This window comes from Pocillopora verrucosa, chromosome 14 (genome assembly GCF_036669915.1).
Source record: "Pocillopora verrucosa isolate sample1 chromosome 14, ASM3666991v2, whole genome shotgun sequence".
In the NCBI taxonomy this organism is placed as follows: Eukaryota; Metazoa; Cnidaria; class Anthozoa; order Scleractinia; family Pocilloporidae; genus Pocillopora; species Pocillopora verrucosa.
Genome location: NC_089325.1, coordinates 11,946,302 through 12,231,469, shown reverse-complemented (window position 1 = coordinate 12,231,469; position 285,168 = coordinate 11,946,302). Strand labels below are relative to the sequence as shown.

General features: G+C 38.2%; 21 protein-coding genes, 1 long non-coding RNA gene, 2 other non-coding genes and 4 pseudogenes across 29 annotated transcripts in view; 13 read left to right on the top strand and 15 right to left on the bottom strand.

Moving 5' to 3' along the window:
* The window catches only part of LOC131800045 (uncharacterized), a 14,182-nt gene extending 2,947 nt beyond the window's left edge, over positions 1-11,235 (bottom strand). Inside the window, exons 1-3 of the mRNA XM_066161488.1 lie at positions 11,144-11,235; positions 4,309-4,381; positions 1-660 (exon numbers count right to left, since the gene is read on the bottom strand). The exon at positions 1-660 is cut by the window's left edge and continues 2,947 nt beyond it. Coding sequence (XP_066017585.1) covers positions 1-624 — 624 coding nt within the window. The 5' untranslated portion in view covers positions 625-660; positions 4,309-4,381; positions 11,144-11,235. The remainder of the gene's footprint in view (positions 661-4,308; positions 4,382-11,143) is intronic.
* Positions 11,236-17,956: 6,721 nt separating this feature from the next.
* Positions 17,957-20,605, top strand: LOC131800040 (beta-alanine-activating enzyme-like). The gene is made up of 3 exons (XM_066161732.1): positions 17,957-17,961; positions 18,544-19,127; positions 19,608-20,605. The coding sequence occupies exons 1-3, from the start codon at positions 17,957-17,959 to the stop codon at positions 20,474-20,476; spliced, it is 1,458 nt and encodes a 485-aa protein (XP_066017829.1). The 3' UTR covers positions 20,477-20,605.
* Positions 20,606-23,494: 2,889 nt separating this feature from the next.
* Positions 23,495-30,220, top strand: LOC136278138 (beta-alanine-activating enzyme-like; annotated as a pseudogene).
* A 1,605-nt stretch (positions 30,221-31,825) lies between these two features.
* Positions 31,826-37,321, top strand: LOC136278139 (beta-alanine-activating enzyme-like). The gene is given in 5 exon segments (XM_066161490.1): positions 31,826-32,583; positions 33,100-33,292; positions 33,617-34,026; positions 34,336-35,708; positions 36,196-37,321. Coding segments are annotated over 5 exon segments (3,438 nt in total). The 5' UTR covers positions 31,826-31,990; the 3' UTR covers positions 37,065-37,321.
* Positions 37,322-37,586: 265 nt separating this feature from the next.
* LOC131800049 (uncharacterized) lies at positions 37,587-49,243 on the bottom strand. Its single transcript, XM_066161487.1, has 2 exons — positions 49,152-49,243; positions 37,587-42,035 (listed from the first exon to the last, which is right to left on the bottom strand). Exon 2 carries the CDS (start codon positions 41,997-41,999, stop codon positions 38,061-38,063), a length of 3,939 nt encoding a protein of 1,312 aa, XP_066017584.1. The 5' UTR covers positions 42,000-42,035; positions 49,152-49,243; the 3' UTR covers positions 37,587-38,060.
* Positions 49,244-58,408: 9,165 nt separating this feature from the next.
* LOC131797905 (uncharacterized) lies at positions 58,409-62,853 on the top strand. The gene is made up of 3 exons (XM_066161731.1): positions 58,409-59,572; positions 60,713-61,639; positions 62,225-62,853. The coding sequence occupies exons 1-3, from the start codon at positions 58,409-58,411 to the stop codon at positions 62,423-62,425; spliced, it is 2,292 nt and encodes a 763-aa protein (XP_066017828.1). The 3' UTR covers positions 62,426-62,853.
* Positions 62,854-69,741: 6,888 nt separating this feature from the next.
* Positions 69,742-75,431, top strand: LOC131782437 (beta-alanine-activating enzyme). The gene is given in 7 exon segments (XM_066161002.1): positions 69,742-70,478; positions 70,996-71,188; positions 71,516-71,921; positions 72,234-73,760; positions 74,243-74,333; positions 74,335-74,749; positions 74,752-75,431. Coding segments are annotated over 7 exon segments (3,579 nt in total). The 5' UTR covers positions 69,742-69,885; the 3' UTR covers positions 75,106-75,431.
* Positions 75,432-75,446: 15 nt separating this feature from the next.
* On the bottom strand, positions 75,447-90,222 carry LOC131782424 (uncharacterized). The gene is made up of 2 exons (XM_066161000.1): positions 90,141-90,222; positions 75,447-80,082 (listed from the first exon to the last, which is right to left on the bottom strand). Exon 2 carries the CDS (start codon positions 80,044-80,046, stop codon positions 76,108-76,110), a length of 3,939 nt encoding a protein of 1,312 aa, XP_066017097.1. The 5' UTR covers positions 80,047-80,082; positions 90,141-90,222; the 3' UTR covers positions 75,447-76,107.
* Positions 90,223-99,147: 8,925 nt separating this feature from the next.
* On the bottom strand, positions 99,148-107,248 carry LOC131782436 (uncharacterized; annotated as a pseudogene).
* An 8,488-nt stretch (positions 107,249-115,736) lies between these two features.
* LOC131795596 (uncharacterized) lies at positions 115,737-131,189 on the bottom strand. Of its 2 annotated transcripts, none has more exons than XM_066161003.1 (2): positions 131,088-131,189; positions 115,737-120,088 (listed from the first exon to the last, which is right to left on the bottom strand). In XM_066161003.1, exon 2 carries the CDS (start codon positions 120,050-120,052, stop codon positions 116,471-116,473), a length of 3,582 nt encoding a protein of 1,193 aa, XP_066017100.1. In that variant the 5' UTR covers positions 120,053-120,088; positions 131,088-131,189; the 3' UTR covers positions 115,737-116,470. The 2 variants fall into 2 exon arrangements, with proteins under 2 accessions (XP_066017100.1, XP_066017101.1); XM_066161004.1 differs by lacking the exon at positions 131,088-131,189 and adding an exon at positions 125,093-125,226.
* Positions 131,190-135,752: 4,563 nt separating this feature from the next.
* LOC131791481 (uncharacterized) lies at positions 135,753-145,107 on the bottom strand. Its single transcript, XM_066161001.1, has 2 exons — positions 144,980-145,107; positions 135,753-140,201 (listed from the first exon to the last, which is right to left on the bottom strand). The coding sequence occupies exon 2, from the start codon at positions 140,163-140,165 to the stop codon at positions 136,437-136,439; it is 3,729 nt and encodes a 1,242-aa protein (XP_066017098.1). The 5' UTR covers positions 140,166-140,201; positions 144,980-145,107; the 3' UTR covers positions 135,753-136,436.
* On the top strand, positions 144,523-146,667 carry LOC136277982 (uncharacterized). Its single transcript, XR_010716135.1, has 4 exons — positions 144,523-144,581; positions 144,997-145,141; positions 145,228-145,315; positions 146,438-146,667. It is a non-coding gene; the product is annotated as an uncharacterized lncRNA (long non-coding RNA).
* Positions 145,509-148,848, bottom strand: LOC131795598 (cilia- and flagella-associated protein 97). The gene is made up of 2 exons (XM_059113180.2): positions 148,259-148,848; positions 145,509-146,821 (listed from the first exon to the last, which is right to left on the bottom strand). Exons 1-2 carry the CDS (start codon positions 148,814-148,816, stop codon positions 146,531-146,533), a joined length of 849 nt encoding a protein of 282 aa, XP_058969163.2. The 5' UTR covers positions 148,817-148,848; the 3' UTR covers positions 145,509-146,530.
* A 128-nt stretch (positions 148,849-148,976) lies between these two features.
* Positions 148,977-164,267, top strand: LOC131795594 (tudor domain-containing protein 3). The gene is made up of 14 exons (XM_059113177.2): positions 148,977-149,030; positions 149,282-149,372; positions 150,382-150,447; positions 150,931-151,091; positions 152,333-152,474; positions 153,391-153,511; positions 153,879-154,288; positions 154,626-154,683; positions 155,446-155,559; positions 156,952-158,015; positions 158,476-158,526; positions 159,004-159,132; positions 160,334-160,697; positions 160,955-164,267. The coding sequence occupies exons 1-14, from the start codon at positions 149,002-149,004 to the stop codon at positions 161,095-161,097; spliced, it is 2,943 nt and encodes a 980-aa protein (XP_058969160.2). The 5' UTR covers positions 148,977-149,001; the 3' UTR covers positions 161,098-164,267.
* Positions 164,193-168,482, bottom strand: LOC131795599 (protection of telomeres protein 1-like). Its single transcript, XM_059113181.2, is given in 4 exon segments — positions 164,193-166,100; positions 166,582-167,077; positions 167,434-168,142; positions 168,269-168,482. Coding segments are annotated over 4 exon segments (2,316 nt in total). The 3' UTR covers positions 164,193-165,203.
* A 27-nt stretch (positions 168,483-168,509) lies between these two features.
* On the top strand, positions 168,510-181,845 carry LOC131795587 (CWF19-like protein 2). Its single transcript, XM_059113169.2, has 19 exons — positions 168,510-168,610; positions 168,779-168,904; positions 170,066-170,131; positions 171,068-171,118; positions 171,649-171,720; positions 172,035-172,175; positions 172,727-172,826; positions 173,658-173,773; positions 174,018-174,061; positions 174,488-174,781; positions 175,651-176,035; positions 176,522-176,716; positions 177,315-177,449; positions 178,107-178,221; positions 178,765-178,859; positions 179,460-179,576; positions 179,690-179,728; positions 180,289-180,405; positions 180,925-181,845. The coding sequence occupies exons 1-19, from the start codon at positions 168,521-168,523 to the stop codon at positions 181,252-181,254; spliced, it is 2,628 nt and encodes an 875-aa protein (XP_058969152.2). The 5' UTR covers positions 168,510-168,520; the 3' UTR covers positions 181,255-181,845.
* A 1-nt stretch (position 181,846) lies between these two features.
* LOC131795588 (electron transfer flavoprotein-ubiquinone oxidoreductase, mitochondrial-like) lies at positions 181,847-189,964 on the bottom strand. Its single transcript, XM_059113170.2, has 14 exons — positions 189,826-189,964; positions 189,641-189,745; positions 189,356-189,508; positions 188,864-188,940; positions 187,197-187,278; positions 186,587-186,705; positions 186,259-186,336; positions 185,817-185,963; positions 184,935-185,000; positions 184,733-184,807; positions 184,544-184,594; positions 183,882-183,974; positions 183,611-183,779; positions 181,847-182,885 (listed from the first exon to the last, which is right to left on the bottom strand). Exons 1-14 carry the CDS (start codon positions 189,869-189,871, stop codon positions 182,317-182,319), a joined length of 1,830 nt encoding a protein of 609 aa, XP_058969153.2. The 5' UTR covers positions 189,872-189,964; the 3' UTR covers positions 181,847-182,316.
* A 102-nt stretch (positions 189,965-190,066) lies between these two features.
* Positions 190,067-195,123, top strand: LOC131795593 (transmembrane protein 184C). Of its 2 annotated transcripts, XM_059113174.2 has the most exons (9): positions 190,067-190,527; positions 190,887-190,923; positions 191,126-191,328; positions 191,782-191,856; positions 191,956-192,049; positions 192,161-192,273; positions 192,595-192,625; positions 193,120-193,188; positions 194,292-195,123. In XM_059113174.2, exons 1-9 carry the CDS (start codon positions 190,280-190,282, stop codon positions 194,616-194,618), a joined length of 1,197 nt encoding a protein of 398 aa, XP_058969157.1. In that variant the 5' UTR covers positions 190,067-190,279; the 3' UTR covers positions 194,619-195,123. The 2 variants fall into 2 exon arrangements, with proteins under 2 accessions (XP_058969157.1, XP_058969159.1); XM_059113176.2 differs by lacking the exon at positions 191,782-191,856.
* Positions 195,124-195,372: 249 nt separating this feature from the next.
* LOC136278202 (uncharacterized) lies at positions 195,373-200,219 on the bottom strand. 2 transcript variants are annotated; one of them, XM_066161658.1, is made up of 3 exons: positions 199,798-200,219; positions 197,877-198,022; positions 195,373-196,180 (listed from the first exon to the last, which is right to left on the bottom strand). In XM_066161658.1, exons 2-3 carry the CDS (start codon positions 197,899-197,901, stop codon positions 195,474-195,476), a joined length of 732 nt encoding a protein of 243 aa, XP_066017755.1. In that variant the 5' UTR covers positions 197,902-198,022; positions 199,798-200,219; the 3' UTR covers positions 195,373-195,473. The 2 variants fall into 2 exon arrangements, with proteins under 2 accessions (XP_066017755.1, XP_066017756.1); XM_066161659.1 differs by having other exon boundaries at positions 199,988-200,219.
* A 626-nt stretch (positions 200,220-200,845) lies between these two features.
* On the top strand, positions 200,846-203,348 carry LOC131795597 (protein giant). Its single transcript, XM_059113179.2, has 2 exons — positions 200,846-201,005; positions 202,097-203,348. The coding sequence occupies exons 1-2, from the start codon at positions 200,960-200,962 to the stop codon at positions 203,062-203,064; spliced, it is 1,014 nt and encodes a 337-aa protein (XP_058969162.2). The 5' UTR covers positions 200,846-200,959; the 3' UTR covers positions 203,065-203,348.
* A 3,861-nt stretch (positions 203,349-207,209) lies between these two features.
* Positions 207,210-215,007, top strand: LOC131795589 (grainyhead-like protein 1 homolog). Of its 2 annotated transcripts, none has more exons than XM_059113171.2 (2): positions 207,210-207,908; positions 212,681-215,007. In XM_059113171.2, exons 1-2 carry the CDS (start codon positions 207,553-207,555, stop codon positions 212,802-212,804), a joined length of 480 nt encoding a protein of 159 aa, XP_058969154.1. In that variant the 5' UTR covers positions 207,210-207,552; the 3' UTR covers positions 212,805-215,007. The 2 variants fall into 2 exon arrangements, 1 of the variants encoding a protein (XP_058969154.1); XR_009341052.2 differs by lacking the exon at positions 207,210-207,908 and adding an exon at positions 207,915-211,338.
* A 1,551-nt stretch (positions 215,008-216,558) lies between these two features.
* Positions 216,559-218,497, bottom strand: LOC131795592 (thyrotroph embryonic factor-like). The gene is made up of 2 exons (XM_059113173.2): positions 218,337-218,497; positions 216,559-218,080 (listed from the first exon to the last, which is right to left on the bottom strand). Exons 1-2 carry the CDS (start codon positions 218,374-218,376, stop codon positions 217,317-217,319), a joined length of 804 nt encoding a protein of 267 aa, XP_058969156.1. The 5' UTR covers positions 218,377-218,497; the 3' UTR covers positions 216,559-217,316.
* Positions 218,498-220,142: 1,645 nt separating this feature from the next.
* Positions 220,143-240,016, bottom strand: LOC131795602 (hyaluronan-mediated motility receptor). 2 transcript variants are annotated; one of them, XM_059113183.2, is made up of 33 exons: positions 239,882-240,016; positions 239,260-239,361; positions 238,529-238,570; positions 237,938-237,984; positions 237,724-237,831; positions 237,363-237,452; positions 236,368-236,472; positions 236,202-236,285; positions 235,642-235,753; positions 235,205-235,270; positions 235,043-235,116; positions 234,782-234,868; positions 234,186-234,373; positions 233,797-233,916; positions 233,281-233,351; positions 233,043-233,124; positions 232,708-232,816; positions 231,812-231,874; positions 231,109-231,198; positions 230,906-230,976; positions 230,204-230,257; positions 230,060-230,113; positions 229,433-229,495; positions 229,145-229,198; positions 228,983-229,036; positions 228,697-228,750; positions 228,321-228,374; positions 227,789-227,839; positions 227,461-227,509; positions 227,088-227,156; positions 226,333-226,440; positions 221,224-221,383; positions 220,143-220,852 (listed from the first exon to the last, which is right to left on the bottom strand). In XM_059113183.2, the coding sequence occupies exons 1-33, from the start codon at positions 239,913-239,915 to the stop codon at positions 220,836-220,838; spliced, it is 2,586 nt and encodes an 861-aa protein (XP_058969166.2). In that variant the 5' UTR covers positions 239,916-240,016; the 3' UTR covers positions 220,143-220,835. The 2 variants fall into 2 exon arrangements, with proteins under 2 accessions (XP_058969166.2, XP_058969167.2); XM_059113184.2 differs by having other exon boundaries at positions 227,789-227,836.
* A 583-nt stretch (positions 240,017-240,599) lies between these two features.
* Positions 240,600-258,238, top strand: LOC131795591 (sodium channel and clathrin linker 1). Its single transcript, XM_066161532.1, has 25 exons — positions 240,600-240,845; positions 242,155-242,225; positions 242,572-242,609; positions 243,230-243,302; positions 243,792-243,847; positions 243,966-244,089; positions 244,532-244,603; positions 244,706-244,756; positions 245,251-245,316; positions 246,357-246,427; positions 246,941-247,031; positions 247,424-247,524; positions 248,445-248,531; positions 248,684-248,774; positions 249,047-249,145; positions 249,773-249,844; positions 251,995-252,069; positions 252,927-253,075; positions 253,505-253,617; positions 253,889-253,968; positions 254,591-254,727; positions 255,063-255,122; positions 255,655-255,733; positions 256,129-256,224; positions 256,808-258,238. Exons 1-25 carry the CDS (start codon positions 240,794-240,796, stop codon positions 257,099-257,101), a joined length of 2,298 nt encoding a protein of 765 aa, XP_066017629.1. The 5' UTR covers positions 240,600-240,793; the 3' UTR covers positions 257,102-258,238.
* On the bottom strand, positions 254,814-254,895 carry Trnas-gcu (transfer RNA serine (anticodon GCU)). Its single transcript has one exon. It is a non-coding gene; the product is annotated as a tRNA-Ser (tRNA).
* Positions 258,239-258,685: 447 nt separating the features above from the next.
* LOC131789672 (uncharacterized) lies at positions 258,686-259,363 on the bottom strand (annotated as a pseudogene).
* Positions 259,364-262,388: 3,025 nt separating this feature from the next.
* LOC131795585 (uncharacterized) lies at positions 262,389-266,149 on the top strand (annotated as a pseudogene).
* On the bottom strand, positions 262,943-263,024 carry Trnas-gcu (transfer RNA serine (anticodon GCU)). Its single transcript has one exon. It is a non-coding gene; the product is annotated as a tRNA-Ser (tRNA).
* Positions 266,150-285,168: the final 19,019 nt, after the last annotated feature.

The following is a 285,168-nucleotide window of genomic DNA, read 5'->3' as shown; positions in this document are numbered from 1 at the left end:
TTCGTGTGATGGTTTGGGCGGAAGAATGCAGAATGAAGAAACATCACTATGTAACTGTTCCTCAAGGATATGGTGCTGTTCTTCAAGGACTTGATTCTTTTCTAAAACACTTTGAAGTTCCTCTGTCGGAAAACTTTTCTGCTTGCAGACATTTTGAATATCATTGGTTATGAGACCAAGACACTGAAATGCGATCTTCACTTTATGAACAGCAAGTTTGAACTGTAGATCTGACAGCTGACCCTGTGGCATGTGAGCGAACTCTTCATTGCGAAATTCTCTGAGATCATCGACATTCGAGCGAACTGCTGTACCGAGTCCGTGGCCGATAGAATCGGAGTATAGTATTGCAAAAAAGAGTGAAGTACAATCCCACTGTGCCCTATTTCCGTTTCTTATCGTTTCCAGCAGACGAACATTCCGCGTTCGGCTCCGGGGAGACTCCCTGTTGTAGAAGTCCATTCCATTTTGAGGTGTATCTTTCCATTCTCCCAACGTTGCCTGGTAACGACTGTCCCACTCTTGTTTAAAAATGGATCGCAGCCCATGTGGCAGGATATTAGCGACAAAATGACAAATTCTGAAGTAGTTTAGTTGCTCTTTGGTGTAAACTGAGGAAGCCATGTCTTCCTTGACGTGTCATTCTTTTAATTTTCAACCCTGTTTGGAAACCATATTACATATTCAATATTGACTGAAAAGAATCCCAATTTCAATTGCCAGTTACTTGCATTAAGCGTGCGAGAATAAGAAATTTCATGATAAGTTCACTTTGGTATTTTTTGCAAGGCCTTCATGGTTGTACTTACTCATTGAATGCAAACATACGAGAAATTAAAGAAATCGGATGACTGCGAAGTGGAAGTTCGATTTGTCAATCGCGAGTATGATTACAGATCAAAATTGTCGACGCGAAAACCTCTTACCAAGTAATTATAACCATTTCAATTTCCGAGAAAAACAAAATGTATTCATCAGAAAAAGGGCTTATAATTACAATCTTTAAACGCTGAAGCATTACAATCTTTGAGAAATACAAACTGACAAGCTCCAGAAACAGTTTCCTACAATTATTGTTGGAAATCACTAGCTTTGGATAGTAGGATGGTAAGATTACTGTTTTCAATTCTGCAAACCAAATGTCCAATGACACCTTTTCAGATATATTAGTAAAAACTAGTGTAGTTCATCTACCAACTACATTTGTTGAAATTGTGATCGTTATAGTAAAACGAGAAAAAAAATACTCTAAAACTATCAGAACTGCGGAGTTAATTATTTTTCACTGTTAACGTTGATCTTGTAAAAGGAAACAGAGAATACCTTCGCGCTAAAAATTGAATACCATGTAATTCGTCTTGGCCGGCGTCCTTCTCTGATCGCAGCATTTGTCATCGAAGGAAAGCTTAGAAGCTTTTTTTTTTCAATTTATATAACGCACGGATCTGTATACTAGAGGTAATAGCTACGCCAGCAAGTATACTGCAAACAAGGGAGCCTCTCTGAGCTTTCCGCGGAATTGACATTGTGTGGTTACCAATGGACAAAGTGCAGAGCCTCTTTTTTTTCGCTGTTCTTCACTGATTCATGATATTTTATCCTTCTTTACAGATAATTGCTATATCGTTGTTATTTCGGCCTTTTCAGAAATACATCAATTAAGAGACCTGTTTTGGTCAAGTGTCTTCTTCATCGTTTATCACCATAAAGCGCGTTTGATTGTCGCGTGACTCGCTCAGTGAAAGAAATACAACGGCTTGATTTTATTTTTGATGAGCGATATATAAATATTCATACGCACTCAGTGAATTCTCAAGCCAACCTCTTTCCCAAGGTCCTCTCTCTTCCTCCTTCGCGAAAGTTTTGCACTCATTAATTAGTAGCCGTTCAAGATCCCCCCAACTCCCCTCCCCGGGCAGCCTTAGCCTGGCTAAGGTGGAGAATACAAGAGTTCTATCTATAAATATGGAGGTGTAAAAATTAACTTTCGCGAAGGATCGGCTCAAAAAAAGGGTCTAAAAGATCCAGGTTTTAAAGATTGGTCAGTGTGTAAATGTTCCAGTCGCTGATTTTGCCTTTTGAAAAAAATTGGGTGGGCATTTAAACACAATGTTTTCTCGGAGGTCAAATCAATCTTCAAAAGTTCAGATGCCCGAGGGTTTCAAGGGGGATATTGAAGCTTAGAAATGATCGACACATCACTTCTCGAGGGAGAAAGAGAGAGGCCCTGGGAACGAGGATGTCTTTTCGCGACCGGCTCTCGCACGCGCGTGTCTAACGCTTTTACGTCATAACCTCGAAGTTAGCTACACGTAAACAAGAAGAGTTCTAAGCTTCTCTGGAGCGTTTTGTTATTGTAAGGAGAATTTTGTTACCGATCCCTACCTAGAGTCAAATTCAAAGCATTGTTCTGCCATCTGCTCGATGTTAGCCAGTTTGTGAAACGTGAAACGTCGTCACGCATAGTATTCATTGCAGCCCAGCCGTTAGCTGTTGGTTTTCTTGTCATGCAACGCATCTCTGTCCACCACCAAGAGAAAGCGTGGCGTGACAAGACCAAACAACAGCTAATGAGCTTCTTTCTCCAGGAGTAAAAAGTTTTGTATAAGCTTTAGAAATACTTTTGTTTTCACGCGTCTTATTTTTCGCATTTTATGTTCTCTTCACTGGGTCACGACCTATCGGTGACGTCTGCCGGCGGTACTTAAAAATGATCTTCCTAATTTCGAAACCTATTGAGTGGTATCTGATTACCATGAGGGGGATTTATTTTTTTCATATATGTTATAAAATATGATTATTTTCCGTCGTCACCCAAGAAGTTCCACCAAAAAATCGTGACCGTCCATACATCCTCAAAGTGAAATTTCGAAATCTTAGACATCAGGTCACAAAGTATCAAAAACAACTAAACTATTCGTTACATTAGTGTTATTGCGCAATGTGGTGTCACGTCAGGGGTTTCCTGCATACCACGGAATTTTACTTGTCAGATATAGTGAAGGAGGCCTAATGTCAGCTCGGATCAGAAAGCTTTTCGAAAATTTATAGGGAACTTTGATCAATGATCCCGATGAAAAAGAGAAAAATTATTCAGTATTCAAACCAAAAATTTTATAAGAACGTTGACTGAAGTTGATGACGGATCAAACGAGATTCTTGATAAGCACATCGTTGTCAAATTGCGTCATATTCCCTCTTAACGTTAATTTTATTCTTTAGAAGATTGAGAACAAAGAAATACATCTCCTTTGATTCTCGGTAGCCTTCTCGAACGTTAAATATATCATAAATAACACAAATTTTCTCCGAAAACGATGCGACGTGCAGTTTTTCAGTTGCACATAAAGACCAGACGAACTAGTCGGGATAATCGAGAATGTGAATATTAATGAGTAACAAAAACTGATTAAATTAAGAAAGCGACATTTTATCGTCAATCAAAACCTTTACAAATCGTTTTGAAAACATATGGTCTACATCTTTACTATCCGCTGTTCATCATGTGCAGGGTGCAGCGATTTACGCTTCAGTCCTTCGCTGGTTTCTAAGTTGTCAACAAACTTCATGTGTTTTCCTTGTTCTTGCGGATGTCAGATATCTGCTGCGTACTAACGCCGCCAGCCGACAAATCGGTCCCTTTTTCTCCCTTCTCTAATCGCAAAACTATGGCTGTTTATCTTTTATCGAAAGAATGGATCGCTTACGCTCAAGGACATGATGATCTCAAAATAAAAATTCGCGATGCTGTGCAGCTTGTTTATCTTGGATACCACGCCGAAAGAGCCATTAAAGCGTGAAATCTCACGTAGCAACAAAGCAATGAGACCTCATTCCAATGTTCGTCATTAGTTACGACGCGTGTGAGCGCTTCCTTTGCTTTTTAAAAGCGAAACAAACCTGCCTTTACTTCACTTTTAAACGCTGTAGGTTTAAAAAGAATACGGCTACGGATCTCGATCATGACTGACCAGAGAGAAAGACCGGATAATCGAGGTTCGACTGTGCGGACATTTCCGGGTTACGGTAAATTCAGAGCTTGTTCTTGTTCAGAATTGAATTAGATAAAGTGTTCTGCGCACTTTTTCTGAAGGATATGTACTCACCATTCTATGCACAACAGTTAAGCCGTGATAGCACCATAGGTTGTAAGTTAAAGACTCACTGAGAAAGGTCCATAGAGAGTTGCCTTCGTTACTAATGTCTGCAAGTCGTGTGGCTAGTCTTACAAATCCCATCGTACTTTGTGGGTAAATAAAAGCGTATTAGATATGCAGTACGTACAGATTTAATTAGTCATCCACCTACCTTTTAAACTGGCATCCGATTTCAAAGACTCTTTTCTTCTTTTAAGGTTGAACCACTGTTTTCAATCATATTGCTAGTAATCAAAGTAATTGCAAAGGACGAAGTTTAGCTAAAAATTTTTACTGTTCTCTGCGCAGTCTGTTTAAGGCTCTCTTATCCTCATGTGTTCATGTGCATCAGACTGAGTGATGGCAAATTCCTGAGGAAGAGTAGGCTAGGGACAGAATAGAATCTTCTGCAGCACGCTCACTTTGTATTAGATATGTAATAATGGGTAAGGTAAATTTTTTTAGATGAAATGGTAGGAGCTATCCATGAGTAGATAAGGCAAATACGGGAAAGCTTATGATTATGTTACAGGATCTTAATACATACTTTGAGTGTTTGTGTATAGAACTTTTTTTCACTTTCTTTGGAGTAATTTTTTCCATTACTGATACTGATATCAAGATTCTCAATGTATGAGTACGTATTTTACTAGAAATTGTCGACTGTCACGGATATTGTGACATCGTGTCACGCTTTTAGAGCGCAAGATGGCGGCAATGTTAATGTTTCCTCGTGATTAAAGTTGTTTGTTATCCATCGAGTTTGAGCCAATTCTTGAGTCAAACCGCGGAAACAGGAGCCTAACTTCTGAGCTTACTCCAACTTGCAATAATATTGGATATTCAACTTACTGTTAATTTGGTCATTAAAAAATGTTTTCTCCACTCAAACTCTCCCCTACCCTTCCCTCCCTTCCTTTCTTTCAGCTTGAACTGAGAAAAATTAAAGACCATGTCTCCTAAACAATATTATTAATGATTCACAGTTTCTAGCGAACGTAGAAAGCTGATATGGCCTCTGTAATGATTGTGATGGTATTTCCAATGGCCTGATTTACTATTTATCTTATCAAATGGAACCTAATATTTGATTTTTTTAGGCTGTTATGATGTCCAAGTGTATGTACACAACCGCTTCACTGGTGAAACAAGTTGGACATTCCAAACGGGAGCAGCAGTGAAAAGTTCTCTCTGCATTGACCCGCTGACGGGAGTGGCCTGGTTTAGGTCACATGATCACTATTTGTATGCCCTTGATGTCACATATAAGCGGTGCATTTCTACAACACACTGCAGTGCACCCCTAGATGTTTGACTTTCTTATTCGGCTCGGTGTTTCACTTCAGTGTTAACCCGAGGTAAATTTTAACTTAACCTATGTTGGGCTGCTTCTTGGCTGACAAGAGATGCTTAGGAAATTCAGTTTTCCCGTGACCTGTTTTTATTCACTGGAAAAATAGTGGAGTCTTCTTGAAATTGAAACAAATTCAGCCTTGCTCCACAGCAGGGATCCCATGTATACTTCACGGAGATGATCGAGTGTATTTGATATAAACGACCATAAGTTCCGACTTTCAACTTTTGTCAATAGAAACGCAATCCATCGCTGCAACAGAAAATTGATTCATCTGAAGGGAAGCGAAACTAGCGAGGCGAACAACTCACGCGTAACGAGAGCGAGGTTGCTTAGGTTGCAAATTTGAAAAGGTGAATGTAAAATAGGGAACTGGAAACACACAAAGTCAAGTACAGCGGAATATAACTTTTTCAACACGACTTTTTCTATGCGCTTTGGAGAACGCTTATAGAAAATGTCGAATTACGATGGTCGTTGAGTTATTTAGAGAAGTCGTGATTACGAACGCTTGCATTGCGTGATCACAAATAGATGATGAATTAATCAGCCTATTATTCTCAAAGAGTAGACCGAACATAAAATTAACAGGATCTGTTCTTTTATCTTTGTCCTTCTTTTTCTTTTTAATTCTTTATTTCCTTCTATCTGTAAGTGTTTATCGTAAATCTAACGAGTGATACTGTGACGAACGTTCAGCAAGCGAACTGAACTGAAATGAACTGAACTGTTTTGTTTTGTGTGATTATTTACTATCGTTTAAATTCTATTATCGTTTCATTTTTCATTCTTTTAATCATTTATCAGAGCGTATTTGATCGTGTTATTAGCCGCCTATCATGTTTAAAGCCTGTTGCTTACATAATCTCTGTAGTATCACATATCGGAGTGTCGGAGTAAGTTGTCGGAGTATATCCATCTAGAGTTTTCTATCGGAGTTATTGGAGTTTTCGGAGTAACTGGAGTCACTTTCCCACGGAGTTTCTTTTACCCTTTTTACGCAGGATCAAACGTGAGTTTCCTTTGTAAATTTAATCGCCTTTTTTATCGTTACATTCATTTGTAATTTCCATAGAATCATTTCTGATTACGCAATCATAAATTTCCTTTTAGTTTTCACCGCATTGTAACACGTTGTACTAAATAAAAACTGGAATGAGACGGATGTGTATATGTGGTTGACACTCAACGTAATCCCAACACTTGGGTACGCGACAGATACCAAACTCGTGGATGTGCAAAATGGAACGGAAAATAAATGATGATCTTACTGTGAATGAGGTAGTTTCAGGTTGCACTCATGTATTAGAGCTCTGGAAACCCATTTCTCTTTACTCATTTCTCTCCTCATTCTATTCCATTTTTGTTTTTTAATTCAATCCAGTCATTACCGTTTTTACCCTCCGTTCCCGCTGCCCGTCATAATTTTCCTATCAGTTATTCCACGTTTTCTTCGAACTTTGTATTCTCTGTTTATTTGATCTTAAAATGTATGTAAATTTTAGTAAAGTTTACCATCCGATTGACAAAACGTGTTCTTACGGCTCTAACTTAATGATACAATATAATGTTATGAAAAGCTTATTCCTTGTAATTCCTCTTTAGCCACCCTAACAAATCTGAAGGATCCCTTGTATCAGCGGTAGCAAAAGTATCAAAGTATTCTTAACTTGTCGCTTTGTTTCCATTTAATGAAATCAAAACTGGATTTATTATTATCAATGTCTGATATACATATGTAAGTTTTTTTCAACTATTTCAGTTTGGAAACTTGTGACAAGAACAGTTACATGTAATCTTCGCCATCGAAGCGGCCGACAGATAAATTAGCTTATATTTCAGGAAAAACGCATGTTTTTTTTCTAAAATAGTTGAAATAGTTGTTCTGCTTTGAAAACTGCACTGAGTAGTTCCCTTAAGATGTTTACTACCGCTGATCGCAAATATTGTAAGAAATGTGATAGGAAACAAACCCAATTGAATATCGAGTAATACGAACGATAAAGTGACGACTACGATACCAGTCCTTTAGGAAAAATCTATTTCGTTCCCACGATGGGAATTCAGACATGTCCAGACATGAATAATCCGTGCTGCTTGGATGAGAGATCAAAATTTACGAAGTAAATGAGCCGTCAAATAACGAACGCTGTGTTATTATTACGTTATCAAATTGAACCAAACACTGTATCCTATTAGTGTCTTCAAAGTTCACTAAAAATTTGGCAAATTCTCTATTGTAAGGTGATGAATCAAGAATCACCACTTTCCCTTGTCTCTCCCTCACAAACCAAGATCACGCTGCCGAAGGCAAAAATCTCGGTTGAGTTTCTCAAAATATCACGTATGTAAATATTTGTATGGCTCAAAACTCCAGGCTAGTGTGATTTTGCATCTAACTTTTTGTTAAAGGAAAACAGTTATCGGGTATTCCAAATGGTCTATTTTAAGGTCATCTGTGTACATCTCATACATACTTCCTACAAGGGAATTTTCAATTCTAAAGTACTCGTGACTCGCCACTGTTATGACAGCTAATTGCATTATCATACCTGAGTTAATGTATTTCAAATATTCAGTTTCTGCTTAAAAAGACTCGTAGTAACGAAACAATACATGATGAATCGCCATTCAAGAGAAAGTCATAGTTGTGACTTCGTTTTGAATTGTTCGGCTTTAATAACTCAAGTAGTTTATTTGGATGAACATACAGCTTGATTAAGAGAGCGGAATCATCGACTTCACCGCTAATTTTAGGACAAATGCAATGATGAACGAGCCAAAGTAAGATTCGATTGTAACAGAGATAAAATAACGATTGAAAAGTCAGTCCTGATTAAGTAAATGTACATTTCCCACGAAGGATTTCGGTCAGAAATAATTTGCGCCACTACTTGAGATGAGAGGTTGGCTGTTTTTAATTAAGTAAACGGTAAACGAGTCGTCATCCAACAAAATTCCCGTCAACTGATTAAGTAAATAAACTTTACGCGAATACTGCGTTTTGTTTGTGACATCAAAATTCAATTTTTTTTTTTTTTGTGGCAACGTATCACCGCCTTTCAAAGTACATTGTAAATAGAATTACCTCTTCCGGTTTCGGAAGAATGTTGACTGAAAACATCAGTTTATCATTAGCTCTTGATTAAAGAACTTTTATCAACCATTTTTAAAGAGTTTTTTCGTCTTGTCACGAGCGTGGGACAAAGGAAAAATTCTGAGTCCTCATGAGGAATCGAACCTCAGGCCTTCGCATTTGCGCTCAAAACTTACCATCTCTACTATTTCTATCTAAAAACATGACGCTATCGAGGTTGTTGAGGCTGCAAATTTGAAAAGGTGAATATAAAATAGAGAACTGGAAACACACAAAGTCAAGTACAGCTGAATATAACTTTTTCAACACGACTTTCTCTATGCACTTTGGAGAACACTTCTAGGAAAATGTCGAATTACGATGGTGGTTGAATTATTTAGAGAAGTCGTGATTACGAACGCTTGCATTGCGTGATCACAGATAGATGATGAATTAATCAGCCTATTATTCTCAAAGAGTAGACCGAACATAAAATTAACAGGATCTGTTCTTTTATCTTTGTCCTTCTTTTTTTTTCAATCCTTTATTTCCTTCTATCTGTAAGTGTTTATTGTAAATCTAACGACTGATACCAAACTCGTCGATAAGGAACACGGAACGGAAAATAAATAGTGATCTTGCTGTGAATGAGGTAGTTTCAAGTTGCACTCATGTATTAAAGCTCTGGAAACCCATTTCTCTTTTCTCATTTTCCTCCTTATTCTATTTCATTTTTGTTTTTGAATCCAACCCAGTCATTCTTGTGTTTACTCTCCGTTTCCCGCTACCCGTCATAATTTTCCTATCAGTTATTCCACGTTTTCTTCGACCTTTGTATTCTCTGTTTATTTGATCTTAAAATGTATGTAAATTTTAGTGAAGTTTACCATCCGATTGACAAAACGTGTTCTTTCGGCTCTAACTTGATAATACAATACAATATTATAAAAAGCTTATTCCTTGTAATTCCTCTTTAGTCATCCTAACAAACCTGAAGGATCCCTTGTATCAACGGTAGCAATTGAATATCGAAGTATTCTTAACTTATCGCTTTGTTTCCATTTCATAAAATCGAAACTGGGTTTATTATTGTCTAATATACATAAATGAGTGTTTTTTTCAGACATTTCGGTTTGGAAACTTGTCGTGACAAGAACAGTTACATGTAATATTCACCATCGAAGCGGCCGACAGATGTATTAGCTTATATTTCAGGAAAAACGCATGTTTTTTTCCTAAAATAGTTCAAATAGTTGTTCTGCTTTGATAACTGTACTGAATAGTTCCCTTAGGATGTTTACTGCTACTGATTGCAAATATTGTAAGAAATGTGATAGGAAACAAACCCAATTGAATATCGAGTAATACGAACGATAAAGTGACGACTACAATACCAGTCCTTTAGGAAAAAATATATTTCGTTCCCACGGTGGGAATTCAGACATAACCAGACATGAATAATCCGTGCTGCTTGGATGAGAGATTAAAATTTAAAAAGTAAATGAAACATCAAATAACGAACGCTGTGTTATTATTACGTTATCAAATTGAACCAAACACTGTATTTTATTAGTGTCTTCAAAGTTCACTAAAATTCTGGCAAATTCTCTATTGTAAGGTGATGAATTTAGGATCACCACTTTCCCTTGCCTCTCCTTCACAAACCAAGATTACGCTGCCTGAAGCAAAAGTCTCTGTTGGGTTTCTCAAAATATCACGTATGCAAATATTTGTATGGCTCACTATTCCATGCAGTCTAGTATGATTTTGCATAAGACGTTTTGATGAAAGAAAACTGTTATCGAGTTCTAAATAGTTTATTTTACGTTCTTCTGTATACATCTCATACACACTCTCTTCAAGGGAATTTTCAATTCTAAAGTACCCTTTACCCGCCACGGTTATGAACGCTTCGATTCCTCTTGAAAATTAAAGCTAATTGTATTCTCCTACCTAAATTTATGTGTTTCAAATATTTCTACTTGAAAAACCTGTAGTAACAAAACAAACCAGGATGAATCGCTATTCAAGAGAAAGCACTAGTTCTGATCTGACTTCGTTTAGAATTGTTCGACTTTGATAACCGAAGTAGTTTATTTGAATGTACATAAAACTTGATTAAGAGAATGGAATCATCGATTTCATCGCAAATTTTAGAACAAACGCAATCATAAACGAGCCAAAGTACAATTTGCTAGTAACAGAGATAAAGTGACGATTGAAAATTCAGTCCTGATTAAGTAAATGTACATTTCCCACGAAGGAATTTCAGTCATATATAATTTGCGCTACCCCTTAGGATGAGAGATTGCTTGTTTTGAATTAAGTAAACGGGTCATCAACTAACAAATTCCCGCGAACTGATTGAGTGAATTAACTTTACGCGAATACTGTGTTTTGTTTGTGACATCAAAATTCCAAATTTTTTTTTGTAGCAACGTATCGCTGCCTTTTTAAGTACATTGTAAATGGCATTACCTCTTCCGGTTTCGGAAGAATGTTGACTGAAAACATCTGTTTATCATTAGCTCTTGATTAAAGAACTTTTATCAACCATTTATAAGAGTCTGTACTAACCATTTCAAATTTTACATGTTAGCCATGTTATCATCCGCATCCAAAAGAAAAGGAATTTGAGACAAACCACATCAAAGTCGACCTCAAAAAACTCGTTTGCTGTATCCCATCAATCCCTCGGGCTTTGTAACAATTTGACACAGGCAAGCAATACGTGCAAAATGGACTTTGGCTTTTAGTTTGACCTGCGAAACGAAAACCTTTTTGGGCAATTTTCGCATCTTTCTATTACTTGTGCGAGACAAAACAATTGCAGTATATCAAGAAATGAAAAGAAATAAAAAGATGCCGCGCTATTTGAATCAAACTTTTATTTTTGCACCATACAAGAATACAGCACGATGTACTGTGTTTCCCATAGATTTTGAAAGGCTTTCATTTTGCAGAATGATGATCAGTTATTATATTTTGATAAGATCTCTGATGACTGAAATCTCAGCTGAGAACAAATTTTTGCTCCTTTTAAGGATTGAAACATTTTTCGGGAAGGAAATAAATTTTTCAAAATTTACTATCTATTAAGTTATATGGCTTTGATCAAGAACATTTCCCTGCATTCTATCATATCTTACTGGAAATAAAATACAATAAAAAGCCTACCCCCTAACCTTTATATATATAACCTTTACGTATTCAAAGGGTACGGTTTGAACAAAAAAACACTTTGTTTCTTTCCTTTAAGCGGACGCTTATTTTTGCTGATCGAGTACAAATTGTGCAAAGATAAAGATCGCAAATTTTCATGTTACCTCAACAACATTTATTTGAAGGTTTTGTTAATCATGTGAGATCATGTCAATACATTTCAGCTCTTCATACTTGGGGAAAAAAGCAGAATTGGTTCTAAAACAACCCGCTTCCCCGAAAAAACTTCAAGAGTGAGCTGGATCGAGGCCGTGTAAGTCATGAGAGGCTGGCAATAATCTTCATGGCAATTGATTTTTCGAACTTCACTCACTCAGATGGTTTTGGCGTTGACATATTGTTTTAAGGTGAGAACGAGAAAGGTAAGTGTTTAAATATGCAGTTCACAGCCATTTAAATACATTTCCCTCGTTAAGGAATTAACAGTTCTGCTAAGCAACATTGGGTAGCTTTAACATACATGTAGCTCATGCATACTCTGTTCGGCCCTGATAGAAGTAGCGATAGACTTTCATCACACATCGGAAATTTCGATCACTAGGACAATAAAAAGCTGTTTCTCGTACCTTTGTTTTGTGCTGCGAAGTTAAGTGTGCAAAGTTTTTAATTTAATTCAAATTTGTAGGTGCAAGATAAGGGTTTAACTAAAAACCTCCAAACAATATCCCCAGATATGTTTGCCTTTCTTATTCGGCTCGGTGTTTCACTTCAGTATATAGTACTTTCACTCGAGCTAAATTTCTACTTAACCTATGTTGGGCTGCTTCTTGGCTGACAAGAAATGCTTAAGAAATTCAGTTTTGTTGTGACCTGTTTTTATTCTCTGGAAAAATAGTTGAGTCTTCTTGAAATTGAAACAAATTCAGCCTTGCTCCACAGCAGGGATCCCATGTATACTTTACGGAGATGATCAAGTGTATTTGACATAAACGATCATAAGTTTCGACTTTCAACTTTTGTCAATAGAAACGTAATCCATCGCTGCAATAGAAAATTGAGTCATCTGAAGGGAAGCGAAACTAGCGAGGCGAACAAATCACGCGTAACGAGAGCGAGGTGCTTTGGTTGCAAATTTGAGAAGGTGAATATAAAATAGGGAACTGGAAACACACAAAGTCAAGTACAGCGGAATATAACTTTTTCAATAGGACTCTCACTATGTGCTTTGGAAAACGCTTATAGAAAATGTCGAATTACGATGGTGGTTGAGTTATTTAGAGAAGTCGTGATTACGAACGCTTGCATTGCGTGATCACAAATAGATGATGAATTAATCAACCTATTATTCTCAGAGAGTAGACCAAACATAAAATTAACAGGATCTGTTCTTTTATCTTTGTCCTTCTTTTTCTTTTTAATTCTTTATTTCCTTCTATCTGTAAGTGTTTATCGTAAATCTAACGAGTGATACCAAACTCGTGGATGTGCAAAATGGAACGGAAAATAAATGATGATCTTACTGTGAATGAGGTAGTTTCAAGTTGCACTCATGTATTAAAGCTCTGGAAACCCATTTCTCTTTTTTTATTTCTCTCCTTATTCTATTCCATTTTTGTTTTTTAATCCAACCCAGTCATTCCCGTGTTTACTCTCCGTTTCCCGCTGCATGTCATAACTTTCCTATCAGTTATTCCACGTTTTCTTCGACCTTTGTATTCTCTGTTTATTTGATCTTAAAATGTACGTAAATTTTTAGTGAAGTTTACCATCCGATTGACAAAACTTGTTCTTTCGGCTCTAACTTAATAATACAATATAATGTTATAAAAAGCTTATTCCTTGTAATTCCTCTTTGGTCACCCTAACAAATCTGAAGGATCCCTTTTATCAGCGGTAGCAACAATATGAAAGTATTCTTAACTTGTCGCTTTGTTTCCATTTAATGAAATCAAAACTGGATTTATTATTATCAATGTCTGATATACATATGTAAGTATTTTTCAGATTTTTCAGTTCGGAAACTTGTAACAAGAACAGTTACATGTAATCTTCGTCATCGAAGCGGCCGACAGATGTATTAGTTTATATTTCAGGAAAAACGTATGTTTTTTTTCTAAAATAGTTCAAATAGTTGTTATGCTTTGATAACTGTACTGAATAGTTCCCTTAGGATGTTTACCACCGCTGATCGCAAATATTGTAAGAAATGTGATAGGAAACAAACCCAATTGAATATCGAGTAATACGAACGATAAAGTGACGATTACAATACCAGTCCTTTAGGAAAAATCTATTTCGTTCCCACGATGGGAATTCAGACATGACCAGACATGAATAATCCGTGCTGCTTGAATGAGAGATTAAAATTTACGAGGTCAATGAGCCGTCAAATAACGAACGCTGTGTTATGATAACGTTATCAAATTAAACCAAACACTGTATTTTATTAGTGTCTTCAAAGTTCACTAAAATTTTGGCAAATTCTCTATTGTAGGGTGATGAATCAAGAATCACCACTTTCCCTTGCCTCTCCCTCACAAATCAAGATTACGCTGCCGAAGGCAAAAATCTCGGTTGAGTTTCTCAAAATATCACGTATGCTAAAGGAAAACAGTTATCGGGTATTCCAAATGGTCTATTTTAAGGTCATCTGTGTACATCTCATACACACTTTCTTCAAGGGAATTTTCAATTCTAAAGTACTCTTGACTCGCTACTGTTATGACAGCTAATTGCATTCTCATACCTGAGTTAATGTATTTCAAATATTCAGTTTCTGCTTAAAAAGACTCGTAGTAACGAAACAATACATGATGAATGTCCATTCAAGAGAAAGTTATAGTTTTGACTTCGCTTTGAATTTTTCGGCTTTAATAACTCAAGTAGTTTATTTGGATGAACATACAACTTGATTAGGAGAGTGGAATCATCGATTTTATCGGAAATTTGAGGACAAATGCAATGATGAACGAGCCAAAGTAGGATTCGATTGTAACAGAGATAAAATGACGATTGAAAATAAGTCCTGACTGAGTAAATGTACATTTCCCACGAAGGACTTCGGTCAGAAATAATTTGCGCCACCCCTTAAGATGAGAGGTTGGCTGTTTTTAATTAAGTAAACGAGTCGTCATCCAACAAATTCCCGTCAACTGATTAAGTGAATAAACCTTACGCGAATGCTGCGTTTTGTTTGTGACATCAAAATTCAAAATTTTTTTTTTGTGGCAACGTATCACCGTCTTTCAAAGTACTTTGTAAATAGAATTAACTCTTCCGGTTTCGGAAGAATGTTGATCGAAAACATCAGTTTATAATTAGCTCTTGATGAAAGAACTTTTATCAACCATTTTTAAGAGTCTGTACTTACCATTTCAAATTTTGCATCACGGTTAGCCATATTACATCCGCATCCAAAAGAAAAGGAATTTGGCACAAACCAAGTCAAAGTCAACAAACTTGTCTATTGTATCCCATCAATCCCTGAGGCTTTGCAACAGTTTGACTCAGCGGGCAAGCAATGCGTGCAAAATGGACTTTGGCTTTTAGTTTGACCCGCGAAATGAACACCTTTTTGAGCAGTTTTCGCATCTTTTATTATGTGTGCGAGACAAAAAGAATTACAGTATATCAAGAAATGAAAAAAAGTAAGATGTTGCGCTATTTGAATTAAACTTTTATTTTTGCACCCTACAAGGATACAGCACGATGTACTGTGTTTCTCATAAATTTTGAAAGGCTTTCATTTTATAGAATAATGATTAATTATTATAATTTGCAGACACTAACATCTCAGATGACTTAAATCTCAGAAGAGGACTAATTTTGCTCCTTTTAAGGATTGGAACATTCTTCGGGAAGGAAATAATAATTTCAAAATTTACTATTTATTGAGTTATATGGCTTTGATCAAGAACATTTCCCTGCATTCCGTCATATCTTACAGGCAATAAAATACAATAAACGGCTTATCCCCTTAGGCCTCGCAGTAATACCCGCATAAATACACTTGAGAAATGAGAGTATAACATCCTCTTCCTCATCGCTTCAAGGATCTAAGTCAATATATTGCAATTGGAAAAGGCCAAATATTTTCACCTCTCTCTGAACAACCAGTGAAAAGCCATCCTTTAAAGCAAGTTGGCATCATTTATGGGTAACGAATCACCCTAATAGGGGGTTCATCAATCGAAAACTGCTCAAAAAGCAGCCCAGTTCCTATCAATTGGGAGTTCATTTTTAGTCCGTATTTCACATTACCCATAATGAGTAAGTGTGCCTTGTTGATTTCCCTGAGAGCAATAAAGGACTGCGATAGGTTTGGGCCAGACTGTAAATATGAAAGGGAGATTGTGCCCCCTTAGGTTTTCTGATAGTTATTATTATCCTCTTCTCTTCCAGTCTAAGATTTTCACTCTTGAAATAGAGATACTCAACTTTTTCGAGTAAAAAATGTTTGAAGGAGAGTTAGGTCAAGGACAAAGGAGAAAAAAGAAACAAGTTCGGTAACAAGAATTAACTGTGAAACATATGATTAGTTGGAGCACTTATGGCCAGAAAGGACTCAAGCCATTCCATCCGATAGTGTTATAATATCGGCTCACTTGTATTTTTTTTTTAACAAATAACTACAAATCTGTCAACTCACAGGCTTTACAATAATCAACTTCAAAACTTTTTTTTCCAAACCGGCTTTCGCCTTGCTTGAAAGGGTAAGAAACCCACAAAGAATATAACAGGGTAATTTAGTATTACCAACTGAGTTGATGACGTAAATTGGCCACCGTAAAGAGTTTAAAAGCTGACTTTTCGAGCGTTAGCCCTTCTTCAATTGCTCTGACTAAGTGCTAACGCTCGAAACGTCAGCTTTTAAACTCTTTACGGTGGCCAATTTACGTTATCAACTCAATGGATAATACTAAATTACCCTGTTAAACTCTCCCACTGACGCAGCACCACAATTTCTTAAGAAAGTTACCCCAATTTTTTCACAAAAAATATGTCAAACAAAGCATGGTGAATTTTCGTGATATTTATAATTTAGATTCCAAGTACAAATTACTCCTTTATATGATAACACATGCATGTCAATTTAATTAAAGCAGTTTGAAGTTTTTAACCATTCCCTAATTGTGTGTAATGATATAGTTAAAAAAAACTGCTCGCTTAGTAATGGCTAGTCGTTGAATTTATGGTTCAATAACAAATTCTGGTTCTTTAGGGAAAAGAAATTATCCTTTAACTGCTCTCAGCAAGGCTTTTCTCGACAAAATTGAATAATAATAATCTCTCATTAGTTCCTGAAATGTATAAACATGTAGCTCATATTTCTGTCGTGATTTTGTGAAATGTCGTTACGAAGCAAGAGAACGTGTTATTAAGATTGACATTTTTAAAGGCGTGTCACCTAAATGCGATTTTCATTAAGCACTATGGCAAAAATGGGTTTATATTACACGAAAAGAAATCAATCGAGAGAAAAGATAAAAGCGAACTGGTCTTCATTCAGAATAATTGTGTAAGCGAGAGAGGTTTTTGTTGTTCTAATGAAATCAGTTTACGACACAAAGTGACACCTTCGACGGGACAGGTTTTAACCAGCGAGAGCGCTTGAGCAAGGGCAAAGAACCCAAGCAGTTGTATTATGAAAAAGAAGATGACAGAATTGGACAACAAAATAAAGCTACTCGAGTTGAAGATCACTACCTGGTACGCAAAATTTTTCCTTGTGTACTGGCTCATTGCTCACATTACCATCTCCTCGGGCGGCATAAAATGACACCAACACTCTAACATCTTTTACCGTTTCAGCTGTTTGGTTCGACATTCTTTCAGATCTTTCATTCCATGTATTTTGATCCTTTCTGGTCTTTATGGATACGATCTGACGCACTACCACTACCAGGCGGTCGACAAAAATAACACTGAAGGTCATAGTCCTTGAGCATATGTCAACTATATTAACTAATACCCATGGTGTTACGATTGTTTGGACCACGAAGATCTCGAGAGATCAATGACATCAAAGTAAGTCTTGTAAATTACGCGTCATGCGCTTATAAAATAGCACATCACGCATTACGTTGTGATGTCCGGTCCCGCATCACGCGGATAATTTGGGTTCAATCACGCATCACCCCACAAATTTTGGGGCCATCACGTGTCACTCAAAAATCCATAGCCACCCTCTAAAATCGGCAAAAGCGAGAGCGAAGAAGAAATCGCGCTATGAGGTAAAGTAATTAAAGAGAATCTTGAGAGAGCCGATAACACAACAAGAAGAATTCAAGACGCGATAAAAACCATAGACCTCGGAGAGAAAGTGTGCGAGGCGATAGAGGAACACGAGAAGAACATCGGAAGTTTTAGCGGCAACTACTAAAGCAAAGAGTAGAATTCGAGAAAGCACGCGAACACGAGAAGGAGACAGAAGTTGATCTTTCAGAGTTATTGGACATAATTGTAACGAAACACTTTGGTGCTCTTCATTGAAAAAAAGGATCTGGACTCCAAGGAGACACATCATCTACATCAAGACGCAAATGAACTATCTCCTACTCTTGTAAACGGTGTTCCTTCTGAGCAAATGCCTGTTCTTCCAGTGAAAAGAAAACTCTAAACTCTAACTGACAGTGACCGTGCAGCAAGTTTTTGAGCAAGTGGGGGGGGGATATTTTTGGCTCCGTTATTTCTGTTAAATCATTTTTTGCTTAATTTGTTTTTATTTTTGCAAAAGAGTGGGGGGGGGGGCTTAAGCCCCCCCCAGCCCCTCCCTCTGTGCGGTCCCTGACAGATAGTGCCTCCTTTCACAATAGTGAGGCAGCAAAAAAGATCCAGGGAGTAGACGAAAGTGAAGACTCTAGCACAAATGCTCCATCCAGTGTAGCTGATGTGAAAACCTGTTTTTGTACAGTACAAAGACAAAACCAGTTTACCATTTGTAACATCTGTAAACATTCAACACCAAGCATAGATAGGCTTGTGGCAGGCAAGGCACAAACATTTTCTGCCAGTCAAACCAGTGTTCAGGCTGGTGCGATATCATGTGAGGCTGCACCATCACCAATAATGACCAAGGTCTCTAAGGAGTTCTTCTCTTCTTTTCAAGATCATAAAGTTTCCAGGAGTGTCAACCAAGATACAGAAAATTTTAACAATGCCCAAGGAAAAGTTTCTGTTTCTTGTAAGTGGGGAACTTGTCTGTACAAATGTATTGATGCATCACCTCTTGTGGTTTGTGCACCAGGGAGGTGTGAAGGAGAAGCTTTCATAGGTTCCCATAGTTACACGTTCATGTGCATCAGACTGAGTGATGGCAAAGTCCTGTGGGAGAGTAGGCTGGGGGACAGAATAGAATCTTCTGCAGCTCTCTCAGTCTGTGGTAGATATGTAATAGTGGGTAAGGTATTGTATATTGTTTTTAAATTAAATAGCAGGAGTTACTCGTGAGTAAATAAGGCAAAGGAGGGAGATGCTGTGATTATGTTACAGGATCTGAATACATACTTTGCGTGTTTGTATATAGAACTTGTTTCACTTTCTCTGGAGCAGTTTTTTCCATTACTGATATCAAGATTCTCAATGCATGAGTATGCATTTTAAAAGAAAATGTCAATAAGAGGCTAAAATACTGCTGATTTGCTTATTCAAAATCTTTTCTTCACTCAAACTCTTCCCTACCCTTCCCTCCCCTCCTTTCTTTCAACTTGAACTGAGACAAATTAAAGACCATGTCTTGCAAACAATATTAGTAATAATTCACAGTTTCTGGTGAATTTAGAAAGCTGACGTGGCCTCTGTAATGATTGTGATGGTATTTCCAATGGCCTGATTTGCTATTTATCTTATCAAATGGAACCTAATATTTGTTGTTTTTTAGGTTGTTATGATGGCCAAGTGTATGTACTCAACCGCTTCACCGGTGAAACAAGTTGGACATTCCAAACAGGAGCAGCAGTGAAAAGTTCTCCTTGCATTGACCCCCAGACTGGGGTGGCCTGGGTTGGGTCACATGATCACTATTTGTATGCCCTTGATGTCACAAATAGGCAGTGCATATCTGCAACACACTGCGGTATAGGATCTTGTTTCAGTTCTCCATGCATAAGTAAGAAACCTCATTTAGTATTCATTGCTACACTAAGCGGCCATCTTCTTGCAATTGGTGCTACTGAACATACAATACTTTGGAGTAAGCAGTGTCCTAAGCCAGTGTTTGCATCACCGTTGTTGACACCCATTGGTATAGTTTGCGCATGCGTGAATGGGTTTGTTTATTGTTTTGACTTTCAGGGTAATAAGCTATGGGAGTTTGAGACACAAGCTCCAGTGTTCTGTTCACCGACTTTGTACCATGATGTAAGATATGGTTCCAGGATCTCACACTGTATTTTTTTTGGCTCACATGACAAATCTGTGTATTGCTTGTCACTAAATGGTGAGCACTTGTGGAGATTTTCAACTGATGGGCCTGTGTATTCAAGTCCTTTTGTAGCCATGATTGAGGGAAATATGTCTTGTCACACAATGTGTAACGCAAAGCCTTGCGATGAGCATGACACTCAATTAGCAGTGTTTGCTTTGTTAAGTGTTGGAAGCCTGTATATTCTGGATTTTTATTCAGGAGTTCTTTTAGCTTTTTATTCATTGCCTGGTGAAGTATTTTCTTCACCTGTTGTGTTTGACAATCAAATTCTCATTGGTTGTAGGGACAACTATCTCTACTCACTTGGAGTATTAACCCTTTAACTCCCCAAGATCTCATCAGTAATTCTCCTTACTGTCTGCCATACAGTTCTTATGATGTTAATTTGGAGAATTTGGTATTGGATCAACTAATAATCCCTAATTAATATTTTTTTATTTTTATCACTTTTATGCTTGATATTGTATTGATATTGTAAGGAGAAATTCTGTCTTGGTCACTCAAGAGAGTTAAAGAGTTAAATGAAACCAAAAAGTAAGTAGTAACATTGTTGACTTGAAAAAGTGTTTTTATTTCTCTTTCACTCATCTGAAAAATCCAGCTAGATTTTCATTACAATTAATTCCTAGACTGATTTTTTTTCTGCAGACTTAAGACTGAATATATTTTATCTTGCAAAGTTGAATTATGATCAGAATTATCAATATTGCCATTGTATGTCTGGTAAATCTATCTTGGCACTAAATATTTTAGTGCTAAGATGAAACATATAAAAAAAATATATCATAGTGATTGCATTTCCAGTGGCACATAAGAATATACTTTTATCAAATTCTTTACCTCAAGCAGCTATTCATCTTAAACTTAAGTGCAAGTCATTATTGATCCCTTGGGGGCACGGCTGTTTCAAAACGCCCGCCAGTGGAAATTTAGTTCACGCATGTCAGATTGACATTTTCAATTTGAAACCGCTGAAAATGTACGTTTAACGGCTCAACAAGAAAGAGCCCACTGATAACTAGGTCGCAAAAAGTATATGCGCAAAGCCCAAGGAAATAGCTAACTTATGCGCAGACATTGTATTTTGCTTCCCTGGTTAATGTTCTCCTAGGTAAGATTGCGTGTGCGGGATAGTTAACTATGCGACGGCTTAATGGCATCTTGTTTTGACGCGAGATGACTTATCGCCTTTCTGAGGTCTTCTTATTTTCAGGCAAGATTCTGATTGATTCGAATTTTTCTTTCAATAAAGGAACAACTCAGGCTTTACGTCTCTCCTTTGCCATCAGTTTCTTTACCATGACGTTTTAATCCGAATTGTTTTGAGCGGTGTAATCTGCGATTACACATCACCACCGAAATAGTAAATATGGCGTCCATCTACCCTTTGACCTCGAACTAATGCCCCTTAACTACGCGAATTTATCCTCTGAATGATCTCATGCTTACCCATGGGCTAAACAAAGAATACACGATTTATGAAAAACTGATAAAATGTCCACAGCCTTCTGTTACGTGCAAGAAAGTCGAACTACGTGCGTGTGATTTCCTCCTCGAAAAGTGTGTCATCGATCTGTCACGGGGAGCTACGTGAAATAGTGAAAGCACAGACAAGACGTTTCTTTCGGTCAACATTTCAATCATGATCACGGATAATAATCCTTACAATTATATGTTACCATTTGTGCTTTGATCTGATAGTTAAATCGTTTTTCTTGGCTGTGATTAACATGGTTTTTGGCGAATATTCCCTCTCCCTTCAAATGGAATGAACTACACGTAATAACACAAGAATGCAAATATTCCCGCACCCTTGATGCCTTTAGATGGATAATAATCAAGTAAAGAATGCTGCACTTCCCAAACATATGGCTGCTAAAAATACATTCAAATAGATTAATAAGGAAGAAAAAAAGGAAGTATGGGTTAAATTTAAGTCAGTAGACACCCCATGGAAGCTGAAAAACTGATCAAAACTAGTGACAGCCACTTGAAGGAATATTTGATCAAATCACTCATAAGATTTAACCCTTAATTTTCTAGCATCAGTCGATGTTTTCTCCTTATATATTGAACATTCTCTCTATATTTCCTATAGTAATGACAATAAGAATTTATCTATTAAACAATTAAGGGCTTCTTAAGGTGATGATCACTGCCTATATTCTCACTTCTAAGTGTTTGAGCAATGATACCGTGAGTTCCAAACAAATAAGATGCTCATCTCTCATACATTTCTTTCAGTTTTAGCTGTAAAACAAGTTGGTGTTCAATAAAATAATGTCCTCTAGTTGCAATTGTTCTTCTTGTTCCCTTTTTGTTTGAAAATTTACAGATATTGTAGAAGTAAATTCCCTTAACCCTTTCACTCCCACAAATGACCAAAACAGAATTTCTCCTTCCAACATCGACACAATATCAAGCAGGTAGATGATGAAAATAAAGAAAAATATCAATTATGGGATTATTAGTTGAGCCAATACCAAATTCTCTAAACTAACATCATAAAAATTGTATGGTAGACAGTAAGGAGAATTACCAATGAGATCTTGGGAGTGAAAGGGTTAAAATCATCAATAGGAATAAAAACATTAAATTAAGGGTCTATAGGTGAGATTGGAACCAAAAATTTTACCATGGGGCCTCAAATCTGTCTGCTAGCCTTATATCTGTGTCTGCTTGCAAAGCAACAAACAGCTCTTAACCATATAACCATGGTAACCCAACATGTAAGTAAAATTATAGGTCCATTTAATCTTGTGGGGAATGATGGGGGAATGATCGAAGGGGGGGAGGGGGAGGCGGGGGAGAAATAGCACAACAGCACAATGCAACCACACAACATGTACAGAAAATTAAAAGGCAAAAAGGATATCTGCTTCAAGGTCAAACGTTATAAATCCCAAGTCATTCTTTTCCTTAGAAACACTGAAGTCTTGAACATTTTTACCATTCAAAAGATCAAGAGGAAGACACGTGTTAGAACAAGAAACCCGAATATTCTGCCATTGTCAACGATCGACGATCAGGTCGTAAAGACATTGATACTCACACCAAAACTTTCTTCGTCTGTAACTGAAGAGGGGCTTGATGAGCTTTAAAAAGCGTCGATAGGAAACATAGGAATGTCAGGGCGGCGAGTACTTTTAAAGTAAACGCAAATATAGTGTTTAAACGAGAAAGAAATGTGTTCATTTTGTTTCTGAGCCGAATTTTTTGTTAAATTCGGAGTTGTAAACTTTTCATTGGACAGTGGCGTTCGAGTCAATGAAATGCCCACGAGTCTACAGTTTTTTGATGACAGCTGGTCAGTCAGTGCGGGCTTTAACATGGCGGATGAACTTACTGGATTTCTTCGCATTTATAGCACCGAGAAAATTGTTTAAAATATTGAAATTACGCAAGAAAAGTTTCTAATCAATTTTTATTTGTATTTGGCAAGTATTTCAAGGACTTCTGCTTGAGATGATGTAATTTAGTCAGCTTAATGGCGACTCTCGACGCTCTGTTCGATGCGACTTCCCGTTCTTTTGGGAGTTATGTCGCCGTCACCTATAACTCTGGATCAATGCGAGAACACATCACGTACAACGAACTGGTTGTTCAAGCGTCCAAAGTTGAAGACATTTTGGAGACATTGTGCAAAAGACAGGAAACCATAGCGATATATTCCAAACAGTCAATTAGTTTAGTGTCTTGCATTCTTGGAGTGTTGAAGTCTAGAAATTGCTTTGCACCAATTGATTTGAACTGGCCTTCAGACATGATCCGCAAGTTTCCATTGAAACTGAGCATCCATCTTGTTTTATTAGAAGAAGAGCTACTCGAATCATATGAAAAATGTTTACTGCAATGGAAACCATTTCTACCCAATGGCAGCAAAGTAGAATTTGTCTGTGATCAAGTCCTTGTTAACAGTGGTTTTATACTCTTAAGATGGCAAGATGAATTAAGGGAGGGGAAAGAGAATAGTGAGGATCAGGGCATCGCATATGTCATGCAGACATCTGGTACAACAGGTGAAGGAAAAGCCATCAGAGTACCACACATGTGCATAGTGCCAAACATCACTGACTTGAGGTACGTTTACTATAATGTTTAGTCACTGTAGCAGATTTAGAAGTAGTGAGGATGAGGGGTGATTCCCCTCCCCCCCTCTCTTATTACACTCTTCTCTGATGTTAGAGAAAGGAACTTGAAACTTACAATCGCCTTCTAAGAGGTGGATATTGTGCAATCAACTAATAAGGGCAACACAGCATTGTACAAACTCACTTTCAAGGAGCTTCTCCTCAAATGTAAGGGGGAGGGGCAGGAAAAGTAAAGTATTTTGCCTGGCAACATGGTCTGCATTACAGTAAAGAGCTGCTTCATGAATGTTATTGCAAAATATGTATTCATACAAATAAACTGTGACAAGTGCTGAGGAGTGGGTTATAGCTACACACTTTTGTACAAAGTTTCACATTTTTAAGGCTTCAAATTTTCCTCATGTTACCCCTTAGCTCCTGAATCACCTTCTGGAATCCATACACCACAATATTTACATATGTTTAATCTAGCACTAACAACAATACTTATTCTTCATATTCCACAGGAACATCTTCAAAGTGACATCTGATGATGTGATGTTCCTTACCTCTCCCTACACCTTTGATCCTTTCATTGTTCAGATGTTCACAGCATTTGCAGCTGGAGCCAGACTTGTAATTGTGCCTGACAATGTTAAAATGGTGCCGTCTAAGCTTTGCAGCATTCTTTTTGATGAAGAAAGAGTCACTATTTTACAGGTTAGAGATATTCTATGAGATACAAGACCCTGAGAACCATACCCTGGTTGGCCCCACCCACTCACCCAAAGGATTTACTTCCCCCTTCACTTGAGCTAGATACTTGACTCTGACAAGTTTGCCTAGTGAGAAAATTATCTGTTGATTTCCTCAGCAAAAATTAATTTTGGAAAATTTTGCATACAAACTACAATTTGTTCCTTCAAAGTTTTCAGAATAGCATTGTAAGGATTCTCAAAATGACCACAGTGATCACCTGTATGACAAAGGGATACTGCATAAGTCCTTTTCCGTCTAGACTAAGTTTTATTTCTATATCTCAAACAGCCCACTCCATCACTGTTGTACCACATTGGTCAAGAACTGATTCAGTCAAAGATTCTCGATAAAGATTTATCTCTTAGAGTGCTTGCATTTGGTGGCGAAAATGGAGGTCTCCTGAGAGTAACAGCTCAATCTATAATCTTTATGGCATCACAGAAGTTTCCTGTTGGGCATCTTGTCATAAAATTACTGATCGTGAGTTGGAGGATACAAGTGCTGATTTTCATGGTATTTCAACATCTGGACATGTAAGCCTGGAGAGCCACAAAGCCAGTTGGGTTAGTGAAGTACCTCTTGGTACTTCTCTGACAGACACAACCATTGAGGTGCGAGATGCAAATGGGAAAATTGTTTTGGAAGGAGTGGGACAAATATACATTGGTAAGTTATTTTAATTATGGTACAAGCTGAGAGATTTCTTGAAAATAATGTGATTGGCCAGTACCAGTAGTATTTCAGCCAAATTTGAAATACTTACAAGTAAAAATTACATTTTCTTTGATTTGTAGAATGAACTAAAATAGTATGGTTTCTGTGGGATATTAGGGATAAACAACAGCTTGTGCCCTAAATATCACTCACTGCTTCAAATTTGTTATACTGATTTATAATTTTTCCGCACAGTCATTCTATGCTAATTCACTGAGGGGAGAAAAACAAGTGAATCTAATTTTTTTCTTTCTCTCTTTTCAGGTGGTGTAAATAGAGTGTGTCTCCTAGACAATGAAACCCAACTCCACCTGGGAACAATGCGTGCCACAGGGGACTGGGCTTATGTAAAAGACAAGACCATTTGGTACCAAGGACGCAAAGACAGGCAGATCAAGCGAATGGGAAAGAGAATAAATCTGGATTGGATTGAACGGCAGATTTCTGAGCAGTTCCCAGAAATGACATGTTCCTTGGTTTTAGAGAAAACTGCCGACAGAAAACCTGATAAACTTCGCCTATTTGTAGTAAACAAATCTCTGTCGCATGTTCACAATGAACTGTCATCTTTTAAAAGAAGCATACTGAACATCTTACCGGTTGATGCTTGTCCTGATTCAGTACATACGATTTCTCACCTTCCAATGACAGCTCATGGAAAGGTTGACAGAGGCTCCCTGTTAGTTGAGGCTCAGAAAAGAACAAAGCTAGTGGACATGTCTATGAGAGAGTTTTTAAGATATGCCTTGAATGAAGTCTTGGGAGTCACTGAAACCAATGGTGAATAGAAGATTTTTACTGACAGTGAGGAAAGACAGGCTGATGGTTTGTTTCATGTCAAACAAAGAGATTTTAAGGAAGATGACATGTTTATTGCTTGTGGTGGGTCATCTCTTAATGCGGTAAGGCTTGTGGATCTAATTGAGACATTTGTAACTGAAGAGAAGGAGACAGAAGTTGATCTTTCAGAGTTATTGGACATAATTTTAACAAAACCCTTTGGTGCCCTTTGTGGCTACCTTGAGAGAAAACTCAATATCTTTGATAAAGGAAAGGATCTGGACTCCAAGGAGACACATCATCTACATCAAGATGCAAATGCTCTTACAAATACTCTTGTAATTAGTGTTCCTTCTGAGCAAGTGCCTGTTCTTCCAGTGAAGAGAAAGTTCTCAACTCTAGCTGATGGTGCCTCCCTTTATAATAATGAGGCAGCAAAAAAGATCCAGGGAGTAGAAGAAAGTGAAGACTCTAGCACAAATGCTCCATCCAGTGTAGCTGATGTGAAAACCTGTTTTTGTACTGTACAAAGACAAAACCAGTTTACCATTTGTAACATCTGTAAACATTCAACACCAAGCATAGATAGGCTTGTGGCAGGCAAGGCACAAATATTTCCTGCCGGTCAAATCAGTGTTCAGGCTGGTATGATATCCTGTGAGGCTGGACCATCACCAGTAATGACCAAGGTCTCTAAGGAGTTCTCCTCTTCTGTCCAAGATCATAAAGTTCCCAGGAATGTCAACCTAGATACAGGAAATTTTAACAATGCCAAAGGAAAAGTTTCTGTTTCTTGTCAGTGGCGAACTTGTCTGTACAAGTGTATTGATGCATCACCTCTTGTGGTTCATGCACCAGGGAGGTCTGAAGGAGAAGTTTTCATTGGTTCTCACAGTCACATGTTCATGTGCATCAGACTGAGTGATGGCAAAGTCCTGTGGGAGAGTAGGCTGGGGGACAGAATAGAATCTTCTGCAGCTCTTTCACTCTGTGGTAGATATGTAATAGTGGGTAAGGTATTGTATATTGTTTTTTAATTAAATGGCAGGAGTTACTCTTAAATAAGTAAATAAGGCAAATGAGAGAGACGCTGTGATTATATTACAGGATCTGAATACATACTTTGAGTGTTTGTGTATAGAACTTATTTTTACTTTCTCTGGAGTGGTTTTTTTCCATTACTGGTATCAAGATTCTCAATGCATGAGTATGCATTTTAAAAGAAAATGTCAATAAGAGGCTAAAATACTGCTGATTTGCTTATTCAAAATCTTTTCTTCACTCAAACTCTTCCCTACCCTTCCCTCCCCTCCTTTCTTTCAGCTTGAACTGAGACAAATTAAAGACCATGTCTTTCAAACAATATTAGTAATAATTCACAGTTTCTGGTGAATGTAGAAAGCTGACATGGCCTCTGTAATGATTGTGATGGTATTTCCAATGGCCTGATTTGCTATTTATCTTATCAAATGGAACCTAATATTTGTTGTTTTCTAGGTTGTTATGATGGCCAAGTGTATGTACTCAACCGCTTCACCGGTGAAACAAGTTGGACATTCCAAACAGGAGCAGCAGTGAAAAGTTCTCCTTGCATTGACCCCCAGACTGGGGTGGCCTGGGTTGGGTCACATGATCACTATTTGTATGCCCTTGATGTCACAAATAGGCAGTGCATTTCTGCAACACACTGCGGTGCAGGATCTTGTTTCAGTTCTCCATGTATAAGTAAGAAACCTCATTTAGTATTCATTGCTACACTAAGCGGCCGTCTTCTTGCAATTGGTGCTACTGAACATACAATACTTTGGAGTCAGCAGTGTCCTAAGCCAGTGTTTGCATCACCATTATTGACACCCATTGGTGTAGTTTGCGCATGCGTAAATGGGTTTGTTTATTGTTTTGACTTCCATGGTAATAAGCTTTGGGAGTTTGAGACACAAGCTTCAGTGTTCTGTTCACCAACTTTGTACCATGATGTAAGATATGGTTCCAGGATCTCACACTGTATTTTTTTTGGCTCACATGACAAATCTGTGTATTGCTTGTCACTAACTGGTGAGCTCTTGTGGAGATTTACAACCGATGGACCTGTGTATTCAAGTCCTTTTGTAGCCATGATTGAGGGAAATATGTCTTGTCACACAATGTGTAACGCAAGGCCTTGTGATGAGCATGACACTCAATTAGCAGTGTTTGCTTTGTCAAGTGTTGGAAGCCTGTATATTCTGGATTTTTATTCAGGAGTTCTTTTAGCTTTTTATTCATTGCCTGGTGAAGTATTTTCTTCACCTGTTGTGTTTGACAATCAAATTCACATTGGTTGTAGGGACAACTATCTCTACTCACTTGGAATATTAACCCTTTAACTCCCCAAGATCTCATCAGTAATTCTCCTTACTGTCTGCCATACAGTTCTTATGATGTTAATTTGGAGAATTTGGTATTGGATCAACTAATAATCCCTAATTAATATTTTTTTATTTTTATCACTTTTATGCTTGATATCGTATTGATATTGTAAGGAGAAATTCTGTCTTGGTCACTCAAGAGAGTAAAAGAGTTAAATGAAACCAAAAAGTAAGTAGTAACATTGTTGACTTGAAAAAGTGTTTTTATTTCTCTTTCACTCATCTGAAAAATCCAGCTAGATTTTCATTATAATTAATTCCTAGACTGATTTTTTTTCTGCAGACTTAAGACTGAATATATTTTATCTTGCAAAGTTGAATTATGATCATAATTATCAATATTGCCATTGTATGTCTGGTAAATCTATCTTGGCACTAAATATTTTAGTGCTAAGATGAAACATATAAAAAAAATATATCATAGTGATTGCATTTCCAGTGGCACATAAGAATATACTTTTATCAAATTCTTTACCTCAAGCAGCTATTCATCTTAAACTTAAGTGCAAGTAATTATTGATCCCTTGGGGGCACGGCTGTTTCAAAACGCCCGCCAGTGGAAATTTAGTTCGCGCATGTCAGATTGACATTTTCAATTTGAAACCGCTGAAAATGTACGTTTAACGGCTCAACAAGAAAGAGCCCACTGATAACTAGGTCGCAAAAAGTATATGCGCAAAGCCCAAGGAAATAGCTAACTTATGCGCAGACATTGTATTTTGCTTCCCTGGTTAATGTTCTCCTAGGTAAGATTGCGTGTGTGGGATAGTTAACTATGCGACGGCTTAATGGCATCTTGTTTTGACGCGAGATGACTTATCGCCTTTCTGAGGTCTTCTTATTTTCAGGCAAGATTCTGATTGATTCGAATTTTTCTTTCAATAAAGGAACAACTCAGGCTTTACGTCTCTCCTTTGCCATCAGTTTCTTTACCATGACGTTTTAATCCGAATTGTTTTGAGCGGTGTAATCTGCGATTACACATCACCACCGAAATAGTAAATATGGCGTCCATCTACCCTTTGACCTCGAACTAATGCCCCTTAACTACGCGAATTTATCCTCTGAATGATCTCATGCTTACCCATGGGCTAAACAAAGAATACACGATTTATGAAAAACTGATAAAATGTCCACAGCCTTCTGTTACGTGCAAGAAAGTCGAACTACGTGCGTGTGATTTCCTCCTCGAAAAGTGTGTCATCGATCTGTCACGGGGAGCTACGTGAAATAGTGAAAGCACGGACAAGACGTTTCTTTCGGTCAACATTTCAATCATGATCACGGATAATAATCCTTACAATTATATGTTACCATTTGTGCTTTGATCTGATAGTTAAATCGTTTTTCTTGGCTGTGATTAACATGGTTTTTGGCGAATATTCCCTCTCCCTTCAAATGGAATGAACTACACGTAATAACACAAGAATGCAAATATTCCCGCACCCTTGATGCCTTTAGATGGATAATAATCAAGTAAAGAATGCTGCACTTCCCAAACATATGGCTGCTAAAAATACATTCAAATAGATTAATAAGGAAGAAAAAAAGGAAGTATGGGTTAAATTTAAGTCAGTAGACACCCCATGGAAGCTGAAAAACTGATCAAAACTAGTGACAGCCACTTGAAGGAATATTTGATCAAATCACTCATAAGATTTAACCCTTAATTTTCTAGCATCAGTCTTTGTTTTCTCCTTATATGATGAACATTCTCTCCATATTTCCTATCGTACTGACAATGAGAATTTATCTATCAAACAATTAAGGTCTTCTTAAGGTGATGATCATTTCCTTTATTCTCACTTCTAAGTGTTTGAGCAATGATACTGTGAGTTCCAAAGAAATAAGATGCTCATCTCTCATACATTTCTTTCAGTTTTAGCTGAAATACAAGTTGGTGTCCAATAAAATGATATCCTCTAGTTATAATTGTTTTTCTTGTTCCCTTTTTGCTTGAAAATTTACAGATATTGTAGAAGTAAATTCCCTTAACCCTTTCACTCCCGCCAATGACCAAGACAGAATTTCTCCTTTCAATATCAACACAGTGTCAAGCAGGTAGATGATGAGAATAAACATAGATATCAATTATGGGATTATTAGTTGATCCAATACCAAATTCTCTGAACTAACATCATAAAAATTGTATGGTAGACAGTAAGGAGAATTACCAATGAGATCTTGGGAGTGAAAGGGTTAAAATCACCAATAGGAATAAACATTAAATTAAGGGTTTATAGGTGAGATTGGAACTATAAATTTTACCACGAGGCCTCAAATCTGTCTGCTAGCCTTAGATCTGTGTCCGCTAGCAAAGCAACAAACAGCTCTTAACCATATAACCATGGTAACCCAACATTTAAGTAAAGTTATAGGTCCAGTTCATCTCGTGAGGATGGCGGGGGAATGATCGGGGGGGGGGGGAGAAATAGCACAACAGCACAATGCAACCACACAACATGTACAGAAAATTAAAAGGCAAAAAGGATATCTGCTTCAAGGTCAAACGTTATAAATCCCAAGTCATTCTTTTCCTTAGAAACACTGAAGTCTTGAACATTTTTACTATTCAAAAGATCAAGAGGAAGACACGTGTTAGAACAAGAAACCCGAATATTCTGCCATTGTCAACGATCGACGATCAGGTCGTAAAGACATTGATACTCACACCAAAACTTTCTTCGTCTGTAACTGAAGAGGGGCTTGATGAGCTTCAAAAAGCGTCGATAGGAAACATAGGAATGTCAGGGCGGCGAGTACTGTTAAAGTAAACGCAAATATAGTGTTTAAACGAGAAAGAAATGTGTTCATTTTGTTTCTGAGCCGAATTTTTTGTTAAATTCGGAGTTGTAAACTTTTCATTGGACAGTGGCGTTCGAGTCAATGAAATGCCCACGAGTCTACAGTTTTATGATGACAGCTGGTCAGTCAGTGCGGGCTTTAACATGGCGGATGAACTTACTGGATTTCTTCGCATTTATAGCACCGAGAAAATTGTTTAAAATATTGAAATTACGCAAGAAAAGTTTCTAATCAATTTTTATTTGTATTTGGCAAGTATTTCAAGGACTTCTGCTTGAGATGATGTAATTTAGTCAGCTTAATGGCGACTCTCGACGCTCTGTTCGATGCGACTTCCCGTTCTTTTGGGAGTTATGTCGCCGTCACCTATAACTCTGGATCAATGCGAGAACACATCACGTACAACGAACTGGTTGTTCAAGCGTCCAAAGTTGAAGACATTTTGGAGACATTGTGCAAAAGACAGGGAACCATAGCGATATATTCCAAACAGTCAATTAGTTTAGTGTCTTGCATTCTTGGAGTGTTGAAGTCTAGAAATTGCTTTGCACCAATTGATTTGAACTGGCCTCCAGACATGATCCGCAAGTTTCTATTGAAACTGAGCATCCATCTTGTTTTATTAGAAGAAGAGCTACTCGAATCATTTGAAAAATGTTTACTGCAATGGAAACCATTTCTACCTAATGGCAGCAAAGTAGAATTTGTCTGTGATCAAGTCCTTGTTAACAGTGGTTTTATACTCTTAAGATGGCAAGATGAATTAAGGGAGGGGAAAGAGCATAGTGAGGATCAGGGCATCGCATATGTCATGCAGACATCTGGTACAACGGGTGAATCAAAAGGCATTAGAGTACCACACATGTGCATAGTGACAAACATCACTGACTTGAGGTACGTTTACTATAATGTTTAGTCACTGTAGCAGATTTAGAAGTAGTGAGGATGAGGGGTGATTCCCCTCCCCCCTCTCTTATTACACTCTTCTCTGATGTTAAAGAAAGGAACTTGAAACTTATGATTGCCTTTTAAGAGGTGGATATTGTGCAATCAACTAATAAGGGCAACACAGCATTGTACAAACTCACTTTCAAGGAGCTTCTCCTCAAATGTAAGGGGAAGGGGCAGGAAAAGTAAAGTATTTTGCCTGGCAACATGGTCTGCATTACAGTAAAGAGCTGCTTCATGAATGTTATTGCAAAATATGTATTTATACAAATAAACTGTGACAAGTGCTGAGGAGTGGGTTATAGTTGCACACTTTTGGACAAAGTTTCACATTTTTAAGGCTTCAAATTTTCCTCATGTTACCCCTGAGCTCCTGAATCACCTTCTGGAATCCATACACCACAATATTTACACATGTTTAATCTAGCACTAGCAACAATACTTATTCTTCATATTCCACAGGAACATCTTCCAAGTGACATCTGATGATGTAATGTTCCTTACCTCTCCTTACACCTTCGATCCTTTCATTGTTCAGATGTTCACAGCATTTGCAGCAGGAGCCAGACTTGTAATTGTGCCTGACAATGTTAAAATGGTGCCGTCTAAGCTTTGCAGCATTCTTTTTGATGAAGAAAGAGTGACTATTTTACAGGTTAGAGTTCTATGAGATACAAGACCCTGAGAACCATACCCTGGTTGGCCCCACCCACTCACCCAAAGGATTTACTTCCCCCTTCACTTAAGCTAGATACTTAACTCTGACAAGTTTGCCTAGTGAGAAAATTATCTGTTGATTTCCTCAGCAAAAATTAATTTTGGAAAATTTTGCATACAAACTACAATTTGCTCCTTCAAAGTTTTCAGAATAGCATTGCAAGGATTCTCAAAATGACTACAGTGATCACCTGTAAGACAAAGTGATACTGCATAAGTCCTTTTCCGTCTAGACTAAGTTTTATTTCTATATCTCAAACAGCCCACTCCATCACTGTTGTACCACATTGGTCAAGAACTGATTCAGTCAAAGATTCTCGATAAAGATTCATCTCTCAGAGTGCTTGCATTTGGTGGCGAAGCCTGCCCTACCCTCTCCACTCTTAGAAAATGGAGGTCTCCTGAGAGTAACAGCTCAATCTATAATCTTTATGGCATCACAGAAGTTTCCTGTTGGGCATCTTGTCATAAAATTACTGATCGTGAGTTGGAGGATACAAGTGCTGATTTTCATGGTATTTCAACATCTGGACATGTAAGCCTGGAGAGCCACAAAGCCAGTTGGGTTAGTGAAGTACCTCTTGGTACTCCTCTGACAGACACAACCATTGAGGTGCGAGATGCAAATGGGAAAATTGTTTTGGAAGGAGTGGGACAAATATACATTGGTAAGTTATTTTATTTATGGTAGAAGCTGAGAGATTTCTTGAAAATAATGTGATTGGCCAGTACCAGTAGTATTTCAGCCAAATTTGAAATACTTATAAGTAAAAATTACATTTTCTTTGATTTGTAGAATGAACTAAAATAGTATGGCTTCTGTGGGATATTAGGGATAAACAACAGCTTGTACCCTAAATATCACTCACTGCTTCAAATTTGTTATACTGATTTATAATTTTTCCGCACAGTCATTCTATGCTAATTCACTGAGGGGAGAAAAACAAGTGAATCTAATTTTTTTCTTTCTCTCTTTTCAAGTGGTGTAAATAGAGTGTGTCTCCTAGACAATGAAACCCAACTCCACCTGGGAACAATGCGTGCCACAGGGGACTGGGCTTATGTAAAAGACAAGACCATTTGGTACCGAGGACGCAAAGACAGGCAGATCAAGCGAATGGGAAAAAGAATAAATCTGGATTGGATTGAACGGCAGATTTCTGAGCAGTTCCCAGAAATGACATGTTCCTTGGTTTTAGAGAAAACTGCCGACAGAAAACCTGATAAACTTCGCTTATTTGTTGTAAACAAATCTCTGTCACATGTTCACAATGAACTGTCATCTTCTAAAAGAAGCATACTGAACATCTTACCGGTTGATGCTTGCCCTGATTCAGTACATATGATTTCTCACCTTCCAATGACAGCTCATGGAAAGGTCGACAGAGGCTCCTTGTTAGTTGAGGCTCAGAAAAGAACAAAGCTAGTGGACATGTCTATGAGAGAGTTTTTAAGATATGCCTTGAATGAAGTCTTGGAAGTCACTGAAACCAATGGTGAACAGAAGATTTTTACTGACGGTGAGAAAAGACAGGCTGATGACTTTTTTCATGTCAAACAAAGAGATTTTAAGGAAGATGACATGTTTATTGCTTGTGGTGGATCATCTCTTAATACAGTTAGGCTGGTGGATCTAATTGAGACGTTTGTAACTGAAGAGAAGGAGACAGAAGTTGATCTTTCTTAGTTATTGGACATAATTTTAACAAAACCCTTTGGTGCCCTTTGTGGTTACCTTGAGAGAAAACTCAATATTCTTGATAAAAGAAAGGATCTGGACTCCAAGGAGACACATCATCTACATCAAGATGCAAATGAAGTATCTCCTACTCTTGTAATTAGTGTTCCTTCTGAACAAGAGCCTGTTCTTCCAGTGAAGAGAAAATTCTCCACTCTAGCTGATGGTGCCTCCCTTTATAATAACGAGGCAGCAAAAAAGATCCAGGGAGTAGAAGAAAGTGAAGACTCTAGCACAAATGCCCTAGCCGGTATGATGTCCTGTGAGGCTGCACCATCACCAATAATGACCAAGGTCTCTAAGGAGTTCTACTCTTTTGTCCAAGATCGTAAAGTTCCCAGGAATGTCAACCTAGATATAGGAAATTTTAACAATGCCATAGGAAAAGTTTCTGTTTCTTGTCAGTGGCGAACTTGTCTGTACAAATGTATTGATGCATTTCCTCTTGTGGTTCGTGCACCAGGGAGGTCTGAAGGAGAAGTTTTCATTGGTTCCCATAGTCACATGTTCATGTGCATCAGACTGAGTGATGGCAAAGTCCTGTGGGAGAGTAGGCTGGGGGACAGAATAGAATCTTCTGCAGCTCTCTCACTCTGTGGTAGATATGTAATAGTGGGTAAGGTATTGTATATTATTTTTTAATTAAATGGCAGGAGTTACTCGTGAGTAAATAAGGCATATGAGAGAGACGCTGTGATTATGTTACAGGATCTGAATACATACTTTGAGTGTTTGTATATAGAATTTGTTTTTACTTTCTCTGGAGTGGTTTTCTCCATTACTGGTATCAAGATTCTCAATGCATGAGTATGCATTTTAAAAGAAAATGTCAATAAGAGGCTAAAATACTGCTGATTTGGTTATTCAAAATCTTTTCTTCACTCAAACTCTTCCTTACCCTTCCCTCCCCTCCTTTCTTTCAGCTTGAACTGAGACAAATTAAAGACCATGTCTTGCAAACAATATTAGTAATAATTCACAGTTTCTGGTGAATGTAGAAAGCTGACGTGGCCTCTGTAATGATTGTGATGGTATTTCCAATGGCCTGATTTGCTATTTTAATTTATCTTATCAAATGGAACCTAATATTTGTTGTTTTTTAGGTTGTTATGATGGCCAAGTGTATGTACTCAACCGCTTCACCGGTGAAACAAGTTGGACATTCCAAACAGGAGCAGCAGTGAAAAGTTCTCCTTGCATTGACCCCCAGACTGGGGTGGCCTGGGTTGGGTCACATGATCACTATTTGTATGCCCTTGATGTCACAAATAGGCAGTGCATTTCTGCAACACACTGTGGTGCAGGATCTTGTTTCAGTTCTCCATGTATAAGTAAGAAACCTCATTTAGTATTCATTGCTACACTAAGCGGCCATCTTCTTGCAATTGGTGCTACTGAACATACAATACTTTGGAGTCAGCAGTGTCCTAAGCCAGTGTTTGCATCACCATTATTGACACTCATTGGTATAGTTTGCGCATGTGTGAATGGGTTTGTTTATTGTTTTGACTTCCAGGGTAATAAGCTATGGGAGTTTGAGACACAAGCTTCAGTGTTCTGTTCACCGACTTTGTACCATGATATAAGATATGGTTCCAGGATCTCACACTATATTTTTTTTGGCTCGCATGACAAATCTGTGTATTGCTTGTCACTAAATGGTGAGCTCTCGTGGAGATTTTCAACTGATGGGCCTGTGTATTCAAGTCCTTTTGTAGTCATGATTGAGGGAAATATGTCTTGTCACACAATGTGTAACGCAAGGCCTTGCGATGAGCATGACACTCAATTAGCAGTGTTTGCTTTGTCAAGTGTTGGAAGCCTGTATATTCTGGATTTTTATTCAGGAGTTCTTTTAGCTTTTTATTCATTGCCTAGTGAAGTATTTTCTTCACCTGTTGTATTCAACAGTCAAATTCTCATTGGCTGTAGGGACAACTATCTCTACTCACTTGGAATATTAACCCTTTAACTCCCCAAGATCTCATCAGTAATTCTCCTTACTGTCTGCCATATAGTTCTTGTGATGTTAGTTTGGAGAATTTGGTATTGGATCTACTAATAATCCCTAATTAATATTTATTCTCATCACTTGTCTGCCTGATATTGTATTGATATTGTATGGAGAAATTCTGTCTTGGTCACTTGTGGGCGTTAAAGGGTTAAATGAAACTGAAGAGTAAGTAGTAACAATGTTGACTATAAAAAAATATTTTTATTTTCTCTTTACTCATCTAAAAATACAGCTAGATTTTCATTTTAATTAATTCCCAGACTGAATTATTTTTTTTGCAGACTTAAGACTGAATATATTTTATATTACAAAGTTGAATTACAATCAGAATTATCAATATTGCTATTTCACGTCTGTTGTTTGACTTAATTGCTTTAGTTAACCAGTTTAAATATAAAAAAAGAAAATTTGACTAAGATAAACTATATGAAAAAAAATTATTCTAGTGATTGCATATCCAGTGGCACATAAGAATATTCTATTATCAAATTCTCTACCTCAAGCAGCTATTCATCTTAAACTTAAGTGCAATTCATTATTGATCCCGTGGGGGGGGGGGGAAGACTGGGAGGATTTTGGGGGATCACATGGTGTTTTGGGGGAGTGGAGGGGGATCAGTCATCACTGAAAAGAGGATCATACAAAATTTACTGGCAATGAGGGGGGTCATAAGAATACTACAGAGCCTTAGGGGGGGAGGGGAGCAATGGCTTCCCCTTCTTCCCAGCCCTCTATCCCCCACCCCCCTGAGGTTATGGATAATGAGTAGTCCCTGATTTGCCAATTTCAGCCCTGGTATTCCTACAGTAAATGATTGTTGTGAAAAGAGAAGAGTTGGGTATTAAATTTTTACAACTTTCACTCCCTGGCAGGTCAATTACTTTTTCATTTCCTAGTTTGACCGAACTTGATCGATAGAAAAGTTACAATTAAAGAAAAAAAATCCGCCTCCTCTTAACGTTCCATGCCGTGTCGCAGGTCATCTATGGCAAGCTGTACGTTACGTAACTTATTCTGAATACTCCTTACATCAACATGTTCGTGACCAAGTTTTTTCAGTCGAATGTTTAAAGCTCGGTTAAAGTACTCCTTGGCTTGTTCCAGGTCGCCAAATTCATGGTGTATATCACCCAAACCTTCGTAGGAAAATGCCACATAAACATGGTCAGGTTCGAGATTCTTCAACTGGATATTTAAAGCACGTTCGTATAGCTCTTTGGCCTGTTGCATGTTATCCAACAAAAATTGCACATTACCCAAATGGTGGTATGAATTCGCCAAATCAACATGTTCGGGTTCAAGATTTTTCAGGTGTATAGCCAGTGCTTGTTCGTGATATTCCTTGGCCTGTCCCAGATTATTCCATTTAAAGTGCACAATGCCTAAGTTATGGTAAGTATACACGACTTCAAGGTGCTCGGGACCAAGCTTTTTCAACTGAATGTCTAGAGCACACTCCAAATGCTCCTTAGCCTTCTGAAGGTCCCACAATTCATGTTCTACATTTCCCAATTTAAAGTAATTACGGGCGACATCAACATGCTCGGGTCCAAGCCTTTTCAACCGAATGTCTAGAGCTCGTTGATAACACTCCTCAGACTTTTGCAGGTCACCCAATTTACGCTGTACAATACCCAAGTCATAGTAAATATCAGCGAGATGAACATGCTCGGGTCCAAGCCTTTTCAACTGAATGTCTAGAGCTCGTTGATAACACTCCTTAGACTTTTGCAGGTCACCCAATTTACTTTGTACAATACCCAAGCCATAGTAAATATCAGCGACATGAACATGCTCGGGTCCAAGCCTTTTCAACCGAATGTCTAGAGCTCGTTGATAACACTCCTTAGACTTTTGCAGGTCACCCAATTTACTTTGTACAATACCCAAGCCATAGTAAATATCAGCGACATGAACATGCTCGGGTCCAAGCCTTTTCAACCGAATGTCTAGAGCTCGTTGATAACACTCCTTAGACTTTTGCAGGTCACCCAATTTACGCTGTACAATACCCAAGCCACGGTAAATATCAGCGACATCAACATGCTCGGGTCCAAGCCTTTTCAACCGAATGTCCAGAGCTTGTTGATAACACTCCTTAGACTTTTGCAGGTCACCCAATTCACTTTGTACATTACCCAAGCCATAGTAAATAGTAGCGACATCAACATGCTCGGGTCCAAGCCTTTTCAACCGAGTGTCTAGAGCTCGTTGATAACACTCCTTAGACTTTTGCAGGTCACCCAATTTACGCTGTACAATACCCAAGTCATTGTAAGTATCAGCGACATGAACATGTTCGGGTCCAAGCCTTTTCAACCGAATGTCCAGAGCTCGTTGATAACACTCCTTAGACTTTTGCAGGTCACCCAATTTACGCTGTACAATACCCAAGCGATCGTAAGTAGCAGCGACACGAACATGCTCGGGTCCAAGCCTTTTCAACCAAATGTCCAGAGCTCGTTCAATATGGTCCTTAGCTTGTTGCAAGTTTTCCAGTTTACTTTCCACCACACTCATGGTAACCAATAAACACGCCACATAAATATTATCATGACCAAGATTCTTCACTTGGATTTCCAAAGCACGTTCATAATACTGCATGGCCTCTTTCAGGTTATCCGAGTCGCACTGTACATTACCTAGATGATGGTATGAATTTGCCACATCAACGTGCTGGGGTCCAAGATTTTTTAGCTGAATGTCTAGAGCACGTTCATGATTCTCCTTGGAATTTTGAAAGTCACCCAACTCACGCTGAACCGAACCTAGTAAATTGAAAATTCTCACAAGGGCATCATCCGTGGGTCCAAGTTCTTTTAACTCAACGTCTCCAGGATACTCACAACTCCGTATCTTCTTATCCATTTCAACCAGTTTCAAAGCTGTTTCACAGTAAACTTTTGCTCCTGAAAATTCGCGGTGATTTCTGCAAATTATTGCAAGCCTTCTGAAATATTCTGAACATTTGAAGTAGTTGAAAACGTGTTTCTCGGTAACTTGATATTTATCCTCGTGAAGGAAGACCTTTTCAACTTCTGCAGCAAATGTATTCAAGAGTGGAATGAGATGCTCACTATCACGAATAGAGTTTTCGTTGTTCCAAGTGTGTGGTAGATGAATGTCTATGAATTGGTTGAAGGACATTACAGCGTATGCAACACTTCGAACGTGTTCATCAGGCTCCTGACACTCGTTGATTACAGATTTTCTGGCTTCATGCACAACTTGATGCACACTAACAAAAATTCCACTTTCTCTCTCATCGAAGAGAAGAAGAGAGTAGCCTTGGATCTGAAGGGCAATTTCTTCTTTATCCAAATGCGGATTTTGATCATTCAAAATGTAGTTCATAAGGATGTCTAAGTGCAAAGGTTGTAAAGAACACAGGGAAAGGAGTGTAAACGCGCTTTTAACAACACTGTCATTGTTTATCGCTCGTTCAATAGCCAGCTTGGTTGCGACAGTCATGGACTTCCTGTAGCTTGGGTTGGTTTTTGTTAGTTCCCTTTCAGTAAGGGCTCGCATACCTCTCTCTAGCTTTTCTAAGTACTCTTCCCATCCAAAGCTTCTGCCAACTTTACTTTCACGAACCTTTTTCATGTAAACGCCTGCACTAGCCAGCGCAAGGGGTTGGTAATCTAATGCCTTAGCGATTTTATCCTCCATTCCTTGTTGTCTAATACCAGAGACCGTTGCTAAAAAGCAACGGGCATCTGTGGGCACCATGCCTTCGCTCACTGAAATGTGAGAGACAAACGAGCTTTCAGAGGGGATGAAAAAAGAGTTCTGTGTTGTGATAAGCAACTGGCCTTTCGTCCACAGGTGGTTTCCACGCCGAGGGAGAAAATCATGTACATCACATAAACTGCTAACATTGTCGACTACCAAGAGCCACGATCCGTAAAGAGGAATTTTGGTTGCTATCAAATCCTTTAGATTGTTGATTTGTTCTTCGAACTTCATCTCTGTTGAATTAAGGGTTTGCATGATGGTGGATTCAGGGCACTTGATTTGTCTTCCCAAAGAAGCGTACGATTCCAGGAGTGTCTTTGAACTTTCAGCGTTGAGAGTCATCACGAACGTGGGGGTTTTGAGGTCTTTGCTGGCTGTTTCGTAAAAGTGTTGAGCTACCAGACCGCCTAGTTGAGATTTGCCACTTCCAGGGTTACCCGAAATATATAGGTAACTCAAACCATTTTCATTTGCTTCTCTTAGTCGTTCGAGTTCTTTCGTCATTTTTCCAACCTCGCTCTCGCGTGATGCGATTTCGTGAGATGGTTTAGGCGGAAGAATGCAGAACGAAGAAACCTCACTATGTAACTGTTCCTCAAGGATATGGTGCTGTTCTTCAAGGATTTGATGCTTTTCTAAAACACTTTGAAGTTCCTCTGTCGGAAAACTTTTCTGCTTGCAGACATTTTGAATATCATTGGTTGAGAGACCAAGACACTGAAATGCGATCTTCACTTTTTGAACAGCAAGTCTGAACTGTAGATCTGACAGCTGACCCTGTGGCATGTGAGCGAACTCTTCATTGCGAAATTCTCTGAGCTCATCGACATTCGAGCGAACTGCTGCACCGAGTCCGTGGCCAATGGAATCGGAGTATAGTATTGCAAAAAAGAGTGTAGTACAATCCCACTGTGCCCTATCTCTATTTTTTATCGTTTCCAGCAGACGAGCATTACGCGTTCGGCTCCGGGGAGACTCCCTGTTGTAGAAGTCCATTCCATTTTGAGGTGTATCTTTCCATTCTCCTAACGTTGCCTGGTAACGACTGTCCCACTCTTGTTTAAAAATGGATCGCAGCCCTTGTGGCAGGATATTAGTGACAAGATGACAAATTCTGAAGTAGTTTAGTTGCTTTTTGGTGTAAACTGAGGAAGCCATGTCTTCCTTATCGTGTCATTCTTTTAATTTGCAACCCTGTTTGGAAACCATATTACATATTCAATATTGACTGAAAAGACCAATTAAGAGACCTGTTTTGGTCAAGTGTCTTCTTCATCGTTTATCACCATAAAGCGCGTTTGACTGTCGCGTGACTCACTCAGTGAAAGAAATACAACAGCTTGATTTTATTTTTGATGAGCGATATATAAATATTCATACGCACTCAGTGAATTCCAAGGTCAACCTCTTTCCCAGGGTCCTCTCTCTTCCTTCTTCGCGAAAGTTTTGCACTCATTAATTAGTAGCCGTTCAAGATCCCCCCAATCCCCCTCCCCAGGCAGCCCTAGCCTGGCTAAGGTGGAGAATACAAGAGTTCTATCTATAAATATGGAGGTGTAAAAATTAACTTTCGCGAAGGATCGGCTCAAAAAAAGGGTCTACAAGATCCAGGTTTTAAAGATTGGTCAGTGTGTAAATGTTCCGGTCGCTGATTTTGCCTTTTGAAAAAAATTGGGTGGGCATTTAAACACAATGTTTTCTCGGAGGTCAAATCAATCTTCAAAAGTTCAGATGCCCGGGGATTTCAAGGGGGATATTGAAGCTTCGAAATGATCGACACGTCACTTCTCGAGGGAGAAAGAGAGAGGCCCTGGGAACGAGGATGTCTTCACGCGACCGGCTCTCGCACGCGCGTGTCTAACGCTTTTACGTCATAACCTCGAAGTTAGCTACAGTTCTAAGCTTCTCTGGAGCGTTTTGTAATTGTAAGGAGAATTTTGTTACCGATCCCTACCTAGAGTCTAATTCAAAGCATATTCCTGCCATCTGCTCGGTGTTAGCCAGTTTGTGAAACGTGAAACGTCGTCACGCATAGCATTCATTGCAGCCCAGCCGTTAGCTGCTGGTTGTCTTGTCATGCAACGCATCTCTGTCCACCACCAAGAGAAAGCGTGGCGTGACAAGACCAAACAACAGCTAATGAGCTTCTTTCTCCAGGAACAAAAAGTTTTGTTTAAGCTTTAGAAATACTTTTGTTTTCAGGCGTCTTATTGTTCGCATTTTATGTTCTCATCACTGGGTCACGACCTGTCGGTGACGTCTGCCGGCGGTACTTAAAAATGATCTTCCTATTTAGTGGTATCTGATTACCATGAGGGGGATTTATTTTTTTCATATATGTTATAAGATATGATTATTTTCCGTCGTCACCCAAGAAGTTCCATCAAAAAATCGTGACCGTCCATACATCCCCAAAGTGAAATCTCGAAATCTTAGACATCAGGTCACAAAGTATCAAAAACAACTAAACTATTCGTTACATTAGTGTTATTGCGCAATGTAGGTGTCACGTCAGGGGTTTCCTGCATACCACGGAATTTTACTTGTCAGATAAAGTGAAGGAGGCCTAATGTCAGCTCGGATCAGAAAGCTTTTCGAAAATTTACAGGGAACTTTGATCAATGATCCCGATGAAAAAGAGAAATATTATTCAGTATTCAAACCAAAAATTTTATAAGAACGTTGACTGAAGTTGATGACGGATCAAACGAGATTCTTGATAAGCACATTGTTGTCAGATTGCGTCATATTCCCTCTTAACGTTAATTTTATTCTTTAGAAGATTGAGAAGGCTTATACTATTTTGCGAAACGAAACGAAACGAAACGAAACGAAATCAGGTGAGATAGAACAAAACTAAAGGAATAATGCAGATATATTTTCTAACAAGGTAAAGAAAACTTTCACAAGGAATTTGGAGTAATCGTTCATTAACAAGAAAAAAAAAAGAAAAAAAAAAAAAAAAAAAAAGAAGGATTTTTATTCATTTCGCAAAATAGTAATTTTAGGAGCGTTACTATTTTGCGAAATGGAATTTTTCACCCTGCGGTGACAACGTGACCTCTTCCATGTCACAAAAATACATTTAAACATTACAGATTAGTATATCACCGTACATTTTGGCCTCCTCTTATTTCCTAAACCGTATTAAAATGTATTTCGCAAAATAGTAATTTTAGGAGAGTTGCTATTTTGCGAAATGGACTATTTTCACCAAGCGGTGACTAAAGTGACCTCTTTCATGTCATAAAAATACGTTTAAACAGTACAAATTAGTATATCAACGGAGATTTTGGCCTCCTCTTATTTCTTAAACCGTATTAAAATGTATTTCGCAAAATAGTAATTTTGGGTAGAGTTACTATTTTGCGAAATGGACAATTTTTACCCAGCGGTGACTAACGTAACCTCTTTTATGTCATAAAAATACATTTAAACATTACAAATTAGTATATCAACGAAAATTTTGGCCTCCTCTTATTTCTTAAACCGTATTAAAATGTATTTCGCAAAATAGTAATTTTAGGAGAGTTGCTATTTTGCGAAATGGACTATTTTCACCCCTGCGGTTACAACGTGACCTCTTTCACGTCACGAAAATACATTTAAACATTACAGATTAGTATATCACCGTACATTTTGGCCTCCTCTTATTTCTTAAACTGTATTAAAATGTATTTCGTAAAATAGTAATTTTAGTAGAGTTACTGTTTTGCGAAATGGACTATTTTCACCCAGCGGTGACAACGTGACCTCTTTCATGTCACAAAAATACATTTAAACATTACAGATTAGTATATCACCGTACATTTTGGCCTCCTCTTATTTCCTAAACCGTATTAAAATGTATTTCGCAAAATAGTAATTTTAGGAGAGTTGCTATTTTGCGAAATGGACTATTTTCACCCAGCGGTGACTAAAGTGACCTCTTTCATGTCATAAAAATACGTTTAAACAGTACAAATTAGTATATCAACGGAGATTTTGGCCTCCTCTTATTTCTTAAACCGTATTAAAATGTATTTCGCAAAATAGTAATTTTAGGAGAGTTGCTATTTTGCGAAATGGACTATTTTCACCCCTGCGGTGACAACGTGACCTCTTTCACGTCACGAAAATACATTTAAACATTACATTATAGTATATTCTCAAAGATCTCGGTCACCTCCTCTTTAATGTAGTAATTTCTAAACTAATTGAATGTAGTAATTCCGAAAAATGTTTATTTTGCGAAATGGATTATTTACACTCGGCGGGCGGCAACGATGTTGCCATTCTCGTGTCACACAATATGTATTTGGTTGATGCAGTAAGATTTTGTCCTCTTCTTATTTCATAAATCGTATTTAAATACATTTTGCAAAATAGTAGTTTTTGGAGGCATACCATTTTGCGGAACGAAATATTTTTATCCTTCAATGACAAAAATGTCTTTCTTTTCGGGTCAAAAATTTACTTTTAAACATTACATTATGGTGCACTCCCGATCTTGGTCACCTCTTTATTTCCTAAACCGTATAAAAATATATTTCTTTAAGTAGTAATTTTGGAAGAATTGCTACTTTACGAAATGAATTATTTTTACGCCATGATGAAAAATGTTGCCATTCTATTGTCAACAGTACATATTTGATTACTTAAAAGATTTACATATGCTTTAAAAATTGCAAATTTACTGGAAACCCAAAACCTGAGAAAGTTTTAAATGCGATTGAAATACAGTAGAACCCCCCTAACTCGAACCCCCCGGTAACTCGAATGAGATCCAATTTCCCTTGGCCCAATTTTTCAGTCATTTACTATCAGCTAACTCGAACAATTTTTTGTCTCCTTAGGAAATTTGAGCTGGCTGAGTTCTACTGTAACGACTGAATAGACTAATGTAGAAACAAGAATTGAAATACTATTAATTTGTTGAATAAGGTCTTTGTGTAATTTTCGCCTATTTCAAACTTCAACATTGCAAGAAGCAAATCCTTGTGACCGTCTTTCAAACGCTGCTTTACACTGTTGGTGACAGTTATCAAGCCTCTCCAGAAATACGGGTGCCTTGGAAGGATACAGCTCTTATCAATGCAATAAAACCTCTTTGCCTTTTTTTTATGCGTTGCGACCATTTCAACATTGCCGTTATTGTCTTTTTTAGGGTAGCGATAACGCTCCTCGTGAAGTAGAACAATGTCGTAGGGCGCTATCTGTATTCTCTTGGGGAACTCATTTGTGCAACCGGTGCATGTTCTTGCATTCGAGTAGTCATGAGTAAACACCACATAAAAGGGCTCGTCATTCTGGTAATACTCGATGTATCTCGTGGGCTTTGGCACCTTAACGTCATAAGGGTCTTCTTCTGACACGACTGGCACCTGGCTTACGTTATTTTTCCCTCTTCTTTGTTTTACTCGTTGATTCGGCTTTCCCTCAAGCTGTTTAGAGAGGTTTGCGCTGATGATTTTTCTCATTTTGTTACAAGCTTTCTTGTAAGTGGTGATGAAACTTCGCAGCTTACCAATCTTCTCAGCGACAACAAGGACGTGAGGGCACAAACCACCACTATCACGGAAAGATTTGCAGGTCTTGTCGCACGATATCTTCCCTTTCTTTGTTTTTACTGTGTAACTGATATCAAACTCAGTGACGCAGAAGTTTGTATTTGAAAGTTCTATGATCTTATAATGCGACAGTATGATTTCCGCCCTCCTCCATATATCTTTAAGCTCATAGGAAGGAAATTGTAATGAGAGCTGGCACTCGACAAGGCCTATGGACAATTTTCTGGTGATGGCCTCATCCCTCCTTCTGCTGGGAAGGATACAACCAAAGACCTTTTCTATTTTTGCGTCGCGTTGCTGGGATGTCATTTGTGTCCACTGTAATGGATCCACCTCAAGGTGATTATAGTCTGCGGACAGACGATATTCTCCCATCTGATAGATGGCTTTAACCAGCTCGTCTAAATGAGGCTGCACTACGCGTTTCTCAATGAGATCGTGTATTGTCACCTGATCAGTTTTCTGTCTGGAAATCTCCTCTTTTATGACCTTGTTGTATGCCTCGGTTCTCAGGTTTTGCCACTTGTTTGGCGGGTTTCCAAGGCCAGCAGCAACACGAACAGGTCGTAACATGCATTTCTTCATACTCTCAGATAAAGGTCGAAGACGACCTTCACTTGAGTGAAGCCATTTGGTAAATGCCTCTGGCCATTGGCCCTCAGTAACCTTCAGCTCCTTATCAAACTGCTCTTCAGAGGTACAATCTACAAGACCTATAATCCTTCTCCCATCATGCTCAGAGCCTAGAAGCTCGCGAGCTATTTCCGTTTGCTGTGACCGAACCCTTCGAGAATATACTATAATGAAATGTTTAAGCGTATTTTTGCGACCCGAAAAGAAAGTTATTGAGGGGTAAAAAATAATCCATTTCGCAAAATAGTATCTCTCCTAAAATTACGATTTTGCGCAATAAATTTTGAAACGGTTTAAGAAATAAGAGGAGGCCAAGATGTTCGGTGATATACTAATTTGTAATGTTTAGATGTATTTTTGTGACATGAAAGAGGTCACGTTGTCACCGCAGGGTGAAAATAGTCCATTTCGCAAAATAGTAACTCTCCTAAAATTACTATTTTGTGAAATATATTTTAATACGGTTTAAGAAATGAGAGAAGGCCAAAATGTTCGGTGATATACTAATTTGTAATGTTTAGATGTATTTTAGTGACGTGAAAGAGGTCACGTTGTCACCGCAGGGGTGAAAATAGTCCATTTCGCAAAATAGTAACTCTCCTTAAACTACTATTTTGCGAAATACATTTTAATACGGTTTAAAAAATAACAGGAGGCCAAAATGTTCGGTGATATACTAATTTGTAATGTTTAAATGAATTTTTATGACATGAAAGAGGTCACGTTGTCACCGCAGGGTGAAAATAGTCCATTTCGCAAAATAGTAACTCTCCTAAAATTACTATTTTGCGAAATACATTTTAATACGGTTTAAGAAATAAGAGGAGGCCAAAATCTTCGGTGATATACTAATTTGTAATGTTTAAATGTATTTTTGTGACATGAAAGAAGTCACGTTGTCACCGCAGGGGTGAAAATGGTCCATTTCGCAAAATAGTAACTCTCCTAAAATTACTATTTTGCGAAATATATTTTAATACGGTTTAAGAAATAAGAGGAGGCCAAAATCTTCGTTGATATACTAATTTGTAATGTTTAAATGTATTTTCGCGACATGAGAGAGGTCACGTTGTCACCGCAGAGTGAAAATAGTCCATTTCGCAAAATAGTAACTCTCCTAAAATTACTATTTTGCGAAATGAATGAAAATCCTTCTTGTTAATGAACGATTACTCCAAAATCCTTGTGAAAGTTATCTTTACCTTATTTGAAAATATATCTGCATTATTCCTTTTGTTTTATTTCATCTGACCCGATTTCGTTTCGTTTCGTTTCGCAAAATAGTATAAGCCGATTGAGAACAAAGAAATACATCTCCTTTGATTCTCAGTAGCCTTCTCGAACGTTAAATATATCATAATAACACAAATTTTCTCAGAAAACGATGCGACGTGCAGTTTTTCAGTTGCACATAAAGACCGGACGAACTAGTCGGGATAATCGAGAATGTGAATATTAATGAGTAACGAAGAAAGCGACATTTTATCGTCAATCAAAACCTTTACAAACCGTTTTGAAAAAATATGGTCTACATCTTTACTATCCGCTGTTCATCATGTGCAGCGTACAGCGATTTACGCTTCAGTCCTTCGCTGGTCTCTAAGTTGTCGGCAAACTTCATGATCTTTTCCTTGTTCTTACGGATATCAGATATCTGCTGCGTACTAACGCTGCCAGCTGACTAATTGGTCCCTTTTCCCCTTTCTCTAATCGCAAAATTATAGACTATTTCTCTTTTATCGAAAGAATGGGCCGCTTACGCTCAAGGACATGATGATCGTGAATATTCGTGATGCCGTGTAGCTTGTTTATCTTGCACGACAGGCCTAATTAGTTACGACGCTTGCGAGCGCTGCTTTTGTTTTTTGAAAGCGAAACAAACTCCCCTTCACTTCACTTTTCAACGCTGTAGTTTTAAAAAGAATATAGCTACGTATCTTGATCATAACTAATTGACATTCATGACAAAATTGCGACCGGAGAAAAAGTCCGAATAATCGAGGTCCGGATAATCGAGGTTCGACTGTGCGGACATTTCCGGGTTACGGCAAATTCAGAGCTTGTTCTTTAATCAGAATTGAATTAGATAAAGTGTTCTGCGCACTTTTTCTGAAGGATATGTACTCACCATTCTATACACAACAGTTAAGCCGTGATAGCACCATAGGTTGTAAGTTAAAGACTCACTGAGCAAGGTCCATAGAGAGTCGCCTTCGTTACTAATGTCTGCAAAGTCATGTGGCTAGTCTTACAAATCCCATCGTACTTTGTGGGTAAATAAAAGCGTATTAGATATGCAATACGTACAGATTTAACTAGTCATCCATCTACCTTTTAAACTGGCATCCGATTTCAAAGACTCTTTTCTTCTTTTAAGGTTGAACCACTGTTTTCAATCATATTGCTAGTAATCAAAGTCATTGCAAAGGACGAAGTTTAGCTAAAAATTTTTACTGTTCTCTGCGCGGTCTGTTTAAGGCTCTCTTATCCTCATGTGTTCATGTGCATCCTGAGGAAGAGTTGGCTAGGGACAGAATAGAATCTTCTGCAGCACGCTCACTTTGTAGGAGATATGTAATAATGGGTAAGGTATATTTTTTTTTTAGATTAAATGGTAGGAGCTATTCATGAGTAGATAAGGCAAATAAGGAAAAGCTTATGATTATGTTACAGGATCTTTGAGTATTTGTGTATAGAACTTTTTTTTCACTTTCTTTGGAGTAATTTTTTCCATTTCTGATACTGGTATCAAGATTCTCAATGTATGAGTACGCATTTGACTAGAAATTGTCGACTGTCACGGATATCGTGACATCGTGTCACACTTTTAGAGCGCAAGATGGCGGCAATGTTGATGTTTCCTCGTGATTAAAGTTGTTTGTAATCCATCGAGTTTGAGCCAATTCTTGAGTCGAACCGCGGAAACAGGAGCCTAGCTTCTGAGCTTACTCCAACTTGCAATAATATTGGATATTCAACTTACTGTTAATTTGGTCATTAAAAAATGTTTTCTTCACTCAAACTCTCCCCTACCCTTCCCTTCTTTCAGCTTGAACTGAGACAAATTAAAGACCATGTCTTCCAAACAATATTATTAATGATTCATAGTTTCTAGCGAACGTAGAGAGCTGATATGGCCTCTGTAATGATTGTGATAGTATTTCCAGTGGCCTGATTTACGGGCCTGGGCCGGGAGTTATAAATTCGGCTCGATTTGTAGTTTTCGACACAAATCTGCATTCTTGCGCAATATTGTGACGTAATCCCAGTGCGCTTTGCAGGCGAGTTTTTCCATTTGACAGGCTCGTGTTTCTGTATCGTGCTCAAGCTCACGTTTGTTCAATTCGTTCAATTCGCTCAAGCTCACGTTTGTTACTGGGATACCTGTGGTAGCCCAGTCATAAAATGCCTTTGTTTTTTTGTCGTCTTTTTTTTTTTTTTTTTCCTCCGCCACAAAATGGAAAAATTGCGCAATAGTACCCAGAGGTCATTGGGCCCTCAACACCATGACAACTAACTGTGATCCAATGAGGTGTTCACATGCTGATCACGCGTGCTATCTTGATGATGATTGACGTTGTCATGCACGGACAGGGCCGGGTCACATGACGAACACGAGATTTTTGCCCATAAAACTCTTTTGTCAGTCGTTTTGTATTTCAATGTGTTTGGATTACGATCATCTGGAGCATTATGGCGCAAACGCTCAAAATACTTATAGACGCATACACAAGTCGTATTGTTCGCGGCCAATCCACACAAAAAGATGTTATTGAGCGGTAATTTTGGAACGGACTGAATCGTGAACGCTTGAAAGCCATGAAAGCATTGAATGCCTTGTATGTCTTGTATGCTAAGTATGCCAATGTCTTAGTTGAAAACGTTAACTCGTTGTAAAAAGCAAAATCTGAAATCTGAAACCAAACTGCATTTACTCTATGCAATCTATTGAACAACACTACTACCGTGAGACTGAAGAATAAAATTCAAATGGATGCAAACTGCTTGTGAAGAAAGACGCCATGTTGGATTCACTTGATGCCAGGGAACGTAGCTACGATAACAGTGCGAATGGTATTAATTTCACGATCAGAAATGAATCTTATGTTTTTTTTCCATTGTAGTTGTATGGATATTCTTTTTTAATAAATTCATGATCCAAAATCCCGTTTTTTTTGTATATAATGTTATTATGTTAAGTATTGTTTACGCAATTGTCCTGTCACAGGCAACCCAAGGTCACGTCTCGAGAAAGAGCCAACGATTAATTCACGAACGCGTTACGCGTTGTGTGACTCAGAGTAAGTTATGCTGGGAACCGTTGAAAATTTGAACACGTTATTAGGAATAGTATAGGGAACGAAATATGGTCGATTTACAACGATAAATATTTCGAAATATGAAGATTTTTCTCGTAAAATCAATAAAACTTACTCATACCCTGTGTATCCGTTGTAGTTTCTGGCGATTGTTGCCGTTTTAAGCTTGCTTTACCATCACTATTATTCACGTCATCTACTTTTATTACATTGGTAAAATCTGTACAGACATCACACCAACCAACTATGTTGAAGGCTTGAAATTATATTACGATCGATTTTAATCAAGAAATGGGCCAGGAATTTTCCACAATAGTGCAAATAATCGTGAAGGCTGATCGCGGAAAAGCGATTGCGTGACGCTCGGTAAGCTGTAAGATGACATGTTATTATATACCAGACGTAAAAACTCTTCAGATTCTCAGTCTGCATTTTGTACCCACTCTGCAGTCTATATTTTGTATCCGGTCTGCAGTCTGCTGTCTACATTTTGTACTAACAGGTATCCGTGGCACCAATACAGTTTATTTTTGGTTACATTTATTCGCACAATACACATAATCTACCTCAAAATACCTGTGTGTGAGGTAATTCGACATTTTCATTCTTTCCCGCGTTGATAATCTTCTTTCCTTTTGTAAGAATGTAGACCACTTACAATGTTTCAAGTAATCCACCCACCCTACAAAAAATAACTCTTGCATGCATAGCATGCCTATGTTTTGAGACAGGTGTATGCCCTTGGCCACACTTGAGCTCACTATTTCAGTATACTAGTCCGACACGCGTAGTATCACTACACTTGATTCCACGGATCCAGTACCATCCAGGTATCCCAGTTACCCTGCTCACAGGGTCTAGTTCAATAAAAGGCACTGGACGTAGCTGTTCATTCCTGGCTAAAGGTAAGCTGTCTTGTGTATTCTTTGTTATTTTGAGTTGTGCTGTAGCTTTTTTCCAAACACTGCAACATTCTCTCACCGTCGAAAACAAATAAAGGTTGAATGCCAATGAATGCCTTGATACCTTGAATGCCAAACTTACGAAAGTACACTGAATGCCTGAACAAGAATCGGGATTAAGCTTAAACTAAAATGCACTACTTAGAACCTGAATGCCAGAATTCCTATGTAAACAACTTAGAAGTGAATAATGGCCGTAATTGTTGTTGCCCAGAGTCTACATTTACATCTGTACCTGGCAAAGACAAATCTATTTCAATAGAGGGCTGTAGATCTCGATATGCCGAGTTTATCCATTGTCATTGTGTCAAGGCTAGCTGCCATACAGTTCGACGTGATCGTGAACCAAGCAGAATTCCAGTGAAACGGCTCACTCGTGTTTTTAAAAAAAGCAGGAAAATAAGGAGGCTAGTGAAAAACACATCATCAAAAATATACCGCGGTCATCTCGAATTCATATTTATATTACATTTAGAAGTGCTCGTCCAACTGTTGATTTTAGTTATAACACCCATATGTTTCAGTGGAGATCTGGACACAAGGTTAAACCAAGAAAAAAGCGAGTTTTCGCATCTCACTTTGCTATAGCATCACGCAGAAGAAACCATAAAACTACTAACCTGAAGTTTAAGGTTAAGGAAAATTGTAGATTTCCAAAGGCAGTAAGTAAAGATATTTTAAAAGAATCACGTGTTTATAAGAATTTGAATCATAGGGTAAACTATTGCCAATCACTCCTTTGCAGAGATATAGAAAAAAATCCAGGCCCTGTCTCTGTTGTTCCCTCTCAAACACTTCATGCACCATATTGTCAAGGTAATGTTGCAGTGTTTGTTCAAAATGCTGGACAGCAATGTGCAGCCATGTCTTTATGTAGTCTAATATACAATGACAAGAAGTCAATTACTTCTGCAGAAGACTTGGTTGAAATTATGAACATTGGTAACAAACTGTATTCTAGTCTATCGACCATATCCAGAAACTCTTTCTTGATGTTAACAGAGTTACCTTCAATGATTATGGTGTTTGACACTAATTATCACCTCCAATATAGTGAAAGGTATACTTGTTGGTTACATGCGAACAGCAATTATTCAATTGAAGGCTTTCCTTACTGCATGCCTCTGGTTAGTGCTTTGCAAACTTTAATAGCAGAAACCTATAACTCATTCCTTTTGACAATACAGATTAATACTGTAGCAATTTATCGTACTTTACATGGTGCATATAAGGTATTTGATTCCTATGCTAGAGATTCATTTGGTTTGGCCCATCCTCAAGGAACTTGTGTTTTGTTGCATTTCCAGGAAATGAATAAATTAGTGGAATATTTTCAGAGTTTATATACTAATGATGCCATATTTGAGCTGAAAGGTTTAAACATTTCTGTATCAGAAATTGGAGTTCATGATCATAACAAGCCATTTTCATCAGAAGATCAAAATGTAACTTGTCAGACAGCTGCTGTTAATGAAGATATCACTATGGAAATTGATGCAAATATTAGTCTTTTAAAAAAGAGTTGTGCCATATGCTTTTATTGTGTTTGTTTTTCAATTATTAAACCATGTAGTTATTGGAAGTCATTTACATTAGAAGCTGTTGTTGAACATGGAAATATATTTTATAAAGAAAACCTTGACACCAGTAACCAGTTCACAATTGATGGGTTACCACTTAGGCTTAAGATCTATGATGCTGATGTAGATGTGAAATACAGTTCAAAACATCAAGGAATCTTTTCATGTAGTTCTTTGTCCAGCAAACTAGTACTTCAGAGGTTAATTTTAGACAACAAAAATGTGAATACTGGATTTCTTCTATGGCTCTCTGGTTACTGTCTAAGTTGTGTAATTTGCCATACTGGCCGTGTTGCTGCTAAAACAAAGACAAAATATTTTGTAATGGAATTCCATGAAAATCAAGGACTTCAGGTACTTGAACATAATCATGTAGATTCCCTTATTGAAACTTTGTGTAAAATTGTAACAAAAAAATTCAACTGTCAAGAAATAGAGTACTGTATTCAATTTCTATTGTGTACATCGCAAATTACCAACACTGAAAGGCAAAGGATCATGAAAAAGCATAAGACAACTTCACAGAAAAAGTTTACTGCAAACAAATGCGAAAAGAACTATGGTCAAATGGAACCTCCTGAGAAAAAAGCCCACTTAGAACAAAAAGCTGCATATTACAAAAATGTGTTCTGTAAAAAGAGGAAAGGAACCAAAATAAACAAACCTTGCAATAAAAGAGCCAAACAAGTTCCAAAACATCAGAATAAAACCTCTCACAATGACTTTAATCATTTTATTTCAATCTTTCATAAAAAGATTATGGAAGGTCCATTCTACACATGTACTGTATGCAATAGACTACTTTATAGAAAATCAGTTACTCAAGTAAAGGAAGCCAAATATAGCACTCGCTTTCTTTTAACAAATAAGAAGTCATTTGATAAAAAGGAATACATTTGCAAAACATGTGACTTGAAGGTTTCAAAAGGGCAAGTTCCATGTCAAGCTGTGTACAATAAACTGCTTGTTGATGAAATCCCTGCAGAACTTGAGTCTCTAGAAAAGCTTGAACAGATCCTTATAGCACAGCGCATTGTATTCGCGAAAATAGTAGTAATGCCAAAAGGCCAACAACGAAAAATTAAAGGAGCTATCTGTAATGTGCCTGTTAATTGTGAACAGACATCCAATATTTTACCACGTCCTCCAGAAAGTTCAGGCATAATTATGTTGAAACTTAAAAGGAAACTCCAGTTCAGAGGTCATGTCCACTTTCAAGCAGTGCGACCTGAGTTTATTGTCAATGCCCTTATGTGGCTTAGGATGAATAATCCATTGTACAGCAATATAGTAACATGCATTGAAAATATTGACCCAAGTCTAACAAAATTTCAAGACTGTGAAATACATGTAAATGCAGGTATATGTACTGACAATGAAATATGCTCTTCAAATCATAACTCTTGTGAACAAGACACAATACAATGTGGTGATGACAATGAAGAAGAAAAAGACGACCCTTTGAATGAATTTAGAGCACGAATTAATCAAACATGCCTACAGTCTGTTATACCAGATTATCCTGTAACTGTAGAGCTAAATAGTAATAATTCATCAGGAAATGAAGTTTACAATATTGCACCTGGTGAAAATAAACATCCCGTGTCCTTTATGAGTGACAAACAATGTGAGGAGCTGGCATTTCCAGTATTGTTTCCTAAAGGAAGATTTGGCTATAAAGTTGAACGACAGGTTAAATTGTCACCAGTAAAATACTTTAATGCAAGACTGTTACATTGTAGCGGCAGATTTGCAACAAATCCAGAATATCTATTCTTTGCACAGTTCATAATAGAACAGAAGAAAATTTCAGATAGTATTAATATTGCTCTAACAAAAGTTCACGGACAGCCTATTACAGCATCTCATTTAAGATCAAATACACAAAGTTTGCAAAATCTTATTTGTCAAGATCAGGCTTATTTATTTTTAAGACAAATTCCAGGTACACCACCTTACTGGCAAAAATTCATGTATGAAGTAGTAGCAATGGTAAAGCAGCTTGGTATTCCATCATGGTTTATGACATTATCTTGTGCAGATCTTCGATGGTCTGAGCTTTTTCACATTATTGCTAGGACAAAAGGAATGAATTTAACTGATGAACAAGTTGAAGCCTTGTCTTATAATGAAAGATGTTCTATGTTTAATCTTAATCCTGTTATCACTGCTAAGCATTTTCAGTACAAGGTTGAAACATTTTTCACAGAGGTTCTTCTCACCAGTGCAAATCCCATTGGTAAAATTGTTTATTATGCTCTTTGTATTGAGTTTCAAATGAGAGGCTCTCCTCACTTACATGCACTAATATGGACTTCAGACTGTCCAAAACTGACACATGAAAACAAACAAGATTACATAGAATTTATTGATAAGCATGTCCATGCATACATTCCAAATAGAGAAACCGACCCTCAATTACATGAATTGGTTGAAACATATCAAAACCACAACCACTCTAAAACATGTCGAAAATACAGGAATATTCCTTGCAGATTCAATTTTGGACAGTTTTTCACCAAGAGTACAATTGTAGCAGAACCCCTTTCTGATAATCTACCTGAAGATGTCAAAAGTAATGCTCTAACCAGACGAAAGGAAATTCTTAATTTAGTCAAAGAAAAAATAGATAATGTTCTAAACCCCAATAAACCAGATTATGATCCAAAATTAACTGAAACAGATATTTTTAGTTCTTTAGGTATTTCTGAGGAGCAGTATTACTGGGCATTGTCTATATCAGGCGATTCTTATTATGATTTGCATCTGAAGCGGCCAATAGACAGCTGTTTTATTAATAACTACTTTGTTGCTGGTATTAAGGGCTTTCAAGCAAATGTTGACTTACAACCTGTTTTTAATCACTACAAGTGCGTAACATATGTCTGCTCATACTTCACAAAGGATGAAACTGAATGTTCACAAGCAATCATGACTGCAGCAAAAGAGGCCAAAACTGCTAATTTAAATGTTAAAGATGGCTTGAGAAAAATTGGTGCTGCTTTCCTCTCTTCTAGAGAAGTCAGTTCACAAGAATGTGTATACAGATGTATGCCAGAACTTTGGTTGAGAAAAATATTTCCCAAAACAGTTTTTATCAGTACTGATTTACCACAAAAAAGAGTACGCATCGCTAAGACCCAACAAGAACTTGATGCATTAGACGAAGACAGTACAGATATCTACAAGTCTAATATAATTGAGCGTTACATCTTAAGACCAAAATCTGTTTCTACTGTTGATAACCTATGTTTAGCAGAATTTGCTTCACACTATTATAAATACTACAAAAAAGAATGTTCTGAGACAGCTGATGCCCAGCCAGATGTTCTCACGGACAATGTGCTTGAATCTCAAAGTGAAACTTTAAATACTAATGCAGTCCTCCCAACACAAATTAGGTTGATGAATACCAATGAAGTCATGAAATGTAGGAAAACTAGGGCTGTTGTAAGATTTCATACACCAAATAAAATTAAAGAGCCTGAGAACTATTTCCATCACTTACTAATGCTCTATTTTCCATGGAGAGAGGAGAATAGTTTGCTTGGCAAAGAACAAACATATGCATCAAAATTCTATGAACCTGCAGTGCAAGCTGTTGTAGAATCCACTAGAGCAATATTTGAACCTAATGCTGATGCTGTCTCAGAAGCACTTGAATCACTGAAGAACAATCAGGGCAATATCATACGATCATATGATTCTATGAATGATCAAGAAAATGCAGATTTGCATTCAGACATGCCAGATGACTCTTTTCTAGAAGAATCATTCAATGAACAGCAGCCTTCACATCTTTCATCTGGAAATGAATCTGATCACCAAAGTACACTTCCCACAATAACAGTAAACAACCAACCAACAGATGTGTCTGATGACTTTCTGCGTCAGTCTGTAAGATCATTAAACAAAACACAACGTTATGCATATGACACAGTTCTGTCTTGGTGCAGAAGTAAAATTAAAAATATGAACAGTCTAAAGCCTGAAGAAGTTAAACCAATATATCTCTTTATAACTGGTGGTGCAGGTGCTGGAAAAAGTCACTTGATAAAACCAATATATCACACTGCAGCTAAAACTTTTCGACATGCTTGTAAGAACCCTGAACTACCAACAGTGCTTTTAATGGCTCCAACAGGAGTATCTGCCATTAATATCAATGGCACGACAATAAATACAGCTCTGGCAATTCCTCAGCAAACAAGTGACAATCTACCTGCAATGTCAGACCAAAAGAAGACTCAATTAAGACTGTCGTTTTCAGAACTAAAGCTTATTATTATAGATGAAATTTCTATGGTTGGGAACATTACTTTGCTTCACATACATCAAAGACTACAACATGTTTTTGGGACAGGTAACTTGCAATTGTTTGCTGGCATAAGTATCATTGCTGTAGGTGATCTGTATCAGCTGCCACCAATACGAAGGAAACTGGTTTTTCAAAACTACAAAAATGACACTCATAATCTGTATCACCCATGGCAAGTTTTCACAATGATAGAACTAACTGAAATTATGAGACAAAAAGATGATCAGCCATTTACTGAGCTATTAAACAGAATTAGGACTGGTACTCACACTGAAGAAGATGTCAAGTGCATTAATTCAAGATCAGTCAGTCCATCAGATGATAATTACCCTTCAGATGCACTTCACATTTGGGCTGAAAATAACCCTGTTTCTGAACACAACAACAAACAACTAGACCAAATTTCAAAACCTTTGTTTGTACTCACAGCTGTAGATCAGTATCCACCTAACGTCACAAAACAAGATATTGATAGGTTGTTATGTAGAGGGAGATCTGAAACAGGCGGACTTGATTTTGAAATCCACATTAAAGAAGGTGCAAGAGTAATGCTTACAACTAACATCGATATTGCAGATAGACTTATAAATGGTCAGATAGGAAGTGTTGCAAAAATTATTGTTAATCAAGATAATCAAAAACCAACAGTTAACTTTGTAAAATTTGATGACCATAATGCTGGGAATATTTCAATACAAAAATGTGGAAATCTGTTTGCTAGACAAAACAGAGCATTACCCATTCAACCAGTTGTAACAAAAATCAAAGTCAGGCCAGGTAAACCATCCTCTCCAGAAATACAAAGGATACAGTTTCCTATCACACTGGCATGGGCATGCACTGTGCACAAAGTGCAAGGTTTGACACTTGATAAAGTTGTTATTAGTTTTAACTTGAATAGACAAAGAAGTTTTAACTATGGACAAGTTTATGTTGCATTAAGTCGTTCAACTTCCTTACAAGGACTTTACATTCTGGGGCAAATAGATAGTAAAAATGTAAGAGCAGACTCTAGAGTCCATGATGAATATGAAAGATTGCGAAATAATTCATCAAAAAGTATGCAGCAAACAAATAAACCAATCCAAACTATTCAGGAAAATAGCTCAAATTTAACTTTATCCCTTCTAAATATAAGATCTCTTAGAAAACACAGTATTGACATCAAGCTTGATACAAATATTTTCAGTAGTGATATTATAGCTCTGACAGAAACACAACTTCTTCCTCAAGACACAGACCACAATATTAGAAATGACTTGAATCCCTTTCCACTGTACAGGCAAGATCATATTTCTGACAAATACTCAAGTTTAGCACTCTGTACCAAAAATAACATTGAAATTACAGAACAAGAGTATTTCCCTTCAGTAAATGCACTAAAAATTTGTTGCTACCAATACTTCTATCCATCAACAGCTCTCCTTTCTTCTATTATATAGACAACACAGCTCTAATGTTTTACAATTTTTAAACTCTATGGAATATCTACTTAGGAGTAATCCTATTGACCTCGTACTTGGAGACTTCAACATAAATTACTTCTATGAGAAAGAAAATTGGCCACTTGAATGCTTGATGCACTCTTTAAACTATGAACAAATTGTACAAACTCCCACATTTATTTCTGCAGGAACATTGTTAGACCATATTTACATGAAGCCAACAGCTTTTGATATAATCCACAATGATGTAATTAGTGTTTATTATTCAGACCATGATGCAGTTAAAGTATCATTGCAATTGTAACTTACAATAATTTATTATAATTAAAACCACGATATTGTTGTTTTACTTTAATTTTGTATTTTATGGGGAAACTACTGAACTCAACTGATATTGTAACAAAGCTGTTCCAAACAAAAATACTATAAATCTCAAGAATGATATAAATATGTTGGGAATAGGCCATTATATTTTCCACCGGGGAGAGTTTAGGCAATAACCCCAAATCCCCCCCCCCCCCCCCAAAAAAAAAAAAAAACCAAACAAAAAAAAAACTGATAGTGTTCCCTTCAAATCTAAAATGTTATTGTTGAGCAATTTTTAAAGTTATTACTACTTAAAGTGGTTGTAACAAACACCCTGCTAAATATGATACAGCAGCAAAAACAAGCACCCTTCTCCAAATCAATATGGTCTATTCCTAATGGTGATTATATAACACTTTCATTTAATTGTGACATACTGTAGAAATATTTCATGTTAAATACAAAACATTGGGACCCTTAGCACCTTTGTGGTGCTGCTATCCTTCAAGTGCCAAAAAGGTGGGTTGTTGCTTTTACTGCATGGCTCTGCCCTACTGGTTAAATTAGCACATTGCACTTTGGATTAAGCAGTCCTGGTTCAAGTGCTACCCAGCTGTTAAGTTCTTGGGCAACTACACCTAACACTCATAGTGCCTTCCTTCACCCAGGAGTTAAAATGGATACTACTGGCAACATTATGTAGACTATATCATCTAACTTACCTGTGACAATGATCTTGTTTTCTTTCCTATTTTTCAGATGTCATTAAGCAAACCAGTCACTATCGCTGACATCAAGTCTTCACCTGTCCCTAACTCTCCTCAACGATGTGCAAAGAAGCTCACATGTGCTGTCCTCAACAAAAGCCCACTAAGACCAATCAAAAATGGTTCTATGTTCTCCTTGAATCTATGTGATAAAGACCCATCATCCACAATCAGAGCCGTCTGTTTCAACACAGACCTGTTCTCCAACTTTGAAACGGATGTAACATATGATCTTCAATCATTCAAGGTGAAGAAAGCATTTGGCAATTCGAGCTCCCTGGAACTGCTACTTGACAACGACACCAAAGTTTCCACTGCAGCATCACAACTCAAGATCACAGACCATACTTTCAACATCTCCCAGATCCTTAGAAAGGAAACTGAGAATATCAGATTTATCAACCTGAAAGCAAAAGTAACAAGTATTGGGGATTCAATCTCGGTTGGCACATACCCCGACAACAAGTCAAAGAGAAGCATTTTCCTCGCAGACAATACTGGGCACATTGAACTTGTTTTGTGGAGAGAACGAGCAGAAACCATACAATTCAAAGAAGGCGATGTCCTCAGCCTGCAAAATGTGGTGTTGTCCACCTTCAATAACCAACTCAGTGTCACATCAACTTTTGAGACTGTCATTACAACACTAAATGAAGAAATGACAGTAGCCTCAACACAGCATCCACTGCCGAAATCCAATGTCGTCTCTCTTCAGACCTTCATTGTTGCTATCAAAGAATTTATCTGCACATACACCTGCATTGACTGCAGGAAACAGATCGACCCAGGCGCATCCATGGAGAGTCCAACAATAACATGTCCAACATGTTCTACCATGTTCTTAAAGGAAAGTACACAGATAAGCAACCACTGCATGGTCCGCCTAAACAACAAGCAATGGTTTTCGGCACATACAGGAGTAAGTGTCTGTTTATTTATGTAAACGACAGTATTAGGTATCCCCCACTCATACACTTTATACCACTTGCAAAAATTTACATAATTTTCAAATTTCTAAAAACCCTGCACAAACACACTTTATAACATAACTAACACAGTTGACAGGGCTAATAATCATGAATCTATCTCCCCATATTAGGATTTTGTTCTTAATACTATAGTACACTATACTTGCAATGCACAGGGTTGGACATTAGCTAGCTCCCCTCCCCCCCCCCCCCCTCACTTGCCCAGACGAGTGTCAAAACATCTAAAGCAAATACAAATTTTAGATTTTTTATTGCATTACATATCATTAAAGACACTCGCCACTTGCTGTCAAAATTACGTGTAAGTTTCCATCCCTAATGATGCATTCTAACCATAATAACATCTTTTAGTACCCTCCTTCCAATAAGCACCCCCATTATGGAAGTACTTCCCCTTGACTGTCGTCTTGTTATTCCAATAACCAAAATGATTTACTACCATAAACGGATTGTCACTAGATTATGACATTTAATAACAACCATTCCTCAATCACAACATTTTATTTTATTTTCAGGTCATACAGCATCTCTTCAAATGGCAGGAGCCAAAACCCAAGCCAACAGAACAAGACATAGTAAATCTACTAAGCACTAAGTTCACACTGAGAGTGGATCTCGACCGAAAAATATTGGAACACGCTGCACCAGCAGACACCGACACTCACCCTGAGCCAGAAGAAGAAGAATCAAACTCCAAAAAAGTTAAAACAGCTTAAGTAACTTGATTTAGAACAGTGGTCTTGATTTTATTCTCTTAACACAGACACAAGATCATCTAATAACATGTTTGAATAACAAAGTACTTGGTTAATGTAAAGTATTTCATTGATGCTTTACCAAATTGTTATCACGTTTTATTTGTTGTTTCACAAGAGATTTATATATTTATAAAATGAAAAAAAACTATTGTTCAGATTAGAAAAATGCAAGGAAAGACACCCTTTTAGTTATTCACCTTTTCCAGCTATCTATACCATCCAGTTCATGATATAAATCCAAATCTAAGGGACTGGTCAAAATAGTAAAAGGGGGAGGGGCGCTTGCTTAAAAACCCTTGACCCACCCCCTCACTTTGGATTAAAACTTTGGTGTTCCACCCCCCAAAGATGGCTGAAAATAAGATAAGATAAGAACCTTTATTTAAACACGTCGTATATATAATAAAAATATCTAAAATACAGTAAAAGAATTAAAAAGAGACTACTGGCATGACCTACCCCCCAAAACTCTACCCTAAGTAACAAAGGAGATACAGCCATGACCCACCCCCCAAAACTCTGCCCTAAGTAAATGTATGTCTCATTACGTTTTTCTTTATATCTGCAGTAAAGAGTATTCTATACAACTCAGTAGTGTAGCAGGGTTAAATTTATTGTGGGGCCATCGTGACTGCCCCAGCTGCAAATTTTTAGCAGGGGGGGGGGGCCTCCGGGGACATGGGAGCTGTTTGAAATAGCAATTCCAGCCTTCTGAGAAAAATTTCCAGTTAAAACACTATCATCACCCACCCCCAACTGGGGCTCAACGAAGGGATGCCCCACCCCTTTGCGAAGGTTCAAAACTTGCTGATACACCCCCCTTTTCCTCCACCGCACCCCCAATACTTTTTTACAAGTCCCTAAAGACCCAACAGGACAAAAAACCCTCAAATTCCAACACAAATCTGATAATACTCTAACAGCTCATTGTTTATTGTCATATATACACACATTGTTTAAGAATCAATCCCCCCCCCCCCCCCACCCAAACATCCACCCCTAAAATGGCCGGAGTGAACGCTCAACAGGCGTCTTGTTGTCTTATCAAATGGAACCTAATATTTGATTTTTTTTAGGCCATTATGATGGCCAAGTGTATGTACACAACCGCCTCACTGGTGAAACAAGTTGGACATTCCAAACAGGAGCAGCAGTGAAAAGTTCTCTCTGCATTGACCCGCTGACGGGAGTGGCCTGGTTTAGGTCACATGATCACTATTTGTATGCCCTTGATGTCACATATAAGCGGTGCATTTCTACAACACACTGCAGTGCATCCCTAGATGTTTGACTTTCTTATTCGGCTCGGTGTTTCACTTCAGTATTAACCCGAGCTAAATTTCAACTTAACCTATGTTGGGCTGCTTCTTGGCTGACAAGAGATGCTTAGGAAATTCAGTTTTCCCGTGACCTGTTTTTATTCACTGGAAAAATAGTGGAGTCTTCTTGAAATTGAAACAAATTCAGCCTTGCTCCACAGCAGGGATCCCACGTATACTTTACGGAGATGATCAAGTGTATTTGATATAAACGACCATAAGTTTCGACTTTCAACTTTTGGCAATAGAAACGCAATCCATCGCTGCAATAGAAAATCGATTCATCTGAAGGGAAGCGAAACTAGCGAGGCGAACAAATCACGCGTAACGAGAGCGAGGTGCTTTGGTTGCAAATTTGAGAAGGTGAATATAAAATAGGGAACTGGAAACACACAAAGTCAAGTACAGCGGAATATAACTTTTTCAACACGACTTTCTCTATGTGCTTTGGAGAATGCTTATAGAAAATGTCGAATTACGATGGTGGTTGAGTTATTTAGAGAAGTCAGGATTACGAACGCTTGCATTGCGTGATCACAGATAGATGATGAATTAATCAACCTATTATTCTCAAAGAGTAGACCGAACATAAAATTAAGAGGATCTGTTCTTTTATCTTTGTCCTTCTTTTTCTTTTTAATTCTTTATTTCCTTCTATCTGTAAGTGTTTATCGTAAATCTAACGAGTGATACCAAACTCGTGGATGTGCAAAATGGAACGGAAAATAAATGATGATCTTACTGTGAATGAGGTATTTTCAGGTTGCACTCATGTATTAAAGCTCTGGAAACCCACTTCTCTTTTCTCATTTCTCTCCTTATTCTATTCCATTTTTGTTTTTTAATTCAAACCAGTCAATACCGTTTTTACTCTCCGTTTCCCGCTGCCTGTCATAATTTTCCGATCAGTTATTCCACGTTTTCTTCGACCTTTGTATTCTCTGTTTATTTGATCTTAAAATGTACGTAAATTTTTAGTGAAGTTTACCATCCCATTGGCAAAACGTGTTCTTTCGGCTCTAACTTAATAATACAATAAAATGTTATAAAAAGCTTATTCCTTGTAATTCCTCTTTGGTCACCCGAACAAATCTGAAGGATCCCTTATATCAGCGGTAGCAACAATATGAAAGTATTCTTAACTTGTCGCTTTGTTTCCATTTAATGAAATCAAAACTGGATTTATTATTATCAATGTCTGATATACATATGTAAGTATTTTTCAGATATTTCAGTTTGGAAACTTGTGACAAGAACAGTTACATGTAATCTTCGCCATCGAAGCGGCCGACAGATGAATTAGTTTATATTTCAGCAAAAACGTATGTTTTTTTTCTAAAATAGTTCAAATAGTTGTTTTGCTTTGATAACTGCACTGAGTAGTTCCCTTAAGATGTTCACTACTGATGATCGCAAATATTATAAGAAATGTGATGGGAAACAAACTAAATTGAATATCGAGTAATACGAACGATGAAGTGACGACTACAATACCAGTCCTTTAGGAAAAAATCTATTTCGTTCCCACGATGGGAATTCAGACATGACCAGACATGAATAATCTGTGCTGCTTAGATGAGAGATCAAAATTTACGAAGTAAATGAGCCGTCAAATAACGAACGCTGTCTCATGATTACGTTATCAAATTAAACCAAACACTGTATCTTATTAGTGTCTTTAAAGTTCACTAAAAATTTGGCAAATTCTCTTTTGTAAGGTGATGAATCAAGGATCACCACTTTCCCTTGTCTCTCCTTCACAAACCAAGAAGGCTAGTGTGATTTTGCATCTAACTTTTCGATAAAGGAAAAGAGTCACGATTGTTTGGACCACGAAGATCTCGAAAGATCAATGACATTAAAGTAAGTCTTGTAAATTACGCGTCACGCGCTTATAAAATAGCACATCACGCATCATGTTGTGATGTCCGGTTCCGCATCACGCAGATAATTTGGGTTCAATCACGCATCACCCTGCAAATTTTGGGGCCATCACGCATCACTCAAAAATCCATAGCCTCCCACGAAAATCGGCAAAGGCAAGCGAAGAAGAAATCGCGCTATGAGGTAAAGGAATTAAAGAGAATCTTGAGAGAGGCGTTAACACAACAAGAAGAATTCAAGGCGCGATAAAAGCCATAGACCTCGAAAAGAAAGAGCGAGAGGCGAAAGAGAAACGTTTTAGCGGCAACTACTCGAGCAAAGAGAAGAATTCGAGAAAGTACTTGACCACGAGAAGGAGACAGAAGTTGATCTTTCAGAATTATTGGACATAATTGTAATGAAACCCTTGGGTGCTCTTTGTGGCTACCTTGAGAGGAAATTCAATATTCTTGATTAAAAAAAAGGATCTGGACTTCAAGGAGACACATCATCTACATCAAGATGCAAATGAAGTATCTCCTACTCTTGTAAACAGTATTCCTTCTGAGCAAGTGCCTGTTCTTCCAGTGAAAAGAAAACTCTCAACTCTAACTGACAGTGACCGTGCAGCAAGTTTTTGAGCAAGTGGGAAGGGGCTATTTTTGGCTCCGTTATTTCTGTTAAATCATTTTTTTGCTTAATTATTTTTATTTTTGCAAAAGATTGATTATGATACAGGAATATGATACAGGATTATGATACAGGATTATGAAAAAGAGCTCTCATGGAGATTTACAACCGATGGGCCTGTGTATTCAAGTCCTTTTGTAGCCATGATTGAGGGAAGTATGTCTTGTCACACAATGTGTAACGCAAGGCCTTGTGATAAGCATGACACTCAAGTAGCAGCATTTGCTTTGTCAAGTGTTGGAAACCTGTATATTCTGGATTTTTATTTAGGAGTTCTCTTAGCTTTTTTTTCATTGCCTGGTGAAGTATTTTCTTCACCTGTTGTATTCAACAATCAAATTCTCATTGGCTGTAGGGACAACTATATCTACTCACTTGGAATATTAACCCTTTAACTCCCCAAGATCTCATTAGTAATTCTCCTTACTGTCTTCCATATAGTTCTTATGATATTAATTTGGAGAATTTGGTATTGGATCTACTAATAATTCCTAATTAATATTTTTTTTATTCTCATCACTTTTCTGCTTGATATTGTATTGATATTGTAAGGAGAAATTCTGTCTTGGTCACTCAAGAGAGTTAAAGAGTAAAATGAAACCAAAAAGTAAGTAGTAACATTGTTGACTTGAAAAAGTGTTTTTATTTCTCTTTCACTCATCTGAAAAATCCAGCTAGATTTTCATTACAATTAATTCCTAGACTGATTTTTTTTCTGCAGACTTAAGACTGAATATATTTTATCTTGCAAAGTTGAATTATGATCAGAATTATCAATATTGCCATTGTATGTCTGGTAAATCTATCTTGGCACTAAATATTTTAGTGCTAAGATGAAACATATAAAAAAAATATATCATAGTGATTGCATTTCCAGTGGCACATAAGAATATACTTTTATCAAATTCTTTACCTCAAGCAGCTATTCATCTTAAACTTAAGTGCAAGTCATTATTGATCCCTTGGGGGCACGGCTGTTTCAAAACGCCCACCAGTGGAAATTTAGTTCACACATGTCAGATTGACATTTTCAATTTGAAACCGCTGAAAATGTACGTTTAACGGCTCAACAAGAAAGAGCCCACTGATAACTAGGTCGCAAAAAGTATATGCGCAAAGCCCAAGGAAATAGCTAACTTATGCGCAGACATTGTATTTTGCTTCCCTGGTTAATGTTCTCCTAGGTAAGATTGCGTGTGCGGGATAGTTAACTATGCGACGGCTTAATGGCATCTTGTTTTGACGCGAGATGACTTATCGCCTTTCTGAGGTCTTCTTATTTTCAGGCAAGATTCTGATTGATTCGAATTTTTCTTTCAATAAAGGAACAACTCAGGCTTTACGTCTCTCCTTTGCCATCAGTTTCTTTACCATGACGTTTTAATCCGAATTTTTTTGAGCGGTGTAATCTGCGATTACACATCACCACCGAAATAGTAAATATGGCGTCCATCTACCCTTTGACCTCGAACTAATGCCCCTAAACTACGCGAATTTATCCTCTGAATGATCTCATGCTTACCCATGGGCTAAACAAAGAATACACGATTTATGAAAAACTGATAAAATGTCCACGGCCTTCTGTTACGTGCAAGAAAGTCGAACTACGTGCGTGTGATTTCCTCCTCGAAAAGTGTGTCATCGATCTGTCACAGGGAGCTACGTGAAATAGTGAAAGCACGGACAAGACGTTTCTTTCGGTCAACATTTCAATCATGATCACCGATAATAATCCTTACAATTATATGTTACCATTTGTGCTTTGATCTGATAGTTAAATCGTTTTTCTTGGCTGTGATTAACATGGTTTTTGGCGAATATTCCCTCTCCCTTCAAATGGAATGCACTACACACAATGACACAAGAATGCAAATATTCCCGCACCCTTGATGCCTTTAGATGGATAATAATCAAGTAAAGAATGCTGCACTTCCCAAACATATGGCTGCTAAAAATACATTCAAATAGATTAATAAGGAAGAAAAAAAGGAAGTATGGGTTAAATTTAAGTCAGTAGACACCCCATGGAAGCTGAAAAACTGATCAAAACTAGTGACAGCCACTTGAAGGAATATTTGATCAAATCACTCATAAGATTTAACCCTTAATTTTCTAGCATCAGTCTTTGTTTTCTCCTTATATGGTGAACATTCTCTCTATATTTCCTATCGTACTGACAATAAGAATTTATCTATCAAACAATTAAGGTCTTCTTAAGGTGATGATCATTTCCTTTATTCTCACTTCTAAGTGTTTGAGCAATGATACCATGAGTTCCAAAGAAATAAGATGCTCATCTCTCATACATTTCTTTCAGTTTTAGCTGAAATACAAGTTGGTGTCCAATAAAATGATATCCTCTAGTTACAATTGTTTTTCTTGTTCCCTTTTTGCTTGAAAATTTACAGATATTGTAGAAGTAAATTCCCTTAACCCTTTCACTCCCGCAAATGACCAAGACAGAATTTCTCCTTTCAATATCAACACAGTGTCAAGCAGGTAGATGATGAGAATAAACATAGATATCAATTATGGGATTATTAGTTGATCCAATACCAAATTCTCTGAACTAACATCATAAAAATTGTATGGTAGACAGTAAGGAGAATTACCAATGAGATCTTGGGAGTGAAAAGGTTAAAATCACCAATAGGAATAAACATTAAATTAAGGGTTTGTAGGTGAGATTGGAACTATAAATTTTACCACGAGGCCTCAAATCTGTCTGCTAGCCTTAGATCTGTGTCCGCTAGCAAAGCAACAAACAGCTCTTAACCATATAACCATGGTAACCCAACATTTAAGTAAAGTTATAGGTCCAGTTCATCTCGTGAGGATGGCGGGGGAATGATCGGGGGGGGGGGGGGAGAAATAGCACAACAGCACAATGCAACCACACAACATGTACAGAAAATTAAAAGGCAAAAAGGATATCTGTTTCAAGGTCAAACGTTATAAATCCCAAGTCATTCTTTTCCTTAGAAACACTGAAGTCTTGAACATTTTTACTATTCAAAAGATCAAGAGGAAGACACGTGTTAGAACAAGAAACCCGAATATTCTGCCATTGTCAACGATCGACGATCAGGTCGTAAAGACATTGATACTCACACCAAAACTTTCTTCGTCTGTAACTGAAGAGGGGCTTGATGAGCTTTAAAAAGCGTCGATAGGAAACATAGGAATGTCAGGGCGGCGAGTACTGTTAAAGTAAACGCAAATATAGTGTTTAAACGAGAAAGAAATGTGTTCATTTTGTTTCTGAGCCGAATTTTTTGTTAGATTCGGAGTTGTAAACTTTTCATTGGACAGTGGCGTTCGAGTCAATGAAATGCCCACGAGTCTACAGTTTTATGATGACAGCTGGTCAGTCAGTGCGGGCTTTAACATGGTGGATGAACTTACTGGATTTCTTCGCATTTATAGCACCGAGAAAATTGTTTAAAATATTGAAATTACGCAAGAAAAGTTTCTAATCAATTTTTATTTGTATTTGGCAAGTATTTCAAGGACTTCTGCTTGAGATGATGTAATTTAGTCAGCTTAATGGCGACTCTCGACGCTCTGTTCGATGCGACTTCCCGTTCTTTTGGGAGTTATGTCGCCGTCACCTATAACTCTGGATCAATGCGAGAACACATCACGTACAACGAACTGGTTGTTCAAGCGTCCAAAGTTGAAGACATTTTGGAGACATTGTGCGAAAGACAAGAAACCATAGCGATATATTCCAAACAGTCAATTAGTTTAGTGTCTTGCATTCTTGGAGTGTTGAAGTCTAGAAATTGCTTTGCACCAATTGATTTGAACTGGCCTCCAGACATGATCCGCAAGTTTCTGTTGAAACTGAGCATCCATCTTGTTTTATTAGAAGAAGAACTACGCGAATCATTTGAAAAATGTTTACTGCAATGGAAACCATTTCTACCTAGTGGCAGCAAAGTAGAATTTGTCTGTGATCAAGTCCTTGTTAACAGTGGTTTTATACTCTTAAGATGGCAAGATGAATTAAGGGAGGGGAAAGAGAATAGTGAGGATCAGGGCATTGCATATGTCATGCAGACATCTGGTACAACAGGTGAAGCAAAAGCCATTAGAGTGCCACACATGTGCATAGTGACAAACATCACTGACTTGAGGTACGTTTACTATAATGTTTAGTCACTGTAGCAGATTTAGAAGTAGTGAGGATGAAGGGTGATTCCCCTCCCCCCCTCTCTTATTACACTCTTCTCTGATGTTAGAGAAAGGAACTTGAAACTTACAATCGCCTTCTAAGAGGTGGATATTGTGCAATCAACTAATAAGGGCAACACAGCATTGTACAAACTCACTTTCAAGGAGCTTCTCCTCAAATGTAAGGGGGAGGGGCAGGAAAAGTAAAGTATTTTGCCTGGCAACATGGTCTGCATTACAGTAAAGAGCTGCTTCATGAATGTTATTGCAAAATATGTATTCATACAAATAAACTGTGACAAGTGTTGAGGAGTGGGTTATAGCTACACACTTTTGTACAAAGTTTCACATTTTTAAGGCTTCAAATTTTCCTCATGTTACCCCTTAGCTCCTGAATCACCTTCTGGAATCCATACACCACAATATTTACATATGTTTAATCTAGCACTAACAACAATACTTATTCTTCATATTCCACAGGAACATCTTCAAAGTGACATCTGATGATGTGATGTTCCTTACCTCTCCCTACACCTTTGATCCTTTCATTGTTCAGATGTTCACAGCATTTGCAGCTGGAGCCAGACTTGTAATTGTGCCTGACAATGTTAAAATGGTGCCGTCTAAGCTTTGCAGCATTCTTTTTGATGAAGAAAGAGTCACTATTTTACAGGTTAGAGATATTCTATGAGATACAAGACCCTGAGAACCATACCCTGGTTGGCCCCACCCACTCACCCAAAGGATTTACTTCCCCCTTCACTTGAGCTAGATACTTAACTCTGACAAGTTTGCCTAGTGAGAAAATTATCTGTTGATTTCCTCAGCAAAAATTAATTTTGGAAAATTTTGCATACAAACTACAATTTGCTCCTTCAAAGTTTTCAGAATAGCATTGTAAGGATTCTCAAAATGACCACAGTGATCACCTGTATGACAAAGTGATACTGCATAAGTCCTTTTCCGTCTAGACTAAGTTTTATTTCTATATCTCAAACAGCCCACTCCATCACTGTTGTACCACATTGGTCAAGAACTGATTCAGTCAAAGATTCTCGATAAAGATTCATCTCTCAGAGTGCTTGCATTTGGTGGCGAAGCCTGCCCTACCCTCTCCACTCTTAGAAAATGGAGGTCTCCTGAGAGTAACAGCTCAATCTATAATCTTTATGGCATCACAGAAGTTTCCTGTTGGGCATCTTGTCATAAAATTACTGATCGTGAGTTGGAGGATACAAGTGCTGATTTTCATGGTATTTCAACATCTGGACATGTAAGCCTGGAGAGCCACAAAGCCAGTTGGGTTAGTGAAGTACCTCTTGGTACTCCTCTGACAGACACAACCATTGAGGTGCGAGATGCAAATGGGAAAATTGTTTTGGAAGGAGTGGGACAAATATACATTGGTAAGTTATTTTATTTATGGTACAAGCTGAGAGATTTCTTGAAAGTAATGTGATTGGCCAGTACCAGTAGTATTTCAGCCAAATTTGAAATACTTACAAGTAAAAATTACATTTTCTTTGATTTGTAGAATGAACTAAAATAGTATGGTTTCTGTGGGATATTAGGGATAAACAACAGCTTGTGCCCTAAATATCACTCACTGCTTCAAATTTGTTATACTGATTTATAATTTTTCTGCACAGTCATTCTATGCTAATTCACTGAGGGGAGAAAAACAAGTGAATCTTATTTTTTTCTTTCTCTCTTTTTAGGTGGTGTAAATAGAGTGTGTCTCCTAGACAATGAAACCCAACTCCACCCGGGAACAATGTGTGCCACAGGGGACTGGGCTTATGTAAAAGACAAGACCATTTGGTACCGAGGACGCAAAGACAGGCAGATCAAGCGAATGGGAAAAAGAATAAATCTGGATTGGATTGAACAGCAGATTTCTGAGCAGTTCCCAGAAATGACATGTTCCTTGGTTTTAGAGAAAACTGCCAACAGAAAACCTGATAAACTTCGCCTATTTGTAGTAAACAAATCTCTGTCGCATGTTCACAATGAACTGTCATCTTTTAAAAGAAGCATACTGAACATCTTACCGGTTGATGCTTGCCCTGATTCAGTACATATGATTTCTCACATTCCAATGACAGCTCATGGAAAGGTCGACAGAGGCTCCTTGTTAGTTGAGGCTCAGAAAAGAACAAAGCTAGTGGACATGTCTATGAGAGAGTTTTTAAGATATGCCTTGAATGAAGTCTTGGAAGTCACTGAAACCAATGGTGAACAGAAGATTTTTACTGACGGTGAGGAAAGACAGGCTGATGATTTTTTTCATGTCAAACAAAGAGATTTTAAGGAAGATGACATGTTTATTGCTTGTGGTGGATCATCTCTTAATGCAGTTAGGCTGGTGGATCTAATTGAGACGTTTGTAACTGAAGAGAAGGAGACAGAAGTTGATCTTTCAGAGTTATTGGACATAATTTTAACAAAACCCTTTGGTGCCCTTTGTGGCTACCTTGAGAGAAAACTCAATATCTTTGATAAAGGAAAGGATCTGGACTCCAAGGAGACACATCATCTACATCAAGATGCAAATGCTCTTACAAATACTCTTGTAATTAGTGTTCCTTCTGAGCAAGTGCCTGTTCTTCCAGTGAAGAGAAAGTTCTCAACTCTAGCTGATGGTGCCTCCCTTTATAATAATGAGGCAGCAAAAAAGATCCAGGGAGTAGAAGAAAGTGAAGACTCTAGCACAAATGCTCCATCCAGTGTAGCTGATGTGAAAACCTGTTTTTGTACTGTACAAAGACAAAACCAGTTTACCATTTGTAACATCTGTAAACATTCAACACCAAGCATAGATAGGCTTGTGGCAGGCAAGGCACAAATATTTCCTGCCGGTCAAACCAGTGTTCAGGCTGGTATGATATCCTGTGAGGCTGGACCATCACCAATAATGACCAAGGTCTCTAAGGAGTTCTACTCTTCTGTCCAAGATCATAAAGTTCCCAGGAATGTCAACCTAGATATAGGAAATTTTAACAATGCCATAGGAAAAGTTTCTGTTTCTTGTCAGTGGCGAACTTGTCTGTACAAATGTGTTGATGCATCACCTCTTGTGGTTCGTGCACCAGGGAGGTCTGAAGGAGAAGTTTTCATTGGTTCCCATAGTCACATGTTCATATGCATCAGACTGAGTGATGGCAAAGTCCTGTGGGAGAGTAGGCTGGGGGACAGAATAGAATCTTCTGCAGCTCTCTCACTCTGTGGTAGATATGTAATAGTGGGTAAGGTATTGTATATTGTTTTTTAATTAAATGGCAGGAGTTACTCGTGAGTAAATAAGGCATATGAGAGAGACGCTGTGATTATGTTACAGCATGTGAATACATACTTTGAGTGTTTGTATATAGAACTTGTTTTTACTTTCTCTGGAGTGGTTTTTTTCCATTACTGGTATCAAGATTCTCAATGCATGAGTATGCATTTTAAAAGAAAATGTCAATAAGAGGCTAAAATACTGCTGATTTGGTTATTCAAAATGTTTTCTTCACTCAAACTCTTCCCTACCCTTCCCTCCCCTCCTTTCTTTCAGCTTGAACTGAGACAAATTAAAGACCATGTCTTGCAAACAATATTAGTAATAATTCACAGTTTCTGGTGAATGTAGAAAGCTGACATGGCCTCTGTAATGATTGTGATGGTATTTCCAATGGCCTGATTTGCTATTTATCTTATCAAATGGAACCTAATATTTGTTGTTTTTTAGGTTGTTATGATGGCCAAGTGTATGTACTCAACCGCTTCACCGGTGAAACAAGTTGGACATTCCAAACGGGAGCAGCAGTGAAAAGTTCTCCTTGACCCCCAGACTGGGGTGGCCTGGGTTGGGTCACATGATCACTATTTATATGCCCTTGATGTCACAAATAGGCAGTGCATTTCTGCAACACACTGCGGTGCAGGATCTTGTTTCAGTTCTCCATATATAAGTAAGAAACCTCATTTAGTATTCATTGCTACACTAAGCAGCCATCTTCTTGCAATTGATGCTACTGAACATACAATACTTTGGAGTAAGCAGTGTCCTAAGCCAGTGTTTGCATCACCGTTATTGACACCCATTGGTATAGTTTGCGCATGCGTGAATGGGTTTGTTTATTGTTTTGACTTCCAGGGTAATAAGCTATGGGAGTTTGAGACACAAGCTTCAGTGTTCTGTTCAGCGACTTTGTACCATGATGTAAGATATGGTTCCAGGATCTCACACTGTATTTTTTTGGCTCACATGACAAATCTGTGTATTGCTTGTCACTAACTGGTGAGCACTTGTGGAGATTTACAACCGATGGACCTGTGTATTCAAGTCCTTTTGTAGCCATGATTGAGGGAAATACGTCTTGTCACACAATGTGTAATGCAAGGCCTTGTGATGAGCATGACACTCAATTAGCAGTGTTTGCTTTGTCAAGTGTTGGAAGCCTGTATATTCTGGATTTTTATTCAGGAGTTCTTTTAGCTTTTTATTCATTGCCTGGTGAAGTATTTTCTTCACCTGTTGTGTTTGACAATCAAATTCTCATTGGTTGTAGGGACAACTATCTCTACTCACTTGGAATATTAACCCTTTAACTCCCCAAGATCTTATTAGTAATTCTCCTTACTGTCTGCCATATAGTTCTTATGATGTTAATTTGGAGAATTTGGTATTGGATCTACTAATAATTCCTAATTAATATTTTTTTATTCTCATCACTTGTCTGCCTGATATTGTATTGATATTGTATGGAGAAATTCTGTCTTGGTCACTTGTGGGCGTTAAAGGGTTAAATGAAACTGAAGAGTAAGTAGTAACAATGTTGACTATAAAAAATATTTTTATTTTCTTTTTACTCATCTAAAAATACAGCTAGATTTTCATTTTAATCAATTCCCAGACTGAATTATTTTTTCTGCAGACTTAAGACTGAATATATTTTATATTACAAAGTTGATTTACAATCAGAATTATCAATATTGCTATTTTACGTCTGTTATTTGACTTAATTGCTTTAGTTAACCAGTTTAAATATAAAAAAAGAAAATTTAACTAAGATAAACTATATGAAAAAAAATTATTCTAGTTATTGCATTTCCAGTGGCACATAAGAATATTCTATTATCAAATTCTCTACCTCAAGCAGCTATTCATCTTAAACTTAAGTGCAAGTCATTATTGATCCCGTGGGGGGGGGGGGGGAAGACTGGGAGGATTTTGGGGGATCACATGGTGTTTTGGGGGAGTGGAGGGGGATCAGTCATCACTGAAAAGAGGATCATAGAAAATTTACTGGCAATGAGGGGGATCATTAGAATACTACAGAGCCTTAGGGGGGGAGGGGAGCAACGGCTTCCCCTTCTTCCCAGCCCTCTATCCGCCACCCCCCTAAAGTTATGGATTATGAGTAGTCCCTGATTTGCCAATTTCAGCCCTGGTATTCCTACAGTAAATGATTGTTGTGAAAAGAGAAGAGTTGGGTATTAAATTTTTACAACTTTCACTCCCTGGCAGGTAAATTACTTTTTCATTCCCTGGTTTGACTGAACTTGATCAATAGAAAAGTTACAATTAAAGAAAAAAAAATCCGCCTCCTCTTAACGTTCCATGCCGTGTCGCAGGTCATCTATGGCAAGCTGTACGTTACGTAACTTATTCTGAATACTCCTTACATCAACATGTTCGTGACCAAGTTTTTTCAGTCGAATGTTTAAAGCTCGGTTAAAGTACTCCTTGGCTTGTTCCAGGTCGCCAAATTCACGGTGTACATCACCCAAACTTTCGTAGGAAAATGCCACATAAACATGGTCAGGTTCGAGATTCTTCAACTGGATATGTAAAGCACGTTCGTATAGCTCTTTGGCCAGTTGCATGTTATCCAACACAAATTGCACATTACCCAAATGGTGGTATGAATTCGCCAAATCAACATGTTCGGGTTCAAGATTTTTCAGGCGTATAGCCAGTGCTTGTTCGTGATATTCCTTGGCCTGTCCCAGATTATTCCATTTACGATGCACCATGCCTAAGTTATGGTAAGTATCCACGACTTCAAGGTGCTCGGGACCAAGCTTTTTCAACTGAATGTCTAGAGCACACTCCAAATGCTCCTTAGCCTTTTGAAGGTTACACAATTCACGTTCTACATTTCCCAATTTAAAGTAATTACGGGCGACATCAACATGCTCGGGTCCAAGCTTTTTCAACCGAATGTCTAGAGCTCGTTGATAACACTCTTTAGACTTTTGCAGGTCACCCAATTTACGCTGTACAATACCCAAGTCATAGGAAGTATCAGCTACATCAACATGCTCGGGTCCAAGCCTTTTCAACTGAATGTCTAGAGCTCGTTGATAACACTCCTTAGACTTTTGCAGGTCACCCAATCCACGCTGTACAATACCCAAGTCATAGTAAATATCAGCGACATCAACATGCTCGAGTCCAAGCCTTTTCAACCGAATGTCTAGAGCTCGTTGATAACACTCCTTAGACTTTTGCAGGTCACCCAATTTACGCTGTACAATGCCCAAGCCATAGTAAATATCAGCGACATCAACATGCTCGGGTCCAAGCCTTTTCAACTGAATGTCTAGAGCTCGTTGATAACACTCCTTAGACTTTTGCAGGTCACCCAATTTACGCTGTACAATACCCAAGCCACGGTAAATATCAGCGACATCAACATGCTCGGGTCCAAGCCTTTTCAACCGAATGTCTAGAGCTCGTTGATAACACTCCTTAGACTTTTGCAGGTCACCCAATTCACCCTGTACAATACCCAAGCCATAGTAAGTAACAGCGACATGAACATGTTCGGGTCCAAGCCTTTTCAACCGAATGTCTAGAGCTCGTTGATAACACTCCTTAGACTTTTGCAGGTCACCCAATTTACGCTGTACAATACCCAAGCCATAGTAAATATCAGCGACACGAACATGCTCGGGTCCAAGCCTTTTCAACCGAATGTCTAGAGCTCGTTGATAACACTCCTTAGACTTTTGCAGGTCACCCAATTCACTTTGTACAATACCCAAGCCATAGTAAATATTAGCGACATCAACATGCTCGGGTCCAAGCCTTTTCAACCTAATGTCCAGAGCTCGTTCAATATGGTCCTTAGCTTGTTGCAAGTTTTCCAGTTTACTTTCAACTACACTCATGGTAGCCAATGAAAACGCCACATAAATATGATCAGGACCAAGATTCTTCACTTGGATTTCCAAAGCACGTTCATAATACTGCATGGCCTCTTTCAGGTTACCCGAGTCGCACTGTACATTACCTAGATGATGGTATGAATTTGCCACATCAACGTGCTGGGGTCCAAGATTTTTTAGCTGAATGTCTAGAGCACGTTCATGATTCTCCTTGGAATTTTGAAAGTCACCCAACTCACGCTGAACCCAACCTAGTAAATTGCAAATTGTCACAAGGGCATCATCCGTGGGTCCAAGTTCTTTTAACTCAACGTCTCCAGGATACTCACAACTCCGTATCTTCTTATCCATTTCAACCAGTTTCAAAGCTGTTTCACAGTAAACTTTTGCTCCTGAAAATTCGCGGTGATTTCCGCAAATTACTGCAAGCCTTCTGAAATATTCTGAAAATTTGAAGTAGTTGAAAACGTGTTTCTCGGTAACTTGATATTTATCCTCGTGAAGGAAGACCTTTTCAACTTCTGCAGCAAACGTATTCAAGTGTGGAATGAGATGCTCACTATCACGAATAGAGTTTTTGTTGTGCCAAGTGTGTGGTAGATGAATGTCTATGAATTGGTTGAAGGACATTACAGCGTATGCAACACTTCGAACGTTTTCATCAGGCTCCTGACACTCGTTGATTACAGATTTACTGGCTTCATGCACAACTTGATGCACACTAACAAAAATTCCACTTTCTCTCTCATCGAAGAGAAGAAGAGAGTAGCCTTGGATCTGAAGAGCAATTTCTTCTTTGTCCAAATTCGGATTTTGATCATTCAAAATGTAGTTCATAAGGATGTCTAAATGCAAAGGTTGTAAAGAACAAAGGGAAAGGAGTGTAAACGCGCTTTTAACAACACTGTCATTGTTTATCGCTCGTTCAATAGCCAGCTTGGTTGCGACAGTCATGGACTTCCTGTAGCTTGGGTTGGTTTTTGTTAGTTCCTTTTCAGTAAGGGCTCGCATACCTCTCTCTAGCTTTTCTAAGTACTCTTCCCATCCAAAGCTTCTGGCGACTTTACTTTCACGAACCTTTTTCATGTAAACGCCTGCACTAGCCAGCGCGAGGGGTTGGTAATCTAATGCCTTAGCGATTTTATCCTCCATTCCTTGTTGTCTAATACCAGAGACCTTTGCTAAAAAGCAACGGGCATCTGTGGGCACCATGCCTTCGCTCACTGAAATGTGAGAGACAAACGAGCTTTCAGAGGGGATGGATAAAGAGTTCTGTGTTGTGATAAGCAACTGGCCTTTCGTCCACTGCTGGTTTCCAGGCCGAGGGAGAAAATCATGTACATCACATAAACTACTAACATTGTCGACCACCAAGAGCCATGATCCGTAAAGAGGAATTTTGGTTGCTATCAAATCCTTTAGATTGTTGATTTGTTCTTCAAACTGCATATCTGTTGAGTTAAGGGTTTGCATGATAGTGTATTCAGGGCACTTGATTTGTCTTCCCAAAGAAGCGTACGATTCCAGGAGCGTTTTTGAACTTTCAGCGTTAAGAGTCATTACGAACGTGGGGGTTTTGAGGTCTTCGTTAGCTGTTTCGTAAAAGTGTTGAGCTACTAGACCGGCTAGTTGAGATTTGCCACTTCCAGGGTTACCCGAAATATATAAGTAACTCAAACCATTTTCATTTGCTTCTCTCAGCCGCTCAAGTCGTTTTGTTATTTTGCCAACCTCGCTCTCGCGAGGTGCGATTTCGTGTGATGGTTTAGGCGGAAGAATGCAGAATGAAGAAACATCACTATGCAACTGTTCCTCAAGGATATGGTGCTGTTCTTCAAGGATTTGATGCTTTTCTAAAACACTTTGAAGTTCCTCTGTCGGAAAACTTTTCTGCTTGCAGACATTTTGAATATCATTGGTTGAGAGACCAAGACACTGAAATGCGATCTTCACTTTTTGAACAGCAAGTCTGAACTGTAGATCTGACAGCTGACCCTGTGGCATGTGAGCGAACTCTTCATTGCGAAATTCTCTGAGCTCATCGACATTCGAGCGAACTGCTGCACCGAGTCCGTGGCCGATAGAATCGGAGTATAGTATTGCAAAAAAGAGTGTAGTACAATCCCACTGTGCCCTATCTCTATTTTTTATCGTTTCCAGCAGACGAGCATTACGCGTTCGGCTCCGGGGAGACTCCCTGTTGTAGAAGTCCATTCCATTTTGAGGTGTATCTTTCCATTCTCCCAAGGTTGCCTGGTAACGACTGTCCCACTCTTGTTTAAAAACGGATCGCAGCCCTTGTGGCAGGATATTAGTGACAAGATGACAAATTCTGAAGTAATTTAAATGCACTTTGGTGTAAACTGAGGAAGCCATGTCTTCCTTATCGTGTCATTCTTTTAATTTGCAACCCTGTTTGGAAACCATATTACATATTCAATATTGACTGAAAAGATCAATTAAGAGACCTGTTTTGGTCAAGTGTCTTCTTCATCGTTTATCACCATAAAGCGCGTTTGATTGTCGCGTGATTCGCTCAGTGAAAGAAATACAACAGCTTGATTTTATTTGTGATGAGCGATATATAAATATTCATACGCACTCAGTGAATTCTCAAGCCAACCTCTTTCCCAGGGTCCTCTCTCTTCCTCCTTCGCGAAAGTTGTGCACTCATTAATTAGTAGCCGTTCAAGATCCCCCCAATCCCCCTCCCCGGGCAGCCCAAGCCTGGCTAAGGTGGAGAATACAAGACTTCTATCTATAAATATGGAGGTGTAAAAATTAACTTTCGCGAAGGATCGGCTCAAAAAAAGGGTCTACAAGATCCAGGTTTTAAAGATTGGTCAGTGTGTAAATGTTCCGGTCGCTGATTTTGCCTTTTGAAAAAAATTGGGTGGGCATTTAAACACAATGTTTTCTCGGAGGTCAAATCAATCTTCAAAAGTTCAGATGCCCGGGGATTTCAAGGGGGATATTGAAGCTTCGAAATGATCGACACGTCACTTCTCGAGGGAGAAAGAGAGAGGCCCTGGGAACGAGGATGTCTTCACGCGACCGGCTCTCGCACGCGCGTGTCTAACGCTTTTACGTCATAACCTCGAAGTTAGCTACAGTTCTAAGCTTCTCTGGAGCGTTTTGTAATTGTAAGGAGAATTTTGTTACCAATCCCTACCTAGAGTCAAATTCAAAGCATTGTCCTGCCATCTGCTCGATGTTAGCCAGTTTGTGAAACGTGAAACGTCGTCACGCATAGCATTCATTGCAGCCCAGCCGTTAGCTGTTGGTTGTCTTGTCATGCAACGCATCTCTGTCCACCACCAAGAGAAAGCGTGGCGTGACAAGACCAAACAACAGCTAATGAGCTTCTTTCTCCAGGAACAAAAAGTTTTGTTTAAGCTTAAGAAATACTTTTGTTTTCAGGCGTCTTATTTTTCGCATTTTATGTTCTCATCATTGGGTCACGACCTGTCGGTGACGTCTGCCGGCGGTACTTAAAAATGATCTTCCTATTTAGTGGTATCTGATTACCATGAGGGGGATTTATTTTTTTCATATATGTTATAAGATATGATTATTTCCCGTCGTCACCCAAGAAGTTCCACCAAAAAATCGTGACCGTCCATACATCCCCAAAGTGAAATCTCGAAATCTTAGACATCAGGTCACAAAGTATTAAAAACAACTTAACTATTCGTTACATTAGTGTTATTGCGCAATGTAGGTGTCACGTCAGGGGTTTCCTGCATACCACGGAATTTTACTTGTCAGATCACAGGCGGCCCAAGCTCGAGCTGCGAGATGATCATCTTGCGCAATAACAGTCATGGCGGAATTATAAGAGTTTGTATGGGAATATTTACGACCGCTCTAAGGTATAAAATAATACGTCAAATTCTCAAAAAAAATACCTCACCTTACTTTCACAGCGTATCGCTTGTTATATGACCGCTTACTTTGATGAAAAGAACGCATTTTAGCGAGTTGTCCATTTCGAGGTTTTCAACGTTCATAAGAAAAGCCCAAGGCTGAACACTCCATTTCCTAACGCCTGAACGAACGAAAAATCCAAGCTCAAAATGACCGGGCGCCCACAAATCCAACGCAGAATCCAAGCACATATACTGTAGTTTCATTCCAATTCAATAAAGACTCAATCTTCCCCGTGCAACCGACACCAAGTCGCAGTTTGCTTCAAAAATTTCCAGTTTAGAGGTTTCTAACAGCCCGCGGCCACATCAACCTTGACACACGACCGTTGAAAACCAGCTCGGTAACCCTACCTCCTTTTCAAACTGAGCTTTGCCGGGGACCATACCGTCAGTTATCGTCAATAAATTGTTTTAGAACCACGGGTCCCCTCAGTAGAAATCGATCAAGAGGCTATTGTTTCGATCGGCCAATCGAATTCGCCTCCGGAAATGTTTACAAATTCAAAATAATTTACAGGCATAGTTGCAAACCGCACAGCTGATCTCGTAAATCTCGATAATTTCCTTTCAATTTCAAAAAGAAAAAATGTCCTCGGTAAAAAATAGTCTATTACACGGTTGCAGCAGGGACGTAATCAATTCGAACTCGTATCTGAAATGGAAATCGTGGTAAGTATTGTTGCTGGATATCCGTGCGGACGAAACGAAATAACAGTTGTCTTGTTAGCAACATTAAACTAAGTATGTCCAGACAGAGCTAAATTGAATACTGGAACAAATCCTTCTAGGGTTTTCCTCTGACTCCGAAAATAATCACATTGGCCGATTGGTCGATCGAAACAATAGCCTCTTGATCGATTTCTACTGAGGGGACCCGTGGTTCTAAAACAATTTATAGACGATAACTGACGGTATGGTCCCCGGCGAGGCTCAGTTCGAAAAGGAGGTAGGGTTACCGAGCTGGTTTTCAACGGTCGTGTGTCAAGGTTGATGTGGCCGCGGGCTGTTAGAAACCTCTAAACTGGAAATTTTTGAAGCAAACTGCCGCTTAGTGTCGGTTGCACGGGGAAGAATGAGTTTTTAGTGAATTTTAATGAAACTACAGTATATGTGCTTGGATTCTGCGTTGGATTTGTGGGCGCCCGATCATTTTGAGCTTGGATTTTTCGCTTCTCGGATCAGGCGTTCGGAAATGGAGTGTTCAGCCTTGGGCTTTTCTTATGTACGTTGAAAACCTCGAAATAAACAACTCGCTTAAATGGGCTCTTTTCATCAAAGTAAGCGGTCAGATAACAAGCGACACACTGTGGAAGTAAGGTGAAGTTTTTTTTTTTGAGAATTTGACGTATTTTTTATTCCTTAGAGCGGTCGTAAATATGCCCATACAAACTCTTATAATTCCGCCAGGACTGTTATTGCGCAAGATGATCATCTCACAGCTGGAGCTTGGGCCGCCTGTGGTCAGATATAGTGAAGGAGGCCTAATGTCAGCTCGGATCAGAAAGCTTTTCGAAAATTTATAGGGAACTTTGATCAATGATCCCGATGAAAAAGAGAAAAATTATTCAGTATTCAAACCAAAAATTTTATAAGAACGTTGACTGAAGTTGATGACGGATCAAACGAGATTCTTGATAAGCACATTGTTGTCAGATTGCGTCATATTCCCTCCTAACGTTAATTTTATTCTTTAGAAGATTGAGAACAAAGAAATACATCTCCTTTGATTCTCAGTAGCCTTCTCGAACGTTAAATATATCATAAATAACACAAATTTTCTCCGAAAACGATGCGACGTGCAGTTTTTCAGTTGCACGTAAAGACCAGACGAACTAGTCGGGATAATCGAGAATGTGAATATTAATGAGTAACAAAAACTGATTAAATTAAGAAAGCGACATTTTATTGTCAATCAAAACCTGTCAATTAAAACCTTTATAAATCGTTTTGAAAAAATATGGTCTACATCTTTACTATCCGCTGTTCATCATGTGCAGCGTGCAGCGATTTACGCTTCAGTCCTTCGCTGGTCTCTAAGTTGTCAACAAACTTCATGTGTTTTCCTTGTTCTTGCGGATGTCAGATATCTGCTGCGTACTAACGCCGCCAGCCGACAAATCGGTCCCTTTTTCTCCCTTCTCTAATCGCAAAACTATGGCTGTTTATCTTTTATCGAAAGAATGGGCCGCTTACGCTCAAGGACATGATGATCGTGAATATTCGTGATGCCGTGTAGCTTGTTTATCTTGCATGACAGGCCTAATTAGTTACGACGCTTGCGAGCGCTGCTTTTGTTTTTTGAAAGCGAAACAAACTCCCCTTCACTTCACTTTTCAACGCTGTAGTTTTAAAAAGAATATAGCTACGGATCTTGATCATAACTAATTGAAATTCATGACAAAATTGCGACCAGAGAAAAAGTCCGAATAATCGAGGTCCGGATAATCGAGGTTCGACTGTGCGGACATTTCCGGGTTACGGCAAATTCAGAGCTTGTTCTTTAATCAGAATTGAATTAGATAAAGTGTTCTGCGCACTTTTTCTGAAGGATATGTACTCACCATTCTATACACAACAGTTAAGCCGTGATAGCACCATAGGTTGTAAGTTAAAGACTCACTGAGCAAGGTCCATAGAGAGTCGCCTTCGTTACTAATGTCTGCAAAGTCATGTGGCTAGTCTTACAAATCCCATCGTACTTTGTGGGTAAATAAAAGCGTATTAGATATGCAGTACGTACAGATTTAACTAGTCATCCATCTACCTTTTAAACTGGCATCCGATTTCAAAGACTCTTTTCTTCTTTTAAGGTTGAACCACTGTTTTCAATCATATTGCTAGTAATCAAAGTCATTGCAAAGGACGAAGTTTAGCTAAAAATTTTTACTGTTCTCTGCGCGGTCTGTTTAAGGCTCTCTTATCCTCATGTGTTCATGTGCATCAGACTGAGTGATGGCAAATTCCTGAGGATGAGTAGGCTAGGGACAGAATAGAATCTTCTGCAGCACGCTCACTTTGTAGTAGATATGTAATAATTGGTAAGGTATATTTTTTTAGATTAAATGGTAGGAGCTATTCATGAGTAGATAAGGCAAATAAGGAAAAGCTTATGATTATGTTACAGGGTCTTAATACATACTTTGAGTATTTGTGTATAGAACTTTTTTTCACTTTCTTACTTTCGTTATGGTGGCCAAGTGTATGTACACAACCGCCTCACTGGTGAAACAAGTTGGACATTCCAAACAGGAGCAGCAGTGAAAAGTTCTCTCTGCATTGACCCGCTGATGGGAGTGGCCTGGTTTAGGTCACATGATCACTATTTGTATGCCCTTGATGTCACATATAAGCGGTACATTTCTACAACACACTGCAGTGCATCCCTAGATGTTTGACTTTCTTATTCGGCTCGGTGTTTCACTTCAGTATTAACCCGAGGTAAATTTTAACTTAACCTATGTTGGGCTGCTTCTTGGCTGACAAGAGATGCTTAGGAAATTCAGTTTTCCCGTGACCTCTCTTTATTCACTGGAAAAATAGTGGAGTCTTCTTGAAATTGAAACATATTCAGCGTTGCTCCACAGCAGGGATCCCATGTATACTTTACGGAGATGATCAAGTGTATTTGATATAAGCGACCATAAGTTTCGACTTTCAACTTTTGTCAACAGAAACTCAATCCATCGCTACAATAGAAAATTGAGTCATCTGAAGGGTAGCAAAACTAGTGTGGGGAACAAATCACGCGTAACGAGAGCGAGGTGCTTAGGTTGCAAATTTGAGAAGGTAAATATAAAATAGGGAACTGGAAACACACAAAGTCAAGTACAGCGGAATATAACTTTTTCAACACGACTCTCACTATGTGCTTTGGAGAACGCTTATAGAAAATGTCGAATTACGATGGTCGTTGAGTTATTTAGAGAAGTCGTGATTACGAACGCTTGCATTGCGTGATCACAAATAGATGATGAATTAATCAACCTATTTATATTCTCAAAGAGTAGACCAAACATAAAATTAACAGGATCTGTTCTTTTATCTTTTTCCTTATTTTTCTTTTTAATTCTTTATTTCCTTCTATCTGTAAGTGTTTATCGTAAATCTAACGGGTGATACCAAACTCGTGGATGTGCAAAATGGAACGGAAAGCAAATGATGATCTTACTGTGAATGAGGTAGTTTCAGGTTGCACTCATGTATTAAAGCTCTGGAAACCCATTTCTCTTTTCTCATTTCCCTCCTTATTCTATTCCATTTTTGTTTTTTAATTCAAACCAGTCATTACCGTTTTTACTCTCCGTTCCCGCTGCCCGTCATAATTTTCCTATCAATTATTCCACGTTTTCTTCGACCTTTGTATTCTCTGTTTATTTGATCTTAAAATGTACGTAAATTTTTAGTGAAGTTTACCATCCCATTGACAAAACGTGTTCTTTCGGCTCTAACTTAATAATACAATATAATGTTATAAAAAGCTTATTCCTTGTAATTCCTCTTTGGTCACCCTAACAAATCTGAAGGATCCCTTATATCAGCGGTAGCAACAATATGAAAGTATTCTTAACTTGTCGCTTTGTTTCCATTTAATGAAATCAAAACTGGATTTATTATTATCAATGTCTGATATACATATGTAAGTATTTTTCAGATATTTCAGTTCGGAAACTTGTAACAAGAACAGTTACATGTAATCTTCGTCATCGAAGCGGCCGACAGATGTATTAGTTTATATTTCAGGAAAAACGTATGTTTTTTTTCTAAAATAGTTCAAATAGTTGTTATGCTTTGATAACTGTACTGAATAGTTCCCTTAGGATGTTTACCACCGCTGATCGCAAATATTGTAAGAAATGTGATGGGAAACAAACCCAATTGAATATCGAGTAATACGAACAATTAAGTGACAATAACAATACCAGTCCTTCAGGAAAAAATCTATTTCGTTCCCACGATGGGAATTCAGACATGTCCAGACATGAATAATCCGTGCTGCTTGAATGAGAGATTAAAATTTACGAAGTAAATGAGCCGTCAAATAACGAACGCTGTGTTATCATGATTATGTTATCAAATTAAACCAAACACTGTATTTTATTAGTGTCTCCATAGTTCACGAAAAATTAGGTAAATTTTCTATTGTAAGGTGATGAATCAAGAATCACCACTTTCCCTTGTCTCTCCCTCACAAACCAAGATTACGCTGCCGAAGGCAAAAATCTCGGTTGAGTTTCTCAAAATATCACATATGCGAATATTTGTATGGCTCACCACTCCAGGCTAGTGTGATTTTGCATCTAACTTTTTGTTAAAGGAAAACAGTTATCGGGTATTCCAAATGGTCTATTTTAAGGTCATCTGTGTACATCTCATACATACTTCCTACAAGGGAATTTTCAATTCTAAAGTACTCGTGACTCGCCACTGTTATGACAGCTAATTGCATTATCATACCTGAGTTAATGTATTTCAAATATTCAGTTTCTGCTTAAAAAGACTCGTAGTAACGAAACAATACATGATGAATCGCCTTTCGAGAGAAAGTTATAGTTGTGACTTCGTTTTGAATTGTTCGGCTTTAATAACTCAAGTAGTTTATTTGGATGAACATACAGCTTGATTAAGAGAGCGGAATCATCGATTTCACCGCAAATTTTAGGACAAATGCAATGATGAACGAGCCAAAGTAAGATTCGATTGTAACAGAGATAAAATAACGATTGAAAAGTCAGTCCTGATTAAGTAAATGTACATTTCCCACGAAGGATTTCGGTCAGAAATAATTTGCGCCACTACTTGAGATGAGAGGTTGGCTGTTTTTAATTAAGTAAACGGTAAACGAGTCGTCATCCAACAAAATTCCCGTCAACTGATTAAGTAAATAAACTTTACGCGAATACTGCGTTTTGTTTGTGACATCAAAATTCAAATTTTTTTTTTTTTTGTGGCAACGTATCACTGACTTTCAAAGTACATTGTAAATAGAATTACCTCTTCCGGTTTCGGAAGAATGTTGACTGAAAACATCAGTTTATCATTAGCTCTTGATTAAAGAACTTTTTTCAACCATTTTTAAAGAGTTTTTTCGTCTTGTCACGAGCGTGGGACAAAGGAAATCGAGGAATCGAACCTCAGACCTTCGCATTTGCGCTCAAAACTTACCATCTCTACTATTTCTATCTAAAAACATGACGCTATCGAGGTTGTTGAGGCTGCAAATTTGAAAAGGTGAATATAAAATAGAGAACTGGAAACACACAAAGTCAAGTACAGCTGAATATAACTTTTTCAACACGACTTTCTCTATGCACTTTGGAGAACACTTCTAGGAAAATGTCGAATTACGATGGTGGTTGAGTTATTTAGAGAAGTCGTGATTACGAACGCTTGCATTGCGTGATCACAGATAGATGATGAATTAATCAGCCTATTATTCTCAAAGAGTAGACCGAACATAAAATTAACAGGATCTGTTCTTTTATCTTTGTCCTTCTTTTTTTTTCAATCCTTTATTTCCTTCTATCTGTAAGTGTTTATTGTAAATCCGACGGGTGATACCAAACTCGTCGATATGGAACACGGAACGGAAAATAAATAGTGATCTTGCTGTGAATGAGGTAGTTTCAAGTTTCACTCATGTATTAAAGCTCTGGAAACCCATTTCTCTTTTCTCATTTTCCTCCTTATTCTATTCCATTTTTGTTTTTTAATCCAACCCAGTCATTCTTGTGTTTACTCTCCGTTTCCCGCTGCCCGTCATAATTTTCCTATCAGTTATTCCACGTTTTCTTCGACCTTTGTATTCTCTGTTTATTTGATCTTAAAATGTATGTAAATTTTAGTGAAGTTTACCATCCGATTGACAAAACGTGTTCTTTCGGCTCTAACTTAATGATACAATATAATGTTATAAAAAGCTTATTCCTCGTAATTCCTCTTTAGTCACCCTAAAAAATCTGAAGGATACCTTGTATCAACGGTAGCAATTGAATATCGAAGTATTCTTAACTTGTCGCTTTGTTTCCATTCCATGAAATCGAAACTGGGTTTATTACTGTCTAATATACATAAAAGAGTGTTTTTTTCAGACATTTCGGTTTGGAAACTTGTCGTGACAAGAACAGTTACATGTAATATTCACCATCGAAGCGGCCGACAGATGTATTAGCTTATATTTCAGGAAAAACGCATGTTTTTTTCCTAAAATAGTTCAAATAGTTGTTCTGCTTTGATAACTGCACTGAGTAGTTCCCTTAAGATGTTTACTGCTACTGATTGCAAATATTGTAAGAAATGTGATAGGAAACAAACCCAATTGAATATCGAGTAATACGAATGATGAAGTGACGACTGCAATACCAGTCCTTTAGGAAAAAATCTATTTCGTTCCCACGGTGGGAATTCAGACATGACCAGATATGAATAATCCGTGCTGCTTGGATGAGAGATTAAAATTTACAAAGTAAATGAACCATCAAATAACGAACGCTGTGTTATTATTAAGTTATCAAATTGAACCAAACATTGTATTTTATTAGTGTCTTCAAAGTTCACTAAAATTCTGGCAAATTCTCTATTGTAAGGTGATGAATCAAGAATCACCACTTTCCCTTGCCTCTCCTTCACAAACCAAGATTACGCTGCCTGAAGCAAAAGTCTCTGTTGGGTTTCTCAAAATATCACGTATGCAAATATTTGTATGGCTCAACACTCCATGCAGTCTAGTATGATTTTACATAAGACGTTTTTATGAAAGAAAACTGTTATCGAGTTCTAAATAGTTTATTTTACGTTCTTCTGTATACATCTCATACACACTCTCTTCAAGGAAATTTTCAATTCTGAAGTACTCTTAACCCGCCACGGTTATGAACGTTTCGATTCCTCTTGAAAATTAAAGCTAATTGTATTCTCCTACCTAAATTTATGTGTTTCAAATATTTCTACTTGAAAAACCTGTAGTAACAAAACAAACCAAGATGAATCGCTATTCAAGAGAAAGCACTAGTTCTGATCTGACTTCGTTTAGAATTGTTCGGCTTTGATAACCGAAGTAGTTTATTTGAATGTACATAAAACTTGATTAAGAGAGTGGAATCATCGATTTCATCGCAAATTTTAGAACAAACGCAATCATAAACGAGCCAAAGTACAATTTGCTAGTAACAGAGATAAAGTGACGATTGAAAATTCAGTCCTGATTAAGTAAATGTAAATTTCCCACAAAGGAATTTCAGTCATAAATAATTTGCGCTACCCCTTAGGATGAGAGATTGCCTGTTTTGAATTAAGTAAACGGGTCATCAACTAACAAATTCCCGCGAACTGATTGAGTGAATTAACTTTACGCGAATACTGTGTTTTGTTTGTGACATCAAAATTCCAAATTTTTTTTGCAGCAACGTATCGCCGCCTTTTTAAGTACATTGTAAATGGAATTACCTCTTCCGGTTTCGGATGAATGTTGACTGAAAACATCTGTTTATCATTAGCTCTTGATTAAAGAACTTTTATCAACCATTTATAAGAGTCTGTACTTACCATTTCAAATTTTACATGTTAGCCATGTTATCATCCGCATCCAAAAGAAAAGGAATTTGAGACAAACCACATCAAAGTCGACCTCAAAAAACTCGTTTGCTGTATCCCATCAATCCCTCGGGCTTTGTAACAATTTGACACAGGCAAGCAATACGTGCAAAATGGACTTTGGCTTTTGGTTTGACCTGCGAAACGACAACCTTTTTGGGCAATTTTCGCATCTTTCTATTACTTGTGCGAGACAAAACACTTGCAGTATATCAAGAAATGAAAAGAAATAAAAAGATGCCGCGCTATTTGAATCAAACTTTATTTTTGCACCATACAAGAATACAGCACGATGTACTGTGTTTCCCATAGATTTTGAAAGGCTTTCATTTTGTAGAATGATGATCAATTATTATATTTTGATAAGATCTCTGATGACTGAAATCTCAGCTGAGAACAAATTTTTGCTCCTTTTAAGGATTGAAACATTTTTCGGGAAGGAAATAATATTTTCAAAATTTACTATCTTTTAAGTTATATGGCTTTGATCAGGAACATTTCCCTGCATTCTATCATATCTTACTGGTAATAAAATACAATAAAAAGCCTACCCCCTAACCTTTACATATTCTCCTTACGTGTTCATAGGCGAAAAGCGTACGGTTTGAACAAAAAACACTTTGTTTCTTTCCTTTAAGAGTACGCTTATTTTTGCTGATGAGTACAAATTGTGCAAAGATAAAGATCGCAAATTTTCATGTTACCTCAACAACATTTATTTGAAGGTATTTTTAATCATGTGAGATCATGTCCGATACACTTCAGCTCTTCATACTTTGGGAAAAAAGCAGAATTGGTTCTAAACAACCCGCTTCCCCGAAAAAACTTTAAGAGTGAGCTGGATCGAGGCCGTGTAAGTCATGAGAGGCTGGCAATAATCTTCATGTCATTTGATTTTTCGAACTTCACTCACTCAGATGGTTTTGGCGTTGACATATTGTTTAAAGGTGAGAACGACAAAGGTAAGTGTTTAAATATGCAGTTCACAGCCATTTAAATACATTTCCCCCGTTAAGGAATTAACAGTTCTGCTAAGCAACATTAGGTAGCTTTAACATACGTGTAGCTCATGCATACTCTGTTCGGTCCTGATAGAAGTAGCGATAGACTTTCATCACACATCGGAAATTTCGATCACTAGGACAATAAAAGCTGTTTCTCGTACCTTTGTTTTGTGCTGCGAAGTTAGGTGTGCAAATTTTTACATTTAATTCAAATTTGTGGGTGCAAGATAAGGGTTTAACTAAAAACCTCCAAACAATATCCTCTAGATATGATTGCCTTTCTTATTCGGCTCGGTGTTTCACTTCAGTATTAACCCGAGGCAAATTTGCCGCTATCATGGTCAACTTAATCTAAGTTAAGTTCAGGTTGCACTCATGTATTAAGCTCTGAAAACCCATTTCTCTTTTCTCATTTCTCTCCTCATTCTATTCCATTTTTGTTTTTTAATCCAACCCAGTCATTCCCGTTTTTACCCTCCGTTTCCCGCTGCCTGTCATAATTTTCCTATCAGTTATTCCACGTTTTCTTCGACCTTTGTATTCTCTGTTTATTTGATCTTAAAATGTATATAAATTTTAGTGAAGTTTACCATCCGATCGACAAAACGTGTTCTAACGGCTCTAACTTAATGATACAATATAATGTTATAAAAAGCTTATTCCTTGTAATTCCTCTTTAGTCACCCTAACAAATCTGAAGGATCCCTTGTATCAGCGGTAGCAAAAGTATCAAAGTATTCTTAACTTGTCGCTTTGTTTCCATTTGATAAAATCGAAACTGGGTTTATTATTGTCTAATATACATAAATGAGTTTTTTTTTCCAGATATTTCAGTTTGGAAACTTGTCGTGACAAGAACAGTTACATGTAATATTCACCATCGAAGCGGCCGACAGATCTATTAGCTTATATTTCAGGAAAAACGCATGTTTTTTTTTCCTAAAATAGTTCAAATAGTTGTTCTGCTTTGATAACTGCACTGAGTAGTTCCCTTAAGATGTTTACTGCTACTGATTGCAAATATTGTAAGAAATGTGATAGGAAACAAACCCAATTGAATATCGAGTGATACGAATGATGAAGTGACGACTGCAATACCAGTCCTTTAGGAAAAAATCTATTTCGTTCCCACGGTGGGAATTCAGACATGACCAGATATGAATAATCCGTGCTGCTTGGATGAGAGATTAAAATTTACAAAGTAAATGAACCATCAAATAACGAACGCTGTGTTATTATTACGTTATCAAATTGAACCAAACACTGTATTTCATTAGTGTCTTCAAAGTTCACTAAAGTGTTAGCAAATTCTCGATTGTAAGGTGATGAATTAAGAATCACCACTTTCCCTTGCCTCTCCCTCACAAACCAAGATTACGCTGCCTGAAGCAAAAGTCTCTGTTGGGTTTCTCAAGATATCACGTATGCAAATATTTGTATGGCTCAACACTCCATGCAGTCTAGTATGATTTTGCATAAGACGTTTTGATGAAAGAAAACTGTTATCGAGTTCTAAATAGTTTATTTTACGTTCTTCTGTATGCATCTCATACACACTCTCTTCAAGGGAATTTTTAATTCTAAAGTACTCTTAACCCGCCACGGTTATGAACGCTTCAATTCCTCTTGAAAATTAAAGCTAATTGTATTCTCCTACCTAAATTTATGTGTTTCAAATATTTCTACTTGAAAAACCTGTAGTAACAAAACAAACCAGGATGAATCGCTATTCAAGAGAAAGCACTAGTTCTGATCTGACTTCGTTTAGAATTGTTCGGCTTTGATAACCTAAGTAGTTTATTTGAATGTACATAAAACTTGATTAAGAGAGTGGAATCATCGATTTCATCGCAAATTTTAGAACAAACGCAATCATAAACGAGCCAAAGTACGATTTGCTAGTAACAGAGATAAAGTGACGATTGAAAATTCAGTCCTGATTAAGTAAATGTACATTTCCCACAAAGGAATTTCAGTCATAAATAATTTGCGCCACTCCTTAGGATGAGAGATTGCCTGTTTTTAATTAAGTAAACGGGTCTTCAACTAACAAATTCCTGTGAACTGATTGAGTGAATTAACTTTACGTGAATACTGTGTTTTGTTTGTGACATCAAAATTCAAAAGTTTTTTTTTTTGTAGCAACGTATCGCCGCCTTTTTAAGTACATTGTAAATGGCATTACCTCGTCCGGTTTGGGAAGAATGCTGATTGAAAACAACTGTTTATCATTAGCTCTTGATTAAAGAACTTTTATCAACCATTTATAAGAGTCTGTACTAACCATTTCAAATTTTACATGTTAGCCATGTTATCATCCGCATCCAAAAGAAAAGGAATTTGAGACAAACCACATCAAAGTGGACCCCAACAAACTAGTCTGCTGTATCCCATCAATCCCTCGGGCTTTGTAACAATTTGACACAGGCAAGCAATACGTGCAAAATGGACTTTGGCTTTTGGTTTGACCTGCGAAACGACAACCTTTTTGGGCAATTTTCGCATCTTTCTATTACTTGTGCGAGGCAAAACACTTGCAGTATATCAAGAAATGAAAAGAAATAAAAAGATGCCGCGCTATTTGAATCAAACTTTTATTTTTACACTATACAAGAATACAGCACAAGGAACTGTGTTTCCCATAGATTTTGAAAGGCTTTCATTTTGCAGAATAATGATTAATTATCATATTTTGATAAGATCCCTGATGACTGAAATCTCAGCTGAGAACAAATTTTTGTTCCTTTTAAGGATTGAAACCTTTTTTCGGGAAGGAAATAAATTTTTCAAAATTTACTATCTATTAAGTTATATGGCTTTGATCAAGAACATTTCCCTGCATTCTATCATATCTTACTGGAAATAAAATACAATAAAAAGCCTACCCCCTAACCTTTATATACATAACCTTTACGTATTCATAGGCGAAAAGCGTACGGTTTGAACAAAAAAACACTTTGTTTCTTTCCTTTAAGCGGACGCTTATTTTTGCTGATCGAGTACAAATTGTGCAAAGATAAAGATCGCAAATTTTCATGTTACCTCAACAACATTTATTTGAAGGTTTTGTTAATCATGTGAGATCATGTCAATACACTTCAGCTCTTCATACTTGGGGAAAAAAGCAGAATTGGTTCTAAAACAACCCGCTTCCTCGAAAAAACTTCAAGAGTGAGCTGGATCGAGGCCGTGTAAGTCATGAGAGGCTGGCAATAATGTTCATGGCAATTGATTTTTCGAACTTCACTCACTCAGATGGTTTTGGCGTTGACATATTGTTTGAAGGTGAGAACGAGAAAGGTAAGTGTTTAAATATGCAGTTCACAGCCATTTAAATACATTTCCCTCGTTAAGGAATTAACAGTTCTGCCAAGCAAGATTAGGTAGCTTTAACATACGTGTAACTCATGCATACTCTGTTCGGCCCTGATAGAAGTAGCGATAGACTTTCATCACACATCGGAAATTTCGATCACTAGGACAATAAAAAGCTGTTTCTCGTACCTTTGTTTTGCGCTGCGAAGTTAGGTGTACAAATTTTTAAATTTACTTCAAATTTGTAGGTGCAAGATAAGGGTTTAACTAAAAACCTCCAAACAATATCCTCTAGATATGTTTGCCTTTCTTATTCGGCTCGGTGCTTCACTTCAGTATATAGTACTTTCACTCGAGCTAAATTTCTATTTAACCTATGTTGGGCTGCTTCTTGGCTGACAAGAGATGCTTAAGAAATTCAGTTTTGTTGTGACCTGTTTTTATCCTCTGGAAAAATAGTGGAGTCTTCTCGAAATTGAAACAAATTCAGCCTTGCTCCACAGCAGGGATCCCATGTATACTTTACGGAGATGATCAAGTGTATTTGATATAAACGACCATAAGTTTCGACTTTCAACTTTTGTCAATAGAAACGCAATCCATCGCTGCAATAGAAAATTGATTCATCTGAAGGGAAGCGAAACTAGCGAGGCGAACAAATCACGCGTAACGAGAGCGAAGTTGCAAATTTGAAAAGGTGAATGTAAAATAGGGAACTGGAAACACACAAAGTCAAGTACAGCGGAATATAACCTTTTCAACACGACTTTCTCTATGTGCTTTGGAGAACGCTTATAGAAAATGTCGAATTACGATGGTGGTTGAGTTATTTAGAGAAGTCGTGATTACGAACGCTTGCATTGCGTGATCACAGATAGATGATGAATTAATCAGCCTATTATTCTCAAAGAGTAGACCGAACATAAAATTAACAGGATCTGTTCTTTTATCTTTGTCCTTCTTTTTCTTTTTAATTCTTTATTTCCTTCTATCTGTAAGTGTTTATCGTGGAACGGAAAATAAATGATGATCTTACTGTGAATGAGGTTGTAAATGCGTGACTTTCGAACTTGCGTGACATTTGCGTTACAGTTGGCCTTTGTGCCATTTGATTCCTTTAAATAGTTTTTCTCTCCCGCTTTCATTAATCGCCTGTTCATCCAAAGTTAATTTATAAAGTGTGATTTCAAGCCACCGGCGTATAGGGACTGATATGTAAGTTGTTTTCGCCTTTTTTGTTGTTTATCTCGTTTCGAGCAAGCTCTTTCGTCTTTATTTGTATATATATTTTGTGTTTGCCGTAGCATTTGGTTCATTTATTAGTTCCTTTATTATGTTAGATTCATTTACGCTGTTAAGTCGCCACGTGTTTAATTGAATACAATCTATTATATAAGTCCCCTTTTTAATTCGTTTACAGTTTACGAGATTGATTAAACTTATGTCCCTGTAATATATCCCCTGGATTTGGTTGGCATTTTTCTCCGGTCACGATTTTCTTGGTATTTCATCGAGCCTTGATGTTCGTTTGCCGCAACAGAGGTAGTTTCAGGTTGCACTCATGTATTAAGCTCTGGAAACCCATTTCTCTTTTCTCATTTCTCTCCTTATTCTATTCCATTTTTGTTTTTTAATCCAACCCAGTCATTCCCGTGTTTACCCTCCGTTCCCGCTACCCGTCATAATTTTCCTATCAGTTATTCCACGTTTTCTTCAACCTTTGTATTCTCTGTTTATTTGATCTTAAAATGTATGTAAATTTTTAGTGAAGTTTACCATCCCATTGACAAAACGTGTTCTTTCGGCTCTAACTTAATAATACAATATAATGTTATAAAAATCTTATTCCTTGTAATTCCTCTTTGGTCACCCTAAAAAATCTGAAGGATACCTTATATCAGCAGTTCATTCAATGAAATCAAAACTGGATTTATTATTATCAATGTCTGATATACATATGTAAGTTCTTTTCAGATATTTCAGTTTGGAAACTTGTGACAAGAACAGTTACATGTAATCTTCGCCATCGAAGCGGCCGACAGATGAATTAGCTTATATTTCAGGAAAAACGCATGTTTTTTTCTAAAATAGTTCAAATAGCTATTCTGCTTTGATAACTGCACTGAGTAGTTCCCTTAAGATGTTTACCACCGCTGATCGCAAATATTGTAAGAAATGTGATAGGAAACAAACCCAATTGAATATCGAGTAATACGAACGATAAAGTGACAATAACAATACCAGTCCTTTAGGAAAAAATCTATTTCGTTCCCACGATGGGAATTCAGACATGTCCAGACATGAATAATCCGTGCTACTTGGATGAGAGATCAAAATTTACGAAGTAAATGAGCCGTCAAATAACGAACGCTGTCTTATGATTACGTTATCAAATTAAACCAAACACTGTATCTTATTAGTGTCTTCAAAGTTCACTAAAATTTTGGCAAATTCTCTATTGTAAAGTGATGAATCAAGGATCACCACTTTCCCTTGCCTCTCCCTCACAAACCAAGATTACGCTGCCGAAGGCAAAACTCTCGGTTGAGTTTCTCAAAATATCACGTATGCAAATATTTGAATGGCTCACCACTCCAGGCTAGTGTGACTTTGCATCTAACTTTTCGATAAAGGAAAAGAGTTACGATTGTTTGGACCACGAAGATCTCGAAAGATCAATGACATTAAAGTAAGTCTTGTAAATTACGCGTCACGCGCTTATAAAGTAGCACATCACGCATCATGTTGTGATGTCCGGTTCCGCATCACGCGGATAATTTGGGTCCAATCACGCATCACCCTGCAAATTTTGGGGCCATCACGCGTCACGCAAAAATCCATAGCCTCCCTCGAAAATCGGCAAAGGCAAGCGAAGAAGAAATCGCGCTATGAGGTAAAGGAATTAAAGAGAATCTTGAGAGAGGCGTTAACACAACAAGAAGAATTCAAGGCGCGATAAAAGCCATAGACCTCTAAGGGAAAGAGCGAGAGGCGAAAGAGAAACGTTTTATCGGCAACTACTTGAGCAAAGAGAAGAATTCGAGAAAGTACTTGACCACGAGAAGGAGACAGAAGTTGATCTTTCAGAATTATTGGACATAATTGTAATGAAACCCTTGGGTGCTCTCTGTGGCTACCTTGAGAGGAAATTCAATATTCTTGATTAAAAAAAAGGATCTGGACTTCAAGGAGACACATCATCTACATCAAGATGCAAATGAAGTATCTCCTACTCTTGTAAACAGTATTCCTTCTGAGCAAGTGCCTGTTCTTCCAGTGAAAAGAAAACTCTCAACTCTAACTGACAGTGACCGCGCAGCAAGTTTTTGAGCAAGTGGGAAGGGGCTATTTTTGGCTCCGTTATTTCTGTTAAATCATTTTTTGCTTAATTATTTTTATTTTTGCAAAAGATTGATTATGATACAGGAATATGATACAGGATTATGAAAAAGAGCTCTCATGGAGATTTACAACCGATGGGCCTGTGTATTCAAGTCCTTTTGTAGCCATGATTGAGGGAAGTATGTCTTGTCACACAATGTGTAACGCAAGGCCTCGTGATAAGCATGACACTCAAGTAGCAGCATTTGCTTTGTCAAGTGTTGGAAACCTGCATATTCTGGATTTTTATTTAGGAGTTCTCTTAGCTTTTTATTCATTGCCTGGTGAAGTATTTTCTTCACCTGTTGTATTCAACAATCAAATTCTCATTGGCTGTAGGGACAACTATCTCTACTCACTTGGAATATTAACCCTTTAACTCCCCAAGATCTCATTAGTAATTCTCCTTACTGTCTGCCATATAGTTCTTATGATGTTAATTTGGAGAATTTGGTATTGGATCAACTAATAATCCCTAATTAATATTTTTTCTCATCACTTGTCTGCCTGATATTGTATTGATATTGTATGGAGAAATTCTGTCTTGGTAACTTATGGGAGTTAAAGAGTTAAATGAAACTGAAGAGTAAGTAGTAACAATGTTGACTTTAAAAAATATTTTTATTTTTTTTTTACTCATCTGAAAAATACAGCTAGATTTTCATTTTAATTAATTCCCAGACTGAATTATTTTTTCTGCAGGCTTAAGACTGAATATATTTTATATTACAAAGTTGAATTACAATCAGAATTATCAATATTGCTATTTCGCGTCTGTTATTTGAAGATAAACTGTATGAAAAAAAATTATTTCAGTGATTGCATTTCCAGTGGCATATAAGAATATTCTATTATGAAATTCTCTACCTCAAGCAGCTATTCATCTTAAACTTAAGTGCAAGTCATTATTGATCCCTTGGGGGGAAGACTGGGAGGATTTTGGGGATCACATGGTGTTTTGGGGGAGTGGAGGTGGATCAGTCATCGCTGACAGAGTATAAAAGGGGATTATAGAAAATTTACTGGCAATGAGGGGGGATCATTAGAATACTACAGAGCCTTAGGGGGGAGGGGAGCAATGGCTTCCCCTTCTTCCCAGCCCTCCACCCCCCACCCCCTCGGGTTATGGATAATGAGTAGTCCCTGATTTGCCAATTTCAGCCCTGGTATTCCTACAGTAAATGATTGTTGTGCAAAAGAGAAGAGTTAAGTATTAAATTTTTACAGCGTTCACTCCCTGGCATATCAATTACTTTTTCATTTCCTTATTTGACTGAACTTGATCAATAGAAAAGTTACAATGAAAGAAAAAAAACCCGCCTCCTCTTAACGTTCCATGCCGTGTCGCAGATCATCCATGGCAAGCTGTATGTTACGTAACTTATTCTGAATACGCCTTACATCAACATGTTCGGGACCAAGTTTTTTCAGTCGAATATTTAAAGCTCGTTTAAAGTACACCTTGGCCTGTTCCAGGTCGCCAAATTCACGGTGTACATCACCCAAACTATTGTAGGAAAATGCCACATAAACATGGTCAGGTTCCAGACTCTTCAACTGGATATGTAAAGCACGTTCGTATAGCTCTTTGGCCTGTTGCATGTTATCCAACTCAAATTGCACATTACCCAAATGGTGGTATGAATTCGCCAAATCAACATGTTCGGGTTCAAGATTTTTCAGGTGTATAGCCAGTGCTTGTTCGTGATATTCCTTGGCCTGTCCCAGATTATTCCATTTAAGATGCACCAAGCCTAAGTTATGGTAAGTATCCACGACTTCAAGGTGATCGGGACCAAGCTTTTTCAACTGAATGTCTAGAGCACACTCCAAATGCTCCTTAGCCTTTTGAAGGTTACACAATTCACCTTCTACATTTCCCAATTGAAAGTAATTACGGGCGACATCAACATGCTCGGGTCCAAGCTTTTTCAATCGAATGTCTAGAGCTCGTTGATAACACTCCTTAGACTTTTGCAGGTCACCAAATTTATGCTGTACAATACCCAAGCCATTGTAAATATCAGCGACATGAACATGCTCGGGTCCAAGCCTTTTCAACCGAATGTCTAGAGCTCGTTGATAACACCCCTTAGACTTTTGCAGGTCACCCAATTTACGCTGTACAATACCCAAGCCATAGTAAATATCAGCGACATGAACATGCTCGGGTCCAAGCCTTTTCAACCGAATGTCTAGAGCTCGTTGATAACACTCCATAGACTTTTGCAGGTCACCCAATTTACGCTGTACAATACCCAAGCCATAGTAAATATCAGCGACATGAACATGCTCGGGTCCAAGCCTTTTCAACCGAATGTCTAGAGCTCGTTGATAACACTCCTTAGACTTTTGCAGGTCAACCAATTCACTCTGTACAATACCCAAGCCATTGTAAATATCAGCGACATGAACATGCTCGGGTCCAAGCCTTTTCAACCGAATGTCTAGAGCTCGTTGATAACACTCCTTAGACTTTTGCAGGTCACCCAATTTACGCTGTACAATACCCAAGCCATAGTAAATATCAGCGACATGAACATGCTCGGGTCCAAGCCTTTTCAACCTAATGTCCAGAGCTCGTTCAATATGGTCCTTAGCTTGTTGCAAGTTTTCCAGTTCACTTTCCACTACACTCATGGTAACCAATGAAAACGCCACATAAATATGATCATGACCAAGATTCTTCACTTGGATTTCCAAAGCACGTTCATAATACTGCATGGCCTCTTTCAGGTTACCCGATTCGTACTGTACATTACCTAGATGATGGTATGAATTTGCCACATCAACGTGCTGGGGTCCAAGAATTTTTAGCTGAATGTCTAGAGCACGTTCATGATTCTCCTTGGAATTTTGAATGTCACCCAACTCACGCTGAACCGAACCTAGTAAATTGCAAATTCTCACAAGGGCATCATCCGTGGATCCAAGTTCTTTTAACTCAACGTCTCCAGGATACTCACAACTCCGTATCTTCTTATCCATTTCAACCAGTTTCAAAGCTGTTTCACTGAAAATTCGCGGTGATTTCTGCAAATTATTGCAAGCCTTCTGAAATATTCTGAAAATTTGAAGTAGTTGAAAACGTGTTTCTCGGTAACTTGATATTTATCCTCGTGAAGGAAGACCTTTTCAATTTCTGCAGCAAACGTATTCAAGTGTGGAATGAGATGCTCACTATCACGAATAGAGTTTTCGTTGTGCCAAGTGTATGGTAGATGAATGTCTATGAATTGGTTGAAGGACATTACGGCGTATGCAACACTTCGAACGTGTTCATCAGGCTCCTGACACTCGTTGATTACAGATTTACTGGCTTCATGCACAACTTGATGCACACTAACAAAAATTCCACTTTCTCTCTCATTGAAGAGAAGAAGAGAGTAGCCTTGGATCTGAAGAGCAATTTCTTCTTTATCCAAATGCGGATTTTGATCATTCAAAATGTACTTCATAAGGATGTCTAAATGCAAAGGTTGTAAAGAACACAGGGAAAGGAGTGTAAACGCGCTTTTAACAACACTGTCATTGTTTATCGCTCGTTCAATAGCCAGCTTGGTTGCGACAGTCATGGACTTCCTGTAGCTTGGGTTGGTTTTTGTTAGTTCCTTTTCAGTAAGGGCTCGCATACCTTTCTCTAGCTTTTCTAAGTACTCTTCCCATCCAAAGCTTCTGGCAACTTTACTTTCACGAACCTTTTTCATGTAAACGCCTGCACTAGCCAGCGCGAGGGGTTGGTAATCTAATGCCTTAGCGATTTTATCCTCCATTCCTTGTTGTCTAATACCAGAGACCTTTGCTAAAAGGCAACGGGCATCTGTGGGCACCATGCCTTCGCTCACTGAAATGTGAGAGACAAACGAGCTTTCAGAGGGGATGGATAAAGAGTTCTGTGTTGTGATAAGCAACTGGCCTTTCGTCCACAGGTGGTTTCCAGGCCGAGGGAGGAAATCATGTACATCACATAAACTGCTAACATTGTCGACCACCAAGAGCCACGATCCGTAAAGAGGAATTTTGGTTGCTATCAAATCCTTTAGATTGTTGATTTGTTCTTCAAACTGCATATCTGTTGAGTTAAGGGTTTGCATGATAGTGTATTCAGGGCACTTGATTTGTCTTCCCAAAGAAGCGTACGATTCCAGGAGCGTTTTTGAACTTTCAGCGTTAAGAGTCATTACGAACGTGGGGGTTTTGAGGTCTTTGCTAGCTGTTTCGTAAAAGTGTTGAGCTACCAGACCGGCTAGTTGAGATTTGCCACTTCCAGGGTTACCCGAAATATATAAGTAACTCAAACCATTTTCATTTGCTTCTCTCAGCCGTTCAAGTTGTTTTGTTATTTTGCCAACCTCGCTCTCGCGTGATGCGATTTCGTGTGATGGTTTCGGCGGAAGAATGCAGAATGAAGAAACATCATTATGTAACTGTTCCTCAAGGATATGGTGCTGTTCTTCAAGGACTTGATGCTTTTCGTCAAGGACTTGATACTGTTGTTGAAGGACCTGATTATCTTCTTCAAGGAGTTGATGTCTTTCTGTAAGGAAACGGTTTTGCTCTTGAAAGGTTTGTAGTTTCACGTTGGTTTCACGGAGTTCATGGTAAAGGATCTTAACGTTTTCCAAAACACTTTGAAGGTCCTTTGTCGGAAAACTTTTCTGCTTGCAGATATTTTGAATATCATTGGTTGAGAGACCAAGACACTGAAATGCGATCTGCACTTTACGAACAGCAAGTCTGAACTGTAGATCTGACAGCTGACCCTGTGGCATGTGAGCAAACTCTTCATTGCGAAATTCTCTGAGATCATTGACATACGAGCGAACTGCTGCACCGAGTCCGTGGCCGATGGAATCGGAGTAAAGTACTGCAAAAAAGAGTGTAGTACAATCCCACAGTGCCCTATTTCCGTTTCTTATCGTTTCCAGCGGACGATCATTTCGTTTTCGGCTCCGGAGAGACTCTGTGTTGTAAAAGTCCATTCCATTTTGAGGTGTATCTTTCCATTCTCCCAACGTTGCCTGGTAACGACTGTTCCACTCTTGTTTAAAAATGGATCGCAGCTCTTGTGGCAGGATATCAGTGACTACATGACAAATTCTGAAGTAGTTTAGTTGCTCTTTGGTGTAAACTGAGGAAGCCATGTCTTCGTTGTCGTGTCATTTTTTTAAGTTTCAACCCTGTTTGGAAACCGTATTACACCTTCAATATTGACTGAAAAGAATCTCAATTTCAGTTGCCAATTACTTAAATTAGGCGTGTAAGAATGAGAAACTTCATGATAAGTTCACTTTGGTATTTTTTGCAAGGCCTTCATGGTTGCACTTACTCGCTGGATGTAATGTTTATACAAATGGCCCTTGGTTATTCCTATTTGTCCCTCACCAGTTATCCCAGGAAATCTAGAATTCATTCTAGAATTTAAATGATCAGACATTTTCTACTATCGTATGGTGTTTAGTAATTTGTAATCATACAAGAGACAACGAAATCGGATGACCGCGAAGCGGGAGTTCGATTTGTCAATCACGAGTGTGATTACTGATCAAAATTGACGACACGAAAACCTCTTACCAAGTAATTATAACCATTTCAATTTCCGGGAGAAGTATAAAATGTATTCATTAGAAAAGGGCATATAATTACAATCTTTAAACACTGAAGCATTACAATCTTTGAGAAATACAAAATGACAAGCTCCAGAAACAGTTTCCAATAGTCATTGTGGGAAATCCCCCGCTTTGGATGGTAGGATGGTGCGCCATTGATAAGATTACTGTTATCAATTCTGTGAACCAAATGTCCGATGACACCTTTTCAGATATATCAGTAAGAACCAGGGTAGTTCATCCACCAATCACATTCGTGGAAATCGGGATGGTTATAATAAGACAGGAAAAGTTATAAGAACTGCGGAGTTAAATTTTTTTGCACTGTTAACGTTGATCTTGTAAAAGGGAACAGAGAATAGCTTCGCGCTAAAAATTAAATACCATGTAATTTTTCTTAAGTGGCCGGCGTCCTACTCTGATCGCAGCATTTGTCATGGAAGGAAAGCTTAGAGGCTTTTTTTTTCAATTTACATAACGCATGGATCTGTATGATAGGGGTAATAACTACGCTAGCAAGTATACTTCAAACAAGGGAAGGTCACCGATGGACAAAGTGTAAAGACTTTTTTTGGCTGTTCTTCACTGATTTATGATGATTTTATCCTTCCTTAAAGATAACTGCTATATCTTTGTCATTTCAGACTTTTCAGAAATACACTTATTAAGAGACGTGTTTTGGTCAAGAGTCTTTTTCATTTTGCTTATTGCCATAAAGCGCCATTGGTTGTTGCGTAACTCGCTCAGTTTAAGAAATAGAATAGCTTGATTTTATTTTTGATGAGCGATACACAATAATCATACGCACTCAGTGAATTCTCAAGCCAATCTCTTTCCAGGGGTTCTCGGATCAATATCAGTATCTGTGCAACTGCCCACCTACCCCTCCCCTAACCCAACACCAGTCAATTGATAACAAGTTAGAGTTAATGTTGTGTTAGGGAAGGAGTGGGTGGGTAGTTGCCCAGATACTGATATTGATCCGGGTTCTCTCTCTTCCTTCCTCGCGAAGGTTATGCACTTATTAATTATTAGCCCCCCCCCCCCGACAACCTTAGGGTGGAGAATTGATTTTAATAATTAATTATTATTTGAACCAGAAGTGCCAAGTCTTTCCAGCGGAATGCAAATGTTCTATCCATAAATAAGGAGGTGTAAAAATTCACTTTCGCGAAGGATAGACTCAAAAGAAAAGATCTACAAGGTCAAGGTTTTTAAGATTGGTCCAAGCGTAAAATGTCGCTGTCGCACAAGCCCATTACTTCAAGTCATGGGCTTCTGATGGTCGCTGCTTTTGTCTTTTACAAAAAAAAGATTGGGTGGGGCATTTAAACCGCAATGTTTGCTCGGAGGTTGATCAAACCAATCTTTAAAAGTTCAAATGCCCGGGGTTTCTCGAGGGGATACTGAAGCTTCGAAATGATCGACACATCACTTCTCGAGAGAGAAAAAGAAAGGACCCAGGGAACGAGGATGTCTCCACGCGACCGGCTCTCGCACGCGTGTGTCTAACGCTCTCTACATCATAACCCCGAGGTTGGCTACACGTAAGCTAAAAAAAGTTATAAGCTTCTGGAGCGTTTTGTAATTGTAAGGACAATTTTGCCACTGATCCCTTACTGGAGTCAAAGTCAAAGTCAAAGCATTGTCCTGCCATCTGCTCGATGTTAGCCAGTTTGTGAAACGTCGTCACGCATAAGATTCAATGCAGCTCAGCCGTTGCTGGTGGTCTTGTCATGCAACGCATTTCTGTCCGCCACCAAGAGAAAGCGTTGCGTAATAAGACCAAACAACAGCTAATGAGTTTCTTTCTCCAAGAATAAAACGTTTTGCATAAGTTATAGAAATACCTCTTTGTTTTCATGCGTCTTATTTTTTCCCACTTTACGTTGTCATCATTGGGTCACGACCTGTCGGCGACGTCTACCGGCGGTACTGAAAAATGATCTTTCTACCTTTCGAAACCTATTGAGTGGTGTATAATTACTATCAAAGTGCTCTGTGAGCAAACTCGTGAATTGACACATGATTTTTTAGATTATGTTTAATGTTATCTGGTTTAGGGAATTTTGTGGTTGATTGTCATATCTAGAGTACGAGCAGTAGTTCAGTGTTCGCTAATGTAGCAAAGAAACAAAGTAACGTTGGAATAAGAAGGCATTACAATTGAAATGATCATGCTATTACATTGACAAGATGGATGATGTCATGTGTTTTAAACGTCTATCATTTTTGTTTCTGGTTCAAAAGAAAAGGTTGGAAGTAAATGTGGGTGAAAAGTAAAATTTAATGTCTTTCGTTGTAAATATTAGAAAATCAAGGCAATACTGTCTTAATGAAAACATTAACGATTCCCTCTTTATCAAATGAGACAAACGGGAACGAGTTTGTTTAGGTGTTATTTGATTTTCGTGTTAACTTGTAATTTCGTCAGTCGCCGGCATCTTTTGTTGCTTCACACAGGAAAAACACACGCGACGAAACGTAATGATCAATTTTGTCCTTAATCTCACGCCATAACAGAAAAAGCTTTTGAACATCTGTAAACTCCGAGCACTTCGCAGTAAGTGATATTTTCAATGAATTTTCGGATTGTTTTCAAGTTCAAGGATTGTAAATTACAATTTTATGAAAGACGAAGGTTGTTCTGTTATTTCAGTGTCAATCCTTGCATGCCTGCCAGTCGCTGGCGCCGCTTGTTGAAACTAAAATGAAAAAAAAAAACTCTTTTAAGATTATCATTGGCTTCTTTTTCACCCCACCATTATTCTTAGCAACAAAGGTCGCCATTTCGTCTGTTTATTGCTCGCCAAAAACTATCAAATGCACCCAAAAGCCTAAAATCTAAAAAAAGTTTACAGGAATCGACCAATCAAGCGAGCGATCGAATGACATTCCCCACATCGTACGATATCGTATCTATAACTCGCTCTTGCGCATGCGCGCAATTCACGAGTTAATAAAGGGGATTTATTTTTTTCAAATTTTTTTTTAGATATGATTATTTTTGGCCGTCACCCAAGAATTCCAACCAAAAAATCATGACTGTCCATACACCTCATGGTGAAATTTCGAAGTCTTCGACATTAGGTCACAAAACATCAAAAACAACTAAACTATTCGTTACATTAGTGTTATTGCGCAATATAAATGTCACATCATGGGTTTCCCGCATACCACGGAGTTTTACTTGTAAGATATAGTGAAGGAGGCCTAATGATCAGCTCAGATCGGTAAGCTTTCCTAAAATTTGCAAGCAACTTTGATCAATGATCCCGATGAAAAAGACACAAAATGATTTAGTAAGGTATTCGAACCGAAAAGTATTTAAGAATGCTGACTGAAATTGGTGACGGATAAAACAAGAGATGCTTGATAAGCACATTGTTGTCAGATTGCGTCATATTCCTTCTTAACCTTGATTTTGTTCTTTACATGATTGAAAACTAAGAAACGTATCTCCTTTGATTCTTAATGACCTTCTCGAACGTTAAGTATATCACAAATAACACGAATTTGCTCCGGAAACGATGCGATGTGCAGTTTTTCAGTTGCATCTGCATATATTTCCGGGTTACGGTAAATATTCAGAGCCTGTTCTTTGATCAGAATTGAATTAGATAAAGTTTTCTGCTCACTTTGTCTGAAGGATTTGTACTCACCATTCTATACACAACAGTTTAGCCGTGACAGCATCATAAATTGTAAGTTAAAGACTTAGTGAGCAAGGTCCATGGAGTCACCTTCGTTACTGATGTCTGCAAGTCGTGTGTGGCTAGTCTTACAAATCCCATCGTACTTTGTGGGTAAACAAAAGCGCATAGGTATGTAATACGTACAGATTTAACAAGTCAACCACCTACCTTTTTTTAAACTGGCATCCGATTTCAAAAAGTCTTTTCTCTTTTAGCGTTGAACCAGAAGAAGAAGAATCAGAAGAATACTTTCTCGTTCATCAATCGAAAACTGCTCAAAAGGCAGCCCAGTTCCATTCAATTGTGAGTTCTTTTCTAATCCGTATCACAAATTACCCATAATGGGTGTGTCTTATCGTTTTCCCTGAGAGCACCAAAGGATTGCAATAGGTTTGAGCATGCATCTCAATTTAATTAAAGCAGTCAAGATAAGCTAAGTCTATATGCATCTGTGGATTATATCTTGTAGCAAAACATTAGAGCCTATGTAATCGATGGTTAAGTTGATGGCGACGTTCATGATCATCAAAGGTGATTCAGATGCACTTGCGCGAATGAACGTAATCGTGTATTCCTCATACAAATATGGTATTCCAGTAAACAAGGTACTCAAACCTCCAATCTGATGATCATCTTGAACGCATCATGCAGTAAGCTGCAGCGAATGATTAAACTCTTATATCGACCATACCTTCTTATTTCAAGTCAATAAAACAATTTTGCAGTTGTCTCTATTCGATCGTTTATTTTGCATATAAAGAATACTCGGCTTGTTTACTTTGATGACTAATGTCTCATGTAACCTTTGCTAAGACTTTATTAGTGAGTATATGATTTTTCGACAAATTTAAAGAGAGGGAAAGCCATTCAGCCTTGTTCCACGGCAGGGATGCCATGTACAATTTACGGAGATGACCGCCGGAAAAGGTACTAGAATCAAACGTTCTTGATATAAACAACCATAAGTTTTGACTTTCAACTTTTGTCAACAGAAACGCAATCCATTGCTGCAATAGAAAATTTAGTCATCTGAAGGGAAGCGAAACTAGCGAGGCGAACAACTCACGCGTAACGAGAGCGAGGTTGCTTAGGTTGCAAATTTGAAAAGGTGAATATAAAATAGGGAACTGGAAACACATAAAGTCAAGTACAGCGGAATAAAACTTTTTAACACGACTCAATCTTTTCTTTGCACTTTGGGGAACGCGTATGGGAAGTTGTCTAATTACGATATTCGTTGAATTATTTAGAGAAGTCGTGTTAACACTAGATTACCTGCCAAACATGAAATTAACAGAATAGATTCTTTTATCTTTTTCCTTTTTTTTTCAATTCTTTATTTCCTTCTATCTCTAAGTGTTGATCGTAAATCTGAAGGGTGATACCAAACTCGTGGATGTGAAACATGGAACGGAAAAGAAATAGTAATCAACCATAAAGAACAGTCATTACAAATTTAATGGAAATTTTTTGCTGTGGATGAGTTAGTTTCAAGTTGTACTTATTTATTAGCGCTTTGGAAACCCAGTTCTCTATTCTCATTTCTCTCTTCTATTCCTTTTTTGTTTTTTCATTCCCGTTTTTACTCTCCGTTTCCTGCTGCCCGTTACAATTTCCTGTTATTTATTCCACGTTTCCTTCGACCTTTGTATTCTCTGCATATTTTGATCTCAAAGTGTATGTAAATTTGAGTGAAGTTTACCATCCGATCGACAAAACTTGTTCTTTCGGCTCTAACCTGATAATACAATACTTACAATATTATAAAAAAGCTAATTCCTTGTAATTCCTCATTAGTCATCTTCACAAATCTGAAGGATCCCTTGTATCAATGGTAGCAACGATATCAAAGTATTCTTAACTTGTCGCTTTGTTTCCATTTAATGAAATCAAAACTGGATTTATTATTATCAATGTCTGATATACATATGTAAGTTTTTTTCAACTATTTCAGTTTGGAAACTTGTGACAAGAACAGTTACATGTAATCTTCGCCATCGAAGCGGCCGATAGATGAATTAGCTTATATTTCAGGAAAAACGCATGTTTTTTTTCTAAAATAGTTGAAATAGTTGTTCTGCTTTGAAAACTGCACTGAGTAGTTCCCTTAAGATGTTTACTACCGCTGATCGCAAATATTGTAAGAAATGTGATAGGAAACAAACCCAATTGAATATCGAGTAATACGAATGATGAAGTGACGACTACAATACCAGTCCTTTAGGAAAAAATCTATTTCGTTCCCACGATGGGAATTCAGACATGTCCAGACATGAATAATCCGTGCTGCTTGGATGAGAGATTAAAATTTACGAAGTAAATGAGCCGTCAAATAACAAACGCTGTGTTATGATTACGTTATCAAATTAAACCAAACACTGTATCTTATTAGTGTCTTCAAAGTTCACTAAAAATTTGGCAAATTCTCTATTGTAAGGTGATGAATCAAGAATCACCACTTTCCCTTGCCTCTCCTTCACAAACCAAGATTACGCTGCTGAAGGCAAAAATCTCGGTTGAGTTTCTCAAAATATCACGTATGCAAATATTTGGCTCACCACTCCAGGCTAGTATGATTTTGCATCTAACTTTTTGTTAAAGGAAAACAGTTATCGGGTATTCCAAATGGTCTATTTTAAGGTCATCTGTGTACATCTCATACATACTTCCTACAAGGGAATTTTCAATTCTAAAGTACTCGTGACTCGCCACTGTTATGACAGCTAATTGCATTATCATACCTGAGTTAATGTATTTCAAATATTCAGTTTCTGCTTAAAAAGACTTGTAGTAACGAAACAATACACGATGAATCGCCATTCCAGAGAAAGTTATAGTTCTGATTTCGTTTTGAATTGTTCGGCTTTAATAACTCAAGTAGTTTCTTTGGATGAACATACAGCTTGATTAAGAGAGTGGAATCATCGATTTTATTGGAAATTTTTAGGACAAATGCAGTGATGAACGAGCCAAAGTAGGATTCGATTGTAACAGAGATAAAATGACGATCGAAAAGTCAGTCCTGAGTGAGTAAATGTACATTTCCCACGAAGGATTTCGGTCAGAAATAATTTGCGCCACCCCTTAAGATGAGAGGTTGGCTGTTTTTAATTAAGTAAACGAGTCATCAACCAACAAATTCCCGTCAACTGATTAAGTAAATAAAATAAAGTAAATTTAAGTAAATTTTTTTTTTGTGGCAACGTATCACCGTCTTTCAAAGTACTTTGTAAATAGAATTACCTCTTCCGGTTTCGGAAGAATGTAGATCGAAAACATTAGTTTATCATTAGCTCTTAGTTAAAGAACTTTTATCAACCATTTTTAAGAGTCTGTACTTACCATTTCAAATTTTGCATCACGGTAAGCCATATTATTACATCCGCATCCAAAAGAAAAGGAATTTGGCACAAACCAAGTCAAAGTCAACAAACTTGTCTATTGTATCCCATCAATCCCTGAGGCTTTGCAACAGTTTGACTCAGCGGGCAAGCAATACGTGCAAAATGGACTTTGGCTTTTAGTTTGACTCGCGAAATGAAAACCTTTTTGAGCAGTTTTCGCATCTTTTATTATGTGTGCGAGACAAAACAATTGCAGTATATCAAGAAATGAAAAAAATAAGATGTCGCGCTATTTGAATTAAACTTTTATTTTTGCACCCTACAAGTATACAGCACGATGTACTGTGTTTCTCATAAATTTTGAAAGGCTTTCATTTTGCAGAATAATGATTAATTATCATATTTTACAGACACTAACATCTCAGATGACTTAAATCTCAGAAGATAACTAATTTTTGCTACTTTTAAGGATTGGAACATTCCTCGGGAAGGAAATAATAATTTCAAAATTTACTATTTATTGAGCTATATGGCTTTGATCAAGAGCATTTCCCTGCATTCCGTCATATCTTACTAGCAATAAAATACAATAAACGGCTTATCCCCTTAGGCCTCGCAGTAATACCCGCATAAATACACTTGAGAAATGAGAGTAAAACATCCTCTTCCTCTTCACTTCAAGGATCTAAGTCAATATATTGCAATTGGAAAAGGCCAAATATTTTCACCTCTCTCTGAATATCCAGTGAAAAGCCATCCTTTAAGGCAAGTTGGCATCATTTATGGGTAACGAATCACCCTAATAGGGGGTTCATCAATCGAAAACTGCTCAAAAAGTAGCCCAGTTCCTATCAATTGGGAGTTCATTTTTAATCCGTATTTCACATTACCCATAATGAGTAAGTGTGCCTTGTTGATTTCCCCGAGAGCAACAAAGGACTGCGATAGGTTTGGGCCAGACCGAAGATATGAAAGGGAGATTGTGCCCCCCTTAGGTTTTCTGATAGTTATTATTATCCTCTTCTCTTCCAGTCTAAGATTTTCACTCTTGAAACAGAGATACTCAACTTTTTCGAGTAAAAAATGTTTGAAGGAGAGTTAGGAAAAGGACAAAGGAGAAAAAAGAAACAAGTTCGGTCACAAGAATTAACTGTGAAACATATGATTAGTTGGAGCACTTATAACCAGAAAGGACTCAAGCCATTCCATCCGATAGTGTTATAATATCGGCTCACTTGTATTTTTTTTTAACAAATAACTACAAATTTGTCAACTTACAGGCTTTACAATAATCAACTTCAAAAATTTTTTTCCAAACCAGCTTTCACCTTGCTTGAAAGGGTAAGAAACCCACAAAGAATATAACAGGGTAATTTAGTATTACCAACTGAGTTGATGACGTATATTGGCCACCGTAAAGAGTTTCAAAGCTGACTTTTCGAGCGTCAAAAAAAAACGTCAGCTTTTAAACTCTTTACGGTGGCCAATTTACGTTATCAACGCAATGGATAATAGTAAATTACCCTGTTAAACTCTCCCACTGACGCAGCGCCACAATTTCTTAAGAAACTTAACCCATTTTTTCACAAAGAATATGTCAAACAGAGCAAGGTGAATTTTCGTTGTATTTATAATTTAGATTCCAAGTACAAATTACTCCTTTACATGATAACACACGCGTGTCAATTTAATTAAAGCAGTTTGAAGTTTTTAACCATTCCCTAATTGTGTGTAATGATATAGTTAAAAAAAACCTGCTCGCTGAGTAATGGCTAGTCGTTGAATTTATGGTTAAATGACAAATTCTGGTTCTTTAGGGAAAAGAAATTATCCTTTAACTGCTCTCAGTAAGGCTTTTCTTGACAAAATTGAATAATAATAATCTCTCATTAGTTCTTAAAATGTATAAACATGTAGCGCATATTTCTGTCGTGATTTTGTGCAATGTCGTTACGAAACAAGAGAACGTATTATTAAGATTGACATTTTTAAAGACGTGTCACCTAGATGCGATTTTATTAAGCACCACGACAAAAATGGGTTTATATTACGCGAAAAGAAATCAATCGAGATAAAAGCGAACTAGTCTTCAGTCAGAATAATTGTGTGAGCGAGAGAGGTTTTTGTTGTTTTAATGAAATCAGTTTACGACACAAAGTGACACCTTCGTCGGGACAGGTTTTAACCAGCGAGAGCGCTCGAGCATGAGCAAAGAACCAAAGCAGTTGTATTATGAAAAAGAAGATGACAGAATTTGACGACAAAATAAAGCTACTTCTAGCCTTACTACTAGCTTCTCGGGCGGCATAAAATGACAACAAAACTCTAACATCTTTTACAGTTTCAGCTGTTTGGGTCGACATTCTTTCAGATCTTTCATTCCATGTATTTTGATGCTTTCTGGTCTTTGTGGATACGATCTGACGCACTACCACTACCAGGCGGTCGACAAACACTGAAGGTCATAGTCCTTGAACAAATTTAAACTATATTAACTAATACTCATGGTGTTACGATGGTTTGGACCACGAAGATCTCGAAAGATCAATGACATCAAAGGTCAACTAAAGATCGTTGTGATGTTCGGTCCCGCATCACGCGGATAAGTTGGGTTTAATCACGCATCACCCTGCAAATTTTGGGGCCATCACGCGTCACGCAAAAATCCTTAGCCGCCCTCGAAAATCGGCAAAGGCGAGAGCGAAGAAGAAATCGCGCTATGAGGTAAAGAAATTAAAGAGAATCTTGAGAGAGCCGATAACACGACAAGAAGAATTCAAGACGCGATAAAAGCCATAGACCTCGGAGAGCAAGTGCGCAAGGCGATAGAGAAACACAAGAAGAACATGAAGTTTTAGCAGCAACTACTTGAGCAAAGAGAAGAATTCGAGAAAGCACGCGAACACGAGAAGGAGACAGAAGTTGATCTTTCAGAGTTATTGGACATAATTGTAACGAAACTCTTTGGTGCTCTTTGTGGCTACCTTGAGAGGAAATTCAATATTCTTGATTGAAAAAAAGGATCTGGACTCCAAGGAGACACATCATCTACATCAAGATGAACTATCTCCTACTCTTGTAAACAGTGTTCATTCTCAGTAAGTGCCTGTTCTTCCAGTGAAAAGAAAACTTTCAACTCTAACTGACAGTGACTGTGCAGCAAGTTTTTGAGCAAGTGGGGGGGGGGGGTATTTTTGGCTCCGTTATTTCTGTTAAATCATTTTTTGCTTAATTTATTTTTATTTTTGCAAAAGAGTGGGGGGCTAAAGCCCCCCAGCCCCTCCCTCTGCGCGGGCCCCGATAGATAGTGCCTCCTTTCACGATAATGAGGCAGCAAAAAAGATCCAGGGAGTAGAAGAAAGTGAAGACTCTAGCACAAATGTTCTATCCAGTGTAGCTGATGTGAAAACCTGTTTTTGTACGGTACAAAGACAAAACCAGTTTATCATTTGTAACATCTGTAAACATTCAACACCAAGCACAGATAGGCTTGTGGCAGGCAAGGCACAAACATTTTCTGCCAGTCAAACCAGTGTTCAGGCTGGTACGATATCCTGTGAGGCTGCACCATCACCAATAATGACCAAGGTCTCTAAGGAGTTCTTCTCTTCTTTTCAAGATCATAAAGTTTCCAGCAGTGTCAACCAAGATACAGAAAATTTTAACAATGCCAAAGGAAAAGTTTCTGTTTCTTGTCAGTGGCAAACTTGTCTGTACAAATGTATTGATACATCACCTCTTGTGGTTCATGCACCAGGGAGGTCTGAAGGAGAAGTTTTCATAGGTTCCCATAGTTACACGTTCATGTGCAGCAGACTGAGTGATGGCAAAGTCCTGTGGGAGAGTAGGCTGGGGGACAGAATAGAATCTTCTGCAGCTCTCTCACTCTGTAGTAGATATGTAATAGTGGGTAAGGTATTGTATATTGTTTTTTAATTAAATGGCAGGAGTTACTCGTGAGTAAATAAGGCATATGAGAGAGACGCTGTGATTATGTTACAGGATCTGAATACATACTTTGAGTGTTTGTATATAGAATTTGTTTTTACTTTCTCTGGAGTGGTTTTCTCCATTACTGGTATCAAGATTCTCAATGCATGAGTATGCATTTTAAAAGAAAATGTCAATAAGAGGCTAAAATACTGCTGATTTGCTTATTCAAAATGTTTTCTTCACTCAAACTCTTCCCTACCCTTCCCTCCCCTCCTTTCTTTCAGCTTGAACTGAGACAAATTAAAGACCATGTCTTGCAAACAATATTAGGATGCAGGATCTTGTTTCAGTTCTCCATGTATAAGTAAGAAACCTCATTTAGTATTCATTGCTACACAAAGCGGCCGTCTTCTTGCAATTGGTGCTACTGAACATACAATACTTTGGAGTCAGCAGTGTCCTAAGCCAGTGTTTGCATCACCGTTATTGACACCCATTGGTATAGTTTGCGCATGCGTGAATGGGTTTGTTTATTGTTTTGACTTCCAGGGTAATAAGCTATGGGAGTTTGAGACACAAGCTTCAGTGTTCTGTTCACCGACTTTGTACCATGATATAAGATATGGTTCCAGGATCTCACACTGTATTTTTTTTGGCTCGCATGACAAATCTGTGTATTGCTTGTCACTAAATGGTGAGCTCTCGTGGAGATTTACAACTGATGGGCCTGTGTATTCAAGTCCTTTTGTAGCCATGATTGAGGGAAATATGTCTTGTCACACAATGTGTAACGCAAGGCCTTGCGATGAGCATGACACTCAATTAGCAGTGTTTGCTTTGTCAAATGTTGGAAGCCTGTATATTCTGGATTTTTATTCAGGAGTTCTTTTAGCTTTTTATTCATTGCCTGGTGAAGTATTTTCTTCACCTGTTGTATTCAACAATCAAATTCTCATTGGCTGTAGGGACAACTATCTCTACTCACTTGGAATATTAACCCTTTAACTCCCCAAGATCTCATCAGTAATTCTCCTTACTGTCTACCATATAGTTCTTGTGATGTTAGTTTGGAGAATTTGGTATTGGATCTACTAATAATCCCTAATTAATATTTATTCTCATCACTTGTCTGCCTGATATTGTATTGATATTGTATGGAGAAATTCTGTCTTGGTCACTTGTGGGCGTTAAAGGGTTAAATGAAACTGAAGAGTAAGTAGTAACAATGTTGACTATAAAAAATATTTTTATTTTCTTTTTACTCATCTAAAAATACAGCTAGATTTTCATTTTAATTAATTCCCAGACTGAATTATTTTTTTTGCAGACTTAAGACTGAATATATTTTATATTACAAAGTTGAATTACAATCAGAATTATCAATATTGCTATTTCACGTCTGTTATTTGACTTAATTGCTTTAGTTAACCAGTTCAAATATAAAAAAAGAAAATTTAACTAAGATAAACTATATGGAAAAAAATTATTTTAGTGATTGCATTTCCAGTGGCACATAAGAATATTCTATTATCAAATTCTCTACCTCAAGCAGCTATTCATCTTAAACTTAAGTGCAAGTCATTATTGATCCCTTGGGGGGGGGGGGGGAAGACTGGGAGGATTTTGGGGGATCACATGGTGTTTTGGGGGAGTGGAGGGGGATCAGTCATCACTGAAAAGAGGATCATAGAAAATTTACTGGCAATGAGGGGGATCATTAGAATACTACAGAGCCTTGGGGGGGGGGGGAGCAATGGCTTCCCCTTCTTCCCAGCCCTCTATCCCCAACCCCCCTAAGGTTATGGATAATGAGTAGTCCCTGATTTGCCAATTTCAGCCCTGGTATTCCTACAGTAAATGATTGTTGTGAAAAGAGAAGAGTTGGGTATTAAATTTTTACAACTTTCACTCCCTGGCAGGTAAATTACTTTTTCATTTCCTGGTTTGACTGAACTTGATCAATAGAAAAGTTACAATTAAAGAAAAAAAATCCGCCTCCTCTTAACGTTCCATGCCGTGTCGCAGGTCATCTATGGCAAGCTGTACGTTACGTAACTTATTCTGAATAATCCTTACATCAACATGTTCGTGACCAAGTTTTTTCAGTCGAATGTTTAAAGCTCGGTTAAAGTACTCCTTGGCTTGTTCCAGGTCGCCAAATTTACGGTGTACATCACCCAAACTTTCGTAGGAAAATGCCACATAAACATGATCAGGTTCGAGGTTCTTCAACTGGATATGTAAAGCACGTTCGTATAGCTCTTTGGCCAGTTGCATGTTATCCAACACAAATTGCAAATTACCCAAATGCTGGTATGAATTCGCCAAATCAACATGTTCGGGTTCAAGATTTTTCTGGCGTATAATCAGTGCTTGTTCGTGATATTCCATGGCCTGTCCCAGATTATTCCATTTACGATGCACCACGCCTAAGCTATGGTAAGTATCCACGACTTCAAGGTGATCGGGACCAAGCTTTTTCAACTGAATGTCTAGAGCACACTCCAAATGCTCCTTAGCCTTCTGAAGATTACACAATTCACGTTCTACATTTCCCAATCTAACGTAATTACGGGCGACATCAACATGCTCGGGTCCAAGCTTTTTCAACCGAATGTCTAGAGCTCGTTGATAACACTCCTTAGACTTTTGCAGGTCACCCAATTTACGCTGTACAATACCCAAGCCATAGTAAGTATCAGCGACATGAACATGCTCGGGTCCAAGCCTTTTCAACCGAATGTCTAGAGCTCGTTGATAACACTCCTTAGACTTTTGCAGGTCACCCAATTCACTTTGTACAATACCCAAGTCATAGTAAGTAGCAGCGACATGAACATGCTCGGGTCCAAGCCTTTTCAACCGAATGTCTAGAGCTCGTTGATAACACTCCTTAGACTTTTGCAGGTCACCCAATTCACTTTGTACAATACCCAAGTCATAGTAAGTAGCAGCGACATGAACATGCTCGGGTCCAAGCCTTTTCAACCGAATGTCTAAAGCACATTCCAAATGTTCCTTATCTTTTTGCAGGTTTCCTAGTTTATATTCCACTTCACCCATGTTAACCAATGAAAACGCCACATAAATATGATCATGACCAAGATTCTTCACTTGGATTTCCAAAGCACGTTCATAATACTGCATGGCCTCTTTCAGGTTACCCAAGTCGTGCTGTACATTACCTAGATGATGGTATGAATTTGCCACACCAACGTGCTGGGGTCCAAGATTTTTTAGCTGAATGTCTAAAGCACGTTCATGATTCTCCTTGGAATTTTCCAAATCACCCAACTCACGCTGAACCAGACCCAGTAAATTGTGAATAGCCACAAGGTCATCATCCGTGGGTCCACTTTCTTTTAACTCAGTATCTCTAGGATACTCACAACTCCTTATCTTCTTATCCGTTTCAACCAGTTTCAAAGCTGTTTCACAGTAAACTTTTGCTCCTGAAAATTCGCGGTGATTTCTGCAAATTAGTGCAAGCCTTCTGAAATATTCTGAACATTTGAAGTAGTTTGAAACGTCTTTCTCAGTAAATTGATATTTATCCTTGTGAAGAAAGACCTTTTCAACTTCTGCAGCAAACGTATTCAAGTGTGGAATGAGATGCTCACTATCACGAATAGAGTTTTCGTTGTTCCAAGTGAGTGGTAGATGAATGTCTATGAATTGGTTGAAGGACATTGCAGCTTGTGCAACTCTTTGAACGTGTCCATCAGGCTCCTGAAACTCATTGATTACAGATTTACTGACTTCATGCACAACTTGATGCACACTAACAAAAATTTCACTTTCTCTCTCATCGAACAGAAGAAGAGAGTTACCTTGGATCTGAAGAGCAATTTCTTCTTTATCCAAATGCGGATTTTGATCATTCAAAATGTAGTTCTTAATGATGTCTAAATGCAAAAGTTGTGGAGAACAAAGGGAAAGGAGTGTAAACGCGCTTTTAACAATACTGTCATTGTTTACCGCTCGTTCAATGGCCAGCTTGGTTGCGACAGTCATGGACTTCCTGTAGCTTGAGTTGGTTTTTGTCAGTTCCTTTTCGGTAAGGGCTCGCATACCTCTTTCTAGCTTTTCTAAGTACTCCTCCCATCCAAAGCTTCTGGCGACTTTACTTTCACGAACCTTTTTCATGTAAACGCCTGCACTAGCCAGCGCGAGGGGTTGGTAATCCAATGTCTTCGCGACTTTATCCTCTATTCCTTGTTGTCTAATCCCAGAAACCTTCTCTAAAAAGCAACGGGCATCTGTGGGCACCATGCCTTCGCTCACTGAAATGTGAGAGACAAACGAGCTTTCAGAGGGGATGGATGAAGAGTTCTGAGTTGTGATAAGCAGCTGGCCTTTCGTCCACAGGTGGTTTCCAGGCCGAGGGAGAAAATCATGTACATCACATAAACTGCTAACATTGTCGACTACCAAGAGCCACGATCCGTAAAGAGGAATTTTGGTTGCTATTAAATCCTTTAGATTGTTGATTTGTTCTTCGAACTGCATCTCTGTTGAGTTAAGGGTTTGCATGATAGTGGATTCAGGGCACTTGCTTTGTCTTCCCAAAGAAGCGTACGATTCCAGGAGTGTTTTTGAACTTTCAGCGTTGAGAGTCATTACGAACGTGGGTGTTTTGAGGTCTTTGCTGGCTGTTTCGTAAAAGTGTTGAGCTACCAGACCGGCTAGTTGAGATTTGCCACTTCCAGGGTTACCCGAAATATATAAGTAACTCAAACCATTTTCATTTACTTCTCTCAGCCGTTCAAGTTGTTTTGTTATTTTGCCAACCTCGCTCTCGCGTGATGCGATTTCGTGAGATGGTTTAGGCGGAAGAATGCAGAATGAAGAAACATCACTATGTAACTGTTCCTCAAGGACATGGTGCTGTTCTTCAAGGACTTGGTGCTTTTCGTCAAGGAATTGATACTGTTGTTGAAGGATCTTATTATCTTCTTCAAGGAGTTGATGTCTTTCTGCAAGAAACCGGTTTTGCTCTTGAGAGGTTTGTAGTTTAACGTTGGTTTCACGGAGTTCATGGTAAAGGATCTTAACGTTTTCCAAAACACTATGAAGTTCTTCCGTCGGAAAACTTTTCTGCTTGCAGATATTTTGAATATCATTGGTTGAGACACAAAGACACTGAAATGCGATCTTCACTTTACGAGCAGCGAGTTTGAACTGTAGATCTGATAGCTGACCCTGTGGCATGTGAGCGAACTCTTTATTGCGAAATTCTCTGAGATCATCGACATTCGAGCGAACTGCTACACCGAGTCCGTGGCCGATAGAATCGGAGTATAGTATTGCAAAAAAGAGTGTAGTACAATCCCACTGTGCCCTATTTCCGTTTCTTATCGCTTCCAGCAGACGAGCATTACGCGTTCGGCTCCGGGGAGACTCCCTGTTGTAGAAGTCCATTCCATTTTGAGGTGTATCTTTCCATTCTCCTAACGTTGCCTGGTAACGACTGTCCCACTCTTGTTTAAAAATGAATCGCAGCCCTTGTGGCAGGATATTAGTGACAAGATGACAAATTCTGAAGTAATTTAATTGCTCTTTGGTGTAAACTGAGGAAGCCATGTCTTCCTTGACGTGTCATTCTTTTAATTTACAACCCTGTTTGGAAACCATATTACATATTCAGTATTGACTGAAAAGAATCCCAATTTCAACTGCCAATTACTTGCATTAAGCGTGCGAGAATAAGAAATTTCGTGATAAGTTCACTTTGGTATTTTTTGTAAGGCCTTTATGGTTGCACTTACTCATTGAATGCAAACATACGAGAAATTAAAGAAATTGGATGACTGCGAAGTGGAAGTTCGATTTGACAATCGCGAGTATGATTACAGATCAAAATTGTCGACACGAAAACCTCTTACCAAGTAATTATAACCATTTCAATTTCCGAGAAAAAAAAAATGTATTCATCAGAAAAAGGGCTCATAATTACAATCTTTAAACGCTGAAGCATTACAATCTTTGAGAAATACAAACTGACAAGCTCCAGAAACAGTTTCCTACAATTATTGTAGGAAATCACTCGCTTTGGATAGTAGGATGGTAAGATTACTGTTTTCAATTCTGCAAACCAAATGTCCGATGACACCTTTTCAGATATATTAGTAAAAACCAGTGTAGCTCATCCACCAATTACATTCGTTGAAATTGTGATCGTTATAATAAAACGGGAAAAAAAAACTCTAAAACTCTCAGAACTGCGGAGTTAATTATTTTTCACTGTTAACGTTGATCTTGTAAAAGGAAACAGAGAATACCTTCGTGCTAAAAATTGAATACCATGTAATTCGTCTTGGCATCTTTGTCATCGAAGGAAAGCTTGGAAGCTTTTTTTTTCAATTTATATAACGCACTGATCTGTATACTAGAGGTAATAGCTACGCCAGCAAGTATACTGCAAACAAGGGAGCCTCTCTGAGCTTTCCGTGGGATTGACATTGTGTGGTTACCATTGGACAAAGTGTAGAGCCTCTTTTTTTTCGCTGTTCTTCACTGATTCATGATATTTTATCCTTCTTTACAGATAATTGCTATATTGTTGTTATTTCGGCCTTTTCAGAAATACATCAATTAAGAGACCTGTTTTGGTCAAGTGTCTTCTTCATCGTTTATCACCATAAAGCGCGTTTGATTGTCGCGTGATTCGCTCAGTGAAAGAAATACAACAGCTTGATTTTATTTGTGATGAGCGATATATAAATATTCATACGCACTCAGTGAATTCTCAAGCCAACCTCTTTCCCAGGGTCCTCTCTCTTCCTCCTTCGCGAAAGTTTTGCACTCATTAATTAGTAGCCGTTCAAGATCCCCCCAATCCCCCTCCCCGGGCAGCCCAAGCCTGGCTAAGGTGGAGAATACAAGACTTCTATCTATAAATATGGAGGTGTAAAAATTAACTTTCGCGAAGGATCGGCTCAAAAAAAGGGTCTACAAGATCCAGGTTTTAAAGATTGGTCAGAGTGTAAATGTTCCGGTCGCTGATTTTGCCTTTTGAAAAAAATTGGGTGGGCATTTAAACACAATGTTTTCTCGGATGTCAAATTAATCTTCAAAAGTTCAGATGCCCGGGGATTTCAAGGGGGATATTGAAGCTTCGAAATGATCGACACGTCACTTCTCGAGGGAGAAAGAGAGAGGCCCTGGGAACGAGGATGTCTTCATGCGACCGGCTCTCGCACGCGCGTGTCTAACGCTTTTACGTCATAACCTCGAAGTTAGCTACAGTTCTAAGCTTCTCTGGAGCGTTTTGTAATTGTAAGGAGAATTTTGTTACCGATCCCTACCTAGAGTCAAATTCAAAGCATTGTCCTGCCATCTGCTCGATGTTAGCCAGTTTGTGAAACGTGAAACGTCGTCACGCATAGCATTCATTGCAGCCCAGCCGTTAGCTGTTGGTTGTCTTGTCATGCAACGCATCTCTGTCCACCACCAAGAGAAAGCGTGGCGTGACAAGACCAAACAACAGCTAATGAGCTTCTTTCTCCAGGAACAAAAAGTTTTGTTTAAGCTTAAGAAATACTTTTGTTTTCAGGCGTCTTATTTTTCGCATTTTATGTTCTCATCATTGGGTCACGACCTGTCGGTGACGTCTGCCGGCGGTACTTAAAAATGATCTTCCTATTTAGTGGTATCTGATTACCATGAGGGGGATTTATTTTTTTCATATATGTTATAAGATATGATTATTTCCCGTCGTCACCCAAGAAGTTCCACCAAAAAATCGTGACCGTCCATACATCCCCAAAGTGAAATCTCGAAATCTTAGACATCAGGTCACAAAGTATTAAAAACAACTTAACTATTCGTTACATTAGTGTTATTGCGCAATGTAGGTGTCACGTCAGGGGTTTCCTGCATACCACGGAATTTTACTTGTCAGATCACAGGCGGCCCAAGCTCGAGCTGCGAGATGATCATCTTGCGCAATAACAGTCATGGCGGAATTATAAGAGTTTGTATGGGAATATTTACGACCGCTCTAAGGTATAAAATAATACGTCAAATTCTCAAAAAAATACCTCACCTTACTTTCACAGCGTATCGCTTGTTATATGACCGCTTACTTTGATGAAAAGAACGCATTTTAGCGAGTTGTCCATTTCGAGGTTTTCAACGTTCATAAGAAAAGCCCAAGGCTGAACACTCCATTTCCTAACGCCTGAACGAACGAAAAATCCAAGCTCAAAATGACCGGGCGCCCACAAATCCAACGCAGAATCCAAGCACATATACTGTAGTTTCATTCCAATTCACTAAAGACTCAATCTTCCCCGTGCAACCGACACCAAGTCGCAGTTTGCTTCAAAAATTTCCAGTTTAGAGGTTTCTAACAGCCCGCGGCCACATCAACCTTGACACACGACCGTTGAAAACCAGCTCGGTAACCCTACCTCCTTTTCAAACTGAGCTTTGCCGGGGACCATACCGTCAGTTATCGTCAATAAATTGTTTTAGAACCACGGGTCCCCTCAGTAGAAATCGATCAAGAGGCTATTGTTTCGATCGGCCAATCGAATTCGCCTCCGGAAATGTTTACAAATTCAAAATAATTTACAGGCATAGTTGCAAACCGCACAGCTGATCTCGTAAATCTCGATAATTTCCTTTCAATTTCAAAAAGAAAAAATGTCCTCGGTAAAAAATAGTCTATTACACGGTTGCAGCAGGGACGTAATCAATTCGAACTCGTATCTGAAATGGAAATCGTGGTAAGTATTGTTGCTGGATATCCGTGCGGACGAAACGAAATAACAGTTGTCTTGTTAGCAACATTAAACTAAGTATGTCCAGACAGAGCTAAATTGAATACTGGAACAAATCCTTCCAAGGTTTTCCTCTGACTCCGAAAATAATCACATTGGCCGATTGGTCGATCGAAACAATAGCCTCTTGATCGATTTCTACTGAGGGGACCCGTGGTTCTAAAACAATTTATAGACGATAACTGACGGTATGGTCCCCGGCGAGGCTCAGTTCGAAAAGGAGGTAGGGTTACCGAGCTGGTTTTCAACGGTCGTGTGTCAAGGTTGATGTGGCCGCGGGCTGTTAGAAACCTCTAAACTGGAAATTTTTGAAGCAAACTGCCGCTTAGTGTCGGTTGCACGGGGAAGAATGAGTTTTTAGTGAATTTTAATGAAACTACAGTATATGTGCTTGGATTCTGCGTTGGATTTGTGGGCGCCCGATCATTTTGAGCTTGGATTTTTCGCTTCTCGGATCAGGCGTTCGGAAATGGAGTGTTCAGCCTTGGGCTTTTCTTATGTACGTTGAAAACCTCGAAATAAACAACTCGCTTAAATGGGCTCTTTTCATCAAAGTAAGCGGTCAGATAACAAGCGACACACTGTGGAAGTAAGGTGAGGTTTTTTTTTTGAGAATTTGACGTATTTTTTATTCCTTAGAGCGGTCGTAAATATGCCCATACAAACTCTTATAATTCCGCCAGGACTGTTATTGCGCAAGATGATCATCTCACAGCTGGAGCTTGGGCCGCCTGTGGTCAGATATAGTGAAGGAGGCCTAATGTCAGCTCGGATCAGAAAGCTTTTCGAAAATTTATAGGGAACTTTGATCAATGATCCCGATGAAAAAGAGAAAAATTATTCAGTATTCAAACCAAAAATTTTATAAGAACGTTGACTGAAGTTGATGACGGATCAAACGAGATTCTTGATAAGCACATTGTTGTCAGATTGCGTCATATTCCCTCCTAACGTTAATTTTATTCTTTAGAAGATTGAGAACAAAGAAATACATCTCCTTTGATTCTCAGTAGCCTTCTCGAACGTTAAATATATCATAAATAACACAAATTTTCTCCGAAAACGATGCGACGTGCAGTTTTTCAGTTGCACGTAAAGACCAGACGAACTAGTCGGGATAATCGAGAATGTGAATATTAATGAGTAACAAAAACTGATTAAATTAAGAAAGCGACATTTTATCGTCAATCAAAACCTGTCAATTAAAACCTTTACAAATCGTTTTGAAAAAATATGGTCTACATCTTTACTATCCGCTGTTCATCATGTGCAGCGTGCAGCGATTTACGCTTCAGTCCTTCGCTGGTCTCTAAGTTGTCAACAAACTTCATGTGTTTTCCTTGTTCTTGCGGATGTCAGATATCTGCTGCGTACTAACGCCGCCAGCCGACAAATCGGTCCCTTTTTCTCCCTTCTCTAATCGCAAAACTATGGCTGTTTATCTTTTATCGAAAGAATGGGCCGCTTACGCTCAAGGACATGATGATCGTGAATATTCGTGATGCCGTGTAGCTTGTTTATCTTGCATGACAGGCCTAATTAGTTACGACGCTTGCGAGCGCTGCTTTTGTTTTTTGAAAGCGAAACAAACTCCCCTTCACTTCACTTTTCAACGCTGTAGTTTTAAAAAGAATATAGCTACGGATCTTGATCATAAATAATTGAAATTCATGACAAAATTGCGACCAGAGAAAAAGTCCGAATAATCGAGGTCCGGATAATCGAGGTTCGACTGTGCGGACATTTCCGGGTTACGGCAAATTCAGAGCTTGTTCTTTAATCAGAATTGAATTAGATAAAGTGTTCTGCGCACTTTTTCTGAAGGATATGTACTCACCATTCTATACACAACAGTTAAGCCGTGATAGCACCATAGGTTGTAAGTTAAAGACTCACTGAGCAAGGTCCATAGAGAGTCGCCTTCGTTACTAATGTCTGCAAAGTCATGTGGCTAGTCTTACAAATCCCATCGTACTTTGTGGGTAAATAAAAGCGTATTAGATATGCAGTACGTACAGATTTAACTAGTCATCCATCTACCTTTTAAACTGGCATCCGATTTCAAAGACTCTTTTCTTCTTTTAAGGTTGAACCACTGTTTTCAATCATATTGCTAGTAATCAAAGTCATTGCAAAGGACGAAGTTTAGCTAAAAATTTTTACTGTTCTCTGCGCGGTCTGTTTAAGGCTCTCTTATCCTCATGTGTTCATGTGCATCAGACTGAGTGATGGCAAATTCCTGAGGATGAGTAGGCTAGGGACAGAATAGAATCTTCTGCAGCACGCTCACTTTGTAGTAGATATGTAATAATTGGTAAGGTATATTTTTTTAGATTAAATGGTAGGAGCTATTCATGAGTAGATAAGGCAAATAAGGAAAAGCTTATGATTATGTTACAGGGTCTTAATACATACTTTGAGTATTTGTGTATAGAACTTTTTTTCACTTTCTTACTTTCGTTATGGTGGCCAAGTGTATGTACACAACCGCCTCACTGGTGAAACAAGTTGGACATTCCAAACAGGAGCAGCAGTGAAAAGTTCTCTCTGCATTGACCCGCTGATGGGAGTGGCCTGGTTTAGGTCACATGATCACTATTTGTATGCCCTTGATGTCACATATAAGCGGTACATTTCTACAACACACTGCAGTGCATCCCTAGATGTTTGACTTTCTTATTCGGCTCGGTGTTTCACTTCAGTATTAACCCGAGGTAAATTTTAACTTAACCTATGTTGGGCTGCTTCTTGGCTGACAAGAGATGCTTAGGAAATTCAGTTTTCCCGTGACCTCTCTTTATTCACTGGAAAAATAGTGGAGTCTTCTTGAAATTGAAACATATTCAGCGTTGCTCCACAGCAGGGATCCCATGTATACTTTACGGAGATGATCAAGTGTATTTGATATAAGCGACCATAAGTTTCGACTTTCAACTTTTGTCAACAGAAACTCAATCCATCGCTACAATAGAAAATTGAGTCATCTGAAGGGTAGCAAAACTAGTGTGGGGAACAAATCACGCGTAACGAGAGCGAGGTGCTTAGGTTGCAAATTTGAGAAGGTAAATATAAAATAGGGAACTGGAAACACACAAAGTCAAGTACAGCGGAATATAACTTTTTCAACACGACTCTCACTATGTGCTTTGGAGAACGCTTATAGAAAATGTCGAATTACGATGGTCGTTGAGTTATTTAGAGAAGTCGTGATTACGAACGCTTGCATTGCGTGATCACAAATAGATGATGAATTAATCAACCTATTTATATTCTCAAAGAGTAGACCAAACATAAAATTAACAGGATCTGTTCTTTTATCTTTTTCCTTATTTTTCTTTTTAATTCTTTATTTCCTTCTATCTGTAAGTGTTTATCGTAAATCTAACGAGTGATACCAAACTCGTGGATGTGCAAAATGGAACGGAAAGCAAATGATGATCTTACTGTGAATGAGGTAGTTTCAGGTTGCACTCATGTATTAAAGCTCTGGAAACCCATTTCTCTTTTCTCATTTCCCTCCTTATTCTATTCCACTTTTGTTTTTTAATTCAAACCAGTCATTACCGTTTTTACTCTCCGTTCCCGCTGCCCGTCATAATTTTCCTATCAGTTATTCCACGTTTTCTTCGACCTTTGTATTCTCTGTTTATTTGATCTTAAAATGTACGTAAATTTTTAGTGAAGTTTACCATCCCATTGACAAAACGTGTTCTTTCGGCTCTAACTTAATAATACAATATAATGTTATAAAAAGCTTATTCCTTGTAATTCCTCTTTGGTCACCCTAACAAATCTGAAGGATCCCTTATATCAGCGGTAGCAACAATATGAAAGTATTCTTAACTTGTCGCTTTGTTTCCATTTAATGAAATCAAAACTGGATTTATTATTATCAATGTCTGATATACATATGTAAGTATTTTTCAGATATTTCAGTTCGGAAACTTGTAACAAGAACAGTTACATGTAATCTTCGTCATCGAAGCGGCCGACAGATGTATTAGTTTATATTTCAGGAAAAACGTATGTTTTTTTTCTAAAATAGTTCAAATAGTTGTTATGCTTTGATAACTGTACTGAATAGTTCCCTTAGGATGTTTACCACCGCTGATCGCAAATATTGTAAGAAATGTGATGGGAAACAAACCCAATTGAATATCGAGTAATACGAACAATTAAGTGACAATAACAATACCAGTCCTTCAGGAAAAAATCTATTTCGTTCCCACGATGGGAATTCAGACATGTCCAGACATGAATAATCCGTGCTGCTTGAATGAGAGATTAAAATTTACGAAGTAAATGAGCCGTCAAATAACGAACGCTGTGTTATCATGATTATGTTATCAAATTAAACCAAACACTGTATTTTATTAGTGTCTCCATAGTTCACGAAAAATTAGGTAAATTTTCTATTGTAATGTGATGAATCAAGAATCACCACTTTCCCTTGTCTCTCCCTCACAAACCAAGATTACGCTGCCGAAGGCAAAAATCTCGGTTGAGTTTCTCAAAATATCACATATGCGAATATTTGTATGGCTCACCACTCCAGGCTAGTGTGATTTTGCATCTAACTTTTTGTTAAAGGAAAACAGTTATCGGGTATTCCAAATGGTCTATTTTAAGGTCATCTGTGTACATCTCATACATACTTCCTACAAGGGAATTTTCAATTCTAAAGTACTCGTGACTCGCCACTGTTATGACAGCTAATTGCATTATCATACCTGAGTTAATGTATTTCAAATATTCAGTTTCTGCTTAAAAAGACTCGTAGTAACGAAACAATACATGATGAATCGCCATTCAAGAGAAAGTTATAGTTCTGATTTCGTTTTGAATTGTTCGGCTTTAATAACTCAAGTAGTTTATTTGGATGAACATACAGCTTGATTAAGAGAACGGAATCATCGATTTCACCGCAAATTTTAGGACAAATGCAATGATGAACGAGCCAAAGTAAGATTCGATTGTAACAGAGATAAAATAACGATTGAAAAGTCAGTCCTGATTAAGTAAATGTACATTTCCCACGAAGGATTTCGGTCAGAAATAATTTGCGCCACTACTTGAGATGAGAGGTTGGCTGTTTTTAATTAAGTAAACGGTAAACGAGTTGTCATCCAACAAATTCCCGTCAACTGATTAAGTAAATAAACTTTACGCGAATACTGCGTTTTGTTTGTGACATCAAAATTCAAAAATTGTTTTTTTTTTTGTGGCAACGTATCACCGCCTTTCAAAGTACATTGTAAATAGAATTACCTCTTCCGGTTTCGGAAGAATGTTGACTGAAAACATCAGTTTATCATTAGCTCTTGATTAAAGAACTTTTATCAACCATTTTTAAAGAGTTTTTTCGTCTTGTCACGAGCGTGGGACAAAGGAAAAATTCTGAGTCCCCATGAGGAATCGACCCTCAGACCTTCGGATTTGCGCTCAAAACTTACCATCTCTACTATTTCTATCTAAAAACATGACGCTATCGAGGTTGTTGAGGCTGCAAATTTGAAAAGGTGAATATAAAATAGAGAACTGGAAACACACAAAGTCAAGTACAGCGGAAAATAACTTTTTCAACACGACTCTCTCTATGCACTTTGGAGAACACTTCTAGGAAAATGTCGAATTACGATGGTCGTTGAGTTATTTAGAGAAGTCGTGATTACGAACGCTTGCATTGCGTGATCACAAATAGATGATGAATTAATTAGCCTATTATTCTCAAAGAGTAGACCAAACATAAAATTAACAGGATCTGTTCTTTTATCTTTGTCCTTCTTTTTTTTTCAATCCTTTATTTCCTTCTATCTGTAAGTGTTTATTGTAAATCTAACGACTGATACCAAACTCGTCGATAAGGAACACGGAACGGAAAATAAATAGTGATCATGCTGTGAATGAGGTAGTTTCAAGTTGCACTCATGTATTAAAGCTCTGGAAACCCATTTCTCTTTTCTCATTTTCCTCCTTATTCTATTCCATTTTTGTTTTTGAATCCAACCCAGTCATTCTTGTGTTTACTCTCCGTTTCCCGCTTCCCGTCATAATTTTCCTATCAGTTATTCCACGTTTTCTTCGACCTTTGTATTCTCTGTTTATTTGATCTTAAAATGTATGTAAATTTTAGTGAAGTTTACCATCCGATTGACAAAACGTGTTCTTTCGGCTCTAACTTGATAATACAATACAATATTATAAAAAGCTTATTCCTTGTAATTCCTCTTTAGTCATCCTAACAAACCTGAAGGATCCCTTGTATCAACGGTAGCAATTGAATATCGAAGTATTCTTAACTTATCGTTTTGTTTCCATTTCATAAAATCGAAACTGGGTTTATTATTGTCTAATATACATAAATGAGTGTTTTTTTCAGACATTTCGGTTTGGAAACTTGTCGTGACAAGAACAGTTACATGTAATATTCACCATCGAAGCGACCGACAGATGTATTAGCTTATATTTCAGGAAAAACGCATGTTTTTTTCCTAAAATAGTTCAAATAGTTGTTCTGCTTTGATAACTGTACTGAGTAGTTCCCTTAAGATGTTTACTGCTGCTGATTGCAAATATTGTAAGAAATGTGATGGGAAACAAACCCAATTGAATATCGAGTAATACGAATGATGAAGTGACGACTGCAATACTAGTCCTTTAGGAAAAAATCTATTTCGTTCCCACGGTGGGAATTCAGACATGACCAGATATGAATAATCCGTACTGCTTGGATGAGAGATTAAAATTTACAAAGTAAATGAACCATCAAATAACGAACGCTGTGTTATTATTACGTTATCAAATTGAACCAAACACTGTATTTTATTAGTGTCTTCAAAGTTCACTAAAATTCTGGCAAATTCTCTATTGTAAGGTGATGAATCAAGGATCACCACTTTCCCTTGCCTTTCCTTCACAAACCAAGATTACGCTGCCTGAAGCAAAAGTCTCTGTTGGGTTTCTCAAAATATCACGTATGCAAATATTTGTATGGCTCACTACTCCATGCAGTCTAGTATGATTTTGCATAAGACGTTTTGATGACAGAAAACTGTTATCGAGTTCTGAATAGTTTATTTTACGTTCTTCTGTATACATCTCATACACACTCTCTTCAAGGGAATTTTCAATTCTAAAGTACTCTTAACCCGCCACGGTTATGAACGCTTCGATTCCTCTTGAAAATTAAAGCTAATTGTATTCTCCTACCTAAATTTATGTGTTTCAAATATTTCTACTTGAAAAACCTGTAGTAACAAAACAAACCAGGATAAATCGCTATTCAAGAGAAAGCACTAGTTCTGATCTGACTTCGTTTAGAATTGTTCGGCTTTGATAACCGAAGTAGTTTATTTGAATGTACATAAAACTTGATAAAGAGAGTGGAATCATCGATTTCATCGCAAATTTTAGAACAAACGCAATCATAAACGAGCCAAAGTACAATTTGCTAGTAACAGAGATAAAGTGACGATTGAAAATTCAGTCCTGATTAAGTAAATGTACATTTCCCACGAAGGAATTTCAGTCATAAATAATTTGCGCTACCCCTTAGGATGAGAGATTGCCTGTTTTGAATTAAGTAAACGGGTCATCAACTAACAAATTCCCGCGAACTGATTGAGTGAATTAACTTTACGCGAATACTGTGTTTTGTTTGTGACATCAAAATTCAAAATTTTTTTTGTAGCAACGTATCGCCGCCTTTTTAAGTACATTGTAAATGGCATTACCTCTTCCGGTTTCGGAAGAATGTTGACTGAAAACATCTGTTTATCATTAGCTCTTGATTAAAGAACTTTTATCAACCATTTATAAGAGTCTATACTTACCATTTCAAATTTTACATGTTAGCCATGTTATCATCCGCATCCAAAAGAAAAGGAATTTGAGACAAACCACATCAAAGTCGACCTCAAAAAACTCGTTTGCTGTATCCCATCAATCCCTCGGGCTTTGTAACAATTTGACACAGGCAAGCAATACGTGCAAAATGGACTTTGGCTTTTAGTTTGACCTGCGAAACGAAAACCTTTTTGGGCAATTTTCGCATCTTTCTATTACTTGTGCGAGACAAAACAATTGCAGTATATCAAGAAATGAAAAGAAATAAAAAGATGCCGCGCTATTTGAATCAAACTTTTATTTTTGCACCATACAAGAATACAGCACGATGTACTGTGTTTCCCATAGATTTTGAAAGGCTTTCATTTTGCAGAATGATGATCAGTTATTATATTTTGATAAGATCTCTGATGACTGAAATCTCAGCTGAGAACAAATTTTTGCTCCTTTTAAGGATTGAAACATTTTTCGGGAAGGAAATAAATTTTTCAAAATTTACTATCTATTAAGTTATATGGCTTTGATCAAGAACATTTCCCTGCATTCTATCATATCTTACTGGAAATAAAATACAATAAAAAGCCTACCCCCTAACCTTTATATATATAACCTTTACGTATTCAAAGGGTACGGTTTGAACAAAAAAACACTTTGTTTCTTTCCTTTAAGCGGACGCTTATTTTTGCTGATCGAGTACAAATTGTGCAAAGATAAAGATCGCAAATTTTCATGTTACCTCAACAACATTTATTTGAAGGTTTTGTTAATCATGTGAGATCATGTCAATACATTTCAGCTCTTCATACTTGGGGAAAAAAGCAGAATTGGTTCTAAAACAACCCGCTTCCCCGAAACTTCAAGAGTGAGCTGGATCGAGGCCGTGTAAGTCATGAGAGGCTGGCAATAATCTTCATGGCAATTGATTTTTCGAACTTCACTCACTCAGATGGTTTTGGCGTTGACATATTGTTTTAAGGTGAGAACGAGAAAGGTAAGTGTTTAAATATGCAGTTCACAGCCATTTAAATACATTTCCCTCGTTAAGGAATTAACAGTTCTGCTAAGCAACATTGGGTAGCTTTAACATACATGTAGCTCATGCATACTCTGTTCGGCCCTGATAGAAGTAGCGATAGACTTTCATCACACATCGGAAATTTCGATCACTAGGACAATAAAAAGCTGTTTCTCGTACCTTTGTTTTGTGCTGCGAAGTTAAGTGTGCAAAGTTTTTAATTTAATTCAAATTTGTAGGTGCAAGATAAGGGTTTAACTAAAAACCTCCAAACAATATCCCCAGATATGTTTGCCTTTCTTATTCGGCTCGGTGTTTCACTTCAGTATATAGTACTTTCACTCGAGCTAAATTTCTACTTAACCTATGTTGGGCTGCTTCTTGGCTGACAAGAGATGCTTAAGAAATTCAGTTTTGTTGTGACCTGTTTTTATTCTCTGGAAAAATAGTTGAGTCTTCTTGAAATTGAAACAAATTCAGCCTTGCTCCACAGCAGGGATCCCATGTATACTTTACGGAGATGATCAAGTGTATTTGACATAAACGATCATAAGTTTCGACTTTCAACTTTTGTCAATAGAAACGCAATCCATCGCTGCAATAGAAAATTGATTCAACTGAAGGGAAGCGAAACTAGCGAGGCGAACAAATCACGCGTAACGAGAGCGAGGTTGCTTAGGTTGCAAATTTGAAAAGGTAAATGTAAAATAGGGAACTGGAAACACACAAAGTCAAGCTACGGAATATAACTTTTTCAACACGACTTTCCCTATGTGCTTTGGAGAACGCTTATAGAAAATGTCGAATTACGATGGTGGTTGAGTTATTTAGAGAAGTCGTGATTACGAACGCTTGCATTGCGTGATCACAAATAGATGATGAATTAATCAGCCTATTATTCTCAAAGAGTAGACCAAACATAAAATTAACAGGATCTGTTCTTTTTATCTTTGTCCTTCTTTTTCTTTTTAATTCTTTATTTCCTTCTATCTGTAAGTGTTTATCGTAAATCTAACGAGTGATACCAAACTCGTGGATGTGCAAAATGGAACGGAAAATAAATGATGATCTTACTGTGAATGAGGTAGTTTCAGGTTGCACTCATGTATTAGAGCTCTGGAAACCCATTTCTCTTTTCTCATTTCTCTCCTCATTCTATTCCATTTTTGTTTTTTAATCCAACCCAGTCATTCCCGTGTTTACCCTCCGTTCCCGCTGCCTGTCATAATTTTCCTATCAGTTATTCCACGTTTTCTTCGACCTTTGTATTCTCTGTTTATTTGATCTTAAAATGTATGTAAATTTTTAGTGAAGTTTACCATCCCATTGACAAAACGTGTTCTTTCGGCTCTAACTTAATAATACAATATAATGTTATAAAAAGCTTATTCCTTGTAATTCCTCTTTGGTCACCCTAAAAAATCTGAAGGATACCTTATATCAGCGGTAGCAACAATATCAAAGTATTCTTAACTTGTCGCTTTGTTTCCATTTAATGAAATCAAAACTGGATTTATTATTATCAATGTCTGATATACATATGTAAGTATTTTTCAGATATTTCAGTTCGGAAACTTGTAACAAGAACAGTTACATGTAATCTTCGTCATCGAAGCGGCCGACAGATGAATTAGCTTATATTTCAGGAAAAACGCATGTTTTTTTTCTAAAATAGTTCAAATAGTTGTTCTGCTTTGAAAACTGCACTGAGTAGTTCCCTTAAGATGTTTACTACCGCTGATCGCAAATATTGTAAGAAATGTGATAGGAAACAAACCCAATTGAATATCGAGTAATACGAACGATAAAGTGACGACTACAATACCAGTCCTTTAGGGAAAATATATTTCGTTCCCACGATGGGAATTCAGACATGTCCAGACATGAATAATCCGTGCTGCTTGGATGAGAGATCAAAATTTACGAAGTAAATGAGCCGTCAAATAACGAACGCTGTCTTATGATTACGTTATCAAATTAAACCAAACACTGTATCCTATTAGTGTCTTCAAAGTTCACTAAAATTTTGGCAAATTCTCTATTGTAAGGTGATGAATCAAGGATCACCACTTTCCCTTGCCTCTCCCTCACAAACCAAGATTACGCTGCCGAAGGCAAAACTCTCGGTTGAGTTTCTCAAAATATCACGTATGCAAATATTTGAATGGCTCACCACTCCAGGCTAGTGTGATTTTGCATCTAACTTTTTGATAAAGGAAAAGAGTTACGATTGTTTGGACCACGAAGATCTCGAAAGATCAATGACATTAAAGTAAGTCTTGTAAATTACGCGTCACGCGCTTATAAAATAGCACATCACGCATCATGTTGTGATGTCCGGTTCCGCATCACGCGGATAATTTGGGTCCAATCACGCATCACCCTGCAAATTTTGGGGCCATCACGCGTCACGCAAAAATCCATAGCCTCCCTCGAAAATCGGCAAAGGCAAGCGAAGAAGAAATCGCGCTATGAGGTAAAGGAATTAAAGAGAATCTTGAGAGAGGCGTTAACACAACAAGAAGAATTCAAGGCGCGATAAAAGCCATAGACCTCGAAGATAAAGAGCGAGAGGCGAAAGAGAAACGTTTTAGCGGCAACTACTTGAGCAAAGAGAAGAATTCGAGAAAGTACTTGACCACGAGAAGGAGACAGAAATTGATCTTTCAGAATTATTGGACATAATTGTAATGAAACCCTTTGGTGCTCTTTGTGGCTACCTTGAGAGGAAATATTCTTGATTAAAAAAAAGGATCTGGACTTCAAGGAGACACATCATCTACATCAAGATGCAAATGAAGTATCTCCTACTCTTGTAAACAGTCAGTTCCTTCTGAGTAAGTGCCTGTTCTTCCAGTGAAAAGAAAACTCTCAACTCTAACTGACAGTGACCGTGCAGCACGTTTTTGAGCAAGCGGAAGGGGCTATTTTTGGCTCCATTATTTCAGTTAAAATCTTTTTTTGCTTTAAACTTTATTTATTTTTCCAAAAAGATTGATTATGATACAGGAATATGAACAGGAATATGATACAGGATTATGATAACAGGATTATGAAAAAGAGCTCTCATGGAGATTTACAACCGATGGGCCTGTGTATTCAAGTCCTTTTGTAGCCATGATTGAGGGAAGTATGTCTTGTCACACAATGTGTAACGCAAGGCCTTGTGATAAGCATGACACTCAAGTAGCAGCATTTGCTTTGTCAAGTGTTGGAAACCTGTATATTCTGGATTTTTATTTAGGAGTTCTCTTAGCTTTTTTTTCATTGCCTGGTGAAGTATTTCTTCACCTGTTGTATTCAACAATCAAATTCTCATTGGCTGTAGGGACAACTATCTCTACTCACTTGGAATATTAACCCTTTAACTCCCCAAGATCTCATTAGTAATTCTCCTTACTGTCTGCCATATAGTTCTTATGATGTTAATTTGGAGAATTTGGTATTGGATCTACTAATAATTCCTAATTAATATTTTTTCTCATCACTTGTCCGCCTGATATTGTATTGATATTGTATGGAGAAATTCTGTCTTGGTAACTTATGGGAGTTAAAGAGTTAAATGAAAATGAAGAGTAAGTAGTAACGATGTTGACTTTAAAAAATATTTTTATTTTTTTTTTACTCATCTGAAAAATACAGCTAGATTTTCATTTTAATTAATTCCCAGACTGAATTATTTTTTCTGCAGGCTTAAGACTGAATATATTTTATATTACAAAGTTGAATTACAATCAGAATTATCAATATTGCTATTTTGCATCTGTTATTTGAAGATAAACTGTATGAAAAAAAATTATTTCAGTGATTGCATTTCCAGTGGCATATAACAATATTCTATTATGAAATTCTCTACCTCAAGCAGCTATTCATCTTAAACTTAAGTGCAAGTCATTATTGATCCCTTGGGGGGAAGACTGGGAGGATTTTGGGGATCACATGGTGTTTTGGGGGAGTGGAGGTGGATCAGTCATCGCTGACAGAGTATAAAAGGGGATTATAGAAAATTTACTGGCAATGAGGGGGGACCATTAGAATACTACCGAGCCTTTGAGGGGGAGGGGGGCAATGGCTTCCCCTTCTTCCCAGCCCTCCATTCCCCCCCCCAGCCCCCCTCAGGTTATGGATAATGAGTAGTCCCTGATTTGCCAATTTCAGCCCTGGTATTCCTACAGTAAATGATTGTTGTGAAAAGGGAAGAGTTAAGTATTAAATTTTTACAGCGTTCACTCCCTGGCATGTCAATTACTTTTTCATTTCCTCGTTTGACTGAACTTGATCAATAGAAAAGTTACAATGAAAGAAAAAAATCCGCCTCCTCTTAACGTTCCATGCCGTGTCGCAGATCATCCATGGCAAGCTGTACGTTACGTAACTTATTCTGAATACCCCTTACATAAACATGTTCGGGACCAAGTTTTTTCAGTTCAATGTTTAAAGCTCGTTTAAAGTACACATTGGCCTGTTCCAGGTCGCCAAATTTATGGTGTACATCACCCAAACTATTGTAGGAAAATGCTACATAAACATGGTCAGGTTCGAGATTCTTCAACTGGATATGTAAAGCACGTTCGTATAGCTCTTTGGCCTGTTGCGTGTTATCCAACACAAATTGCACATTACCCAAATGGTGGTATGAATTCGCCAAATCAACATGTTCGGGTTCAAGATTTTTCAGGCGTATAGCCAGTGCTTGTTCGTGATATTCCTTGGCCTGTCCCAGATTATTCCATTTAAGATGCACAATGCCTAAGTTATGGTAAGTATCCACGACTTCAAGGTGCTCGGGACCAAGCTTTTTCAACTGAATGTCTAGAGCACACTCCAAATGCTCCTTAGCCTTTTGAAGGTTACACAATTCACGTTCTACATTTCCCAATTTAAGGTAATTACGGGCGACATGAACATGCTCGGGTCCAAGCTTTTTCAACCGAATGTCTAGAGCTCGTTGATAACACTCTTTAGACTTTAGCAGGTCACCCAATTTACGCTGTACAATACCCAAGTCATAGGAAGTATCAGCTACATCAACATGCTCGGGTCCAAGCCTTTTCAACTGAATGTCTAGAGCTCGTTGATAACACTCCTTAGACTTTTGCAGGTCACCCAATTTACGCTGTACAATACCCAAGTCATAGGAAGTATCAGCGACATGAACATGCTCGGGTCCAAGCTTTTTCAACCGAATGTCTAGAGCTTGTTGATAACACTCCTTAGACTTTTGCAGGTCACCCAATTCCCTCTGTACAATACCCAAGCCATTGTAAATATCAGCGACATGAACATGCTCGGGTCCAAGCCTTTTCAACCGAATGTCTAGAGCTTGTTGATAACACTCCTTAGACTTTTGCAGGTCACCCAATTCCCTCTGTACAATACCCAAGCCATAGTAAATATCAGCGACATGAACATGCTCGGGTCCAAGCCTTTTCAACCTAATGTCCAGAGCTCGTTCAATATGGTCCTTAGCTTGTTGCAAGTTTTCCAGTTTACTTTCCACCACACTCATGGTAACCAATGAAAACGCCACATAAATATGATCATGACCAAGATTCTTCACTTGGATTTCCAAAGCACGTTCATAATACTGCATGGCCTCTTTCAGGTTATCCGAGTCGCACTGTACATTACCTAGATGATGGTATGAATTTGCCACATCAACGTGCTGGGGTCCAAGATTTTTTAGCTGAATGTCTAGAGCACGTTCATGATTCTCCTTGGAATTTTGAAAGTCACCCAACTCACGCTGAACCAAACCTAGTAAATTGCAAATTCTCACTAGGGCATCATCCGTGGGTCCACGTTCTCTTAACTCAACGTCTCCAGGATATTCACAACTCCTTATCTTCTTATCCGTTTCAACCAGTTTCAAAGCTGTTTCACAGTAAACTTTTGCTCCTGAAAATTCGCGGTGATTTCTGCAAATTACTGCAAGCCTTCTGAAATATTCTGAAAATTTGAAGTAGTTAAAAACGTGTTTCTCGGTAATTTGATATTTATCCTCGTGAAGGAAGACCTTTTCAACTTCTGCAGCAAACGTATTCAAGTGTGGAATGAGATGCTCACTATCACGAATAGAGTTTTCGTTGTTCCAAGTGTGTGGTAGATGAATGTCTATGAATTGGTTGAAGGACATTACAGCGTATGCAACACTTCGAACGTGTTCATCAGGCTCCTGACACTCGTTGATTACAGATTTACTGGCTTCATGCACAACTTGATGCACACTAACAAAAATTCCACTTTCTCTCTCATCGAAGAGAAGAAGAGAGTAGCCTTGGATCTGAAGAGCAATTTCTTCTTTATCCAAATGCGGATTTTGATCATTCAAAATGTAGTTCATAAGGATGTCTAAATGCAAAGGTTGTAAAGAACACAGGGAAAGGAGTGTAAACGCGCTTTTAACAACACTGTCATTGTTTATCGCTCGTTCAATAGCCAGCTTGGTTGCGACAGTCATGGACTTCCTGTAGCTTAGGTTGGTTTTTGTCAGTTCCTTTTCAGTAAGGGCTCGCATACCTCTCTCTAGCTTTTCTAAGTACTCTTCCCATCCAAAGCTTCTGGCAACTTTACTTTCACGAACCTTTTTCATGTAAACGCCTGCACTAGCCAGCGCGAGGGGTTGGTAATCTAATGCCTTAGCGATTTTATCCTCCATTCCTTGTTGTCTTATACCAGAGACCTTTGCTAAAAAGCAACGGGCATCTGTGGGCACCATGCCTTCGCTCACTGAAATGTGAGAGACAAACGAGCTTTCAGAGGGGATGGATGAAGAGTTCTGTGTTGTGATAAGCAACTGGCCTTTCGTCCACAGGTGGTTTCCAGGCCGAGGGAGAAAATCATGTACATCACATAAACTGCTAACATTGTCGACCACCAAGAGCCACGATCCGTAAAGAGGAATTTTGGTTGCTATCAAATCCTTTAGATTGTTGATTTGTTCTTCGAACTGCATCACTGTTGAGTTAAGGGTTTGCATGATAGTGTATTCAGGGCACTTGATTTGTCTTCCCAAAGAAGCGTACGATTCCAGGAGTGTTTTTGAACTTTCAGCGTTGAGAGTCATTATGAACGTGGGGGTTTTGAGGTCTTTGCTGGCTGTTTCGTAAAAGTGTTGAGCTACCAGACCGGCTAGTTGAGATTTGCCACTTCCAGGGTTACCCGAAATATATAAGTAACTCAAACCATTTTCATTTGCTTCTCTTAGTCGTTCAAGTTCTTTTGTTATTTTGCCAACCTCGCTCTCGCGTGATGCCATTTCGTGTGATGGTTTAGGCGGAAGAATGCAGAACGAAGAAACATCACTATGTAACTGTTCCTCAAGGACATGGTGTTGTTCTTGAAGGACTTGATGCATTTCGTCAAGGACTTGATGCTTTTCGTCAAGGACTTGATACTGTTGTTGAAGGACCTGATTATCTTCTTCAAGGAGTTGATGTGTTTCTGTAAGGAAACGGTTTTGCTCTTTAAAGGTTTGTAGTTTCACGTTGGTTTCACGGAGTTCATGGTAGAGGATCTTAACGTTTTCCAAAACACTTTGAAGTTCCTTCGTCGGAAAAGTTTTCTGCTTGCAGATATTTTGAATATCATTGGTTGAGAGACCAAGGGACTGAAATGCGATCTGCATTTTACGAACAGCAAGTTTGAACTGTAGATCTGACAGCTGACCCTGTGGCATGTGAGCAAACTCTTCATTGCGAAATTCTCTGAGATCATTAACATTCGAGCAAACTGCTGCATCGAGTCCGTGGCTAATGGAATCGGAGTAAAGGATTGCAAAGAAGAGTGTAGTACAATCCCACTGTGCCCTATTTCCGTTTCTTATCGTTTCCAGCGGACGAGCGTTTCGTGTTCGGCTCCGGAGAGACTCTGTGTTGTAAAAGTCCATTCCATTTTGAGGTGTATCTTTCCATTCTCCCAACGTTGCCTGGTAACGACTGTCCCACTCTTGTTTAAAAATGGATCGCAGCCCATGTGGCAGGATATTAGTGACTAGATGACAAATTCTGAAGTAGTTTAGTTGCTCTTTGGTGTAAACTGAGGAAGCCATGTCTTCCTTATCGTGTCATTCTTTTAAGTTTCAAACCTGTTTGGAAACCATATTACACCTTCAATATTGACTGAAAAGAATCTTAATTTCAATTGCCAATTATTTGCACTAGGTGTGCAAGAATGAGAAACTTCATGGTAAGTTCACCTTGGTATTTTTTGTAAGGTCTGCATGGTTGCCCCTGCTCATTGAATGTAATGTTTATACAAATGGCCCTTGGTTATTCCAATTTGTCCCTCACCATTTATCCCAGGAAATCAAGAAGTCATTCTAGAATTTAAATGATCAGACATTTTCTACTATCGTATGGTGTTTAGTAATTTGTAATCATACGGGAGACAAAGAAATCGGATGACCGCGGAGCGGGAGTTCGATTTGTCAATCACCAGTATGATTACTGATCAAAATTGACGACACGAAAACCTCTTACCAAGTAATTATAACCATTTCAATTTCCGGGAGAAGTATAAAATGTATTCATTAGAAAAAGGGCTTATAATTACAATCTTTAAACACTGAAGCATTATAATCTTTGAGAAATACAAAATGACAAGCTCCAGAAACAGTTTACAATAGTCATTGTGGGAAATCCTCGGCTTTGGATGGTAGGATGGTGTGCCATTGATAAGATTTCTATTATCAATTTTGTGAGTTATTAATTCTGTGAACCAAATGTCAGATGACACCTTTTCAGATATATCAGTAAGAACCAGGGTAGTTCATCCACCAATCACATTCGTGGAAATCGGGATGGTTATAATAAGACAGGAAAAGTTATAAGAACTGCGGAGTTAAATTTTTTTGCACTGTTAACGTTGATCTTGTAAAAGGAAACAGAGAATAGCTTCGCGCTAAAAATTAAATACCATGTAATTTTTCTTAAGTGGCCGGCGTCCTACTCTGATCGCAGCATTTGTCATGGAAGGAAAGCTTAGAAGCTTTTTTTTTCAATTTACATAACGCATGGATCTGCATGATAGAGGTAATAACTACCCTAGCAAGTATACTTCAAATAAGGGAAGGTCACCGATGGACAAAGTGTGAAGGCTTTTTTTGGCTGTTCTTCACTGATTTATGATGATTTTATCCTTCCTTAAAGATAACTGCCATATCTTTGTCATTTCAGAATTTTCAGAAATACATTAATTAAGAGACGTGTTTTGGTCAAGAGTCTTTTTCATTTTGCTTATTGCCATAAAGCGCCATTGGTTGTTGCGTGACTCGCTCAGTTTAAGAAATAGAATAGCTTGATTTTATTTTTGATGAGCGATACACAATAATCATACGCACTCAGTGAATTCTCAAGCCAACCTCTTTCCAAGGGTTCTCGGATCAATATCAGTATCTGGGCAACTGCCCACCTACCCCTCCCCTAACCCAACACCAGTCAATTGATAACAAGGAAGGGTTAATGTTGGGTTAGGGGAGGGGTGGGTGGGCAGTTGCCCAGATACTGATATTGATCCGGGTTCTCTCTCTTCCTTCCTCGCGAAAGTTATGCACTTATTAATTATTAGCCCCCCCCCCCCCCCCGACAACCTTAGGGTGGAGAATTAATTTTAATAATTAATTATTATTTGAACCAGAAGTGCCAAGTCTTTCCAGCGGAATGCAAATGATCTATCCATAAATAAGGAGGTGTAAAAATTCACTTTCGCGAAGGATAGGCTAAAAAGAAAAGATCTACAAGGTCAAGGTTTTTAAGATTGGTCAACGCGTAAAATGTCACTGTCGCACATGAAGTAATGGGCTTCTGACGGTCGCTGATTTTGTCTCTTACAAAAAAAAGATTGGGTGGGGCATTTAAACGCAATGTTTGCTCGGAGGTTGATCAAACCAATCTTCAAAAGTTCAAATGCCCGAGGTTTCTCGAGGGGATACTGAAGCTGCGAAATGATCGACACATCACTTCTCGAGGGAGAAAAAGAAAGGACCCTGGGAACGAGGATGTCTCCACGCGACCGGTTCTCGCACGCACGTGTCTAACGCTCTCTACGTCATAACCTCGAGTTTGGCTACACATAAGCTAAAAAAAGTTATAAGCTTCTGGAGCGTTTTGTAATTGTAAGGACAATTTTGCCTCTGATCCCTTACTGGAGTCAAAGTCAAAGTCAAAGCATTGTCCTGCCATCTGCTCGACGTTAGCCAGTTTGTGAAACGTCGTCACGCATAAGATTCAATGCAGCTCAGCCGTTGCTGGTGGTCTTGTCATGCAACGCATTTCTGTCCGCCACCAAGAGAAAGCGTTGCGTAATAAGACCAAACAACAGCTAATGAGTTTCTTTCTCCAAGAATAAAACGTTTTGTATAAGTTATAGGAATATCTCTTTGTTTTCATGCGTCTTATTTTTTCCCACTTTACGTTCTCATCATTGGGTCCCGACCTGTCGGCGACGTCTACCGGCGGTACTGAAAAATGATCTTTCTACCTTTCGGAACCTATTGAGTGGTGTATGATTACTATAAAGGGGATTTATTTTTTTCAAATTTTTTTTTAGATATGATTATTTTTGGCCGTCACCCAAGAATTCCCACCAAAAATTCATGACCGTCCATACACCTCATGGTGAAATTTCGAAGTCTTCGACATTCGGTCACAAAACATCAAAAACAACTAAACTATTGGTTACATTAGGGTTATTGCGCAATATAAATGTCACATCATGGGTTTCCCGCATACCACGGAGTTTTACTTGTAAGATATGGAAAGCGTACTCCGACATCCGTCAGAAGGAGGTCATCTCGGGTAGATTTCCGATTACGAAATCCGAGCTCGCCCGATGTTGTCTTCGTGATGAAGGCCCTATTTAGCATATTAGACCCGCAAAACAGAGTAGAAACGAACACGCGCTTCGTTTTCGCTCATGACTTCGTAATAGCCGTAAGATGTTTGCTTCTTTTTTTTTCGTTGCTTACCTTTATTACAGACTCCACAAAATTTCTGCGATGCCTCCTTTTCAAGGATGGCCGATTACAACTACAACATAGTAACACCTACACGAAATCTGTCAAAACTGAAAAAAAACTTATTCTCAGAACTTCCCGTTAATTGTTTATTATCAAGATAATCGTCGAAGTAAAATATATCTATGTAGTAATTTTTATCTATGTAGAAGTCAGCTAAAATAATTTTTTTATTCACGAGAAACTGTTTCTTGATGAAATTAGAAGATCCTCGCAGCTAAGAACACTACTGAAACTAGTAGTTGTAAGTAGGACCTGAAAAAAAAATTTTCAGGCCCGTACGGGATTTGAACCCATGACCTCTGCGATACCGGTGCAGCGCTCTACCAATTGAGCTAACAAGCCAACTGGGAGATGGTCAATGAATTGGGTACAAATAAACATCCGAGTGAATGAAGATTTAGATATATGAAAATTCACATATTTGCACTGCTTAGGGTTAGGGTTAGGGTTAGGGTTAGGGTATACGTTCTTGTAGATCTTTCCCTAAGTACGCTCTTGCGTTTAGAATTGAAAATCCTCATCTAAATATTGTAAAAAATATTATCGTAGAATATTTTCAATGATAATCATGGCACAACGCAGATAGAGAAAATGTAATAGGTGAGACAAGTCACGGATTATCCTTGTCGACAAAAGTAATATCGCCTGCTACATTATATTCAAACTTAATCTCCGTCCAATCGTGGTAATGTAAAATTTTTTATCAATTACCATATTAGAAATAACAATATATCGCTTAAACTCTGAACGTAACTGCGTTAAATTTATTTCTTCAGAAATCCAGAGGTTTCCAGTGTTTTAAAATCCTCCTTTTGACAGATTTCGTGAAGATGTCATTACGTTGTAGTTGTGATCGGCCATCGTGAAAAGGAAGCGTCAAATGTATTTTGTTGAATCTGTCATATAGGTTAGCAACGGGAAAAAAATGCAAATATCTTAACGCTAATACAAAGTCATGAGCGAAAACGAAGTAAGTGTTCCTTTCTACTCTATTTTGCGGCTCTAAAATGCGAAATAGGGCCTTCATGACAACATCGGGCGAGCTCGGATTTCGTCATCAGAAATCTAACCGAGATGACCTCTGGTGTTTTAACATCCTCCTTTCGACAGATTTCGTGGAGGTGTCACTATGTTGTAGTTGTAATCGGCCATCCGTGAAAAGGAGGCATCGCAACAATTTTTTGGAGTCTGTAATATAGGTAAGCAACGGAAAAAAATGCAAATATCTTGACGCTAATACGAAGTCATGAGCGAAAACGAAGCGCGTGTTCGTTTCTACTCTGTTTTGCGGGTCTAATATGCTAAATAGGGCCTTCATCACGAAGACAACATCGGGCGAGCTCGGATTTCGTAATCGGAAATCTACCCGAGATGACCTCCTTCTGACGGATGTCGGAGTACGCTTTCCGTAAGATATAGTGAAGGAGGCCTAATGATCAGCTAAGATCGGTAAGCTTTCCTAAAATTTACAGGCAACTTTGATCAATGATCCCGATTCGAACCGAAAAGTATATAAGAATGCTGACTGAAATTGGTGATGGATAAAACAAGAGATACTTGATAAGCACATTGTTGTCAGATTGCGTCATATTCCTTCTTAACATTGATTTTGTTCTTTACATGATTGAAAACTAAGAAACGTATCTCCTTTGACTCTTAATGACCGTCTCGAACGTTAAGTATATCACAAATAACACGAATTTGCTCCTGAAACGATGCGACGTGCAGTTTTTCAGTTGCATCTGCATATATTTCCGTGTTACGGTAAATATTCAGAGCCTGTTCTTTGATCAGAATTGAATTAGATAAAGTTTTCTGCTCACTTTGTCTGAAGGATATGTACTCACCATTCTATACACAACAGTTTAGCCGTGACAGCATCATAAATTGTAAGTCAAAGACTTAGTGAGCAAGGTCCATGGAGTCACCTTCGTTACTGATGTCTGCAAGTCGTGTGTGGCTAGTCTTACAAATCCCATCGTACTTTGTGGGTAAACAAAAGCGCATAGGTATGTAATACGTACAGATTTAACAAGTCAGCCACCTACCTTTTTTTAAACTGGCATCCGATTTCAAAAAGTCTTTTCTCTTTTAGCGTTGAACCAGAAGAAGAAGAATCAGAAGAATACTTTCTCGTTCATCAATTGAAAACTGCTCAAAAGGCAGCCCAGTTCTATTCAATTGTGAGTTCTTTTCTAATCCGTATTACACATTAAACATGATGGGTGTGTCTTATCGTTTTCCCTGAGAGCACCAAAGGATTGCAATAGGTTTGAGCCAGACTGTTAATATGAAAGGGAGATTGTACCCTCCCCCCCTTGGTGTTTTTTAATGTTCTTTTTTTATCTTCTTCTTTTCCAGTCTAAGATTTTCTTTCTTGAAACAAGAGATTTATCTTTTAGAGTCAAAAAATGTTTGTAGGAGAGTTAGGAAAGGACAAAGAAGAAGAAAAAAACAATTTTGGTCTCAAGAATTCAATGTGAAACACATGATTAGTTGGAGCACTTATGTCTAGAAAGGACTCAAGCCATTCCATCCAATATTGTTATATTATTAGCTCACTTGTATTTTTTTTAAACAATTAAATACAAACTTGTCAACCTACAGGCTTTATAATTATCAACTTCAAAATTTTTCTCCTTACCTACTTTTACCTTGTTTAAAAGGGTAAGAAACTCACAAAGAATGTAAGAGGGTAATTTAGTATTACCAATTGAGTTGATAACATAATTTGGCCACTGTAAAGAGTTTAAAAGCTGATGTTTCAAGTGTTAGCCCTTCATAATAGTGATTGATGAAGGGCTAACGTTCAAATTGTCAGCTTTTAAACTCTTTATGATGGCCAATTTATGATATCAACTCAGTTGATAATACTAAAGTACTTGTTGTTGTACTCTCCCACTGACGCAGCACCACAGTTTCTTTAGAAAGTTACCCCTTTTATTTACAAAAAATATGTCAAACAAAGCAAGGTGAATTTTTGTGGTATTTATAATTTAGATTCTGAGTACAAATTATTCCTTTACATGATAACACATGCATGTCAATTTAATTAAAGCAGTCAAAATTTTTTTACCATTCCCTAATTGTGTGTAATGATATAAATAGAAAACTGCTCCCTAAGTAATGCCTTGTCATTGATTTTATGGTCACATGACAAATTCTGGTCTTTTAGAGAAAAGAAATTAACCTTAACTGCTCTGAGCAAGACTTTTCTTTTTCTTTTCTTAAATAATAACAATCTCTCATTGGCTCTTAAAATGGATAAACATGTGGTCCATGTTTCTTTTCTTGCGCATATTTAGATCTGGGATCCAGGATACCATAAAATTTTTTAACAAGAGTTCACAACAGATCACATGAATCAGTTTATGAGCTACAGAGGTAAATATTGCAGATCACCATCCAGATTCCCACACAGGTTTAGACATGGCTTTCCTCTGTGCAGATCGACTTGAACCACTGGAAATCCTTGAACTTGCTACACTTGCAGAATCACCAATCATGAAACTGGACTCACTGGAAGAACGTGACAAGTGGGAGACACTTCCTGTGCTGCTTTTTGCACTGCTTGGTCGGCTTCTTGAGGCCGTTTTTGAATATTGTTTCTGTTTAATATGTTCTTTGAGTAATGAGTCCCGTGATAATGTCCTTGTTGGTTTGACTGTTTGAAGCCTTTCAAGTAATTTCTGAAAAAAATATTCATAAAATTCTCATAATTAGTTTACCAGCAAATGTGTAGCTTCTAAAAGGGAGAATTTACAGTCAGATCTTGAGATTTAAAGGGTAAAAAAGAAGCAGTTTCAGTTGCAAAGATTACTAATATTTTCAAATCAACATTGATAGGTTATGAGTTAAACAAAGTCAAGTGTGGATGAATTTTACTGGCTTTGTGACAAGTAAAAATGTTATGGATAGCACACTTCTGAGGAAAATGTTGAAATTCATAATTGATATAAGACCAAAGGAGATAAAAAAAAAAGAAGAGAAATTCACATCCTCTGATGCTACATATTCCTGTGAGGTCTTCATATTAAGGATTAACTCCCAATCAGAGGAGCACCAACCTCCCAAAATATGAAACATTTTAAGATATTTGAATTGGAAGCACCTTCCCCTCCCTAAAAAATTGTCAGAGGACAGCTATGTTCCAGTCTCTCCTCTCAAGTGGAAAGTCATGTAAACCTTGTACATGTGTGCTTATTTCAACAGAGTTTGTATATTTAGGTGGGTTAGGTGGGGGCACACAATAAGAATTAATTTTCATTCATGATTTATTAAGCAAGAAGGGTACTTATTTTTTATGTTTAGGCCAATTAGAGAGGTGGTCATTCAAGGGGGGGGGGGGCAATCAATTCAAAGGATTATCATAATGACAAACCACAATCTAAAGAAAAATGTCAATATATTAAACTATCATTCAATTATCATGCAGAGACCAAGAATTATCTGGAATTTCCCCTTTTACAGAGTCTTCTCCTGGATATATTATAAACTGTATGTTGGCTGACTGAGATATTTATTCAGTATTTGGGAGAATCTTGATTATTACAGAAAATTGGGCATATATGCCCTCATAATGGAACATAAGCCAGTAAAGAGCAATATTTCGTTGATGTCCATTGAAATGAAAAGCAAGCAAATCAACCAAGGCAATCCATCTTTTGTTTTTTCTTATGTTTACGCTTTCAGTGAATCATTTGATGTTGCTTGTTATGCATTAAAAAGTTCTGACCTCTCAAAATTATGGTTATCATAAAAACAGAGAAAGGTTGGGAAATAGCGCGCCTATTTAACATTCTACATGTTTTAATTTAGTCAAGTAGAGTGAAATACCTCGGCATATCTTCCTGTACATTGCGAGTGGTAAAAAATGCGTCAGCATTGCATAATTAATTCATCACGCAAAGCATAGTTTTCAAATATTAACGTTGTCAAATATTATAAGATAACTATTTGCCTAAAAGTAAGAGGAGTGTTATCGAGTAACAGCGAAGCACAAACAATAAACTTACTGTGTAGATTTTGTCTGGTCAGAATTTCGTTTTGCTTTTTTTCTTACTTGAAGGATTTTTTCAAGACTCATAATATCAAAGAACCACTACAACACTTCTCGTAATACTAACCTGATTTTCCATATCTACTTTTCGTTGAAACCTGTATCTGTTGACCTCAGACGAAGTTTGTACCCGTAAGGGTTCTGAAACAAGTTTCCTTGGTTGGGCAGACTTCGGTCTTCCTCTGTTTCTTGTTATTTCTTTTAAAAGTCTCTTATTTTCTCGATCAATAGCATCTACTGTGGCATTGCTGAAAGACATGTTTTTACGATCTAGAGGCCGAGGGCGGCGAGACTCGTTGAGATGTACAGCACTTCTTGGTCTCGATCTAGACGCCGAAGACACCGAGGAATGTCTTGAAGCAGTATCGTCGAAGTCTCTGTCCTTTTGAGTACTTTGCCGATCATCTTTCGAAGTCGGACCTCCACAGGTTTCTTCTGTTTTTGATCTCTCTGTTGGTTTTTCATTCAGTTTCTCGTTAATATCGAGAACGGCTTGAAGAAGGAGATTCAAATCTATCTGATCAGAATTAGGAAGCAAAAAATGCTCCTTTCTGAGACGGTCGTTGGTTTTATCACGACATTCGCTCCCCGTAGAACTCCTGCGATGAGGTTCCGTGGACGCCATGTTTCTTTCCGAACCGTCTTCTTCGGAAACGATAGGTCCGGTTACCATAGTAACTGCTAACAACGAGCAGACTTGTCTTAGAGCCCAGACTTCTTCCGCGGGGTAAAATCTGGGTAAGCGGTCAAATCTATCCTTACAGCGGTTTCTGACTGAACAGCCTTCTTGTGGAAGAATTTCGTCGTGGCATGGAGGCAAAGTTGAAAGAAAATGGATGGTGGGCACTCATTTTAAATTGTTGAATATCCATTCTCCTGTTACATCTGTTTTCGTTCACAAACATGCAGCCTTGCACTTAGCTTTTTGCCCTGCGCGCTTGGTTTTTTTATGCTCATTTAGGCGAGAAAATAGAGAAGTTGCGGTTTTCTCGTGTGCGCTTCACGCTCAACACATAACTAGATCTGCTGCGCAGATCGCCTTGAAAGCTGTTGTTGTTTCTTTCGATGAAACGATTATTTCGCCTTCCAGGTTTCTTTCCTCCGATGGGATTGCAGAGTGTGAAAGGGTTTGCAACAAAGAGAAGCCATCTTACCAGGAGCTCTCAAAGGCAGCCCTTAATGTGAGTATTGGAAGCCCAAAACACGTCGAAGGAAACAAAGATGTTGGAAGAGATCTTGTCTTTGCTTTGTTACACGATTGCTCTCTAAACTGATCACCTCCTTGCTGTATTAATGTAGTCTTTTAATGGTGCTAGACGGAGTTTACTTGTCACAGAAGATTTTAGCCACTGCTCATTAAATATGAACATTTTAAAGTTTAATGCACTCATGAATCGGCTTGTGACGGGACATCCAGCTAAATATTTTGGTTTGTTTCAATTGATTTTTTGATGAAGCGTATCTCATCTTTTGCCTAGGTTGTTTTTTCACCACGCAAAACCGTGAAAATCGTGCCTGGTATCCTTGATTTTGCATTTTTCTCGAAATCGCCAATCGATCCCCATGGAAAAAAGTGCAGTGAATGAATGTTAGAATTTCTCACTTGAAATGGACGTGTGTGTAATGATTCTAAACCATCTGTGGTCGTGAATAATTTGTAAAAACTTAAACCACTGATGTATGTATTATCCTCAAATCTAGTACATCATGTATTCCACTGAATTGTTTCCATATTTGCTTGGAATATCAAGGATTATTTGTTATGTACATATGAACACATCCGATCTCATTGTACATCTCCACCTGTACATTGGATGTTATTACCTTGTGTAAAGCACAGCTGTAAAGGTATCTTGTTTGCCTGTAGAGTGTCCATATTTGTGAGAGTAACCATGAAATTATTTAAGCTTGTGCTGAAAGCTGTAGGTAGTCCAGTAGATTAACTTGCCTCCAGGAATGAAAAATTTTTCTCTCCTAACTCCATGCCTGCAAAAATCTCTGACTTCACTATTTTGCCTTTCATTTTTTTTAGTCTTATCACTGTGATCACTATTATCTAAGTTGTAAGAAACATTTTGCACACTGTACAGATAATCGATCTTAAGATTCAAGAGTGAAAAGATTCTGTGAATAAAACAATGAATCTGTCATTCTTTTCATTAATCAATCAGTTTTATTTTTCCATTTTAGCTGGACTTGAAACAATATGGCATGAAACATCTTCCTGATGACATCAACCGTGGAAAGGTGGAATCAGTAAGTTTATTTTACTGTAAATTTAATTAAAAAATAAATTTAATTGCTACTGGCAAGGATCCTGAAATCTTGGGAGCTTTAGGTCAACCCTCTGTTTGGCTTGGTCACATTTTGGGAGACCAAAGGCTGGGCAGGGTCAATTACATTTGGGTTCTTTTTGTGTCTTAGATTAAATTCTCCCTATCAAGTAAGGAGAAATACAGCAGGCATGGGTTTATGACTTTGACTTGTATAAGTGATCAGCATATAAATTCTCCCCTCAACTTTGATGAATATTCAGGCAGACATTGATGAGAATTAACCCTCTACTAATGTAGCAGACAGAGGGGACTAACTGGCAGATCAGATCAGATGAAATCTTGGAAGTGAAAGGGTTAATGCCACACCAAATTCACAGGATTTCTGAACAGTTGGTGTGAAGTTTTGGCTCCTACTTATCTACATCAATAGGATTGAGTAAAATTTTGTTTGAATTTTCAACAGGTCAATGGGCCTATGGTCCTGCAAGTGCAAAAACTACGAAATGTTTCTGCTCCAAAAGCTAACGAAGACTCAAACCATTCACCAAGATTATTGAAAGTTCAGCTGACAGATGGCCATTTGACTTGTAATGGATTAGAAATGGCATCCATTCCTAACCTCAGGTATACAAAGAGAGTTGTTGCTTATTAAATGATAATTTAAGCTTGCACGTGTAATTTTATTAACCCTCAAACTCCCAAGATCTGATTGTTAATTCTCTCCTCTAGCTGCTATATGTTTCCTTGAAAATAAGTTATGAGAATTTGGTATTAAATCAAGATAACACCGTAAACCTGATAAGTTTGAATATTCTTATCACCTGTTTGCTGGATAATGTTTAGATATAATAGGGAGAAGTTACTTGTTAATCACTCCTGGGAGTTAAAGGGTTAACATGTAATTTACTCTTACATGATGCAGTAAAACTGTGATGGGAATAGTTAGGTTTATCAGCTACGGGATGTTACCTTGATTTACTATAAAATTCTCCCAGCTCATGTAGAAGGAAATGCACAGCTTCATGAAGGGAGAATTGAGGATTCAAACAGATTATGGAAGGTTTAGTGTTAAGGCTTTTGACCACTACCAGCCTTGGAACTATTCACATATTTCATACTGTAACAATGAAATTTTTCTCACTGGTAGCAGCTTTGTCAGAAATTTTATTTATGTTTGAAAGTTTGACTTGCGTCACAAAAATGATCTAGAATCTATTATCCCAGTCCCATTGTGACAGAGTGGCAGGTCCCTGTTAACCCTTAACTCCCAGAGGTGATAAATATGTAACTTTTCCCTATAATATCCATACATTATTCACAAAAGAGTGATAAGAATAGGCAATATTATCAGGTAGAAGTCATTATCTTGATCTTACACCAAATTTCCCTAACTGATTTAGAAGGAAATGTGTAGCAGCTAGAGGAGAGAATTAACAATTAGATCTTGGGAGGTTAAGGGTTAATAATTATTAAGCAGCTATGATTTAAGATCATCCTTTTGAGTGCATGGCTGCAAACAGTTTAGTCTTGTCAAATCATGTGAGGAAAATAATTTCCTACAGCTCTTTTACCATGGCTGTTTAAGAAATTTTCTTTTCCAATGCAAAATCTTGCCTACACGAAGCAAGGGGATAATATATTTTTTTTACTTTTTGTATGCTGCTGTAGGTATTATTTGCTAGATTGTAATCATTAGTTGGTAAAGAGCCACCTAGTTGAAACTTTTTCAATTAACCATTATTATCAAATTGAATATAATAATAATTATTATAATAATAATATTATTATTATTATACATTGATTTTCACTTGATTTGCAAATGAGATTGTGTGATGTGATCATATATTTGTCTTTTGTTCAAACAGCTTATCAATTCCTCCTGGAACCAAGGTTTACTTAACAGGCTCCATTACTGTTCAGGAGAGCTTTCTGATGCTGGATGCTAACAACACAAGGGTCTTAGGGGGAGAGGTGGAGAAACTGAAGGAAAAATGGGAGCTAAATAAGGTTAGAACTTCCCATATGTTATTGTTCAGAGGTGTCCTTTTTTGGAGTTGTTTTAAGCTTGTTTTTTAATTTGAGGTTGTATGCCATTGATTGCAAGTCTACCATGAGTCAACCCTTTAACTCCCAAGATTCCATTAGTAATTCTCCTTACTGTCTACCATACAGTTCTTGTGATGTTAGTTTGGAGAATTTGGGATTGGATCGACTAATAATCCCCTAATTGATAGTTTTCTTTTTTCTCATCACTTGTTTGCTTGATATTGTATTGATATTGTAAGGAGAAATTCTGTCTTGGTCGCTCATGAGAGTTAAAGGTTTAACATAATTTCACTGTATACTGTAAATTTATTTTTTTGGGAAAAAACTAAACTTTGGATAGAAAAAATAACAACTTATTGATAAACGCAATGTAAAAATTTACAAAATTGGACGTTTAATCATTTGATAATTTGTTGAGGGTTGCTTCCATATAAAATGTAAAGATTCTTTGATCTCGAGTTGGAAACCTCTGGAAATGTGATATCATGCAGTTAAAGGTGTAAGCAATCAGGAGAACAGAGAGTGTGACATTGCTGAGAATTTTATAAATGTTTGAAATAACTTGATGCTCGTGTGCAGATGTGGAAAAAAGAAACATTTCCAGAAATATCTATAAATTGCTATACTAATCCTCCTGCCACACTGTGCCTATCCAAGATTGTTTTTACTGGCTGGAAGCAAGGGAAGTAGAGTATGTTACTTGTGGGATGGGGGCATCTAGAGAATCAGGTACAAGGCCAATATTGCAAAAAAGTTGTTTGTTAAGGAAGTTTAAATTTTCTCATAGAATTGGACACATTTCTTGTGCAATGTAGCTCCTGTAAAACAGGTCTTTGAATCAGTTTTTAAGAACCTTTGTCATTTTCTCCCTTTTTAGACCTTAGCGAAGCATTCTCGCATGACTGTGAGTGGAGATGGGCCTCCTCCATTTGTTCCTTTCAGTCAAGGAACCCAACCAGGGATTGAGAACAGAGGAAGATCGGCAGAGAACACCAAAGGTTGGTTTTTAGTTACAACTCACACTGATGCTCTCCAGGACTATAGGGGGGCATAAAGATTATAGATGATTTAGCCTGAAACATTTTTGTTGAGTGCTTCAATTTATTTGTTTATTAATTAGTAATATTAATGCAGGCTGGTCCAGTTCAGCTGGGTTGAACAGGGACTTGCTAACAACATGAACAACAACAACAACAGCATGAACAACTTCCTCTCTGCAATCAGAGGTTTTCATTTGGTTTAATTCAAATTATGCTATATTTTTATTGACATGTGGCACTAATGGTTGTTGACACCCCTGAACACAAAACTCCAAGGTAATTGACAAAAGGTTTGAATTATCAAGATTCTCTTTTTACATTACAGTAAATGGTGTGGTACAAAATAGCACAGAGAAATCAAGAGGTATACAGAGCAAGGATGGTTCTGGTCCACCCCCAAGATCCAGAACAACAGAACATGGACAACATAACAAGCCTGTCAATCAAGAACAAAGGGAAGGTACAGCAAAAAAATTTTCACACAACTCCTGCGATGAACGAGCAGAGAACAAAAGGCCAAATACTGATAAAGCAAATGAAAAACTCGCATCCGAAGGTAAAACAAGTTTAAGTAATCCCAAAGACAAAGAGGCAAGATCTTTTAATTCAGAACCACACAATAATGAAAGAGCCAGGGAAGGAAATCAAGGAAATGATGACAGACAAAACAATAGAGCAGATCGCAATGAGAGGATGGACAGACCAGTTGCAAGAGGGCAGCCTCTGAGACCACAGGCAAGTTAAATGATCATTGGGAACTGTTTAAATGCTCTTAAATGTTTGTCTAGAATTATTCTACTTGTGCACCCAACATCTGACTTAGTGATATGGCTTTGTTCTAAATCATAAGAGGGTTAGAATACTCCTCTTTTGGGCGAGAATGTTATAATGTACAGAGATTTATAATGGAAAACAATTTGGAAGCATGTGAGATTTTATTTGGTTCCTTGTCAATTTTTGTGTCAAAGAAAGTAATTTTGAATCTGATAGATGGCTGATTGAATTGCTCTGATTTTATTTTAATTGATATAAATTATTAGTTTTAGCTATTAAATTTTTTTTCCCCAAGCAGGATACTAACAGAGGAGGTACAAGACCACGAGGCCGTGGAGGAAAACGAGAGCCAGCAGGTAAGAGGTTCTTTTGACCCTTTAAGTCGCACTAGTGACCAAGACAGAATTTCTCCTTACACTATTAGTACAATATCAAGCAGACAAGTAATGAGAATAAAGAAAAATATGAATTAGGGGATTATTGGTTGATCCAAATCCAAATTCTCCAAACTAATATCATAAGAATTGTATGGTAGACAGTAAGGAGAATTACTGATAAAATCCTGTTATAGGGTTAATAATAACCAATAGATAGGTCTTGCTTAGTCGGATGCAACAAGGTAAACAAACACCCAGAGAGATACAAACAGATATAAAAGGGAGGAAGGGAAGATGACTCGTTAATCATTTCTTTAAGGTTTTATGGGTCTTTTTATTGTCACAAACTGAAAAAAGGTTCTCATCTCCTTTTCCCTTTTGGCTAAGTTGTGGATGAAGTGGCAAATAAGGGGTTGTTAAAGCTGGTATTATGAAAGCAAAATGAAGTTGAATTCTTTTGACCCTTTAACTCGTAAGAGTGACTGGCATCCAATTTCTCCTTAAAATATCACCATTGAATCAAACATTCAGGTCATGAGAATAAAGGAAAATAGTCACCAACCAAGGAAGACCTTGATTGATAAATAAATTCTCCCGGTCAGCAGTTTAGGAAACGCATAGAGAAGAGTATGGAGAATGTGCATTCTGATGTTAGGGTGTAAAGGGTTAATTGGTAACCTCATGTAGGGAAGTTCTTGTCTTCCAATGAAGATAAATGATTTTGTTACCATTTCTTAAAAGGCAGGGGAAGGCAGGAAAGTGAAGGGACTGATGATGTAGAAGACTACAGAGCAAGACAACCCTCTGAGCCAGCATTGTGGGACTTTCTCTCAACAAAATTTCCAACTGTTAAAGGTTTGGATTTTCACATGTACTATTTGCTAATTATTAATTGCTACTTAATGTTAACCCAACTGATGTCTGTTAAAATTGTTAAAAAAGGACCAGATTTCTTGTGAAACTCACAAAACCATGAAACAGCTGGAATACTTAACAATTTATATAATCATTTGTTTCATAATGTGGTCACTTCTGATGTGGATTGCACATCCTTATCCAAAGTGAACACATTGTGAGACAAACCCTTTTATTTCTCTTTTGAAGTGGTATTTACCAGGATGAATAACCACAAACTATTTAACAACATAAACCTGGAATGCATGTATATCTGGCTGAGTTCATTAGGGGTCAAATTTCCAAAATGCCCTTTGTATTGTTCATTGATGCAAGAAAACCTGTTTGCAATCTTTACAGTGTTGCAATACAGTGATATTTGTAACCTGATGTATCTCTGTAAGGGCAGTTCTCACTGCATCATGTACACTTTGAAGCTGGTGCCCAAGCCTGCCACGGTCTATGTCAGTTCTTAGCAAGACCTTTCTGTTGCATATTCACAATGTAATTATATTCAAATCATATTTAGACCTATTGCAAACGCATTCAAACAACCAAAATACCTGGACTCTTAAACTTAGTTTTATTTCTTTGGGCAGTTTCAAATCTTTTGGCTTAGTATTCCATTTTGTTCCCACAGAAAAAATTAAATACAGACATGTTGTCTACTTTAATGGAGAGTTGTAAGTTGCAGTTGATAAACTTCTTGGAGATAGGCTGGAGCTGTTCAAAAAATGTCAAAAAACATTATTTCGCCAGGCATAATGCTGATAAAAGAATTTTTGAAAAGATCACAACATTGAATGTATTTGCTATTATTTATGTTGTGCTGGTAATATTTTTGGCACCAAAGTGTGGAGGGGTGGGGGGGCCTCTGTCACTTATGGTGTTGATTTAAAGTAATAATAAAATTTAAATTAATTTTGATTAATGATACCCCCCTGTTATGCTTCACAAGCCTAAAATAAAATTGTATTCATTGCTGTGTTAACCCTTTCACCCCTTAGAGGGATTAACATGTAATTTCTCCTTACAATAATACCTCCCCTGAATCGCTCATAAAGGTCACAAGAATAAAGGAAATGATCACCAACTAAAGAAGCCCTTAGTTGTCAAACAAATTCTCCTCATCAGCATCTTAAGAAATGTATGATGAACAATATGGAGTATATGCATTTTGATATTAGGGTGTAAAGGGTTAAAACTTTTGTGGTTTTATCCAGTGACCTTATGGCAAGTGTCTAGTAAGGTTGCTGTGCTTTCAGAAAAAGCAGATGAATAGAAAGTGAGTCATCTCAAGCACTCTGAGGGTTTTGTCTCTCCTGATATTTTATTTCAAACTCTTGCTTACAGATTCTAAGAATCAAAGGCCACAAAAATATAATGAAAGCCAGAAAACAAATGAAGTTCACCACGAAAGACCTCCGCCAAGACCACCACCCAAACAAGAAAATGATACAGAAAAGCCTAAGCAACAGAACCAAGATACAAAAGCTGAGAAAGGGGAGAATGTTCCCCCTACAAGCAAAGAGCAAACTGATGTACAACATGAATATACAACCCCTAGAGAGATTGAGAAATCAAAGCAAGAATCTTCACCCCAGAGCAGAGATGGAAGACAACAGTCCAGGCAGCAACGCGAACCTCACTACAAGCAACAGCAGAATCCTGGGCAGGTTAAAGGAAGAGGTTCTAGAAGGCATGATCATGATTCTAGGCCATACAACCAAAGCTTACCACCACGACTGCAAAAGAAACAACAGCAACAACAACAGCAACGGCAACAGCAACAACAACAGCAGCATCATCATCATCAACATTATCAGCAGCATGGTCACAAACATGAGACAGAGGTGAATAGTGATGGTGTTGAAGCTGAGTATACAGCTGCAGGGAGCCCACCTTCTGTTGCACAGGAAGATGATGCAATTGTGAGGTTTAGTGCATCAACTATTAACCCTGAATTTGTAGAGGACCCTCCAAGTCACCATCAACAAACAGTTCAGTTTCGTGACCAGCAGGGTGGTTCATACACTGGTCAGCCATATACTGGACAAGGCAAATGGCAAAAAAACTATCGCCAAGGATCAGACCAGTTTAGACCGGCAAATTTTACCCCTCCAAATGTACAACAACAACAACAGCAGCACATTGAGTTTGTTACTATGGCATTGGAGTCGCAGCGGGTGCAGGCTCAGTTTGTTGTCAATCAACCTCAACAGTTTGTGGAGCAGGGTGGAAGGGAACAGGCTGAGATTGGTGTACCACAGGAATACCAGTATACACAGCAGGCCCAACCCCCAGTCCAGGCATATCCTGTGTACCAGGTGCGACCAGCTCAGATGACTCATCAGCCAATGGCACCTCAGCCAGCCATGCCACAGCAGCCATTAGCTACACAAATGCCAGTGCAACAGGTAATGGTCAATTTGTGGAGTGCCTTGATATTTTCTTGCATAAACTCTTCATACCTTGGATTCAAACTTGGCCATTAAAGACAAAATTTTTAGTAATTATTATCACTAAGTTTATAATCTGCAATTTTTTACAAAAGAAAACAATAAAGCATTGATTGTATTGCACAGAAAAGATATCTCACTAAGCATTTTGTAATAATAAGAATGAAGCTTGATACATGATTGCTAAATTAATTGGAAACATAAACTACAAGTTACCAGTAAGTCACCAAAATCTTTTCTTGTTGTAATGGCCAACAAAACTGTTCTGGCTTGTAGTGCAGCTGTCAGGCCTACTCTTTCATAGAAAATAACAATACTACTTATAGAGGATAAAAAAAATATTGTTCTGTTCTTCTTGATGTTGGGAACAGTTCTTTTGAGTTACTGAACTCCTCTTTTTTTTCTTTTTTTTTTTCAGGTGGGCTGGAAAAAGGGTGACCATTGCTTGGCTCTTTGGAGAGATGGACAGGTAGTGTCAGAAACTCAAAGCTTATCATATTATTATGCCCAGGTGGCTCTGCCCTTTGATGCATTTTTATGGGATGAATTAACTCTGTATGTATTCTGTAGCATTTGCCTCACTACCTCATCTTAAATGGGCAACCATGACCCTAGGGTGTGGCTAAGAGGGTAAATATTTTGAACTTCTCACCTTTTGGCAAGATAAAGTGATAATCCACAATTATAAATTGTAAATTGAAGAAAAAAAAACTGGCATGTTCTTATGTTGGAAACTGAATGATATGTTAATTCTTTTGAATTTGATTGATATTAAGAAGTGATTTCGTTTATCTATTACATAACCAATTAAACATGTTTTTTACCTTTTCAAAACTTAAAAACAGATGTGTGTAAGGTGCTAGCACAGGATTCCCATACAATAAAATCAGTCCTGAATGTCCTGTGGCCACGAATAATTATATACTAACAAATCACTCTTCTCCAGTATTACAGTGCCAAGATGGAGGAACTGATGGGTGATGGTGTCAATTGTATGGTCTCCTTCTTGGATTTCAACAATGTTTGTGATTATGTGCCTCTCTCATCTTTAAGGCCTTTTCCAATAATTGCCTGGGTATGTAAAAAATTATCTGATTGATTGACCTGCAAAGAGAACTATTCCATCCTGCTAATAGATTTATTCTGTTCTATCCTGGTCACCTTTATGTAAGATTATGTATTGATAATGTCAAATGAAGTTGTATTCTAATCACCTCTTGAGGTAAAAACGGTAATTATAATCTATTAATTAAAGTTAGTACTTGCTCTGTAACTTACCATTAACCTTTAACTCCCAAGATCTGATTGTTAATTCTCCCCTCTTGCTGCTACACATTTCCTTGTTAATTAGTTATGAGAAATGAATTTAAGAGATCCTCGCAGCTAAGAACACTACTGAACTAGCAGTTGAAAATAGGACCTGAAAAAAATTCGGGTCTATATGGGAGTTGAACTCATGACCTCTGTGATACCGGTGCAGCGCTCTACCAACTGAGCTAACAAGTCAACTGGGAGCTGGTCAATGTGTTAGGTCCAAATAAACCATTCAAGTGATGAATAATGATTTTAGATATATGAAATTCATTTATTTGCACTGTGGTGAAGAAACGAATTTAAGAGATCCTCACAGCTAAGAACACTACTGAACTAGTAGTTGAAAAAAGGACCTGTAAAAAATTGGGTTCAAATCCCGTACAGGCCAAAATGTTTTTCAGGTCCTATTTTCAACTTCTAGTTCAGTAGTGTTCTTAACTGTGAGGATCTCTTAATTTCCTTTCTTCACCGCACTGCAAATATATGAATTTCATATGTCTAAAATCATTAGTTATGAGAACTTGGTGCTAGATCAAGATAGCAGCTTCTGCCTGATGAGTTTGAATATTCTCATTACCTGTTTGCTGAAGAATGTATGGATATTGTAGGGAGAAGTTTTATTTTAATCACTTCTGGGAGTTAAAGGGTTAAGTCTTCTTGGGTATTCTCCTCTTTCATGTTAAGTATTATTATTGAAAGAATTCCCATAATGTGGAGAATCAAAAAAAAAAAGTTTAATGATAATCTGTTTCCTATGAGAAACCTGAAAATTAAATTTAAATTTATCACTTTTTATTTCTTAGCTGAAATTTGCTTGATGTCATGATGGCCATACTAACTATGAACCAAAAAGATATGTTGAAGAAACTTTGCAAAATTTACAAAATATCTTGGTAATATTAGTTGTTTCCATTACAAATCCAGTGTCAGTAATTTTGATTCCTTTTTTTTCTCTTTTTCAGGGAGAGAATAGTAATACACAGCCTCCACCTGCAGGTGCTGTTGCCACAGTGCCATATTACACACAGGGGGCACCAGTTGGCATAGTGACCAGACCCCAGGTAATGATCCCTGTGTCTGGACAGCCTCCTTTCCATGCTGGTACTCGACCTACCATTGTTCATTCTACCCAAGTCCCTGCTCAGGTACAGTGGCAGCCAGCTCAGGTTCAGTACCAAGAGGTCAGACAAGCAGCTTTCCAGCCAGTCATGCATTATGGGGCTGTGCCGCAGTCAACTACAGGGAGCCCTGCTCCAGCAGCTTATGGTGTACCCACAGCAACTGGGGTACATTTTGTCAGGGGTGTGAAGGATGCCCAAGGTCAAGGTTAGCACATGGTTTTCATTTGCTTCTTTCTTTTTTACTCTCTTGATCTAAATGTGTGATTCACAGACAATGATGTCAGGAAAAATTTGATGCTAGTCACCTTTGGAGGTCAAATAGTTGAGATAACAGTGGTGAGATATCACACCTTTGCTGTGTGTGGCTGGTTCAGGAAAGAAAGTGCCCTGTGTGGCAAAGAGTTCTTGATATTCATCAGGTGTTCCTGAGGCTGATGTTGACTTTCTCATCATTTTCCCCAGATGTGTACAGCAACACTCCAGAGGCAGGCAGAGGAAGATCAAGTCCAAACTCAGGTGGTTATTCCAAATCAAGACGACCAAACAGAGCTACACAAAATTACTATGTACCACCCAGACAACAGAAGTTCAAGGATAAAGGGTAGTCATAGATTGAAATGTTAAAAGAAATTACTTTCAGCACTGTCTGTTTGAAGTAGATAATGTCATCCAGTGGATACATTTCCACTTAGTGAATAGCTTATCTTTACTGACTGGGAATGTATTCCTTGAATAACATTTTCCACTGTTCAAACAACTGGGCATGTAAAAATAATCTCTAATATGAAAATTTAATTAATATGTAGTAAAATATAACAACTTTTTTTTCGACATGGAAGATGTGGTTAATGTAGTTGATGTGCAAACCATGTGTATTTTAAGGAATAGTCTTTGTTTTAAACAGCTATGTGAAAATTTATCTGGTAGGAAGGGGGTAATTATGAGGCACTTTAGAGCATGATTCTCTTCTCAGCCATTAAAATTAGAAAATCTTATTAGCAAAAGGGGTGAAGCAAGATGTAGATTTTATTTTAACCTGTGCTTTTGGCAGTAGTGAGATTTTGTTAACTACATAAAACTAACTCTGTGCTAAAAGTGCTTAAAAATATTAACTTTATATTGCAGTGAATTGATTATTAGAAGAATTGATAGAAGTAGGCAAACCATCTAGTGAATTTTGAAATGTGATTTTGAGCTGTAGCCCTTTTCTTTAACTATGGCCTTAATCCTTGTGTTGAAATGCCACCCAAAAATTGGGTCCTTCACTTAGGCTAACTGGTAAAATTTCCCCAAAAAAGGGGTTTACAAAGAAGTTTAAATTTTTTTTCTGTTGTTCAATCTGCTCCATTTGGCTTTTCACCTTTATTAATCAATTCCTTACAGAACTGCTGTTCAGTTGTGTAAGAGGACTTCTTTAACCCTTGAACTCCCAAGATCTGATTGTTAATTCTCCCCTCCAGCAGCTGCACATTTCTTTTTAAATTATTTAGAAGAATTTAGTGCCAGATCAAGACAACTTCTACCTTATAACTTTGAATATTCTCATTACCTGTTTGCTGGATACTGTATGGATATTAAAGGGAGAATTTACATGTTAACAGCTTCTGGGAGTTAAAGGGTTAAAAAAAAGCAAGTAAAATAGGCAAGATCTTTGTTTCTCATGAAGTTTACATGTAACCTAGTATTCCAGGCTTGGGAACAGACATATCAAATGAAGGCTTTTTGCTGTGACATGGGGCTAAATTAAGAGAAAAACTAACATTTTTTATGAGATGACAAGAGAATGTTTTGGATGGCCAAGTAATGGATTGATTTCCTAGCTTGCCAACAAGAAAGAAATACCTATTTATGGGGTTTAACAAAAGTACATTATTTTTTATTTCAAAAATTCTATACTTGAGTTACTGCAAAATTGATAATCAAACTAGTGAACTTTGCAATTTCACACAAGTGAAGTCTGTGTTTTTCATTATGGCCTATCAATTTTCAGGGAAAAAAATGGGAGGGAAAAATTATTTTGAAATGTATATTACTATGATTGGAAATTTTATTCGGAAGATGACTTGGGATGAAGCAAGGTCAGCATTGGTGGAAACTTGCTCAGATGTACTGTTGTGTTGGTAATGTTCTTAATTCTTGACTATTCTCCCTAACAAAGTTAACAATTTGACTTCTGCATATTGCTTGAGCAATAAACTTTCAGTATTGTACAAACCAGCCTTATATCCTGAGCATAGCAATGTTACTTTTTTTATTATTATGGCAGAGAGTTTCTAGTTCTATTGAATGTGATGTGTTGAATGTGGTAAATTATAGGTTTATTAGGTGTATGCCTGAACCTTAATAATCTGATCACCAAAATGTTGACTGATGTTGTTACTGGAAACGTTTGGTTGAGAGGTGTAGATAGTCTGTAGTAATGAATCTTTTTGAGAGAGCAAGTTGGTGTTGTAAGCTTGCAGTTAATGGAGCTGCCATCTTGGTGGAGAAAATGGCATTGCAAATATTGCACCTGTTTAAGGGCCTTGGTCAGTGGAGATGAGCAATAGATGGGTTGAGCTAAAAATTAGTTTTTTTCAGGCAAATGACTTTTTCATCTAACTGGGATAAAAAGCTTGCATAAAGTTTGGAGAGCATTTAAGAGAGGCAAGAGTTACTGGAGGTGCAACTAAGTGCAACTTAGCCTTCTTGCATGCTCTCCAAACCTAGCAAGTGCTTCATATTTTATATCAATGCACAACTGATACAGGAACCAATAGTTTTGTAACAATTTCCACATGGTGTGTTAAATGTTTGGTGAACAGAAGTTCTCTCTGTGTAGCATATTATTTGTAGTCATAATAGTCCATTGTGGAAATATGAAGCAAGTTTGTGCAATTGAATTTTATAACACAAATTTACTAGCTGTATTATAATTTTGTTCCCTCATCCATCCCTCTTTTCCTATGCAGGACATTTTGCTCATTTCCAGTGACCAAGAGAGTTTCACAGGGTACCTGAAATTTTGCAAAGAAATTGCAAGAGTTTGTGTGCTAAGAATGTTTTTGTACTGCAGGCTAAAATCCCCTCTTGAAATTTGGTTGTGGAAAGAGGCTTTTTTCTATTATAGTACTAATAAGAAAAATTAGCTTTTCCTAGTCTTAAAATTATGTCCAGTTATTTCACTTATCAGCTTGTGGTTTACTGTAGTCCCAAATTTATCAATTAACATAATTTTTGAGTTTTAATTTTTCTAAATAACATATTGTAACTAAATTTGCTTCTGTGTTGTCTCAAGGCTGCTGGGTCTTGGTGTTACACAATTCATTTTCTAGTATTTATATTTATTGATGGAGAAATGGTAGGACATTTCTCTATTTGTTGCATATTATAAAATAATGTGATTGAAAAACTCAATGAAATTGGTCACCATCTTAGACACTGTTAGTAATGGAGTAACAAAGGTTATCAAGAATTTACAATGTACTGTAAAATGTGAACTGCAATTAGTAGATATTGTTCTGATCAAATCTTAAAATCTGTGATATTTTTACTGTTGTGCGCATTTTATTAAACTATAAACTAATGAAGGAAAATCTATTTGTGATTTTGAAGTTACTAGGTAAATACTTTTTTTTTTCTGTACTTGCCATTTGTAAGCCACTAAACAGTGATTTTTCTTTTACTTGTAAATTTCTTAACAATAGAAGCCAATGGCTTGAATATTTGCTCGAGGTATGTAGGTGCCTGTAGTAGGTATGTTTTTATCATTTGTGCCAACTTATGTTCTATTCGTGCTTCTTAACTAACTTTATTTCAGTTATGTTGCTACTTGGCAATAAAATTGAATAAAGACAAAAACAAGAAAAGTTCATACCTGATTGAAACAATTCTCTACAACTCATGTCCAACCCAAAATTTTCTTTTCTGTTTATTCCACAAGAGTTAAAGAACATACACTTCAAGAACCAGAATTTTATCAATGATTATTAACCCTTTGACCCTTACAAGTGATTGGCATGTAATTTCTCCTCACAATATCACCCCTGAATCACACATTAAGGTAATGAGAATAAAGGGAATGATCACCAACTAAAGAAGCTCTTGATTGTTAAACAAATTCTCCTTGTCAGTAGCATGGGAAATGTATAGAGAACAGTATGGAGAAATTGTATACTGATGTTGGGGTGTAAAGGGTTAACAATGAAGTTATTGTCAGAGTTATGGAACTGTTTTGAACTTCTTTCCAGAAATTCAACCTTAGAATGATACCCACATCCTCAATGATTTCTACAGTATATGTGCTTAAAGATATAGAATGGACTGTTTCTTGAAGCAAACAGCTTTTATGAGGAAAAACATAGGGTTTGGAGAACAGCTAACATCCAATCCTAACTTAAAATTGGAGGTTCTTTTGGTAAACCTGAAACTTGAAGCTTGAAGTTTACATCAACTGCAATCTTAAACAGCACTGTAATCTTTTACAATGATATTACCAATTGAGAAGTTCACCCCACAACTCTGTTCTCCAACTATCTGCCTTCAGATAATCAGAAAAAACTACAGGGTAAGAGGAAAAAAATCAACAACAACAAAACAAACTGTTGTGGATAGACCATTGTTCTGATGAAACAATGAGAAGTTGAACTGTGCATTTTTGCAGCAATGTGATGAAAACATTAATATGAAAACTGTCCCTTAGCCTGATAACAGACATCTTTCTTGTACTTTTTCAACTGTCATGAACAAATGTAGAATCAAACACTCGATACTGAACCTTTCTGCAATCTTTATCAGGGAGATATGAAAATATGCAGAGTTCTAACCATGGTCTTTTATCACCCTTTGGATCTTGGTACACACATTCAATAGAGTTATTTGGATTATTTGTCATAAACAGCATATGTTCCTGGATGGTGTTTTGAAGAGATGCTTGGACTAAAAATTCTTCTGGCGCTGGAAGACCAGCAAAGAAAGTTTTTGCATCCTTATCAAAGACCAATGCATGGAGAAGGCCAGAATCATCCTCAAGAACAAATGAAAACAAATAAGAAAGAGTCATCTCCTGACCACACAAAGAGCATGGGATGATATCACTGTTGGCAGCAGAACAAACAGAACTGGAACTTTCTTGAGGTAAGTATTTACAAGACTGACAAGATCTCCGTATGAAAGACTTCACATCTGATGGTAAATATATCATTGCCTTGACTCTACAGCGAAATTTGTATGGAACAGTCTTGTATGTCTTGATCTCTTTCAAAGAACTGAAAGCAATGCTAGGGTGCTCTGTTATTGTACACGATGTCTGAAGTGCCCGGTTTACTTCATTTGTGATCAAAGAGTTACTTTCCTTCTGTTTGTTAAAGTTCTCCATTTCTTGTTGAATTCCACTGTGGTCAGTTGTTTTGGGTCCATCATGAACATCAACAAATCCATTCTCTATGGCTTCTGATTGTTGTTCTGTATTCTGGTGGGTCACTGAAGCTTCTGCTTCAGCTTCAGCAACCAACTTCAATGTAGAGCTTACTGAAACCATGGGATCGCTCATTGACACAATCTCCACACCACGCCCACATATTGTACCTCCGTGTACTATGAGACTAACACAAGGGCGAGACAGCACCATCTGATGAAAGAACAAATCAAACCAATTGCTTTGGTATAAATTGGCTAGTCATTCAAAACTCAACAAGACAAGCTTATGTTTTTAGTTTAGTTTTTTTTTAACAAACATTACATTTTTACAAAGTAACACTCAAATCTTTTGCTATTTCTTTACCCAGCTCAAAATCTAACATCTCATTCTATCACAAACATGACACGATTGACATTGCTGATCTTTGCAGTCTTTGTCCCATGCTTGTGACAAGAGAAAAAAAAGTTCACTCTATCTTTACCAAGCTCAAAATTTAGCATTTTTCTTATTCTATTTACCAATACAAACACTATTAGGCTACTAATTTACCTCCTTATCTATCGAGGAATCAATAGCGAGTTTAGACCAATTTGATTGCAGCGTTGTGACAGGAAACTAGAGGATTTATTCTAACATCTGATAGCTTTGAAATAATAGCAAAACACAGTTAAGAAATAATCAGGTATGTTACCTCAGGCTTATCTGTAGTCATATCTGCACTGGCTTCCAGCTCTTTGATATGAACATTTCTGATGCAGACAAAATTGCCAGGACTGACTTTTCTGACCTCCCCCTCTACATGATTGTCATATAGAAACACCTCTACACATTTGCCAGCTGACTTGTGAATGAGCTCCTCTGATTTTAATTCTCCCTGTTCACTGAGTGGTTCCACCGAAGTTGATTGACAGGCAGGGGGTGATCCATCCCATAGAGTCAAAGCAATACCATTGCTAGCTTCAGTGTAACTTTTTGACACAACTTGGCAGAGAAGGTTTACAAATGTCTGACTTGTGCTCAAGTCTTTCAGGTTAGTAATGACAAACTTCTTGTTTAGAGATTCCTTTTGCAGTGCCCACAATCGTAATTCCTCAATTGCATCTTTTTCTTGTTCTGTCAAATTGTGCGATTTCGATGATGATGCCCGTGCTTGGTGGTTATCTGTGCAATTTATGTCAAATACAAGCCTGAAAATGATGACCAAAAATAAAGGGTTAACTAGATTCACAGCCATTCTCAAAATTCTGGGACTTTGTGTGACATATGTAGCAGCCTTGATCTGTAGGCTATTTGAACTCTTCTTAGAGCAGTTGGTTAATAAGACCAGGTAAAAAAAGATGTTTTTTGTCTTGTCACGAACGTGGTACACAGGAAAAATTCTGAGTCCCCAAGAAAAATCAAACATCAGACCATTGGATTTCATGCTCCAATGCTCTACCACTGAGCCACAGAGACTCTATGGTGAGTGAGGCCTGTTATGAAGTTCATATGTAAGACACATCCTGAATACTGCTAAGACCAAGTGTTCCTAAAATAAACTTACCAGGTTGATTCAGGTAAGAACTTTCCTTGCATCTCTCCTTTGAAATTGCCAACAGCAACACCATGAAAACGCACAATATCTCCTACAGATCTAATCAATGGCAACCTTTCCTTTGACTTTGAAAAGAGCACCAGCTTAAAACTTTCTTCAAGGGAAGCCAGAGAGGGATCGACTAAGCTTAATGAGCAGACAAAATCAGAACCCTTGGTCTTGAAGGGGCTCTTAAAGAACTTCACCACACCAAATACATTAACAGTGGTGTTAGCACGTATATCTGCCAGCTTTGTGTATTTCACAATTTGAGGTTGTAGGACAAGCCTGCTCCTTTTGCTTGGTGGTTCACTTCCTGTCTTTTCTGCTCTGACAAACGCTGCACATTCTGATGCAAGAGGCAGAGGTCTCCGAACAATATTACTACCTGCGTTTAACATGTTATTAGAATCTCGCACAACCCATACTTTGAGAAATTTACAGCTTTTTTCGTCACCAATGATTTCAAATCTATGACCTTCCCTTGGTGAACTTTCAACCTTTGCTCCTTTTATCATAAGCACGTCTTTTTCCTTCACCGTCTTACACTTCTCTACAAATTTCCCCCTCAGAAAGACTGAGATGACATCTGGTGAGCCAGAATTAACATCTTTGATAGAAAGTTTCATCACCCAGCCTGTAGATGTCTGGAAAATTGGGTATACTGTGATCAACACACCTGTGTAAAAGAAGTGTCCAAAAATGCTCCTTCAGTGCAAACATAGCATAAAGATTACAATAAGGATACAAATAGTACGGATATCAAATTGCGAGTCACAATTAGCACTCACAGCTGAATCTTTACCTTTCACCATGCATGTGGAAAAATCCATATTTTGGGATACATCCTTTATTCTAATGCATCGGTAGGTGTTTTCAATTTTCTCTATTGAGCAAGCATCTTCTAGAATTTGTACAATTGTATCTTCTTTTTGCTCGCGGGAAATGTTCAAACTACCCGCCATTTTGGACAATCAGGATCTTGACAAGAATTCCTTTCGACGAAAGGCTTGAGCCATCAGTAATAGGAAGACTTGTCAGCGTACTCAAATTTAACATGGCGGATTTGATTAACTTTATTTCAAAGAGGGAAATTGACGCGAAAAAAGAAGAAACTAGGAAAGCAAGAGAGCAAATCCTCAAAAAGGTAGGCCTCCTCGGTGGTCGATCAATAAAAATGCTTGAAAAATTGAGTCAGTCACGAAGAAATGCCTTCCATAGAAAAGCATCATGTATATCTTGTCGAGTGCTTCTAAAAGTGCTTTTATTTGGCGCGTTAGAAGCATGGTTAAACGTTGATCTACCTTTCGTTCAGGCAAAAGGAGACTATGAGAGAGAGCAGTGGAAAAAACAGAAGCGCATTGAGAATGGAGAGACTTCGTGGATGTTGCCATCCTTAAGCAATAGTTTGACAGTGGAGGACGACAGCCATAATGATAAGGTAGTGTACGTAGTTGTTGTCTCACTAACTGTTTTGTTTTCCTTCAGAACACTCATCAGAGTTCTTTATTCTTATTAATGAAGTCCTTAATACTTATTAATGAAGTGAGTATTTAGCTGAAAGCTGAGGGAGGCTACTTACAACTAATATGATTTCTAGGAAGTATCCTCCTAATGGGATGTGTCGATAGAGAGGGTAGCACTTTCACGAATAAATTGAGTATAATGGGGTTGCATTTTCAGTAGAGCTACTAGAATGGGGTCACACATCTTCAGGATTTTAGGAATAAGAAAATTCTGGAATTTTGTCACCGTTGGCATTGCCAAACTTACATAAGTATACGGAAACACGACCACATAACCCCTATCCTGATGGATCTGCACTGGCTCCCTGTTAATCAACACATTCAATTCAAGATTCTTCTTTTGACATTTAAATCTCTAAACGGCCTTGCCCCTGTCTACATTGATGAAATGATCCAATGTTATGTACCAAATAGAAAGCTTCGTTCGTCTTCTGCATTTCTTTTAAAACAAAACAAATGGAACCTTAAGTCTTATGGTTTTAGAACTTTTACAGTAGCTGCTCCCTTTTTATGGAACTCCTTACCTTTAGAAGTCAAGTCTTCGCCCAGTTTGAATATTTTTAAATCTAAACTGAAAACACACCTTTTTAAATGCGCTTTTAATCTAAATTAGATAACTTAATCTTTTGTTTTTATATTTCTAAGTCATACTGTAATACAATGGATGTAAAGCGCTTAGAATGCATGTGGATAAGCGCTATATAAGTGTTAAATGTTAAAAATGTTAAGATAAGATTGATTGTGTCTATCATTAGGACTCCAAAGAATATACTATAATTTGGGGTAGGGGCTCTGAGAAGCCAATGGCACATACCTAGTAAAAAGTGATCAAACCCACCCCCCCCCCCCCTGTCCCGCTAAGGCTAAAAGGCTTCAAATCACAACTTACCTGAAGGGTTGGAAGACTTACATGGCCATGTCAATATTGGTTTAAGTTTTGCCTCTGATTAGCTGAGAGGATGGAGTAAGGGAGTGAGTTTTCTTGAAGAATCACAGAGCAAAGTTATTCGATAGAAACATACTCTTTAGGGTGATCAATATCAATGTAATCTACATGACTGTTCTATTTTTGAAAGGATAAATCAAAGAAAAAGAAACACAGGAAAGAGAAGAAGCAGAAAAAGGACAAAAGGGAGAAGAAGGTAAGGATCCCTCAAGCACAGGCTTGGTATTCTATATTTGGCAAAGCACAGGTTACTCAACCTTTTATATAAAGGCTGCTTTATTAAAAGTCTCATCTCCATGATATCAGGATGAAACCCATTTTATATTACAATGTGTCCTGAGAGTCAGTAGGGTAGCAGAATAGCACATGGTCAGAGTGAACTTTTTTTTTTTCACTTCTCTATGACCAGTAAATCCTTTGACCCCCAAGAGTGACTGTATTAATTTCTCTTTACAACATCACCCCTGAATCAAACATTAAGGTCATGATCACCAACTAAAGAAACTCTTGGTTTCAAACAAATGCTCCTTGTCAGCATTGTAGGAGTGTATAGAGAACAGTATGGAGGATGTGCATACTGATGTTAGAGTGTAAAGAGTTAAAAGGTAATTGTGAAGAAGAGCTCCCCAAAAAACCTGTCGGCCGACTGTCGGTCAACTGTCGGCCGACTGTCGGTCAACTGTCGGCCGACTGTCGGCCGACTGTCGGCTGACAGGTTACCGACAGTCTACCGACAGCTAACCAACAGGTTACCGACAGGTTAAGAAAAAAGAAAAATTGTGTTAAAAACGAACAGTTAACGTGACATAACAATCTGTAATGGTGATGTATGACTCGACAGACTTCACCTACTTACCGATCGAAAACCGAGAGGAAACATTAAGGTTTGTGTTAACGTTTCACGGACAAGCTACCGACAGGTTACCGACACATTACCAACAGTCGGCTGACTGTCGGCCGACTGTGGGTCCACTGTTGGCCGACAGCTAGCCTATATTTCGGGCAAAACCTGTCGGCCGTCTGTCGGCCAACTGTCGGCTGACAAACGGCCGACTGTCGGCCGACAGGTTTTTTGGGGAGCTCTTCTTCACAATTACAGAGTTAAAATATAGCATGTTCTGTTTCATTATAGCACAAGAAGCAGAAGAAAGATACTAGTAAAGAAAACATGTCCTCAGATTCAGTAAGTGTCCATCACATGTTTTCTTTTTTCTTCCCTGATGAAGAGCCAACTATGTCACATGCTCATGTTCAATACCATTCCACTGCATCCTGCTGTAAAGAATATTCTGCTCACGTAAGGTTGTGCTCCCTCTCACCCATTTCCTTTGCCGTCACCTCTAGGAGTTACAATTAACTGTCAGAGATGTGAACATGTAACTTCTCCCAACAATATCCATCCATTATCCAGCAACCAGGGTATGAGAATACTCAAACTTATCAGGTAGAAGTTGTGTTGATCTAACATCAATTCCCAAAACTTAATTACAAGGAATTATGTGGCAGCTAGAAGGGAGAATTAACAATTAGATCTTGGGAGTTCAAGGGCTAATGTCAAATTGATGATGGAAAAATGTTGAAATTATTCAGTGTCTACCAGAAAAACTATTTACCCCAACCATTGACACAGGTCTGTAAATAACATACCAGCACACCATTGACAAATTGAAATGTTTTGTTTTACATTGTCTGGTAACTGTTTATTATTTGCAGGAGTCAGGAGATGAGTGGGTTGAAAAAGAAACAACTGATTCAATTACATTGTTAAAATCAGGTGAAGTTCAGGTAAGTACTTTAATGTGATTATTTTAAAATCAATTCTGAGCTAACAGACAAGTTAATTTTGACTGATTGTGGAAAGAACTACATTGAAAAGAAAATGCCTTATTTAAATTTAGAAGTCGAAGGTTGAGTGAAGAACCCTGATACAAGAATAAATGATGCAAAACAAGAGAGAAAAATTAATAAAAAGGCTCTTGTTTGGTAAACTTCTCCTTCTCAGCACCTTGGAAAATGTATAGAGAACAGTATAGAGAATATGCATATTGATGTTTGAGTGTAAAGGGTGAAGGAGTAACTTGTGTTTTCATTTGCAACAGGTAATGCAACAGCAGCGTGACAGCTGGATGCTGTGTCCACCAGTTACATCAAGCTCCCAAGACCCAGGGCATCAGGAGGAAGAAGAAGATAAGGAAAGCAAAGATGATGAGGAAACAAAAGCTCTGTCTTGCATTGATCGGGTAAGATAAAGGAACAATTTTTTATTTTCAACTTAATACTCCTGTTTACATGATATAATATGTGTAAAAAGGGTAGAAGGCTATTTTAAGGTGGGGAATAGGTTATATATTAAAAAGGTTTGGTGAAAATGGTAACAATGGACTTTTTTAAAAAATGGTTTCAAACAAGGTTGATTGACACTTACCTGTGTTCAAGATACATTACTGTTGTAATAGTAAAAGCGAGATATTATCTTCTGAACACTGAACTTTATTACATGAAAACGAGCTAACAGGATAACATATTAAAACTTGGGTGAAAGTGAAGGTGTAACTGACCAAAAATGAAGAAAAACTGACCAAAAAACACTAACGAGGGGGATGAAAAAAGAAAAGAAAAAATGAATTAATAAGTAAAATAATTCCAAAACTAATTAGACCGCGCTTAGATCGTATTACTGCAGTCCGTAAAAACGACTGAGGCCAAACTTATTTGATTTAATTTAAACTGAAGCCATTTAGATCATGTTGACAGTTAAGAAGTAGTGACTTGATTTTATTGGCACTCATAGCCAGGACAGCATGCTAAAGAATTGAACCCATACTGGAGAGATGGAGGTACAGGCTTACCATCTGAGAAGAAGAGTTCACAGGACACCCATCACAAGGAAGGTAACAAAGCTTAGTTAACTACTTACTAATAAAACCCTTTCACTCCCACAAGTGACAAAAAAATTAAAATTTTCCTCTCAATATCAATACGTTTTCTAGCAGAAGGGCGACGAGAAGTGAAAAAATTCTTAATCAGGGGACATTATTTTCAGTCGCTTTGGTCGCAATTATAGAACGTATGCACTAGCTGGATTAGAGAGGAGCAGATCTCGATCGAGTAGCGTAAACCAAAACCGAAGTTATCATATACTGCTTTCGATTGAGTGTTATAAAACCTAAACAAAAGTAACCACAACGGCCAATTGGAGGAGGGGAAGATACCTTTTAAGAGCCTATGAAAACGTAACGTTAAGACAACCAAACTGCCAAAAGCGCGGGAAAACGCGTGACTGGTTTTAGTTTTGCATCTGATTGGTTGATAGAGTGGAGTGAGTTTTCTTGGACCAATCACACAAGACGCAAAAACAAAGCAAACCTGGATTACTTTGGACTCTCAATCAAAATGCGTTCTATCTGCCATACAGGATAATAAAGATTATCGCTAGGAAACCATCAATTTCAAATTAAAAGCAAGCAAACTACCTCCAGCGTTGGAAAGCGCAAATTACGAGTTGCAGTTGACTTTAGTTCAGAAGCTAAGGATGCGATGATGGGACAATCGATAGGAAGCAAAATCAGTACTATACCTGACCAAAACAAACACTCCTTTCAAAGCTCTCTCTCATATGTGATGCAATCCTACCTTAGTTGCTGTGCAAGACTCTTTTGAAGTGTCCTTTACGTAGGTGATCATAACGATACAAGAAAATGTTTGTTATTATCCTCTCTTAGGAAATGCCGGACATTCATTTAGCAGCGCTTGGTTGAAGAGAGCTTATCAAAGGGCCAAAGATGAAGCTGAGGAAGAGGGCAAGAGTTTGGCTGATATTGTCGCTAAAAGATACGGGGTTAGTCTTTCTTTTGGTCAATTTACAGGGTCTCAAGCTCAAATTTTGTCCAAGTCGCGATTTAGTGAAGTCGTTTTAGTCCACAGAACAAAACTTGTGGAAAGTTGTCAGCAAAAGCCCCCTTGAGAATTCGGAGACCAGTCAATTTGTAAGCAGCTCATTTGATGTAGACCCAAATTTTGCAAATACCCCTTTTCCTGGCACTGATGGGAAATCCTTCTTTTTATCTCCTTCATAATGTTAGTCTGTACAGAAACTGGAAGCTATGATCAAGGAGGCCGAGGATAGGTATTGCTTCTTTTTAATTTAAACTTTTTTTGTTCATATCTTTTGTAGTCATGTATAAAAAAAAAAGAAAAATGGTTAGGCAAGGTTGTCTTTGTCAGAAGGTGTACAGTGTCGATTGCATTTCGTAAAACCAAACCAAAGAAACCGCAGTGGCCAATTAGAACAAGAGAAAATATCACAAGTAACCACTGGGAACCCATGTCAAATGTACGACCTCCGAGCACGGGAAAACCCACGTGATCTAGGCGGGATTGGTTTTATTTCTTATTGGGATTGGTGGAGAGGATGATAAGTTATTTTCTTGACCAATCTCAGTGCGCAAAACTCCTCTTTAGAAATAGTACTAACCGTGATTGAATTTCAGACGCTAAAGAGACAGGGTATCGATGCGACGGTTCTGATATGATTCTTTGTTTGATAACTTAGAGAAGAAAAGCTTAGAGGAGAGGAATCAAGGAAGAGGGACAGAGAGAGATACAGAGGCGATAGAGAAGGTAGAGACGATCGACATCGTGACAGAGACAAAGAATGGAGACGAAACCGGGACACAAGTCCTATGGACAGATATTCTCGGGACAATGGAAAAACTTACAGGTCTACGAGGGAAGAAGATGAAAATAAATGGAGAAGAAGACCGGAACAAGAGGAGACAGGACGCGAGCGACCTAGAGATGATACAAACAGATTTGCACGTCCTGGCGACTTCGCCGGCGACAACAGGTACTGAGTTCTGTTGCTGTGATCTGTCACACAAATTCTGATATGAGCGCAGTGGTGACAAAATTCTGGCGAAGAGCCAAAGAGTTTCACTATAATTCCCTGGTACATATTGAGCAGCTTGCCGCAGAGACTAGTTGTTGCAAATTGTCCCTAAGAGTGACTGGCATCTAATTTCTCCTTAAAACATCACCCTTGAATAAAACACGAAGGTCACGAGAATAAAGAAAATGATTACTAAACAAGGAAGCTCTTGATTGTCAAACAAATTCTCCCTGTCAGCACCTCAGGAAGTGTGCAGAAAACAGTATGGAGAATATGCATGCTGATGTTAGGATGTGAAAGGTTAAAGGAGAAGTATGTTCCACGAAATATACAATTTCGATCTTCGTCGTTTAAAAATATAGGAAATAGAATTCACTACTTTCCCGGTGTGCTATTCTTAAGCGAAAAATTTGCCTCAAATGAGCAACTCAGTAATATGGAGGAACACACAAAAGAAATGTGCGCGGTTCCCTGGAAATCGAAAAAAATTAGAAAAGATTGGCATGTTTCGAAGAGATTTCTAAGGGATAGAGAAAGGAGGTGCGAGATTTAGTTCTGACACAGAGAGAGAGATAAGAGGTTGCCGAATCAAAAGAATCAGTAAGAATCAAAATGTGTCCACGCTGTAAAATCTTGGGCACATTTAAAGATACTTTTTTGAAACGTTCGGCTGCTGTTTGGAATCTTAAAACGCTGCCAGAGTCATGGTTTCATCTATAAATTTTAATGGCGGAGACTAAAGTAATATATGGTCTCTGGAGTAAAAATCTCCCATGAAAGTCGACAATGAGGTTTTGAATTGTCATTCGTTCTCAAAATTTTCATAGGTCATCCTTCGTTGGTAAGTTTAAGCGTCCTGGCTCTTCGACATCCACACCTCAGAGGTCTTCAACTTGGGACTTCGACTCGAACAAAAACACGATTAAGGAAAGACACTTCTACGACAGACCGAGCTCCAGTTCCTCGGGTGGATGGAGAAGGAAGGCAGAGATTGGAACTGAGAAGGGGTCGTCCCCACCGGAAGTAAAGCGCACCGAGGATAAGGAATCAGTTCCGGAAGTGAAACTGGAACCAGAAACAGACAGCAGCTCGAGCTCTGAGGAAGAAGTCGAAGAGAAAAAACCAGTTGTGATTCCTGCAAAGAAAATCACAGAAAAAGATTTGAATGACATTGGGGCGAAGATTGTTAAGGCGGAAATCATGGGAAACGAGGTGAGCGTTGAAAATCTCAATATTTGCTGGCTTCAATACATGAAAGTAGTTTCTTGAAGTGTAAGCTTTTTAGTAATACAGTAGCCGACTTTACTTGGCAGACTGCGCAAAGGGAAACGTGTTAGATTAAGACGTCATTTCGTTACGTGATTAAGGCGATCAGTTCTTGCGTCACATCGTTGTTGGGCTGTAGTGACAATTTAGCTTCGTGTGACGTGGAGAATTTCTTTGTTTATCTCGCTCTAGAATTTCGTCCCCAACTTACTAAAATTCAAACTGCTTTGACTTCGTGTCTGTTCGCAGCGAGAAAATTATTTGCAGCGACTTTCAAAATACACACTGAGGGCTTTGTTGCATCGTTCTTTTTCAGCGACTTTCAAAATAAGAAAACACTCAATAAATGCTGTCATTTCAAATTTTTTAAAGTTTTTAGCTGCTTGGCTAGTTTTGTTTTTAATGGATGGACATCTTCCGAAAATTCCCCAGGATTTAGCAACTAAGTTGAAGGCCCAGCTGGAAGAAATGAGAAAAAACAAGAAACTTCAAGAAGCGCAAGTGGAAGGAAGCAGTACAACGGAGGAGCAGATGGTTTTATTAACACGAACTGATGCGACAGGAAATGTGTGGCCAGTGGAAATGACAGCTGAGGAAACGAGGGGAGGACGAAAAAAGCGACGAAAGGTAAAAACATTAGGGAGAACTGCTAACTAAAAATTTTTGTTACACTTTCGTTTGTTGAAACATGCGAATGCCACTTCACAGTTTTTCTTTATCTACCTTTCGTTGCCGTTCCTTAGTCAATAGCGTAGACGAGATATCTTCAATGAACACGTATGAGACTTTACAATATTTTTAAGGTTTTTTGATCCCTGAGGTTGTCATGTTATGGTGTTTCGAGAATTCTACTGATTTTGAATGAGCTCCACAGCCCTTTTACTCCTAAGATCTGAATATGAATTCTCTGCACTGTCTACATACATTTCTTTTAACTGTAGCTCTGAGAATTCAGTGTGAAATCAAACAATATTCCTTTCTTGGCATTTTCCTTTCTTCCCATCACCTCTCTGTTTGAAAAAGAGGTTTCATCGCGAGGAGAAATTTCTTTCTGCTCATTCTGGGAAGTCAAAGGTTTATAGAGTTTTTCTGTTGCCCATTGTGGAGTTGTTCACACTCGCAGTTGTTTGGGAGCTTGATTTAAAACAAAACCTGTAAACCGAAAAAGATCTTTTGACCGAACAGCTCTTTGGTATGTATCTATCATTGTTCTTACACAATGTAGGTAGCCACACATGGTAAGGAAGGCAAAAGAGAGAGGTACTTCGCAGATGACGACAATTATGATCTGAAGGAAATGGTGAGAAGAGAGAAAACGAACTCTGGACGAAATGATCCCATGATGGCAAAAATGTTCAAGGTAATCAAAGGCACGCAATGTGTGCATATTGTATCGCGGCTTAAAACTCCAACAAAAGCAGTTATATCTATGCAGTGCGAACAGATCACAGTGGTCTGTGCTTGCCTACGGTATAGTCGTTTGTGAGCCAAGAAGGGCAACCGATTTCACAGGTATACATTCAAAATACATTTATCGCTCATATAAGTGGCCTACTATCGCTAACTATTTCCGTTTGTCACTTTTCTCCACGCGATTGAAAAGTGACAGTCAGAGATTCATCTGCGTTCTTAGACTACAGCTTTAAGTTTAGAGCGCGTAGCACACGTTTTCTCCGCCCAAAAGTAGCCCACCCCTAGTAGGAAAAACATGGTATACCTGAGCATATTTTATGACGGGGAAATGAAAAAAAATGGCTGTAAAGAAGACGAGTAAGAAATTGTTAAGTGTATTTTGTCATCACTTTGTTATAAACTTTTTCAGAGAGCGAAATGTGGCCTTAAGTTGGCTTCATTCCATACGACGTTCTGTTCGGAAGCTGAGTTTCAGATACTAGGAATCAAGTTCAGTTGAAAGATAGTTAACACATCCCCTCGGCATAGTTGGGTTCAGAGCCTTTGATAAAAGTTGGAGGGTATATTTATACAAATGATCATAAACGAATGTCTCTCCATGCAGGCAAGCACAAAATTCTCAGACGACTTCGACATAGACGACCATTTTGTGTCATCTGCTGCCCAAGAAAGATCTGCAGCCGAAATTGAACAACGGGAGAAGCAGAGAGCTATTAAAGGTGAGTAGAGCTCTTAATTAGCACAACCCGACAGATCATACCGTCCATATTGCAGCAAAAACGTGACACTTTCTCTTGTTCCAGAGCAAGTATTTAAGAACCCCAGATGGCGGATTTAAGTGATAAAATTCGGTTGTTTTGAAACTTAACTGGATAACAGACATACTTAATATAGTCATTTTAAAAAAAAAGAAAGGTTAAGTCTGTACTGGAGCCAAGTGGCCCTGCCAACCGGAGCTTGTCCCAGTTTCCTTCGCTTGAAACAACAAGGAGTATCACTTCTCCTCCCCCCCCCCCCCATGGGATGCCAGTCCATTACGAGGTTACCCCCCAGCAGATGACAATTCACCGGATTCTCCTGGGTGGAGAGAGGCATGGTGAGAGTAAAGTGTTTTTCCCAAAAACACAACTCAGTGACCTAGCCTGGTCTTGAACCCAGACCTCTCGACCCGCAGACCAGCGCAATGATCATCAGCCCACCGTGTCTCCCATTTATGATGAAAATTAATTCCATGTGTTTTGCTGTTTATCATTTTCATCCAGAACATAGACAGTTGGCTGCTCAACTTGCACGATGTCGCTTCTGTTTTGAGAACCCTGACATCGCCAAACATCTCATTATTGCCATAGGACTCAAGGTGGGGTGAGCTGTGTGTTATTTAGGCTTATCCCTGTACACCCTAACATCAGTATCCATATTCTCCTTGCCCTTCTCTATACATTTCCTTTATTACTACCAAGGAGAATTGGGTTAATAATCAGAGCTTCTTAGGTGGGTGATCGTTTTCTTTATTCTCATGATCGTAATGAATGACTCAGCAGTATTAATGTGAGGAGAAAGTAGGCGCTGGTCACTCTTGGGGTTCAGAGAGTTAAGGTAGGGTGTAATGTGCCTGTGCAGGTTAGCAGTAAGTAGCTACTGTGGGAAATGTTTTAGAATCAGAGACAATCCTTGATATTTTATGATGGGCAAAAAAAAAAAATGGATAACTGTGAAGGAACCGACCTGGAGTCCATCGTGCGAACTGTTAGTCCACCTCGCCTACCACATAAGAGATTGTTAAGAATCTTACTTCTCTTTATGTAGACTCGATTTCCGTCGTTTTCTTGAGTCCGGTCTTTGATCCCCCTCCCCACGTGACTTTGGGGGGGGGTTAGCGCTAGCTCATTTCTCGAACAGCGGTTAGTAATCGAGTCTACTCTTCATGATGTCTACAAGAAAGTGTGTATTTTTCTAGGTTTACCTGGCGCTTCCTCTGCACGAGTCTCTCACAGAAGGTCATTGTCTCATCATTCCAATGCAACACTGTTCTGCGGCTACTATGCTGGACGAAGACGTTTGGAGTGAAATTCAGGTTTGGTTTTGAAACGATCGAATTTATTGGGATATTTAGAATTTTTAAATTTTTCCCAGATGGGCATTATCGGTTTATTTTTGGTATTCAACGCTTTTGCTATCTCCACACAGATTTACAAAAAAGGCCTCACGAGAATGTTTGAAGAAAAGGTAAGAAAACGTTAAGCTATCCACACTGTAACTAAGCCTTGAACTCCTGAGATCTCGACATCAATTCTCCTTTCTGTCCTCTATACATTTCCTATCACTTAAACGTTAAGAATTTGATTCTAAATCAAACAATTTCCTATTGTAGATAAATTTATTTCTTCTCATCACCTTTCTGGTTCATACTGTGTTGATGCTGTAATAGTCCATGAGCCAAATCTCAAAAGAGACCTAGAAGGAGAAATTGCTTTTCGGTCACTGTTGAGAAGGAAGGGGTCAAACCCAGATAAAGAGAATGCAACTGCTTCTAGTGATCTTTGACATTTGTCAATCAATTGGAAAGCTATCGATTAAGCCTTCTGAACGAAAGTTTTCAGGACAAAAAAATCTGCGGCAAGGGCAAAGGAAAAGTATTCTCGACTTCCGGCAGCCTGTGCGTCGTGAAAACGCTGTGCCCAAGCTCCCTGATTATCACCGATTACTGAAGAAATGTTTTATTCTTCTCAGTTGTGTGCCTGACTTTGAGTTGGGAGAAGTTGAATAGTCAATCTTATTTTACACAGGAGGAGGACGTGGTTTTTATAGAAACCCACAAACAGTTGCGGAAACAGCATCACATGATTATCGAATGCATTCCTCTCCCGAAAGAAGTTGGAGATATGTCTCCCGTTTATTTTAAGGTGGGACCCTAAGCCTAATGATTAAAAGAACCTGTCCAATTCTACAAAGCACTTTCGACTGCGCTTTGGAAATCCATTCGCAAAATTTTTCATTTTTCAAATATTGATCTTCAATGTTTAAAAATAACTTTAAAGTTTAAATGCTTACGTGGAATCAAGGAATCTAAGAGAGCAAGCGTATTTCTTTGAAGCTCGAACCGTTTCGAAACTGCAACAAGCGACGGAAGTAGTCATGGCTCTCCATGGACAGGGCTCCAATGCTATAACAAATTGGCTAGTGGACTCCAGAAACTGGCCCACTTTTGCATGTCCAATGTTTGACCGCTGTGCCATACTTCGCTTCGTGATTTACCTCACGATTATGAACCCGAAGTCGCTTTGAAAACCAGCCGTTCTGGCGAGTAAGAGTCTTGGAACATAATTGCCACAAATAGATTGCGTGTGTATGTGTGTATGTGTGTGTGTGTTAGGTTCACGTCGTTAATTTCTAATAAATCTCATTTGTTTTTCTTCAAACAGAAAGCCATATTGGAATCGGACACAGAATGGGCACAAAACGTGAAATTGGTGGACACAAGGAAGAAAGGACTGCGTGTATCAATTCCTAAGGGTCTTCCATATTTCAGCGTCGAGTTCGGACTGGATGGGGGATTTGCACATGTCATCGAGGACGAAGCGCTGTTTCCTTTATATTTTGGCAAAGAAATTATTGGGGGTATGCTCGATCTTGAGCCGCAGAGATGGAGAAATCCGCGGCGTGAGAACTTTGAGCATCACAAGAGAAAGGTGCTGCAATTTGCAGACTGGTGGAAACCTTACGACTGGACTCGAAAGATAGAAAGAGATTGAAAGATGTCGCCTAAAATTATATACACGGGATCAAGTGTGCTTTCCAGAGAGACTCGGTCTCTAGTCTCAGATAAGAGACACGAGAAGCCTCGGTGGAAGGAGTCAAGATAAATTCAGTCGAGTATCTTTAGCCCAAACCCAAAGTAAACACAACAGCCAGTAAGATAGGAAAGAGTCTGAAGGAGCCGATGAGAACTCATAATGAAAAACAAGTGAGCTGCCTAAAGCGTGAGAAAACACGAGTGGATAATTTCTCTTGGTTGTAGATTTGATCTGATCGGTGAAGAGGGTGGCGTGAATCACTCAGCTGGGTGAAGCAAGAACACTTAAACACACAAGTCGCTCTTCAAATGTGCCTAGTTATCAGTGCACAATGCATAACGAGACATGAAAGCCTTGGGAAATGTGACCCTCGGACAATTGGTTTAGAATTAAACCAGGACAGAAGGATTCAATTTATTTATTGCTCGGTACATCGAGTCTATCGAAAAAAAAAAAAGGATCTGGCGAATTTTAATTATAATCAGAGTTCACACCGCTTGAAATAGACATTTGCTAAATTAACAATGTTAATGAAACTTTGAACAGCGACAGCATTGAAATAGGCTGTTTATTTCCTTGTGATCTAATTTTTTTCTGCATAAAAGAATGTAGCATGAAGCGCAAACCTCTATCCCATTCTTTTTCCGGTGGATGAGGGCAACGCGGCCTTAGGGAACGAGAATTCATGTACAATTCATCATGCGCTTGTCGATTTTAAATATCTTCGGTTTTATAAAACATACAGTATTTCCCGTGACAGAAGTGAATTACTTTGTAAAGAAAATGTGAAAAAATTTTTAATGCGAGATAGTTAAAAACAGCGATTCGAAACACATGAAGTTCAGCGCTTTTGAGAATTTGCTTTGACATGATCTCATATTGCGAGACCTTACCGAATACCTGTCCCTCGACAGTTCGATTATCGCCAATAATTTCACGGAAAGCTGTGACGCTTTAAAATAACTTAGAGATAGTATCATTGTTTTTCTTTTTGGTACCTCAACAAATGGTAATTTTCCATCACATTCCATTGTATGCCGGCCCCCCACCCCCCTCGGGAACTACCCAGTCGATATTCTGTCTGGGATCTTTAATGTCACATGTCTTGCAGTGCAGACAGTTCTGGGCGTTAATTTGCAACCTCATTCCATCTCCCTCCTCCTTGGGGACGTATTCATAGACCCCCGCGGGGCAAAATCTCTGCTCGGGTCCGTCGTAAATCGCCAGGTTTATATCGACGGGTACGGAGTCATTCCGTAGGGTTAAATGCGCCGGTTGATCCCCCTCGTGGTTTGTTCCGCTGAGAGCAACAGAAGACAGCAAATCAAAGGTAACTTCTCCGTCGGGTTTAGGGTACTCAATCTCTTTACATTCTTTGGCGGGCTTTAAGTGTTCCGCATCAGGTTTGCTGTTTTTCAGTGTCCATGGCTCCTTGCCGCGAAATATGTAATAGAAAATACCCGTATACAACATGGTGCCATATAAACCCAAGGGGCTGTGGAAAGAGGGTCTTATGTTGCGCACGCTCTCAAGTTCCTTCCAGATCCAGCTCTCCCGTAGCCGTGACTCGTATGAATCCACAAGCAGGCCTGACACAGAAAAGGAAAGGCACACGATGTGACTTTGAATGATTGCAGTGAAAAGGGGTATTACAAACCCGACAATGGGATTAAAACAGATAAAGAGTAATCAAAATTAAATTACAAATAATGACTTCACTCTTTCACTCTCATGATCTCATTAGCAAAATTCCTCCATGTCCACCATACAATTCTTATGATGGTAGTTCGAAGAATTCGGTATTGGATTAGTTACTGATCCCCTAAGTCATATTTTGCTTTATTTTTGTCACTAATCTGCTCGATATTGTAAGGAGAAGTCCTACCTTAGACCCTCAGGGGAGTTAAAGCAGTTAAAGCAGTGATGATAATAAGAAAATAACCTAACGTGACAAATTGTATGCTATGGCAGCAAATAGCGGGCGATCACCGCGCAACTGTCTGCTAAAAATCAGGTTTTGACTGGCAAAAGTTTCAATACCTGGTTGGACATTTTTACAGAGCATTTGAGATCCAGTGTAAAAAAAGTTTTGTCCCATGAGATAGGCTTCTTGTCAGGTCAAAACTACTCATTGACAAATGACTTTCTAATCGACAAAAACTTTTTATCGGCTTGTTTCCCATACTGCAAAACGTTAATTAAATAAATTTTTAGTCAACTCTTCACCCTGTGTAATATTCAATTTTTTATTACCGTTAAGACTGTCCCAATCAAATTTAACTTATTTACAAGAAAGAGAATTCAGTACAAATACCTTGTGTATCACAGGAAAAATTTTCATCAGTTATTGCTTCAAATACACTTTCTGCTGCAAGCATGCCAGACTTCATTGCAGTATGGGTTCCCTTGATCTTTGGAACATTCATGAATCCAGGACTACAGCCGACAAGAAGACCACCAGGAAAGGCCAGTTGGGGTATAGACTGAAAATACAATGATTAAATAATGAAAATAGAATAAATAAGAAATCACAAGATAGGAGGTCATTGGAAAGGGCCTAAAGAGTTTGATAAAAATGTTCCAACCTGATATCCACCCTCGTTGAGTGCCCTTGCACCGTAAGCTATCCGTTTGCCTCCTTCAAATGTTGGCTTTACCGAGGGATGAAGCTTGAAACGCTAGAGTGCAACACATAATCAATTAATAGGATCACTTTAACAAGAACTGAAGGATCTTTGCTCTGGGCACAAAGCTGTAAAAGACACTAGCATGAAACTTAGAATTCCGCCAGGCCATTTTTGAATTTATGCTTCCACCATGTGTGTATACGCACTTGATCAGAACTGAGCATAAAAAGTAATAGACTCACAATGTGTTCTTGGTTTGTTCCTTTAACACTTTAAATCCCAAGATCTCATTAGTAATTCTCCTTACTGTCTGCCAAATGATTCTCATTATGTTAGTTTGGATGATTTGGTATCAGATCAATAAGTACTCCCATAATTGATAATTTTCTTTATTCTCATCACTTGTCTGCATGATATTGTTTAGATATATTAAGGAGAAATTCTGTCTTGGTCACTCATGGGAGTTAAAGGGTTAACTCCTTACACCCTAACATCAGTACATTACATCCTCTGTATTGTTCTCTAGACATTTCCTAAGGTGTTGACAAACATAAATAAACTTTCCATGTTTAGAGTACATGCTGAAAAGTAAAGGACAAAATTTGTATGACACAAGTTACCTGAAATTCTTTGAATGGGTACAAATAGGGATTGCTGTAATCCAATCCAACCTAAACCAGAAGCAAAGATGCCATGTCATAAAAAAAAATTGAAAACCAAAAATTTACCATACTGGTAGACACAAAATGCCACCATTTGCCACTGCTAAAAGCTGAATTTCTTGTGATGTCCATTTGTCATCCACTTACCACAAAACCAGCAGCAACCAAAGGTGTTTCCTCATCAAGGTGATACAGAAATGAACCTCCATATGTGGTTTTATCCTGTTAGAGGAAAAAGTAAAAAAATCCTCATAGGGAGTCTCTTGGAAAGACCATGAGTCTTTAAGTTTTACTAAAGATCACATTAAGAGTGCATTACACAATTCAGATAATTTCAATCAAAACATACCAGAGGCCAGCCAACAGTGTGCTCTACTCTTCCAGGATGGTGTTTCTCAGGAGCTACTTCCCAAAGCTACATAAAAACAGCCTTGCATTAGACACTATATAACTTCTGGCTTTAACTAAGGGCTACCACACAAAACTTCAGCTCTTGAATCTCTTTACGATTGGCCTGTGTCCATTATCAACTCAGTTGATAACATCAAATCATCTGGTAATACCAAGCCCCACATAGCACCACTGTTTCTTTGAAAACTAACACTTTTTATATGAGTTCTGGGTCTATGTACTGATCTAAAATCACAACTTTGATTATTCAATGGAGGTTGATAAGGTTTATAAACCACTGGAGCAAATTTTAAGAAGCTAATATTTTTAAGAGTCACCCTTAGCCTTTCACTGGTGCAAAGTGTTGCAAGGTTAGTGATCACACTGTCAGATATCAACTTTTCACAATTCACTTTGACCTTTCATGTACTGTTTACAGCTTTCAGTGGATAATCAACTCAATGCTTCACTTTCTTTCTGGCAGAGCACAGCACTGATGACTTTGATCACGCAAGAAAATAATTGTTAATACTTTAACTCCCTGAAGAGATATACATGTATCTTCTGCCTACAATATCCATACATTTGCCAGGAAAAGGGTGACAAGACTGCCCAAACTTATCAGATGAAACTTGATAACTAGATCTAACACCAAATTCTGGTAAATAATTTGCAAGGAGTTAAAGGGAAAAATTAGAATCAGAGCTTAAGGGTTACAATCAGCCAGAAATCCTTGTCAAAATATACAGAACTAAAAGGGATACACCCAAAAATCTTGAGAGACCAATAAAGAAATATGAAGAACACCAACTTATTACTTAAACTACAAGTCAAGAATTACCTCTTTGAGCCCAATTGCATATGTTTGTGGATCACATTCTTTACGCAGGTCGAACTTCTTGTACAAGTTCTTGGCCAGATAGCCATGACATCCCTCACCAAATATGGTCACTTTTGCATGAAGTTCCATGCCTCGCTCAAATGTTGGCTGTGATTGAATGCATACACCATCATCAATTCTCACATTGATCTCATATTCTCAAAACAGTCTTTATAGTGAATGTACGACAGAGAGTTAGGAGAATTTTCAATAAGATCTTGAGTCAGAATACTGACCACAATGACCACTCAGCCTTATCTTTCTATTTTCAACCTTGCTAATCCTCAGTTCCACTACATTAAGAATTCCCTTTTACACAGACCATTTCTATCAAACACAAGTAAGCTACTGTTATGATAGCATTCTTTCATGGTGCATCGTGCAGGTTGAAACATCTGCTTACCTTAGGAGCACCATCTTTTTGGATACCAACATCATTTGTAGCAATTCCCTTAATGCTGCCATCATCGTGATACAGCACCTAGCAATGGGTCATGAGGACAAATTCAAAACTAAAAATAAAAACATACCATTCTGATACATGTTATGTTGACTTCGACCCTTTAATTCTCTTAAGTGATTAACATGTAACTTCTCCCTTTAATATCCATACGTTATCCAACAAACAGGTAATGAGAACAATCAAACTGATCAGGAAGAAGTTGTTAAATTTATCATCTCATCCACTCTACAAATTCTGGGCAAGATTCCTACTAAGAGTGACAACTCACTTCACTGGCTGCATATCCAGGGTATATTTCCACTCCTAGTGCTTCAGCCTGCTCACCCAGCCAACGAACAACATTTCCAAGACGTACAATGTAGTTACCATGGTTGTACATGGGCAGCCCTGATGAAATAAGGAAACAACAATCTAGATAATCAAACATCATTGTCATCACCTCTTTTAAATCTAATGAAGCTATTCCAGGTCACAAAACACTGTTTATAGTATTGTTTTGTGAGGGGGGGGGAAAGAGAAAAAGAGATCTAGAGAGAGAGGGAGAGAGACGGAGAGAAGAGATTTCCAATGAAGGAGTCCCTATTAGGAGGTTTGCAGTGACAAAACCATGCCCTTGTGCTCAATTTGCATTTGCTACTTCACAAACTTTGTTTCCTTCCCTCCCTTCCATTTTATGGTAAAAATATAAAATCAACATGCAATTATGCCAGTGTACTTTTGACAGGTAACTGTGGGTGGGCTGAAGTTTGGTTATCATGGCCACCACTGTTACATTAAAATACACCTATCCTCCCATGATCTTGACAAAGTGTTTTTAAATAGCACTTGCTTAATAGTGACTCCTACTTTAGATCCAGTTGCTTGTGTACATATCTCACCTGGCAGTATGGGGACAGGAATCCTTCCAGTCTCTGTGAGAATTGCAAATTTATCCTCCTTTACCATTGTATTGAGAGGTGCCTAGTAAAGCAGAAAGCAGTTTAATAAAAACCAAAGCAAAGAAAAAAATCCTTATTCCTTATAATATGGTTTACTGTATTTACCCATGTATATTGCGCACTTTTTCCCTATAAAAATAAGCATCAAAATCGCGGTGCATATTGTACATGGATTCTATTGTTTGTCAAACACGTCCTAATTTGCATACATTAAAAACGCAACAAAGAGAGTAAAAGTCCGTGGATCGGTGGCCTAGAGAGAAAGAGCTTGCTTGTTTTTGACTCATTTGAAGCTCATGTGACAGATACTGTGAATGCTTCCTTCAAACACAAACTTCCCTTCTCCAGCCACTCGATGTATCTTTGAACAAACCGTTTAGAGATGAGTCCAAAAGCAGTGGATGGCTGATGGAATTCATGAATTTACTGAACAACAAAAAAAGGCTTTGGAGGAACTGATCGGTTTGTAGATTTCGCAAGCGTAGAAAGCCATTCCATCAGAAATGATCGCTGCCTCTCTCTGAAGTGTGGGATCACAAAGAATTTGGATGGATCACAAGATGAATCGGTTTACAATTCAACCAAGATCACTGATGAACTTGATGATTCACTCATCGAAAACTTATTTGAATCGGACTGCGAGTCGGAATTTGAAGGTTTCGTTGTTTAAAGATACTGAACATTTTGTTTAAATCATGCAATTGCAATGCAGTGATGATATTCGAGCTACCATCAGTGCTGTGAGCAGATATAATGTTTATGAATGGCTTTTATGATAATAATTCCAGTTGTGAATTTAGGTATATTAATAAGGACTTCAATTTACAACATTTGTAAAACGTTTGACTGTTATTGAATAGAAAAGCTTGTAAATAGGTGCTTGGTGAATGTGATATTTTGTAGTAGCAACTAGTTAGAAATTGTTGTAAACATATTATTGATGAATTCCCAGCTCATGTTAATTAATTGAAAAAATGGAAGTTCTAATTCTTGGTATTTGTCCTGAAATATTTTTTTTTGGAAAAAAGAGGTCAAAAATTAGGGTGCGTATTATACACGGGCGTGCATTATACACAGGTAAATACAGTAATTTCAAACTTAAGCATTTGGCTACTGATAATATGACCCTTTATGGTTGAAAAAGTTAGATGACATAGGAAGTTTGAGCAATTTGGTAAAATTATTCAAATGAAGATCTCAAGGAAAACATATTTCTTTTAACATAATCAGAACATTAGAATAAGTCTGCTGAAATTTCTTGCTCTGATGGTAATAGTTTCTCCTTCCAACTTTATTCACATGCATTAAACAGATCTGGACAACATGACAACCAAGAGGCAGATTTTTGTATAACCACAAAATTCACCATGTACACTGTTCTTTGATCAAAGCAAACAATGGCCAGAAAATTGATCACATTTGGACTAAAGCATTGTTTAAGAATATTATGAACTACAACAAAAAATATTTTCCACAAAGTTATCAACGAGGAGTTCTCTTTGCAAAACACTTAAAATTGTTTCATTTGGTTCACTTAGAAATGTGTGGCACCAAGAAAGAGTAATTACAGGTTAGATCAGATCCCAGGAGTACGGGGGCTAACTTACCCCTTTGTCTTTCCAGTCAGGAATAAGTTCATTAAGTGCTCTTGGCTCCAGGCAGGCACCAGAGAGAGTGTGTCCACCTGAAACAAGGGATTGTAATAAAAAGTGAACTTGATGAAGTGAAAAAAAATTAAAGAACAAATTGTGGATTAACTGTGCTGTCCTTTCTACCAACGAGATGAGAATGACAGCTGCACCAGAGTTTACTTACAACATGTGTCTGAAAAATGCAAATTTGCACTTGTCTCAGGAGGGGTGGATAGGGGGTGTGAATGAGGGGTGTCCCAGAATCCTGTCCGTCTCAGTAACATACGTCGGCCGATCAAAAATGAACAAAATATAAATTTATTTTTCTCACATCTCTTCAATGTGACTCAAAGGGCTGAAAAATGTTACTTTAAATGGTTAACCAACCCCATGAAGCGTACGATTAATGCTATGCTCAATTCAAACGTAGCAAAGACAGAAACAAGAAAAAGAGTGCGGAAATCCTACCGATTTCGGCAGCTTTCTCGACAAGACAAACTCTAAGTTCTTTCCCTGTTTCTTCAGCCAATTGCTTTAGTCTGATTGCTGCTGATAAGCCTGCCGGTCCTCCACCAACTATAACTACATCGGCTTCGTCCGAAAATCTCTCCATGTCTACTTCTGCAAAAATATCAAATACAGTTGCGTCTGACATAGTGGGAGCACAGGACTGCGTTAATCTATGTCACAGAGTAAAGCAATAAAATCACCTGGTGAAGCAATGCTTGAAAATTAAGAAAAGTAAAACATTACCTTTCCATCTTGGATCAGTTTCTCGCGGTACGACGGTGTAATGAGTCGTTAGTTTGGGTACAGCTTCACTTGAGCAAAGTCTGTTATGTAAGACTGGTCGCAAGGCTAAACGAAATAACAAGAAGACGAACACCGTAAGATCAAGCGCGGTGTGGCAAAAAACGAACGAACGAACGACTTTGTACCTCTGTGCCCACTTTTACCAAGACTCAAGACACGATTGTTCCACATGTGTGCGTTGATCAATAGTTGAGAACCAAAGTTAAGGAAAGTGTGATATGAAAGTCCATCGATGAAGATTATCAACACAGGAAACACGCAACAATCCAAAGGTCGAACTTTGCGCACGTAGAGTTGTGCGTTATACCGCTGAGTAAAGCATCTTGACCGAAGAGAAAACGAAGTTTTACGAACGTTTCACGACTGTAACACGAACCTCAACGAATAAACAAGCTCCGACAACAATATTATTTTGATTGGGAAATTGGCGACTGGAACGTTTCGAAGTGAAAGTAACACAAGGAAACGAACGATTTGTGGCTTGATTTTCCTTCCAACTCTATGATTTAAGGAACAATTATTCCTCGCGTTGACTTATTACGCGCATTGATTTTGCGTGGCATAAGTACTTTGCTTTCAATGTGTGTTGGAACTGGAAATGTCCGCAGCTGGTTACGACCAGTCGTCATTTCTTTGTATTTTGTGGTTCTATGTGTTGCACTTCCCCTCACTGTTTGGGAATTGCACAGATTCAGAGCTGAAACTCACGTGCAAGCCTGGTTTATCGCAGGATGTTTTGTTTTTTTGACAATTCCCATCTCCCTCTGGGGAATTGTCCAGCATATGGTAAATTATACCAAACCAGAGTTACAGAGACGAATTGTAAGGTAGGTGGAAAAAGGGGGAATGTTTACCTTCAGTTTCTTTAATCAAGAATCAGCATCATACTAATATCGTATACTGCTTGGGGGAAGGTCCAGAGGTCAGTATTAAGACTTGTGACAACTGCCTTAGGTGGTTTCATAATTAAGGGATGGTGATGAACACTGAAAGGTCTCCATGGTGATCTGTCTTTGCATGATGAGGACCTCCCTTTGAAAGTTTTGGAGACCTTCCATAGGAGGTGTGTTGGCTGAACTCAACTGAAATCAAGGGGTTTTAAAGGGAGCCCTTTGTATAGAGTACTACCAACAGAGTAAGACCTTTACTGATGCAAGAAATGATTTTTCAATTTGTTTGTTCACAGAATTATTTGGATGGTTCCAATTTATGCAACAGATAGTGTAAGTAAAAGTTTTAATTTGCTGTGTAACATTCATAATCTGTGTTAGAAAATATAATAAACAAAAAAAAGGTTTGACAGGGAACTGAATCTCAGACCTTCTTATGTCTGGGTGGATGCTCTGCCAATGAGTTCCCAGTGGCAACATCATGTCTGGGATTTTAAAAGTATAACAGTTAGTGTTTCTCAATCTTTTATTTTAGTGGCTAGCTCTTCGTTTTCCAAAGGCAGCTATATACCTGGATTCCCTGCGAGAATGCTATGAAGCTTACGTGATATACAATTTTATGACATTCTTGTTGGCATACCTCAACACTGAGTATGACTTTGAAGAGAGACTATCCCGCAAACCTCAAGTAGATCATTTTTTTCCATGCTGTATCTTGCCACCATGGAAGATGGGCAGGTGAGAAAAATCTTGGATTTTTCTTGTGAAACTCAAATTATTGAATGCAACAGTTGAATCCTATAAAGTGCATTTTGTTATTAATGATTGCTGGAAAATATTTCTATTCTTATGTAAATTGGATTATTCATTTAATCAAACTCCTGTACCTAACCACATGGAACACGGAATCAAAATTGTTTCTTTGTATCATGAGACAGGTCATGATAACTTTTTTTAAATAAAGTTTAATTCAGTATGTTGTAGTGATTGTTGTATTGACTGAATACTGCCAGTCTTCTTAAGGTGATAAGAAAGATTGGATATGCATCACCTTATGAACCATCATGCTTTGCTGCAATTGACTGGTAGAACTGAGTCTGTCAAAGCCTGAATTTCCTTTGGCTTATTTTTCTGCACTCTCTTCAGGTACAGTTCACCTGAAATAACAAGTCAAATTTTTCTTTTTCCAAGGACATTGATTAATAGGTGTAAACAAGGTGCCTTATCTTACACAGTTATTAGAATCCTGACAACTGCGATTGCTTTGTAAGTATCACAACTGACTTGCTATTGTGTTTGCAAAAGTGTTTTTTGAGTTACATTCAAACTCACTTTTCCCTTTTCTTTTTTCCTTTTTTTTGGCAGCTGTACAGAATTAGCTGACAAATACCATGAAGGAGATCTGAGCTTCAAATCTGCATGGAGTTATATTGTGGTGATAAACAACTGTTCACAAGTGGTATGCATATATTTCTGGGAAGACTCTAACTTTGCTTATTATACTTAGGCCTGGCCTTAGGCCTGGCCTTGTTTGGCAGTAAAAAATTGGTGTTTTTTTGTTTTGTTTCAGTGGGCGATGTATTGTTTGGTGTTGTTCTACAAAGCAGCTCATGATGAGCTGAAGCCTATAAAACCCTTTGGAAAATTTTTGTGTATAAAACTTGTGGTTTTTGCATCTTTCTGGTGAGTGATTTTTAACATGTTACATCATAATTAAGCGAAAAAGTAGCTTTCTCTATTTATTGGTATCCATGCAGGAGACATCAAGGTTGTAGCTAGAAATTTCTAAAGGGGGATCCCATTGTGTGACACCCAGACTACCTACCCTGTTGTCATACCAACATCCATTTTGTGTTTTACTACAGACAAAAATTTTCTCTTAGCCTCCCTCACTAAGAAAACATTTCACGAAGATAGATTTAAAATCACTGTTCCTTTAGACCTAACTATAAATTTGCATTAGAATTCTACATTTTGTGTTTTAAAATTGGTTTTCATTCTTAGGCAGGGTGTCTTAATCGCTGTTTTGGTTAAGGTATGCCTCAATACAAATTAAAATGTTCTTATTATTAATTCATGATATGGTTAGAACAGAATGCCCCTCAAAAAAAGAAGATATTGTTCCTTGCAGAATTGTCTTTGAGATGGTAACTGATCCTCAAAAAAATTTGAACTAATCTTGAGAATGTTTCGTAGGTAAACAAATGGGTTTGACATGTCTATGAGTCTAGTTTAGAATTAAATTGCAACAAAGTCTATCACAATGGCCAATCAGATAATACTAAAAATCACAAGGAACTAATTATAAAATTATTTTTGTAAATATTGTCTATTACACCAAAATGTGAAAGACCAAATGATGATTGATTTATGTCTTGCATCTGATTGATTGGGCAGATGGCACAAGTTTCCTATACCAATCACAGGCCAATGCATTAAACCGATTCAACACTAGAGTGAAAATTTCCCTATTGCACTCTGCTGCCTTTTTACCATCCTACCAAAAAACAGAACCTGTTTTTTCTATAGGTTGGGGTGATATCAGAGAAACACACTTGGGTCTTTTACACAGTGGAGGATGTTGCCAGTGGCATTCAGGTAAGGAAGGGTTCAATAAATAAAGTATAAGAGTTAATGAATTGCCACTTGGGGATTAGCGATAGGGCATGTGCTACATGTGCTCTTTCTTGTCATAAATAGACTGTTCCTTTGAAAATTGGAATCATATGACAAGCTGAGTTATGCATATATTTTGATTGGCTTTTTCACATGATCTATTTGAGGACATTTGCATAGATGGCATCAGCATTAACAGCATTTTTTAAAATTTTATCATGATATTAAACCAAAGAGGTTCCATGTTGCCATGGGTCTGTAACGAAATAGATCACAGAAGTTATCAAAAAGGGTTAGAACATAAGTGAAACACTTGGCTGCACCTTGTGTGCCTGTTTTTTGTTCTTTCCACATTTTGACATCACCTGTGATATATTTCTGAACAAACACACAGTAAAATTGAATCTTGACAAGTGTATTATGATGGTGTTCACAACATGGATTCCCTCTTATGAAACCAATCTTTGATTGTCCCTGCTACTTATCCCCTTTCTCTTGAAGAGATGGTACATCCTAATGGTACATCATAATCCTTGGCTGTGGCCCAGCTGGTTAAACCCTGACACATCAAAATAGCAAGCAGGAGTTTACAGACTAAAATCATAAATGACTTAAAAGAACTTCAGATTAATATCAGTATCTGGGCAACTACCCACCTACCCCTCCCCTAACCCAACATTAACCCCAACTTGTTATCAATTGACTATTGTTGAGGTTGGGGAGGGGTAGGTGGGCAGTTGCCCAGATACTGATATTGATCCAGAACTTCTGTAGCACCCAGGATACTTCTACCTGGTTAAGTCCTGCTTTGAAATCCAAAGACTGGTTCCTCTGAACATGTTATTAGCCACTACTATCAGTTCCTTCCTTTTTCTGCTTTTATACTCCTAACATCATAAAACTAACTTATCCTAACCGAATAGCCCAAATTTATTACTTGGCTAACACGGAGAATTATGCATTATCTCCTAATAATGAAAATTTTGCAGGCAGTTTGAAGACAAAAATTTTTTAACCTAATTAAGCAATCACGTATGCTACCTTACAGGTGCAAACTCTCTTTTTACTTTTGTTTTTTTTTATAGGATTTTATAATTTGCGTTGAGATGTTTATATTTGCCATCGCACATTATTACACCTTCTCTCACAAACCGTACGTGGATCCAAATTCACCCCCTCCCCCGTGCTGTTCGTCGTTTGTCTCTATGTGGGACGTGACAGACGTTCGTGACGACCTCGTGCTGCAAGTGCAGAGCGTGGAGAGCACCGTGAGAGGTGCAGTCGACGTTGTGCGGAACAAACGCGGTCAAAACGCAACGAAGGGAAAGGGTAACAGTACCGAGGCAACGCCCTTGTTGACAAGACAGACCTCTGTGGATTCATCGTCTGATGAAGCGCCCGTCATTCCTTGAAAACTGCACGTTTCGAACGCTCGATCATGGCAATTAAAGGAACTTAATGTGTCAAGACTAACAATGCGTCTCTCAGGTCGCGTTTATACTAATTTAAACGAATTCGAAAAGGGACCAAAAAAAAGCTAGATTTATTGATATTTTCTGTTTTCACTTTTAATTTTAATAATGGAATTAAATTATTGAATAATTAAGTAATGTTACCATTCATTGAATTTTGAATGAAGGGAAGAAAGCAAAACGTCACCCTTTGACTCCGAAGATCTTCTCTCAGTGGTTCCTCTCACTGTCTGTTATACAATTCTTATGTTGTCAGTTCGGAGATTTTTGTGCTGGATCAACTAAATAATCCCGTTTATTCTCATCACTTGTCTGCTTGATATGGTATTGATATAGTAAGAAGAAATTCTGTCTTGATCATTCCTTGGAGTTAAAGGGTCAAGTCTACGCTGGAACAGATAAGGCCGTCAACCGCAGCTATTTATAAACCAAACCAGCAATTACAGACCGAGTTTATGTAATTCCTTCAAATATACACACGTAAACACACACGTTCTTTTAAACTGAAAGTGTTACGTCACGTGAAACACTCTGTCGAGCTCCGTCTCCTATCGGCTGTGTACTCGTTATAAAAGCAAAGGTTGTATATTTAATGAGGAAGTCTCATTGCCACCTTCTTCTACGTCGTGGTGTAACTTTAGGATGCTAAGCGTAAGTATTCGTACCTTCAAATAATTTCAGTCGCACGCACACATTATTTAATTACGTGATTTATTAGTTGAAAGTGGGAACGTCTATGCTTTCACGCCGGCTAATACAAAATGAATACTTTTGTTTTTTTTTTTCAAAGAGAAACTATTGCCAAGGAAGCGAGCGCTGTTGTTGCCGCTGATGTTGAACCATGAAATTTGCCAGCATCATTTTTAGCATGGCATTTTCTTTCTCAAGTTCCTCCATCTTCCTTGCGACCAAGCGATCTTTGTCTCTCTTCGCTTGCCGAGATTTTCTCGCAGACATGTTGTTGCGTGATCGATTTCTCCAGTATTTCTCATCTTTGCATTCATCCGGGACAGAGTACCTGCTTCTTTTCCATTTCTGATCAGAAACGCAATCAACAGAATCTAGGTTGTTCCTATCCTTTGGGTAAGAATGAGGAGAAAAATGACATTCGAAGGTGGCAACCTCTGTTGGAGAAGGACCGTAAGCATGTCTAGGTTGTACAGGGTTGAAAAACGTAACAGCAGCACCAACTTGACAATCCACACCCGCGTTCCTGTATGACGTCATCATATTACGCTGGTGATCCTCTGCAACATTTGTGTGTGAACCTCCTTCTGTTTGAAGAGATGAATCCAGGTTCTCAAGCCAATCAATGGCAGAGGAAGCCATATCGAGTCTGGTAAGTTCAGGTGTCAGTTGGAAATCGCAGTCGACATTAAGGGGGCTGTATAACTGAAAGTCATAGTAATCCTTGCCGTCGTCTGAGAAGACCGTTGAACAGGGTGAACTTCTACTTGATACATTTTCGGGAGATGGCAAATTTTGACAGAATCTTTCTCTGCCTGTCAGAGGGGTATAAAAGAAAAATTGAAAGATTGCGTGCGTTGAATTTTTATACATTATAGAACCCAAATTGTTAAAGCTAAACTGAAACATTTTCTACCCTTCTCGACCTTAATTCTGTACTGAACATACGAGGCCAAGGTTTCCTCAAACACCAAGCTTACTTTTTAGTCTGACCTCTTTGTACTAGTCTCGTGTGCTCAAGCGGAAAATTAAAATCATCAACCTTTTTTTGAGGTTATGCTTCAGAGATACGACGCTTGAATCCCGAAATCTCTAATATCTGCGTGCTACTTATTCTAAAATTCAAGAAAGACGCATTTTTAAGTCGAGTAGTTCCATGAAACTGTTATTTTTTAAAACCTGGTCCTTTCATCGTCCACATAAAATTTTAAGTGTTACTTTAGTTTTCGTTTATCGTTGATTATTTAATCGACATCTTCAGTTTTCTTGAAAGTGAGGAGAATTTATGGTCTTATCATTCATGGGAGTGAGTGGGATTAAAGTCCTTGTGCATGGCGTCATTTAGAGAAGTACTTTGTGTTAAGGTATATATGGTATGGTCAGGATCTTCGAACTCGCACATTCCACACGCTTAAAACAACACAAAAATTGCATGTTTTCGAAGGACAGCATAAAACCGGCCCCCACACTAAAAAAAATAGATGCTTTAAAATTTAGAGAGAGGTTTTAATGCTCGTTTTGTCACGAGTGTGCGACTAAAAATCCGACCCCCAAGAGGATTTCAATTTCACGTCTCCGGTTTTGGCACACCTTTGCACTGCCTCGATTAAGGACCAGAGAGGTCTTTGATGGACAAGGCCATGTTACTAATCAGCCAAATACTTTTCCTTCTTTTTGCAGCTATCAAAACTTTATTTTGGCTTTCCTTTTTGGTAGATATTCTAATATATGTCGACCAGCCCTCTTGTTTCGCGGATTTATTTTTGTTCCTGGTCAACATACCGTAAAATTATTATGAAATGAGTACATTTTAAATACCCGGTTTGCAAATCATTTACGAAGACCTTTAATATCAAGTGAAAGCTTCGAACAGGCAAATTGATGCTGACTCTAACGAAAATAGAGTAAAGTAAACTGCTTGCATACTGTTCGGCGTCATGGTGAGACAATATTTTAAGTTTTGATCATGAGACATTTTAATTTCAAAAAACTCAAATCAGGGCCGTCCACACTATTCGGATTTTTGCATAAATTGGATTTATTGCAAAGCACTTCACACAAATGGGAGTTTTTAGTTTAGTTTCGTGGACTGTTACAAAACCTAGCAAAATTAATTTGCCCACCGTAAACCGTAAATCGTGTGCACAAGGAGCTATGTCTTTGCCGATATCTTATGAAATTTATCTGGGATCCAAGATAATTAGCGAGGACTTTAATCTATTGTTTTACAAAAACTAGTTTTTTAAAAGTTGGGTTGTCGTACGAATTAACTTTAAGTACTTGACGAAGGCTTAGGTTGTCAAAGAAAATAAATTCGGTTTTGTTCAGCCACAAAAATAAATATCATGTGGTGGAATTAGAGATTGTTTTGACCAAGGTTATTCACTCGTGATAGTTGGGAGTGCCTGCATGAATAGGATGAACTGCTCTCCGGGAAGGCATACGAAATTTCTAGCTGAGCTGTTGGGTAAAGTTATCCCTCTTTTTAAACTACTATAATACTAACATTACCTGGGATGAATTTACGTGCGGCCATTTTTGAATTCTTGTAGTGGCTGCCTTAGTAAGATATCGTCCGTCGAGGCTTTGATCATCAACAAAAGCTATGACTTTTCAGCTTTTATTTGGAAGGTTCGAAGATATGCATAACTTGATGACTAAGAAAAAAAAGTTGACAATTGTAAATGGGCATGGTTGAAATAAATTCAAAGAATTGGACACCTTTCTCCGGACTGATTTCCCTCGAGTATTTAAAATTCATTTATTGTTTTCATTTTGCTGGACTAGTGGTCTAGAGAACGAGACGGTGTAAACATTCAATTTGACGCCGTGGGCGTTAATATGCAGATAAGACGAGTAACATGGAGCTAAAAGGCAAACATTTATGTTCTGACATTGAGTCATTTGTTAGAAAAACTCGATTATGTCCGGAGACGTCTGAAACTTACCGAAGATGACACGAAACTTGCCGAAGATGTCATCATCATTAACATCCTTTTGTTTAGTAGTGCAGGTGAAAAAAAAATTGAATGCCAATAAGATCAACGTAGACCTATAATTTACAAAAATATTGAATCTCATATACTGATTGAACAGAGACTAATAAATAGGCACCCGTATTTTTAGAATTTCTCTTCGAGTGTTCGACTCAAAATATCACGAGTGAAATGACGTATTTGCCAAATGTCTCATTCTTCTCAGGGCACCCACTTCTTTTGGATAGTTGTTTTGCTGTCCGAAAGCATTTCTAGTGTCTCGAAGGGTTAACACAAACTGGTCTCTAGTTCGGCCTCCTCTCTCACGAGTAAGGGTTTGACCGATGCGTATCGACTTTTCTTCACTCGTATCAATTCGGATTTGTTTTACGCGACAAAAATTTTTCATATGTGGCGGTCAGGGCTCTGATAGTTCGAATCTTTCCGCGCCATGGGCCTATTTCTTCAAAGTCACGGTAACATAACGGGCCCAAAAATATATTTTGAAATCGAAATCTAAAGAGTGGTGAAGCTGGCTCTGACGCTCTAACCAATCCATTCATTTTCTTAATTTTCAAAACTTTTTTAAACCTATCTTGAAGGGAAACAGAATAGTTTTACGAGCCCGTTACGTTACCGGAACCTTCGAGAAACCAAAGTGGGCCCTAGGTTCGATCCTGTGGGGAGCGAAGTAGTTCGGACGAGTGTTTAAACTGTCAGCGGAAAAAGACAGAAAGTTCCACACAGCAGGCTGACTTCGCTGAAAGAAGGACTGCTCATAGTCTGGTCAGATAGTTTACACGTGCATAACTACTATCAGAATTTTAGCCTAAGTCCATGAATCCTTCATTTACAGATGATAAATGGCGGGAAAATTTGTGGTCGTGTCATCACTGTTATGGTGACATTAACGAAGACAATGTAATTTCGAATGAAGTTGATTTTTCTAATATAAAATCATAATCTTTTAATCGAATAGTGATCATCCTTATCGAATGAAAATTATGTTTGTTCGCGTGACGTTGAATGTAATATCGAATGCCGGAAATTAGTTTTTTTTTCCAACGAATTTGAATATTTCCAACGGCTTAAAATCCACAATTTATCAAATGCCAATATTCTTAAAGAATAACGTAAATCATTGATCTGATGACATTTCTCACAATTCATGGAGGGAAATGAAACAGATGAAAATATCGAAATATCGAAACCGCCCAAGGTTAGAGATCATCTTTAATAGGGGCTTTCCCTGGATAAGAACAGTACTGTGAAAAAAGATAATCGAAAATTTAGACGAGGAAGTGCGAGATGGAAAAGTTCTGTGAAATGGGAGTGTAAAAAAAATAATAATTCAACGGTTGAGCACGTAATAAATGCAGTAGTAAACGGCTTACTGAGATACTGAAAAGTGTTTATCTTATAAATTTGATATCGCCAATCACTGCTGAAAGACCTACCCGCATGTTACCCGCCTTTCGTACCACTCCACTCTTCCGTCAAGTTGTTGAGGGAAAAGGAAAGCGTTTCTTGTCAGTGAAGGAACAAGATGATACATGGTTGCTTGAAGTTATGGAATTTATCTTCGCGTGTTCAACGCGATATCTCACGCGTTCGGCGCTGCGTTCACATGCCGTGCTGAAAACGTACCCACTATCAGTGTAATCTGTAATCCCGGACGATGGGGGGAATCCTAGTGTCAAACGTAGTCAATTTCGAGATAACAAAAAAACATTTTTTCCATAAAAAATACAGCAGCACCGAAGTACAAAGGTAAACGCGCAACCAAAACAGAACGGCTGACTGCAATGTGCTGTTAGAGTTTATAAGAATGTCAATTTGGGAAAAAAGTTCAGCGAAATTTAACGGAAAGACCTGTGAATGTGCTTTCCTCCTTTCCTCTCCAAAGACCGCCTATTAATTTGCTACAAAAGTCTTACTAGTTTGTAAAATTTCATGGTTATCGAGACAGGACACCCAATTTTAACTGTCTAACCACAGGCTTGACAGCCTTTCTTCACGAGGACGGTCATGTGTTGTGGTTTTAAAGAACGATTTGTATTGCATAAGCCGAAACCAAAAGAGAGGCGAGTTACATAATCGTGCGTGACACGACAGATATTAGATAAGATTGCTCCAATCTTCGGAAAATGGACTTCAAGTTAATAGAAAATTTCGATGATAATTAAATTTTTTACTTTAAAACCTGATCGCTGCTAAATTGCCCGCATAGAAATTGGATCGCGGAAAGCTCAGTCACGCGCTTCGAAGTCACGACATTCCCCCAGACACGTGTATCGTCACACGTGGTTCGTTACACATAAATTTGCAATGTGACTACGTCTAAGCTGAAGAAACCGGAAACGTGAGATCCAACGTGAGTTTACCAACGTCGACCAATCAAATGTCTTGTTATGTAATACATTACATAAATGTTTGAAATTTAATTGATTCACACTCCTTTGTAATAGAAGCATGCACGTGTCCCTCGTTCGTAAATAAACTACCGGCGAAATAATTGTCACCAGTGTAGTCTTGAAGAGTCACCGAGTCATCGCGAAACTAGTCAGCGAGCGATTCAGATCTTGTGGCAGATTACCTTACGAGACGTCGTCAAAACTCATGGAGCTGCTTCAAGCACATGGAATTGAAAATTTTCACATTTCGGGTGAGAATATAAAATTTTGCTAAATATCCGAGCTGTACTCTTGCGAACTGCCCGTCCACACATGGGGCGGTCAATTCAAAATAATAATTTACATCCGATAAAACAACAGTTTTCAATGGGGTACATTTTGCACTGGTTTGAACGAAAATGAAACTGTCTCTCGTGTCTAAAATTATTTTGGTGATGAGTTGAATGAAATATCGCCATCCGACGAGTTTGAAAAACCCTCCGGATCAAAGTCCTTTACTACATTAAGATATTCCTGGTCATTTTTTTAGCTGCAGTCAGGTATAACGTGGTGCGTGCAGTGTTACATCAGAGCGCGAGCCTTATTTTAAGGACAGCCCTACGTTTATGTTGTATCAAAGTGTAAATCTCATTTAGTCTTTTAACCAATGTCTGTGGCGAAAGATTTAACTTAACAAAATTAATATATTACATCAACTTTGTCTCAACAAAGTTTTAATGGTTAACATGGCAAAAAAACCGCGTAACTAAAAGGCAGAACACCTTTACACGGTACTCTTAAATTGTGGCATGTGGCATGGTAGTTAAAAAAAATTTGGTAATTGTTGAAGTAGTTCTGAAGAATTCTGACCTGAGGAAGGAAATACGCCCCTCCATCTCTTTCTCAATTAAGCAAAGTTTAACAAAACACTATAAGGTTTACAACAATAGACCATGTTCGTTTGAAACAATTTCCAAACTCATGTGGCATTTGTTACTTAAGAGTATGGAACGTATTTCCATTTGAACCGGAGAACAGTTTTCTACAAGTTCCTTAGAATTTTGTTATTAATTATTTCGGACAGAGGGTATAACAGTAGTGTCCATTCCTGACTCTCAGCGTAGAAGTGCTACTTGTGGGCGGTTTCTTTGCGTGTTCAGTTTTGTGAAAAGTTGGGAACAACACTAGCAGTTACAGAGGACGACGCGGCTGACGCAATTCAGAATGTTCTTACATGATAATGTTTTATTGAATCTCAGTACAATACAGAGCTACTAATCACAGCCACACCTAACTGATTTATATTTGCGCTGTCAATGTCCAAAGTTAATGTGCTCACCTACTTTTATCTTCAATTCAACAGAGAAGAACATGTCCGGGTTTGATGATGACGAAGACAGCGGTTTAAGCTCATCTCCTTCCTCTCCCGGTGTAGCGGACAATGAAAGTGATCCACAATTGTTTGGATTTGAAAATGAATTGAGTTCGAATCTTGTGGATACCCTCAACACGTGCCTCTTTGACGGCGAATTTCCCAGTAAACTGTATACTCACATAAAGATCAAAGAAGACGGCGACGATGAGCCCTGGCAAAGCGTTGCCTTTCCGGGTCAGCTTAGACACGATGTAGCTTCGCAATCACTCGGTAATTTATCCAGTTTATCGAGTGATTTCTTTGGGGAACCTTTCAAATTATTGGACGATTTATTTGAGCCTTCAACTAGTGGAAAAGTCGACTATGAACGGTCAGGAAAACTGCCGTATCTCACTGAGGATAGTTTGAAGGAACCATGCCCTGATTACTCGTCGAATGATACTACTGACACTATTACGAACATTGTCGAAGAGCCAGCGATCGAAGTCGTTTGTTCTTCGGAAGATGTTCGACGGAACTCACTTAAGCGCAAACTCAGAACTCGTAACAAAATCAGTGTTATCACTGATCACAACTACGTGAAACCGTTGGATATAGCTGCTGAGGCTAACAGTGAGTTCGGTGATGATGATAAGCTTACAGTGTCTGAGGATACAGAAGCGGAAGAAGAAGAAGAAGATGATGACGACGAGGATTTTCAGCCAACTTGTTCAGCAAAGAAATCACGCCGCGCCTCTCCAAACCCTAGCACGGGTAGAGACGAAAAGTACTGGGAACGAAGGAAAAGGAATAATTTGGCGGCAAAACGGTCACGCGAAGCTAAACGAGCCCGCGAAATTGCGGTCGCCAAAAAGACTTCAACCCTAGAAAAAGAGAACAATACTTTGAGAAGGCAGGTTCAGAGACTGAAAGCGGCAATCTCTAAAGCTGAGAAAAAACTGCGCGCTATGGTGTAACAAAGTTAGTCACTTTTAGAAGGATATATGAGTATATTTTCTCCCAATTTGCTCGTTACGTTGTGTTTTATTAAAAGGAAATTGCGTTTCATATCAGTTCAATATTCCTTCTTTCAGGATGTAAAGATAAGTTATTCTCAGCGCTATAGTTTATGTATTCATCATGAAAAATTCATTCTTAATGCGTTAAGGAACGCCTGTCGTCTGTGAAACACTTGGTGTAGTATTCATGGTTAAATGTATCCTTCAATCCTGTGTAAATATATCGCGACTTTAGAACAGTATACAGGCTGGACTTTCTTTGACTCATATTCCCATTTAAGGAAAATTAAGGCTCAAAGCGCTTAAATCGTGGTTACATGCCCGATTCAATTTCACTTGGTCAAAGAAAACTCCCTCTGTAAACCTGACTACTTGGCGAGGTAGGAATGTGGCAACCTCGCATCCAGGTGTCGTGTTAACCTCGAGATGGTGAGATTGGTTGGGTTGAGAGAGATTGAAAGTATCTGATTCGAAGCACCAGAAAGGAACTTAAATCGCGCTTCTAAATTTTAGATCTCGAGCACCTCTAACTGTATCGCTGGTAGCTAAATAGCCTTATTATTGGGGACGACAATTACGTTGTGTCAACAGACGGACTTGGAGAGAAACTGTGTAACGACAGTGCGACGACAGTGCGAAGATAGCGCGGATCACGGCACTCGCAAGAAGCTAGGGTAAACCAAGCATACACCATTTATACCGGCTTTTTCCTCCTTTCTATTCAGAGGAGACAATCCACTTGACCTTCCTTGTCTATCGTGCACTTTCCTTGTCGCTTGGTTCTGTGAAGCAAAAGCTTGCGCAGCGCTCCTCAGTAGTAATTAATGAAGAAGGAAACACCTGCGCAAGTTAGCTGGTTTGCTTTCAAGCAACTAATTAGTTTCGAAATATATCGACGCAGTACGTTAAACTTTTACCAGAAAGTGGCTATATTATCGCGGCAAAATGCGCAAGGAGTGCGAAGTGCGTGGACATCGGCACCGGCAAGCTTGAAGAATTTCATGCTAGGATTAACTTTACGTAACGCGGCAATTTTATAGAAGCTTCTGGTGTTCGGTCTTTTTGATAACTTTCCTAACCCAAGCACAGTTGTTAACTGACAGGCTCAAAGTAGTTCAAAAAACAAAGTCACGGGTATTCCGGCCTTAACCCTTCGGTCAAGGAGAGAATCGCAAGCAAGGGTGCCGGCCGAACACCAATGACCAGGTCATTGTAACTCACTAAACAACTATTTCGCGAGGGAAAAACAAACAAACCAACAAACAAAGAGAGCAATTTCTGGGTAGCTATTTGTGTTTCGGATTTTGAAAAAACATTTGAAAATAACACTGGGCCTTCAAAGAATAACTAATTTTGCCCTTTGTTTAAGAATCCTCTCAGTCTCTTTTCGACCAATTTAAAAGTTTGTAGGCGAGATTTGTTGCTTTCCTCTTGAAAAATCTTTTCCGCTTAGCTTCCTAGTTTACGGCAGAACAATTTGTCTTGAAAAATCAACCTTTAAACAGGCAAAAATAACTTAGATATCCAGGTTAGCCAGCGTCCACCGTTGGATGCAAAACGGATCGAGAAGGAGCCAGCCAATAAGGACTTATGGGGGAAGATGGCGGAAGAGGATAGGCCGACACGCACTCCTCCTCCATTTTCAGAAGGAAGGTAAAATTCAAGCAGGCCGACTATCCTCCACTCTTTCTATCCCTTTCTCCCTCTTAAGAACCCTTTGACGCCTAGGAGTGACTAGCGTATGATTTCTCCTAACTTACACTTGCATCACCCCTTAATGAAACATTAAGGTCACGAGAATTAAGGTATCGATCACTAACTAAAAAGCCTTTTAATGGTTAAAGAAATTCTTCTCGTTAAAATGTTCATTCTGATGTTAGGGTGTTAAGTGATCCAACTGCAAGTAAACAGCTTGGCCGAGGAAGGTCTGTGTTCGAGACTAGTACCCAGACTAGTGAATGGTTTCAGTTCGTTTACCGACAGAAATGACCAGAAATGCACTTCTCTACGTTTTTGAAAATATATCTTTTTAATGACTGCTGTCAATCACCTCCTTAGCTTTTCCGACAAACATCTATTGTGCCTCGTGTGACTAGTGGGAAATTACATTGGTTTTGATTCTTTACGCACAAAGATTTTTCTAGAACTTGAAATAACGCACACCTCCACAAAGTGTTTAGGCATTTGCGGTTTCTCATGCCTCATTAAGTTTTGTTTCGTTTTTTTCATTTTGAGGTCTTGTAAGCAGCTCTTTGTGATGCTATATTTGCCTCGTTTCAATTTTTCATGATTTCGAAAGGAAGCTCAACACGAGTTTCCTTTGCGTAAAAACAGCCACTCGCGTTAAGCGTGGGACGAGTGTTAAAAATCACGTTTTTGCTTCTTCAACACGCAATACCTCGTGAACTTTATGGTGTGAGGGCAGTGGTGCATGGTGAGTGGCATGATTAGTTCTCGCAGGAACTGTTCAACTTTGCATAAAATTTTGATAATTAAATCGCAATGAAAGCAGAAACACGGGAAATTAGATCTAAAAAACAAGAGGACAGACGCTCCACGTAAAACTGTAACTTTGCATGATTTCCCAATTTGATTGAATATCACTTGGGTTTAACCAAAAAGTCGAGCTATCTTTCTCTTCCGATATCCAGGCTAGCTGAGCACGTTTAGCATGTTTAGGGCGAGAAAAACAAGAATCAACCCCGTTTGCCGAGCGTTAACTGGATCTGGACGCGAGAAAACCCGTTTTTCAGAAAAATCCTGGGCGCTTTGAAGAAGCTTTGCGTAACTGTAATAGTTGGTCAACGTCGTTTGGTGTTAATTTTTTTTTTATAATAATAATATAATTCTCTGTGAAATTAAATCATGCAGCCGGTTACGTAACTGGTTCGCGGTATCGAGTTGTAGATGAGTATTCTTGCGTGGCCGAACTCACCAAACCAAATTTTTTTTGCGTGCGCGATTTCATTTGGAACCTATTGTTGCCACGCAGTGTGCCCTCCAGGAACCACTGCTAAAGTGACCTCTTTAGCCTTTTTTGTGGCGAAAAAAAAAAGGTAAAAAAAAAAAAGCAAACCGCTAATATTGCGAAACTGGATCAACCGATGTGGAAAGATCCTTGAATGACCTTAAGGTTCGAATTTTTTCCGTTTAGTCACGCATGCCACTTAGGGTCTTACGGTGGTCCGGTAAATGTGATTTTCGTAAGCCTTTTTCGCCCAGCAATGCAAATTTTAAGGATTCGGAGCTCCTAAAAATATATGTTCTATCAATGCGGTTTTCTCTGCTGATTATAAATGTAAACCCCTGAAGAGACGGTTTTTTTGTGCGGGTTGCTATTTTTGTGCGAAATAATTGTGGTTGGCTCATCTTTAGGTTGCATGCTCCTGGCACAAAATACAAAAACCGTATCACGGTCTTTAAATCCGCAAAGAAGAAAATACTTTTGAATGAAATATCAAAGAAACCGTTTCATAGATGTTGGTCTCTGCAGGTTCGATCACCTTCGCCTAGAACATGGAGACCAAAAAATTTTACCTCGGAAAAGTAAGACAAAACTAAATCTGCTTTTCGCAAGCGAAATCTGTGGTCAGGATTAAGAGCGATGTGAAATCCGAAAGAAAAACTTCAAACCACAATTTGGGTAAATTATAGAAATTCAGCCAAATCTTGGCCCACGAAATGTCAAAACAAGTTTGTCTAGGAGATACTAACGGCGGAAACTAGATATTTGCTTCTCTTGCCGTGAAACTACTGCACGTGAAATCACATGTACGTCTTCGCTTGTGATTGGTCTAGCCGTTACGCATGAGGAACTGGCACTAATTATCCCATGACGCGTATAGTAATGACGGAGCCAGGCAATAGGAAGAATCACTGGAGTAGGGACGATGAGCTACAATGAAAAATTCTCCATAATGTCGAATTTTTCGATGGTATCGACAATTTTTAAAAAAAGATATTAGACTATATCTACTCTGATTTTCTGACAGCTAACTGGAATATCTTATGGCTATTTCTTCTTCTTAATGCATAGGATAAACATATCCCTACCCCCTACTGGTAGGGGATCGGAACTCCTGCTCAACCAGGTTAGCACTAAGAAGCCGTCGAGACTATCACCGTCAAGCGAGACCAGCATCGTGTGTTGTTATAACTTGTTTTTCGTTTCTAAAGATGTAGATTCAAATATATTTCGTAGCATTTCGTTTTCTTGGCAGAACATTACCAAAGCGTGAAACCTTCGAGAGCTTCAAGAGGCTGTGAAATAATTTTCTATCGGAGAAAGTCTTGTTTCATTTCGAGAGTTGTCAGTTCCGGGATAGTCGCGTTAAACAGTAGCTCAACGGGCCGTTGCTTTCGCTTATTTTTCCCTTTCTGGGAGCTGGAAAATCGATTTGAGGAGTTTGGTTGAGTTTTAATTGGACTGTAGAGGGTCCTCAGTGTATGGATATGGTTGTCAAGATTATGCAGGCCCGCTTTCCCTCTCAATTTGACCAAGAAAAGTACTCTACTCCTTTGTTTAAGAATTTACGGGAGAAGGCAAGGAAGAGAACTGCTCACGAAGCGTTTTCTAAAACTGCGGACGCCCTCGATGATCTTGAACTAGCTCCTAGGATTAAACGTGTCGTTCGGCGGCCACCGCCTGCCTTAACGATATATGTACGCAGAGAGAGCGAGAAAGCGTACAATGCTATAATGCTGGAAGAAGTAACAGTCGAGAGTTTAAAACTGGCGTTGTCTGAGAAGTACGGCACTCCGTCAGATTCAATCACGAGTTTCGCTCTTCGATGCAAAGAAGGGTAAGTTGAATTTAATCTCGTTAGAGAGTGGAGATTTCACGATCTTAGTCCTAAATCAAAAATGAAAGGCAGGAAGTGTGTACGAAGGGGAGTATCGAAGTTGTTTATTTTTAGTATACTTACGCATGCTAGATGATCGTATGTGCACGAGTTTACGTTTTTTTCCCCTCGTGAGCTGTCGCTAGTTTTTGCTCGAAACAGCTGACCGTGTTTAGTTTGTGTTAGAAGTCATTTTGCTTACTTTATAGTTCAGTTCTGCAAGGTGAACTATTGAGACGTAAAAGATTTGCATTCTCTCCATGTTAGTCGTAGCGAGTTTTGCGAAACAATAGATTCGATTTTCATTTATATTGCATACTTCAAGGGTTTTGAATTTATTCGAAAAATAAAGCATTAGTTCTCATCCTCCCTTTCAATTTACGAGGCGCTTCTGAAGCTTATTTTGCGTGTTTGCTGTCATGATTTTTATGGCGTATCTTTCGCTTCACTCACGTTTGCCGGCCTGGGTTAGCTCATAGTTCATGTTTCTTGGCACGTGGTAACTTGTTATTCCAGTTTCTAACCAGTTTTATTTACACCTCCATTCATTTTTTCGATCGATGAATATTTCTTTCAAATTCTGAGTTTGGCTTTTTGAAGGTTTTTCTTTTTTGTTAGTACTTTTGGTTCGACTGATTAAATCTTGATTACTGTTGCATTTACTCGTCAAAGCTGATTGTCGTGTTGATCCGGTTGAAAGGAATGATTCCCAGAACTCGTTACCCTTGTCATGCTATTATATTCGCTTGTGGCTTTGTTGTTGACGTTAATTGTAAATTATTTCATGAAAAAGGCTTTTATTTATCTTAATGAATCGTCGAGATTTTTATGTTAAGGGAGTGAAATCGTGACAGTGCAAGTTTTTTTTACTGTTGTTGTTTTTAATTCCATCAACAATAACTGACAACGAGATCTCGACGGGTTTTTTTTGGAATGTTTCTTTTGAGAGTTCAAAGTTCGTTTGGTTTTGTGCATTGTTTAGGTGTTTGTGTTGTTATTTTCTAAGTGAAGGCCAACCATTTAATACAATTTCTAAATTATTGTCCCATAAATTTTCATAAAAATTTCACGCTTACTTCAGTTCTTGGTCTTCAGATTTTAACAATTAACATTAAAAGTTTGTTTACAACGTCTAACTATTTTGATTTTTAGGGTAAGATTTGGAACTTTTTGGCCTTGTCTCAGCATGTTTGTGCTGACTATACAATAGTTTTCAATGAACCCCTTCCCTTGCTTGCTGCCTTTTATTGCAATTAGATATAAATTGTATTATTGGAAAATGCCAAAGTGATGTCTTTTCTACTCTGACAACAACACTGTTTTTGACATGTTGTTAAAATTGTTAAAATTTACACTGTCACAATTTGGAAGATGTTAGTTTGCCCGGGAAATTGTTCTTGTTTCATGCAGTAGAAGAGTATCAGTTTGGTACAATAGTAAAAGTTATTTTTACCTAGTGCTATTCACAGCATGGCTCATGTGACATGGCCATTTGGAAAAAAATGAAAAATATATGTATTTGTTTCTGCGATATTTCAAAGGAAGGTTGTTGTGGCTTATTTGACTTTTGTTTTCTTTGTGCCATTCTGTGAATAAGATCTGGATTAAAAGGGACTAATGGAGCAAGTTGGGGCTGTTTGTGTGCATATTTGTGGTTAATTGACTTAACAGTGCTAAACCATGAGTGTAATGGAATTAGTGTTGATGCTTAAATGTTTTAGTAAGCCATGTGTATAAGTCTGTTTGTCATTGTACTGTATTTTTAACATGTGTTTATTGACTGCTGGGGGTATTGGAAGGGTTGGAATGAGTAAATAGTACACATTTCAATATCCCACCATTTAATTTCTGACTTTGTGATGCAACCCGACATGTATACTTAAATGTGTCCCATAAACAAGTATCATTGCACAAAGTAGCATTGACATGGACTTCATAAATGACAAACTGGGCAAATTCAATTAGGATGATCTGTTTTGTTTCGTGTCCCCATTGTTTTGAATTTCAAGGTTGCAGTCTGGCAGGTCATGCGCTAATTGGGATATTGACTTGTATAATTTATCCATGCTCAGTGGTATACTTTAATCTGGGAATATAATCCTTTTGATTGTTGCTGTTTTGATTGTAGCTAATGTTCCTCCTCAGTGCAAGGCTGACTGGTACAGTACACAGTTTGTTAGCTTTGATTTATGTTCCTTCACTGCATTTAGCATGGTTTACTCTAGTCCAAAAGTATGAAAAATAAATTTCTAGTTATTGATATTTGGGCTGGGGTCACACTTATCCTGGCATCATTCCAAGCTGTGGCTCACAAACATTCTTCTTGCTGTTGACTGTATAACATAAACATATAAGTCATCTTAAACAGGTACAAGTTCAATTGCTGTGGTTTTGCTAAGTCAGGCCTAATTTCTTACAGAGCCTCTGTGTATTTAGTATAAATCTAAGCTCCATATCAAAATTTTGTAGGGTAATAAATTGTTAAATTTAAATGAAAGACTCTGGTTTTTGAAGAAACAGAGACAAAATTATTTCTACCTTAAACTTTGCTTGTTTTATAAAGTAGTGTACTTTGATGCAGTAATTGAACTGATAAATAAAAATAACCCAGGAAATAACCAGAAGAGAAGAGGATTGAAGGCTTTGACACACATTTGAAATTGCCAACTTTCCATCTGTAAACAATAGTTCAAGGGAGGTCTGAGGTACCAAATTTTTATGAATACTCGATTTTGGTTGAAGTGAACATGGACTTCCAAGTTATACAGGGTTTTGCTGAAAAATAAGCTGTCATATCTAATTGTAGATGAAAATACAGGAAGAATTTTTTTTTTGATGGGTTGACTCAGTATTTTTATTTTGCTTTGGAGTGCAGAAATTTAATATTAAATTATGTCTTATCTAACAAAGTAAAGGATGTAGAATGATGCAGGTGGCACAGTTTGGTATTGTGGAATTTTTTTGATCGATTGTTCTGGAGTGTGACCCCAGCCACTAGAAAAAAATGATTGAAAAATAGTCTTTGCAGTATGGTGATTTTGCTTGGTTCTCAAATTGAGACCATCAATCCAAGCAGGCAGGTACTCTTTGAGGAGATATTTTCAAACCAGGAAAGTTATTTCCTTGCTCCTAATTCATTTTACGACATCCTGTTTTCTTTTGTTTGTGTTGTGATGGCCTTGGTTTCCTCAATACCTGAGAGCACTAGAGGAAAATAGACAAAGTGACACAACAGTTTGGAATCTAGTTTTACTGCGGAATTGCATGGTGAATGTAAATAGGTTTTGTACGTTAGTTTATTGTTTGAATTTTGCAGCAACTGAGTGGGCACAGTTGGTAGGGCCTCCTGGACGTCTGCAGATGGAGTTTTGCACACCTTCGAAGTTGCAGGGTAGCATAACATTTAACAGAATTTTAAAAGAACGCTAGCCATACCAAAGCAATTTTATTGTAAAAATCTCAAACCAGTCTCAAAGAAATCTGTTTCTATTTTTTCTATCTAATTGTTGGTCATGAGTAGTCCAAAAGAACTTATGTTGTTAGTATTTGTTAATTTTGCTGAAGGGAGTTTTAACATTATATACAGTTTGAATAGAAAAAAAAAAAAGAAAAAAGAAAGAACATTCAGGAACATTTTCTGATTGACTATTCCAGAAATAATGTGGAAGCCAACATAAATCTGTAATTGGCTTTCAGAACTGCAGTTTTACATGAAATTCTTCCCTTTGCAAGCTTGGCAGTTGAGAAGTATACATTGATATAATGTTAAACTCCACTTAATTGCACTTTTGTGTCAAAAGTCAATGCTGCAAGGGTTCACAGTTTGTAGTGCTTCATATCCATTGAGGTAGACATGGTTACAAAAGTCTTGAAGGGACTCGAATAAGACTGAATTTGTACACTCTTGTTTGTCTGCTTTGATGATTCTGTTTGGATTTCTTGAAGAAATCTAACCTCTATAACCTTTCACTCACCAAAAAAGATCATGTTGTCAAACAGAAGTCCTATTTATTTAAATTTTTGTAACAGTGTCTGTCTCAGGAGTGGTTCTTGTCAGAACTTAAGTAGCTTGGTGTGCAAGTGATAGTGTGTTGTCATTGTGATGGTTGGGGGAGAATATTGTTTCATGTTGCTTTGTGTGGGCTTTGATCAAACTGCGCTTGAATACAAGAGCAAGTGACAAATAGCATATTTACAAGCTATCTGTGATCCTACCTCTTGTCATTTTGGTTAGTCAGATACAGTTTGTTTTGTTGGCTTGGTTTAAAATTTATTTTCTTGACTATTTTGCTCTTGAAGTGACAAGTGGTGAGGTTTTAACCAATAGTAAATTTTAGTTGCTGCTCTTTTGGTTTATCAGCAATGTGTTTGCTATAGTTTCTTGCCCTTGTATTAAGATTCAGTGGGAGATAACAGTGCATAGAATATTGTTTGTCTAATACAGCTTTTCTTATGTGACATATAATTTTCCCTCAATCTGGCTAAATAAATACAAACATTACATAATATGTGAAATTTATTTGAAACCAATCAGTTCACTGTAAAACAATATGTAAAAAATTAAAGCAGAAAAATTTCACAGGGTGAAATTTTAAATTTTGACACCCAGTCTTCTATGCACAGATGTGATGTTGCATGATTGTTTTGTACTGATGTATTCCTTCTACAGTTTCATTTTACAAATGATAGAAACATTACTCTAAACCCTTTGCTTTGTGATTATTATCTTGTAGGACTGCCTCCGAAATTGATGATAAAGCTGTGGAGGCCTTTGTCGATGAGGATGATTTTATCATATCCTTAGACTACAACGAAAAAATGGGAGTTTGCAGCGTAGTCTTGGAGACATCAAGCTGACAAATAGTGTTGGAGGTTCATGACCTGGTTTTCTACTTTGCCAAGTTGGAGGACATAATTTACAAGTTATATTGACTTTGCATATTTTGTGGAAGTTCACTGCTAGTTATGTTGACAAGGAGAAATATATATACTGTATGTTTCTTTGTGATATAAGTTGATTGTAAGAGTGGAATTTCTCTGTAACATGGTGTTCAGGAGGTTTTTCTTTTCTGGAGTAACTTATTACTATGAGGAATTTTCAATCATGCAACTCTGATAATATATCTAGCATAACTTAACCCTTTAACTCCCAAGATCTGATCATCAATTCTCCTTTCAAGCTGTTGCAAATTTCCTTGTGAATTAGTTCTAGGCTGTCATTTTGACTTGCTGCCAAATTTGTCTTCCTAATTTACAAGAAAATAGATGTAAGTTTAATAGAGAATTTCAGTTCTCATCTTTGTAGTTTAAGGGTTAGATTTGATGTACTCTCCTGATAGGGAGCAATATTTGTGGCATAGGACATGCCCATATGACAAGATTTGTAATTTTTATTTGTAGTAAAATATTTCCAGTACACTTTCTGGATAAGATTGTATATTTGTACTAAGATATACTATATCATGGGGAGAGAGTTGTTTTGTAATTTATTTCATCGCAAAAAATCAACAAAAGTTAAGTGTTACTCCAACGAAAAGAGTATTCTGGTCACAGTGTAAAAATTTATGTGTAAACAATATTATTCACTTTGGATAGTTTATGTTATTTCCTTTTACAGAAAAATCAATTTTGTATTTTAATTCTTGTAGAGCAATTTCAAGAGAGAAACATGACTTCCAGACTTAGTTTTTGTCTGGTTTTCTGTTTCATTTCATGTTTTTTATTATTTTATAACAAGTTGTCAAATTTCATTCATGATTCAGTGCTGTGTAGACTTAGCTTCCATGTTTGAAGCATTTAAGAAAATTTTTGTCAAAGACTTGGTTCTAAGGTAATATTTGCCATTTTTTCTGAAGGAAAGACCTCTGTTAAGTAACTAAGATGCAGATCTCTTCAGAAATCAAACTCCGAGTAGTGGCTGCACATTATTTGATGGGTGAAGGTAGAAACTGAAAGTTTTTTTTCTCAGGAATAACTTTGTCACAGTAATATCTGACCTTTCTTTAGGAATTAAAACTTTCTTTTGTTGTTTACAATCAAAATTAAGCAATTTTAAAGATGCAAGTATTTCTTTGATCAAAGCACAATAAACACAGAAAAATAGAGCAAAAAGCAGGCTCCTTTTTTCACAGCTGTGTTTTTGAAGCTGAGAATCAGTATATCCCAAACAACTTTGCTAAGTGCCAACCAATTTCCATCACCTGAAATTTAGCCATGCAGAGTTTTTATGCTATTATTCCTGTTACAGCTGACAGGATCACTTATAATTTAATTTTCAAGTACAGGTGTGTAGCTAGCCTGAAGGCCTGGTCCTAATATTTTTGTCCACACACTTGACTTTAACATTATGACTCTGGCAAATGTTGAAACAAAGATGGAACTTTCCTAGGGGACTAGCCTAAAACAATTCAAAAACATGGCTACACCCCAGAGGTAGATATAAGAGCTGAAGGTTTGCAACTAAATCACTTAAAAATTGTGTGGGATTATTTTTTACTTCATAATAGAAACTTGCTCGTAGTTATTTTTTTTTTTACAATTTTGATCCCTGGATGCATTTTTTTTTTCTCCAATTAAAAAAGCTACTTGGTTCTTTTTTATCCTATAATTTTAGTTAACCCTTTAACTCCCATGAGTGACCAAGACAGAATTTCTCCTTACATTATCAATACAAAATCAAGAAGACAAGTGATGAGAATCAAGGAAAGTATCAATTAGGAGATTATTAGTAGATCCAATACCAAATTCTCAGAATTAACATCTGAAGAATTGTATAGCAGACAGTAAGGAGAAATACCAATGAGATCTTGGGAGTTAAAGGGTTAAGAACCAAAATTGTTCCCTTGCCTGCTAGCCAGAATAAATTTGGTTACATGCTTAATTACTGATAAGTGAAGGGTGAAAGAGGTGATTTTCTCTAATCTCAATTCATTAAGGCAAACAAGACACTTTCCGTCTCTCGTTAGTGTTGGTTATGAGGCAGCATACTGTCTTGAAGAGAATGGGTTGTCACTATTGAACCTAGCCACAGTTAATAAACTGGTGAAATATAAAGATGAAAGACGAGTGTTGTTGTGATTCTTACTTGTTTGTTCTTTACCTTGACACACTCACTTCAGTATGCATATTCTCCATACATTTCCCAAGGTGTTGTTGATGAGAATTTGTTGAACAATCGAAGCTTCTTGAGCTGGCAATCATTTCCTACATTCTCATGAACTTATGAATGATTCAGAAGTATTACCATGAGGAGAAATGAGATGCTGGTGACAGCCAAGGCCTAAAGGGTTAAAGGTATGTTGCACAAGGTTAACATTTCTTGATCTTTTCTGTTTGGTAGTCAAATGTCGGTGATGAAATCAGGGTTGCTTTGACTTCCATTTTCTTTAGCAAAGCCTATTAACATCCCCCACATTTAAAGGTTCATATTAAAGCTGTACCCTTCTTACAAAGCTGCCTATTTTAACTCAACAAATTTTGAATATTTGGCCAATTGATGCCCCTTTGCTTTTTTTCGAAAATAATTTGATAACTTGATATTGACATTAATGAGAGGTGATTGGGAATCCCCTTAACACTTCTTGTAACATCATTTCTGCTCCCTGATGAAGTAATCATCACTAATCTCCAAGGTAAACCAAAGGTCAAATTTCAGAGTCTATAAATATTCCCTTTTGGCATATCAAGAATATTTGCCCTTTTGACAACCCTCACTTATTTCTAGAAATAAATTAGGAATTTTGGATGGTGGTTCATCCTTTAAATTTCACACATTTCTGTGGATCTTGATGTTAGTATTTATAGCAAGAGGCAAGTGAAGCCCTTGGTATTTCTTACATCATAATCACTGCTTTCTGACAAAGATATCATCAAGAAGTCATCATTTATACAGAAGGGCACAGTTTAGAGTCTGATCAACTGTTACTGTTTTGATGATTAGCAAATGCCCCAAGACTTCCAAAAATCTTATGAATTGCCATCATTTCTAGTGATTTAATATTAATTCAACCCAAGATTGCTTATCAGGGACTCAGTTTGGATACTTATTTCAGTGTGTGCTCTGCTGAGGATAGGAGTGTGTAGTTGGACAGTCCTGTTGTCAGGCAGGGGCAGTCAACAGATCACATCATTGCACCGTCTTCGTCCCCTTACTTCAGCATGCACATTCTCCACACTGTGCTTCATACATCTCTCAGGGTTCCAACAAGGAGAGTTTGTTTGACAAACAAGGGCTTCTTTGTTTGGTGTTAATTTTAATCTCTAAGCCTGGGCTTAATTTTAGGGAGAAATAGCAGGTTCATTTTCTCCTAACAAAAGGTCAGTTGATGTGTCTAACCTCCCTGATCAAGAGTTGTCATATTTTTGATTGCTAAAGGAAAAGACTTTTCATTGCATAAATCTGTCTGTAGTCATAACCCAGACAAGCAAATTGGGTTCCAGCCCTAGAGTTATTTAAGTTTATTTGTCACTTGCATAAATTCAGGTAGATTGGATGTAACTTGATACTTCTGCCCCCATGATGTAGATGATCAGATGATAAGTGGTAATGAGATCTTTGCATTTGGTTCACCAATTATCTTTTACTAATAATAGGAAATCAAGAGCAAAGATATTCCTGGGAATAGAGGAACTTTATTTTTAAACACCATCAACTGGCATAAACTAAAATGTACTACTGCACACACTCAATCTATAAAGATAAGTTTCAGACTAATTTACAAATATGAAATAGCAATAACTCCTTTATATTGCTATTTCTACAAACCTTGTCAAACTAAGTCTTTATGGCTTAAAGACTTCTTTGGTGGTATAAAATTTCTTCAATGTACAAGGGGCGTTTAAAGAAGCTTGCTCATGAAACAAATAGTACTGTTCAGAAGCAGGAAATTGGAATTTTGAAATTAATGATCCCTTCACCACCCAGTGGCAAGGGGCCAATTCTGTCATATCAGAAATAATTCCAACAACGCCGTAAGGCCAGTAACACCATCTAAATGTGGGTCTTGTCCTCATCTGAGGACACTTGTACGTAGTTGGGAGAATAACTATGTTGTGAAGTAGATGGGGATTGCTCTGTGATTATATTCTAAGCATTTGATTCCTATGCAATTAGCATCTAGAGCTCCTCTCTTATAAGTCCTATGGAAGCCTCACTGGTTTTTGGCTTTGAGAAAGATTCTGAATGCAACTCTGTCACTGGTTGCCTAACAATTCTAGTGTCAACTACATGTATGCCAGGTACAGACTTCCAATGAAGCCCTTACTTCCAGCTAAGAGTGGCAATGACGTATACATAATCCATACTGATGTCACGACAGCGTCAAATACTACTCACATCCCTCCCCTCAGTCTCTACGTGTTCTTTAAGCCTTAGTGAGAACCTTGAAAAGAAGCAAGTTTCTTTTCGAGTTCATCGGCCTTCATTCGCAATCTCCGCACTTCCTCTTTCAGATTGGCGTTCTCTTTCTCGAGATTCTTATACTTTTCAGTGACTTCAATTTCTTTCTGTCTACGTAAGTCTCTTGACCTTTTCGCTGCAACATTGTTTTTTATTCTACGTTCCCAATATCTTTCGTCTTTTTGAGACTGGCTGTAAAACTTCCGTTCCGCCTTTTTCGTGATCGGCAAAGGATTGTAGACGTATTTAGAATTTCGACGTCGCCGAACCGGAGTTTTTCCAGGCTGGGGGCCACTTGCCTCTTGATGATCTTGCCTTGTCCCTCCAACAGACTGGCACCATTGTACAATCGCGTTTGTTCCCTCTGGTTGAGAAGTGTTTGCTCGGAGGGTCTGAAAAACGGCTGGGTCCACTTGCAAAGGAAGTGATGACATTTTCGATAAGACCACGGAAGACAAAACGTTGTTCACACTGGCAGCCACTTTCGAAAACTCTGTGACCGCTGGAGAAACTTGTTCCACAAGACCACTAACGGTGGTAGCAGCAACTCTGGTACTAGTACTAGCTACCAGAGACAAATTTTGTGGATCCTCACATGACGCTTGGGTATTTTCCTGACAGTTCTGAGTTTGCACAGAAAGGAATTCATCCAGGTCCATATAATCTGAAGGAAAACTGCCTCTCGTGGATGTCGAAAGCGTATCGACACCCGAGTCACTCGATTCACTATCATCGCCTACAAACAAACAAGTAACATGTAGCTTAGTTCTCTTGAGTAACAACAAATGCAAATAAAATGTCGTTCCAGGGATGGCCATTGATTTTAAAGAAGAATGATATAAGGCCTTAAACGATCAGCCTTCGAACAACGAGGAGTCCAAGACAAAAAACAGCTCTTCGTTCTATCTTGCCTGCAACGATGACGTAACTAGACTTACTGAATTGACGTGATCAAGGAAGAGTTTTCTAACAGATATCTATCCATGACTTACTTTGGTTTGGGGCTGCTGGACTTGAACGACTAGACATCATGAGTTGGCGATCTTCTCAGTCGAAGTACACACTCACTGAGACTAAGCAAAAAATGGTTATCTATTGCTGAAAATGTTAGGAAAGTAATGTTTATGACAAGAGTTCTGCTGTCGTGTTGCATAGATTACTCTGATTGGTTGAAAATATCGGCACGTGCAGCTGTCTTCCCTTATGTAACAAACATGGCGCCTATTGCACGTGCAAAGTCTGACGCTCTTGTTATATAACTTTCTTCACATCGCCAGGTAACCTGGCAGTGTGATAATTGCTTACTAGGAACGAGCGAGAAATAGAGATTTTTAGGGGGGAGAATTAGAAATAAATGGTTAAGTCTCAAACTAGTTCGATTTTCATTCGAAATTTCTTGCTTGAAAATGCCTATTTAAAAACTCTATCATTGAACAGCCCACAGATTATTATGTAACAGCGCGTTTCCTTGACTCTAGTAGGCTGGGTTGAAGGACGTGTTCCGTATTGATAGTAAATAATTATCTTAACTCAAGAGTTACTTCTGGGTTTGACAAAAACCCCTTATACCCACCTGCGCCTGAAACGAAAACAGTTTGGCCAAGCACGATAAAAGAATCTGAAACACTGTTAATAAATTCTTGTGCATTTTTAGTTTACGGCAGAAATTCACTTTTTACGCAAATTTTATTCGTTAATTTTTGTGCAGCTTTGAACCAATCAAGTTTTTGACCTTGTCATGCCGTGTTTCTTAGGCTGACATCTACAGGCAGAGTCCAGAAAGTAAAATAATTTACTCACCTACAATAACGAAGTTGAACGATTTAACTCCTAATTATTTCAATGCAATCCTTGGTTTCCTAAATGACATAGAGCCATCGTCTTTCACACGACCGTTCACGTTTCACGTTTCACTTGACGCACGCTTAAAGTTGTTAATTGTGAAGGATGTCGCGACGAATCAACTACCTTACACAAGAGATGAAAGATAGCCGTGTAGTTAAGAATTGTTATTGATTTGATTCCATAAATTCTCTACTGAAATCGTGGAAAGCAATATTTTTTCAGTAGCTTGAAAAAGAAGTTACGTAATATTAGCCAGGAGTTAACACGCATAAGAAAACGAGAGTGAGAAGGGTCCCAATTACCACGGTTTTCACCGCCTTTTTCCTTAAGCGTCTGCCTTGAGGTCCTTTGATATGATGGCTAATTAACACCTCATCAGAAAAAAGGGCAGCTAATTAGTGAGCATATACAAGGACCTCTTGTTGCAGCGATTAGATCACCCTTGATGAGGGCACCAGACTGGAGTGTCGAAACGTTGCGTCTTCTTGGTTACATTCATGAAATCTTTAAATCAGAGGAGCATCACACCATGTCTGATATGAAAATATGTTTACGTTGCTCAATGAGAGATATGTAAGAATTTGTCTGGGAAGAAACGGTTTCACTCTCAACCTAAGAAATACGACCTTGTTTTGAATAGAAATAAACTTACTCCGCCTCGGTTGTTCGTTTGCATCTTGTAGAGTTTTCTGGGCTGACCTTTAGGCCATTTAGCTCGGTTTTCGTCCATCTGCTGGTCTCTAGATTTATTTCATTTCGCCCATCGCGTAACGTAGACTTATTTGTATAATTATGAAGGCTCATTGTGCAGAGTGTTCAGCTCCCAGCTGGGGTGCGAGACTGTCACGATAATTTAACTTTCTTCTGTCGAAATATCTTGAAAAAGGCAAGTATTTTCAAGCTGTTTAAGATGAACTTAAACTTGGGGTTAAGTAAAACAAGACTAACAAATAAGAATTGCAATTTCGTTTGGGTAAAATGTTTAATATCCGTATTCCTAAGAATAATCTATGAGTCTAGTAATAATCCAATTAACTGTAGGCGAGCTCATGTTCAAGTCTTCCATCGTAAAGTGGTCGGGGGAAACGTGGGGTCTAGGTATACAATTTTTGCGAAATAGAATAAAACAGGAATAATTATTTTTTGAATACTATTTACAGAATGAAGCACATTTAAAAAGTAAACGAGAGGTTAATTTACCATTGTCAAGACATAAAATTCCTAATCGCTGTCCAAAGTATCTGTCAAAAACATTCACGAACCGTCACGCGTATCTATTACGCAATTTAGTTGGTAACGCGTTTTACAGTTTGTTCTGTTTGTATAGAACACGTGATTTCACAACTTGATTTACCGGTTATTCAGTTATAGTGTACAAGAGGCATATTTTTGTAGTCGACAAGGTCTTGATTCTTAGAATAAGGTTGGAATAGAAGAATTTAACGATCAATACAAGTATGCTTTCTTAACATCTTCGTATCTTGGTTACGTTCACTTCATCGCCGAGCACGCAAATTTCTAAAAAAGGTATGGAGGAATTATTTTTCATTCACTTGGCAGACAAGAAAGAGGAATTGTTTGTTAAAATCAATAACAGCTCATTTCCGCAGGAATCCAAGTGGATGGTGTTCTGTATTTCATCAGGATTAAAAAGCTCCATTTCCTGAGCAGAAAAAAATAAGTGTAAACATGTTTTCTTGACACTTTCGTTGAAAACATTTTGTCACAGCTTCACCAAGTACACATAAAGTAGACAGAACATGAAACAATGGAAATCTCGCGAGAACGAAAAATACCGAACCAGCTCCAAGCGCAATACCTCCCAAGTTATTATTAGACTCAAGGTATCGATCTGGCCGCCAGAGAATCGTGTTACATGCATCACACGTGTTGCTTGCGAAGGCTGAGCATGAGACGTACTCGTGAGAAAAATTCGCGACACCTGATTAGTTAGCTCTGGATCCGCTCAGAAATCGACTTTGACAGTACCATCTATAGTCTACAATGGAAAATTTAAATTCAAAAGGAACTTACCATTGGAAAGAACCGACAGTGGCATGTTCTCCTTCTTGCTGTGAGAGAAGGCCTCCGTAGTATTAAACTTTTTCTTTCCACTAACTAGGTCCAGTTTCTCCTCAAGTTTTTTCATGGCCCTCTTTTGTTTTTCAGTTTGTTCCCTAAGCTTCGTTATTTCCTGGAAATTAGTGAAATTTCCAATCATGATTCATGTACTGGCTAAACTACAATTCAGAGTAATTCATATAATTTTGCTTAAATTCATTTACAGTTTCCCCCCAAGCCCTCACGGCCAATTCACTTTGATCGGACCAGACGACCCAAAGAAACCGATGACCACGCCTCAGAGCTAGGCAAGCCTTGCTAACACCATCAGTTTGGCCATTTTCGTTCATTTGCACCCTATTTTTGCTTCTCCGGTGTTTGTCTACCCTAGTGATGACCATGTTTCGTTCTATTTGAGACTGTTACCTCGATAAAGGTGTCTCATCAAGTTAGTATAAATTTTGATGTTTGTCCAAATGGACTCAATGCCCGACATTCAGAAATATTTACGCACTGAATACCACATGCAAACCTTATGAAAGTGTTCGATGTTTGTCAAGTAACGTAAAGCGATTCCAAACATTATTTTGGTTTTTAGCGCGCGAATTTTCTGAACTTGTGTATACCATAAAATCACTTGTTTAGAAATGTGTTCGAAGTGTCGAGAACGTAGCGATTTTGCAGTTCACAGAAGCTCGGAAAATTCTTCAAAATAAAAAGCCAAAATAATTTTTGGAATTGCGTGACACTTCTTAACAAACTTCTGATGCTCTTAAGAAGTTTAAGAGAACTTTTCATTGAAAATTTTATGAAAATTTCTGACTGTGGGGCATTCGAACACTTCGTAAAGAAACTAGTATGAGACACGGTTTGATGCTACTCTGGTTTACAGATTTAATGAATGTAAGCGAAGAAGTTACAATCATAGACCCAACGTTTCGACACTCCTGTCTAGTGCCTTTATCAGGGGTGATCTAAATGCTGCAACAAGAGGTCCTTTCACTAATATGAATGATGCTATTTTCGTAAGTTATGTAAGAAATGTAAGAATTGCATAATAATACTTAAATGCGTAAATAATAATTCTTAAGCTGCTATCTAAAATTAGAGTACAGATGTGTTTCTGGATGTCAAGTGCAAAAATAAAGGCTGTATCTAGTTTCACAGGCCGAGGCATTTTACGCCATCTGGAAAATGTTCCCCTCTGACATTTAACACGACTGGCCCTTCATGTTTTTGAGAGGCAAGTCCCACCAGCGGATTGAGCAGCAAGATGTAAACCCTCCAGGGTTTACATCTGGAATAATTTTGAAACCATTTCGAGGCTCGCAGAACGAACTGAACCGGGAAAGAGACTCTTTTTATTTTTACAAACAATGCAGTTTAATCTCCCGAAGAGAACCGAGAAAAAAAAAACCCTACGCTTACTGATTTTTTTTCCAAATCAAAATTATAATTTCTGACATTTTATGGCTGAATCAAAGCCTGGCTGGATGAAATTTTGTGGGGAAATCAATAAAAGAGCGCCGATTCAGGTGCTGCTATGTAAAATTCTTGGGTAGTTTAATAGCTATAATATTTATCAGAACAGACCTAATCAAATAAAATCAGTCAATCATACTCCCACTGGACACGCTTATGTCGGTGCGTTGACGCAACGAAGCGTAGACGAGGGAATTTTTCTCAGTTGGGAAAAAATTTAATTAGCACGTTGCACTTGTTTCAACTATTGCTTGATATTTTTAAAACTCAGGAAGTAATATTTGGAGAAGTGAAGCAATCTTATGCCCGTGAAAAAAAATCTCTACAAATATATCTTTTTACTATTGCGAAGTTGCTCTCGGCTAACCCTTCAGCAAGTATTACACATCTTTCGTACTCTCCGAGTGTGTATTTGTTAGGATACAGACTTCGAATATCTCGGCCCGATTCAAAAATCTTTTCACTTTCATTGACTTACGAAAATAATACCGTAAACAGTCAAACTATTGTGTCGTCCCAATCCTTCCTGCGGTAGCTTTTGTCAACATAATCAATATCTTTTGTACCCGTGTCTCAGTTTGTAAAACCAAAATTTTCTCGCGGGATGACATTTCTTGTACGTGGCTTCGCCAATTTCCAAATTACTAAAGACTACATAAGGCCTAGTCGAAACTGGTCATCGAAGACGAAGTACAGAATCATATTGATTGCCGCATTTTACTTAAATTGAACAACAACCCTGAGCGCGCAACTCGCGGTAACTGAATGGTTCAAACGCTGACAAGAAGTGCTGCGCGTGTGTAAATGGCCAACACGAGGTAAACAAAACAAAAATAGTTATCAGAAGTTTAAAGATCTTACAATTTTGTTTATGTATTTGAGCTTGTCTTTGACTACTTCCAAAAGCTCGTCTTTTCCTCAGCGCATGCGCAATGACAATATTGGACGTAGCTATAGCAATTAAAGGAATAGCATAGAACATGATCATCAGCGTGAAGATCGAAAGTCCAGTGAAAAAAACTATGCTGAAATAAGCCAACTTCAAGGAAATTTTACCAAACAATCCCGAAAACCATCGCGATCCCAAGAAGGAAAATGATACAGAGAGTATTGTAGCGACACAAGCATCCAAAATGTCTGCGATGGCCATGTTTATGATGAGGTAAACAAACGGTTATTTTTTTTTGCAGTTCTTTGTATGTTTTTGCTATGTAGATGACCATTAATTTCTCCATACAGGCCGCGCACACAAGCTCTAGATAACATACAACCAGAGTTGTTTTAGTAACGAAACTTGGGTGAAGAACTCCGAAGACACTGTTGAATTTGTTTCAATCGCCGATTGATTCATATCTACAATACTCAGAAAATGAAATTCATCGAACAGTTTTTTTAAACTTTCCTGTAATGTTCCCTACCAATGTCTGTTATAATTTCAAAAGATACAATGAAAAAGATAGGTCACCGTGCTTGGTTAAGAAATATGCTGGAAGCAAGAGTTTTTAAAGTATCAATTACAAAAATCCTGATAGGTAGAAAGTCTCGAGCGTATCTCTTAAACAAGCGTATGGAACAATTTGATATATAATTTGGGTAACAAGCACGAATGAATTCTAGTACGCAGATGTCATTGATTCTTGTGTGAGCTCTATTTCGCGGAGTTTTGTGACTGAGTGTCATGCACTCTCTCGTATGTCATAGAGTACGGACAAAAATTTCCAACTGTGTTCAAATGTCTGGTCTCAAACACTGGCCAGAATCCAACAAAAAAAAAACAAACAAATCAAAACAAACAAATGCCAGCAGCGATGAAAGTGGAATTTTTCACCCGAACGTCTGTCTATCGCCCATATCACTGAACTGTATTTAGGTCTGAATTTCCTGGATTCGTATGGCCCGTAAAATCTTGCATAGAATGTCATTCTCCTTCCATCAGTTTCATAACTGATCAAAATTCCCATGGATCTATCTCGCTATGAGTTGTCTCTCTTACCTCGGCTCGCATCAATGCAATCGCTTCTCTCTGTCATCACTTGTAGCGAATATTTGAGTCTTACAACGATTTCTGGAAATTATTCCTTCGTTTGGTTTCTGTGCTTATATAGAAGGTTTTTTGTCCTCGCGAAGCGGGCTTGATAAGAAATTCCACTTTGATATAACGTCTGCCGTCGTGACTCCACATATACATCGACAAATTAACCCGTAATTGGACGAATACTCTTCTGCAACAACTCTGACCCGACGATAAGACAGAATCGAGTTTGTAGCGATCAAATGTCTGATATACCTAAAGTTCGTTAGATTATCTGATATTTCCTTCAAAATTACTAGTCCTTTAGCAGAATCCAAGTGCTTTTTCAATAACAGAGTTGGCTTGCGAGCACGGCCATACACTTGAACACAGTTCGATCAACTGTCGCAATCTTTTCAACAGAACTCAGTATCATGTGACCACAAAACAGGGCAGAGATCCTCTTCGATGGAAGGACCTACTTTGTGCGATCAAAAAATTGTTCTCCAGCGTTTAAACTAATCGAGAACCATTTTCGCAAGTGTGTAGACAAACACCAAAGAGGCAGGAATGCAGCAAAAAACGAAAAAGGATGATTAAGGATAGGAATGTTTTACAAGGATTGCAAATGACCAACTAAGGTTAAATCTTGTTAAGAACGTGAGAGGGCGACGTAAGTTCTTTAACTTCGAGGAGGGTGGGGAGGGATTGTCGCGAGCCTCCCTAGGTCTGGCCCGTCGTCAAGTGAAGCGGTAGAATGTGATGTGCAGGGGAGGGGAAGGGAGCATTTTCGTGCCTATTGTGCTTCCTTCCAGGAAGGCCGTAGGCACTATGTTATGGTGTTGTGTAAACCTTCCTCCAAGCCCCCCACGGTTTTCAAAATGGCAGACTATCGTGAGACGCTCGCAACGTGCGCTTGCATGACCAAGACAGTCAAGCGTGAACTTCAAATCAAAAACTTGAATGTTGAAAATAAAACTTGAATGAATGTTGAGATAAACCTCGTATATTGAATATTAAACTTGAATATTGAAAACAAGACTTGAATTTTGGCGGGGATTGAACGCCATAGTTCAGGGTGTCACTGAGTTTCGACTTGTTATCGATTTGAACGAAAGAGCTAAGTCTTCAAACGTTCTCGCAGGTGCGTTTTACTCGGAACATATCCAACATATCTTGTAAAGAAGAACGTAAATCCCAAGGAAAAAAGGAGAAAGAAAAGAAATACAAAAACAAAAAAATCATGTGGCCAGGGGTCGAACCTTACACCCTCTGACACGAGATTCACTTCGCTAGGTACGAAAAGCGTACGAAGAGGCGAAGTTTTGTGTAAAAATTCATTTGACACAGTTGATGGTGTACCTCTTCTATTAATTTCTCGCCCAGTCCCCAGCCTGTCAATTGACCGGTGTACAAACTCTGTTCTAACCAAGTTCTCCTTTTGCCACAATTCTGGCATCGACAAGAGTTGTTCACTAACCCCTCTGCATTTTACACCACATTGCTTTTTTACTGCAATACTCAACAGCTATACAAAAGTAGGCACGTGCAGCCATAGACTGTATCTTATGTTGCTTGAGAGTACTCACAGCTTTGAGACTGTTATTCTCCTCCTTAAGCTTTACAACATGATGTATCTTTTGCTTCTTGTTCTGGTGACCGAGTAACTTGGCATACTGCTGGCCTAGCTTGGCAACCTACAGCAGTAGTGAACAGAACATGCGATGAACTGCACAATAGAGTGGGATAAGGCTGGTGCAGACCCCCCCCCCCTACCCTATTATGGTATTTTTACCACTTGTCTGACACCAAAATTCTCGCACCAAAAGAATCGCATGTTACAATTCAATCTGAAGTCTTTGAAATTCATTAAATTGCCCTGAAATATGCCTCAGCTTATTTCGGCTACACTGTGAAAAATTTCTAAGATTTCTGGACCCCTTTTTTTAAAAATTATTTGCTCCGCCCTTGAAACAAGTACACTTCATGTTGTTTCCTTCAGTGAGTACATTAGGGAATGGAGGAATAATGAGCCGTTACAACCCTCACGGGTGGGGAGGGTGAGAAAAGAAAGTGAGCAAGCCCTATTACCACAAGAGCCTCATAAGTTAACTGCCCGCTCACCGCTCTATGAAAAAATAAGTAAATGAATCAGGAATTTAAAAAAGTAAAAAATATATAATCAAAATCTCTCATTCATATATCAGTCCATATGTTAGTGGTGAGACCTGACATAACCTGCGATAAAGTGTTCTTTATTCAGGCTCCTAAATACACCATCGTGCACCCAGAAAAAAAGAATGCCTGATCGCAGGTAAGGCTTGGCGATGCAAACATCTTTTACCTCGTCCTTTGCTTGGTTATTCTGACAGAGGAGAGCGTTTCTTTCAGCTTCGTATTCATCCAGTTGATCCTACGACAGTTAAACTAAGCGTCACTAATACCTCTTGAGAAGCGAAACAAATGTTCATTTACCATTATAACAAAATTTTTGAATGATGACACGAATGACCTCATAGCAGTAAAGAGACAAGTCAAGCCCCTTCTTCAAACATACTTAAGCCTGTTGGTCCAAAATTATTAACAGAAATCTATCGTTACAACACTTTTTCTAGGCAAAGGTCATGTTTTATTGAGTTGTTAACCTCGGGGGCCTTTCTAGATTTATCAAGGAGAGTTCGGTTGCCGTGATGTAGAGTTTTAAAGCATGACCTGACCTTGAAGGGCTCAATCTTTTGGACCAGATCTTCGTATTTAGTTCGCCATCTAGAACACGAAGAAACAAAAATAGCAGCACACAAAGTTACTGTCAAATGCTAGGTTGATAAGAAAGAAAGACACCAAACTGGGAATGATGAAAAAGAACTAGAATGATTTGGGATGTAAAAGATTCACACGGATTGCAAACGACAAGTTTGAAATTTTGCTTTGAATTTTCCTAGTTGAGTAAACTGTAAACGAGGCGTGGCCTATTTCAGCTTCATCAACAACAAGTCTTACCGTTGGTATTTCTCTTAACTAACGCCTATTTTTAAGGGTACTTACACTTCAATTTGGGCTTTTAACTCGTTCAACTGATCATCGTTGCTTGTTCTACTGCAGAAAAGAAAGGATTATGTTGATCTGGTAAGCTGCAGAAATTACAAAATATAACTAAAATAATCAAAACTACGAACAAATTCTCGAATGTGATTGGTTACCAATCTGAGCACTAGAAGTTAAACCGTTATACGCCTGCCGTGTAAGCATGCTTTGAGCACGCTGTTATGTGGACTACTGACTATTGAATTCATTATCATGTGATAAGTATGGTGTATGTAACAAGAATCATAGGTTCAGCCAATGGTTATTTTGTTTCAAAAATGCTTTCATATTTTGTATCTGAAATTGTAACAGGACTTTGCGTCGTTCACTTCCGCCTGTAATCAAAACTTGTGATTAAGAAACAGGACCCTACTATTATTAATGAACACATAATTCCAATACGAGCGGGGTAAGACATTTAGTATTACAAATATCAACCACGATTCTCTTCTATAAAAAACTGTGAAGTTTGTTTGGCGGCTGTAGATCTTACCTGCTTAGTTCCGATTTCAATCTGTTTACTTCTTCTTCTGCTGAAAAGAGTTTCCTGCAGAGGGACAATGCAAAGTAAAATGAAACAATTATGATAACGAACAACGAAGGTCGTGAGTTTCAAATTTGCACAGTAACAACTGCTCTACAACCCCATAGCTGACCATTCGCCCGACGTCAATAGAAACATCTCTAAGTTAACTTTGAAAACCGAGCTGAATTCAAACGTGAGATGGCTTTCTCAGTTTGCAGTGTTTTAAGAACAAAAACATTGGCCTACCCTGTTACGTAGTCTAGAGACATATCAGTAGATTCCTCAGAAAGAATGATAAGATTTGTTTAAACACAAAAGGTGTCTTTCTTTCGTTATATCATACCTTTCCATTTCCATATCCTTTTCCTTTGACTTCGTCTCCTGTTCGCTTCTGAAACTGAATTTGGAAAAAAAGCAAATAAGCACACAATAAATTCTGAAACATGGATGTGGCGATGGATGTAATTGAAGAGGTAAAAAGGGCAAACGAGGACCGAGGAACGAGATACGAGAACTTCGAATTTGTTGTTATTGTTTGTTGGTGCGAAACTAGTCGCTAGTGTTTCGCTTAAGATCAAGCACTTTCTACACAGAAAACATCAACGTTTCCAAATAAATGAACATCTTACTTCTCAAAATTTATCTCCGCTTGTGATAACTTCTTTTGGGTCTCCACGAGTCGCCTTCAAAAGCGAAGAGAACAAAGGAAAAAGAAAAACAGCAAGCTTGAAAATTGGAATTTACACTTATTTCAAACCGGCATTTTTTTACCAAAATCTGTTCATACGCACCTTCCGAATTCTTCTTTTGATTTAGCTGCTTTCTCTTCAAATGATTTTATTTGCCTGAAGTGAATAGGAAAGATGAAGATCTCTCAGCAAGCAAACCTTGAATGCTTTGAGAAAGAAAGATTCAAAATGGCAGTGCGCTTCCTGAAGAAAGTTAAATTTGCAAAGTTCAAATTAACACGCCTTCGTCAGCAACCTTAACCTTTGCCGCGACTATCGCTATAAACTAGGAAAAAAAACTTGAAGAGTCCGAATGGATTCACGGATCACTTCGGCTTTAAATCAACTTACCGTATAAAGTTCTCTTCGGATTCCTTCAATTTTTCTTCTAATTCCTTGTTTATTGACTGGTACCTTTAAATTGTTTTAAAGATGATACAGTTTGGAGAGATTAAATACTCATATGAATTCATAGACTGTTGATAAGTTTATCTTGTAGTGGTGCCATACCCACGTCGGGTGCATCAAGTGTATTTTGGTTGATTATCAAAGCCTAAAAAGCAAATGTGTTATGTTCGAAAGAAATAATTCATTTGAGCGGAGAAAAAGCTCTTCCCTCTATCCTTTAACTCGTGGATAGGAAACGAACGCAAGGTATCGGTGCAGCAGAACGTACAATAATTTTGGATCACGTGTTCCCAGAGAGAAAACAATTGTAGCCAATAGTATCACTACATTGTTCATCATAGCTTTTTCAGACGAAACTCAGCTTTTGGTCAAAACAAGAATTTCATCTTCAATCAATCATGATCACAACGGTAGACTCGGCGCAGGCCGCCGACGTCACTAAACACGATTGTCTAACAGTTGCTTCTCCTTGCACGAGAAAACAATTCATCCAAAAACTTTCCTTGGCTGTAGGCTGGCATTTTTTATTTGTTACTACCTATAATGGTAACCCTTGTTCAAGATTCTTACCTTCCGAGTTCATCCTGCATTTTCCTCTCTACTTCCTGCTTTTCACATATTTCGCTGGATAAAATACAACAGTTAACCATTATAACCACTTGGTATTGAACTGACGAATGAATCGAATAAAGGCAATCACAAGAACTAACAAACCTGTTTAACTGAGCTTTGAATGCTTTTATTTCATCCTCTTGTTTCTTCTGATTGCTGTTGACGATCACAAAACTACTTAGAAAGGATCTTATTTAAAAGAGGGTCTCAATGGGGTTAACCGTAAACCGTAAAATGGTAAAAAAATCCATTGACATATTTTCACAGTTACTCGCAAAAAAAATGAACCTTAAACTTTTTTTCTTTCAACAGTGACGGAAAAAAATCAACCGTCAGCCTTAAAAATGACCAAACTTGAAAATAAAAGTCATCTCCCCATTGAGACCCTATTAATAATCTGAAGATCAATAAAAGGTTATGTCGACTTGCGATTTATCATCAGCCAGCAGAGCTAAGGGAAGTCTGCTCTTGAGCCCATTGGCAGAAACCGCGGGAACGTATCTCAGTGCGATTGGGGGTACTGCTGGGTATAATGGTGTCGGTGCATTCCCCCCCCCCCCCCCAGGATTTCACCTCGTTTCCCTGACAGTTTAATTATACCCATTTACACTCCTGTGTAGAGAGAGGCGCTAAGGAGGTAAAGTTTATTTGCAAGAACGTAGAAAACAGAACACAATAACCCAGCCTGAGCTAGAACCTAGACCTCTCGATCTGGAGTTCCACGCATTGATCACGCGCGCTGATCACACCGCGTCTGCAACAAAGAGCCACAGGGCTGATATTAGTAAATGTACAAAGACAAACCTTTCCATGAGTTGTAATTTCTGAGATAAGGCCTCCTCTCTCTTGATGAGGTTATCGATGGTGTTGTTAGCCTTGGGAAGAGAAAAGGAAATGAAATCAGTCCAAGCCGATGTTCAACTCTATTCATTCGCTAACGTGACACATACGAAGGAAGGAATGGAGAAATCAGGAATTGATCAACGATGACAACTCTATGGAGGTACCTCGTCTAGTGCTTTTCTCAGACAAGCCTTAGCTAGTCCTGTTTCTTCCGTGTTTTTTGTCAGTTCTTCTTTGGCCATTTCCAACTCAGCCTAAAAAGACATTAAATGAGAGAAGTACAAAGTTAACAAACAAATTGTAGGGACTAGCATTGAAAACTACTCACTCACTCACACAGGAAATTTCGAATTTCCTCACTGGCTCGGGCCTTGGTCAACAGCCGATGACGATCGGCTAACTCAAACTCTACACATGCGTCCTTTCATTTGACCGTGTTAAGTTGAAATCGTGCTTACGAACAATCATTTGTAAATGCTGTGGTTCAATTTTATCCTTGGTTCAAATTTTATTTTCCTTTGTTTCAAACTCATTATCATACACTACAATACCCAAAAACAAAAGAAAATGAAATTTGAACCAAGGATAAAATTGACTCTTTTATTGTTTTCCTGCGGATAAGAATTAACAAGATATTCACCGAGGTTGCATCTTAAGTTTTCCTGAAACAGCGGGGTAGCGTAGGAGCTTACAATAGAGAGCGATAGTCTAAACCAGCGTCTTACCGGGATTTAGGGGTCATGCCAGATGGTAACTTTTCATTAAAATAGAGGGGGTATTTCCGCGCTTAGACCCCCCCTCCCCCCCCACTAAGGTACGTTTTTGTCAAATTCGCTCGACGCTGTGCAAAGATCAAACCAAGCTTACCTTAGCGCGCTCGACTTCTCTTTGGCAGTTGGATAAGTTATTTTGCAAAGAGTCAGCTTCAGTCTAAATCAGCAGTAAAATTAAATGATAATAAACATTTTTTTTAGCACGTCAGAGTGTTTAAACCCGGTTACCAAGCGCTCTTCGGGAAATTTGTCCGAGGTCCTCTCATACAAGACATTTCTTTTAGAGGACACAGGTAAACGCGGAAATCGAACCCAGGCCTCGGTTGTTCAAGAGATAGATAACGCTATCCATTGAACAAATCTTTTTTCCGGTGAATAGCGATCAATTTTTTGGATAGCGTCAGATTGGGCTCAGATTGTTACTAGCTAAATGGATAAAAAAGAACTTGTCTTTTTTGTCTGTCAATCACTGCCTCGTTGAAATAGAAGGTTGGTGCCTGGGCATTGCTGGGACTTTCCATGAGTCCAGCCAACCTTCGGGAAAAATACCGCCGCTATAGATGGCAAATCTCCGCAACCCAGTCATGAGTGCCCATCTCAAGCAATTTTCAACACTGATTGGATCAGCGAAAGGAAATATATAAAGAGAGAGGACGAGGTGAGGAAACGCTCGAAAACAACCGCTTCAAAACTGGGCTATTAGGGTTATTACGCATGCAAGACTGATCAAGAGCTTAAAGACGCCAGCTGTAGTTGCAACATTTCACATGAGCTTGCACTTCTGACAATGATCCCTGACCAGGAAGCCTGCCAAGCTCATGGCGTTTAATTACAGAAGGAGATAAATGAAGTGTAAAAACTTTCCAAAGAGACTGTTTCTGACTGTTGCTTTAAGACTTTGAGGGGTAAACTGGGGTCGTCAAGGTAATATAGCATAGCTTTTTGTTAAAAAAATAATCATAACGCAACATAAGACGGTTGATAGTGTACCTTCCAACAATTCACTTGTTGACTAAGTCCATCACATTCCTCTTGGAGCTGTTCATTCTTTTGAGTGAGGTAGACACAAGTCTTCAGTTGCTGATCACTTTCCTGTCGACTAAACAGCAGGCACAACTCTCATGATATTTTTTCCGGCAATGACAGAATTCCTGCTCAACATAAACCTTTTCTTGTATTTCAAATGTTTTCTACAACGCCAAATATGCACTGGCCATAAAATTTTAGCACATCTGAGACACTGGATTTTGATGCTGGACAGGTTCAAGCTTACAAAAACCACTTCACTCACGCAACTCCTCACTGTAAAGTGAAACAAGCTTTACCTTTTCTGAAAAGACTGTCTTGTTACTTCTAACTCAGCTAAAATCAAGTTCTTCTCTTTCTCAGCCTCAGATTGAAAGCAAGCTAAAATAAAAAATGTCAGTGCCCAATTAAAGAAGTTGACTTCCTAAGGTAAATTATGCAAATTAATAACATGGCAGACTTGTTCACATCTTTCATTTCAATTTTTCTCCCAAACTACCAAAAACTAATCAAACTTTTAACTATATAACAGCTTACTGTAAGAATCCTCTAGATCTTGATATTTGTCAGTCAGTGATCTTACATTCTCTGTCATCATTTCCTCATACCTACAATAAATGCAAACTTCCATGATGCAAATAAACAATGGCTGTCTACTACCAAACCAGTGTCAAAGAGATAATAGGCACTTGAATATTGAATTGAGGCATTTGAAATGTGGATATTTTGCGGGTTGGGCAGAAAAGGACAGACACAAAGAGTTATCAAACAAATGAAAATATAACAGTGGTCATATCATTTATCAATCCAGGATTTGTAAAGATATTCTAGATGGACAAGTGAACTGGAAAAGAGGGAGAAAAAGACCATAAGGGAAGTGAGTGGATGCTTTCAAGGTACTGCCAGGGAAGACTTTATTAAAATGACCACAAGTGGCCTGAGGCTGAAAAAGATGGAGTACCATTCCATGGCATCTTATGGAGAAAGGACTCAGCTTTCCAAAGACACCACTGGATGGCAATGAGCCCTAAAATAAGTTGTTGATATGGTAACCTGTGAAGTTCTTTTTGCAACGATTCCACTTGATCATTGGCAATGGACAGTCTCTGCTCATAATCACTTTCACACTTCTGAAGCCTACTTTCAATTGCAATGTTCTCCACAGACAAATGCCTACAGTTTCAAAAATCAGAAAAAGTAAAATAGTATAATTAGATAAGGGATCCTGTACATTTTTTGAGAGAAAAACTCACAACTTTGTTAGGACCACTATAGAGGTCACATCATTAAAAAAAAAAATTAAAAACTTAAATTAGCTTCTATTTGCAAATTTACTGACATAAAAGAAAAACCAACCAATTTATGTTTCAATCATTTGACTGATGTTGTCTTTATAATGTAAGTCTATGTGAATCTTCTTGTCAAAATGTGTCACAAAGTACCTCGCCCTTTCTTCTGCAGACTGTTCTTTCTCAATTAACTCAAACAGTTTAGCCTCCAAATCATGATTTTTGTTTTCCAAATTTTCTTTTGTCTCTTGTAGTTGGACAATTGTAGACTGTGCTTTGGTAAAATTCTCCTCACTCTGTCTTAAGGAATACTCCAACTTTTCACCAAGTTCTTGACTTTTCTAGAGATAAAAGACATTTGCAAATTGCATATTATCTTGTAAGTGAGTTGAGTTGCAAAGTTAGCACAAAAGTAATTGCATTCATTTGATATGCATCTCCTCTATCTGAATAACTTCAATTGGAAGTATTTATCTCAGACTGTGAATCATACAAACTTTTAAAACCTGTTATTTTCAGACAGTCTGAGTTATAACAAACAGTAGCACCTAGGCACTTCACATCTGCAACGCCTTCATCATAGTCATTAATAATGAATATTGGGACTGGCTTTTGTAAGTGATGCGTTGTTGTTAATTGACTGCAAAATACTGAGTACAGAGGAAATGGGAACAGAGATCTCGACAAATTTACAAGCGGTGCTTATCACACTCTAGGTAGTGAGTGTATGAACACTTTTAATTTCATACCTGCATCTCTTTGCTCAACATTTCTTCAAGAGGAAGAACTTTGTCCTCATTTTCTTTTATGGCAGTCTTCAATTTCTGACAGACACCCTAAGTTACATTCAGGTAAAATTTATCAGTATGACCTCTATGAAATGGGAAAAATAATGAGAAGCTTTGACAAGGGGTCTTCTTTCTTGAATGGTAGAAGTGGTAGAAATAGCAAGCTTTTGTAAGATATGTGATACCCCAGTTGGATAATTGAAGGTTTGTAACTATGCATACCTCTAGTTTTTCTTCAGCTTCATCAAGTTTTGTTCTGAAATCCATGTTATCTCTTCTAAGACTAGCAACCAGTTCTAAAAATGTGGTCAATTGGAAAAGGGATGAGTAAACGTCAAGATGCATGAAAACCTTTGCAATTCCTAAAGGAAAACTATCACTTACCATGGAGTTGTTGATTTGCTTTTTCTACTTCATCTCTGTCCTGCGTTACCTCAGAAACTGTCTTCTCTAAAAGCAAAACCATTATCCTTGAGCCATAAACTATTACAGTTGATCAGGGATTATCTAAAGCACTTGCAAGTATTACAAACATGACATCAATTTTTAAAAAAAATATTTATTGACTCAGCCAAATTGAGGAGGAAAGAATAAACAACATTTTGATAGCAACCGATTTCTATAAAATGAATTTAAGTAACTAAAGATACAATACTTATTTGTTAATGTTGGCAACTTTCTGGAGGGAATATGTTTTATGTTGAACACTGATACATTTAATTTATATATAATGGCCTACTTTCTGCTTCATACAATATGCAGTAGGACAACAAGACAACAAGCTTTTTCAAGTCTATTCAGTAGTGTCTCCATCAACAAACCTAAGTGTGAAATTCTCTCATTGAGAACTCTGTTTCTGTCCTGTTCCAAATCCAAGTCAGCTCTTGAGCTCTGGGCTGCACAGCTCAATTCAAATTTAAGACTGGATATAACCTATGGTTAAAACAAATCATGTTTGTCAAATTTCACCCACATATAGCACAAACCTCCAATATAAAAAACTTCATATGAAGGCATTACCCAAAAATCGTCAAATCATATCAGTTTAATAGCAACAGTTATAACATATTGGACTGAACTGAGTTAACTGGTAGAAAAAGTAAGCAGATTTCCTTCCTTTATGTTTAATTAGGTTTTTTGGACCTGATCATACACATACACAACACTAAATGGTATTCTAGTCATTTTGAACAAGCTTCACAGTGGTGAGCCAGAAAGAATGAAGAAAGACATTTAAACAAACAATTAGAAGACATTCCCCCCTCAATAACTAGAGTTTAATAATAACATTATGAACTTCGTTTTTTCTTTGATTCCCTTCTTGAAATCCAACGGAAAAAAAACCTGGATTTTCACTTTCACTTATTAATTTCTGACTCACCCCATCCTTATCTCGTAGTTGCTGCTTGACTGTAGTTAGTTCCTCCTTTAATGATTCTATACTATTGTTGGTTGTTGTGATGACCTGTTTCAGAATTCAAGTAATATATAACTTTATGAGATAAACACAACATACAAATGATCCCACTGTTGCCTGTTTCACTTACTTGTAATTTCTCAAGCAGCATATCATTTTCTTGCCTTAATTCTTTGAGTTGTCTATGAAGGTCAGCAATGGAAGACTCATGGCTACCTTTTTCTTGCAAGGTAGACTGTAAAAAATAAACAGGAAAATACTCCAAAATCGAGTTCATTGTTCTTTCCAATTTACTTGTTGGGAAGATGTTACTTTGCTAACATGCCATTATCAGCCTGTCTATCATGTAGCTTGCTGTATAACCCTTTCACCCTCAAGAGTGACTAGCATCTAATTTCTCCTTACAATGTCACCCCTGAATCAAACATTAATAGCGGGGAGATTAAAGGAAGTGATCGCCAACTAAAGAAGCTCTTTATTATTAAACAAATTCCCCCTGGTAGCAGTTTAGGAAAAGTATCGAGAACAGTATGGAGAATATACAGAATGATGTTATGGTGTTAAGGGTTAAGATATAGATTTTGATAAATTATGAGGGTGACCTAATGGTTACCAGGCTTGACTCTGTGTGGAGAGGTCTGAGTTCAAGACCTGGCTGGGTCACTGTGTTGTGTTCTAGGGCAAGACTTTACCCTCACACTGGCCTTCACCAAAACAGAATACAGTCAAACCTCAATTATCTGGACCTTGATTATCTGAATTTTTTTAAATTATCCAGACTCACTTCTCTGGTCATTAATCAGTTACATTTGCAATCCTTAAAGCAAATGTAATGAAACTTCTGCTGGAACTGAATTTGTTCCACTTTCCAAAGCTGTTGAATGTTATCTGGGGCTATTCAGACCAGTCCCCACAAGTTGGAGTAATTAAGGTTTGACTGTATTTAAGACAGTTGCTGACAAACCTGGCAAATTTTTTTGAGGGAGGGCAACCTCCCCAGGGCTAACAACCCATCTGGGAGGGGAAGCAACACTCCTGTTTGCTTCATGTTACAGAAATCAGGATAGGCCTTTCATGGATGGACCACTTAGTTTGAATGCAGACATCAAATTCAACTTCTTGTACCTGAAGCTTGTTTTCCAAGTGCTGAAGATCCTGCTGAGCCTGACATAGTTTGTCCTCAAGTTCTATCTTCTCTGACAAAAGTTCTGACACCTATGTGATCATGTAAACATCACCAAAAGTTACAAAACTCACATGCAGCTGTAGCATTGCAGCGAAAGCTCTAAGCTGCCATGCCCTGAAGGTTCTCAGTTTCTAACTAGGCTTTCAACAAGTGAAGTGATTGAAGAACCGTAATTTAAAAAACTCACTGAAAGCCACAATGTGAGTCATTGCTTTACTTCTAAACTGTCATCCAATGATTAAATATACAGTACATGGTATGGATTTAGTTCTGCAATATATTACATTGTACACAACCTACCTCAGTTTCCACTGCTGCATTATTCTTACAATGATCTTTTCCTCTGGTGTCTGGAGTAGAGGTTGATATGTTTCTCTTCTTTTTTAAGGGAAGAGGTGTGGCAAATTGCTACATTTGGAGTGAAAGTAATTTGCTTTATTGTAAATTCTGAAATCTTAAATGGATGTTGAAAATTTTCAAAAAAAGCCACAACCTACAAAGAACCTCCACTTACGCTGCATTTACTGTCATTCCGACTTGATGTGCTACAAGAACTTATGTCTGCGAGAGAATATCAAACAAAGAATCTACTATTTCAACAGGACTACATGTATTTCAGTAGAAATTAACCACAAAAACACTGGAAAACAAAGACCATGTTCAGAGAAATCCATGAGCAGACATCCCTAAACATTTCTTGTAACTTTACACCTAACTCTTTAACCCTTTCACCCCCTCAAGTGACCAAGAGAGAATTTCTCCTTACAATATCAATACAATATCAAGCAGGTAGGTGATGAGAATAGAGAAGAATATAAATTATGGGATTATTTGTTGATCCAACACCAAATTCTCTAAACTAACATCATAAGAATTGTATGGCAGACAGTATGGAGAATTACTAATTAGATCTTGGGAGTGAAAGGGTTAACTATCATGAGTGACCAATACAGAATTTCTCCTTACAATATCAACACAATATCAAGCAGATATTAGGGACGAGAATAAAGAAAAACATCAATTAGGGGATTATCAGTTGATCCAATTCCAAATTCTCCAAACTTACATAATCACTCAGCTAAAGACATTAGTGTATCCTACTCACCAAGAAAACTTTTCCCACAGGTTGCAGTAGACAAACCTGAATCTGACAGAAGCAAAAAAATCAGTCTCATGTGTGAAACCAAAAATTTAGGTATGGCAAAAATATTCATTCTCTTGGGTGGAAAGAAGCACTGTGAAATTTGATTGCCTTGGCTAAGAACACTGATAACACTGTCATGACTGACCCAAATGTTTTTTTATCCCTGTTGCATTGCTATGATCATGCTGTCACAGAGTCTCTATTACCCCAGTTCCATTGGATAATATACCTCTGTCAAGAGAAAACTGACATAACCAGATTTTTTTAGCTTCATTTTTTCTAATGATCAAGCTGAGATTTTACTAATTATACATCAATACTTAAAATTAGGTGTAAGAGAGATGTCTAGCTACTTTGGTTAGACAATTCCAGAATAAGGGTGAATTTGCAGTGCAAAATGAGTTCAATTGCATTTCATTTTCCCATAAAGACCCCCCTTAATCTATCTACCCTCCAAAACCACCATACCCTCCCTTGGACAGTACACGACCCAAGCATTAAAGATATTCTTTTGGTAACAGACAAAATGTTGAGACTTTAATTGAAGAAGGTTTTTAGTCTTAAGGTGAATAATCCCTGGATATCAGTGAAAACAGATCTTGTGTTGCACATAAATATTTCTTTGTGATGAACGCTACACTCAGGTATCTGCTTGTTTTGCTGTACATTGTACCTCCACATATAAGAATTACCTTTCAGTTCAGCAAATCTCTTTCCTCTGCCAAATCCAGCTGCTGCAGATACTTGTGTTTGACCCTTCACATCATATAATCCCACAGGAGGTGCCTGAGAAACTACAAGGAAATACTACTGTATTCAAAATTCCGAAAAAAATGGTGTGGAAAGATGGCTGACCTTGTTCCAGCACACTAACAACTTTTGCAAGCACTAAACTTGATTTCCACCTGACAAATCCATTTCTTAAATTACGTTAGTTTCATTAATACATAGAATCTTGTTGATACTTAGAATCTAACAAGGCGGGAAACAATATCAGAGTTCAGCTTCTCCAAACAGATCGTGCGAAGGCTGCCATAACACCTTAGTTACTCATATAGCAAGCAAGTACATTTTAAAGCTCATTTGTTTGTAGGGCAAGGAATCACATCATTCTATAATCCATGCTGAGGTCATAAAGGGTTAAGGAACTGTATTATTTGCTTTGTAGCACAAAGACAGAATTTTCAATTCAGAAACTATACAATATCAAGGCGGACAGGACAAGCAAGGCAAACCGGACAATCAACAAAACCGAAATACCCATTTTGCTCTACAAACTCTTTACGGAAAATAAAATCCCTCTCTACCGCTTACCTGGCTCTTGAAATCTCTTGGATTTGGAGAACATGTTTTATAACAGAGTAACTACTTTTGGATAACGGAAGAATGCTAGTTGTGCAGATGTCGTGCATATGTGCTCTTGAATGGAAATCGACACGGTGTTTCAGGTTGTTCGTTGCAGCAGTGTTTAAAAATAAACCAATCACAGGGAGAGTTTCATTAGTGGCCTCGACTTCACGTTGATTATTTTCCCGCGAGATTTTTTTGTTAAAAATTTGAACTTTATTTTACAGATGTAGTAATGAATACGAAGTATCAGAAACATTTATTACTGTGTCTTTTAATTACTGATCTCCTGTCTTCGCTAAAAAAAGGGACTAATCTACGAGAGGCGATTTCTTTAAAATAGTTTATGTTGATATAAAAACACCTTAACTATTATCATTTTTACAAGACATGAAAGGGAAGGAGCCAAGTTTCGATTTATAATAAGCCCTTTTGTGTTCAGTATCCCTGAACAGATTAAAAAAAAGGTTTATGGGAAGTAAAAGAGAAGGTTTCGGAACTTTTTCAACGAAAGGAAACCATTCTTTATGCCGCCGAAATTCGAAATGTTGTGTTTTCTTAAGAAAGAACCAATTGTAAGGAAGAAAACTACCAGGTGATTTAAACTGACCAATAAGCTCTTATTTATGCTATTGGTTTTGATTGGTTGATCGAGGATTAGCCTACCAACCAAAATGGCGTCTTTTTAAGTTCGATGCATATTCAATGTTTACTACAAAGTTTTGTCGTTTTTCTTTTTACACATTGAAGATGTCCTAACATTTCGATAACATCTACACTGGAAATGAATATGGTCGTAACTGTAAGAGTTTCTAGAGGCTTTTAGCCAAATATTTTGAGAAACTATTGTACTCTTCCGACCTTGACCTTCGCGTCGCTATGAGTTCTACAGTACGCGATGAAGATTACATCAAATTTCTTCAAGATCAAGGTACACATGACTGTTTATTCAGATAAACGAAGATAGTATGAACGTTTAGCGTATACCAGTGAAGTTGCTTGACTAAACTTTCCTAAGACCACCTGTTGATGTTAAGATTTAATTTTTAATGTCGCTCTGCGAAATATGGCCATGATCCGAGATACCTCAAAGTTTTGGAAAAAAGTGATATCAACATTTTGCAGAATCGATGACAGTTTCATCTGATTATTGCTTAATAATAGAAGATTTAAAAAAAGTGCTCATATCAGGATATACGAGGCTTGATTAAGTTTATTATGAGCTTAATTAGTATCGAAGGGTCGAATTACTACTCTAAAAATTTAGAGCAAAATCTTGCAGCAGTGACACAGTTAGACTGCAAACAAACTTCACACTTTCTGGAAATACAGTGTAGAGCTACAAAATTACCTTAAATTGTTTACTAGGTGAACAATCCATCGAAAAAAATCTGATCGCACTGCACAAAAACAAGATGCTACACGGAACGTAAAGGTTGTTACTCTGTCAGAGATACCGCCAGTCATTAAATTATTAAATCAATGTAAAATCAAATGGTTGTTCCAATCATTATGTATATGTCATGATATAGTGTACATGCACATGGTGATGTAGAAAATAATTTTTTCATCATTCTTTTCAACTACAAATGGTAGAGTCACCTTGTGGCTGGAAGTCCCCTCATTTCACATCTGGTCCTATTTCAGTAGTATCATGCTTCTATCAGAATTCCCTCCCACCCCCCCCCCCCCTCGGCATTTAGGGATTATCATTTCATGGTAGAGTTACCTATTAGTATTTCATCAATTTGCCATGTCAATTTGCTGGTACTTGGTTAATTTCTTGTCCTCATCCAAGGGCTTTGAAATGTGGACCTTTCAAAATGAGAGGCTTGTAAACTCACCACTCGGCCACATACTCCTCAAGGAGCCAATCCTTTGCTAAATCCATGAATCAAGTGGTTTGGACTAGTCACAGCTCAGCTTGTTTCAGGCCCTTAGTCAGTGGAGACAAGCAAAAGAGTGGGCGAGTATCAAACAGCAGTCTTGTCTGGGAAATGGCTGCTTTACCTGAGCCCTGCTGTCATTTTTTTAGCACCTGATTTTCACTCATTTCCATTAGCTGAGAACGTGACATATGCTAATTGAAACTCTAAGAATGATAATAAATAAGCGCCTGTCTACCAGGAAGTCACTCTGAAAGGTAAAGTAGGTCAACAACTCCATAACTAGACAATCAGACTCTATGGTGATGTCTTAAATCAAACAGTGCTGATTTGATGTCCATTGTTATCTTTCAGTGAGGAGACTAAATGCTGTTCTTGAGGAATATCAAAAGAAATATCTTCCTGTTAAAGAACCAGATGTCAAGGTAAAGTTAACAAAAATTCATAATACAATAGAGTCCCAATTTCTTGAATCCTTCAAGCTGGGTTCTTGAAACTTCCAATAATTTGATTCAATGCTGATTTTTACTTCTTAGGCAAAAAGTATGATATTCTGAAATTAATACCATATTTTTGGAATCCTCTCGTAATTCAAACCAATTTCCTTTGTCCCAGCCTCACTCTTCATGGGTCAGATGTTTGAGTGTGGTACAACATATGCTAAAAATTATTTAATTTATTTTTCAACACTTTTGTGCAAGATATTTGATTATGATTTTATAATTATGATCATTGATTTCAATTTTTAAATGTTCATCTTTTTTTCTCAAGGGGAAAGAGCCTCTTCCTCCATGGATCACAAATTCCAGGTTAGAAAATATTCTGGTCTTAAACATGAAAGGTTTAACTGAAATCAGCTTGTTCCTACATCTGTCCTGGAACATAATGCTTCATAACTGAGGCATAACTAACTATTTGACTTCCTAACTTAATGGAGACTTGTCTCCATGCAATTGAAACATTATTAAAATTGAAAGCAAGCTACTAAGTCAGAAGACAAGCAATAATTAAAATTACTTTAATCATTATTGTATCTCTATTTCTCAATGTTTTTCAGCTCTTACATTCAGTACACCTAATCTGTTTTCTTTTTCTCATAGATGTTATTATATAATGGTTGTATGAGAAATCAAATGGATGTAATTCTACATTATGCTTGTAATGTCTACTCTCCAGTCATTTACAGCCAGTCTTTTTGGTGAAGTGTTTCTCCTCTCTCTCCCTCCCTCCCACAAATAGTATTCCCCTCCATCCTACCCACTGATAATGTTCCCCCTACCTCCCCTCTCACCCACAGGTAACTGCTTGATGTTTAAGGTGGTAAATTTAGAAACACAAAGACTTTCTTTAAAAGTAAATTTTAATAAAATTTCTAATTCCTCCTTAAACATGTGAAAGCTTATGTTCAATATTTTTCTGTTTGTTGCAGCATTTTATCCCCTCTTCTAGTCGAGTATGATAACAACATCAAAAGTTCTCAGGAGCAAGCCTTGTTCCTCAAGGTAAATCAGAAGCAGATTAAAATAATTCTTGCAGCACCAAACCCTGGTTGTGAAAGATTTGAATGATTTGTAGTCATAAGGCTCATTTTTGTCTTTTAACATGACAAAGAAGGAAACAATAGAATTTATTAATTTGTTTGTTTCTGAAGTAGTCATGCTGTTTTGGTGGGACAAGTGAGTTTCAAAAGCTAGAAGTTGATTAAGGGTTGATAAAAAAAGATACTCTATCATGACAAATCTGGAAAGCTGACAATTTGAGTGATTTAGTGGGCTAACCTTTTTTAGCATTTGCTCTGCTCTGGCAAAGAGATAACATTTGAAAGCATCATGTCAACTCTCCAAATTGTGTAACATAGTTTCACTTTACTCTGAGTCAGTTTCAAGTTGATTACCAATACATATTTTACAAGATTTACAAGCACTTTGTTTTAGATTTCCTAAGCATATTTCAACTGTTAATGTTGATGTGTTTTTTGGTTTTGGTTTTAGGAAGAGTTGTCTTCATTGAAGCAAAAGACAGATCATGTTGTTCAAGAAAACACAAGGTGTGGTCTTAGCTTTGATGTTTTTTTCTTCTTTTGCTCCTGACAAACATTGTGGTTTGTTAATGTCTTAGTTGTTGTATCGTTTTTGTTTTGTTTTGTTTTGTTTTTTTTTAACAAGGTTACATGAGGAATTAAGAAGAAGCATTGAGGCGCAAATGGATGTTATGCGTCAAGGTGATGGTAGTGGTGTTGAGAAAGAAGTGATGGAGAACATGCGGCATCAGCTCCAGCTACTGTCTCAGGTAATTATTTCTCCAGCAATGGTAGTATTCTATCAAGACCAAGTAATGCACTAGGTTAACTATTCTGTGCATGGTCATTTTTAGGGCTTCCTGAAAGATGGGCCTTATTAGAGAGGAAGGATATCAAAGTGATGGGGCTTGTTAGAGAGAGGGGGGTGTGTTAGAGAGGGAGGATTACAGGAGAGAGGGATTTTTTTAGTGGGGGTACATAAAAGAGGGGAACTTCTTAGAGGGGGTATTAGACAGATCAGGCTTCTTAGAGAGGGGGGCTTTTTAGAGGGGAAGGCTTATTAAAAACCTTCTCAGAGTTTTAATGAGGTCATTATATTTCCTCAGAGGAAGGATATCAGAGTGATGGGGCTTGTCTGAGAGGGAGGCCTATTAGAGAGGCAGGATTACTGTTAACCAAGGTTCAAATTTTGTTGGTTGTTTTACATTCAAGGAAAGAGACAGCTATGCGGACCGGTGGCAAAATGCTTGCAATGAACTGGAAAAGCTTCAGGAAATTGAACGGGTTTGTTCTGTCTTCTTCTGTCTTAGATTTTTATAAAGTTATACAAACAAATTCTCTTGTTGCTCGTTAAAAAGAGGCAAGTATGCATTTTATCTGTTGCAGGAAAAAGATGGTGAGTTGAAGGGAAGAACAAGAGCTATGACAAGCCTGCAGGTAATTTTAAGTGTAGTCCCTTATAAAGGAGTCATGTCATGTTAAGCCTAGAATTTTCAAGGGCATTATTTGAACCTTAACCATGTTATAGTCAGGCTTTCCTTGTTTATTTTTGGTAATTAGTTGTTGTTTTTGTTGTTGTTTTCCTCTTCATTAAGGTATTGTTTTATGGTCTCCTAACCTTAACTGTAAGCAAAGTAAATTGAAGAGTTGCCCAAAGTTAGTTATTGCTAGACAGTCCTTGTCTAGACAGTCCTAGCAACATTTCCTGAATGCAGCATTATTATGTGCACAGTGGGTTTGTCCATTCAATTTTATGAATTGTATCCTGCATTGGGTTTGGGATGTTATTTGTCAAACATCAGCTGTCGTGCAATGTTAGTGATATTACATCTAAAACAGCAATTTGCTGTTTTTAATTGTGCTTGTGCACAATTTTGTAGGTGTAAGCTTTATCATAGATCTGCTTTGGGCTTGTTTTCTTAATCATATAGAATGACCTTCACAAAGCCAGGCAATTTGCAGAGGAACTTCAGTCAATAAACAGAAAGTTGAGAATGGTGAGAATATTTTAAAAGTTGGGGAGGGGTGAGACTTATTTAGCCTTGTTCCCAGGGCCTTGTGGACAAGTCTAGTCACATGGAACTTAGGCTCAAATTTTGCTATTTCTAAAACCTAGACACAATAATTTGTTTTAGTTTATGATACTTATTGAATCAGTCACATTTGAAACCCTTATCGTCACGTCATGCACTAAAACCTTGTATCAACAAAGCTAATATACCGAAGCAGACACTTTTTTTTTCTTGTTTCGTTTCAGCGTTTCAAACGCAGACCAAAATCACCTTCGTGGTTGATTTAGACGTGTCGTGTGATCGGTCAATTGAAACACCTATGGAATACAACGGCTTTGTGTCTTGATTACTGTTTCGATTCCCGGTTGCAATTAAAGGGATCAATCTTTCCTGAATTGGAACGAGAATTTTTATTTGTCTTTCACGAATGTGCGAAAATTTGCCTTGGTACTCAAAATTTTAATATCGGCTAAAGTGGAAATTCAAGTCTGTACGATGTCGTAAAGTAATAACGTGCTTTCGCAAAATACTGTTGAACGATCATTTACAATGTAAAGGAACCTTTTTGTTCTTGTTATCAAGGGCGTCGTAACTCTCTTTCATTATTAACTGTATTTATCCTTTAAGAACAAAACAATAAATAATTTGTAAGCGTCAAGTTTATTGTTTGATGTACGTTAATTAGTCCTTGTTTTGAAAAGTTAATACAATGGTCGTTTTTTTGTAATTTTGAATCTATTTCCCTCATACGATTAAGTTGAAACCTGATGGTACGAGAACATATTATTTGTTGTTCGTGTGGTCTTATAATTAGGGAAAGCTTTTGTATAAGCTTGCTCTAAATTGCCTAAAAATCTTCAGGCAAACAAACTGTCATTTCCACTTCAGTGAGTGAAACTGAATTTAAGAAAAATACAAGTGAGGTTGAAAAAGTCTCAACAGAGCTTATCGTCTTAAACTAAAAGCTTATTGGTGCATACGTTGTCCCGGAGTATTGTCTCTGAGTATTATTTTCATATTTTTAGGAACATGAAAAATTTCTCGGCACAGCTCAGACCCAAGATCAGGAAATAGACGAAGTTCGAAATGAGCTCAGGTTTGTTCAGCATTTCTACTTTCTCAGGTGTAAATCCAGTTGGAAGAACTTCATTCGTTGAGTCTCAAACTTCAAATTTTTTTTCATGCATTGCGGAATTTTTTCGATCCACACATCGGTTGACAAGTACTGTACAACGATCTTTGAACGGACCAGTGTATTTTAAAGTCAAACTGACCACAGACTACAATGAGAGTTTACTTACGGTTCTCACAGCTGGCTTGCACAAAACAGTATTTTCCCGTAGATCACATGTACGGCCTACAGTCAAGCAATGTACCTGAATTAATTAGAATGAGTGATTGGTTTCTGTTTTAAACCTGATTGATTGAAAGACAGGCTCGAGTTTTCTAGACCAATCACAGAGCGTAGTGAGGAAAAACCAGTGAAGTCCTTTTTCAGTCTCGAATTACTTTTGACGCTAAATTGAAAATTGTTCAAATAATAGAATTATTAATTTTGCGAAGCAGTATTGTTTCTTTCCCAACGGCATGTCTCTGTTTTCTGTGATAGGAGGTGCAAAGCTGAGCTGAAAAACTCCAGAGCGCAGAACGAAGAACTTCGCAGAACGCTGGAGATAATGGAGGGACAAATTAGAGTGAGGGTCGGTATTCTGTACCGTGTCTTCTTCCCTCAGAATGCAGCGTCCTTTGCTCGAAGATTTGAGCGGAGTCTGCGATGATCAAACTTTCCTTGCGTCACGCAAAACTTCCCTTCCACAGAAAATTTTCTTTCCTCGCGGAAAACCCACGCGACTGTGGGCGTCTTTTAACCATCAGAACTGAGAAGAGATGAAAACGAAACTCGTCATTATAATATGGGTTCATTATACTTTAAAAAGGTGCTGAAAATCTTCCAACCGATCCACTTTCCGTTCCCTTACGGCACTCTTTTTCAGTTTTCGCGCAGAAAATAACTTGAAAAAGTTGTCACATTGTAGATTAGTTTCCGTTTAATGCTGAAGTTTGATATGTTACCCGAGCTGTTTTCTTGCAGGATAGAGAGAGAGAGAGAGGAAATGAGGGTAACAAAGACCTTCCTGAAGTCGACACTCGAATGGAACAACTACAAACCACTCTAATTGCACTGGAGTCGAGGTGATATGTTTTTACCTTCCATGTACTCGTCTTTTTCTGTTTCTTTCTTTAATTTTGCGCCAACAGACAACGCAGTTTAAAAAGCGTGATCCTTTCAAATCAGTGCAAGTCAATAACACGACTAAACACGTCATAGTCACAACAAAACCAATCTGAACTCTTAGGCCTGAGAACCGCTGGAAACTTTTCTTCCTTTTTCTTACTCACCGTATCGTGGAAAACTTTTCGTTGAATGATGCACGAAATATGTAAGGCTAAGAATATTTTGACATTTACAACATTACCTGTTTTGGGCGCCTTTTAACATTTTTTATATTCTTGAGAATGATATTATTTCATTATTGTATCCTAAACAATAACCTGTTTGTAGGGTGTTCAAACTGATGCGCGTTTCCATTGAGTGTTTAAAAAAACAATTACGACAGAAAAATTGGAGCAAATCACAATGGCCAATCAGAATCAAGGGAAATACCACAAGAAGCCAATAAGAATTCAAAGAGAGGGCCGCGTCGAGCGCGGGAAAACATAACTGACAAGGAGTTACGATTGGCTCTAGTTTTGTATCTGATTGGTTGCAAAAATGGCCGCAGTTTTCTTGACCAATCACAGCTCTAGCAAGGCAAAAGCGGTTCCTCATTGGTTCTGACACTCAATTTAAATTGGCTCGACTACTTGTGCCTTGGGTATTTCGTTTGCGTCGTTGTACTGGTCTCTCTGTATTTTACTAAAATTGTCCTTTAATGTCACCCCCTGGATGGTCGTGTTTTCAATGCTCAGTTCTTCCACAATATTTCTTCTCTTTTACTTACTCAATATTTCTTTTCTTCCCCTACTTCACTTAACGATTTTTATTTCTAGGATGGATAATGACTCTGTAGTCTCCAATTGTTACTTTTGTAACCCTCATATTTTATTTGTAGGCTGTCTGGGACGCTTAAAGAAGTTGGACGGCTCAGATCAGAGAAAGCTGAGCTGGAAGAAAGATTGGAAGTTTTACAGAAAAGAAGGTACTTGGGGCAATGGGGTCGGGAGAGACAGCCTGCGATTTGAAAAAAGTTAAGATCACGAAGCAAATACGCACCTTCGACGTGCTAATCATGGTGAACATGACGACTGCAAACGAACTTTATTCTGAATGCGTTGTGTTTTTCTTTGGTAGTTCTGATCAGGAACAGCGTGAGTTTGAAGCTATTGCTCACGTCAGAGACAGTGTACAGATGGTGGAAAATGCCATTCTTGAGAGAGACCAGGTATGAAATAGAAGATGACTTCGTGAAACTCTTGTACGACAAAATGCGTGTTGAAATCGAAATTTGGTTTCATCCGTTTTTATGCGAATGATAAACTGGTTGGTGAAGTATATCGACATTCGTTTAAGAATTTGTGACGGACTGCGTATATGAGACTTTTGTGTTGTTGATTACTTTCCTTAAAGATAACAATTGCACACGTAATTATTGCGCACGCCTTTTTTTTTTTCACTTTGCGCGTTCAAGAGATAAACTTTTTTGTTTATTCCCAGGCCCTTGTCCGAGAGCAACAGAAAACGCAAGAAGTAGGCAGGCTACAAGAAGTCATCAATAAGATTCTCCGGGAGGCTGGGAAAAGGACAAGAGAAGAGGTAATTGTACGGAGAATTTAAACATAAAGATGACTCTCTGCCTGTTTTACTGCTTTGATATACAATTTTCAAATTAAGAGATATGTGGAACATGGAGTGAAAAGAATGATGAGGTGAAAGGGTGAAAGATGGCGACTTAAGAGAAATAAAGAAATATTTTTAATGAATTAAAAAAATGTTCCTAACTTTTTGAATTGACACGACTACTTGACTCGCTGCTGGTCCTAAAAATAAACTGGGAGCTCGTCACACATGATTCTATTAATGGCGTGACTCAACTTACATATCCCTGTGGGGATCCCTGGCGAAAATCTAATCTTGTTTTATTGTCCAACTTTCTTGACAAACTGAATAACGTTTTTATGTTAAACATTCGTCATTTACGATTGTGGTGGGACGAAGAAAACTTGTGGTGATTTGGACCGTAGCTTGTTTTAATTTTGCTGAGTTCCAGAGGACTCGTTGTTTAATCAAGGGATGTGCTAGATTCGTTTATGACGAGCGCACTGCATACCGGGAGATGCAGCGATGTCGAAACTGCCCTGCGTTTGAAAGTGTGGTTTGATAGTTTTGAGCCTCTACTTGTGTTCTAGTCGATTCACATATTGACTGTGATTTTGTTACCAGGTGGATTCTGTTCGGAATCAGTGTAACAAAAACATCCAGAAACTAATGGAGGAGATGCATTTTCTGGAATTGGTGAGTAAATGGTGCCAAATTAAAGGAGGTCGCGTTGTCACTTTCCCTGGGAAACTTCTGTCTGCCAATAGTTCGAATCAAAATTTTATTGGCAGGCTATCCCTTGTACCCTAAAGCTGTAGCTGGAAGGGGACGGGTAGAGTGGCATGTACCCTCTATTTGTCATGAAGAAATTATAGGTTATGATTAGAGAAAAATCTCGCACCTCCCCCCCCCTTCCCCTTAGACGCCTGTGTGGACCTCTTTTTAGGGAATCCTACAAGCACGCGCGGTTATGATTGCGTGTTGAATAGTAATTTTATGGCATCATTTTCACTAAATTTTCCCAAATTCCTTCGCTTACCGTTACTTTGAAGAAGTCAATAACACGTTTGTCTTAATATCAAATTCGGTTAATGACTGCTTGTATCAAGTTTTCAATATCAGAAAGTGGTATAGATTAGTTACTAGCGAAAATACCTCGAGGAAATTATTCCGTTTTTTACCCAGACACAATCAGAGAGCAAATGTGATCGAATAAAAAACATGACTCTGATACTTTACCTTTATTCTGATCACTAACCGTTACGATTACCGATTTGTGGCTGTGGTGAATGGGTTGTGACAGACCTCGCCGCTTGAGGGTGTAGACGAAACATCGAAAGGGAAATTACATTTTTTGTCATGTACCGGTGGTGTACTCTGTTGCATGAGTGGTACCACCTGAAAGTCTTCTCGGACAAAATTACGTGGTTTTTACCACCAGCATCCAATAGGGCATAAAAATGGTCCCTCCCTCGCCTTGTACACTTTTTCTTCCCCTAAAAGGAAAATGACAAAGAGCTGCATTGTATGAATTCACTGAAGCGTTAAGAGTTGATTAACGGAAAATAGTTACGCGATATCACTGTCTTAGCCGACAACAAAGGGTCATTTCTCAGTCATGTAATTTCTTATCCACTTATTTTTTCCAAAAATACATCTACTGCACTTATCTTCTTAATTTCATTTTTCCTTTAAGAATTTTTGTTATCTTGTGTCCAGAATTCTAAAATATTCCCGGAAAAACTCTACTAATCTGTGCGGGCTAATATTTAAGCCGGTTAATTTGCCGATGACATCAAACATGCCACTCGCATTTGAAAGCCTTTTATTGACATTTCGCGAGGGACGCGGTAAAGTCGCTCTAGGTATGAAATAGTGAAAAACTAACTGTCTTTAGACCGCTCTTTTGGCGATATGGAAACTTCTCCGGCCCGCACAAGAGACAAGAAGTGGATCTTTGAATATTATCCGGTAATTAAGCGCTTGTGTTAAAATTTAATTTCTGTTGAATTTAGGAGGATTGTAAATTCGTTACTGTTCGTTACTATTTCACGAATGTCATGTACTCCGTTGGTTTGGATGGTCGAGAAGTTTTCTTTGGAATTTACGAGCATGTTTATTCTTTCTTTGTCATGTTATGACCAAAATTCGATTTCTATTTTGATGTGTGGACATTTTTCATCGTATTCGATTCCTTTTCTTTCCGGACGCGTTGTCAAGTTATTTGCATAATGCGCTTATAAACATTCAGTCGTCGCTTTCGATAACTCACTTCAGTTTTCTTCTTTCTCGCTATTTAGCGATACGCATGAAGACTACTATTTCAATACCAGATTATATTCTGCTATAAGTACGATTCTTGACCGGGTAATTTGATGAATAAGCTATGGCTGTGATCTGACACGTGAAGTAAATACAAGATCTTTTGTATTTTAACCCGATGTGATTATTTTTCTCTGTTTTAAAATGAACACCAAGAGTTAATTCCTAAGTTTAGATTTCTTAGTTTTTTAAATTTTATTTGCGTGTTGAAACGAATGTTACACATGATTATTGTGTGACATTCCTTTTGGTCTGTCGTCACGCAACCACTTGAAATAATGATTATGTCACACACTCCAATCGTTGCTTTAGTGGTATCTTTTCTAATCGAATTCCCCCAAAATACAATTGCGTCGTACTGTTACTTCGCTTTTACTCCAAAGGACAGCTTATCAGCTCAAAAAAACTGACATTACAGTTTTGTATCAAACACGAAAAGTACACCAAACTAGATGATAAAATGGAAGTGCTAACCTGTTATCGTTACATTGGACATAACATTGTACTGATCTGTGCTTCTCCAGGAAGGAGCTGAGAAACAAGCTCAGTTAGAGAGATCACTAAGGGAGAAGGCCGCCGTGGAAAAAGAACTCGAAAAGGTGAGGCTTCTCCAAGTTCTTTCTCTCTGTTATGGTAGGAAAATGTATTTCAAGGCACTTAATTCTGATATTTGCCTTGGATAGCAGACCACTTTTGAGTTATCGTCTACCAGGGTTGGAAAAACCCTGAAAGTTAACCCTTTAACTCCCAGAAGTGATTATCACGTAACTTCTCCTCATAACATCCAAACATTTTCCAGCAAAAAGGTAATGAGAATACTCAGACTTATCAGGTTGAAGTTGTCATCTTGATCTAACACCAAATTCTCGTAACTGATATACGAGGCAATGTGTAGCAGCTAGAGGGGAGAATTAACAATCAGTTCTAGGGAGTTAAAGGGTTAAGAGTAAACCGGATGTAAAAGGTGGGAAATATTTACGAGAACTTCGGACCACGAACTCTGAAATTGCGGGCTCAATTTTTCAACATAATCTGTGAAGGCAGACAAAAGTACCCTTACTCCGCGGGGTTTTCTCTTCTTTTTTTTTTACCATTGTTAGCGGTAAAACTATCCATGGGTGGGTGAGAGGAAAAAGAAAAGCACGTAGAGAATGCTGGAGAGGGAAACGAAGGAAGCTAGGTCTACCGCTTTCCATCGTTACTCAAGTCTCTTATCCTCCCAACCCCTTCCCTAAGAGACGGAGGAAGGGAAACGTTGGAAACGTTTTTTTTTTTTTTTTTTTTTGCACACTTCTCGTTTAAAATAATTTTCTAACCAGTGTGAATTTCTGTGGGGGATATGCAGCGGATAAAGTTAAGATTCGATTTTTACGACTCCATCAGCTGACCGAAGCTATAAGATTCTCTTTGCTAAACTTTCACAATTGCAAATGTTATAAACCTTTTTTTTCCGCAGCTCTACCAAGAAGGTCCGTCTGAGATTGCGCGGGCTGGAATGACTTTTGAAGAGCTACAGAAACGAACTGGATTGGCCGAGAGAACCCGGGACGAGGCTTTACGGAGAGTAGATAGCCTCAATTCCACGCTCAGGAAGATAGAGACAAAGTAAATAAGCAGATCAAGCATGACGTCGTTTGATTGACTGTTTTTTTGTTTGTTTATTTGTTCCTTGTGATAAATCAGGCAGACGGGAATTCGATTTCAGTTAACACTAAACAGAGCTTTAATGTATAGCCGTCAGGGGATTTGACAGGTCTCTGATCCCGGTTGTTCAAGAGGTGGACATCGCTAATTACTGGATAAATCTCTATCCGCTGGATAACGCAGCACGTTTAGATAACACTCATCCGCTGGATATCCATTTATCCACTCTTTGAACCATCAGTCCCAGGAAGACCAGATTTATTCTTTCACCATTTCAATTTCCAGTAGTAGTAGTGAATCTTTAAGTGCTCTCGATATTTTTACTTTCGGTCGTTTTGAGTATGTTTTACTTTACCACGTACGACCTACTTTTTATGCTTTTGCCTTTAGACACGAACAAGAAAAATCTCAGGGTGTCTCTGAGATTGGCGAACTTAAAAGGAGAATGAAACAACTAGAAGAAGAAAATGAAGAGATTTCTGACAACAGACTTCAACTGATAGGTAAAGAATCATTTTTCTGCTGTTGCGGCCATATTAAATCAATTATCTTTGCGCCTGTCCCTTCCAGCTCCCCCTCCCTCCCTCCCTCCCTCCCTCACCCTCTTATCACCCCCCTCCCCAAACGTAGTGGATTATGTTGCAGACTTAATTTCGATTACTAATAAATTGATTTTCGAGAATATTTTGAGGAGTATAAAAATTAATTTTACGACGTCATGTTTTCACGATTGAAGAACATTTTACTGTAAACTTCATTTCCTTACTCTCTCAGATGAAATAGACAAGCAGAAACGGGAACTTCTCCAAGCCAAACAAGCGAAAGAGACCGCCGAAAATCAGTGCACTTTGGAGGTATTTTTTTTTAAAAGTGTTTGTTGCCTTCTCGTAACCTAATTCAGGATCTATGTATTTTCAGTATCTATGTAAAGATGTCTTTTATAGTAAGGCACAATTATCTCTTGAATAGTTTCTGCCATTCCTGTATTTTGTCCACGGATCTATTCTTTTCTCTTTGGGTATCGTCGAGAACGCGAACGAAATGGGAGTCTTGGGGTTTTAAAGAACGCGAGCCCCATGTGGTGGGGAAAGAACTAGAGAACATTAACGAACGTTTAATTAATTTTTTTATTAATTTTTTTTTCACCTGTTTCACAGTCTCTCCCTTACTTCGCTCTTTTTTGCCTGACTTTAAAAAACAAATAAATAAATAAATAAATAAGGAATGGACGGACTTCCACCTTTGTGATTTTTTTCACATTGCTCTAGTCGACCAATCAAAATCCATGGGTGATGCTGAATGGAAGCAGAACTGTATCGAAGGGGTTCCCAGCCGAAAAAAGATCGTTCAATTTTCTTTCTCGTAAAAACTAATTAAGTTAAAGTTTTCCGTTTTCTTTTATTGTTCTTAATCTTTTGGCTGCGGATAATTCCTCTGCGCTGTATCTTTAAAACAGAAGTCCTTATCTTTTTTCAGGTTTCATCGCTCAATCAACGACTTGAGCAACGGGAAAGAGAGTTTGAATCACGACTTCGAAACGTGGAGGAGATGAACAGACAGTCGGTGAATGAACTCAGAGAAATGTTGAATGGACAACAGAAACTTGGAGCACAGTACGTGTTACCGTGTTCAGTCAAACAGCTTTTAAAAATGATTAAGCTCTAGCGTGTTTCTTTAGGTCTTAAAATAAAACTCTTCACGACGAGGATGGGATTCGAACCCACGCGTGCAGAGCACATTGGATTAGCAGTCCAACGCCTTAACCACTCGGCCACCTCGTCTGTTGACTGAGATATGGCTCTCGTGATGCGTCCAAATCACTTTTTGTTCTTGGCAGGAGAATTTAGTTCTTAATCAGGAATGTCCCTTACATCGCCATGGCTATTAACCTGACGTTGTTGTGAAGGTGTTAGATGTATAATAAAAGTCGATCTCTTTGGTCTGTCAGGTGGAAAGAGGAATCTAGAGCAGTAACGCAGAAATTTGAGCAAACAGTGAATGAGTTGAGGTAAGTTTTTATTTTCCTTACATGCCTAGTCTTTGGAGAGGAACAAAAATAATGATAAGAATTTACAACCATTGCCCTTCTGTTGTCCATAATCTACGGCGCTTCTTCGAAGACGAAGTTTCGGTTTCCACAGCAACTTATACTTCTTTAATATAATTTTTGTTTGGTTTAAAACTTACGCCACATTGAAAACTATACAAAATATTGCCTAGAAATTGACTGAGGAAAAGATTAGAGTTAGTATAGATTTTTTATTCATCTTTGTAGCTTTGCAAACAGTTATAATCCCTTCAATTATGATTCACAGTGCGATAGAATCCCAGAAATTTTTGCCCTAATGTACAATTTTACACCTAAAACTCCGGGTTGAATTAGCGCTAACGCCTCTCAAACAACAGTCTCTAGCAGAACAACTTTCATGGAAGTTGCATTAGAAAAAGAAAAAGAAGAAAAGCGAAAAACAGTCTTAAACACTCTGAATCGCCTCTCAGCAAAAGGTGTTCACTTTATTTTTTTACCTTCTCTCTACTAGACAAGAGATTAAAAAGCAGAAACGAAGAAATGATGAACTGAATGGCCAGTTGAACGAGGAGAGGCAGGCGAGAGAGGAGGTACTACTCGACAATAGCCTTTAAGCGATTGTCGTTCTTAGTATTGGAAAAACATGTTGTTGTTGTTTGTGTCTAAAGTGAGAGCGCACCAAAATCTGTTTCATTTGCCTTTTCGTCAAAGTTTACGTTAAAGTAGTTCTGGTGTTTATGGTTCCTCATACGGGAAAAACTCGGATTATGGGACACCATCAGGAGAGGAAAAAGTGTCCCTTGAGTAAAAGAGTCTCTTCATTGATGTTAGCAGACACGAAGCTTACGCGAGCATCCTTTTCCATATAAGGACGAAATATTTGTTCCTCAAATAGGGGCGTCGCGAGGGAGAGGTTCCGCTCTTGCTGTTTAGAGATTTTTGCGCTGGCTGCTAACCTTCTATTTTCCTTTTATCCTCTTTGCAGTTGGAGTCCAAGCTTTCGTCATCAAAGCTTTCTCACGAGAAACTTCAAAGTATGGTCGTCGATGCAGAAACAAGAGCAGATGCAGCAAGCTCTCAGGTATAATAACGCAGTGCGCTATCCTGTTTTATTATACCAAAACGTTTTTTTGTTGTTGTATGTTGTTGTTGATTTAGTTATTTCCTCGTTACTATTTTCCCGTGAAGAGCCAAACAATCAACTCACTTCATATCACTCGAGTCTTTCAAATCGTTATTGCAAATTTTTTAGAGACATTCAGTTGAGTCTTTAACCCTTTACACCCTAAGATCAGAATGCATATCCTCCATACTGTTCTCAATACATTTCCTAAGGAGAAGACAAGGAGAATCTGTTTACTAAATAAGAGCTTCATTAGTTGGTGATCATTTTCTTCCTTCTCGTGACCTTAATGTGTTAATTGGGGGTGATATTGTAAGGAGAAATTAGATGCTGGTCAGTCTCGGGGTTCAAAGGGTTAAGGAAATCCGGGAATGCGTCGATCTTTCGTTACTGTGGTTTTTGTTTTACAACTAATGGCGCTAAGAAGAAAGATAAAATTTTATCTCAGTTTTGTTTATTTTTGAAAAAAAGTGGCTTTGGCCACAGTTGTTTTCACACCAAAAGGTATCCGGCACCAATCATTTTTATTGCTTTTTCTTAGGTAACTACACTTTTAAATCGTGAGAGACAACTTTTACAAGAAAGAAAACTCCTAAACCGCGAATTCGAGAGACTCAAATTAGAAAAGAGTCGGCCTGGGTACAACAGAATCCGGGAACCTCCTCAAAGACTTTCGGACTTGTTAAGCACCGCGAACACGGGAACCTCTGCTCATGAGCCTGCAGTTCGTTTGGACCTGATGTCTCCAAGGGATGATGGGTATTTGCGAGAACTTGACGGCATTGGATCCAGAACAAGTTACAACGGAATTTCAAGAGACAGAGTTATACTTTGATGAAGCAAGAAAACAAGTCTTTTTAGTTTCGATTTAAAGAATGTCTTCTAATCAGTCTTTGTGTCTTTAAGTTCCTTCCGAAATATTTGGTCTCCGTCAAGGAAAGACGTGATGTGCAACACGTCCATGGCTCTAGCGGTGGATAAGTTTGCAAACTCATAACATTTCGATCAAGCAAAGACAGATTTTCAATTTAATGCCCAAAGTAAATTGGGATTGCGCCACTTTTTCAACCAGTCAGGTGCAAGACTTACACCAATCGCGAAACGGAACTTGCGTTTCCCGCGCTTCAGTTTTAGCCTGTCTTTTGGCAAAATTTTCTTTGTTCTGATTGGATGTATTGATCGCTATGTTCTGCTTTTACGTCACTCAAGCGATGTGCGCTGTATAATGCAATATTTGTCTTAATTTCTCGAAACATTCTCGGTATTTATTTCAAACTAAGCTTTGAAGACAGGGAGTTTCCTAGTTCAGTAGAGCCTGGGTTTTAATAACAACGGTTTTCATCTACCATTTCAGACAGCCAGATATTTTATCACAATGGTTTTAAATAGACCTTTAGCGTCCATGAGTAGTTCACTTTACAGACCTGATGAATACGGTATTTTTGACGAGAAGACCATAAACATATAATTAACATAAGTCAACTCTCTACTTTTTAGAGTTTGTTTAAGATATCTCTGGTTTTCATAATTAATGATCTTCAACGTGCGGGAAACCACAAAATAATAGACTGATATGATCGGAAAAAACTAAAATATGAATATTAAATAAAACAGGAACAAAGATGGCTAAGAATGGACAAGACTGACGTGGATTTCTTTTTCATGACGAACTTGAAAATTTCTGGCTAATTTTTTAAAGATGTTCAAATCGTGACGTAACTTTTTCAATGGTTAGCGTTTACATGGTAAGCGATCCGTAAGCGTTCACATGACTTTTGTACTGATGTGTTTTTAATCTGAAAGCAAATAGCTGTCTCGTCTTTTGGTGTGGTAGAAATATTGCTATCTTACAAAAATTTGGCACTGCCCCACGGAAGTTAATTTCGAAGTGCTACCATCAACTCATATTGTACAAAGGTTATAAAATGTAACTTTCGTTAGTGTTTGAAAAATAAATTGTATTCTCGGTGAAGTTCTGTGTTGTATGTCGATTGAATGATGTACTCCTGACCAAGCAGTAATATAAGTTTAGTGTGTCGGAAGTAAACAAAAATCAGCATTGTCCTTAATAAGTCATGTTATTTATTTCCTATGTCTTGAATGTTAGGATTGTCTTGATCTTCTGGTTCAAGCATGTTTTTTTTTCCAAAACGACTGGTGTGAAGTCAAGAGGTTGACTGAGGCGTATTCTTCTAACTTGTGTAAACTAAAAAATTAAATACCTATTTCGTGTAATCTCTACAATGTCCGCGATTTCTTTAACAATCGCTTTACTGGTTCTCGCACGTTCTTCCTCCATCAACTTTAAACGAAAGTCAAGTACATGCTTGCATTAATCAGAAGCTAAGTGCGTCTCGTGCAATATCCTCAGTTCATGGGCTTATTATGTTCTTCACACACAAAACCTTTGGTCTGGTGTTCAGTGTGCGCTTGTGTAACTCTGTGGCTGAGGTGTAATCACTAAGCACATATTGGGTAACCCCAGCCAATGGTTGCTCTCAGCGGTCTTCTCATGATTTTCACCCAGCACTGTTTGTCTGATCTTTAGTGCTCGCTTGTGTGACTCAGTGGCTGAGGAGTAATTACTAAGCATAAATTGGGTAACCCCCAGCCAGTGATAGCCCTCAGCAGTCTTCTCGTGATCCTCATCCGATACCATTTGTCTGATGTTTAGTGCTCGCTAGTGTGACTCAGTGGCTGAGCTGTAATCACTAAGCATATATTGGGTAAGCCCCAGCCAATGGTAGCTCTCTGCGGTGTTCTCATGATTTTCACCCAACACCGTTTGTCTGATCGTTAGTGCTCGCTTGTGTGACTCAGTGGCTGAGGTATAATCATTAAGCTTAAATTGGATAAGCCCCAGATAATGGTAGCTCTCAGCGGTGTACTCATGATTTTCACCCAATACCGGTTGTCTGATCTTTACTGCTCGCTTGTGTGACTCAGTGGCTGAGGTGTAATCACTAAGCAATAATTGGGTAAGCCCCAGCCAATGGTAGCTCTCTGCGGTGTCCTCTTGATTTTCACCCAGTACCGTTTGTCTGATCTTTAGTGATCGCTTGTGTGACTCAGTGGCTGAGGTGTAATCACTAAGCATATATTGGGTGAGCCCCAGCCAATGGTAGCTCTCAGGTGTTCTTAAGCATAAATTGGGTAAGCCCTAGATGATGGTTGCTCTCTGCGGTGTTCTCATGATTTTCATCCAATACCATTTGTCTGATCTTTAGTGCTCGCTTGTGTGACTCAGTGGCCGAGGTGCAATCACTAAGCAATAATTGGGTAAGCCCCAGACAATGGTTGCTCTCAGCGGTCTTCTCATGATTTTCACCCAGCACCATTTGTCTGATCTTTAGTGCTCGCTTGTGTGACTCGGTGGCCGAGGAGTAATCACTAAGCATAAATTGGGTAAGTCCCAGATGATGGTTGCTCTCTGCGGTGATCTCATGATTTTCACCCAACACCGTTTGTCTGATCGTTAGTGCTCGCTTGTGCGACTCAGTGGCTGAGCTGTAATCACTAAGCATATATTGGGTAAGCCCCAGCCAATGGTAGCTCTCAGCGGTGTCCTCATGATTTTCACCCAATACCATTTGTCTGATCGTTAGTGCTCGTTTGTGTGACTCGGTGGCTGTTTTCCGCCGCGGAAACAAAAGTCACTGCTTAAGTTGAAACCGATAACCGTTTTTTTCCCTCAGTTAATAGACTGTCTTTCAAATTATTTCAAAATTTTATCTCCATCATCAAAAAGGTACAGCTAGCCGATATTTAAACACCGAGTTCGTTTCCAGTGTAGAGAGGCCTTCTTGCTTTGTTGGCCACCACTATGTCTGGCTTGCCCATCCATCTGATTGGTTACCTCTGAAATTACAGAGTTTCAATCCTCTCCAGAGCTGGTGCGTTACTTACCTTCTGAACGAGTTGTAGCCGTGGTGACTAGCTTCTCAGCCAGACCAAACTATGTGTTCGTGGTTAATAATTGTTGGATCCAACATCTTTACCCACTGGAGTTGTCGTGCGACCGAAACCCTACACACCTTTGAACCCAACTGTAGTGGAGTTCCGACCGCGACGAGATGCTGTTGTGGTAGCACGTCAGCGAATACAGGACACAGTAGAGCAAGATACCTGGAAGGAAGGAGCTGAGCAAACGACTCAAAATCCGTTTTCCGCGCCAAAGCCTAGCGCAAGCCAAGACGTTATTCACCTCTGTCTGAAGGCAGAGGAGGATGCTCTTACTCCGCGGAGTTTTCTCCTCTTTACTACTGTAAGAGGTAAAACTATCCATGGGTTGGTGAGAGAGAATCGAAAAGCACGTAGAGAACGCTCAAGATGGGAAAAGAAGGAAGCGAGGCCTATTGCTCGTTCCATCATTACTGGAGTCTCTTATCCTCCCCACCCCTCCCCCCCCAGAGACGGAGGAAGGGAAACCCAAGCTGGAAACGACTTTGCCATCGTTATTTTTTGCACAATTCTCATTCTCTTTTCTTGTTTAAAATGATTTTCGAACCAGTGCAAATTTCTGTAGGGGATATGCAGCAGATAAAGTTAAGATTGGATTTTTATGATCCCATCAGCTGACCGAAGCCTTAAGGTTCTCTTTGCTCAACTTTCAAAATTGCAAATGTTATAAAACCAGAAACGAACTGGATTGGCCGAAAGAACCCGGGACGAGGCTTTACGGAGAGAAGATAGCCTCAATTCCACGCTCAGAAAGATAGAAACAAAGTAAATAAGCAGATTATGCATGGCGTCGTTTGATTGACTGTTTCTTTGTTTGTTTATTTGTTCCTTGTGATAAATCAGGCAGACGGGAATTCGATTTAAGTTAATACTAAACAGAGTTTTAATATATAGCTGTCAGGTGATTTGACAAGTCTCTGGTTCTAGTTGTTCAAAAGGTGGACATCACTATTCACTGGATAAATCTCTATCCGCTGGATGACGCAGCAAGTTTAGTTAGCACTCATCCGTTGGATAACGCGGCACGTTTAGATAACACTCATCCGCTGGATAACGCAGCACGTTTAGATAACACTCATCCGCTGGATATCCATTTATCCACCCTTTAACTATCAGTCCCAGGAAGACCAGAGATTTCTGACAACAGAATTCAATTGATAGGTAAAGTATTATTTTTCTGATGTTGCGGCCATATTTAATCAATTATCTTTGCGCCTGTCCCTTCCAAATGAACTCCCCCTCCCCAAGCATAGTGGATTATGTTGCCGACTAAATTGCGATTATAAATGAATTGATTTTCGAGAATACTATGAAGAGGATACAAATTAATTTTACGACGTCTTGTTTTCACGATTGAAGAACAATTCCCCATAAAATTCATTTCCTTACTCTCTCAGATGAAATAGACAAGCAGAAACGGGAACTTCTCCAAGCTAAATAAGCCAAAGAGACCGCCGAACATCAGTGCACTTTGGAGGTATTTTGCTAAAAAGTGTTTGTTGCCTTCTCGTAACCTAATGCAGGATCTATGCATTTTCAGTATCTATGTAAAGCTGTCTTTTATAGTAACAATTATCTCTTGAATGGTTTCTGCCATTCCTGTATTTTGTCCACAGATCTATTCTTTTCTCTTCGGGCATCGTCGAGAACGCAAGCGAAATAGGAGTCTTAGGGTTTTAAAGAACGCGAACCCCACGTGGCGGGGAAGAGCAAGAGAATATGAACGAACGATTGATTAATTTTTTTCCTTTTTTTTTTCACCTGTTTCACAGTCTCTCCCTCACTTCGCTCTTTTTTGCCTGGCATTAAAAAAATTATAATAGATAAATAAATAAAGAATGGACGTACTTCCACTTCTGTGATGTTTTCACATTGCTCTAGTCGACCAATCAAAATCCATGGGTGATTCTGAATGGAAGCGGAACTGTGTCAAAGAGGTTCTCAGTCGAAAAAAGATCGTTCAATTTTCTCTCTCGTAAAAATTAATTCAGTCAATGTTTTCCATTTTCTTTTATTGTTCTTAATCTTTTGGCTGTGGATAGTTCCTCTGCGCTGTATCTTTTAAAACAGAAGTTCTTATCTTTTTTCAGGTTTCATCGCTCAACCAACGACTCGAGTAACGTGAAAGAGAGTTTAAATCGCGACTCCGGAACATAGAGGAGATGAACAGACAGTCGGTGAATAAACTCAGAGAAATGTTGAATGGACAACAGAAACTTGGAGCACAGTACGTTACACAAATGTACACAATTCTTCTTCACTCTCTACCCTTAAACATAAGGTTTATGGAGGATGTCACTGGTACCCGTTTCCCATATTAATGCTTGCTCCAGTGAGAGTGAAATGGCTCTAGTTCCATTGGTGATGCAGAAAGCGTTATAATACAGAAATAAGAATGGAGAATCCAATTTACTTTGCAGACCTGCATGAAGTGTAGCATTCTTATTTTAGACAGAAATTCATTTTTCCCTATTTCCTTTTATATCACCTATTCACTTCATCAAAAAATGTTTGAATTCAATTTGACATAAGGAAATAGTCTGTGACAGGAAAGTAAAGTGAAGTAGTAATCTCTGACCCGCTTTTCAGGGTGAGGTCAACTTAATTGGAATGAAGCTTTTAAGAGTAAAGAGGCATTTTAACGTGTTCAATCATTAAGCTTTAAGTTCATGATTAAGCTCTAGCGTGTTTCTAGGTCTAAAAATAAAATTCTTCACGACGAGGATGGGATTCGAACCCACGCGTGCAGAGCACATTGGATTAGCAGTCCAACGCCTTAACCACTCGGCCACCTCGTCTGATGACTGAGATACGGCTCTCGTGATGCGTCCAAATCACTTTTTGTTCTTGGCAGGAGAATTTCGTTCTTAATCAGGAATGTCCCTTACATCGCCATGGCTATTAACCTGACGTTGTTGTGAAGGTGTTAGATGTATAATAAAAGTCGATCTCTTTGGTCTGTCAGGTGGAAAGAGGAATCTAGAGCAGTAACGCAGAAATTTGAGCAAACAGTGAATGAGTTGAGGTAAGTTTTTATTTTCCTTACATGCCTAGTCTTTGGAGAGGAACAAAAATAATGATAAGAATTTACAGCGATTACCCTTCTGTTGTCCATAATCTACGGCACTTCTTCGAAGACGAAGTTTCGGTTTCCACAGCAACTTATACTTCTTTACAATAATTTTTGTTCGGTTTAAAACTTACGCTACCTTGAAAACTATACAAAATATTGGCCAGAAATTGACTGAGGAAAAGATTAGGGTTAGTACAGATTTTTTATTTATCTTTGTAGCTTTTCAAACAGTTATAATCCCTTCAATTTTGATTCACAGTGGGGTAGAATCCCAGAAGTTTTTGCCCTAATGTACAATTTTACACCTAAAACTCCGGGTTGAATTAGCGCTAACGCCTCTCAAACAACAGTCTCCAGCAGAACAACTTTCATGGAAGTTGCATTAGAAAAAGAAAAAGGAGAAAAGCGAAAAACAGTCTTAAACACTCTGAATCGCCCCTGAAAAGAGAGCAAATGTGGGCTTCCATACGATTCCATCAGACGAACAGCGGAGGAAAGCATGGCTGGAGAGAATTCGTCGCATAAATGTGCCGCCGTTACAATACAGTTATGTCTGTAGTGATCGCTTCTCAGCAAGCTGTTATCAGTCGAATCTTCGGTCGAAGATCACTGGGCAAAGGTATAAACGCCGGCTAAAGGAGGATGCTGTGCCCTCTATATTTGACTATGCTTCACAATCTAATACAAAGAGACCCCGATTGTCAAGCGAAAATCGCCGCGATCGACGAATGCATTAAGAAGTTCGTTTCACTTTTTGTTTGGATTATTGCCTTTTACGAGAGGATTTTTTCGACTCAATATGTTACAATTTCTGACTCTCTGTGAATAAGAAACTACGGTAATCTCATTCAAATAATTATATGGAGGGGCTTTGATCGATGAGTGAGCATTTCCCTACACCGAATTACAAATTGAGGCAGAAAATACTTATCTTGCGGCATACATCTTCATAGGTAATTGTACCTCCTCAACGCTAAAAATTCCCCATTTCTGACGATAAAACGGGCTTACTTTTTGTGCTTTCTAGATGAGGGGCCAGATATATGAATGTACGTAAGTATTCTTTTGAAAGAATTAAAGTTTCCATAACAAACTCAGTATACTGTCACTGTTTCGTATCAGGATTTCCGCGGAATTACTGACGGCTAGAAACGGTTAGAATGTTTCCACAGAAGTAGTAATAAGTAAAGAGGAAGTTGTTGCTTCTGACAATTCAGAATCCTTCTCTTCGAGTCCAACGATGTGCGATGTTGGAATTCAGTGCTGTCTTCAACCTCTTACCCTCAGAAGTACGGCAATCCAAACAGAGTTTGAAGATGCAGCCATGTCTACTAGAGTTAGCACTAGGTTTCCCCCTCCGACCCAGGCAAATACAACCAAAAGACTTTCCCTACCGACAGATGAAAGTCAAACTGGCGTTCTTCCTCTTTCAAAAACTTCAGTCATTAATGCTGAAGAATGGAAAGTTAACAATGATCGTAATTATGCTATGCATGCTCCCCCATATGTAGTCTTTCCTACATATGAAGATAACCGTTTCAATTTTACTTCACCGCCTCCTTTGCATGAGGTGGAAATTTTCATACCTGTCACTGTTAAGGAAGAGAATGAGAGTGATGAAAGTGATGGTGACAATGAATATGAGGATGATGACTTTGAGGACCCAAATTGGCATTTGCCACCAAATGTAGATCATTTCACCAGAGAGAATGTCAAGGATGACACATTATTTGGAGAATCCAAGGAAGACTGCAGCACCCCTGACTCTGAAAAGAAATACTTTTTTTTGAGTCATCTATAAATGAATTGCCGAAAAGGTGCCCCAATTGTGGAGATATAATAATTGATTCTGAAAGGAAAACAACTGGTAGCATGCTATCAGTTGAATTGACTTGTAACAGTGGCCACAAAGTAAAGTGGGGTTCACAGCCAGTAGTGAAACGGAAACCCCTAGGAAATCTACTATTGTCTGCTGCTTTTTTGTTTACAGGAAATACCTTTACTGCAATCAGCCAGTTGGCATCATGCTTTAACCTTCAATTTTTCAGTGAAAGTGTCTTTTATGACACACAGAAAAAGTACTTGTTCCCTGTTATTCACGAGGCATGGGAAGCTGAAAGTAGGAGGCAAATTGAGATTCTCACTACCAGTGGTGTTGAATCTTGATGGTGATAGTCGTTGTGACAGTCCAGGCCATTCTGCAAAGTATGGCACTTACACTTTGATTGATGAGGACATTGGTAATGTGGTGGCATTTCAGGTGGTTCAGGTCACTGAGGTCACATCGTCTAATGCCATGGAGAAAGAAGGATTTAAGAGGTGCATAGAACTGTTTGGAGGAAAAGATATCACCATCAGTAGGATCACAACAGATCGCTATGTTTCTATCACCAGTGCCATGGCCAAAGATCACCCAAACATCAAACACCAATACGATGTAAGGCATCCCTCAAAGTGGGTGGTAAAGAAGCTGACTCACAAAGCAAATCAAAGGGGATGTGAGGATCTCTCATCATAGATTCAATCAATCTCAAACCACCTATGGTGGTCTGCTGTAACCTGCAATGGTTATGTTTCTGATCTTCGAGAAAAATGGAAGTCGGTCTTGAATCACATCACTAATAAGCACATCTGATCAGAAAATACCACCAATGTTGTCACCGAAAAATTTCTTCCTCTGAAGCTAAGAAAGTCTGTTGGCTTAAGCCAAACAGTCAAGCTTTCTTAGCTTTAGAGGAAGTGGTCCTAAACACTAAATTGATGAAGGATATTGCCAAGATTACTAACTTCTGCCACACGGGCAGACTAGAGGTATATCACACTGTTTTGCTTAAGTGCCGCTCTCGCTAAGAGCGGTCCTCTCGACTTCCCGTCCAAGAAAGGTTTTTCTTTTTTTTTTTTGCCCATGAAAAGGGTTTAGGATACATGTTTCAAAAATAGTGTGGTCGTTCGCTAATTCTCTTTTTTCGTGTCCCCACGGGCCAAAACTGATTTTGTAGCTAGACCCACCGTGTAAACAACGATCGAAAATGAAAGTTTCACAGTTTTTATCGAGGGCGCCGCGGCGAAGAGTGGCAATGATGTATTCTCTGAAATTACACCAGGCACTCGGTCATTTATATAGATCAAGAAGAGCAGGGGTCCTATAATAGATCCCTGGGGGACTCCAGATGTAACTGGAAGAAAATCAGATGCCTCATTATCGATCACTAACCCTGTGTCTTCTACCAGATAAATAAGATCTAAACCAAGCTAACAAGGATCCCTTGATACCAAGGCACTCGAGCTTAAACAATAGTTTTTCGTGGGGTACTCGATCGAACGCCTTGGAAAAATCGAGATATATGACAGGTATCTGTTGTCTCATTTCAAGAGCCCTAGCAAATTGATGAACTACTTGGCTTAATTGAGACATAGTTGATCTGCCTGGCAAAAAGCCATACTGCCATTGCGTAATATAAGTGGATATATTACCAGAGATCTCAATATAAACTTGCTTTTCCAGTAATTTAGAAAGCACATCGAAAAAAGAAATGCCCCGATAATTGGACGCTAGAGACTTAGAATCACTTTTATGAATACGGACGAGATTAGCGTTTTTCCATTTTCAGTAAAAGCCCCCAGCACCAAAGACATATTGAATAATCTGCATAAAGAGGGTGAAATTTCTTTAGCGCACTCTCGTAACAACTTAGTGGGGAGGCCCAGTGAAGTTTTGTTGATATCACATACTATTAGTTGTTTAAGCATATTGTTAGGGCTTAGTTTTAACACAATAGTTAAGTCGGTGAAGGTAATTAAAAGTACTACCATGATCAGGTGGAGCAAAAACTGAATGAAAAAAAAGCAATGAATAAATTAGTTTGATCGACGGGTCTGGTGGCCTGCATCGATTCATGCTTTATAACCCCTGGAATTTTACTACTCTTCGTAAATGCTTTGTAATATGATCAAATTCGCGAGGATTGTCCTTTAGAACAGCACTAAGGTTGCATAAATGATTACGCTTCTTAAATTTGAAGTTTTCGTGACGCAGCAACGCTAGATATGTTAATAACCCCGTCTATGCTTATCTTAATACTTTTTAGCGTTGGTTTTTTTCTTCTATTTTCGTGCTCTTATTTATTGTTTTAAATCGTTCTCTTCTAATTCAGCTTAACTTAAAGAGATACAAACTGTTAGATTTTAACTTGATTGTATGATCGAAGTGTGGAATTAAAAGAGCTATGAGTGGCGAGTCTTTTGTTTGCCGGCTTTAAGTCACATTTTGATTTAATTTTGAAAGACGTTGAGGAAGGTGGAAAATTTTAGCCGCAATAAATAAAAGGGGTGTGTAATTAAAAAGAAAAATGCAGATAGAAGAAAAACCGCAAATTGAATAGACTTTGCTTGGCAACATAATACTTTCGAGGGCTCTTAGCTTGCTCCCACGTGTAGTTTATTTCACGCTCGAACTTTGTCATTCCAAATGGCTTCCTATCTACGGCTATTTCAAACATTCCTTCCACGTGTAGGAAATGATATGGACCATGAGAAAATCAACCAATGGGCCTTTTTTTTCAACAACAACAAATGATTATGCTCTTGACCCTTTACTTACTAATTTAGCTTTGCGAAATTACGTCATAAAAGTCTATCTTTCCCCAGGAAGCAGATTTAAAAACCAAGCGGGTGGGTTTGAAAGAATCGATACACAATATGTATGAATAGATATAGGTCTTTAACCTTCTCATATTTCTTTCAAACATACGAGTTTGCTTTTAAAATTACGTCAGTAATCTATTTCTTCCATGGGAACAGTGACTGAAAAAGCGATTGACTGAATATACTTCCTACACTGATCACGAAAAAGTATAAAATATAAATACGATAATCATTATACAACTTAAGAGGTCTATTCCCGAACAGATGTATACTTTGCATGATCTTAAAATGCCTCATTCACGTTCTTAGTCGCTTTATTGTTTAATTGAAGTTTATAATCACTTCACTACAGCAACAAAAACATCAAAGTTTATTTGTACTCTAGGATTTCATAAACTGAAGATAAAATATATAAATTGGACATATTGAGACGACATCTGCAAACCCAAAATAACTTGTTAACTCGAGGCCAGAAATAGCGTCATATTTATGTCGGCATTGAATATTTAGTGTAAAACACCCGAAATACCGCGAGTGAGTCACTGAACATCATCACTTTCCGTTTTAATTGGAAATTTTCCCGATATTTTGCTATTTTAATACTTCTGAACTACGTCAACCAAGCATTTTATCCATAGGAAGTTAATTTCAATTCAAGGGGTCATTGGAAAGGAACGCAATACGTTGGTGGAAATTAATGTTTATCATAATCCAATATACCCGCTTTCTTCCAAGATATTAGCTTGTATATATGTCGTTATATGTTATCACTTGAATTCATTCCTAACGTCATTTTAAAAGCTAGACACCCTCCATAATGAAAAAAATGTAGAAGAAACGCCTCTAACTTATACATAGGTAGTCTTTTATACAAATTACACTTTTACTGCCAGTGGCTGAAAGGGACTTGATGACTCATTGAAAGTTCCGTTTCAAGTTGAGATTCATTGAGATAGTTTTGTTTGGATATTTAAAAGTATAATACTTATAACTTAAGCTGTAGTATGATAATTACCTTAGTGTACTGCATATCGAGTTTTCTGTTATTAAATATGTTGCAGATATTTCAGTTTTCTTTTTAAATTTCTCACATATAATTTTAAAAGACAGTCTTGGAGAATTGGTCGATTTTAGTTCTATATCATCTGTTTATTTGTAAATTCGCATCTCTTGTACCGTGACCGATTTCTCACTCCAGGCAATGGCTTTGAAAGAAGCTAAAACATGGGCTAGACGAACTTAATAACGCTGAAGTCATTGTTACTCAGGTGCAGACCAAATTTGTTTGTTTACATTGAAGACGCACGATCTTTAGGCGGCTTATCTTTTACAAAACATAAATATATTGCAGCTTTTAAGCGTACACGAGTATCACGAAAATAGTTGAGAATCCTAAGTAGTTCTAACCACTGTTTAAATCTGGACTCCTGACGTTCCAAAAGACTATATATAGCTGAAGGAATTCATAGCAGGTAATTGTTTCAACACTCTCCTGAGTTTTAACATAAAAGTTTTAACTTAACAGTTACAGATCAAAATGACTAAAATGACACACGCATGATTCCCTGTAACCTATTACTATTATTTACTGCTATTCTAACACCGTATATCATTGCAGTATCTCTTCATCACCATTGCCTGGAGTGAGAAATAGTATACAGCTATTTCAATTTACGTTGTCGGATCAAAGCTTCAAGGGTACGGGACAAGACCGAAAGGCGGTATGGGTAGATTAGAATTAATTTTAGGCTTTCGGGGTTGTCGGCGCGAGATGGACATGGACATCGGAGATCTTCGCTGTATGGACGAGGCATTTTTAATTTTGCTGATAATTATTCAATAAGATCCCATATTCCCCTTCGGTCTTGTCTTGTAGGCTTGAGGCTTTGATCCGACAACGTAAATTGAAATAGCTGTATACCATAGTAACTAAACTTAAACCCTTTCAATTTTTTCTTCGACAATAGTAACATGTACAAACTTCTTCTCCTATAGAATGATTCCAATACTTTAGAAAATGTTAGGCATGGGCAACTGGCGTGAACGCTTTTATGGTGTATGAAGATGGAAATCAGCGACCTTAGGTGTTGGCTGAAAACGAAATATAAGCGAGGGATTTAAAAAGTGTAAAATATATTCTCGTGGTTTAGTTGACGAGTAAAAATTTTCCCTTGCTGACAGGTTAGAATATTGATAGATGAGTCAAAGAAAACAATTTCTGTTGGCAACCTTAAAAAAAAACCTATTTCTTTTTCAGTGCAGTATTTGGGTGTCCCTTTTGAACCTCTTTGGCCAAAAGAATCGACGCAAATTCTTTAATCTAAGTTTCTTGAGTTCGAAGTTGGTTTAAACAGTGTGCCTTATTTTTCAACGTCGCCGGAATACCCTTTCACAGGAAAGGTACCGGTCAGGTGGTTGGTTCCAGTCCGTAATTAAGGTTATATATGATGCACTTAATGACTAAGTATGAGGGCCGGATGGAAAAATGATTGACTCAAGGTCATGAAGTTCAAGTGTCGCCACGCTCGGTCCGTAAGTTAAGACAAATATTTGGGAGTCAAATATTTTTCCTGTGAGGCTCGACCTAACTCCGTCAAAAAGTAATCTATCTATTCTTTCTGCGGTAACTCTATAAATTCACTTCTTGCGGAGTCGTGCGGCTTTTTCCTAACCTAGCTCAAGTCATTGCGCGCAGCCTTCCTGCGGGGATTTTTGTCTTACGACTTTCATATCATGTTCGCGCGGGGCCGTACGGATCATATGATAAGGAACATTACTGAACGAGCTTGCGGTCAACAGCTGCTGTTCTGGCACTGCAAAAGATCATTATTTGAGTCAATACTACGTTTTTTGCATCTCCTAATTGTTCAAACAAGTTCGCCAATGTATGTAAAAAAATGAGGGACTCTTCTCACGCGAACAGTAATTAGCCAGGTTGCTAAGCCAAATTAAAAAATGGCGGTGTCGTTAGTTGAAAAGGACCACATCGGTTGATATGGTTATTCTCTGAAATCTCAAGGCGTGCTTATTTTTCCTCATATTACTCTAAAATTTTTCATCGGAGAAGAAATATGAATTTTTTAGTCTCTCGGGCATTTTCTCCTTTCTGCTTTTTGTTCCACATCCAGAAGACCAGAAATGAACGAGTGTTAAATAGAGCACCACCTTTCTTTCTCCGCAACAAATTTCCAACGAATGCCCATAAAACCCAAATGTATGTGGTACGGCATGAGGTCAATTTAATGAAGTTTTTTTTCTTGCAGTTTTTCTATTTATTTATCTATCCATTTCTTTTGAGAAAGTTTTGGAGTGTTTTTTATTAAACAGACCCATATGTGTTTTTCTTTTCTCAAAAAAAGATAGGCGTTTTCATTCTTCTAATTCAGCAAGAGTTTGCTTTCTATTTGCTGGCTTTGCCTGAGTAAGAAACAATAACTCCAAATCACTCTACCAGCTGTTCACGTTCTAATCAGGAGCTTGAAGTAGTCTAACACGTGCGAACATTATTTGATCTTAGGATCCGATTTTACTCGACCACGCTCCCGTGTGCTGATTAAAACATCAGCCATGATGGATGATAATTGGAAAGTGGCTGTTTGATAAGAGGAGTGTCTTTTCATTTCTGTAGCAGCTTTATTAAGTTCATATGGCAGTAGAACTACAGCATTTTTCAAATAAGATAGACAGCTACCCTAATTTATCTGAAAATAAGATGGCTCTGAACCTACACTTCTATCAACGGCTGATCGCGATGCATTTCTAAAAAGTGCACTCATACTTATTTACGAGCTTGTTACTTTAACAAATGACGTGGAAGAAGAAAATTTAAAAGGTCAAAATAATAGAGCCTAGGAGTAAACGTGATGGAAAAAAAAAGAAGCCGGAAAAATTAATCATTGTCTTACACCGCCGTAAGACCAAATGTTGGAGTAACCAAATCTGTTTTAAATTTACAGACACCTACAACTAAAACTAAGGGTGTTCTTCAGCTATAAATGCCTTCTTCCTTAGACAAGTTCTTGGGACGGGGCTAAGAAATTGAATTAGTCAGTGAAGAGTGAAAATTTGTGAGATGCCGTTATTAGAGCAACAAATTAAAAAACGTGGCTGTATTTTTCATCAAGCAAGAGGTTTAAAAGGCATCAAGCCTCTTCAACCTGTCTTGATCTAATACCAAATTCTCAGAAATGTACGTATGGGATGTGTCCAAATCTCAAGAGAGAATTTACTTGTGTAGGCAGATCTAAATAATCTTCGCATGTAAATCAGTGACGAGTGTGGAATTTATATTTGCGAAGTTTAAACCTCTCTCAGCTTTTGACAGAGGCGACTCAAAAGTTTTTTCAGCAGGTCATAACTTTCGAAAAAAAAAAAACTGTCTCTATCATTTGACATCGAAAAGTTTCCTTAACTTTGTTTACTTGAGGTCCCATTGGCTACCAGTGACCGGTTGAAAATGGTTACGAATAAATTGTTCCTTTCGCTAATTCATCATTAATTTAAAATAGATTACAATTTGATTCAAGTTTATTACAAAACTCACTGTCAACAAACTTTTTCAGTCTTATTGTTATAAACGGAAAAACATATGTTGTCGGGAATGGCGGATAAGCCTGCGAACTAAAAAGCACTTTCACGCATAAGAACAAGCATTTAACAAATTATACTGTGATATCTTTCAAATCAGGGCTTTCAGACAGCTTTTGGAGTTTTTGTCTAATAAAGCTCATGTATAATTAACTTTATTTACAACGGTCGTGGTGCGCTCGTCAATTTTCTCGCAGAACCTGACACACCGTTTTGTTGTGGCGCCGGTGGCTTGACAAGTCACTTTTTTAAACACTCCCTGGATTGATGGACAGCTTTCATGCACGAAGTAGAGTTTAAAATTCGTTCCTTGCACCTTAATTAAGTGAGAGCTCCGTCCAATTTATAAGAGGTAAGTTGCAACATTCGGCAACAGTGAATGAGTTGAGGTAAGATTTTACTGTCGTTTCTTGCGTATTTTTTAGAGAGGAACAAAAGTAATGATAAGCATTCCTTACAAAGATTGCCCTTCTGTTGTCCATACGGCACTTTTTGAAAGACGAAGCTTCGGTTGCCACAGCAACTTGTACTTTCTTTACAATAATCTTTGTTCGGTTAAAACTTACGCCACATTGAAAACTGTGCAAAGTTTTGCCTGAAACTTTGACTGAGGAAAAGATTAAGCTTAGTATAAATTTTTCATTCATTTTGTAGCTTTGCAAACAGTTATAATCCCTTCAATTTGATTCACAGAGGGGCAAAACCTCAAAATCTTTTGCCCCAATGTATACTTTTACACCTAAAAATTCGGGCTGACATAGCACTAACGCCCCTCAAAGAACAGTATCCAGTAGAACAACTTTCATTGAGGTGGTATTAAAAAAAAAGGAGAAAACACTCTGAATCGTCTCTTAGCCACATATGTTCACTTTATTGTTTTACCTTGTCTCTACTAGACAAGAGATTAACAGGCAGAAACGGAGGAATAATGAACTGAACGTCCAGTTAAACGAGGAGAGGCAGGCGAGAGAAGAGGTGCTACTCGACAACAGTCACTAAGTGATTGTTGTTATTAGTATTGGAAATACATGTCGTTGTTTTTGTCTGCGTCTAAAGTGAGTGCGCGCCAAAATCTGTTTCATTCGCCTTTCTGTCAAAGTAGTGCTGGTGTTTATGGTTTCTCACTGACGGTGGAAACTCCAGTGATAGGACACCATCGGGAAAGGGAAAAGTGTCCCTTGAATAGGAGAGTCCTTTCATTGATCGTAACAGATACATCCTTTTTCAAATGGAACGAAAGATTTCCTCATTACATAGAATTGTCACTAGGGAGAGGTTCGCTCTTGATGTTCGGAGAATTTTTGCCCTGGCTGCTAACTTTCTATTTTCCTTTTATCCCCTTTGCAGTTGGAGGCTAACTTTCGTCATCAAAGCTCTTTCACGAGAAACTTCAAAGTATGGTCGTCGATGCAGAAAAAAGAGCAGATGCAGCAAGCTATCAGGTATAATAACGACATGTCTACACGCAGTGCATTATCTTTTCCTTTTATACTGAAACTTTGATTTCTTTGTTGTTGTTGATTTAGTTATTTCCACGTTGCTATTTTCCCATTAAAGAGCCAAACAATCAATTCACTTACTACATGTCACTCGAGTCTTTCAAATTGTTATTCAAAAATTTCTAACGCGACTTTCAGTTGAGTCTTTAACCCTTTACACCCTAAGATCAGCATGCATACTCTCCATACTGTTCTCTATACATTTCCTAAGGAGAAGACAAGGAGAATCTGTTTACTAATCAAGAGCTTCATTAGTTGGTGATCATTTTCTTCCTTCTCGTGACCTTAATGTGTGAATTGGGGATGATATTGTAAGGAGAAATTAGATGCTGGTCACTCTTAGGGTCTAAAGGGCTAAGGTAATTCAGGATTGCATCGATCTTTCGTTACTGTGGTTTTTGTTTTACAGCTAAATGAGCGCTAAGAAGAAAGAGTTACTTGTGTTCTAGCTTTCTTAAATTTTATCTCAGCTTTGCTTATTTTTTTAAAAAAGTTGCTTTCGCCTCAGTTGTTTTAACACTTTAGGTATCCGGCACCAATCATTTTTGTTGCTTTTGCTAAGGTAACTACACTTTTAAATCATGATAGACAACTTTTGCAAGAAAGAAAACTTCTCAACCGCGAATTCGCGTGGCTCAAATTAGAAAAAAAGTCGAATTAATAAAGGGGGTAAGTTTCTAAAGAAACTGTGGTGCTGTGTCGGTGAAAGAGTATCGCAGGTAATTTAGTGTTAAAAACTGAGTTGAAAACTTAAATTGACCTACGTAAAAAAGCTGACGTTTCGAGTGTTAGCCCTTCGTCAGAGCTCTTCTTCTCATGATCTTGACCCAATACCTTTCGTCTGATGTTTAGTGCTCGCTTTTGTCACTAGGTAGCTGAAATGTACTCTTTGAGCATTTGTTAGGTAATCCTAAAGTTAAAGTAGCTGGCAGCGGTCTTCTCGTTATCTTTACCCAATACCTTTTGTCTGACGTTAAGTGCTCGCTTGTGTGACCTTGTGGCTGAGGTGTAATCACTAAGCATATATTGGGTAAGCCCCAATTAATTGAAGCTATCAGTGGTTTTCTCATGATCTTCACCCAATACTTTTTGTCTGATGTTTAATGCTCGCTTGAGTGACTCTGTGGCTGAGGTGTAATCCTAAAGTACATATTGGGTATTCCCCAGGTTAAATTAGCTGTTAGTGGTCTTCTCATGATCTTCATCCAATACCTTTTGTGTAATGTTTAGTACTCGATTTTGTGACTCAGTGGTTGAGGTGTTATCTCTAAGCATACATTGGGTAATCCCCAGGTTAGCGTAGCCTTTACCGGTACTCTCATGATCTTCACCAAATACCTTTTGTCTGATGTTTAGTGCTCGCTTAAATGACTCAGTGGCTGAGGTGTAATCCTTAAGCACATATTGGGTAAGCCCCAGCTCATTGTAGCTGAGAGCGGTGTTCTCATGATCTTCACCCAATACCTTTTGTCTGATGTTTAATGCTCGCTTGAATGACTCAGTGACTGAGGTGTAATCCTTAAGCACATATTGGGTAACCCCCAGCTCATTGTAGCTGAGAGCGGTGTTCTCATGATCTTCACCCAATACCTTTTGTCTGATGTTTAGTGCTCGCTTAAATGATTCAGTGGCTGAGGTGTAATCCTGAAGCTCAAATTGGGTAATCCCCAGGTTAAAGTAGCTGTCAGCGGTCCTCTCATGATCTCCACCCAATACCTTTTGTCTGATGTTTAGTGCTCGCTTGTGTGACTCAGTGGCTGAGGTGTAATCCTGAAGCTAAAATTGGGTAATCCCCAGGTTAAAGTAGCTGTCAGCGGTCCTCTCATGATCTCCACCCAATACCTTTTGTCTGATGTTTAGTGCTCGCTTGTGTGACTCAGTGGCTGAGGTGTAATCCTGAAGCTCAAATTGGGTAATCCCCAGGTTAAAGTAGCTGACAAGCGGTTTTCTCATGATCTTCACCCAATACCTTTTGTCTGATGTTTAGTGCTCGCTTGTGTGACTCAGTGGCTGAGGTGTAATCCTTAAGCTTAAATTGGGTAAGCCCCAGGTTGAAGTAGCTGTCAGCGGTGTTCTCATGATCTTCACCCAATACCTTTTGTCTGATGTTTAGTGCTCGCTTGTGTGACTCAGTGGCTGAGGTGTAATCCTTAAGCTTAAATTGGGTAAGCCCCAGGTTGTAGTAGCTGAGAGCGGTGTTCTCATGATCTTCACCCAATACCTTTTGTCTGATGTTTAGTGCTCGCTTGTGTGACTCAGTGGCTGAGGTGTAATCCTTAAGCACATATTGGGTAACCCCCAGCTCATTGTAGCTGAGAGCGGTGTCTTCATGATCTTCACCCAATACCTTTTGTCTGATGTTTAGTGCTCGCTTGAATGACTCAGTGGCTGAGGTGTAATCCTGAAGCTCAAATTGGGTTTTCCCCAGGTAAAAGAAGCTGTCAGCAGTGTTCTCATGATCTTCACCCAATACCTTTTGTCTGATGTTTAGTGCTCGCTTGTGTGACTCAGTGGCTGAGGTGTCATCCTTAAGCTTAAATTGGGTAATCCCCAGGTTGAAGTAGCTGAGAGCGGTCTTCTCATGATCGTCACCCAATACCTTTTGTCTGATGTTTAATGCTCGCTTGTGTGATTCAGTGGCTGAGGTGTAATCCTGAAGCTCAAATTGGGTAATCCCCAAGTTAAAGTAGCTGTCAGCGGTCCTCTCATGATCTTCACCCAATACCTTTTGTCTGATGTTTAGTGCTCGCTTGTGTGACTCAGTGGCTGAGGTGTCATCCTTAAGCTTAAATTGGGTAGTCCCCAGGTTGAAGTAGCTGAGAGCGGTGTTCTCATGATCTTCACCCAATACCTTTTGTCTGATGTTTAGTGCTCGCTTGAATGACTCAGTGGCTGAGGTGTAATCCTGAAGCTCAAATTGGGTTTTCCCCAGGTAAAAGAAGCTGTCAGCAGTGTTCTCATGATCTTCACCCAATACCTTTTGTATGATGTTTAGTGCTCGCTTGAATGACTCAGTGGCTGAGGTGTAATCCTTAAGCTCAAATTGGGTATTCCCCAAGTTGAAGTAGCTGTGCGCGGTTTTCTCATGATCTTCACCCAATACCTTTTGTCTGATGTTTAGTGCTCGCTTGTGTGACTCAGTGGCTGAGGTGTAATCCTTAAGCACATATTGGGTAATCCCCAGGTAAAAGTAGCTGTCAGCGGTGTTGTCATGATCTTCACCCAATACCTTTTGTCTGATGTTTAGTGCTCGCTTGAATGACTCAGTGGCTGAGGTGTAATCCTGAAGCCCAAATTGGGTATTCCCCAGGTTGAAGTAGCTGAGAGCGGTGTTCTCATGATCTTCACCCAATACCTTTTGTCTGATGTTTAGTGCTCGCTTGAATGACTCAGTGGCTGAGGTGTAATCCTGAAGCTCAAATTGGGTTTTCCCCAGGTAAAAGAAGCTGTTAGCAGTGTTCTCATGATCTTCACCCAATACCTTTTGTCTGATGTTTAGTGCTCGCTTGAATGACTCAGTGGCTGAGGTGTAATCCTTAAGCTCAAATTGGGTATTCCCCAAGTTGAAGTAGCTGTGCGCGGTTTTCTCATGATCTTCACCCAATACCTTTTGTCTGATGTTTAGTGCTCGCTTGTGTGACTCAGTGGCTGAGGTGTAATCCTTAAGCACATATTGGGTAATCCCCAGGTAAAAGTAGCTGTCAGCGGTGTTGTCATGATCTTCACCCAATACCTTTTGTCTGATGTTTAGTGCTCGCTTAAATGACTCAGTGGCTGAGGTGTAATCCTGAAGCCCAAATTGGGTATTCCCCAGGTAAAAGTAGTTGTCAGCGGTTTTCTCATGATCTTCACCCAATACCTTTTGTCTGATGTTTAGTGCTCGCTTGTGTGACTCAGTGGCTGAGGTGTAATCCTTAAGCACATATTGGGTATTCCCCAGGTAAAAGTAGCTGTCAGCGGTGTTGTCATGATCTTCACCCAATACCTTTTGTCTGATGTTTAGTGCTCGCTTGAATGATTCAGTGGCTGAGGTGTAATCCTTAAACTCAAATTGGGTATTCCCCAAGTTGGAGTAGCTGAGAGCGGTTTTCTCATGATCTTCACCCAATACCTTTTGTCTGATGTTTAGCGCTCGCTTGAATGACTCAGTGGCTGAGGTGTAATCCTTAAGCACATATTGGGTATACCCCAGCTCATTGTAGCTGTCAGCGGTGTTCTCATGATCTTCACCAAATACCTTTCGTCTGATGTATAGTGCTCGCTTGAATGACTCATTGGCTGAGGTGTAATCCTTAAGCACATATTGGGTAATCCCCAGGTAAAAGTAGCTGTCAGCGGTGTTCTCATGATCTTCACCCAATACCTTTTGTCTGATGTTTAGTGCTCGCTTGTGTGACTCAGTGGCTGAGGTGTAATCCTTAAGCACATATTGGGTAATCCCCAGCTCATTGTAGCTGTGAGCGGTGTTCTCATGATCTTCACCCAATACCTTTTGTCTGATGTTTAGTGCTCGCTTGTGTGACTCAGTGGCTGAGGTGTAATCCTTAAGCTCAAATTGGCTAGTCCCCAAGTTGAAGTAGCTGTGCGCGGTGTTCTCATTATCTTCACCCAATACCTTTTGTCTGATGTTTAGCGCTCGCTTGAATGACTCAGTGGCTGAGGTGTAATTCTTAAGCACATATTGGGTATTCCCCAGGTAAAAGTAGCTGTCAGCGGTGTTCTCATGATCTTCACCCAATACCTTTTGTCTGATGTTTAGTGCTCGCTTGAATGACTCAGTGGCTGAGGTGTAATCCTTAAGCTCAAATTGGGTAATCCCCAGCTCATTGCAGCTGTGAGCGGTGTTCTCATGATCTTCACCCAATACCTTTTGTCTGATGTTTAGTGCTCGCTTGAATGACTCAGTGGCTGAGGTGTAATCCTTAAGCTCAAATTGGGTATTCCCCAAGTTAAAGTAGCTGAGAGCGGTTTTCTCATGATCGTTACCCAATACCTTTTGTCTTATGTTAAGTGCACGTTTGTGGGACTTTGCGGCTGAGGTGTAATCTCTTAGTGCATGTTCGGTAATCCCCAGGTCATTGTAGCTGTCAGCGATCCTCCGATGTTTTTCCCCAAGTAATTGAATTCTGATGTCGAGTGCAAGCCTGTAAGACTCCGCAGCTGAGTTATAATCTCCTAGTTCGTGTTTTGTAAACCCTAATTCTGAGTATACATCGGCAGTCTTTATATGTTTTTCACCGAAGAGTTCTAAGATGATGGTAAGAGCATGCTGTTTTGAGGTGAAAGCTTCTGAGAAGTGACGTAGGCAATGTTGATTTTTCCCTTGTAGCAAATACCACTCTGCTAGAGCTTCTTTTTGTAGACTAGAGGTAAAGTTTTCTTCGCCTGTCGTCCCCTTCTGCGGTGAATTTAGGTAGTAGGTTATTAGCTTCTGAGTTAGTGATAAACCTTCCTGATACCTATGAAACGTACTCAGCATAGTAATTGCAATTGCTTGAAATCTAAACCATCCAGGTTTCGTCATTTCATTGGTTGAATCGATGCCTTGAAGTATTCTGAGCAATAGCTTGATCGAAAAATCTGTAATTTCAGTTGAACATATTTTTTTAATTGCGCTGACCACAAGATAGATCACTCCAATTTCAATGGGTTCGTTTCCAAGATTTTCTGTACTTGAGGGTACTCTGTGTTCATCCCTATAATTTGCTTCTCCGTTATTATCCGGAATTACTAATAGATGCATGTCTTCTGCCTCTTTGCATTCTTGCACTGCTCTGTCATAGAACATGGCTGACAATTCGTAATCGCCTTTTGTGCATCCATAGAAAATAGCAAGGATTTGAAGTATCATAAGTCTCAGAACTTTGAGCTCAGCAGTTTTGTTTAGAAGGGAAATAGCTCCTTCTAAACTTTCAACTCCATCGTCCGTCTTTCCAACCACAAGCTGATAGATGCCAGAGTAGCACAAGTGTTTGCCTCTCTCTTCGGGAAAAGAGGTAGTGGTTAAACTTTGAAGTCTTCTGGCCTCCGAAAGCAACAGCATTGTTTTCCCAACTCCTCCCCAAGTCATACAGCTAAATGCTTTGGATTGAAGCAGTTGTCTGTGGAGAACACTTCGTCCAAGCTGACTAGCTGCCTCTATTGCTGTTTGATAAATCTTGTCAAAATTATGTTCGTCGTCCCAATAAGCAGTATCAAGAAAAAACTCTGCTTTTGCCAAAACTTGAAAAACTCTGTCCGCTACCTCGTTGTTTGTACAACCATCCATCAAACTTTTTACAATGCTTCTTTCATTGTCGAAGAACTCGATCAATGCTTTCATGGAGTGTCCTGTGAGGAACATCTCATTCAGTTTCTCAGCCAAGTCAATGTAGAATAATAAAAAGCGAGTGTTCGCAATCAAAATTGTTTCTCCCATCTCACGTTCACCCTTGTCTTTTGCAAAGGATTGCAAAAGTTTGTGAATGGAGAATTTGTCCGAGTTTGAACATCTATCTATGAGAGCCCTCCCTTGTAGTCTTCTCAAAACTTCCTTAGTTTCGGTGGATCTCTCCAGTCCTAAAACGGCTGTAGCAATCTCAAGATCAAATGTTTCTGGAAGAACACTCAAAGACACTAGTGCTTCTTGGTCCCGCGAAGACAGTCTCAGGAAAGACGATTCAAACAGGGTTTTAAGCCTTGCATCACTGGTATATTCTGGGTTGTCCAGCAACTCAAGTAGGCTACTTTTAGACAGCATTAATTCATCAAGAGCTGCACTACATTGGGCAGAATCGTCAGAGAGCAACTTACATAGCAACCATATGGCTAGGGGAACCTGCCCGCACATGTGCACGATTTTTATTGCGTCAGAGGAGCTCGCATGTGGAAGTAACTTTTTCACTAAAGCACTTGAGGACAACTTGTCGAGTTCTCCTATTCTGGTGGACTTGTGTCCCTGTAGAGACATATCCAAATAGGCCATTGGCCCCCGTGTGGTTAATAGAAATTTGACCTTTTCACTGCGATTGAGAAGGTCTTTTATTAAATTAACAGTCTTCTCTTTCACATCTGGCTCGCCACATTCAAACAAGTCATCTGCATTATCAAGAATCAACAAACATGGATCCGATAGTCTTTCAAAGATGAAACCAATTTCATCGGCAGCTGTCAAACTCTGATTTTTCGATTCAGCAGTTCGAAAGTGGCTGAGTAACTTTGACGTTAAATCACCTTTTGAATTAAGCCCACGTAGTGAGATAGAACAGACAGCTCGACCGACCTTTTGAAGCTGGTGACCAATAGCGATTGCAGTAGACGTCTTTCCAAACCCTGGTGACCCCCAAACTGATACGATTTGCGTGGAATCAGAGGTCAAGTGGTCAATAATCTCTTCACATTCTTTTTCACGGCCAGTAAAGTGAGAAGGAAGATTCAATCGTGAAAAACGTGGTTTAAATCCTAGAAAGAAGTTGGTTTTAGACAATGAAAATATAATTAAAGAACAGGCTTTTACAGGATCAATCAGTATGCCCTCAAAATCCTTTGTGGCACAAGGGAAGTGAACTGAACAAATAAAGAAGACTCGACCGACTGTGTGATAGCTTGAAAGAGGTGTATAGGGAAACACTACTTTTAGTTGATTAGTTCTTATCCCTCCTTCGTGGCTGCAATCATAACGGTTTAATCAATCTTGGACTAAACATAGCAGAGTCGTTTTTTGAGTAGCTTCCCATGTAGCCACTTCCTCGTACTAAACTTGTTTTTTAAAGAGAGGGCATTGCGTGTCGATTACATACAAGACTATTCAGCGACTGTGAAGGACACAAAATCGTGAGTACACGAAAAGAAAGGTTCTTAGCATCACCAGGTCGCTCGTTGAAGCCCGGTAAAAGCGCGGTTCAAGTTTTAGTCAAATCAGAATCACAAAAATATTGCGTTTTAATTTGCGATTTACCTAGACTTTGGGGCTCCCTCAGAAGGTCTTTCATCTCTTGGCTAAACTCGTTAATCTTTTTAACCATCCTCTCTTCACTAGCAGCGATTTCCTCTTTCAGGCTCTCGGTATCGTCTTTGTGTGATTCCTGTAGAAGATGAAGCTCCTCTTTAACACCTTCTCTGACAAGTCTGCTTTCAGTTTGGAACTCGGCAAACTTAGTTTCAATCGTGCCTTGGGTAGTGGCATTTGCAGATTCGATTGTGTTCTTTAGCTCTTCAGTACCTTCCTTTTGAGCTTTCTGTAAGAGCTGCAAGTCGTCAATAACTTCTTCTTCGAGGAATTCGTTTTTTTTTTTAAGTTCTTTTTTGACGTCATCTTCTAACTTGCGAACTTTCTCGGTGGGAAAGTCAGACTCAGTCAAACCTCCAACAGCATCAATAGGGTCAGTATTAACTCCAAGGGCTTTAATCGAATCTTTAGCGAGTTGAACGTATCGATCGTATTTTATTTTGTCCAATTCGGATTTATCTAAATGAAAGAGCGAATTTCTCAACAAACGAAGCTGATCGACCGCCAGTGCAAAGGTTTCTGCGTCATCTCCAGTCGAGCTAACCACAGAGGAATGGAAAGTACCACGTGGTAATTTACAGGACCTCAAATACAAATCATGGAGTACCCTGTGATGGCCTTTGCTATCTGGCAAAGCAAAGGACCGCGCATAGATGGTGGCCTGGAATAAGACTGTGCAATCCCATTCATCATAGGAAAGATGTGTGGGGACTTTGGATGCTCCACCTTCAGTACTTAAGAACAAGTTACGTACAGCATTAGAGTCATCCCAGGGTTGAAAACCAGGAAGTGACGCAAAGGTGTTGTTCCACATTTGTTTAAAGGTTTGCCGTAATGCTTTGGGAAATTCATTTAACACGAGGAAAGCAAACTTGAAATAATTCAGTTGTTCATTCGTAAATGGTTGTAAGGCCATTTTACCAACGACCAATTCATTGGTTTAGGCAGATCTTTGCCTGTGATACCTGAGAAATAACACACAAAAAAGCTGAAAGTTATTTCCACGGACGGGTTCTCTGAACAAACGCTTCTTTTCGATTCATTTAAGAAGGGTCATTTTTAATCTATGCCTTTCGTTAATAATTTCTTTCCGTTCAACTAAGCCACTTTTGGTTTATTTTGCCGATAGATGCATTATTAAGTAAGGTTGCGAGATACCTATATAGGGACGGAACGAAACCAATCAAAAGAACTGCTTTCATGCAAGATACTCCAAATTTCAGTAAGAATTAAATTCGGTCATAAAGCACAAATCATGGGAAATTTCAATATTACGCATGTGTTGGAAAATGACATAAGTTTTAGAGGGAAAATTCACCTGATTTTTAGTCTTTTAATGGAATAAATATGGCAATTTTTTTTGTTTTCTTTTGTCTTTGCTCATTTGTCGGTTTTCTTATTTCCTTGATTGCTTAATTTGTTCTTACTTCAAGTGCGGCTGTGGACCATTAAATACAATACACGAATAGTAAATGCAGTCATTTCCTAAAAAGGTTCATGTTCCGCCACGCCCTAAGGTGTGTTCACTGTCTTCTGTAAAGTTGTTGACTATAGCATGTTTTCTGATAAGCAGGTCGGTAACTTTTCGGAAGCTTTCGAAGCAATCTAACGAGGTGAGAAAGGAAAAAACTCAGGATTTACTTTTATCGTTTTCTCCTTCAACACGTCAATCGTATCTAGAAAACACTCTACTAAGTTTACAAAGGTTCTGAATTTATGCTGATTTCTAAGACTGCTTTTGGGGAAAGCGTTTATTGTTCGGTGGTATTAGATGGCTATTGTCAGTTAGATCTCTTTATGACTTTTCGGAAGCTTTCGAGCAATCTTAACGAAGTGATATCGAAATGCTCCGCGATTTGCCACAGTTCTTTCTTTCAAGCAATAATTGATACCCCTCAATTTTCAAAGTAAATTTACCTATGGTGAAAAGAAAAGGGAACGGCCTAAATTTTACGGAATGTTCAGTCAATGTTTGCCGATTTCTGCTGCTTTCACCGCCATATTGAAAATGAAGCTGCCACAATGCAAAGCAATCGAAGTGTGCACACTGCCTGAATTGCAAGAATCTTTGCATCTCTCTGTCATTTTTCTTTCGATATATTAACGATTACAGTTAGAAATTAATCAGGCGCTAATCTTTATGGCCAATGTGCTCTCATGAAGAGTCTTAATTCGCGATAAATTCAAACTAAACAGACTTGTCTGTGAAAACGCCGTGACAACAATACAGGGCAGTTGAACGCTCCAATTAAAAAAAAAAAGCCAGGATGTTTAATATAAGTTAAACGTCTTCCACTTCTTCATCCTTTATATATTGAATGTATGTGCCCTGTCCATCATCGATGCATAAACTATATTCGATAGTTTAACACATAATACGCGCGGATATTTTGCGTCTCGGATTGGGCGACGAAAAAATACGAGCAATAAGCAAAATGTCCGCTCGTATTTTGTATTCAACCATCGAATAAGGTGTGCGTATAACACGTGTGTTGGAAAAAGCGGAAGGTTCTATCGTTTCAGCTTTACCAAACATCTGTTATTTTCATAATTAGCTTTGGTTTTATCAGGCATACTTAACTTATACACAACATCTTTGCTTTTTGCTTTGCTTTTGGATACGTGTATAGATCATGACATCGAAATACGCGCATTCGGTACTTTGTCCACAAAAGGCCTTCATATCGAGCTGTTTTAAGCCGACGAAAAACAATTCCTCGAATCCTTCCGATAATATTGTGATTCCGCTCAGCCACGCACAATTTAGAATTTAATCCAAGCTGAATGGTTCTATTGATCAGTGTTCTTGTTCCTTTGCACCTTGCTATTTAATTCTCTCCGCTCATTAACCCTGGTAGCGTGATGATTTTCGAAAAAAACTTAAAGTCTGTCCACGAGTCTGTCCATCGATTTCATTGATTTCTTTCAAACTTTCACAGCTTACCTCCTAAGAGCGATCTTAAATATTCCCAGACAAACTCTTATATTTTGGCCATTCTCACAGCTGGAGCCAGTTGTGCCGCCTGTGGCTGCCTTAAACGATGAGGTCACGAGGCTGTCACCATAGCAATACTACTTTTGTTTTCTCTATTTTTAACTCTGACTACATAAGTTGAAACCGAAAGCGGTTCCTTCCTCAGTTAAGGTAAATT

What these genes read in the sequence shown, in the direction of transcription:
- LOC131800040 (XM_066161732.1), top strand. An exon ending in TGGTAGATATGTAATAGTGG is followed by an intron (nt 19,128 to 19,607) that starts GTAAGGTATTGT and finishes GTTGTTTTTTAG; the next exon opens with GTTGTTATGATGGCCAAGTG.
- LOC131800049 (XM_066161487.1), bottom strand. Translation starts at nt 41,999, where the DNA reads ATGGCTTCCTCAGTTTACACCAAAAAGCAACTAAACTACTTCAGAATT.
- LOC131797905 (XM_066161731.1), top strand. Translation starts at nt 58,409, where the DNA reads ATGAGACAAAAAGATGATCAGCCATTTACTGAGCTATTAAACAGAATT. An exon ending in AACAAGAGTATTTCCCTTCA is followed by an intron (nt 59,573 to 60,712) that starts GTAAATGCACTA and finishes CCTATTTTTCAG; the next exon opens with ATGTCATTAAGCAAACCAGT. An exon ending in GGTTTTCGGCACATACAGGA is followed by an intron (nt 61,640 to 62,224) that starts GTAAGTGTCTGT and finishes TTTTATTTTCAG; the next exon opens with GTCATACAGCATCTCTTCAA.
- LOC131782424 (XM_066161000.1), bottom strand. Translation starts at nt 80,046, where the DNA reads ATGGCTTCCTCAGTTTACACCAAAGTGCATTTAAATTACTTCAGAATT.
- LOC131795596 (XM_066161003.1), bottom strand. Translation starts at nt 120,052, where the DNA reads ATGGCTTCCTCAGTTTACACCAAAGAGCAATTAAATTACTTCAGAATT.
- LOC131791481 (XM_066161001.1), bottom strand. Translation starts at nt 140,165, where the DNA reads ATGGCTTCCTCAGTTTACACCAAAGAGCAACTAAACTACTTCAGAATT.
- LOC131795598 (XM_059113180.2), bottom strand. Translation starts at nt 148,816, where the DNA reads ATGGCGTCCACGGAACCTCATCGCAGGAGTTCTACGGGGAGCGAATGT. An exon ending in AAGTAGATATGGAAAATCAG is followed by an intron (nt 146,822 to 148,258) that starts GTTAGTATTACG and finishes TATTTTTTTCAG; the next exon opens with AAATTACTTGAAAGGCTTCA.
- LOC131795594 (XM_059113177.2), top strand. Translation starts at nt 149,002, where the DNA reads ATGGAGGCAAAGTTGAAAGAAAATGGATG. An exon ending in AAAATTTCCAACTGTTAAAG is followed by an intron (nt 155,560 to 156,951) that starts GTTTGGATTTTC and finishes TCTTGCTTACAG; the next exon opens with ATTCTAAGAATCAAAGGCCA. An exon ending in CACAAATGCCAGTGCAACAG is followed by an intron (nt 158,016 to 158,475) that starts GTAATGGTCAAT and finishes TTTTTTTTTCAG; the next exon opens with GTGGGCTGGAAAAAGGGTGA.
- LOC131795587 (XM_059113169.2), top strand. Translation starts at nt 168,521, where the DNA reads ATGGCGGATTTGATTAACTTTATTTCAAAGAGGGAAATTGACGCGAAA. An exon ending in CTCTGTCTTGCATTGATCGG is followed by an intron (nt 172,176 to 172,726) that starts GTAAGATAAAGG and finishes TGGCACTCATAG; the next exon opens with CCAGGACAGCATGCTAAAGA. An exon ending in ATCAAGGAGGCCGAGGATAG is followed by an intron (nt 174,062 to 174,487) that starts GTATTGCTTCTT and finishes TTGATAACTTAG; the next exon opens with AGAAGAAAAGCTTAGAGGAG.
- LOC131795588 (XM_059113170.2), bottom strand. Translation starts at nt 189,871, where the DNA reads ATGTGGAACAATCGTGTCTTGAGTCTTGGTAAAAGTGGGCACAGAG. An exon ending in AACTGATCCAAGATGGAAAG is followed by an intron (nt 189,509 to 189,640) that starts GTAATGTTTTAC and finishes ATATTTTTGCAG; the next exon opens with AAGTAGACATGGAGAGATTT. An exon ending in CTGACTGGAAAGACAAAGGG is followed by an intron (nt 187,279 to 188,863) that starts GTAAGTTAGCCC and finishes CTGCTTTACTAG; the next exon opens with GCACCTCTCAATACAATGGT.
- LOC131795593 (XM_059113174.2), top strand. Translation starts at nt 190,280, where the DNA reads ATGTGTGTTGGAACTGGAAATGTCCGCAGCTGGTTACGACCAGTCGTC. An exon ending in CCACCATGGAAGATGGGCAG is followed by an intron (nt 191,329 to 191,781) that starts GTGAGAAAAATC and finishes TCTTTTTCCAAG; the next exon opens with GACATTGATTAATAGGTGTA. An exon ending in ATGTTGCCAGTGGCATTCAG is followed by an intron (nt 193,189 to 194,291) that starts GTAAGGAAGGGT and finishes TTTTTTTTATAG; the next exon opens with GATTTTATAATTTGCGTTGA.
- LOC136278202 (XM_066161658.1), bottom strand. Translation starts at nt 197,901, where the DNA reads ATGGCCGCACGTAAATTCATCCCAG. An exon ending in CGCACGTAAATTCATCCCAG is followed by an intron (nt 196,181 to 197,876) that starts GTAATGTTAGTA and finishes CCCCTCTGACAG; the next exon opens with GCAGAGAAAGATTCTGTCAA.
- LOC131795597 (XM_059113179.2), top strand. Translation starts at nt 200,960, where the DNA reads ATGGAGCTGCTTCAAGCACATGGAATTGAAAATTTTCACATTTCGG. An exon ending in TGAAAATTTTCACATTTCGG is followed by an intron (nt 201,006 to 202,096) that starts GTGAGAATATAA and finishes TCAATTCAACAG; the next exon opens with AGAAGAACATGTCCGGGTTT.
- LOC131795589 (XM_059113171.2), top strand. Translation starts at nt 207,553, where the DNA reads ATGGATATGGTTGTCAAGATTATGCAGGCCCGCTTTCCCTCTCAATTT. An exon ending in GCTCTTCGATGCAAAGAAGG is followed by an intron (nt 207,909 to 212,680) that starts GTAAGTTGAATT and finishes ATTATCTTGTAG; the next exon opens with GACTGCCTCCGAAATTGATG.
- LOC131795592 (XM_059113173.2), bottom strand. Translation starts at nt 218,376, where the DNA reads ATGATGTCTAGTCGTTCAAGTCCAGCAGCCCCAAACCAAA. An exon ending in TCCAGCAGCCCCAAACCAAA is followed by an intron (nt 218,081 to 218,336) that starts GTAAGTCATGGA and finishes GTTTGTTTGTAG; the next exon opens with GCGATGATAGTGAATCGAGT.
- LOC131795602 (XM_059113183.2), bottom strand. Translation starts at nt 239,915, where the DNA reads ATGTTCTCCAAATCCAAGAGATTTCAAGAGCCAG. An exon ending in AACTACGAGATAAGGATGGG is followed by an intron (nt 235,754 to 236,201) that starts GTGAGTCAGAAA and finishes TTTTAACCATAG; the next exon opens with GTTATATCCAGTCTTAAATT. An exon ending in TGAGAGAATTTCACACTTAG is followed by an intron (nt 235,271 to 235,641) that starts GTTTGTTGATGG and finishes TTTTGCTTTTAG; the next exon opens with AGAAGACAGTTTCTGAGGTA.
- LOC131795591 (XM_066161532.1), top strand. Translation starts at nt 240,794, where the DNA reads ATGAGTTCTACAGTACGCGATGAAGATTACATCAAATTTCTTCAAGAT. An exon ending in AGCAAGCCTTGTTCCTCAAG is followed by an intron (nt 243,303 to 243,791) that starts GTAAATCAGAAG and finishes TTTTGGTTTTAG; the next exon opens with GAAGAGTTGTCTTCATTGAA. An exon ending in TAAACAGAAAGTTGAGAATG is followed by an intron (nt 245,317 to 246,356) that starts GTGAGAATATTT and finishes TCATATTTTTAG; the next exon opens with GAACATGAAAAATTTCTCGG.